The 288,358-nt window shown below is 44.0% G+C and overlaps 3 protein-coding genes across 5 annotated transcripts; 2 read left to right on the top strand and 1 right to left on the bottom strand.

Annotated features, from left to right (window-relative positions):
• The first annotated feature begins 36,539 nt into the window (after positions 1-36,539).
• Positions 36,540-46,536, top strand: KLHL15 (kelch like family member 15). Its single transcript, XM_044287102.1, has 3 exons — positions 36,540-36,759; positions 41,412-42,123; positions 44,645-46,536. Exons 2-3 carry the CDS (start codon positions 41,419-41,421, stop codon positions 45,752-45,754), a joined length of 1,815 nt encoding a protein of 604 aa, XP_044143037.1. The 5' UTR covers positions 36,540-36,759; positions 41,412-41,418; the 3' UTR covers positions 45,755-46,536.
• A 24,834-nt stretch (positions 46,537-71,370) lies between these two features.
• C3HXorf58 (chromosome 3 CXorf58 homolog) lies at positions 71,371-101,337 on the bottom strand. 3 transcript variants are annotated; one of them, XM_044283951.1, is made up of 9 exons: positions 101,158-101,337; positions 100,960-101,084; positions 96,356-96,455; positions 94,113-94,207; positions 88,027-88,138; positions 83,452-83,583; positions 79,245-79,474; positions 74,975-75,122; positions 71,371-73,952 (listed from the first exon to the last, which is right to left on the bottom strand). In XM_044283951.1, the coding sequence occupies exons 2-9, from the start codon at positions 101,049-101,051 to the stop codon at positions 73,779-73,781; spliced, it is 1,083 nt and encodes a 360-aa protein (XP_044139886.1). In that variant the 5' UTR covers positions 101,052-101,084; positions 101,158-101,337; the 3' UTR covers positions 71,371-73,778. The 3 variants fall into 3 exon arrangements, with proteins under 3 accessions (XP_044139886.1, XP_044139887.1, XP_044139889.1); XM_044283952.1 differs by lacking the exon at positions 101,158-101,337 and adding an exon at positions 100,431-100,480 and having other exon boundaries at positions 100,960-101,086; XM_044283954.1 differs by lacking the exon at positions 101,158-101,337 and adding an exon at positions 100,406-100,480 and having other exon boundaries at positions 100,960-101,039.
• An 89-nt stretch (positions 101,338-101,426) lies between these two features.
• Positions 101,427-216,639, top strand: APOO (apolipoprotein O). Its single transcript, XM_044283955.1, has 9 exons — positions 101,427-101,542; positions 128,567-128,674; positions 133,347-133,466; positions 154,170-154,224; positions 162,912-163,007; positions 182,891-182,982; positions 196,532-196,636; positions 198,921-199,003; positions 216,456-216,639. The coding sequence occupies exons 1-8, from the start codon at positions 101,534-101,536 to the stop codon at positions 198,999-199,001; spliced, it is 666 nt and encodes a 221-aa protein (XP_044139890.1). The 5' UTR covers positions 101,427-101,533; the 3' UTR covers positions 199,002-199,003; positions 216,456-216,639.
• The last annotated feature ends 71,719 nt before the right edge of the window (positions 216,640-288,358 follow it).

The raw sequence follows: 288,358 nt of genomic DNA, 5'->3' as shown, positions 1-288,358 counted from the left end.
CCATTAACACAGATGAAGAAATGGGAGGGAGATCTGCGGAAGATACTGCAGGAACAATGGGATGATATTTTAGAGGCAGTGCCATTGTCGTCATTAAGTGAAAAATGGGAAATTATCTCAACTCTTCATTATCCATAGAGTATACAAAACGCCAATATTTTTACAGCGCATTGGCATCAGAAATTACGCAAAGTGTCCAAGATGCTTACTGGAACCGGCTGATCTGCTTCACATGTTGTGGCATTGTCAGAGATTAGAAGAGTATTCGATGGGTATATTAGAGATCATACACCAAGATAGAGACCCCAAAATATGTTTATTGGGTTATGTTTCGAAGGCAGGGACAGACGAGGCTACAAAGGTCGCAATGGGAAGGCTCCTGTATGTAGCTAGGAAACTGATAGCCTTGCAGTGGATACAGGCGAGCCCTCGACACTTGAGGAATTCCACACAAAAGTTAACAACATACTGATGTATGAAAAAGCTGTATTCTTAAAAAGAGGTTGCCCAGATAAGTTTGAGTAGAGTAAATGAATGTCTCTTAACCACGTTGTGATCTAGGAGTATAGGGTAAAGTGATGAACCATTGCCGGAGTGGGAAAGGGTAAAAGAGGGTCTAAGGGAACAGTGGGGGGGGGCTTCATCTGTTTACTTACTTGTAAAATGACATGGAAATTACAAAAGTGGGTTGTAGTATGCAGGTTTAGTTTGCTATGACATTCTATACCTGATGTGAATTTGTAACATTATTCTTGTCAATAAAAAAGATCTGATTTAAAAATTTATATATAAATGATACATAATGTAGCCAACTGTATGAGACCTAATAGTCTGTGGGGTCCTTAGGCTCAGTTAGGTGCCGAATCCATCCTTTCCGTTCTCCTGCACTGAGAACGGAAAGGCTGAACGGTGATGTGAACGAAGCCTTACCTGCTCCTTCTAGATTGCAGAAGTTTTAGTTACAACATGCAGTTACAATGGTGTGGGGTTGAAGTCCATAGCCTGGTGACATAGAAGGAGGGCACTTGGTCCTTACTGGATTGAAACCAGTGTCAATGGTACTAAGAGTTAGTAGCTAAGGATTAAATACATTCTCCCTGATTACAAGAGAGTTTACAGAAATCTATAAAGCTACATCGCGAAGTTTTGGGGCAAAATCAAGTTGCGCAACACAAAAGGGTTTGGCTACTTGTGTCACGCGACATTTCAAATAATGGATTCCAATGGTATTGCAATGTAACATGCCACTTGTTGCTACTGCGGTGCGTCAGTCACAGAAAAATCTGACTTGGATGGATTCTTTGCAACTGTCGCATTGCACTATGTAGCATGTCGCATTGAAATTCATCACATGACATGTTGTATCGCCGGACCCTTACCGGCACAGTACATTTTCTCTTTTAAAAAAAGGGCACCTAGCTACAGCTGATGTGGTACTACCATCCTAAGGCCTCCTGCACATGACTGTATCAATTTTTGCGATCCGCAAATCACGGATCTGCAAAACACGGAGACCAGCTGTGTGTGTTCCACATTTTGCAGTCAGTATGTCCTGTCCTCTGTTAGAAATGCCTATTCTTGTCCACAACATGGACAAGAATAGGACATGTTCTCTGCTTTTTACAGGACAGAAATATGTGCTGTCGGCATCTTTTGCGGCCCCATTTAGATGAATGGGTCCATATCCAATCCATAAAATATGCAGATAGGATGCAGACCAAAACTACAGTCATGTGTATGAGGCCTAAGGGTGAATTCACACTGCAAATTTGTTCCACAATTTTGTGTGACCTTTCAGTTTATCTCTGTGCTGAGTTCTGAAGACCGTGTGTCAGGCGAGCAGGCCACCTTATAGCCTGCAAGTGGACTTTCTAAAGGCTGAGTATTCATCCGGGTGTAAACTGACACCCAGGATACCAGGTGAACTTTATTTTTGTTTTTTCTGTGTGTAAACAAGCACCAAGCCTGAAAAGTGACTGTTGTGACTGTTGTGTTATTGTAACCGCCAGTTCTGTGAGAAGGTCTGTTAGACGTTCTTCTCTACCTCTTGCATGACGTTCTTTGTTTTGGTTTCACTTTGTCATCTCCTTTCCTTCTCCCAGCAATCACCTATTTACACTAATTGTCTCCCTTTATACTCCCTCCCATACTGCCTCACTTTGCGGTTTATACTTCTTCCTGGATGACTTGTTCACTGCTGGAGGCTGCTACTGCTGATTCTGCAGATAAGTCTTTTTTCCTTTATTTGTGTTTCCTTGCTGGCTTGATTCTAGCTGACCCTGACTCTGTCCGTATTAAGTGCAGGGAGCCAGTGGTCGTGTCCCCTCACTATTATAGGGTTTTCAGGTGTCACACAGTATTAGGTACGTGGGCATGCCATCGTCTTCCATAAAGACCTTTGCATGGGCATAGCAGTCAGGGAGAGCTCTAGGGGTTTTATAGGGCTCACCCATATGCTCCTTAGTTTGGGATCAAGCCAGTCGGATGTTTATTTATATATTATATAAGTTCCAGCTTTCTGCAACACCATCTGTGACATTATAAACCGTCATAACCGTATTAAGCATGGATCCGGTTTCAGCCTTGATTGACCGCATGCAAGGTCTTTGGCTGGAGGTAGCAGATCTCCGTAAAACTGTGTCTCAGTTTCAGGTGACTGGTTCTGCTGGCGTTCATGGAGTTTGTTCCGAGCCTAAGATCTCGCTACCGGATACGTTCCCCGGGGGTAGTGAGAATTTTGTTCGCTTTAGAGAGGCTTGCAAACTAAATTTTCGCCTACTTCCCCATTCCTCTGGTGATGAGGAGCAGAGGGTGGGGATCATCATCTCGCTGCTGAGTGATAACGCTCAGTCTTGGGCCATTTTGCTGCCACTCGGGGCACTGCCCCTCCGATCGTTAGATGATTTTTTTTGTAGCCCTGGGGCAAATATATGATGACCCGGATCGTATTGATCTGGCTGAATCTAAACTGCGTCTTTTATGCCAGGGTGAACAGTCCGCAGAGATATATTGTTTAGAATTTCGGAGATGGGCAGCTGATACCGGTTGGAATGATGCTGCACTCCGAAGTCAATTTTGCCATGGTCTTTCGGAAAGATTGAAAGATGCATTTGCTTTTCATGAGAGACCAGCCTCGATAGAATCTGCCATGTCTCTAGCTGTTCGTATTGACAGGCGTCTTAGAGAGAGAGAGGAGACTACTCCTTCCTGTCATATTCAGTCCAAGGACAGTGGGGCTGTGCACAGGGGTCTCAGTCTCTCTCAATTCCCTCTGAGGAGGAGGCCATGCAGCTTGGTTTGCTTGCCTCTGATAGTAGAGGATTCAGCTCTCAGAGGAGGGTTTGTTTCTGTTGTGGGGGTATAAATCATTTGGCTAATGAAAAAAAAACCTCTAAAAACTTTCCATTTGCTACTATTGGCAAGGTTGATGCGGAAATTGAAGATTTGCCATTTACTTGTAGTTCCCATTTTCTCCTACCTGCCAGGGTGGCGCTAGACAGCAAGAACATTTGTTTGTGAGATTTTTGTAGATAGTGGAGCAGCTGTCAATCTCATTGATAATCAATTTGCAATAACGCATGGTTTCCAGGTATGCACTTTGGAAAAGGATTGTCACGGACGGTGTACAGGAAACAAGACAATGCAACATGCATATATGACTCACTGGATCCAAAGCTAAGGAACCAAGGGGAGACCCCTGCACAAGACCTAGCACTTTCCCTGGCTGCTCAGCCTATGCAAAGATCCCAGAGGTGGATGGTTGCATATCCACGTACCTCGACTATATAACCTCTGAACACCCTACAATAGTGAGGGGACACGACCACCGGCTCCCTACACCAGACACAGAGGGAGTCAGGGTCACCTGGGATCCAGCAAACAGAAAATAACAGATAAATGTACAGCACTTAACTTTGCAGCAGACAGGAAAACAGGATCAGCATGCACACACACTCCAGGAAGAAGTATAAGCCGCCCAGAAATGCATTATGGGGCGGAATTTAAAGGGATGCAATCAGTCCAACTACATGACAGCTGAGAGAGGCTAACGAGATGAGGAACTGAATACCACAACAAAGAACACTCAAGGAGGAGGTTCTGAAAGGCTTCTGTCAGAGCTTCTCCGCTGTCTGGTTGTGACAAGGATATACCTGTTTTTGCTATAGATTCCGCTCCCCTTTCTCAAAGATCGTTAAAGGGCATAGTTCACAATATCCGTTTGACTGTGGGTGACGCTCATGTTGAGGATTTGTCATGTTTCGTCTTAAGCGGATTACCTACTCCTATAGTGTTGGGGCTACCCTGGCTCACTAAACATAACCCCACCATTGATTGGCAAGCAAGGCAAATAAATGGTTGGAGTGAGTTTTGCAGAGAGAATTGCCTCACGGCGTCTCTTTCAGAGGTTTCTACTAAGACTGTGCCATCTTTTCTCTCTGAATTTGCGGATGTGTTTTCCGAGAGTGGTGTCCAGGAGGTGCCCCCTCACCGGGAGTACGACTGCCCTATTTATCTCATCCCAGGCGCCAAACTGCCAAAATCACGTTTATACAATCTCTCCCAACCTGAAAGAGTCGCTATGCGTACTTATATCTCTGAGAGCCTGAGAAAGGGACACATCCGACCCTCAAAGTCACCTGTTGCCACTGTTTTGTTTTTTTGTTAAGAAAAAAGATGGTTCTTTAACCACCTCAGCCCCCTTAGCTTAAACACACTTAAAGGGGTTATCCCATCATAATGATCACTGTTAAATCTGTTAATGATTTGACAGTGATCATTTTTGTAAATATACTTTATTAACAAATCCCCACCGATTAGGATAAAATTCATACCCACTTACCTGATTGTTGTGACTCGGTCTCCCCTGGTTACGACCACTTCTCTTCTCCAAAAGCCGGAAGGTTGCGCTTGCCCAGAAGACGACTCCTTTTCTCCCGGCCAGTCCGCTCGCTGTTCTGAACGCGCACGCTGCCACGCATGCGCGACAGTGACTTCTTCCCGGCCAGAATAGTACAGAGCTGCGAACGCGCACGCCGGCTCTGTAGGAATAAGTCACCATTGCGCATGCGTGGCGGCGTGCGCATTCAGTCCAGCGCACGGCACGGCCGGGAGAAGACTTCAATCAAGATGAAGCCCGCCCCCAGCCAGAATCCAGGAAGTGAACGCGCGGTGGCAGCAGGTAAGTATAAAAACGCTAAGTGGGATAACCCCTTTAATGACCAGACCACTTTTTACAATTCTGAACTACACTACTTTCACCGTTCATTGCTCGGTCATGCAACTTACCACCCAAATTAATTTTACCTCCTTTTCTTCTCACTAATAGAGCTTTCATTTGGTGGTATTTTATTGCTGCTGACATTTTTACTTTTTTTGTAATTAATCGAAATTTACTGAAATTTTTCACTTTTCAGTTGTAAATTATTTTTTTTAAAACGACATCTATATATAATTTTTTCTTTAAATGTATAGTTCTACATGTCTTTGATAATAAAAAAAAATATGTTTGGGTAAAAAAAATGGTTTGGGTAAAAGTTATAGCATTTACAAACTATGGTACAAAAATGTGAATTTCCCTTTTTGAAGCAGCTCTGACTTTCTGAGCACCTGTCATGTTTCCTGAGGTTCTACAATGCCCAGACAGTACAAACACCCCACAAATGACCCCATTTCGGAAAGTAGATACCCTAAGGTATTCGCTGATGGGCATAGTGAGTTCATAGAACTTTTTATTTTTTGTCACAAGTTAGCGTAAAATGATGATTTTAATTTTTTTTCTTACAAAGTCTCATATTCCACTAACTTGTGACAAAAAATAAAATTTTACATGAACTCGCCATGCCCCTCACGAAATACCTTGGGGTGTCTTCTTTCCAAAATGGGGTCACTTGTGGGGTAGTTATACTGCCCTGGCATTTCATGGGCCCTAATGCGTGAAAAGTAGTTTGAAATCAAAATGTGTAAAAAATGCCCTGTGAAATCCTAAAGGTGCTCTTTGGAATGTCGGCCCCTTTGCCCACCTAGGCTGCAAAAAAGTGTCACACATGTGGTATCGCCATACTCAGGAGAAGTTGGGCAATGTGTTTTGGGGTGTCATTTCACATATACCCATGCTGGGTGAGAGAAATATCTCGGCAAAAGACAACTTTTCCAATTGTTTTATACAAAATTGGTATTTGACCGAGATATTTATCTCACCCAGCATGGGTATATGTAAAATGACACCCTAAAACACATTGCCCAACTTCTCCTGAGTACGGTGATACCACATGTGTGACACTTTTTTGCAGCCTAGATGGGCAAAGGGGCCCACATTCCAAAGAGCACCTTTAGGATTTCACAGGGCATTTTTTACACATTTTGATTTCAAACTACTTCTCACACATTAGGGCCCCTAATATGCCAGGGCAGTATAACTAACCCACAAGTGACCCCATTTTGGAAAGAAGACACCCCAAGGTATTTCGTGATGGGCATAGTGAGTTCGTGGAAGTTTTTATTTTTTGTCACAAGTTAGTGGAATATGAGACTTTGTAAGAAAAAAAAAATCATCATTTTCTGCGTACTTGTGACAAAAAATAAAAAATTCTAGGAACTCGCCATGCCCCTCCCGAAATACCTTGGGGTGTCTTCTTTCCAAAATGGGGTCACTTGTGGGGTAGTTATACTGCCCTGGCATTTCATGGGCCCTAATGCGTGAAAAGTAGTTTGAAATCAAAATGTGTAAAAAATGCCCTGTGAAATCCTAAAGGTGCTCTTTGGAATGTCGGCCCCTTTGCCCACCTAGGCTGCAAAAAAGTGTCACACATGTGGTATCGCCATACTCAGGAGAAGTTGGGCAATGTGTTTTGGGGTGTCATTTCACATATACCCATGCTGGGTGAGAGAAATATCTCGGCAAAAGACAACTTTTCCAATTGTTTTATACAAAATTGGTATTTGACCGAGATATTTATCTCACCCAGCATGGGTATATGTAAAATGACACACCAAAACACATTGCCCAACTTCTCCTGAGTACGGCGATACCACATGTGTGACACTTTTTTGCAGCCTAAATATTTAGACATTTGGATCCCAGACTTCTTCTCACGCTTTAGGGCCCCTAAAATGCCAGGGCAGTATAAATACCCCACATGTGACCCCATTTTAGAAAGAAGACACCCCAAGGTATTCAATGAGGGGCATGGCGAGTTCATAGAATTATTATTTTTTTGGCACAAGTTAGCGGAAATTGATTTATTTATTTTTTTCTCACAAAGTCTCCATTTCCGCTAACTTGTGACAAAAAGTTCAATCTTTTATGGACTCAATATGCCCCTCAGCGAATACCTTGGGATGTCTTCTTTCCGAAATGGGGTCATATGTGGGGTATTTATACTGCCCTGGCATTTTAGGGGCTCTAAAGCATGAGAAGAAGTCTAGAATATAAATGTCAAAAAAAAAGTACGCATTTGGATTCCGTGAGGGGTATGGTGAGTTCATGTGAGATTTTATTTTTTGTCACAAGTTAGTGGAATATGAGACTTTGTAAGAAAAAAACAAAAAAACGAAATCTATTTCCGCTAACTTGTGCCAAAAAAATGTCTGAATGGAGCCTTACAGGGGGGTGATCAATGACAGGGGGGTGATCAGGGAGTCTTCATGGGGTGATCACCACCCTGTCATTGATCACCCCCCCCTGTAAGGTTCCATTCAGACGTCGGTATGTGTTTTGCGGATCCGATCCATGGATCCGTAAAACACATACAGGCGTCTGAATGGAGCCTTACAGGGGGGTGATCAATGACAGGGGGGTGATCAGGGATTCTATATGGGGTGATCACCCCCCTGTCATTGATCACCCCCCTGTAAGGCTCCATTCAGACGTCCATATGTGTTTTGCGGATCCGTGGATCCATGGATCCGCAAAACACGGACACCGCAGATCCGCAAAACACATACGGACATCTGAATGGAGCCTTCCAGAGGGGTAATCAATGACAGGGGGTGATCAATGACAGGGGGGTGATCAGGGAGTCTATATGGGGTGATCAGGGGGTTAATAAGGGGTTAATAAGTGACAGGGGGGGTGTAGTGTAGTGTAGTGGTGTTTGGTGCTACTTTACAGAGTTGCCTGTGTCCTCTGGTGGTTGATCCAAGTAAAAGGGACCACCAGAGGACCAGGTAGCAGGTATATTAGACGCTGTTATCAAAACAGCGTCTAATATACCTTTTAGGGGTTAAAAAAATCGCATCTACAGCCTGATCCTGTGAACGCGCGCTCCTGTGTGCGCGCGTTCACAGGAAATCTCGCGTCTCGTGAGATGAGGCGCCGGCGCGTCCAGGAGGAATTACAGGCCTGCCGCAAAGACGCATCCCTGCGTGCGGCGGTCCTGTAGTAGTTAAGACCAAAAATATGCTTCTTTAAGACCTTGTCTGGATTTCAGGGAGCTGAACCGTATCACGGTTCGTGACCCATATCCGCTTCCTCTGATCCCGGACTTGTTTAACCAGATTGTTGGGACTAAGGTTTTTTCTAAGTTGGATTTAAGAGGGGCATACAACCTAGTCAGGGTCAGGGAAGGGGATGAATGGAAGAAGGCCTTCAATACCCCTGAGGGTCATTTTGAGAATTTGGTTATGCTCTTTGGTTTGATGAATGCTCCGGCCGTCTTCCAACATTTTGTGAACAGCATTTTATCATTTAATGGGGAAATTTGTACCGGTGTATCTGGATAACATTTTGATTTTTTTTCTCCTGATTTCAAGACTCATCGGGACCACCTATGTCAGGTCTTGCTGATTCTGCGGGATAATAAATTGTACGTTAAACTGGAAAAATGTGTGTTTGCGGCTCCGGAGATTCAATTTCTTGGTTTTCTTCTCACCGCTTCTGGTTTTCGCATGGACCCTGAGAAGGTCCGTGCTGTGCTTGATTGGGAGCTTCCTGAGAATCAGAAGGGGCTGGTGCGGTTTTTGGGTTTTGCCAATTATTACAGAAAGTTCATTTTGAATTATTCCTCTGTTGTTAAGCCACTCACTGATATGACTAAAAGGGGGTAGATTTTTCTTCGTGGTCGGTAGATGCGCTTAAAGCCTTTTCTAGTATCAAAGAGAGTTTTGCTTCCGCTCCCATTTTGGTATAACCTGATGTCTCTCTACCTTTTTTTGTTGAGGTGGACGCTTCTGAGCTGGGTGTGGGTGCGGTCTTATCTCAGGGTCCCTCTCCTGCCAAATGGCGACCGTGTGCCTTTTTCTCAAGGAAACTCTCCTCTGCAGAGAGAAATTACGATGTGGGAGATAGGGAGTTGTTGGCCATCAAATTAGCTTTTGAGGAATGGCGCCATTGGTTAGAGGGAGCCAGACACCCTATTAACGTGTTTACAGACCATAAGAATCTGGCTTACTTGGAATCGGCCAAGCATCTGAACCCGAGACAGGCCAGATGGTCTTTGTTCTTTTCTAGGTTTAATTTTGTTGTTACGTTCCGCCCTGGGGTTAAAAATGTGAAGGCAGATACCCTGTCACGTTGTTTTCCGGGAGGGGGAACTTTGAAGACCCGGGTCCCATTTTGGCTGATGGGGTGGTCGTCTCTGCTCTTTATCCTGATTTGGAGGCAGAGGTTCAGGCAGCCCAGGCAGAGGCACCTGATCTTTGTCCCCCTGGGAGGTTGTTTGTGCCTCTCGCCTTATGACACAAGGTTTTTAAGGAGCACCACGATACTGTCCTTGCTGGGCACCCGGGGAGCAAAGCCACAGTGGATCTCATAGCTCGGAGATTCTGGTGGCCGGCTCTTTGTAAGATGGTTGAGGGTTTTGTGGCAGCCTGCGAGACCTGTGCTCGTGCCAAGGTCCCTCATTCACGGCCATCGGGTTCTCTCCTCCCGTTACCCATTCCTTCCCGTCCTTGGACGCATCTGTCCATGGACTTCATTACGGACCTGCCTCGTTCCTCGGGGAAGACTGTGATTCTGGTAGTAGTGGACCGTTTCCCTTTCCTGGGTTACCCAATGCTAAGATGCTGGCGCAAGCGCTTGTTGATCACATTGTTAAATTGCATGGCATTTCTTCAGACATCGTTTCTGGGGCATGCAATTTGTTTCCAGATTCTGGAAGGCCTTCTGTTCTCGCTTGGGGGTTCGGTAGTCGTTCTCTTCTGCTTTTCACCCGCAGTCGAATGGTCAGACCGAACGCGTCAATCAGAATCTGGAGACATATCTGCGCTGTTTTGTGGCGGAGAATCAGGAGGATTGGTGTTCTTTTTTGTCCCTTGCTGAGTTTGCTTTAAATAACAGTCGCCAGGAGTCCTCTGATAAGTCACCATTTTTTGGGTGCATATGGGTTTCATCTGCAGTTTGGGACATTCTCTGGAGAGGAGTCTTCTGGTTTACCTGATGAGGAGAGATTTTCCTCGTCTTTGTCATTTATTTGGCAAAATATTCAGGGTAATCTGAAGAGGATGAGTGAGAGATAAAAGTGTGTGGCGGATAAGAGACGTGTGCCTGGTCCGGACCTGAATGTGGGTGATCTGGTGTGGTTGTCTACAAAGAATATCAAACTGAAGGTTCCCTCCTGGAAGTTAGGTCCTAGGTTTATTGGGCCTTACAAGATCTTGTCCGACATCAATCCCGTTGCCTTCCATCTTGATCTTCCTCAGACTTGGAAGATCCATAATGTTTTTCACAGGTCACTATTAAAACCTTATGTCCAACCAACTGTACCCTCCTCTTTGCCTCCTCCTCCGATTTTTGTTTATGGTAATCCTGAATTTCAGGTCTCTAGGATTGTGGATTCTCGCATTATCCGCGGTTCTCTTATGTACCTCGTTCGCTGGGAGGGTTATGGTCCTAAGGAGAGGATGTAGGTCCCAGTGAGAGACATTAAGGCCACTCGTCTTATCAGGGCTTTCCATAGGTCTCATCCTGAGAAGGTGGGCTCTGAGTGTCCGGAGTCGACCCGTAGACGGAGGGGTACTGTCACTGCCAGTTCTGTGAAAAGGTCTGACAGACGTTCTTCTCTACCTCTTGTATGACGTTCTTTGTTTTGGTTTCGTTTGTCATCTCCTTTCCTTCTGCCAGGTGTCACCTATTTGCACTGATTGTCTTCCTTTATATTCCCTCCAATACTGCCTCACTTTGCGGTTTATACTAGTTCCTGGATGAAGTGTTCACTGCTGGAGGCTGCTACTGCTGATTCCTCAGATAAGTCTTTTTTCCTTTATTTGTGTTTCCTTGCTGGCTTGATTCTAGGTGACCCTGACTCCGTCCGTATTAAGTGCAGGGAGCCGGTGGTCGTCTCCCCTCACTATTATAGGGTTTTCAGGTGTCACACAGTATTAGGTATGTGGGCATGTAATCGTCTACCATAAAGACCTTTGCATGGGCATAGCAGTCAGGGAGAGCTCTGGTTTTTTTTAGGGCTCACCTATATGCTCCTTAGTTTGAGACCTACCAGTCGGATGTTTATTTATATATTATATAAGTTCCAGCTTTCTGAAACATCATACGTGACAGTTATGTTATAAGTGTGAATAAACACTGAAGAGTGATTTACAACCTGGTCCTCTGCCTCTATACTGTATCCGCTAACCTGCCTACCAGAGCGAATCCCCACAATTGGTGGAGGATGCGGGCGAAAACAGTGAGGCTGGCCTGAAGGCCGAAAAGTTTTAGTTTTTTCCAGGCACGGTTGTATGTGTTACATCAAACCAGCGAGATTACAAAATGGAAGCTGTTGTAAAATCCCTCGTGGAGGCTAACTTGCAGCAGCGGGAGGCTAAAAGAAAGGGTATAAAAGAAGAAAATCTAATGACATGGCCTCCTTGTTCACCTGATCTGAACCCCATTGAGAACCTGTGGTCCATCATCAAATGTGAGATTTACAAGGAGGGAAAACAGTACACCTCTCTGAACAGTGTCTGGGAGGCTGTGGTTGCTGCTGCACGCAATGTTGATGGTGAACAGATCAAAACACTGACAGAATCCATGGATGGCAGGCTTTTGAGTGTCCTTGCAAAGAAAGGTGGCTATATTGATCACTGATTTGTTTTTGTTTTGTTTTTGAATGTCAGAAATGTATATTTGTGAATGTTGAGATGTTATATTGGTTTCACTGGTAAAAATAAATAATTGAAATGGGTATATATTTGTTTTTTGTTAAGTTGCCTAATAATTATGCACAGTAATAGTCACCTGCACACACAGATATCCCCCTAAAATAGCTAAAACTAAAAACAAACTAAAAACTACTTCCAAAAATATTCAGCTTTGATATTAATGAGTTTTTTGGGTTCATTGAGAACATGGTTGTTGTTCAATAATAAAATTAATCCTCAAAAATACAACTTGCCTAATAATTCTGCACTCCCTGTATATCTCACTCATCCTCTTCAGATTACCCTGAATCTTTTGCCAAATAAATGACAAAGACGAGGAAAATCTCTCCTCATCAGGTAAACCAGAAGACCCCTCTCCAGAGAATGTCCCAAACTGCGGATGAAACCCATTTGCACCCAAAAATGGTGACTTATCAGAGGACTCCTGGCAACGGTTATTTAAAAGCAAACTCGGCAAGGGACAAAAAAGAATACCAATCCTCCTGATTCTCCGCCACAAAACAGCGCAGATATGTCTCCAGATTCTGATTGACGTGTTCGGTCTGACCATTCGACTGCGGGTGAAAAGCAGAAGAGAACGACAACCGAACCCCCAAGCGAGAACAGAAGGCCTTCCAGAATCTGGAAACAAATTGTGTGCCCCTATCAGAAACGATGTCTGAAGGAATGCCATGCAATTTAACAATGTGATCAACAAGTGCTTGCACCAGCGTCTTAGCATTGGGTAACCCAGGAAAGGGAATGAAATGCGCCATTTTGCTAAAACGGTCCACTACCACCAGAATCACAGTCTTCCCTGAGGAACGAGGCAGGTCCATAATGAAGTCCATGGACAGATGCGTCCAAGGACGAGAAGGAATGGGTAACAGGAGGAGAGAACCCGATGGCCGTGAATGAGGGACCTTGGCACAAGCACAGGTCTCACAGGCTGCCACAAAACCCTCAACCGTCTTACGAAGAGCCGGCCACCAGAATTTCCGAGCAATGAGATCCACTTTGGCTCTACTCCCCGGGTGCCCAGCAAGGACAGTATCGTGGTGCTCCTTAAAAACCTTGTCATAAAGTGAGAGGCACAAACAACCTCCCAGGAGGACAAAGATCAGGAGCCTCTGCCTGGGCTGCCTGAACCTCTGCCTCCAAATCAGGATAAAGAGCACAGACGACCACCCCATCATCCAAAATGGGACCCGGGTCTTCAAAGTTCCCCCCTCCCGGAAAACAATATGACAGGGCATCCGCCTTCATGGCGGAACGTAACAACAAAATTAAACCTAGAAAAGAACAAAGACCATCTGGCCTGTCTCTGGTTCAGATGCTTGGCCGATTCCAAGTAGGCTAGATTCTTATGGTCAGTAAACATGGTAATAGGGTGTCTGGCTCCTTCTAACCAATGGTGCCATCCCTCAAAAGCTAATATGATAGCCAACAACTCCCTATCTCCCACATCGTAATTTCTCTCTGCAGAGGAGAGTTTCCTTGAGAAAAAGGAACACTGTCGACATTTGGCAGGAGAGGGACCCTGAGATAAGACTGCACCCACACCCACCTCAGAAGCGTCCACCTCAACAATAAAAGGTAGAGAGACATCAGGTTATACCAAAATGGGAGCGGAAGCAAAACACTGTTTAATACTAGAAAAGGCTTTAAGCGCATCTACCAGCCAGGATGAAAAATCCACCCCCTTTTTAGTCATATCAGTGAGTGGCTTAACAACAGAGGAATAATTTAAAATTAACTTTCTGTAATAATTGGCAAAACCCAAAAACCACATCAGCGCCTTCTGATTCTCAGGAAGCTCCCAATCAAGCACAGCGCGGACCTTCTCCGGGTCCATCCAAAAACCAGAAGCGGAGAGAAGAAAACCAAGAAATTGCATCTCCGGAACTGGAAACACACATTTTTCCAGTTTAGCAAACAATTTATTCTCCTGCAGAATCAGCAAGACCTGACATAGGTGGTCCCGGTGAGTCTTGAAATCAGGAGAAAAAAACAAAATGTCATCTAGATACACCAGTACAAATTTCCCCATTAAAGGATAAAAAATTCTGTTCACAAAATGTTGGAAGACGGCCGGAGCATTCATCAAACCAAAAGGCATAACCAAATTCTCGAAATTACCCTCAGGGGTATTGAAGGCCGTCTTCCATTCGTCCCCTTCCCTGACCTTGTATGCCCCTCTTAAATCCAACTTAGAAAAAACTTTAGCCCCAACAATCTGGTTAAACTGGTCCGGGATCAGAGGAAGCGGATATGGGTCACGAATCGTGATACGGTTCAGCTCACTGAAATCCAGACAAGGTCTTAAGCATATTTTTTCTTAAGAAAAAAGAAAAAACAGCAGCAACAGGTGACTTCGAGGGTCGGATGTGTCCCATTCTCAGGCTCTAAGAGATATAAGTATGCATAGCGACTCTTTCAGGTTGGGAGAGATTGTATAAACGTGATTTTGGCAGCTTGGCGCCTGGGATGAGATTATTAGGGCAGTCGTACTCCCGGTGAGGGGGCAACTCCTGGACACCACTCTCGGAAAACACATCCGCAAATTCAGAGAGAAAAGATGGCACAGTCTTGGTAGAAACCTCTGAAAGAGACGCCGTGAGGCAATTCTCTCTGCAAAACTCACTCCAACCATTTATTTGCCTTGCTTGCCAATCAATGGTGGGGTTATGTTTAGTGAGCCAGAGTAGCCCCAACACTAGAGGAGTAGGTAATCCACTCAAGGCGAAATATGACATATCCTCAACATGAGTGTCACCCACAGTCAAATGGATATTGTGAACTATGCCCTTTAACGATCTTTGAGAAAGGGGAGCAGAATCGATAGCAAAAACAGGTATATCCTTTTCCAAAGTGCACACCTGGAAACCATGCGTTGTTGCAAATTGAGTATCAATGAGATTGACAGCTGCTCCACTATCTACAAAAATCTCACAAGCAGTGTTCTTGCTGTCTAGCGCCACCCTGGCAGGTAGGAGAAAACGGGAACTACAAGCAAACGGCAAACCTTCAATTTCCTCAGTAAACTCCATGAACCTCCTAGAGGGGCAAACATTAGCCAAATGATTTATACCCCCACAACAGAAACAAGCCCTCCTCTTAGAGCTGAATCCTCTTCTATCAGAGGCAAGCAAACCCAGCTGCATGGCCTTCTCCGCAGAGGGGATTGAGACAGACTGAGACCCCTGCACACTGAATGAGACAGCCCCACTGTCCTTCGGCTGAATATGACAGGAAAGAGTAGTCTCCTCTCTTTCTCTAAGACGCTTGTTAATACGAACAGCTAGAGACATGGCAGACTCTAAGGACGCTGGTCTCTCATGAAAAGCAAATGCATCTTTCAATTTTTCTGAAAGACCATGGCAAAATTGACTTTGGAGTGCTGCATCATTCCAACCAGTATCAGCTGCCCATCTCCGAAATTCAGAACAATATATCTCTGCAGACTGTTTACCCTGGCATAAAAGACGCAGTTTAGATTCAGCCAGAGCAATACGATCCGGGTCATCATATATCTGCCCCAGGGCTACAAAAAATTAATCCACCGATCGGAGGGGCCGTGCTCCCACCGGCAGCGAAAAGGCCCAAGACTGAGCGTTATCACTGAGCAGCGAGATGATGATCCCCACCCTCTGCTCCTTATCACCAAGCCTCTCTAAAGCGAACAAAATTCTCACTACCCCCGAAGAACGCATCCGGAAGCGAGATCTTAGGTTCGGAACAAACTCCATGAATACCAGCAGAACCGGTCACCTGAAACTGGGACACAGTTTTACGGAGATCTGCTACCTCCAGCGAAAGACCTTGCATGCGGTCAATCAAGGCTGAAACCGGATCCATGCTTAAGACGGTTTTGGTGGTTTATAATGTCATGAGTGAAGTTGCAGATAGCTGGATAAATAAACAACTGACTGGCTTGATCCCAAACTAAGGAGCATATAGGTGAGCCCTTTAAAACCCTAAGAGCTCTCCCTGACTGCTATGCAAATGCATGCCCACGTACCTAAGACTGTGTGACACCTAAAAACACTATAATAGTGAGGGGACACGACCACCAGCTCCCTGCACTTAATACTGATGGAGTCAGGGTCACCTAGAATCAAGCCAGCTGTCACGAGGGTGTCAAGAGCCACGTCTGACTCCGTTATACCCGGGGTCAGGAAGTCGCAGCGGGTGGCTGCGCGCTCTATGTCTAAAGATCACGTTGTTTCTTAGTGATTGTTTTCTGTGTTTGCCTTGCAATCCTTTTTGTCTCACTCAGGGATCCGTAGCTTCTCCTCCTCAGCTGTTTCTTGTCTGCCACTCCCAACCTCCTTATATTCTCCTCTCACACTTCTCTAGTTGCCAGTTATAGAGCTTCCTGCCTGGACATCTATACTGACCCACTGGAGCTGTGAATCCTGGTTGTTGTTCCAGAGTGCTACCCTCCGGATCCCTGTTGGGCTTTTTGTTGTCTCCTGTTGTCGCCCACCTGGGATTATATGTTTAGTCTTTATTGTCTGTCCTCCCCTTGGTGTTTTCCTTTAGAGCTAGTGGTGCGGACTAGTGTTCCCACTGCCCTGTTCACTATCTAGGGCTCATCTTAGGGAAAGCCAGGGTTTTAGGCACGTGATCGGCGTACGCCAGGTGCCAGCCGCAAGGTGAGTCAGGGGTCACCACCTTCCCTCTCACTTGGGCAGGGCCTTCCTCTTTCCCTCCCTCTGTGTCACGTATGTGATAGTCACGCCGATCGTGATACCAGTAAGGAAACACAATAAAGGAAAAGACTTATCTGAGCAAACAGCAGCAGCAGCCTCCAGCAGTGAACACTTCACCCAGGAACTAGTATAAAACACAAAGTGAGGCAGTATGGGAGGGAATATAAAGGAAGACGATTATTCTAAATAAGTGAGTCCTGGCAGAAGAAAAGGAGATGACAAAGTGAAACAAAAACAAAGAACGTCATACAAGAGGTAGAGAAGAACGTCTGTCAGAGCTTCTCACAGAACTGGCGGTGACAGGAGCATCCCAAAACGTCCACGATGCCTGGAATGAGGTCTGTGGGGCGATCCCTAATATGAAACCCTCGGACGACGTCGAGACCTATCTGGCGGTGTTCGAAAAGGTGGCCGTGAGGGAGAAGCTACCTCGAAATCGATGGGCTGAGGTCGTCGCTCCATTCCTGGCATGTGGACCCCAGCAGGTGTTTTTCGACTTACCGGATGATCAAGCGGCCGATTACATGACAGTAAAGTGTGAGATTCTGGAAAGACAAGGGGTCAATGTGATTGTCCGGGCCCATAGGGTGCATCAGTGAGAGTTTAACTTGCAAGACCTCAATATTATGATCTGTTACACTATTTGCAAAAACGTGCTGAGTTCCACTGCTATGCTGGACCGTCTGTTGGCTGATGTATTCTGGAGGGCTTTGCCATACCCTCTCCAGCACTGGATCAGCTAGGTGTCTCCTGGTAATGCCCTTGAGATGGTCGACCTGGTGAAGCGCTATGAGGCTACCAGGAATCTAAAAGGGGGTTCTTTTGGGAGCGGGGCAGTCAAACCTCTGAAATCTCCACCCCAGACCCGACCGGGATATACCCCCTGCAGACCCAGCTCCGATGGTCTGCTGGTGGTGTCAGCAGCCTGGCCACATAAGGGCCGACTGTCCCCATCGGGGTTACCGCCACTCATTGTATGCCAGGAAGCAATGTGCAACGGGTACCCCCAAGACTATTGACAATAGCCACCTATGCCAGGTGGAAGTGGGAGACACTCTGGTGGTGGCTCTGCTGGACTCAGGGAGTCTGGTGTCCCTGGTAAGAGCTGCCCTGGTGCTGCCCGCCGAGTATACTGGCCGAAAAGTCGGGGTCGTGTGCATGGAGACTTAATGGACTATCCCACCGCCCCGGTGTCTCTGTCCACGGTACCGGCAGCTGGACTCACAAGGTGGCCATCGCCACTAATTTACATTATAAACTTATAATTGGGAGAGACTACCCGGGTTTCCCGGCACTGTGGTTCATACGAAAGTTACCGATACCAGTGAGACAGGTGTAAACCCAGTAGAGTGGCCTTGCTCAGGGGGGAAACCGGAACCCTGGGAACCTGAGACCAAAGGGCCAGTGGTAGGGGTGGCCACAACTGCGGTGGAAGAGGGGGAGGCAACCCCGCTGAGTGTAATGGTGGGAGACATGGAGGATTTGCGCCAGGTCCTGAGTTGGCAGACCTCAACGTCTCGGGGGAAAATTTCGGTACAGCACAGCATCAGGACCCAACACTATCTCGGGCCTGGGAAAATGTTGTAATAGTTGATGGTGAACCTCAACAACCGAGGGCCGATGTTTACCCGTTTTGTGGTTCATCAGGAGATGCTGTATCGGGTAAACCAACTCCGGGGTGAGCATATTGAACAGCTCGTGGTGCCCAAGGCTTGTTCAGAGAGGTGGAAGAATATTGTAAGTCTTGCCCAACCTGACAGATAACTAGCCCCCAGCCACATTTCCGTAGTCTCCTGGTACTTCTCCCGATTATCGAGGTTCCATTTGAGCGAATTGCTATGGATCTCATAGGCTCAGTACAGAAGTCCGCTAGAGGGCACCAACACATCTTGGTCGTCCTAGACTATGCCACTCGGTACCCGGAGGCGGTGCACACATCGGCCAAACTCATAGTTAAGGAGTTAATGGAGATGTTTTCCCGAGTGGGACTCCCTAAAGAGGTTCTGACTTACCAGAGGACCCCTTTTATGTCAAAGGTCATGTGGGAACTCTGTAAGTTACTGCACATAAAACAGCTATGGATGTCTGTTTATCATCCGCAAATGGACGGCCTGGTAGAGAAGTATAATAAAACATTAAAAAAAATGTTAAAAAGAGTGGTGTCTAAGAATGGGAGGGATTGGGAGCTTCTTCTGCCCTATCTCATGTTTGCAATGCGATAGGTGCCCCAGGCCTTAACTGGGTTATCGCCCTTCGAACTGCTATATGGCCGGAAATCCTCGCGGTCTGTTGGACATAGCCAAAGAGGTGTGGAAACAGCAACCCACACCGTATAAAAGTGTAATTGAATATGTCACTCAGATGCAAGAGCAGATGGAGACAGTGTTGCCGCTTGTTAGGGAACATATGGAGGCAGCCCAGCGAGCCCAGAGTAGGGTCTATAATCGTCAGGCTCGGGTCCGGATCTTTAACCCGGGAGATTGGGTTTTGGTTCTAGTACCGACGGTGGACAGTAAGTTCCTGGCTAAGTGGCAGGGACCCTACTAAGTACTCGAAAAAGTTGGTGAGGTAAACTACAAGGTACACCAGCCTGGGCGGCGAAAGCCAGAGCAGGTGTACCATGAGAATTTACTTAAACCTTGGAAAGATAGGGAGACCAGTACCGATGACAGTCCGCGGTCGAGTTTTCTAGGGGAAGTGTTTCCAGCCCCACGGTCCGATACAAGGGAAGCAGTTGCCACAGTGAAGATTGCTGACAGCCTTTACTCTAAACAGACTGAGGATGCCAGGGAGTTCGTCAGTAGGCACATGGATGTGTTCTCGGACCTCCCTGGACGCACTTCTACCATCCAACATGACATTGTCACTGAGCCTCAGGCCAGAGTCCGGTTGAAACCATACCGGGTACCCGAGTCTCGGCGACAAGCCATCTCAGAAGAAGTGCAGCTAATGCTACAACTAGACGTTATTGAGTCGAAAACTGAATGGGCCAGTCCGATAGTCTTAATACCCAAGCCGGACGGGACGTTAAGGTTCTGTAACGATTTCCGCAAAGTAAATGAGATTTCTAAATTTGATGCATATCCCATGTCTCGGGTGGATGAGCTCATTGAGAGGTTAGGCCAAGCCAGGTATTTTTCTGTTTTCGACCTCACGAAAGGCAGGTACCCTTGATGAAGGCTGCCAAAGAGAAAACTGCCTTCATCACACCGGAGGGGCTGTACCAATATAAGGTGTTACCCTTTGGTCTGCATGGTGCCCCCGCCACTTTTCAACGGCTCAGTGGACATTGTGCTGCGTCAACATCGTCGGTACGCTTCAGCTTACCTGGACGATATTGTCATTCACAGTACTGCCTGGGAAAGTCACCTACCAAAAGTACAGGCTGTAGTGGATTCCCTTCGAAAGGCTGGAATAACAGCTAACCCCAAAAAATGTGCAATAGGGTTAAAGGAGACGAAATACCTGGGGTATGTCATTGGGCGTGGAGTCATCAAACCCCAAGTGAACAAAATAGAAGCAATACGGAATTGGCCCCGACCTGTCACTTCTAGGCAAGTAAAGTCGTCCCTGGCAATGGTGGGATATTATATGAGGTTTGTCCCCCACTTTGCTACAGTGGCCGCACCAGGGCTCTTGAAGGGACGCAAGTCAGTGATGGTCCACTGGGATGATCTGGCGGAAGAGGCTTTCTCTGCTTTGAAGTCGGCCCTGTGTGGGTCCCCGGTTTTGGTGACACCCGACTTCAAAAGGGAGTTTATAGCACAGACCGAAGCCTCTGAAGTAGGCCTCTGTGCTGTACTGTCTCAGGAAGTCAACTGGGTGGAGCATACCGTGGTCTTCCTAAGCCTTAAGCTTACACCAGCCGAGACCAGGTACAGTATAGTGGAGAGAGAGAGTGCCTGGCTATCAAGTGGGCACTCAAGTCTCTCCGCTATTATTTGTTGGGGAGAAAGTTCTGTCTGGTGACCTCTCAAATAGATGAGCCAGGCCAAGGACAGAAATGCCCAGGTTACTCCTATGGTTTCTCTCTTTACAGAACTTTAAGTTTTTGGTGAAACACAGGGCAAGCCGGTTACAGGGAAACACGGATGCCCTGTCCCGGGTACACTGTTTAACGTGTGTTCATCCCCTCAGGGTTAAACAAAGGGGGGAGGTATGTAGGAAGGTATGAGGGGTCGTTATTGATGGTGGTTCCTGGCCTCTGTGAAGTAAGAGCCAGGTATTTTCATGTGCTGAATTGACACTTGGCTATTTAGTATGGCTGTAAATAGCTGATCCGGGACGGCTTATACTGGGAGTAGTCAAAGTGCTGGGGGGGTGACTACTCCCCACGTTCCAGGCCGGGTCTTGGTAGGCTTATAAAAAACAGCCAGCACTGTCAGGTGGTGTGGGTTACCTCCCTCTGACAGTGGAGCTCTGGAGATCTCTGTGCTGAGGTCTGAAGACTGTGTGTCAGTTGGGCAGGCTGCCTTAATGGGAACCTGTCACCTCCCAAAACAACCCTAAGCCGCCAGCAATGTGTTTCTGATGATGCCTTTCTTCCTGAAGGCAGATGCAGTAAAAGTACTAAAAAAAAGTTGTTTTATCCCCTGTCTGGCGCGCTTCTCCACACATGCTTGAAGTCACGGAGGCAGCGGTCTCCTTGCTACAAGTTACGGTAACCATGCCCCCTTCCCTGCCCCTTCGCTGTGACTGACAGCGCTTATGCAGAGAGTTTGGCAAAGCCAGCCGAACTGCCGGCTGTCAGTCACAGTGAAGGGGCAGGGAAGGGGGCATGGTTACCCTGACCTGAAGCAAGGAGGCCGCTGCCTCCTTGACTTCAAGCATGTGTGCAGAAGCGCGCCGGGCAGGGGATAAACCACGTTTTCAGTACTTTTGCTGCATCTGCCTTCAGGAAGAAAGGCATCATCAAAAACACACAGCTGGGAGCTTGGGATGGTTTTGGGAGGTGACAGGTTCCCTTTAAAATCTGCAAGTGTACTTTCTCAAGCTGAGCATTCAGCCGGGTGTGAACTGACACCCAGGATACCAGGTGAACTTTATTTTGTTTTTCTGTGTGTGAACAAGCACCAAGCCTGAAAAGTCGTGTTATGTTATAATTGTGAATAAACACTGAAGAGTTATTTACAACCTGGTCCTTTGCCTCTATACTGCGTCCGCTAACCTGCCTACCAGAGCAAATCCCCACACTATGTATAAAGTCTATACAAGCTTTCTCCATTGTAACATCATACGAGGGTATCACTAGGTTATGCCCCCTATTGTCTGATAGGTGCAGGTCCCACCTCTGAGACCCACACCTATCTTGTAAATGCAGCCGAAAATGAAGCCGGCAAAGTGGTGACCGGTATTGCAGAGTTCCGGCCACGACCAGGCGTTCCAATTGGCCTGCCAAAAATATCCTAGAGATGCACTTGTCTATTTTCGGAATCCCCATAGACATGAATGGGAGCGCACTCCGCTTGCTCGGCCACCACTTCCATTCACTTATATGACGCCGACGGAAATAACCCAGCACCCTGCTTTTTTGATTGGTCCCTTAGAAATGAATGGAGGGCAGCCGCGTCCGCGGTGCACCCTCTTTTATTTTGCAGGCTGCATTTACGAGATAGGTGCAGGTTCCACCTCTGGGACCTACACCTATAAGACATTGGAGGCATATCCTAGCGATATGCCCCCATTGTCTGACATAGGAATACCCCTTTAAAGAGCTGAGCTTGTCTGTGCAGGTTGAGACATGTCTGGACAAACAACAATCACAGTAGCAGTTCAGTCTGATATAAAAGGCACTGGAAGTGACAGGATGGCAAGTGCAGTACAGTGTGGGTCTACAAAGAAAGTGAGAGATTTGTAGCTTTATTTGTAGCATACAGGAGCTTGTGATGTGTCAGAAAAACATAAGAGGTCAGCAATAGTTTTCTCTGTTGTTCTATAGTCCACAGGTTTCAGTCTTTGTGGACGTTTGAGCCTTTTGAGCTGTTATCGGTGATACTCACATTACATAAATGTCATGGCAGACCTAAACATGGGAGAGTGAGAAGACAGGCATTGAAGATGCTGGGGCAAATTTACTATTGAAAATATGCTCCAAAAATCTTGTATTGGTAAAAACTCATTCACTGCTGGTACTGTACAACGCTGCAGATTCACTGCATAAAAATCCACAACAGGAAATGCGCAGCTAATCAGCCAATTGTGAACTCAGTTGGTTTACTGATTAAATCACATTGATTGTCCGTCTGAATAAATAAAATCACTGTATGAGACGGTTAAAAGAAAACAAAAAATCTTTATTACAATTGTCTTTATATAAAATAAAAGAGGCTGAACCCTTTATAATTCTTCAAAAACAGACAGTGGGAGCTGGGTCCTAAATTGATAGCAGGGTATGTGACCTACTCTGTTGCCACTACCTGAAAGGACACAGAGGTCCGATAAAGGTGTGCTAAATAGTCAGTTGCACATTAACCATGGACCGAGACCAATACAGGTGTTATATAATAAAAGGTCTGGGAATATCGGACCCTAATACCAACTTAGGCCTCTTGCACACGAATATTTTTTTTTTTCTGTTTCCGTTCCTTTTTTGCGGATTCTGTTTGCGGTCCATATGCGTAACCATTCATTTCAATGGTTCCGCAAAAAAAAAACCTGAATGTACTGCGTATGCATTCCGTTTCCGTTCCGCTGAAAGATAGAACTTGTCCTACTATTGCCTGCAAATAACGATCCGTGGCTCTATTCAAGTCAATGGTTCTGAAAAAAAAAAATTGGAATGCATACTGAATGCATCTGTTTGTCTTCCGTATCCGTTTCATTTTTGCAGAACCATCTATTGAAAATTTTATGCCCAGCCCAATTTTTTTTATGTACTTACTGTTCAAACATTATTGTATGCTTCCATTTCCGATCTGAAAAAAAAGGATCACAAACGGAAGCCAAACGGAAAAACGTAACGGCAAAACGAAACGGAAGCAGAACGGAAACACTAAAACGGTTCCATTTAAAACGGACCGCAAAACCATACGGTCGTGTGCGAGAGGCCTTAGGTGTAGTATAAAAAAAGCCTAGCAGTATAGCCAATAATTGCAACTGCAAATTAAACTGCTAGTTTGAGTGTATCCATTTATGCACCATCATCTGATACAATTGAAAGCACCAGGGACTAGTCTAGCAACAATCTGTTAGCAAGCCCTGATGTAGCAAGGTGCAATAGATACAATGTCGGATAAGAAAATATCCTATCTAGCCCATTAGTTTAATTCCACATGGTCGTACACTGCTGTATGGGCACACGGCAGGGCGCGGAAGGGAAGGAGCAACATATGGATTTTGGAGAGCAGATGTTGCTGGGATAATTTCAAGTTACCATGTCGCATTTAAAGGGAGTCTGTTACCAGCATTTCACTTTTTTAACCCTTCCCACAGCTCCCTAGCATGCGTACAGTTAATCAAAACGTTACCTCTGGCATCTTTCCTGCTGTTATAAATCCATCAAAAACTATCTTTATAAGATATGCAAATTAGGGCTTGCAAGTGCCCAGGGGCGGCGTTACTCTCTTAGGTGCCCTGCTCTCCCAGCCTTTTCATTGCGTCCCCCGCCCTTCCTACCCTCCGCCCGCCCATCCTTTCCCTCTGACCGCCTTTCTCATAGATTGTTATTTCACTGATATCCCGCGCCTGCGCACTCATTCCCTTGGCCGGCGAATGCGCACTGCGAAGACCATTCCTTGTACGGTATCACAGTAACTATTGCGCATGTGCCGGCTAACGACGCGAAAACTCAACAAAGGAGGCGGTCCATGCGCATTAATTACTGTGATGCCGTACAAGGAATGGGCATCGCAGTGCGCATGCGCCGGCCAAAGGAATGAGTGCGCAAGCACGAGATATCGGCGGAATAACAAGCTATGAGAAAGGCGGTCAGAGAGAAAGGACAAGCGGGCAGAGGGTAGGAAGGGGCGGGGGGATGCAATGAAAATGCTGGGCAAGCTGCTTGGCCAGGACAACAGAACTAGGGAGCAGGTCACCTCCTACAGCGTTCCCTAACTCTGACCCTGACTCCTAACTGTATGAGCCGACCCAGATGGTAGGAGGGCTCATACTCGGGAACCTCGGGTCCCTACTAGCCCTCAGCAGATCCCTGAGCTAGGAGCTGGGTAAGACAACCTGTTCCTCCTAGACATAGAGGAACAGGAGTCTAAACTGGCCAAACTGCAAGGAAGGGGAAACATAAACAGTCTATGGATATGGCAGGTTGTTGTGCATTTTCATACGTATACAATATTATCTAATGACATTATGATAAAAATGTATGCTCATCTCATTGCCTTTAAGAATAAAATCAGCCTGAACCAAAGTTCTATTATGTGGCTGAGGAGGCCAAGATGAGTTCATGGCAAGTTCAATTTATAAAAAATAATTGTGAACATAAACGGACATTGTGTTTTAAAAGTTATTGCTAAAGATATGGGACCATCTGTAAGGAGTAAGTCAACTCCCTAAGACATATCTGTCTGGAGGGAACAAGGTTACTTGATAAGGTCTCATGTCCCTGAGGCACACCTGCTATATGAAGTTCAATTTATATATTCATAATTATATTATATATATCTCTGCATGGTATATTTAGTTTACAACATATGTTATTCAATAATTCATATAATGTATTATCTATGTGTAACAATGTATCGATTTATATATATGTCATACCATGTATTTACCATTTAGAAGGTATTGTAGAAGGTATAGAAACAAGTAAGTTTATGTTAATTGGATTTCTGGGAAGAGTAAATGCCATTTCAAAACAATAGTTATTCATGGATGTAGATAAGTGAAATGTACAAGTTCCGATGCCAAGCATCAAAGCCGCTATATGAAATTTTCATCAAGTCAACCTATATTTCAAAAAGATAGGAGAAGACAGTCAACTCCAACAAGTCCAGGATATAGGTAATTAAAAGTGTCAGGGAAAGACCTTCCTCAATGATTTATATAGAAAGGTCAACAAGGTCCTGAAAACGTATTATTAGATATTTAATTTTAATGCTTAAAGTTGTGATGTTCATTTACAATACCGCAGTGCCATCTGGAGGCAGATGGACAATATTATATTATTTCATTATTTGTTCTTTACCATAATAGGAGTTGATATGACATCATGGTGTTATTAGCATGCAAGTACACCCACCTTACCTGATTGGGAATCCCTAATCTAAAGGGGATGATTCTTAGATAAGGGGGGGAATAATTACTTGTGTGCGGGGTAGCAAAGGAGAACTAGAGAGAGAGGAAAAAAGATCCATATATCCATTGTTCCATTCATTCAATCAAAAAGAAAAACTTTATCAGAAGAAACTTGGATTATTCTTTTTGGACTACTAGGAAAGTTCTTCAGAACTGGTCCCATCTGAACGCTGTCTACCTTTGACCCGGTAACGTATATTTTGTTTACTACTCATGATATTAATAAGATATTTCTCTCGGTATATAGCCAAGAGTTCCCATACTGTGGGAATATATAGTCTTAGGTGCCTCCATAATGCTGATTATTCTCTTAGCAAAGATGCATATTGTTAATGGAGGATCTGACATTGTTTGAAAAGAGGACTAAACCCTTGGAAAGTTATTTTCCTTAGTCTGATTGCCGAGCTGAATATTTTATCATATTAATATCATATATTTTTGATTGGTCATAGGAAAACAGAGTCAAGGGATAAGTTATTTTCCTGTAAATCCGTATTTTATTGTTATAGCCTGTTTGATAACAGAAGATCCTAAGTTTCTCTTGGTATATGAGTCAGTTTGTTAAAAGTATGACACTGGTTGTCATAAATCATTTAATCATACTGTGCTGATCAGATAGGGGTGTGTCAACACCACCGTGTGGTACATTTTGGGTGTTACTTTGTAACTTCATCATTTGTTTTGCAGTTGTATTGTTTTTATATTCTTGGTTTTTATAATAAACGATTATATATTTTCGCATATACAATTGTTCCTTTGTTTCACTGCTTGCACAAATCAAATTAAGATACTTGATAAAAAGAACTTGGAGGCGTTTTTATGTCCGCCTGAAGGATAATATTATTTTTATATTTTTTTAATCCTCTCTTTTATATGAAGATTCTTTCATATAGAAAATACATGACAAGGTGAGTGAAACCACTTCCACACCTACCTGCCACAGACACACTGACTGGATCCCGTGCTCACATGCTGAATGTCCATACCAAACATAAAAGGACACAGCACACACACATAAACACACAGGAACCCAGATCCATAGCTGCAATAAGATAAGACATCACAAGAACATAAAATAAACATCACGCATAACTTTTATGACCACAAGGGTGGCCCTCCCTGGCAGATGGTATAAGAGACCAGGAGGATGACTCCAGCTTACAACAAGGCTGGAGTACCCCTCAGTAGAGATGTCGCGAACATAAAATTTTCTGTTCGCGAACAGAGAGCGCAAATTTTAGCAAATGTTCGCGAACGGGCGAACCGCCATTGACTTCAATAGGCAGGCGAATTTTAAAACACACAGGGACTCTTTCTAGCCACAGTAGTGATGGAAAAGTTGTTTCAAGGGGACTAACACCTGGACTGTGGCATGCCAGAGGGGGATCCATGGCAAAACTCCCATGGAAAATTACATAGTTGACGCAGAGTTGGGTTTTAATCCATAAAGGGCATAAATCACCTAACAATCCAATTTTTTTTTTGAACAACGTGGTTTAAAACATCCAGTGTGTGTATACGATCAGGTATGATGTTGTATCGATCAGGTAGTGTAAGGGTTACGCCCACTTCACAGACATTGACAGACCAAACTCCCCTTTTAATGCACGGCAAACAACCGCAAACAGTCCATTTGCCCAACCGCAAACTCCCCATTTGCACAAGGTTGGATACCAAGCTAGCCATGTCCCGTTGATGTCATTGGAGGTTTCTTCCTCCACCCAGCCACGTACAATACCAAGGGTCCCCGAAAGGTGAATTGAATAGATTTTTCGAACGGGAAGATGGTTAAAAAAACACTGGCTCCCTTCCCTTTGTTTGAATCCACGGTCACTGCTTCTGCGCCATGCAATTTACTGTCACACCCGATATGAGTAGTATTTTCTGTAGTTCTCTTCTCATCAGTTTAATCCCTGTTACGTCCCATATCAGGGATTGCCTTTTGTGAAAAAAAATTTAGGCCGGGTACCTTCGACTGCCTTCACAGTGACAGACCAAACTCTGATACACCTTTTACCTCTTCCCCAGTTAGATTCCCGTTGTGCTGTGACATCCCCCTTATAAGCTGTGTAAAGCATATTTTTTAGTTTGGTTTTGAACTGCTGCATCCTTTCTGACTTTCGGTAATTTGGTAACATTTCCGACACTTTCTGCTTATACCGGGGGTCTAGTAGCGTGGCCACCCAGTATAGGTCGTTCTCCTTCATCCTTTTTATACGAGGGTCCCTCAACAGACATGACAGCATGAAAGACCCCATTTGCACAAGGTTGGATGCCGAGCTACTCATTTCCTGTTCCTCCTCCTCACTGATGTCATTGGCGGTCTGTTCCTCCCCCCAGCCACGTACAACACCACAGGTTCCAGATAGGTGACAACAACGAGCACCCTGGGATGCCTGCTGTGATTGGTCTTCGTCCTCCTCAAATCCACATTCCTCCTCTGACTCCTCTTCCTCCTCTTGCAGCGTAGCCGCAGGTCCGCCAAGCGATGATAAGGCTGTTTCTGGTGGTGATGGTGACCACAACTCTGCCTCTTCACACTCATCTACAGCCTGATCCAGCACTCTTCGAAGGGCACGCTCCAGGAAGAAAACAAATGGGATGAGGTCGCTGATGGTGCCTTGGGTGCGACTGACTAGGTTTGTCACCTACTCAAAAGGACGCATGAGCCTACAGGCATTGCGCATGAGCGTCCAGTAACGTGGCAAAAAAATTCCCAGCTCCGCAGAGGCTGTGCTAGCACCCCTGGTCATACAAATACTCGTTGACGGCTTTTTCTTGTTGGAGCAGGCGGTCGAACTATTAGGAGTATTGAATTCTAATGTGTCGGGCTATCGCAAATCAAGCGCCTTACTGGCATGTTGTTTCGGCGCTGAATGTCTGAAAAGTGCGCCATGGCCGTGTAGGAACGCCTGAAATGGCCACACACCTTCCTGGCCTGCTTGAGGACGTCCTGTAAGCCTGGGTACTTAGACACAAAGCGTTGTACGATGAGATTCAACACATGTGCCATGCACGGCACATGTGACAACTTGCCCAAATTCAATGCCGCCAACAAATTGCTTCCATTGTCACACACCACTTTCCCGATCTCCAGTTGGTGCGGGGTCAGCCACTGATCCACCTGTGCGTTCAGGGTGGACAGGAGTGTTGGTCCAGTGTGGCTCTCTGCTTTCAGGCAAGTCAACCCCAAGACAGCGTGACACTGTCGTATCCGGGATGTGGAATAGCCCCTGGGGAGCTGGGGGGATTCAGTTGATGTACAGACAGACGCCACTGCAGAAGAGGACTCAGCCGAGGAGGTTATCGAAGAGGATGGAGTAGAGGAGGTGGCAGTAGGCCTGCCTGCAAGTCGTGGCGGTGTCACCAACTCTGCTGCAGAGCCACGCATTCCATGCTTGGCAGCCGTCAGCAGGTTGACCCAATGCGCAGTGTACATGATATACCTGCCCTGACCGTGCTTTTGCAGACCAGGTATCAGTGGTCAGATAGACCCTTGCCCCAACACTGTATGCCAGAGATGCCATGACTTCCTGTTCAATCACTGAGAAGAGGCTTGGGATTGCCTTTTTTGAAAAAAAAATTCATCCAGGTACCTTCCACTGTGGTATCCCAATAGCGACAAATTTTTTAAACTACCAGCTGGTATCGTAAAAGTTGGTGGGCTAAGAGTTACGTCAAGCCAGCTGTCAGACGCCGGCCAAGGGGGTGACTCTGTGACATTGGCTTCTTACGCTCAAACATTTCCTTTACAGACACCTGACTGTGGGCAGATGAGATGGAACTGCTGAAGGTGAGAGGCGGAGTGGCGGGTGGTTGAGAGGGGGCAAGGAGGACAGCAGTGGTTGACTGTGGCTGAAGATGCTGGACCAGGAGGAGGATGGTGGCTTTGAGTTTGTGTGCTGCTTGTACTCATGTGTTGATCCCATTGGAGTTTGTGATGTGAGATCATGTGCCTTCGCAAAGCAGTTGTACCGAGGTGGGTGTTGGACTTCCCACGACTCAGTTTCTTTTGGCACAGGTTGCAAATGGCATCACTGTTATCAGAGGCAGACACACACAAAAAATGCCACACTGCAGAGCTTTGCAATGACAGGCATTCTGGTGGTGGCAACAGCATGCGTTGATTGGCATGCTGTCTGGCTGACCCCAGGTGCAGCTACATGCTGTCTGACTGTGCCACTAGTTCCTTGCGACGACCTCCCCCTGCTTCCAACTCGTCTCCTTCTTCTCTCTGTCTCCCCTTCAGAAATTTATTTTATCTGCAAGGTATTTGTGAGTGACACCCTGTAACGGTATGAGTGGTGGCCTAGCCAGTGGCCACAGTACAGTCTGTGGGCCAGACACACACTGGCTTGCAACTGGGATTATATCACAGAAAAATAATAAATTTAATTTTTTTATCTGCAAGGTATTTGTGAGTGACACCCTGTCACGGTATCAGTGGTGGCCTAGCAGCAAGTGGCCACAGTACAGTCTGTGGGCCAGAAACACAAGCTTGCAATTGGGCTGTATACACAGTGTGGTCCTCAGAGTGCCTGATGAAGGGCGATTATTAAGCCTGAAACGTTGCAACTGACATACCACCTTTTCCGGCTGAAATAACATGAAATAAAATCATTATCTTTTCACTACCTAAGGAGTGCTGTCCTAAATATTTGTGAGATTTATAGTTCTGGAGGTGGAGCTTTAGAACACAACCTGGACGTGCACCCACCCTTGCCATTTTATGAATAGAGTGCTGTGGCCCATTTTCCTGTAAATACTTGCAATTGGGATTATATCACAGAAAAATAATAAATTTAATTTTTTTTATCTGCAAGGTATTGTGACACCCTGTATGAATGGTGTGCACACAATACTGTCTCTGGGCCACACAGTCACTCGCTGGCTTGCAAATGCGATTATATCACAGAAAAATAATATAAATTGACCTTTTTTTATCTGCAAGGTATTGTCTGTGACACCCTGTATGAATGGTGTGCACTGTGCACACAGTACTGTCTGTGACTGAAACTGCAGCCTCTCACACACGGGCAGCCAGGCAACTGCAATATATATATATATATATATATATATATATATATATATATGAAACAAAAAAAGCAGACTGATGTACCAGCCCTAAAAAGGGCTTTTTGGGGTGCTGTCAGGAGGCTGTCCTTACAGCAGATGAGTCTGTGGACACAGAAGTTCAGAACAATGCCCTAGCTAACGCTTTCCCTATTGAATCAGCAGCAGCAGCACTCTCCCTCCTCTCACTAAGAAAGCAGCTTCAGAATGAATCTAAAATGGATGCTGTCCAGGAGGTGGGAGGGTCTGCTGCTGATTGGCTGGAATGTGTCTGCTGACTGAGGTACAGGGTCAAAGTTTGCTCAATGATGATGTATAGGGGCGGACCGAACATCGCATATGTTCGCCCGCCGCGGCGAACGTGAACAAGCTATGTTTGCCGGGAACTGTTCGCCGGCGAATAGTTTGGGACATCACTACCCCTCAGCTTCAGATCTCAACTGAGGCCAAATAGCCCAAGTAGCCACACTCACACACACAGTGGAAAGGGAATTAACCCTTCCAACGCCAGACAGGGTAGTGAACCACTTAAAGGGGAAGTGCACACACACACACATAAACCCTGTGTACACCAAACAGATAAAAGGCACACCTAACAAGACAGGTTGCCAGGTGCAACCGCATGCACCTGACAGCAAGCTGCCTAGCAACAGCTCAGGCTGCTATACTGCCAATACAACATGTTGCCGGCGGCAACCACACGTGAGGCAACATACTTCAGCCCTCACCTGTGATTGACCACAAGACAAGACCGCAGGCAACTGCCTGTGCTTTCAGGAGTCACGGCCATGACCATGGTCGTGACAGTAGCCCAATTTTGGAAACTACGAGATAAAATGACAGTTTTATTAGTACTATTTTGGGGTACATATGATTTTTGCTCCTGCAATATGAATCTTTTTGTGGGGCAAGGTAACAAAAAAATGTCTGTTCTGGCACCATTTTTTGCGGGAAGAGTTTACGGTTTTATTGGTACCATTTTTGGGTACATATGATTTTTTGATCATTCAATATTACATTTTTGGGACAAGGTAACCAAAAAATGGCTGTTTTTGCAGTTTTTATATTATTTTTCTATGGTATTCACATTAGGGGGTAGGTCTTATTTTTATAGAGCCGCTCGTTATGGATGCGGCAATATCTAAAAAATGTATTTTTATTACATTTTTCCATTTTTTATTTTTATAAAAAATCCGTTTATGAAGGGAAAGGGTCACTTTTTTAGGTAAACTTTTATTTTTATAAAACACTTTTGTTTTTAATTTTTATCCCAGTAAAAGGACTTCAACATTTCAGAGTCTGATCCCGGTATTGTACTACTGAAACAGTCTGGGGGCTGGATCTCACAGCCTTCCACACATGGCAGACCCCAAGCCCTTTGCGTGGCCTGGAGTTGCCATTAGCCCCCTGTCACTGCAGCGCAGGGGGCTGATGGAGAGACAGAGGGAGACCCCGCCATCTGTGAATCTCTTATATGCCATGGTCAGAGTTGATCATGGTATATAAGGGGTCAAGTTGCCGACATCAGCATTTACAGTGATGCAGGAGGATTAAGCAGGGTCCTGGCTGTCAGTCACAGCCGGGCCCCGATCATCATAATGTACTAGTATGTCAATTTGTGGAAAGTCACTTCTTGCTGTGACATACTAGTACATCACATGTTGACAAGGGGTTAAGCCTGTCTATGTTTACGCTGTCTTACTTTTAGGCCTAGTTCACACGAACGTATGGCTTTTATAGTTTTTTGCGGTCCGTTTTTCACGGATCCGTTGTTCCGTTTTTGAGTTCCATTGTGTTTCCGTTTCCGTTCCGTTGTTCCGTTCCATTTTTCCGTATGCCATGTACAGTTTACAGTAATTACATAGGAAAAATTGGGCTGGCCATAACATTTTCAATAGATGGTTCAGAAAAAACGGAACGGAAACGGAAGACATACGGATGCATTTCCGTATGTGTTCCGTTTTTTTTGCGGATCCATTGACTTGAATGGAGCCACGACCCGTGATTTATGGCCAAATATAGGACAAGCTCTATCTTTCAACGGAACGGAAAAACGGAAACAGAAGGCATACGGAACACATTCAGTTTTTTTTGCGGAACCATTGAAATGAATGGTTCCGTATACGGACCGTATACGGAACACAAAAAAACGGCCCGTACACCCGCAAAAAAAACGTTCGTGTGAACTAGGCCTTAGACAGTAAGGCCTCATGCACACGAGAAAGTAGTTTTTTTGTGGTCCGCAAATTGGGGATCCGTTGTCCGTTTTTGTTTCCATTGTGTTTCCGTGTGTCTTTCGGTTTTTTGGGCGGATCGCCAAACGCCCAAAAAAAAAAGGAAGGTAAAAAAAAGTGTAATTTTAATATCCCCACCCAGGATCAAGAGTAAGAATATTGGTAAAAACTCATTCACTGCTGGTACTGTACAACGCTGCAGATTCACTGCACGAAAATCCACAACAGGAAATCCGCAGCTAATCAGCCAAAAAACTTTCGTGTGCATGAGGCCTTACTGTCTAAAAGTAAGAAAGCGTAAACAGGATACTGGTATATATGCTGGTCACCAGGCAACTGATTCTACAAAAACGGACGTGGATGACGGTTGTGCATCCGTATTTTTGGTGGTCCCATTGACATAAATGGGTCCGATAACCATTTTTCGCGGACAAGAATAGGTTATATTTTTTTGACGGACTGGAACCACGGATGCGGAAGAGTATCCTCATTTTCAATGGCTCCATGGAAATGGATGGGTCCGCATCAGATACGCTCAAATCGGCGGAACGGATGCAGAAACAAACAACGGTTGTGTGCATGAGGCCTAAGGGCATGTTCACATGGCAGACTTTGACACTGTCAAAGTCTGCCTGGTACTCTGACAAACAGCCGATGTTTCTCATATGTTTCTGACTGGAGCTAAACTGCCAGCGGACACCCGCTGCGGCTTCAAGTGGCGTACGTCCCGACCCCACACCAAGAAGAGACATGTCCCTTCTTTGCGCAGTCACAGCTAGGGTTGCCACCTTTTCTTCAAGCCAAACCCGAACACGGGTGGAACGCATCGGGACCGGAAGTTGCGTTCCAAAGGCCGGAAGTGGGTCCAGCTGTGGAGCGCAAGCTGTAACTGAGGAACGGGCCAAGCAGACAGGATATCAGCTGATCGCCCGCAGTGACAGCTGATCATCCGCAGTGACAGCTGATCGTCCCCGCTGCTGACACCTCATCGGCCACCGCCGCTGACTGACACCCGACGCCGCCAGCTGTCAGGTGTGCAAGTCTGCAGTTTGAATCCTGTGCCCTGGTCTGAGAAAGGCTTGTACCCGGGCACAGGATTACAAACCCGGACTGTCCAGGTCATTCCCGTACGGGTGACAACCCTAGTCACAGCCGGACAGTCTGGGTTTGTAATCCTGTGTCCGGGTACAAGCCTTTCTCAGACTCGGGCACAGGATTCATTTCAAGCTGCAGTGAAGACTGTCTGACTTGCTCGGACCAGCTCGAACCTGAAGAGGACGAGGCCGCCGGTCAGAATGGATTGGAAGCCGGAGAGCTGAGGGGCTGCGGGTGGGCAGGAGCAGGAGCATGAAGACGCTGCTGAAGGAGAGAACTAAACCCGCGCCCCACAGATCAGGCCGGATAACAATGAGACGAGCCGCGGGCCTGCGCTCCTCCTGTCCCCGACTCTTCTGCTGCTCTACTTACACAACAAAAGAGCGAGGATATATCATGGTAAAAAATCTCATTTTATTCAATTATATGACATGATCAATACAAACAAGAGCTGGAGGGACAGGACATGGAGACTGAGCCACAATAGGGCTCTGCAATGTGGAGAATCACATTTGGGGATAATATGACCATAAACAGCAGGTAACACAACTATTTAAGCAGAGGCCATGACCACTGGAGTAGTTGCGGGTGCAATTGCTGTTCCCTAGTGAATAACAACTACCTTGCTCTCAGTCATGGCATCTAACAGATGAACACTGGGATATAGGAGGACGGTGAGATACTAATCAAATTGATGGCATAATACAAATAAATCAAGTCACTCGTCCCACCCTATTCCAGGTACCTCCTGACGAAGCCTACGTGGCGAAACACGTGGCGAGGTTGAGGCGTTTGGGGATCTGTGTCACCAGTTTACAGCAGCAACATGGGTAGGTAACATGGTACCTGGAATAGGGTGGGACGAGTGACTTGATTTATTTGTATTATGCCATCAATTTGATTAGTATCTCACCGTCCTCCTATATCCCAGTGTTCATCTGTTAGATGCCATGACTGAGAGCAAGGTAGTTGTTATTCACTAGGGAACAGCAATTGCACCCGCAACTACTCCAGTGGTCATGGCCTCTGCTTAAATAGTTGTGTTACCTGCTGTTTATGGTCATATTATCCCCAAATGTGATTCTCCACATTGCAGAGCCCTATTGTGGCTCAGTCTCCATGTCCTGTCCCTCCAGCTCTTGTTTGTATTGATCATGTCAGATAATTGAATAAAATGAGATTTTTTACCATGATATATCCTCGCTCTTTTGTTGTGTAAGTTGTAGTAGGTTGGGGAGTTGGGTATTGTAGGCTATAACTCCTTTCCTATCACAACACCTCCCCTCTCCCCCGGTCTCCGTTACCGGGCCCAGGAAAGCTGCCGGACTCTCACAAACTCTACAGTCAGTGTGTCAGCCCTGAGGGACGGTTCCCGGGGAATGATGGCCACATTACTCTAACTGGGGGTCACTAATGGGGGCATCATTCTTACTGGGGGGGCACCAATAGGGGGCATTAATTATTCTGGGGCGCACTAATAGGGCCATTACTCTTACTGGGGCACACTAATGAGGGCATTACTATTACTGAGGGGGCGCTAATGGGGCATTACTATTACTGGGGGCGGTAATGGGGACTTAAATATTCCTGGGGAGCCACAGTATGACAGCGACTTCACACCCTGTGTTAAGCCACGCCCCCACGCCCTTTGGGGTGTGGCTTAACTTGTCCAGTATTTTTTGTTGGGAAAGGTGGCAACCCTAGTCACAGTGCTGCATGCCATTGAAAGCAAGTTCCACCAGCAAACTCTGCTGCCTGCACATGCCCTATTAGTAAATCGGCCAACCCCTACATAGGACTAGTGGAGGGTGTAGAAACAGATCTAAGTGGAAACAACAACAAAAATCTCTGCACAACATGAAGATCCCGCAGCAGCTCTGCTACACCACAGGTTGCCGAAACACGCTCCGCCCTCCAACGTTTTCCCATCGGATGGGGCGGGGCGTCTGCCGCCATATTTACTAAGGGAAAAACCTTCCTGTATGGGGGGAAAGCGAAACCTGACGGAAAGGGCGGATGGGACGAAAAGCAGACAGCCAATCAGAGAAGCACAGGCTGAACATCCACCAATGGGAATGTACAGAGGGCTGACACGACTTCCGGGGTTGCTTTTTGGCCTGGACGCTGCAGGTAGTAAGGAGCTGTTGTCTGGGTGGAGAGCGGAGCTGGCGGGGCGGACTCGTGCGGCGGGGATGCGGTGAGCATGTGTCTATGAGCGGGCCCGGAGCAGCGGCTGAGACCCGGAGAATTTAAAGGCCGGATGTTACATACACGGCTGGGCTGTGCAGGACGCATCCCTTCAGTGTACGGGCTGGTAGGTGAGTATTGTGTGCTCCTCCCATGTGATCCCAGCAAACCTGAGACACTCTGTGCTGCTGTGATATTGTATATCCCACTGTAATAGTGTGCAGGGGCTGCCAGCACACCCAGTGTGCAGTGCTTTCTGACAACCTCACCCTGCTGGTTCTGTAGTTTAGCCCACTGTCAGACAGGGCTCTGTAGGGTAGGAGGTCTCTGATTGCAGGGTAGAGGGGCACTGCCTTCTATACAGCCTGCCCTCTAACAGGGAATGAAGCTTTCCCCGCCCCAGAAGTGCCACCACTGCCGTATAGTGCAGCTGAATAACGTTCTGTGTGCGACCATTTAAAAGGCTTGTCCACTCCTTGACTATGCTCAGGATAGGACATCAATAATCAATCAGCAGGGTCCTGGCACCCTGCGTCCTCACCGATCAGCCAGTTTTGTAGTAGATTCGTCCATTGTGCAGTGGATGTAGCTGGTTACTGTGGCATGGCTCCCACTGAAGTTAATGGGACCAGCGCTGCACCCACTAGCTCTGTCCACTGCAGAGTTATGTAGTTCCAACGCTGGAGCTACTCCAAGACAGCGAGGTGTCAGACCCCCACCAATCAGATATTGAAGGCATCTCCTGTGGATAGGCGAGGCATAGTAAACCAGTGGACAGCCCCTTTAAGACCACTTTCAGATAAGCAAGTGTCACGCTCCGGACTCGCAGCGCAGCACTTGTCCTGAACTTCCAGCACTGCCAGGGTTGCATAGCATTATATGGATTTAGAATGCCATGTAGCCCTTAGAGATCTGGAATGTATTGGATAACACTGACACAATGCTGTCAGTGTTATCCGATACATTTCAGACCTCTAAGGGTTACATGGCATCATAACTCAATACAATGCTATGCGACCCCGGCAGTGCTGGGAGGTCAGGACGGGTGCTGCTCTGCGAATCCGGAGTGTGACACTCGTTCACTCTAGCAAGGGTCCATTCACACAGACACCGGCAATGTGCGTTCCGCGTTTTGCGGACCGCATTTCGCCATCACTCTCATAGAAAATGCCTTTTCTTGTCCGCAATTACCGGCAAAGAATAGGACATGTTTTTGTTTTTTTTGTGCGGCTCTGCAAATGCGGACGGCCTATTCCTGCCCCATTGAAAATAAATGGGTCCGCACCTGTTCTGAAAAATTGCGGAACGGATGCGGGCCCATTTTCCGGACAAGTGAATGGAACCTTGGTGTTAGTTAAAGGCTATGTACAATACAATTTTTATTTATTTTTTTCTGATTGCATTTTACTCATTTTTGGTAAATCATTTTTTCTATTGGCCTTAATTAAAAATATTGAGCTGTTCTGTCACAAAACTGTCTGTGAAGGTTCTCATTTATCCAGGTCATGGTATATATCTGTAAAGAATAAATCAAGGCAACTGGACGTACTGTAGTTCTTTTGAAAACGTTTCACTCGTTCTTCCAACGAGCTTTCTCAATTCTGAGCGACTGTACAAAAATTCTGGGAATAAATATGTAACTGAATCCACATCTGGTAATTATACCCAGCATTGGGTCAAAGGTGTTGATTCCATTGTCCTAATTGGAGTCAGTAGGTGATAAAGACGTCAAGACAGCATTGTATGTGGCGGACAATAAATGTCTAACCCCCCCCCCCCCCCCCCACCTCTATTCAAGCTTGGCTTCTCCATTTTTACGTAGATGGCCTCCTTCACGCCTCGTTTGTACCAATCGGCCTCCTTATCCAAAACACATACTTGACTGTCAAGTACGTGTTTTAGATAAGGAGGCCGATTGGTACAAACGAGGCGTGAAGGAGGCCATGTACGTAAAAATGGAGAAGCCAAGCTTGAATAGAGGTGGGGGGGGGTTAGACATCTATTGTCTGCCACATACAATGCTGTCTTGACACCTTTTTCTGGGAAGTCTTTATCACCTACTGACTCCAATTAGGATAATGGAATCAACACCTTTGACCCAATGCTGGGTATAATTACCAGATGTGGATTCAGTTACATATTTATTCCCAGAATTCTTGTACAGTCACTCAGAATTGAGAAAGCTCGTTGGAAGAATGAGTGAAAAGTTTTCAAGAAATCTACAGTACGTCCAGTTGCCTTGATTTATTCTTTACAGATATATGTCACAAAACAGTTTTTCTAGCTGTGTGACTGGTACTTTCACTTTGTGCCGGTCATCTAATAAGCCTTATTTCTAAGCTACTGAGAGGTCATAAACTCTTAAGCCACATTCTTATCAGTAAGGTGAGATCTGAGCTATAATGAGTGTTTATAATGTCAGAGAGCAGAGCCCCCATTTGTTCCTGGTCTGATGGAAAATCCAAAGGCTGCTACTAGAGCATGTCAGCTCTGTACAGAAAAAAAGGCTTCATATTTTTAATAAAGGACCAATTAAAAAATATATTTTAGCTCAGAATTAGTACAATGCAGTAATAAAAAAATGCCCCCAAAGGTGTACATGGCCTCTAAGAACTACTTTGGTTGCTGCGCATACTGTATGCTAATTACCTGCATGCCGTCATGGAGGTGGAGCCACGTGACTGAAGAGTCACCATGGATGATCACTAAACGGTGCACCTCATTTCAGTGTCCTGGATGCTGCCATAGGAGGCGTATCAAGGCCTCAGTGGTATGACCACTAATAGATGGGGCTGTGTTGTTGTTTCCTGTGGCCAGGAGCGCGATGCTTGGAACATCCGTGATGGAGCTGCAGTACTTTAAGGGGTTGTCTGAGATTTTGGTATTGATGGTCTATCCTCAGGTTGGGTCGTCAATATCAGATCGGTTGGGCTCCGACTCCCGTGAGCGCCGCAGCCTCTTCTAGGCTAGTGACGTCAAGTTAATCGGGCTGAGCAGCTATCCAGTGGATGGTGCCTGGCTTGATCAGCCTCCGGGACCTCCTCACATAGCTGCTCAGCAGGTGTCCTGGGCGTTGGACTTGCGCCGCTCCTGAAGATAGGTCATCAATATCAGGATCTCCGAAAACCCCTTCTATCAGCAGGTTTGTTCTACCCTGAGACCCTGATTTGATCAATGTTGATCAACTTTTCATAACTTGGTTTAGTTTTGAGCCAAATTGGTAGTCGGCACAATCCCACATGCGTGCTGGGCAGTCCTTTGACTTGCAGCTCCGCTTGCTGCTGATGGACAGCCTTCTCACTATGCACAGTATAGAGGGAATGTTTATAATCAGTGGTGGGAGCCACTGCTCATCAATCTGAAGGACTGCTCTGCATGCACACAGCAGTACGCAGACCATATCGTCTGCTTCTGCCTTGACTGATAAAGAGCAATTTTATTAAAACTGCTGCAAGCAAGTTACACATCAGGGTTTCCATCACTCATTTATGCTGCCCTCAAGTTTTCAGCATTGGCCTTCAGAGAACTGGTGGGAGTCCCAGCAGTTAGACCCCTGCCGATTAGAAAGTGATGCCATACAAAATATACCATAACTTCCTATAGGGATAAATCTTCTAGGGTTCACATAGCAATAGCCCGATCACTGCTGTATTATGTGTTTGCCCCATTACCAAAGGAGGGGATTTCAGTAATAAACAAAGGCTTGGTATGTAGAGCTGTAAGTAGTCATTAAAGGTGTATTTCAGTTACTACAAGTTATCCACAATCCCGTGAATGGGCCCCCCATCCTAATGGTACAGCAGGTCGATCATGTGCCCCGCTGGGCCATTCATTCTCTACAGGATTGCTCTCGGCTGTCTCCAGCAGCACCCTAAAGAATGAATGGAGCAGCAAGGTGCATGCCTAACCCACTACGGATGGGGGAACTGCACCCCTGTTCTAAGAAAAGGTGGGGTCCTAGATGGAGGATAACTTGTAGTAATCAGAGGACCCCTTTAAGGCTACTTTCACACTAGCGTTTTTCTTTTCCGGCGCTGAGTTCCGTCCTAGGGGCTCAAATCCGGAAAAGAACTGATTAGTTTTATCCTAATGCATTCTGAATGGAGAGTCCGTCCCTCAGGATGCATCAGGATGTCTTCTGTTCAGTCTTTTTGACTGATCAGGCTTTTCAGAAAAACGTAGCATGCAGTATTTTTACCTCCGGCCAAAAAGCCTGAACACTTTGACTGAACGCCTGATCAGGCTTTTTTCCCATTGACTTGCATTAACGCCGGATCCGGCCCCGTGTGTTCAGTCAAAACGGATCCGGCTTTTGCATGTTAAACCCGAAAAATGTGAAAAAAAAGTCCATAAATGGCGGATCCGTTTTTTCCAATGCATTTTTCCATTGTGATCGAAAGCCTGATCAGGATTCAAATGTAATCCGTTTTCACACGTTTTTCCGGATCCGGCGGGCAGTTCCAGTGTCGGAATTGAACGCCGGATTAAAACAACGCTAGTGTGAAAGTAGCCTAACGCTGAGGTCCTAAGTTTAAATGCCATTGAGCCTGCTTTAGGTCCGTAAAACTGCTGCTGACTGCATGGAGCAGAGTTGACACAGTACACAATGACATATTTGTCACTGTGCACCAAGTGCCATCCTGCTTCTCACTATGTTTGGAGTTATGAAAAGATTGATCATTTCTAATAAAGTTGAATTGCTAACACGTATTCCCTGATTTTCTATTACTAGGATAGGAAATGCTTTTGGATTGTTAATGTAATAATGTAATGTATTTCTTAGGTGATTCATGGCCGGGGACGTGGAAGGGTACTCTTCTTCAATCCACGATAGCAGTGTCACTGCAGGATTCAGGGCACTGTACGAGGAAGGCCTGTTGGTGGATGTCACCCTTGTGATAGAGGATCACCAGTTTCAAGCGCACAAAGCACTGCTGGCAACTCAGAGTGACTACTTCCGTATCATGTTCACTGCCGACATGAGGGAGCGTGATCAGGACAAAATCTACCTTAAGGGATTGACCGCTACAGGCTTCAGCCGCGTGCTCCAGTTTATGTACTATGGTAACATTGACCTTAGCATGGCTACCGTCCATGAAATCCTGCAGGCGGCTATGTATGTGCAGTTGACTGAAGTTGTAAAGTTTTGCTGTTCTTTCCTCATGGCTAAAATTTGTCTGGAGAACTGTGCCGAGATTATGAGGCTTCTGGATGACTTCAGCGTTGACGTTGAAGGTGTCAGAGAGAAGCTTGACGTGTTTCTGTTGGAGAACTTTGTTCCTCTTATGGCTAGACCTGACTTTCTCTCCTACCTTAGCTTTGAAAAACTCAAGAGCTACCTGGACAATGATCGTCTGAGTCGGTTCCCCGAGATTGAGCTGTATGAAGCTGTTCAGGCTTGGTTGCGACATGATAGGAGGCGCTGGAGACACACAGATACCATCATTCAGAACATCAGGTTTTGTTTGATGACTCCATCCCATGTCTATGAGAAGGTTAGTGAGTTTGAAAGCACTAGACAAGAATCTTCACTTAGCTAGGGCTGCACAACATCAATAGGTAAGATATACGCTTGTGGGATAACAAACTAGAGAAATGTACTAATTAGGAGACTATCAAGGACGAGCTGGCCTCCGATTATTTCTTTCTGTATATCATTTGATTATTTTTATTTTTTTTGTCATTTTTGTTAATTTTTTATTTTTTTTTTTACAGCAAATAAAATATCATGTGTATGTATAGAAATATATTAGCATTGTCCTTCTTAAATCAGTTATCGGTTATTATCCTTTTTCTTTTTGTCTTGTATTTAGTAGCAGGTTTTTATTTTTGGTTTCAGTGGTTGGCCCTAGACCTGTCTGAAATTGCAGTTCCAGTTATGTGCATTGCTGAACCTGACCCTTTCATACCGTTGAAATAAAGCCCATGTATAAGTACACAGAACATAGGCACACCGATTTATATCCTGTATGTATAAGGTTAACTAAAGTACAGTACACGGCCAAAAGTATGTGGACACCTGGTCCTCACCTGTACAAGCTTGTGTACAGCTTGGAGTGAGCCCCTCTTGTATGAGCAGTTACACTTAGGAAGGCTTTCAACTAGATTTTGGATTATGACAACTGGAATTCGTATCCAGTGAGAAACATTTTTTACAAATAATTCTTTGCTTGCAGTTGGCACTCCAATCCATCCCAAAGATGTTTGATGGATTTGAAGCTGTCCACAACTCTGCCAACCAATTTCTTCTGTGGACCTTATTTTATACACCAGAAATGTACTTGCGTGCTTTCAAAATCCAAAGAGCCAACAGATTTTACTGAAGAGATCTCCTGGCGTTGATACATCCATGAGGCTGGTGGTAACATTTGAGACGTCTTCTGACAATGTTTCCACTGATCCTGGTCTCTATGGCAGTATACTTTACATCAATCTTGCCAATGCTCAGCATTGTGCGTGGTCATCTCAGGCTTTTATTTAGCTGCTTGGTCATGGAAACCCCATCCATGATTCTCCTGTGAACACTTGTGTTGACCTGTCCAGGTCAGTTTGGAAGCTGCTATGGTGTGCTGCAAGTGCAAACAAGGACAAGTTATTATTCACCTCAGCATTTTATGAGCCATTTCTTTACACTTCACAATACCAGTGCTTACTTTTGACCTGCCAGCTCTAACACGGCAGACATTTGATAAACTGACATTTTGAGATGTCGTGTTCCATCACGGTGCTATGTTTAAAGTAACTTTCCTCTCCAATACTTTAGTCATGGATGGTTTTATACGAGACCCTTTGCAGATTTCGCCAGTGGGTGTGGCTGGTGTGGCCAAAACCATAGATTGAATGGGTGTTTACCTGCTTTTGGCCATGTCTGTATGAGGATTTCTCTAGGGACACTACATAAATGTTGATAGAACTTTTATAGCAGTTCTCTAGACAGAAGTAGAGAGCCAATCTAATATACCAGGTTCTAGTACGTGTGGTTTAGTTGTAAACTTATCATATGATTTGGAGAGCCCAGAGGTTGTCCATGGCCCTGCTTTTCTCGAGGGCGTAACACCCAGCCTTCTCATGATCCACATTTTCATTTATAGAACTATGCTGGATCATATAATATCCATCAGATGGAGTAATTCTGTATTCTTGTAACAGGCAGATCATGACAACGCTGTGTCGGTCACTGAAAGAAGCAAGCTGAGCAAACCTGTATTCAAGTTCTCCCTTTAGGCTCCAGACCAACACTACGAAGTGAGAATTTGGCCTAACGCTAGATGCGCCCAAAGGACTCTTCCTAGATCTCTCCTTGAGACGAGGAGAAAGTGTCACGTTCTAGCAAATCAGCAATGCTGCATTGAGGACGGATCACCATTGTGTCTAGAATTGCTCAATTGTGTATTTTGTATTTTGTATTCTGAATGTCTTCATATATTTGTATAGTTCTAAGCATCCCTCTTATCTTATGAATGCGGGCACTGAAATGCACAATAATGCATAGTCACCTGGCCAAAAGTAAGGGTAATTTTAAAGGGGTTCTTCTGGCTACAGACATTGATGATTTATCCTCAGGAAAGGTCATTAATATTAGATCGGTGAAGGTCTGACAGCCGACACCCTCATGCTGCCAGAAACTGTGCAATGTATGGAGCTGAAGGCAGACTGCTCCATACACTCTGTAGTGGCCGTACTGCATCTCGGCTCCTGTTCAAGTGAATGGGACGTAAGCTTCAGTATGCTGGCACCGGAAACTACACATTACATGGAGCCTTCTGCTTCCTCTCCATAACAGTTTCGGGTGGTGCCGTTGCAGCCTGAAACAGCTGATTGGTGGGAGTTCTAGATCACCACCCCATCTAATATTGATGGCCTATAATTGAGTGTAGGTTGTCGGTATCTGTAGCCTCGAGAATCTCTTCAATATTCTGACATGAGTGCAGTGCAGAAAAACTCCACTTGTAGATCCTGCATAGCATTTTCTCACATAGATCATCTGTTTTTTTTGTTTTTGTTTTTCCTTTTCAGGTGAAAACCTCTGAGTTTTACAGATATTCACGCCAGTTGAGGCACGAGGTTGAGCAGGCACTAAACTACTTTCACAATGTCAGTGAGCAACCCTTAATGGACATGAAATCCAACCACATTCGCTCAGCTAAACCTCATACAGCGGTGTTCCGAGGGATGATTGGACATAGCATGGTAAATAGCAAAATCCTCCTCTTGCACAAGCCACGCGTCTGGTGGGAGCTTGAAGGACCTCTGGTGCCTCTACGACCTGATTGCTTGGCTATCGTCAACAACTTTGTCTTCTTACTTGGAGGAGAAGAACTGGGCCCAGATGGCGAGTTCCACGCGTCATCAAAAGTATTCAGATATGACCCACGTCAAAACAGTTGGGTGCGAATGTCTGATATGTCTGTACCTCGGTCTGAGTTTGCCGTGGGTGTGATTGGGCGATATATTTATGCAGTGGCCGGAAGGACGAGAGATGAAACCTTTTATTCGACAGAGCGCTATGATATCATAGAAAACAAATGGGAATTTGTAGACCCTTATCCGGTCAATAAGTATGGCCACGAGGGCACAGTCCTCAACAATAAGCTGTTTATCACTGGTGGGATTACATCCTCTTCAACTTCCAAGCAGGTTTGTGTCTTTGACCCAAGCAAAGAAGGAACGGTAGAACAGAGAACTCGGAGGACACAAGTGCACATGAACTGCTGGGAAAATAAGTGCAAAATGAACTACGCCAGATGTTTTCACAAGATGATATCTTACAATGGCAAACTTTATGTCTTTGGTGGCGTATGTGTCATTTTACGAGCGTCTTTTGAATCTCAGGGCTGCCCCTCCACAGAGGTTTATGACCCTGATGTGGATCAGTGGACTATTCTGGCATCGATGCCCATTGGCAGGAGTGGCCATGGAGTAGCTGTGCTGGATAAACAGATCATGGTGCTTGGCGGACTCTGTTATAATGGTCATTACAGCGACTCCATCCTTACTTTTGACCCTGAGGAGAACAAATGGAAGGAGGATGAGTATCCCAGAATGCCTTGCAAGCTGGACGGCTTACAAGTATGCAGCCTCCACTTTCCAGAATATGTTTTAGAGCACGTAAAACGTTGCACTTAACAGTAATCTAAAACTCCTGTTCCCATTTTTTTTTTTTTTTTTTTTTATGTCTTAAGCAAATCGGATCTTTACCCTTTCTATGCTTTATGTAAAGATTAAATATTAAATGCTTTCATGAAACAGGGAGCAATCCGTTTTGAGAAGTCCGAAACTACTAATGGGTCTGGCCTGAATCTTACTTAATATCAAATTGGTGTGAGTATGTTTTATACATTAATTATTTTTGTTTATGATCTTACTTGAACTAGTCAAGGTTTTTTTTTTTTTGTTTTTTTTTTTATTGACATGGGCTAAAAACTTTCCTGTACAAATATCCCCCTTTAAATATCTGCATGACTCAGGCCTTTTGCTACCTCTAATATTCTTTATAGCTAAAATGTGACCTCTTCATCAGGTCCATAAACGGGATGACCCGAAAACCACGGCAGCTGTAAGAAATGGTGCACAAAGCACAACTATTTATTGAGGTTTGCAGAAGCCTCAAATTAAAGGGAAAACTTTTAGCTAATAAATGTGTATTATTGCACAAGTGACTTTCTTTAAACCTCCAGTTTCTCTCTACCGTTGGAACGTGCACACCCTATGTAATATGGATCATACCATTTAGTATTGATAAGGCTTTTAAAATGTTAACAGATCCACTAAAACTATATAAAATACAGGTTGAGTTATGTAAGTAAAATATATATACTACTGGTACCGTCTAACATTTACACGTGTATACTAACGGGACAAGCCATTAAGTGTGAGTTAGGAAGCCCTTCGTTTTTTTTGTTTGGTTTTTTTTTGTTTTTTTTTTAAAGCCAGGTTCTCTCTTGCATCCTCCAGTTTCCAAATTGCTGCTTTTTTTAAATTTATTTATTTTTTTCCCCTCTTAGGCCTCATGCACAAACTACAGATCCGCAAAAAAAGCAAGCCTATTCTTGTCCGCAAATCAGACAAGAATAGGACATGCTATATTTTTTTGCGGGGCCACTGAACGGAGCAACGGATGTGGACAGCACACGGAGTGCTGTCCGCATCTTTTGCGGCCCCTATGAAGTGAATGGGTCTGCACCCGAGCTGCAAAAACTGCGGCTCGGATGCAGACCAGAACTACGGTCGTGTGCATGAGGCCTTAAATAGGAAAATGGAGGAAACCAGTAAAATACTCTTTGCCACAAAAATAATGGTGCAGAAAAATAAAACTACTCATGGGGTCATTCCTGAACACGTTTTATACTTGTGCTTTAAATGTCCATATTCTCGATAGACCTCTTGAGGGTCAGTTGAACTGATTTAAGGGTCTATGATGCTGCAAGATCATTGAGCAGTTGAACTCAAGTACATTACGCGTGTCTGAGGTTTTAAAGGGTTACTCCCATCTCAGACATTCATGGCATAAATCCAGTAGAAGTGAATGGAGGGAGCTGTACGGTCAGGGAACATGGTCAGGGGTCTCCTGTTCTGGAGAGAGAAGTGACTGGGTTCAGCCTTTGCCGGGCATATCCTGTGAATATGATATATATGTCTGAGATGGAATTACCCCTTTTTTTTTTTTTTTTTAAATACCTAAATCAGTTGTTTGTGTTTTTAAAAGTAGGAGCTTTAATCTTCCAAGTTGGGGATCCCAGATTCAGATGATGTGATTTATGGGGTAAAGAACATTTATGTAAAGTTATTTAAAGATCCTAATACTTGGTACAGTTTATATTCCTCCAGCTGCTTCATATATATATACACTGTACTTTAAAGGGGGTTTTCCAGGTTAACACTCTAGCTGTGGTAAAACTACAACTCCTGAGATGTACCCTTGCTTGGCTATTTTCAGAACTCCATAGAAATGGATGGAGCATGCTGGGAGTCGTAGTTTTCACCACAGCTAGAGTGCCGGAGGTTAGCCATCACGGGACTATCCTCAGAATAATTAATATCAGATCGATATGGGTCTGGCATCCGGTGAACTCGCCATTCGGCTGTTTGCTGGAGCCTCTGGCATCAGAGCCACCACTGATAATGGGGCTGGAAGCATTCGGCTCCGCTCACACTGTAGGCAGCGCTGGATTACTGCCGCTCTGGTATCTAAGCCGCAGAAACCTAGCACCGCCACCGACAGCCGAGCTGCTGCAAGTAATGGGTGTTAGACCCCCACCAATCTGATATTAATGATTTATCCTGAGGATAGGTCATTAATATCGTTAACCCCGGCAACCCCATTAAGACTATGTCCACTTTATGCATCATTTTATGTTTTGTACACAAATATGATCTAAATAAAAGTTGAGTAATTTTATTACCTCATTCCTTTTGTATGTGCTGTGCTGATTGTGAGGTGCAGCCTGTAATATAGCCAAGAGCTCTATTCACAACTCTGCCGGTTGAGGTTTGGAAACGGTCAGCATGTTTTTTGGGAAGCAATACACTAAGAATTAGAACTGAGGTCCTATAATATTTAGTTTTTTCAGCTGCAGACTGTTGAGCACTACCAGGGAATAAGAGTACCTTTCCTGGATTGCAGATGTGAAGCCGGACAGAAATACTAGGAGATTTAGGCTCGGAGGCCTACAAAATTGTACATTTAAATTCCGCTCTAGACGTCCTGTAACTTGTGACCAATAGAAGATAGTTAATGGGGTTAGCCTGGAAACGATAATGATGACTTTATCGTCAGGATAGGTCATGATAATCACGTCAGCAAAGTCCCGGCATCCCCGCCGATCAGCAGTTTCAGTGAGCGGCTGTGCTCATCAAAGCTCTGGTGGGCGATGCAGGCTCCAAGGACAGCGCTGTACATCGTATAGTGGCAGTGCTTGGTATTGCAGCTCAGCATCATTGACTTTAAAGAGGACCTTTTAAAGTATCTACCCGGGACCCCTGCCCACCAGCTGTTAGAAGAGGTCACTGTACATTGGTCATATGGCCTAGTTAAAGAGGACCTTGCACCAGAAAAAAAAAGTATCTAAACTGACTATACAGACGTGTAGAGCAGCGCCCAGGGATCCCCCTGCACTTACTGTTATCCCCGGGCGCTGCTCCGTTCTCCGGTATGTTCATAGTTAAGCTCCACCCAGGGGAACCTGCCGCGGTCTCCTTCTCCTATGCTGTAGCGCTGGCCAATCGCAGCGCTCCAGCATAGGAGGAGACCGCGGCAGGTTCCCCTGGGTGGAGCTTAACTATGAACATAACGGAGTGGCGCCCGGGGATAACAGTAAGTGCAGGGGGATCCCTGGGCGCCGCTCTACACGTCTGTATAGTCAGTTTAGATACTTTTTTTTTTCTGGTGTAAGGTCCTCTTTAACTAGGCCATATGACCAATGTACAGTGACCTCTTCTAACAGCTGGTGGGCAGGGGTCCCGGGTGTTGCACCCCCACAGATCTGATACTGATAACCTATCCTGAGGAGAAGTTAGAAATATCTGTGATTCTGTTAAGTTTTTGCATTTATTTTTTTTCCCATGGAGATATCAGTTTAATTTTTTTTTATCAGGTGTATGTAGGATAACACACAGCACCTCCTGGCAACCATCAGTGAATTTCTGACAGATCTTCAATGTCATTCAGTTTTGTTTCACCGATCTATTGACTTGAATGGGCGAAACCTGAACGGAAAAAAAAAAGTAACGCACATGCCCCGCTTTTGGTGGCATTTTGCACACTGACCAATTTAATTTCTATGGGCTCCTTATTGTGTGAAAAACAGAAAAAATAGAATGTGCTGCATTTCTCTTTTTACATTTTTATTATTAAAATATATAATTTTTATTTTTTTATTTTTTTGTGATCCTGCTTGAGAAATGCTCCTGTGCCTGAATAAACCCATTAGGGGGGGAAATTGATCATAGTCCAGCATTTTACACTGGTCTGTGGTATCCCCCTGTGGAGCTAGCATAGATTTCAGTTTTCCTTTCACACCAGAAAACTGGCGTGAAAGAAGATAAATATGCCGAACCCACTGCTCCCACCCCGATCCCAACCTTGCCACACGGCTTACTCAGGAAGGTGTCGAGGGCAGCGTTTTGAAAGGTCACAAACATGAGGTCTGCAAATTTTTTATGCCAGAAAACTGGTGTGGTAGGGGATAATAAATCCCCCCCCCCCCCCCCATTCAATTTAAAGTGGTTGTCCCACTAAGACGGCTTATCCCCTATCCACAGGCTATAGTATCTGATCGTCAGGGCTCTTTCCACTGAGGCCCTCGCTGATCATGAGAATAGGGACCATGCTTCCTATTTGAACATAGCGGCAGACGTGCATATCCACCACTCCATTCAACTCTATGGGACTGCCACAGGGTAGCTAAATACAAGCACTCTATTTCTAGCAGCCGCATTGAGCTGAATGGAGTGGCAGCTCACACATGTGACCGCCACTCCAAGCAGGGGAGCATGGGCCCTGTTCTCATCATTATCAGGGACCCCAGCGATTGGACCCTTGCCACTTATCCCGTGTCCTGTGGATAGGTAATAAATTGACTTGATGGGACCATCCCTTTTTAATGTTTCCGTTTTCACTTCAGGTTCTATCCATTTAAACGTGGATAGCACCCGTACATGTGCACTTAGGCTATGTTCACACGTATCTGATTAGCTTTGGATTTTCTGCAGCAGAAAAATTGCTGCGTTTCTGCTTTTAGTCTGCTGCAGAAAAAAAATGCACCAAATGGTGGGATTTTTGGCGCTGATTATGTTGCTGAAATACTGCTTATTACCGTATTTTCGGTTTGCATCTGATCCACTTTTTATTTTTTTTTATTAATGTGATACATAGCCCCTGTATATTTACCCCCTGATGAACCCATACTGCTGGGGGAAACGTGTTGTGTGTGTGTTTTTTTTTTTTTAATAGTCTTTCCCCCCCCCCCCCCCCTAGGGGCACGGTAGGGTGATACTTAGGGTAAGGTTTCTCCCTTCCCCAGTAAACCTCTTCAAGATTTCCCTGCGCGTCGTCTCGTTTGTATAGACATCACAGAGTAATTACAACCAGTGAATGGGACGAGTAGTTGTAACGAGACGCGCAGTGTGCCACTTCCTCCCTAAACAGCTGTGCCAGATCTCGTATGTATGTTCTGGAGACCAAATTTATGTTTTAAGAAATGTCTATTTAGCAGACTTTATTTATTTATTTTTCACTGTCCTCCAATACTTTGCTAACAACACTTCTTAGAGCATCCCACTGCTTTTACTGTGGTGGACAGCTGCGGTCCTCCGGGTCATCCTTTCACTGTAGTGGACAGCTGCGGTCCTCCGGGTCATCCTTTCACTGTAGTGGACAGCTGCGGTCCTCCGGGTCATGCTTTCACTGTAGTGGACAGCTGCGGTCCTCCGGGTCATGCTTTCACTGTAGTGGACAGCTGCGGTCCTCCGGGTCATGCTTTCACTGTAGTGGACAGCTGCGGTCCTCCGGGTCATGCTTTCACTGTAGTGGACAGCTGCGGTCCTCTGGGTCATCAAGCTGGGCACTAGGTTTATAATCCTAACATGCTCTTTATAACATTCCAGACACCTGCACAACACCTACCGTATTTATCGGCGTATAACACGCACCTTCATTTTAAGAGGGAAATTTCAGGAAAAAAAGGGTAGCTCAGAACTTTTTTATTATTAATATTATTACCACTTATAAGGTAAATAATGTAAAAGGATGACACTTATGGGGCTCTGTGGATGACACTTATGTCATCCACAGATCCCCATAAGTGTCATCTACAGATCCCCCATCAGATGGATCAGTGTGGAGAGAGGAGGCGGGGACACTCATGGCGGGGCCCGGTGCAGTGACTCTACTCTAATACACCGGGCCCCGCAACTGTTAAACATTCAATCTGATCTCTTGAAGACGCGCTGTACGGTACTTACTGTAGTACCGGAGGTATAACATTAAGACGGCGCAGACCGGCATCTCCCTCGGTCATGCGCCGCCTGCCCCAGCTCCCTCCTGATGCGCCGCCTGCCCCAGCTCCCTCCTGATGCGCCGCCCCCAGCTCCCTCCTGATGCGCCGCCTGCCCCAGCTCCCTCCTGATGCGCCGCCTGCCCCAGCTCCCTCCTCATGCGCCGCCTGCCCCAGCTCCCTCCTCCTGCGCCGCCTGCCCCAGCTCCCTCCTCATGCGCCGCCTGCCCCAGCTCCCTCCTCATGCGCCGCCTGCCTGCTTATCTCACTTTATGAATGAACAGGCAGGCGGCGCATGACAGAGTGAGCTGGGGCAGGCGCCGCATGACAGAGGGAGCTGGGACAGGCGGCGCATGAGGAGGGAGCTGCGGCAGGCGCTGCGCCGTCTTAATGTTATACCTCCGGTATGTAAAAACATGGCTTCTTAACATTATATCGGCGTATAACACGCATACATCATTTTCCCCCTATTTTCAGGGGGAAAAAGTGCGTGTTATACGCCGATAAATACGGTATATATTCTCCTGAGATTATTATAAAGCGCATAAATAACAGTTAATACAAAGTATGTTAGAATCATAATTTACTTGGAATTATTTATTTTTATTCTAATAATAATTATATCAGGAGAATATATAGGTGTTGAGTATTCTGGTATGTCTTGCAGATAGAGGTATATCTGTTATATAGGTATTGATCTGTAAATTGCAGCCTGAAGTCAGAGGCTTCAACTTTATTTATTTTTTTATATAAATTTTCTGTGATAATGGCCAAAATCATATTTAAAGGGGACTCACCACTCCTGACATGACTGTTTTTCTAAATTTTATAAACCATGCAATTGTGATTCTGCAAAATGTTATGTTCCTCGGTTATTACTACTAGAAGTTTACTAAAGGGGTTATCCTGGAAAAGATATGATGCTCAGGATAGGTCATCATGATCACATCACCGGGGGTCCAAGTCCCACTTCTGCCGATCAGCTGTATCAGGGAGCCGCTGCTCTCACCAGATCTCTGCTGAGCAATGCAGGCTCCCAGCAGCTTTCCAAGGCAGCGCTGTACATGGTATAGTGGCAATGCTTGGTTTTGGGGCTGAGCTGCAACTAGGTCATGTGACCGATGTATGGTGATGTCACTGGCCTACGAAGAGACTGCGGCGCTCCAGGCCTCTTCTAACAGCGATCAGCACACCTCTTGCCTGAGCTGCTACTTTGCTATGTTAACAGCTGCCACGTGAACCATAGGAAACTGGAGTTTGGAGGTGACTCGTGGACTTTCATTAAATAGTGTTGTGTGAATGCTCTGTGACCTGTGTAGAGGTCATTCTGTCCCTGCTCTTAATTTCACATGAGATACGCTAAGGCACGGATCAGCAACCTTCAGTACTACTACTCCAGCTGTTGTGAAACTACAACTCCCAGCATGCACACTTACTCAGCTGCTCTTATAACTCCCATATTAGTGAAAGCAGGATTCTGGGAGTTGTAGTTTCACAACAGCTGGAGCGCCGGGCCAAGAAGACAGCCTTTTAGTGTCACTGTAGGCCCGAAGAAGAATAGTGACTCAAAACAGCCTTCGCCATGGCCTTGTCACATGCTGCATCCTCTTTATGCCTCGTGTTTGATGTGATGAATAAAGAGCAGGTTTTTTTTGGTTTTTTTTTACTGGTGGTGAGTACCCATTTGACGTTTTATGTGGATTTTATAAAATATTTCCTTTTAAGTACACTATGGGGAATGGGCAATTAACCCAAAACAATTAAGTATAAATGTGGTATTCATCATATGCCTTTATGATTACTTTTTTTTTGTTTTTGTTTTTTTTAAACACTGGTTAGTAAGCAAAATGTATGCATAAAATTTTAATTTTTCATTTTAAGTGTACACTTTCAGTATTCTGTCGCAAACTTTCTCCTTTCAAGTTCCTTTTCTCAGTAAGGACTCGAACGCCAACGTTTCAGAATACAGATGCCGTTTTTTTGCAGATCCATTAGGGGAGATTTATCAAGGCCTGTGCCTTCTGTGCCAGTCTTGATATACCCTGGGATACAGCTAATATATGATGGCACCAATGCCTAGTCACAAATTAGGCACATCCTTTAGCAGTCCATGCTCCTAAACAGCATCTACTATAGCTCAAAGCTTCTTTTGCAGCAGAAAAATGGTGTAAATTAAGATTAATTTTGTTTCTGCTGTTGGTTATGCCCCTTTTTCTGCAGTCGCCACCCCCATTTGGAAAAGTGAGAGGCGTAAAAAGAGTCACCTGCGACTTTTTAAAGCCACTTTTCTGGTGCAAGGGAGATGATAAATATCCCCTATATACTTCAGTGGGTTTGTGGTCCCCATTTTGAGGATATGCAGTTGCAAGAAAAAGTATGTGATATGGATTTCTGCACAAATTGGTCTGATCTTCATCTAAGTCACAACAATAGACAATCACAGTTTGCTTAAACTAATAACACACAAAGAATTAAATGTTACCATGTTTTTATTGAACACACAATGTAAACATTCACAATGCAGGTGGAAAAAGTATGTGAACCCTTGGATTTAATAATTGGTTGAACCTCCTTTGGCAGCAATAACTTCAACCAAACGTTTCCTGTAGTTGCAGATCAGACGTGCACAACGGTCAGGAGTAATTCTTGACCATTCCTCTTTACAGAACGGTTTCAGTTCAGCAATATTCTTGGGATGTCTGGTGTGAATCGCTTTCTTGAGGTCATGCCACAGCATCTCAATTGGGTTGAGGTCAGGACCCTGACTGGGAAACTCCAGAAGGCATATTTTCTTCTGTTTAAGTCATTCTGTTGTTGATTTACTTCTATGCTTCGGGTCGTTGTTCTGTTGCAACAACCATCTTCTGTTGAGCTTCAGCTGCTGGACAGAAGGCCTTAAGTTCTGCAAAATGTCTTGATAAACTTGGGAATTCATTTTTCCTTCGATGATAGCAATCCGTCCAGGCCCTGACACAGCAAAGCAGCCCCAAACCATGATGCCCCCACCACCATACTTCACAGTTGGGATGAGGTTTTGATGTTGGTGTGCTGTGCCTCTTTTTCTCCACACATAGTGTTGTGTGTTTCTTCCAAACAACTCAACTTTGGTTTCATCTGTCCACAGAATATCTTGCCAGTACTGCTGTGGAACATCCAGGTGCTCTTGTGCAAACTGTAAATGTGCAGCAATGTTTTTTTTTTTTTTTTGGACAGTATCCTCCCATGAAATCCATTCTTGTTTAGTGTTTTACATATCGTAGATTCGCTAACGGGGATGTTAGCATATGCCAGAGACTTTTGTAAGTCTTTAGCTGACACTCTAGGATTCTTCTTCACCTCATTGAGCAGTCTACGCTGTACTCTTGCAGTCATCTTTACAGGATAGCCACTCCTAGGGAGAGTAGCAGCAGTGCTGAACTTTCTCCATTTATAGACAATTTGTCTTACCGTGGACTGATGAACAGCAAGGCTTTTGGAGATACTTTTATAACCATTTCCAGCTTTATGCAAGTCAACAATTCTTAATTATAGGTCTTCTGAGAGCTCTTTTGTGCGAGGCATCCTTCACATCAGGCAATGCTTCTTGTTAAAAGCAAACCTAGGACTGGTGTGTGTTTATTATAGGGCAGCTGTAACAAACACCTCCAGTCTCCTCTCATTGCTTGGACTCCAGTTGGCTGACACCTCACACCAATTAGCTCTTGGAGATGTCATTAGTCTAGGGGTTCACATACTTTTTCCACCTTCACTGTGAATGTTTACAGGGTGTGTTCAATAAAAACATGGTAACATTTAACTATTTGTGTGTTTATTAGTTTAAGCAGACTATGATTGTCCATTGTTGTGACTTAGATGACGATCAGATCATATTTTATGACCAATTTGTGCAGAAATCCATATCATTCCAAAGGGTTTACATACTTTTTCTTGCAACTTTTTTTGCAAAATGGTTATATAGATGCCGATCCATGTGTCTGTCCCACAAAGTGATAAAACATGTCCTATACTTGGCTGCGATTACCCGATTTGAAATGCTTTTTTATTGGGTAATCGCATCATTCGTGCGGTCACAAAAGATTTATCATAGTCGGTGAAGTCGCGTGGTTCAAAACTTGGATGCCCAATACTATACTGGACATCCGTCTCCGTACATTATTAGAAGGTATGGGCTCCAATGAGCCGAAGTAAGTTATTCGTGAAGTCGCACGTGAAAAAAAATAATAAAAAAAATCAGCTACCACAGTTATTAAAGTGGAAAACCACTTTAAAATTTGAAAACGGACTTTGCTTCTGTTCTGAGGTATTAGTCTGATGCATACTAGTTCTGTACGGAGACAGATCTCCGTACAGTAGTATTCCGAAGTTTTGAACGAAGCGACTTTGGATGAAGCGTTCCTTCCCGACAATCACCTGCTTGTCAGTGACTCGGAACGCTGTATTTACATGTAGCGATCTCCTCCCCAGTATGAGGAGGAGTGATCGCTAATGCCATCGCTCTTCCCTATACAGACTCGTTTACACAGCAGATTTTTGTGGCACAAGTTGTACTTTCTATGGCATACGATGTAGTGCAAAGATGGAAAAAAAATCCAAATGGGGCGAACTGAAAAAATGAGATTCCGCCATTGTTTTATGGGTTTTGTTTTTACGCTGTTTCCTATGTGGTAAAATGACATGCTAACTTCATTTTGTGGGTTAATACGATCCCAGTGAAGGCGAATTTATATTCGTTTTTCTTGTGGTTTTCCTTCTTTTAAAATGTTTTTTTTTTCCTTTGTATTGCCATATTCTGATCCCCATAACCTTTTTATATTTACATCTATGGAGCTGTGTGAGGGCTCAATTTTGGCAAGATTTATTTTTCATTGGCACTACACTTTTCAACATTGAAATGTCAACACAAAGAAGGAAATTAACATGGTAGACGTGTTAATGGTAGGCGAATGATTAAAAAAAAATGAAAACAAAATCTTGAAAATATCTCCATTTATTAAATACTTAATGAGCACCACACATAAATACTCGCACTTGCCTTAGCATGCCCCAAGTGAAGTTATTAGTGGTTGTCTTTTGAATGTTCTGCCACCCTGAATCCATTTGGGCATGCAAATCATCAGGATCCGCTGCTGGCAGCTCCCTTTGCAATTGCTGACCAGTGATGTCCCAGATGTGCTTGAAGCGAGAGAAGGTCCTAGATGCTGCAGGACATGGTAGTATGTTTAGGCCACCCAAACTGCTCACAGTAGCATAAACATGTGGCCTGGTCTTGTGCTAATGAAAAACAGCTCCTGGGACACTTTGGAGAAATGGCTGTACCACTGGTTCCATGAACAAATCAATGTAATGCAGAGCTGTTTGTGTACCTGAAATAAAGACTAGATGGGACTAGCTAATATATATTATGTCACCCCACAACATAATTCCAGCAGTAGAACTGGTGTGATGTTCCCTTGTGAAGGCCTTCATGGCGGTGCCAATGTGGTCTCTGGACCAATCTCCTGCTATCACTGCATTCAAGGTAAAAGGGGGACTAATTACTGAAGGGGATAGACTTCCAGCCTCAATTGCTATCTTGCTGTGCACCATGATAGCCTTTGAGAGTGGTGGTGTGAACTAGGGCTGAAACGATTACTTGATTGTATCGAGTAATTCGACACAAAAATCCTCAATGCAAATTTTTTGCATCAAGGATTTGTTTGTGTCATATGACACAGAGCGGGAGTGAAGCGCTTGTTATTACTCACTGCTCTGTGGTCACCCGCCGGCCCGTTCCACTCTGCTCTGGATCCTGACACATCATCAGGTCATAGTGCACGGAAGGGCGCACTATGACCTGACGTTGTGTGACATCAGGACGACAGTGCAGTGCACTGAGAAGATGATGGAGGAGCTGTGGAGCTGAGCCCCTACAAGAAAGGTATTCTATTTCACTGGTGCTGGGAAAATGGCACTAAAGGGGGACAGCCTGGTGGCACTGAAGAGGGACAGATGGCCATGGAGGCACTGGGGGAGGGGGACATGGCAATGGAGGCACTGGGGAAGGAGGACATGGCAATGGAGGGGCAGATGGCACTGGGGGACATGGCATGGAGAGGCTGATCTGATGGCACTGGGGTGGGGGAAAGCTGATGGCACTGGGGGGAACTGATGCACTTGGGCTGATCGCACAGTGGGGAATGAAAGGTGTTTGGTACCGATGGCAGGAAAACAGTCTATTAACTCATTTTTTTTCTTATTAGAGTACTCAATAATTGTGAAAATAAACAATAGAATACTCTATTTCTGAAATAATAATTTACTGCAGCCCTAATGTGAAGTCAATGGAACACCTGTAGCTGGACTTGGTTCGTAGCCCAAGATTGTGCAAATCTCATTCTCGTGTTTGCCGCCCTAGGCTTGGGATGTGATGTCCAATTTCACTTGCAGTACAGAATGGATCACTGCACTCCATTTTTCTAATCAGACTATTTGTCTGGGCAGAGGTTCGCCTCTGTGCACCTCTTGCTGTCATTTCAGTTCGTCATCTCAACCACTGGGACACGTAATGTTAAACCACTGGCAGAGTGATAAACCATGGTCTCTCAGTTCAAGGATTCTTGTCTCTCTGTTTGCAACAGCCACGCAAGGCCTAAGAATCTAGTATAAGTGTGTCTGTGAAGGTTCTCATTTATCCAGGTCATGGTATATCTGTAAAAGAGGAAACAAGGACAGTGCAAAACAAAGAGAAATGGGTGCAGAATCTTTCAGACCGGGTTCTCACCCAGCCTGAGATGGATGTCCTTGCTAAAGGGTTGAATTTCGCAATCACACTAAGAACCATACCAATAGTTGATATTATTTCAGCCACTGAAGCCCCAATCCACAGCAACAAAGTACCACAGGGTGAGGCTGAACAACTTTGCCTTAAAGTGTCTGCAGCTCTGACAAGTGCCAAACCACCTCCTTCAAACTTGACTAGAGAAGAAAGGAAGGCTGTTACATCCCTGAAGAAAGACACAAACATGACCATCCTGCCTGCTGATAAAGGAAGATGCACGGTTGTACTTAATACATCTGACTACGATGCCAAGGTGACCACACTCCTGGATGATAACAACACATATGAGGCCCTAAGACGAGACCCAACCAGTGGCTACAAGAAGAAGGTTATAGAACTACTACAACAACTAGAAAAGGACAAAATCATTGATTGGGCCATGTATTGTCGCCTCTACCCTCGGGAAGCCCCTCCATGTATTTATGGACTTCCTAAAATACATAAGGATGGGACCCCTTTCAGGCCAATTTTCAGTAGCATCAACTCTGTGACCTACAATGTGGCAAAATACTTAGCCAGAATCCTAGCGCCCTTGGTTGGAAAAACTCAACATCACATACAGAACTCTCAGGATTTCACCACCAAAATCCTGAACTTGGTATTGGGCACAGAAGAAACCATGTTCTCCTATGATGTTACATCCCTCTTCACCTGAATACCCACTACAGAGGCAATTTAAATAGTTGCTACTAGACAACACCTTAGGCTGAGTTACAGGCTTTCACCGACTACATCAACTCAGTGGATCATAACATCAATTTCACGCGGGAAGATATGCAGAACAACAAACTGGTGTTTCTGGACTGTCTTATAACCGTGGAAAAGGGAAGGAAGCTGGGAATAGAAGTCTATTGAAAACCAACACACACAGACCAGTACCTGCTGTTTGATTCCCACCATCGTCTAGACCAGCGTTCCCCAACTCCAGTCCTCAGGGCCCACTTGCCGGTCAGGATTTGGGAGTATCCCACAGAATGAATACCTGTGGTAAATCCTGATGGATGGACACTAATTATATCAGCTGCCCAATACTAAGGAAATCCTGAAAACATGACCGGCAGGTGGGCCCTGAGGACTGGAGTAGAGGACCACTGGTCTAGACTACAAACTGGGAGTCATCCAGACTCTACACCACCGGGCAGAGATACTCCCCACCAGCACAGAGGCCAAGGTGAAGGAATTCAAACACCTCAGAGGGGCACTCAATGTGGGTATCCAGATTGGGCCTTTTGTCAAAACAGAAGGGAGGAGAAAGAGCACTACCAGTGAGGGTGAGAAGCATGACAGATGCAAGAATATGGTTATCCCATATGTAGCTGGGATGTCTGAGAAACTCAAAATGATTTTTAATAAACATCACATCCCTGTCTTCTTTAAACCCAGCAAAACACTGAGGCAACAACTGGTTCACCCTAAAGAACGCCTAAACACAAGATGGACAACATTGTTTAAGCAGTCCAGTGTAATGAGGAATGCTCAGAACTGTATATCGGCAAAACAACAACTACATCAGAGTATGGCTCGGCATAGAAGAGCCAAAACCTCTGGTCAAGATTCAGCCGTCTATTTACATCTAAAAGAAACGGGTCACACCTTTGAAGACAGTCAAGTATGTGTTTTGGATAAGGAGGCCGATTGGTACAAACAAGGTGTGAAGGAGGCCATCTACGTAAAAATGGAGAAGCCAAGCTTGAATAGAGGCGGGGGGGGGGGGGGGGTTAGACATCTATTGTCTGCCACAAACAATGCTGTCTTGACACCTTTTTCTGGGAGGTCATTATCACCTACTGACTCCAATTAGGATAATGGTTCAACACCAACACTGTTGACCCCGTGCTGGGTATAGTGACCTCTGACCCCATGCTGGGTATATTTACCAGATGTTGATTCAGTCACATTTATTCCCAGAGAATTATTGTACAGTCACTCAGAATTGAGTAAGCTAGTTGGAAGAACGAGTGAACCGTTTTCAAGAAATCTACAGCAAGTCCAGTTGCCTTGATTTAGTCTTTACAGATGGTATAAGTATGTAGAGCAGTTTTTAAATGTGATGCAAGGAATGCACACCATTTTTTTTAAATTTTTTTAACACAAAATGCACCAAAAATTGGGGCATATTTGCTATTAATGTGCCCAATCTATCGTCATGTGAACCATTATGTTGCTTTGAATCTGTCTAGGACATGGGCAGCTCACAGAAGGATCAGATTACTCATGTCAATATAAGTCTATGGCAAGGAGAGAGCAGGGATTTTGAGACTGGCATAGAGAGACTGCTGCAGCTAAATAGAAAATTTATATCTGAGTCCATGCTTTTATCACATCAGTACACTCCAGTACTCTTCTGGAATGTCATCCATGATTCTGGGAATGCTTCTGAGTAAGAAAAGGTTAGGAGGCATATTCCCCTCTACTTTTTGTGTGCAGTGGATGGGAGCTAGTCTACATTTATCAGATCTGAGAGAACTGCATACTAGATGTTCAGCATGCACAGGGGAAAACTGCAGATACATGCCTTATAGTGGCCAGGAATATTGATTATTGCAAAGTTTGTTGAAAGGTTAGGCATGCTATAAATAAATCCCAGACCTCAACAGGCTTTTAAGTGTGTTTTTGACTTTGGAGGATGTAAATTATGTGTGTGTGTGTGTGTGTGTGTGTGTATGTGTGTGTGTGTATATATATATATATATATATATATATATATATATATATAATATATTATACACACACAGTTCTATGAGTACATAGCCCAGACTTTTTAGGTCTCATGAACACGAATGTATGTATTTTGCGGTCCTCAAAAAAAATGGATCCGCAGAAAATACGAATTACATCCCTGTGCTTTCCGTATTTTGCGGAACAGAACAGCTGTCCTCCTATTATTGTCCGCATTACGGACAAGGATACTACAGTAATATTTTTTTTTTGCGGAATGGACAAACTGAATGCACACGGAGTAACTTCTGTGTTTTTCATTTTTGTTTGTTTTTGCGGACCCATAGAAATGAATGGTTCCGTATACAGTCCGCAAAAAAAAACACATAACGGACACGGAAAGAATATATGTTCGTGTGCATGAGGCCTTATTTGTTCCTATAGATATTATTTTTCTCTATTTTCATGTTCACTTTCCGGTTCTTCACATCTCTGGTTGCTTCACATTTTCAAAATCTTACATTGAATCCATTTCCAATTACCTGATATTATTTATCTGAAGAGTTTAATTTAAAAAAAATAATAATACAAGAGGTGCAGAAAAATAAAAATTCCCCAATCTCTTTGTACTCATTGATTTTACTGTGTGTATTAATGAGTATTCCGTGGGGACACCATAGAAGCTGGTCACCGCTGGTAGTTGGGGCTAATCCTATATCGCCCTTCCCTCAAAAATTACACAGCTTAGTGCGGCTCATAGATCTGCATATTAATATACAAAAGCATTTACAAAAGGCCTAATATTTTTGTTGCAAGAATATACTTATTGCCATTGATCAGAGGTAAATTTAACATGAGATTTGCCATATATATTTTTTTTTTCCTGCTAATCACGCCAAATTGTCCGAAGTGGCAAGAATGGCATACAAATCACAAAAATTCAATCGTTGCATGAGCAAGAATTCTGGCATAAAGGGAGTGATAAATTCCCACCATTGTGAAGGAAATTAGTGTATTATAGTGACCACCTACAATCTAGGTCGGGGGGCACAGCCACCTGATAGACAGAAACACAGCTGATTGGAACGCTGTACATCGCTGGATTAAAGGTCCTGCTACACTAGCAGGAGAAGACAGAAGTGGTTTATTATGCAGTCCGGATGCAATGCGTTTTCACTGATGGTTGCTAGGAGATGTTGTTTGTAAATTTTCCGTGTTTTTTTTTTTTTTTTTTTCCTTGTGCGTGGAAAACGCATCAAAACTGATTGCACTCGTGCGGAAAAAACAAACTCTGAACACAATTGCAGACAAAACTGACTGAACTTGCTTGCGAAAAGATTGCTAGTTTCACTAAACGCATCCTGACACAATCCGTATCATTCGTGTGAAAGAGGCCTAGGGCACATGGGGGGGAGATTTATCATTCTCTGTGTCTCTAAAAAGTGGCGTTAAAAAGTAACAGGTGCAACTTTTTAACTGAGACTTTTAAAAAGTTGTCGCATCTCCACTTTTTGCCGTCTTCGCCACTTTTCTAAAAGGGGAAGGGGGAATAGCCAACCACCGCAACAAATTTATCTTAATGTACGCCAGTTTTCTGGAGTAAATGAAGCCAGAAATCTACGGCAACTCTGAGCTGTCGTAGATTTCTAGTTAGGTGCATGGACTGCAGGAGGATGCGCCTAATTTATGATGAGGCCTGCACCTTGTCATAAATTAGGCACATCCTCCATCAGCGTAGGGATTATCAAGATAGACTCCGAAAGTACCAGTCATGATACATCTCCCCCATAGCGCTCAATAAGTGCTAGGCAGTGAATAGAGGAAGCCGCTATACACCACTCACTCCAGTTTTAAAGTGAGTGGAGGTGGTTAGCTATGTTAATGAATTTCACTTCAGAATTTATTTATTTTTACTCATTTCTAAACAAAAATGTTTTATGTTTAAAAGTCGTTCTCAGGGAATTGAGAAAATGAAAATACGTAAATATTAATTTATTATATATTCCCAAATGCCTTTCATTAGTTGTAATGGCTCATTTTGTCTAGGAAGCAATCATTAGGAGAAATTAAATGGCTGCCATCCTATTAGTACACACAAAACCTGTCCTAATCACACAGCAGGGCAAGTTACTTCACAACACTGACCTAAAGAGCTGCCTCATCCTCCTCTCTATTCTGTCAGTATACAGCTGATAAGATCTTCAGCATAACCACTGTAAGAATGAAGTACAGAGGGGAGGGTGTGGATAATGAGCAGCAGCTATTATATGCAGTCTCCATTACCACAGCCCGTCCTCTCTGTACTTCATGTCTCCTCCTGAACTCCATTCCTACAGATTCTGCTGAAGATTCTATCATCTGTATTCAGGATCATAACTCCTGACAGGTAGAGCAGAGAGGAGGATGGGACAGCTCTTTAGCCCAGTGTTGTGAAGTAGCTTGTCCTACTGTGTGATTAGGACAGATTTTGTGTGTACTAACAGGACGGTGGCCATTTTGTTTCCCATGATGATTGCTCCCTAGACAACATGAGCCATTATAAATAATGAAAGGTATATGGGAATATATTTATTATAAAGTAATATTTAAGTATTTTCAGTTTCTTAATTCCTGGAGAACCCCTTTTAAAGATGCTCCAAATTTAACAAACAACAGACTCAAGTATTACTCATGAGCAATCCCCCCTCTTTCAGGTTGAAATGTATAATTGTATGAGTTGGCTACAATGTATATGGCTGTGTACACGTGTGTCTTCCTTGTTTTCGTCAAATACCATTGACCATAGTGTAAATCTGCATATAGACGGTAGCGGCACATCCTAGTCAGTCAATGTAGGACGGTGCAGATTCCCTAAGTGTCCAGTCTATCCACAAGTTCAGAAATGGGGACAGTACTCTATAAGTTCAGATGCAGTCAGTGTTTGGTGAGTTTTTGGTCAGTGATTTCCATCAGTGATTGTAAGCCAAAACCAGGATTGGAGCCTCAATAGAGATAAGGGAAACATTTGTACCTGTTCATGTTCCGCACCTGGTTTTTGCTCACAATCACTGCTGGAAATCACTGACCAAACACTGGGGGTTATTTACAAACATTTTTATACCAGTTTTTAGGCTTAAAAAAAGACACAAGACCCCTTTTTTCAACGCTGGTGCGATAATATTTTGTAACGCCTGCATTTTGTTTCTGTCCTTGCCACTTGGGAGTGGTGGGGTCCGGGACTTCGGCTCCGGCAAATTTACTATCATTTATGTCTGAAAACCAGGCGTAAAAGAGAAGTAAAAACTACTTGAGTCAGTAGTAGTTTTACTCCAGACACGCGCCTAGTCATAAATTATGCGAATCATCTGGCAACGCAGGAGGGAGAAACAAAGAACAGTAAAAAGCTGGTCTTTGTAAATGACCCCCACTGACTGTGTGAAAGTGGCCTAATTTATTTAGGGATCCAGAGTCACCAGTAATAAAGCAGTAAAGTGATGTTTCGGGCTTTTATCATGCTTAGGAATGAGGAGATGTAGAGGGACCTGTGGTCAACGTGATGGGAATTTGTATGAAATGAGTTTTGGTTAGACAATATATAAAGGTGGTTACCTTCTTGTCGAAACTCACCTAGGCGCTTTCTTCTTGTAAAACTTTTTCAACTTGAATAATTATGCATTTAGCATCTCCTAGCTTCACATCAGCCATTTCAGAATGAGTTAGTGTGCATCTCAAGCTTTGGTCGGAAAGACTTCCTAACCTTGCTACCCATATGTGCCCATTAGAGATGAGCAAATTTCATATTTTGAAATTCGTTCACGCTTCGTTTGGTGGTAAAAGCAGAATTGTGTTATGGATTCCGTGACCATATGGGCTGCAAAACGGATTTGTCCCATTTCCGTTATGCAGGGGAGTCCTCTCCTGCATAACTGAAACAGGACGGATCCGTTATGCAGGCCATAGACTTCTATTGTGACAGAATGAATAATGGAATGCCTCTAAAGGCATTCCGTTATGCATTCCGTCATAGAATTGCGTTATGATCCGTGGTAATGGAATCCATAATACAATTCTGCTTTTACCACCAAACGAAGTGTGAACGAATTTCATAACATCATCTCTCCTCTCTAGTGCCCATGTTTTTTACCAGACACCTCTGTGAGAAATAGAGTGGTCTACTGGGCTATTCCATGAAATACGAATATGCAAACCTCAGCAGTAAAATCGTGGCCTGTGCATGTGGTGAGTGCTCTCTCAGTACATGTTTTGAAGATAGGTAGGGAACCCACTTCTAGTTAATGTTGGTGGCATGTCCTATCGATATGCTGCCAATGTGGGAAATGGGTCTAATTCTTTAATGAGAACCTATAAATCTTCATTGTTATTTAGTAGTAACATTCTTCTTCATTATGCTCATAGTAATGTTGGACCTCTTAGTAAATATACATTAGGTGGCATTGTTTTAATCATATCAATGTTTGTCAGTCTCTGCAGTGATAGCATTTGGCTAGGTTCTTCTCTGGTGCACTCCCAAGTAAGTGCAGACAGATATAATGCAAAATAGCTATAATTTGCTGAAACAAGGGCTGATAGCCATGTTTTTTATGTCTGAGACCCACTCGTCTATGCAAAACTAAAAAGACATGTCCATTGTATTTTAAAATATTGTACCAAAAATTACTGCACTTGAACTAAAGACTAAACATTTCAGGCGTTAGTCCATAGTTTTTGGGTAGTTCTGGAAAAATAAGTGGTGTTGCATGAAAAGTCATAAGCAGGTTAAAGGAGTTACCCCATGATTAACATAAAAAACAAAAATCTGATATCATATAGTAAATGACAGTATCTGTCTTGACAACTTAGAACCAGTCCCGTACCTCACATAGATCCAGATATCTCACCATTCATTGCTCTGATTTATTTCAAGCTGGCAGCTTAGGCCAGTGTTTCCCAACCAGTGTGCCTCCAGCTGTTGCAAAACTACAACTCCCAGCATGCCCGGACAGTCTTTGGTTGTGTGGGCATGCTGGGAGTTGTAGTTTAGGCTACTTTCACACTTGCGGTAGCCTTTTCCAGCAGGCTGTTCCGGCGGGGGAACAGCCTGCCGTATCCATGCTACCGCTAGTCCACCGTGCCGCTGGAAGTCCTCACTATAATGGGGCAGGCGGGAGGTCCGGCTGCAGCACGGCAAACATGCCGAGAGGCGGCTGGACAAATACTACACAATGCATCTCTGCTTGTTTGCCGTGCTGCGGCCGGACTTTCGGCCCGCCCCCAATGTAGTGAATGGAGCTGGAGTGGACTAGCGGTAGCACGGATCTGGCAGGCTGTTCCCCTGCTGGAACAGCCTGCTGGAAAAGGCTCACCCAAGTGTGAAAGTAGCCTATTCTCAGGGGGAAAGTCTTATCTACTGCAGTTGGTGGCCGTTGAAGGATGGAACTGAGCATGTGCTTCCATCTCAGTGAGCTGGACACAAAGTAGAAAAAGGACAAACAGCAGGTGGCGCTATACAGATAGATTTCAGTAAATGACTCAGTGGCTATAATACATGTGTAATTACATGCAATTACAAAAGTATTCAGATCTAGGTGCTGGTTTGGAAAACTGTAGAATTTTCTTCATCGGACAGCCCCTTTAAGCATTAAGGCATTTGCTTATTGTACCATTAATTAACTTAAAATACACTAGAAGTGCACCTTTGACTATATTGCACAGTTTGCATTGGGATAAAATCTACATTAAAAGGTGAAAATAATGTACTTTAACTCTCGTCTTGGGGTTATAGAATATGTTATATTTTGTTTTCATTCACAATTGCAAACCTCGGAGTTCACATCCTCCAGCAGCCCATAGGTCAGCTACCTTCGGCACTCCAGCTGTTGCGCAACAACTCCCAGCATGCAGACTTGCTTAGCTATTCTCAGAAATCCCATAGAAGAGAATGCTGGGGATTGTAATTTCATAAGAGCTGAAGTGCCGAAGCTTGCTGACCCCTGAAATAGCCCTTGCTGTCTCAGTGATTTGTATTCTGCCAAGTGTAGCATCTAAGCAGACGGTACCGGATTCCATGTCCACCAGCTGATTTGTGCAACTAATAAATATTGAAGGGTCAATGAGTTTTCATATGTCATGGAGATGTTTCAAAGATTTTGATCGGTGAGGGTGTATATGCTGAGACCCCCCATGATCACTGGAACGAGGACACAGAAGAGCTCTCCTCACTGCAGGAGACGGACTCAGTAGAAAGTCCATGGGCCTGTCTTGATTCCCTCTGCTACAGTGAGGAGAGCACAGTATGCGAGTGCTTCTCTCTGGTCATTATAGCGATTGGGGGGGGTCTCGGCACTCAGACCCTCACATCAAAACCTTGAAAATGTCTCTATGACGTATCAAAAGTTTTATGAAAAAACTCTGTGACCCTTTAAGCAAGATCCTTAAAGGGTATGGCCACACGAAGCAGACAACTTTTTAACAGTTTCTTTAATAACAGAATATTTTAATGTTTAGTTTTTGCAAGTTGACTGAACCTATTTTATATGATTTCACTTATTATTTCAGTCTTCCAGGAATAAGTCTCAGTTTGGTATATTTTGGCATTCGAAGATTTCTACCACAGTTCTTACCATTAATGGTGTTTCTATCACTTTAAGATCAGTTGCTGTTTTTTTTATTTTTATGGTGCAGGCTTATGTATGTTTCGCATAGCAAGTATCGATGTTTTTAGAATCGGGTACACAGAATTTTTGTTAGATTTATACCGTTTTTTCTGGGCCTCAGGTATATGTTCCTTTTTTTGTATGTATTATGTACCACATATCGTGCACTAGTTGGAAATGCAGTGATGCATTTCTGTAAGAAAACCTTTTACTACTAAAACCTTATGTTTACTTTCTTTTTTTAATCCTAACTACTTGTGTATAGTTCCATCCTAATATTACACGATACACCTTGTTTACCCCATGATTTTCATTTGCAATACACTGTACTGCACTGTAATACACTGTAATTTTTTTTATTTTTATATCCGTGCTCATTCTGGGCTTTGAAGTCGAGGAGGCGGTCCTATCTGAGATTGACAGCCTTCCCTCTATGACTGTGTATATAGTGATAGCTGTCAGTCACTGATAGGACCGCCTCCTGGACTTCAAAGCCCAGAAAGAGCAGGAATTTTAATGAATAAAAGTTAAACTGAATCTTTTCCCATAAAACGATATATATCGATCTGCTTAGCTCCTCCTGCTCTATAACATGCTAGCTGCAGATTATTTTGCATTTTCAGGGTGACAAGTTCCCTTTTAAAGGGGTTGTCCCACTATAAAAACGCATCACCTTGGGATAGGTGATAAAGGTCTGATCGGTGGGGGTACAAGAGGAATTGGTTAACTGTACTCCGCTACATTGAGATGAGCTTAATGGCTGCGCTCATGTGGAACCATCACTCCATTTACTCAGGAGGGACCCCATTCTTATATATAGTAGGGATCCTAGTGGGTGTACCCCCTCCAATCATATTCTTTTTCACCTATTGTGTGGATAGGTGATAACGACCCCTAGAATAGGGAAAACCTCTATAAATTGGATGTTTACCAATCAGTTTTTGTGAAACTTTTTTTTTTTTTTTTTCAAATAAAGATTTGAAATGGATTAAAGGAAGTAAGAAGTATCTAGATAAAAACTGATACATTTAACGGATGGAAACGTATTGTCTTACGTTTCCATCTTCTATTAACTGCAATGTAAAAAAAAAATTATAATTTTTTTGCAGGACAGAAAAGCGTGGTATTCTATATTATTCTATCTTGCAAAAAAATATAAAAAAACACAGAAATGTGAACTGTTTCAAACAGAGTCTAAAGTATGCACTTTTGAACTAGGTTTGTCCAATTATAGTCTATGGGTACTTCTAGGGATGAGCGTAAAAATTTGTTTCAATACTGTACAGAGCGAGCGCTCCGTACAGTATTAGAATGTATTGGCTCAGATGAGCTGAAGTTATTACTTTGCGAAGTCTTGTGAGAGTTTGCATAATAACTTCAGAAATTGATTTACACTGTAAAAAAAAAACATTTCCCGAACTCGGGTTCGGTTCCAAGGTGCAACTTGGAACTGAAGTTTTATGCAAATCGACTTCGGATGTTTCATCTGAAGTCGATTCGCTCATCCCTAGGTACTTCAAGCCAGACGTTTCTATAAGTTTTTTCTGTTTATATATGTAGCCGCTTGACATACAGCAAAACCGAGATGTGAACAGCGCCAAAGCTGCTACAAGATGACTTGTGATACAGACAACTGAACCCATTGAGAACACAGCTTCTGTTTTCTCTATGGCGCTATGCTTGTCGGCAGTGTGGACCATAAATAAGTAAGGTTACCAGGGTGCAAGATCAATTCTAAACTTTCTCATTCACACAGTTGTATCTATGCTCCATATTTCGTGGGACAGATGGAATTGGATCGAAATAGATGGACGCCATGTTTTTTTTTCTGAAGCAGAAACTGCAGTAGGAGGATCAGCTGCAATAACAGTTGGTTCTCTCCCCGTGAATGTGAAGGGTTAATACATAGGATGTATGGGTGTTTTTAGAGTGGGCCACTCAAAGTTTTGTTAGATCACTTGTTCAGAGCTAAGATTTATTTAACATCTATGCATGCATACATTTACGATGAATTTGTTTGAAAACTCATTGGAGCATTTGTGTGTATCGAGATTTGTTCTGAAATAGTTTTTGGGGGAGATTTATCAAAAGTGGTGGCGTTGCCAATAGCAATCAATCAGATTGATCCGTTCATCCTTTACACCAGTTTTTCTAAACCTTCACTTTTGTGTTCTTGTGCTCACCACACACAAATTGTGTTGGACAGTGATCTTTCGGGCTTCAGAATATCTGAAGCCCGAATATTGGAGATAAATCCCAGATCCTCACTGATGATCACTTAAGATATGTCTAAATTACATGTCAGAAAACAGTAAAATTAAAGCGCCCTTTAAAATACACAATATTGGGGTCGTTTATTAAGCTGAAAGACGCCTATATTAGGCGTATTTCTGTCGCAGATTGCGGTGCAGCGGCAAGTTGAGCCGCTATCTGCGACTTGTCCCCACTCACGTCGGGTCTAAAAAAGTGGGCATGGGAGGGGGAAGGGGGCGGAAGCTGTCTTACATTTAGAAGCGTCAGTGGATTCGCCGACGTTATGAACAGGCCGGCACCTCTATATAACTCTGGTGGATCCACCGCCAGCTTAGGGGTTTATTTACTTACGCCTCTATACACTTAGCGCACATGACACACCAGCATTAAAGGGGTGGTTTACTTTGTACTCAAATTTCAGAAGATCTATACACGCGGTGGCCTAAGAAGCGCTAAAACACTTCAGGGCTGTGCATGCACTGAAAGCAGACACAAGCAATATAATCTCCCTTATCTGTGCCTGTCCAGTAGAAGACGCAGCCACCATTTTGGGAAGCTGTGGACGCCGCGGTTTGTTTACATGCATAACCCGTTGGCTTCATCGTTACATGTTTTGCAATATATCCTGCGGCTACAATCCCACTTAGATGAAATTCACTCAAAGCAGAAAGTCACAAGTTCCAACAATTCACACTTAAACATGCAATAGATACCCCGAAGTAATTGGACCATCTTAAAGGGCATCTGTCAGCAGGTTTGTACCTATGACACTGGCTGACCTGTTACATGTGTGCTTGGCAGCTGAAGGCGTCTGTGTTGGTCCCATGTTCATATTTGCCCGTACTGCTGAGAAAAATTATGTTATATTATATTCAAATTAGCCTCTAGGAGCAACTGATGTGTTGCTGTTTTACCTAGCAGCTTCTCTTTCTCTGCAACTGCTGCTCCATCTCCACTTTGACAGGGTTAGGGCAGTGTAAACGTCATCATGTCCGGCCCTGTCGGGCTACTTTCACATCTGCGTTTTCAATTCCGCTATCGAGATCCGGCAATTGTATTATTGTAAAGAAGGCATTTTTCCAGATCCGTGACTGATCCGCAAAAAACACTAGTGTGAAAGTAGCCTCAAAGTGTAGAGGTAGAGAGCAGAGCCTCCTAGAGTCTCATTTGCATATATTAAAACATCATTTTTCTCAGCAATACGGGCACATAGGAACATAGGACCAGCACAGACGCCTTCAGCTGCCAAGCGCACATGTAACAGGTCAGCCAGTTTCATAGGTACAAATCTGCTGACCGATGCCCTTTAAGGAAGCCAGCTAAGTGTATCTACTATATGTTCCATTTTCTTCAAGTGTGAATTACTGGAATTTGTGACTTTTAGTGCATTTCATCTGAGTGGAGTTGTAGCCACAGGATTTGTTGTATAAGTTTGTTTGGGGTGGTTGCCCGCCCCCCCCTTTTGGATCCTGTGTGGCTCCCCTGATTTAAATTTTGTGGGTTATGTGACTGTTCTATTTTTACTCGATTTTAGCGGTAAAGCTTTAAATAAATCGATCTACAGCAGCAGACTCTTGATTTATCCCATGGACGTTCTTGTTCATGATCAAATATTATTAAATCTCTGTAACATTTATGATTTGTAAAGATTCTGTGTTGACGGACACAGTTGCTCAAATCCATAAATGAATGCAAACACTGCATGACAGATATTAAACTATATTATCTACTGTACATTTATAACCTATGTATTATCCATATTCTGAACTAACTAAAAGAAAATGTATCTATGCGCGTAATGTATGGTGTTTTCATTTCATCAGAATATAACCTATCATTGTCTTGGCCTAGATCTATCTATCTAATCTCAAAGATCTCACTGGGCAGTTTATAATTTTAAGATTTACCAATTTCTCGGTCTTCTGAATTAATATTCGCTATTAGTTCACTTCTACAAAAGTGCTTGAACTGGCGCAGAGGCTGCTGTAATCACAGTACTTTATTACTTCATACAATACATATAGCCAGGAAGAGCTATGCCACTTCTTGGTCCTCTGTACTACTAAATGGGAACTAAAAAATATGTAACAAGTATCCCTTAGTGATACTTTTCAACCCAATGTTAATTATTGTACCAAGAGTGAGGCAGATAAATAAAAAAAATAAACAAAAAAATTTACCATTTTTTAACTGTTCAGTGACTAAGCCATGTTCTGAGATGTTTTCTGGAAATGTACCACTGAAAAACTCTCCTCCAGGGCTAATTAGTAGAGCTTGACATAATAAAGATTCTAACTTTTTTTATAAATGTTTTACTCTTTGAAACTTGTTTTGGATGGGTATCTTAATATTGTTTTATTATAAACTATGTACAGTTGTGTATAAAGAGATGTAAATAAAATTTTTAGTCTTCAAGCACATTGCAAGTTGTTAGTTCTTTCTTATAGCTGATCATCTATGTCTTCTGTACCATGATGTTTGGAAGCAGTAAAGAGCCTGAGCCATGGTAAGTACAAAGGATTTATTATTGTGTAAACTGGGAGAGGGGGTAGTCAAACTGACCTATTTCCATTTATTTGTAAGTTATATGGATAGGTGCCTAGAGAGCTAAGATTAAGATCATAAGACTACATATCAATAGTTGTGCAGCACAGGAGCCGACTTACCCAGTCCTCAGAATGTGTGCCTGAATAAATAAATAAAAAGAAAGAAAAAAGAAAACCTAAACTGTTCACGTTACTTAGGCAAACGCTCTGTGTGCTGGACGGTTGTTGATGGGGTAATATGAGAAGAGAAAGATGTATGAGGCAAATAATAGTGGTCTTAAAGTGTGACTGTCATATTTTTTTTTTTTTTTAATGCTAGTTTAGTAGAGCTAGGCATGTATACCTGAGTTAGTCTGTCAATGATTGCTAAAAGATCTGTAATTGCCTTATAACAGCTTTCATTAATGTCCACTGGTCCCTTAAAAGACCATTGCTAGGGATTTTCTGTCTTCCCTTCAATGTGAACAGAAGACAGAGGGGCGGTCCTCCAAACTGCATGCCTGCATTAGGCTTCAGAGTGAGGAGGCGTGTCTCTCAGTAATCCAATCTGATTGGCTGGCAGGAAGATGCTGGCTAAAGCAAGTGTGTATATGAAATGAGGGAGGGAGTTTTGGCCTCTGAGAAATGGTAGAGGGGCCATTTTGAGAAGACCCTCATATTATTGGGTTCAAAACAGCCGTAACTAAGGGAAAAGCTCAAATATGACCGTTACACTTTAAAGGAGTTGTGTGACTGACTTTTTTTTCAAAAGCTCAATAAAGCCCTTAAATATGTTAAAGTAATAAATTATCATATACTTACTCCTTAATTCACAGCCGTTTCAAGCTCTGCCGCTCAAGTCCTCACCTCTGGTCTGTTTAAATGGCTGCAGAGGAGACATAGCCTTAAACGGCTTGTGACAGCTGCAACCAATCAGTAGCTATAGTGGCAGCACATCATACACCACCAGGCTATGATAAATATCCCCCAATAAATGTTCTTTTTATATGATTTCAAATGCCCACACACTTTACACACTTAACTGGGACAACCTATGTTGTGTGGGACACCTGTGCTGCATTAACCACAACATATGTAACCCCATATTTTATCTTCCTATATCTCTGTACAGATCACCTATTTTGCCAAAAGAAAGATAACAGAAGAGCCTATCAAAAGGCACAATCTAATCATCAATTGTACACAATAGAATATATTCAATATCATTTACACAGTTCACACCTGATTGTAGAAATGAAATTATAAGAGCTTTTACAGGTGTACAGGGGATGGCAATACAGATTCTTCCAAAGACAGGCTTTGACTCCAAGCATAAAGTTTTTCTGCTTCTTCATCCCAGTCATCATCAGAAAACATAACCTGGTTTGATTGCTGTTGTTGCCCTAAGGATAGCTGTTGGCTGACAACTCTTGTATCATCCTGATCCTAGAAAAAGAGAGAAGCCATCTAAGGGTACTTTCACACTTGGGTTAAAGTTTTCCGGTATTTAGTTCTGTCCTCGGGGCTCAATACCGGAAAAAAACGATTTATCTAATGCATTCTGAATGGAGAGCAATCCGTTCAGGATGCAAAAAAAAATAAATGAGGGAAAAATAAATACCGTATCAGTTTTTCCGGATGACAACCGGAAAGACTGATCCGGTATTGCAATGCATTTGTGAGACGGATCCATCTCACAAATGCATGCGTTTGCGTCCGGATTGCCGGATCCGCTAGGCAGTTCCGGCGACGGAACTGCCTGCCAGAATCCTCTGCCGCAAGTGTGAAAGTACCCTTACACAAATGATCATGATGTCCCGGTGTTAAAAGTGGTGGCTCGGTGGTTAGCATGGGGTTCTGGGTGGAAATATGACCATGGGTAACATCTGTTTGAAGTTTGTATGTTCTCCTTGTGTTAGTGTGGATTTCCTCTGGGTCCTTCGGTTTTCTAAAGACATACTGATAGGAAATTTAGATTTTGAGCCCCACTGGGGACAGTAAGTGATTAAAATATCATTGATGGTTTAGGAGTCAAATGTCCAACAAGCATATATAGGTATGATTATTTGGTGTCCACAAATTGTTGGCTATAAGGAATAACAATCCATGATGGTTGCGGTGGATGTATATTTCCAACCATCATCTTGGTTTCTACGGATGCAGTGATCACGGCTCTACACTGTTAACACAGCCCACTGATGGACAGCTGGGGGCCTTCTATGGAGCAGATGTGGTAAAGTATGAGGGTCTTTACAATGTGCCACAACAGTTTACGGGGTTTTAGCAAATATTTCGGCTAACTTGCTACTTAAAAAAAATACACAAAAATTCTAAATTTTGTTTTTAGAATTTTCCTGTATTTTACATGTTGATATTAATAAAATAAAACATCTTATGACTACCAGAAATACCTTTTTTGTTCTCATAAATCATTTTTTAGGGAAAAGTTGCTTTATTTGTCATTCTACCTGTTCTTTTCCTGGACCATAAATTCTCTTCATTTTTGCTACTTTTAGGCGAGCCTTATATGATCGTCGGGATGAATTTCTTGGTGCCAAAGAATAGAGAGATGAGAAGTGGGTCGAAATGGCTGATGATGGGGGTGGCACGGGTGATCTATATGAAACAGGAAAATTTAGGTTAACAGATGACATGAAGAAATAAATACATCCTCAGTGAATTTTGTCATTAATATTCCTCTCATTGCAGCTACTAATGGGATGATTTTACGGTATTTCCGAGTCTAAAGGCAATCTGTCACCTCGGGCCTTCCTATTAAATATAAAGCACCGTTAGATAGTTAGATAGACTGCTCACCAGAATAAAAGATTTCCATCACCCTCCCAATCCGAAACTCAGTTTCTCCAATATCCCCTCCCTCCCTGCTTTGATTGACAGTGGCCATGTAATCTTGTCGGGCCCTGTCAATCAAAGCGGAGACGGAGGGGCTTGGTTCTAAAAGAAGCAAAGCTTTGGTGTGACAAGAGCAATCAGGATGCCCTTGTTGCACCAAACAGCTTATCTACATATTAAAACAGGATATTGCAGGAATGGAACCTTGGTTCTGGAAGGGGATGAAAACGTTTTATTCTGGTGAGCAATGCTGCAGCCAATGACTATCCTCAGTGTTATACTGCTGCTGAGGACAGTGATTGGCTGCAGCAGTCACTTAGTATCCCCAATGCAGTTTGTAAACAAGTGGTGGAGGGACTGAACCAGCAACACAAAGAATACCTCTGGAGAAGAGGTGAATACAAGGTGATTTTTTTACTTTAGACTATTGCAGGCCTTGTCCATAATTTTTCATTATCTGGGACAACCCCTTTAAGTAAATATTAAAGGGTATTCCAGTTTAGCAACTTTCAACATCAATTGACAGGAAACAACACGTTCTCACTTACTAAGGCCTCATGCACATGACCGTATCAGTTATTGCGGTTCGCAAATTGTAGTTTTGCAAAACACAGATACCGGCCGTGTGCATTCTGCATTTTTCGGATCCACACGTCCGCCCCTTTGTTATAAATGCCTATTTCTGTCCGAAAAAGGGACAAGAATAGGACATGTTCTACATTTTTGTGGGGCCGCGGAAAGGACATAGAGGCAGACAGCACACTGTGTCCTGTCCAATATCTTTTGCGGCCCCATTTAAATGAATGGCTCTGCATCGATCCACACAAAATGTAGATCGGATGCGGACCGAAACTACGGTCATGTGCATGAGGCCTAATAGTTTTATCTGTAATGCCCCATTTTCCTGCACTCCATCATAGTCAATGACATCATGTCTAAATCTGAGGCGTGTCAAGACTTGTAAGGTCCTGTCCTGTAGACACATCACCAGTGACCTATGCCTCTCAGGGCAGTGTTTTGCTTATTCTCCTGAACACTGCCCTGTAGACGTGATGTCAGCAATCATGCTGTGTCTTAGGGGGTTTTTTTTAGAGTTTCATACAGGCAAACTGTTGCCCCCCCACTCATTTTTATTTACGCTGTTTACTAATCATAAATAATATGTTAATAATCTGTTATTTGCACATGAACACCACTATTTTTTGACTACTGCAACAAGTAAACGTAAAAAAAAACAAAAAAACAGTAATCCTATAAGGCGTAAAAATGTCAAGCTTTACAGCAGATCTTTTCAGTAGAGGAGTGGGTAAGGTAGCAGTTTACTGTACAGAAGGGCTGGGGTTTAAATCTCACTTAGACCAGTAAAATAATCTTTATCATAAAAGTTATGGCAAAAAATAGAATTTTTACCTTTCAGATTTCATGTACGGTAAAAGTTACAATTTTCTACAAAGTTATTGTTACAAAAAAAATAACGAAGCAAAAACCATTAAAGAGGTTATCCGAGAAAAAATATTGATGACCTAACCACAGGATAGATCTTCAATATCACATCAGCAGGGGTCTGAGTCCTGGCACCCCTGCTGATCAGCTGTTTCGGGAAGCCACTGCGCTCACTAGAGCTCCAGCCTCCCAGGCACTTACCAAGTACAGCGCTGTACATCATATAGCAGCCATGCCTGGTATTGACTTGAATGGGGCTGAGCAGCAACTATGCCATGTGACCAATGTACGGTGGCATCACATGGCCTAGGAACAGGCTATGGAGCGCCCAGACTCTTCTAACAGCTAATCGGCAGGGGAGTCCTGGTTATCGGACCCCTACTTATCTGATATTGATTACCTATCCTGAGGACAGGTCATTAATATAAATTCCCAGATAACCCCTTTAAAGTGTCTGTAACATACTTTGTATGAAATATCACAAAACAGTATTTGGTATCCCAGTAATCATAATAAAACACACACAATATAGTGAACACTGTATAGTGATTGGTAAATTACGCAAGGTTTCCTCTTCATTCCAGTAATATACTATTTATTTAGTGTTATGCCTGTGAAGAAAGTAGCTTTTAAGGCACTGAAAATTCAGCTCTTCCAACAGAGAAGGTCTGTAGTGTAATGGTAACTCTTCTGCCTGACATATAGGAGGTCTGGGGTTCAAATCTTGATTAGACCTGTAAGAGGGCCTCTCTCCCAACCTATATCCAATACAACTTCATTAGTATTCACTGAAGTGTATACTAATGAGGTTGCTAGGCCCTGCTTGGATCTGTGATGTTCCAGCTGGGAGGGGAAGGAGAGACCTGATGCTAAAGACACTTTCAGTGAGTCTGTCATAGTGCGGTTCACAGTGACGTTTTCCGTGTAGGCTGGCTGCATGCGCCCTTGTGTACTGGCTGCATGCCGAAATCCTGTGCAGGCTGGTTACTAGGAGCTGCGTGCTGGCTGCGGGGTCTGTTGTGAACCACCTGTGTATGTTTGCTCTCCACGTCTCTGTGGTGTCGCGGGAGGTTGTTTCCCCGTGATGCTTCTGATTGTCTGTGGTGCCGGGTTGGTTGTGCTCTGTCCGTGTATGCCGGTTGCCACGGGCACCGCCTGGTTCTGTACTTGTGTATCCTGTTGTCCTGAGCTCCAGTTCTGATGGGATTAACTCCCCCTGTCTGTTGTGCCTGGGTGTGGCTTTCCAGGTGCCTTATTACCCAGCTATTTAGACCTCTGAGCTGTGGTTCTGGGGTTCAGTCTTTGTCAGTCTGTCCTGAGTCCTGTCTGTGGCTGCTAGGTGTTGCACATCTCTTTTGTTCCTAAGGGTTTTCATCTACCCTTCTGCGTGGTGTCGCCTGGTTTTGAATCATATGTCATGTTCTGATCTGTACCTGTCCTGTCTGATGTATCATGTTATGGTCTGTTATCCTGTCTGTTCCGTGTATCGCCTAGCAGTGCGTAACTGCTTCCAATGTATCCTGTTCCATGTCTGTCCTGTAGTGCCTTTGGCTTCTGTCCCCGTTCTGTTTGTCTGCCTGTTGTTCCATCCTGCCTTCGGAAGAGGGTTCCTGTGTTCCCCGGAGGGGGAATGCCCGTATGACTGATTGCCCATTCTCTGTTCTTTGCAGCGTTGCCTGCGGCTGCTTAGCTTCTATTGCTTGCGGCGCAGGTAACTGCTTCTGTCTCTGCTCTAGCCTGTTCTGTGCCTTGTATCTTTGACCTGAGGTTCTCCATGTATTCCGTTGCTCCTGGTTACGTCTATGTGCAGCTCTGCCTGGGGCCGCTTCTGTCTCTGATGTGCCTGTATGTGTATACTACCTGCTGGTACCTAATTCTGGTACCTCCTGGTCAGTCTGGACCAGCTGTCACTGACTTAGTTTACGCTCTGGAGTAGCCCCTGGAAACTACCTTCGGCCCATGCCTTTCCTCACCATCTGAGGCTCTAGTGAATACCAGGTGTTGCTTAGTCATGCCCTTCCAGAGTATTGCCAGTCAGTGGCACAGTGGGTCCTCCCCCGTTGTTCCATGTAGTGCGCCTGTGCGTACGCCTGTATCCTTGGTCTGTTTCACCTGTATACTGGTTGCCTGACGTCCCGGAGGTCTGCCTTGGACCCCCGACATGTAATAGAGTCTTGCGCTGGGATGTAAACTCAGGATTCCGGTCACAGATCGCAATTATGCTGGAGGAGTCAAAATACACTCAAAACTTCATCATCTAATTTATATACTGCAGTAAGGTGCAATTCTGGTGTTTTTTTTTATTTTTTTGTGTAACCAGAAAACCCATTTAAGAAATTAAGACAAAAAAACACAAAGTAAAGTATTACAGCCAGAAAAAATGTGAAGTCAAACACAATAAATATCGTCTCTACCAAAGTAATAATGTCTGTATCATATAACCTGACTTGTGTGACAGCAATAAGCTGTTGGCGCTGTACATCTTCAGTGTAAGGTAACTGAAGGAGAAGCTTCATTTCCTCTTTGAGTCTACTGGACAGGATTCCGGATTCTGCATAGTCCACTATGTCATACATGATGGTTGTCCTTGGCATATTTTTCAATGATAATCTTCTCCAGCAGTTCTCCCTCCCTCCTTGATGAGCTGGAGTCTCATCAAGGTGACTTGTATACTGAAAAATAAATAGGGTATTGTAAATTTGTGAAGCTGACAGATATATTGTATGTCCACAGTGGAATATTACTGCAGATTTCATCCTATGCTTTGTGAAGCATGAGAACCAGAATGGAAATCCACAGTATAAATGGACATGGCTGTGGATTTAAAAGCTACACAACAGGCTGATTTCTCCTATATAGCTTTTACGCAGTATGTGGATGAGATCTCTTTAAGGGTTTGGCTACATGTCGACATTACTTATGATGTATTTTAATGGTATTGCAATGTGACATGCTGCAACTGCAACGCGACAATCGCAAAAAATCCAAGTCAGATTTTTTACGAAAGTCGAGTCGCGGCATGTCACATTGCGACATCATTGAAATACATTGTATGAAATGTTGTGTGACATTTATGTCGCACAACAAATGTCACCATGTACCCATAACCTTTTTATTTAGCCGTACCCTAAAGTGTTGTCCTCAGAATAGGTCCTCACTATCTGATCAGTGGGGGGTCAGACTCCCGGACCCCCGCTGACGTCATGTTCATCAGTCACATGGCCTAGGCACAGCAGTAATTAAAGAAGGTTTCCATGGAGCGACTAAAAGCAGAGATCTTAGAATTCATTAGGAATTCATTAGGGAAGGTACAGTATATTAAAAACTTGTTTGCGAGGACACATTTGAAAAATAAAAAAAAAACATTTAAAATCCACACCTCATTGTCTGTAAAAAGAACTGCAAAACCTGCGATGTGTGAGCAAAGCTGTAAAGAACGCTTAGGCCCCTTTCACACGGGCAAGTTTTTCGCGCGGGTGTAATGCGTGAGTTGAACGCATTGCACCCGCACTGAATCCGGACCCATTCATTTCTATGGGGCTGTGCACATGAGCGGTGATTTTCACGCATCACTTGTGCGTTGCGTGAAAAATCGCAGCATGCTCCTCTTTGTACGTTTACCACGCAACTGCAGGCCCCATAGAAGTGAATAGGGCTGCAGTGAAAATCAGCAAGCAAGTGCGGATGTGGTGCGATTTTCAAGCAAGGTTGCTAGGAGACAATCGGGATGGGGACCTGATCATTATTATTTTACCTTATAACATGGTTATAAGGGAAAATAATAGCATTCTGAATACAGGGCTGGAGGGGTTAAAAAAAATCTAAAATAATTTAACTCACCTTAATCCACTTGTTCGCGCAGCCGGCATATCTTCTGTCTTGTTCTTTGAGGAATAGGACCTTTGATGACGTCACTGCGCTCATCACATGGTCCATCACATGATCCATCACAGATGAAGACAGAAGAGATGCCGGCTGCGCGAACAAGTGGATTTTTTTTTTTTTAACCCCTCCAGCCCTATTGTACTATGCATTCTGTATTCAGAATGCTATTATTTTCCCTTATAACCATGTTATAAGGGAAAATAATACAATCTACACAACCTTGAATCCAAACCTGAACTTCTGTGAAGAAATTCGGGTCTGGGTACCACATTCAGTTTTTTATCACGCGCGTGCAAAACGCATTGCACCGGCGCGATAAGAACTGAACAACGGAACGCAATCGCAGTCAAAACTGACTGTAATTGTGTACCTACTCGCGCGGGTTTGCCGCAATGCACCGGGACGCATCTGGACACGCTCGTCTGCAATGGGCCTTAGACGTTTGAAACTGAACCTTTAAGTCCTCTAGTTGCAGAGGGTACCTTTTGAGCTGAACCGTGAGTATTTTTGTATGGGTCACTATATATTATATCCTATACACATATTAAGATATGTATGTACTGATGGGTTTCAGCTACACGGCGATGTGTCATACGGGATTTTATGTAATGTTTTTCAATGGTGTTGCAATGTGACAGGCGACATGCTGCAACGTGATAGATGCAAAAAATCCAGACATGTTGGACGTTGTGCCGCAAGTCGCACTGGACTTTTCCTCCTTTGACTTTAACCATTTGGCTCAATTTTATTATTGCATACAATGTAGTGGGAAGCTGGAAAAAAATTCCAAATGGGGTAGAATTTGTAAAAAAATAACTACCTACCACCTACGTGGTAAAATTTACTTGTTACCATCATTCTCCTGGGTCAGTACAATTACAGCGATACCACATTTGTATAATTTTGCATGTGTTTTAATTACAGATGAGCTAAGTTTTGAAATTCGATTCATTACAAATTGCTATAAATCGGGTATACGGATTAGCTAGGATGATTTTTGATCCACTGCACACTGGCGATGTATTACACCTGCATGCCTGTAATCCGGACGCTCAGTAACTCTGCAGCAGAATGGATAAGCTAGGATGATTTCAGCGATGATGACTCTTGGTGCACTGCACACTTATGTACATGGCAGTCTGCAGATCAGCAATCTTCTGCGCTCTCCCTACAGTCTCCCTGCTCTATGCTTGTACTCTCTGTTATCAGTTTTCAGCATCACTGTCCCTAGTGAATGAGAATCTCATCACATGACAGGAAAATGTAGCGACCGCGCAGGTCAACATTTTTAGGGCACTGCCTAGCTGTGGCTACCTGCAGATTGGCTTACACGGCGATATGGGTGTTTTAACACGTGCAGCTGCCATTTTAGGAAAACCAATCAGTTCCCATGAAGCGCAAGGAAATTCGGATTTGTTTAGAAGCAAAGTTTTCCTAAATGTTGGACCGTGATTATCCATATTACCGCCTTTGCTGGCTAGACTCATTTTTCCATCACATTATACACTTCTCGTTCCATGGTTACGACCACCATGCAATCCAGAATCTGTGGCCATGCTTGCACACTATAGAAAAAAGCACTGGTAGTCGGGACCATAGGAGCGCACATAGCCCGGCACTTTTTCCTACAGTGTGCAAGCACAGCCACCGATGCTGGATTGAAGGGTGGTCGTAATAATGGAAACGAGAAGTGTACAATGTAATTGAAAAATTAGTCTAGCCAGCAAAGGAGCCAAAATGGAGAATAACAATACATTAGTGAGTGCCTTGTATTAAAGGGAGTCTGTCACCACAATTTGCCCGTATAGACTGCTTACATGGCTACCATTTGACTGATCTATAGTTATGCTACAGAACTTTGTCTTTTTGTTTGGATGTTCACCAGGAACAAAAACTGAGTTGTATTCATATGTAAAGGAGGGGACCTAATCATCTGATTGCCATTTCTATTCAGTAAAGGGATTTAATGCATTATTAAACAGATAATTCTGGATATTCCTATGTAGTGCTGCCAACTGTGATAGCCACCAGAGCCTACAGCCTTCCACAGACAACAAACAGTTCCCCCGATTTATTCAGTGCTCAGATGCCGTGCTCACATTTGACCACGGCATCTGAGGGGTTATCGCCAATCGCAGACATTAGCCCCAGGTGTCTTCTGTGTGAAACAGCAGGCACTTGGCAGCTATGGCGCCCGCTCCACAGTGGGCTCCTTCTTTAATGACCTGACATCGGTGGATGTCAGGAAGGGGTTAATGGACGTTGCATGTGACAAGTGACTTGGCTGTGTTTTTTTAAAGCCAAATCGCAGTTCTTAAAGGGGTTGGCAAAGTTATGTAAAAATAAATAAAAAAAATACAGCACTTGTAAATCTAATGGTCAGCAATATATATACATAAGCTAGGCAAGTTTAAGGCAAATAATTTCTATTTCCTCATTTCCCTGGTTCTCTTCTGGCCCTTTGTTTATCTGCAGTAACAACAATCTGTGAGGTTTTTCTCATGAATTTATGTGTGCCCAGCACAGTGACAACTCCTGCACAGACACAGACATGATCAGAGCAGGGAGAGAAGCTGACCTCACAGGTCATGTGACCCTCAGTGAAATCTGAGAAAGAAGCCACTGCAGATGAAGGAAGTGAAATGTAAACCCCTTACATGTGATTAGTTAGAAACATACAAAGCACAAAAAAAATAACTCCTTTAAATAGTCGACACATGTCGCCATACTCTTACTCTCAAGTTCACAGTTTTATGTCTCTTACTTGCATGTAATCTTTAAAGGTTGCCACATCCACAACATCTGTTATTCTGTATTTCTCATATTCAAGCTGATCACAAATCATTTGCTCATAATACACACGGTGTCCCATCAATTTGCAAGCATCGGTGGCAGCCTACAAAATACAAAGCATAATTGATTTTAAAAAAATCATGACATCATCATTTGTGTTTTAGAATGGCCAATTTCTGACCTTAACCCCTTTGCTGCCAGCGGCATGGCCGGCGGGTCTCCACTGTTTCAAATAGCAGAGACCCGCAACTAATGACCGCGACCGCCAATAATGCTGATCGTGGTCATTAAAGCCTTTAGATGCCGTGATTAAGCTTCTTACCGGCATCCTCTGTGGTCAATGAGGATGCTGGTAATTGATTTAAATTCACTGGGTCTTTCTGAAGAGGCCCATTGCATTGAAGCTGCAATACTTATTTTGGCCAAAAGGTGGCAGGCCAACATAAGAAATGAGCAATTCTGCACCAATATGGATATAAATAAACATAATGGCACAGAATAAAATAAAATAAATAGTTTTATAGCCTCAAACACGAGCTACAAAATCATAAAAAAAGTAAAAAATTTTTTTTTGAAATATATAAAAAGATAAATATAAAGTTTAAATGGAACCTGTCATCAACTTTTCGCTGACCTCGCTGAGGGCAGCATAAAATAGTGACAGGAATGATAATTTCAGCAGGTGTGTCACTCATGAGCTAAAAGTAAATGGTTGCCGAGAACCAGCATCTTAATCATTGCAGTACAGGCCTGGAAAAGAGTCACATCTCCTTTACCCCCACTCCCCTGTTTCTGTACAATTCGTGCAGAATACCCCGTCTTCAAAATCTCTTTTCTTTTCGCATACTACCTGAGAAGAGTCCTGGTTATTCCTAATCTCCTGCTCATCTGCTGATGATTGGAAGTTCTCTCCTAGAGAGAAAGAGAGAAAACTACGGTAGAAGACTGTCAGCCATCAGCAGGTGGGCAGGAGAGCAGGAATTCATGACTAACCAGGACTCTTCTCAGGTGGCCGGGACTCTTTTCCAGGCCCAGTCTGCAATGATTGTGATGTTCGTTCTCGGCAACCACTTACTTTTAACTTATAAATGACAGGAAAAAATGCGTATAGCAGCACAACGAAAAATGGAAGTCTTATCTTGTGGTGGTGCCAGCCGTGTTGGGAGCCAGTCAGAAGTTCCCCCTTGGATGCGTCGTATAGAAGAAACCGCAGCACTCTCCTGTCTTCAATTCAGTGGAATTTATTTCACCAGCAAAAAAAATGTGACGTTTCGACCGTAAAGGTCTTTCTCAAGCAACCTTGCTTTGAGAAAGACCTTTACGGTCGAAACGTCGCATTTTTTTTGCTTATAAATGACAGACCGCTGAAATCAACTCACCTGTCTCTAGTTAATTCTGCCGTTAGTATGGGCAGCATAAAGTTGATGACAGGTTCCCTTTAAATCACCCCCCTTTCCATAGAATAAAAAAAATAATAATACATAAATAAATAACCAAAAATATAAACATTATGGGCATCACCGCGTCCGAAAACGCCTGTACTATTAAAGTATAAAAATATTTTTCCAATACGGTGAATGGCGTAATGGAAAAAGGGTCAAAATGGCCGATTCGCCATTTTTCTTTCATTTCTCTTACTGAAAAAAAATGTAATAACATGTGAACGTGTGTGCTTTATAACTCACTGCCTGCCGCCGTTCTCTTAAAATAAAGACTTTTAAAATATGGTAATGAGCTTCTAGGTGCTATTAGGGCGTTGCTTCAGCACCTAGAGGCTCGGTCTACGCACTCTTTGACACGCCCAGGTTCAGTTAATTGACTTTCGAGTTCTCCTCAGTGTCCTGTAAATCTCGCGCCTGCGCTGTTCTGTTTAGTATTCGGCGCAGGCGCAGTGAGTAAAGGACGCGCTTCTGCTGCTGTCTTCCTCACTGTGCCTGCGACAGGCATACACATCCACTGATGAAAATCTCCAAAAAATGAGGCAGCACTTTCTATCTATCTATCCCATCTATCTGTCTGTCTACTACACATCTACACTGAACAAAAATATAAATGCAACACTTTCGGTTTTGCTCCCATTTTCCATGAGCTGAACTAAAAAGATCTGAAACATTTTCTACATACACAAAAGACCAATTTCTCTCAAATATTGTTCAGAAATCTGTCTAAATCTGTGTTAGTGAGCACTTCTCCTTTGCCGAGATAATCCACCCCACCTCACAGGTGTGGCATATCAAGGTGCTGATTAGACAGCATGAATATTGCACAGGCGTGCCTTAGACTGCCCACAATAAAAGGCCACTCTGAAATGTGCAGTTTGATCACACAGCACAATGCCACAGATGTTGCAACGTTTGCGGGAGCGTGCAATTGTCATGCTGACTGCAGGAATGTCTATCAGAGCTGTTGCCCGTGCAATGAATGTTCATTTATCTACCATAAGCCATCTCCAAAGGTGTTTCAGAGAATTTGGCAGTACATCCAACCGGCCTCACAACCACAGACCACGTGTAACCACACCAGCCTAGGAACTCCACATCCAGCACGGTCACTTCCATGAACGTCTGAGACCAGCCATCCGGACAGCTACAGAAACAAAAGGTTTGCATAACCAAAGAATTTCAGCACAAACTGTCAGAACCCATCTCAGGGAAGCTGAACTGCATGCTCGTCATCCTCATCGGGGTCTGGACCTGACTGCAGTTCGCCATCATAACCGACTTGAGTGGGCAAATGCTCACATTCGATGGCGTCTGGCATGTTGGAGAGGCGTTCTGTTCAGGGATGAGTCCTGGTTTTTACTGTTCAGGGCAGATGGCAGACAGCACGTGTGGGTGAGCAGTTTGCTGACGTCAACGTTGTGGATCAAGTGGCCCATGGTGGCGGTGGGGTTATGGTATGGGCAGGCATATGTTATGGACAATGAACACAGGTGCATTTTATTGATGTCATTTTGAATGCACAGAGATACCTTGACGAGATCGTGAGGCCCATTGTTGTGCCATTCATCCACGACCTTCACCTCATGTTGCAGCATTATAATGCACGGCCCCATATTGCAAGGATCTGTACACAATTCCTGGAAGCTGAAAACATCCCAGTTCTTGCATGGCCAGCATACTCACCAGACATGTCACCCATTGAGCATGTTTGGGATACTCTGGATCAGTGTATACGACAGTGTGTTCCAGTTCCTGCCAATATTCTGCAACTTCGCACATCTATTGAAGAGGAGTGGACCAACATTCCACAGGCCACAATCAACAACCTGATCAACTCTATGCGACGGAGATGTTGCACTGCGTGAGGCAAATGTTGGCCCCCCAGTAAGGCAAAACTGTGCACATTTCAGAGTGGTCTTTTATTGTGGGCAGTCTAAGGGTACTTTCACACTTGCGGCAGGATGGATCCGACAGGCTGTTCACCATGTCGGATTTGTCCTTCCGCTATTTCACCGTGCTGCCGGACCGCCACTCCGTCCCCATTGACTATAATGGGGACGGAGCTCCGGCGCAGCACGGCGAAAGCCGCCGGACTAAAAAGTCGGACATGCAGGACTTTTTAGTCCGGTGGCTTTCGCCGTGCACCACTGTGCTGCGCCAGAGCTCCGCCCCCGTCCCCATTATAGTCAATGGGGAAGGAGCGGCGGCAAGGCGAAATAGCGGCAGGGCGGATCCGACATGGTGAACAGCCTGTCGGATCCGTCCTGCCGCAAGTGTGAAAATAGCCTAAGGCACACCTGTGCAATATTCATGCTTATGCCACACCTGTGAGGTGGGATGGATTATCTCGGAGAAGTGCTCTCTAACACAGATTTAGACAGATTTGTGAACAATATTTGAGAGTAATGGGTCTTTTGTGTATGTAGAAAATGTTTCAGTTTGAGTTCAGCTCATGCAAAATGGGAGCAAAACCGAAAGTGTTGCGTTTATATTTTTGTTCAGTGTATGTAATATATCTGTTTACATTATCTGTCTATCACAATTCTTTTTACATATGTGGTACAGCTTTCCGACAGGCTGTTTCGGCATAGAATGTTGGGAATCGTCCAGTTTCTGTCCGGCCGATTCTCTGCATATTTGCTAGGTTGCCACTGGATCTCCACCGGACACCATTATAGTGCCGCAAATGTGAAAGTAGCCTAATCTGTCTGACTACAGTATCTATCTATCTATCCAGTCTGTGTGTCTACAGCATCTATCTGTCTACAGTATCTATCTATCTATCTATCTATCTAACCCATGTGTCTACAGTATCTATCTATCCATATCTATCTATCCATCCAGTCTGTGTGTCTACAGCATCTATCTGTCTACAGTATCTATCTATCTATCTATCTATCTATCTAACCCATGTGTACTACAGTATCTATCTATCTATCCATCCAGTCTGTGTGTCTACAGTACCTATCCATCTCTCTCTCTGTCCGTCTTCAGTACCACCGTTCCTATGAATGGTCGTTCCTGACAAATGTGCCGCCAATCACCCAATTAACAAGCATCTATCTACCTAATCTGTGTGTCATATCTATCCACATACTCTTTACCTCACTTGAAGGGATAATTATTCTCTTTCCAGTGATATACCGGTTTCCATGGCCCCCAGAATTGTGGAAAATCTTAAAAACAATGAATGGTGGAAATTCATAGCCTGCAAATCTGCAAAAGAGAAAAATGCTAAGTTTCACTGTACAGAGTTTATTCCTGGGACAGTGGATCAGTTTATATCTCATGATGATGATGGAAACCTAATATTTTGCTATTCAGAAGTAAATATTTGCATGCACTAATTAACCCCTTAAAGGTCGGGTCAGTTTTAGTTTTTTTTATTTAGTTTTTTCCTTTCTTCCTTCCAAAAGCCACACCTTTTTACATTTTTCTTTCACATAGCAATATAAAGGCTTATTTTTTGGGGACAAGTTGTATTTTTATTGGCACCATTAAATTTTCCATATCTTGTATTGGGCAACAGGAAAAACATTCTTTCTGGAGTGAAACTGAAAACAAAAAATTTTTGGGGGGGATTTTAGATTACAGTGTCCACTGTATGCCAAAAATGACAAGACACTCTTATTCTGTGGGTTGGTACGATTACGGCAATATCAAACTTGTATAGTTTTAGTTACAGTTATAGTTAAACGTCATGCTTAACTTCTTTCAAAAAAACTAAACTTTTTTAAACAAAATTTTATTTGTATCTCCATTTTCTAATACCCATAACGCCTTTTGCACACAACCGTATGTATTTTTCAGTATTTTGAGGTCCGCAAAAAACGGATCCGCAAAAAATACGGATGACGTCCGTTAGGGGTGGGCGATATAGGCGATATGCAATATAAATTTGTGCCACGATATGGATTTTGAGCATATCGCCGGATCGCGATATGATCGCGCTCTCTGCGCGCACCATCTTCTCCTGAGCCGGCACAGTGGAGAAGGAGGGAGTCCCTCCCCCCCCACTGTGCGCGGCTGCCGCTGACCACCAATGAGAACAGAGGAGGAGGGACTGACAGTAAATCATTGAGTTTTCACGATCTCAGTGAGCGCGTGAAAACTCAAATCCGATGGTATATTAGAATATACAGGGCCACGCCGCTGACAGTAGAACATTTAAAAACTAATAAGTAACTTTATTAATTGGTGATCTCTTTAAACCTTACTAGGTCTTAGCTCCGGTAACAGCAGGCAGTGCGGGGGGCGGCGCTCACTCACTGACGTCACGCGCCTGCTCCTCCCACTAGGCGGCGCAGGCACGTGACATCAGTGAGTGAGCGCCGCCCCCCGCACTGCCTGCTGTTACCTGAGCTAAGACCTAGTAAGGTATAAAGAGATCACCAATTAATAAAGTTAAAGTTACTGATTAGTTTTTAAATGTATTCCTGTGAGCGTCGGGGGGGGGGGGGGATCTGTGGATGGCACCGTTTAGGGGAGGGGGATCTGTGGATGGCACCGTTTAGGGGAGGGGGGGATCTGTGGATGGCATTGTTTAGGGGAGGGGAGGGATCTGTGAATGGCACCGTTTAGGGGAGGGGGAGGGATCTGTGGATGGCACCGTTTAGGGGAGGGGGGGATCTGTGGATGGCACCGTTTAGGGGAGGGGGGATCTGTGGATGGCACCGTTTAGGAGAGGGGGATCTGTGGATGGCACCGTTTAGGGGAGGGGCGGGATCTGTGGATGGCACCGTTTAGAGGAGGGGGGGATCTGTGGATGGCACCATTTAGGGGAGGGGGGATCTGTGGATGGCACCGTTTAGGGGAGGGGGATCTGTGGATGGCACCATTTAGGGGAGGGGGATCTGTGGATGGCACCGTTTAGGGGAGGGGGATCTGTGGATGGCACCGTTTAGGGGAGGAGGGGGATCTGTGGATGGCACCGTTTAGGGGAGGGGGATCTGTGGATGGCACCGTTTAGGGGAGGGGGATCTGTGGATGGCACCGTTTAGGGAAGGGGGGGATCTGTGGATGGCACCGTTTAGGGAAGGGGGGATCTGTGGATGGCACCGTTTAGGGGAGGGGGGGATCTGTGGATGGCACCGTTTAGGGGAGGGGGGGGATCTGTGGATGGCACCATTTAGGGAGGGGGATCTGTGGATGGCACCGTTTAGGGGAGGGGGATCTGTGGATGGCACTGTTTAGGGGAGGGGGATCTGTGGATGGCACCGTTTAGGGGAGGGGGGGGGATCTGTGGATGGCACCGTTTAGGGGAGGGGGGGGATCTGTGGATGGCACCGTTTAGGGGAGGGGGGGGATCTGTGGATGGCACCGTTTAGGGGAGGGGGGGGATCTGTGGATGGCACCGTTTAGGGGAGGGGGGGATCTGTGGATGGCACCGTTTAGGGGAGGGGGATCTGTGGATGGCACCGTTTAGGGGAGGGGAATCTGGATGGCACCGTTTAGGGGAGGGGGATCTGTGGATGGCACCATTTAGGGGAGGGGGATCTGTGGATGGCACCGTTTAGGGGAGGGGGATCTGTGGATGGCACCGTTTAGGGGAGGGGACTCAGCTCCCTGCTGTTGTGTGCACAAAGCACTTCAGCAGGGAGAGTGTAAAGTCCTATTTACCCTAATAGAGCTCTATTAGGGTGACTATGACAAGGGTTCTACATTCTAGCCCTTAAGGAGGCTAATAGTTATTAAATAAAAAGTGAAAAAAAAAAAAAAAAGTTTAAACACGCCCCCCAATATAGAAAACAATATATCGCATATCGCACATGCCTAAAATTATATCGCAATATAGATTTTAGGCCATATCGCCCACCCCTAACATCCGTGTGCATTCTGTTTTTTGCGGAACGGAACAGCTGGCCCCTGATAGAACAGTACTATCCTTGTCTGTTATGCGGACAATAATAGGACATGTTCTATCTTTGAACGGAATGAAAATATGTAAACGGAAGGCATACGGAGTACCTTAGTTTTTTTTTTGCTGATGCATTGAAATCAATGGTTCCATATATGGAACGCAAAAAACGAACAGTAAATGGAAAAAAAAGGGGTGTGTCAGTGCTTGTTTTTTGAAGGACAAGTTGTATTTTTATTGGTACCATTTTGAGTACGTATAACTCTTTTTTTCCATTTTTTGAAAATTGTGAGCTTCAATTTTTTCCATTACGGCGTTCACCACACAGGAAAAATATTTTGATATTTTAATATTTTTGGGTGCAGCAATGCTTGCCGTGTTTATTTATTTATTTTTATTTGTAAAATCAGGAAAGAGGGGTTTTCATATTTTGGCATTTTTTCATTGTTTTTTTTAAAGGGTAACTGTTATATATATATATTTTTTTTTTATGTAATTGGGTTTAACTAAGTTTATCTTAGTTCCCTAGTTATTACTTTTGTATTGGTATTGAATTACCTAGTAATTGCAGCATGTTCTTTCCTCCCCCAGGCATAAAACAGCGTTGCTAGGTGTCCTCCGTCTTCTATCTTCTACATACAGAAGACGGGGGACATAGTAGTGGGCAGTCCTGAACGCTGCGTGTGCGCTCCCGTCGGAACGGGATAGTGCCGATAATCGCGATATAAATTTGCAATTACAATACTCGCGATAAAAATTTGAGATTAGAATATTCGCGATCAACTACTCAGGAGGAAGAGGGCGTGTTTAAGTCTGGAGAAAGTCGATTGGTAGGGGTGAGGCTGCGCGTTCCCTAGATGAGCCAAATGAATTCTGGGTAGTTAGGGAGGGAGGTCTTAGCCTCAGGTTAAGGGCATCGGCGGCCATCTTGAGAAGATAAGAAAGAAGTATTGTAAGGAGCGGTTGCTATGGATAGAATCCTATTAAACAAGTGGTATGTGAACACAATAATTAGTGATTATGGATTATCACCACAGCAGCAACAACATATATGAAAATTGAATTTTGAGTGAAAATCTGACAGTTATCCTCTAAACCTTTTTTTCTTTTTACACTGTAATCTTTTTTTAAATCATATATTTTTTTATTATAATTTTCAAAAATTGTTCACAAAATTGCCAATTTGCAAGTTGTACACATACAGTCAATTCCAAGGTATAAACATTATATCCCCAAACCAACCCCCCACCCACCCCACTCGAGATAAACTGGCAGACAGTGTATATCGTGTAGACAATTATAGCAAAGATACAGGAGTACCGATCGTACATATATGGTGTAAGTACTGGAATAAGAAGGGGCATTGAGGCATTTCTAGCGTATCAACTGCATAACCCCCAGGACATCCCCCAGACATAAACTCCTACACTCTCACTGTATAACACTTCCCACACCTCTAGTAAGAGCAAGCCAGGGACTACATACTCCAGATCTATCGACCCACAAGCCCCAAATAGCCTCAAATTTCGAAATGCAATTTCGCTTAAGATATATCCCCGTTTCCAAACCTATTATACTATTCAATACTATGCAATAAAGTCCGTTATGCGAGGAGGAAGCGGCTGAATCCATTTTGCTGCCAGTGTTTTACGTGCCTGATATAACATTCTATTGATTCCGGTAATAATAGGGGTTTGAAAATTCTCAGAATCAAAAATGCCAAGTAGGCACAATTTAGGGTTAGGAGAGAAGTTTGTACCAAATACTGTACTGAGTAGGTCTATAATATCTCCCCAATATCTATTCAAGGCACTGCAGTTCCATAGCATGTGGATTAAGTCAACCCCCTCCTCCCCGCACTTCGGACAAGAGGAGTCCCCCCCCTATAACCAATCTTACATAGAAATAATGGGGTCTTATATACCCTATGAATCATTAGTAACTGCGACAAACTTGCTGCTTCACTGAGGGAAAGGGATGGGGTCATAGCTAGTGTCTCCTCCCATTGGGTATCCTCTATAGCTCCCAGATCTTTTTCCCACTGTAATTTTACAGGAATTCTTGATGTAACAACTTATAGACAGTTGAGATGGCACCCTTCACTGGTCCCGTCCCAACGACCTTACTGAGCAGCTGGTTAGAAGTAAATTACAGGGAAGATGTTCTGGATTGTGTATCTAGAGCAGGGATGGCCAACCTGAGGCTCTCCAGATGTTGCAAAACTACAACTCCTATCATGCCCGGACAGTCTACAGCTATCAGCCTACAGCAGGGAATGGTGGGAGTTGTAGTTTTACAACAGCTGGAGAGCCGCAGGTTGGCCATGCCTGATCTAGAGCATGTCTAAGCTGCAAGTATCTGAAGAAATGAGTCAAGGGTATTTTACACTGTAATCTTAAAGGGAACCCGTCACCGGTATTTTGGGTAAAGAGCTGAGGACATGGGTTGCTGGGCGGCCACTAGCACATCCGCAATACCCAGTCCCCATAGCTCTGTGTGCTTTTATTGTGGAAAAAAGACGATTTGATACATATGGAAATTACCCTGAGATGAGTCCTGTCCCTGACTCATCTCATGTACAGGACTCATCTCAGGTTAATTTGCATATGTATCAAATAGTTTTTTTTCCACAATAAAAGCACACAGAGCTATGGGGACTGGATATTGCAGATGTGCTAGCGGCCATCTAGCAACCCATGTCCTCAGCTCTATACCCCAAATCCCGGTGACAGGTTCCCTTTAAGTTCCCTTAGGGGACTTGAACATGCGATTTTCTCATTGCTTGTCCCATAGACTGCGATAGAATACTACTGCAGTCCATGGGATTCTGACAGGCTGCCTGCTGGGCACGGATTTTCAGGCAATTATCCATGACAGGTCTGGGAAGCTTCACAAGGCCCCAGGCTGTTTCGGCAACTGTTCAGAGTCCTGCGATTTGGCTATGGCAGATGCGATCAGAGGACAGAGGGAACCTCCCCTATTGACAACAGCAGCTGAGTGGTGAAATTACTTGGATCGCCGGAATCATCGATCTCAATCACTGCCAGTGGGTGCCTGTGTATTATACAGCCAGCACCCACCATGTATGGAATGAGCTCATTGTGTGCGCTCTTTCCGTACAACCCCACAGGATACGCCATAGATGAATGTCCCACCTCTAGCACCAGGATGGGGCGCTCACAAACTACAGCACAGCGAAAACTAAAGGAAAGGGATCCACTAACCCGCTAGATCCTGGAGGACGTCAATCATATCCTCAGCTTCCCAGCAGAAGAGATTACCAAGTGTTAGGCCTTTGGTGTTTCTCATACAGTTGCCTATAACAAATCTTACCGGAATCTTATTTTACACTGCATCCCAGGATCTTTTAGTAATTCAGCTTCCAGGGGACTGACTTTCTTGAGGATTTCATATGTTGCAAAGGTTTCCTGTAAGACAGTTCATTCAAAAGGTTGTTGCAGATTTAAGTCAATGGTGGAGACCTTGCTAGAGTGAATGGGACTTCGCTACAATACCAAACAGAGCCACTACCCAATGGACAGCGCTGCGCTGAAGTGCTGCGGCCTCCTCAAGCAGCTGATTGGCTGGGATGCCAGGTGTTGGATCCCGCCGATATAATATAATTGACAATGAATGGGGACAAAACTGAAGTGTTGTGTTGCAGTTTTAAGACCATGTGCCGGATCTGAAACACAACACATATGTGAAAGTAGCCTGTTTTTCACATACCATTAGGGTCCATTCACAAGTCCGTAATAATGGGTCAGCATCCATTCCCCAAATTGCGGAACGGGTGCGGACCCATTTATTCTCTATGGGGACGGAATGGATGCGGAGAGCACAAAATATGCTCTCCGCATCTCCGGTGCGCGCCGCCGATCTTCCGGTCTGCGGCGCCAGAAAAAAAAGGGGTTGTCCAGCTTTTACTCAGTGCTGGCCTATCTTCAGGATAAGCCATCACTAGCTGATGGTCGGGGGGGTCCAACATCCCTCACCCCCGCTGCTCCGCTGTTTAGGTCTAGCTCCAGCATCAGATATGCACAGCTCCATCAACTTTGTAGTGGTCAGAGCTCGTCACTGCAGGACTGTAGTCACAAGCTCCCTCCACCACAGAGTTGGCTGTATACTTTCATGACCAAAGCTTCAACTAAAACAGCTGATCAGTAACCCTGGGTTCACACCTGAGCGTTTCCCAAACGCGCGTCAAACGCGCGTTTTTGACGCGCGTTTCTGACGCGCGTTTTTGTAATAGTGAACGCGCGTTTGACGCGCGTTTGTGTCATTGACTGCAGTGTCCTATGGCCACAAACGCGCGTCAAAACGCCCCAAAGAAGCTCAAGTACTTGTTTGAGCGTCGGGCGTTTTACAGCGCGTTCGTACGCGCTGTAAAACGCCCAGGTGTGAACCATTCCCATAGGGAAGCATTGGATTTCATGTCTTGAGCGTTTTACAGCGCGTTTGAACGCGCTGTAAAACGCTCAGGTGTGAACCCAGGGTAAGGGTGTGGGATGTCCGACCGCTGCCGATCAGCAAGTGATGGCCTATCCTGAGAACAGGCCATTACTTAGCCCTTTACATATGGTAGGATATCATAGGAATGTATTGCACTTAGGCCTCATGCACACGACAGTATTTTTTTGCGGTTTCGCAAAAAAGGGTTCCGTTGTTCCGTGATCCGTGTCCGTTTTTGTTTCCGTGTGTCTTCCTTTATTTTTGGAGGCTCTCCAAACATGAAGGAAAGTAAAAAAATCTATGTTTAGTTTGCCATGCAAATGATAGGAAAAAAACGGACGCGGACGACAATCTTGTGTGCATCAGTGTTTTTTCACGGACCCATTGACTTGAATGGGCCCGCAAACCGTTGTCCGTGAAAAAAAATAGGACAGGTCGTATTTTTTTCACGGACTTGAAACACGGATCACGGACGCGGATGACAAACGGTGCATTAGCCGAGTTTTCCACGGACCCATTGAAAGTCAATGGGTCCGCAGAAAATCTCGGAAAACGGAACAACGGTCGTGTGCATGAGGCCTTTATATAATGGCTTTATTACATCGTCATTATTGCTATTATTCTACATCGTGATGAGCGAAGTTTTCAAAAATTTGATTCGGCTGCCCCGCCCAACTTCGACAAGAAATTCGATTAGTTTTGAATTGCTTCCTAACGAATCACATTCCGGTGTATGGAGTGGGCGCAATGATGTTGAACGATGATTGCGCTGCCCCCCCCCCCGTCATTTAACCCCTCAATGCTGATCGTCACATTCAGCCTATCACTGATGACGTCACCACACCCGCCCCATGGCGATGATGTCACACATCAGCGCGCAAGAGAATAGGCAAGTTTTCTTCAATCAAGATGGCCACGATCAAATGCATGAGGTGATTATGTTTTTTCTTTTTTTACTGCCATTTCAGGAAAAATTGATTTGTTACCACAAAGCGCCAAGAAATTCAGATCCGTGGCAAATCGCATTTTTCTGAAATTCAGATTGGATTCCACCTCGTTAACTTCGATTCGCTCAACGATAATTCTACAGTAATAACAATATTAAAACGTAGGTGTATACTTACCGCCGCCCTGGCTGCATGTTTGAGGAGTCTAAAAATCTGTTTGTTGCGGTGGCACCTCCATGCTCTTTGAATTCGAATAGCAGCAACGCCAATATCAATCCTGAAGAATACAAATAAAGCACAATGCACAGCGTCAGACTGGGGTTCGCTGGGCCCCCCAGAAGAAAAGAGTTTGAGGGCTAGTCCAGGGGCCGATATACCACAGGTGCAGCCGGGTTGTTGCACAGGGGCCCAGAGCAGGAGGGGGCCCCTTCTTACCGGCGGCAGGGGGAGATGAGCGCTTCTAGTGTGGAAGCGTTCTTCTCTATACATCTGTATCCCTGTCCTTAGGATGGCGATACAGATGGATGCTGCGGCGGGGCAGGGGAGAGGTGTCTTCCTTCCCCAGTCTTCTCATAGGTTGCAGGCCTAGTGTCTATAGCCTATCAGAGGCCGGAAGAGGCGGCGCAATGACATCATCGCGCTGTCTGAGCCGTACAGCGTGGGACACAAGCCGGAAAAGGCCTGCATCGCATCACTGAAAGCAGTAAGGAGGTAAGTAATAAGTATATGTGTTTATTTATCTTTTTATTCACACTTTGCTAGGGGCCCTATCTGGCACTCATGGGGGCATCTACTGGGGCACTATCTTATGTACTGGCACACATGAGGGGCACTATGGAGGAGGAGGAGCACTATGGGGGCCCTATTTTAAATACTGACATACATGGGGGGCACCATGGAGGGGGGAGTACTATTGGGGCCCTATTTTATATACTGGCACACATGGGGGCACTATGGGGGGCACTATTTTATATACTGGCACACATGAGGGGCACTATAGAGGGGAAGGAACACTATGGGGGGCCCTATCTTATATACTGGCACACATGGGGGGCACTATAGAGGGGAGGAACACTATGGGGGCCCTATCTTATATACTGGCACACATGGGGGGCACTATATAGGGGAAAGAACACTATGGGGGCACATATCTAATATACTGACAGATATGGGGGGCAATATGGAGGGGGAGGAGCACTTTGGGGACCCTATCTCATATACTGGCACACATGGGGGCCACTAAGGAGAATGGGGGAAAGGAACACTATTGGGGTCATTATATAGGGGCATTATAGTGGCACACATTATGGGGGCATTTTATACTGGCACATTGTCAGTCACCATAGGGACAAGGGGGTGCACTTTTGGTGCATGATATAGGAGTATTTTATACTGGTGCAAATTTTAGGGCATTATGGGGACTTTGGCTCAACTGGGGGCACTAAGAGAGTTTTTTGGGCACACAGTAGGGGGCATTGGAACACATTAGGAGGGCACTATGGGAACATTGGCTCTACAGGGGGCACTAAGAGGAGGTATTTTTTATACTGCCACACAACAGGGCACTTTTATGTACTGGCGCACATTTTAAAGGGGCATTTTTTTACTGTTGCACAAAGAGTTATAAAGAGAATTATTACTACCGGGGGCATTATGGTGGGCTTTATTACAGTTGAGGGACTATGAGGAACTTGAATACTAGTATGAGCACTATAGGAGCATTATTACTTCTGGGACACAGTGGGGTAATTATTACTGTAGGGGCACTATTACTACTACGTGTTGTCTGGTAGATAATTATTTCTATTGGTGGGATTTTAGGGAGCACTGTTACTGTGGGGGCACCCTGGCACGGTATCAGCTTAGCACAATTATTTTTGTGGAACATTATGTTCACACTATTAGTGTCAGGGACACTGTCTCCTGGGCGCGGTTATTTTTTAGGACACTGTGTGCCGATAATTATTGAAGGGGAACTATCTGTGTGTAACTTGTATATGGAACACAGCAGGCACAATATTAGAAGGGTGTTGATTAGTTGGGAGGATGATGGAAAACTAGGGAACTAAGATGTCTGTCTGTCAAACCCTGCAGAGAGAAGAGATGACTGAAAAAAATAATCATGGCGGTGTGGTCTGAAAGGAGAAGATGAGGACAGAGAACATCTTAGGGCTGCAACGATTAATCGATGTAATCGATTATATTCGATAACTGGATTCGTTGTCGACGAATCCAGTTATCGAATAATCACCGATTCGTTGCTATTCGGGCGGGCGGGCGGTCGCTGCATCTTTATTTTACCTTTTTACAATGACGCTCCCGCTCCTGTAACAGCCAGGCAGAGCGGACGGCGGCGTAACGTCACTCACTCACGTGACACGCCTGCTCCGCCTCCTTCATTCCTTAAGTGGGCGGAGCAGGCGCGTCACGTGATTGAGTGACGTTACGCCGCCGTCCGCTCTGCCTGGCTGTTACAGGAGCGGGAGCGTCATTGTAAAAAGGTAAAATAAAGATGCAAGCATCGGGGCCGGGGCTGTTAGGGGGAGGGGGGATCTGTCTATGGCACTGCTATGGGAAGGGGGGTCTGTGTATAGCACTGCTATGGGGAGGGGGGAGGCTCTGTCTATGGCACTGCTATGGGGAGGGGGGTCTGTGTATGGCACTGCTATGGGAAGGGGGGCCTGTGCACTGTTATGAGGAAAGGGATCTGTGCACTGTTATGCCCATAACAGTGCACATATCCCCCTCTCCATAACTACGCCGTCCACAGATCCCCCTCTCCATAACTACGCCGTCCACAGATCCCCCTCTCCATAACTACGCCGTCCACAGATCCGCCATAATAGTGTCGTCCACAGATCCCCCATAATAGTGTCGTCCACAGATCCCCCATAATAGTGTCGTCCACAGATCCCCCATAATAGTGTCGTCCACAGATCCCCCATAATAGTGTCGTCCACAGATCCCCCATAATAGTGTCGTCCACAGATCCCCCATAATAGTGTCGTCCACAGATCCCCCATAATAGTGTCGTCCACAGATCCCCCATAATAGTGTCGTCCACAGATCCCCCATAAGTGTCGTCCACAGATCCCCCATAATAGTGTCGTCCACAGATCCCCCATAATAGTGTCGTCCACAATTTGTTTTAATATGACCTTTGAACATAATTTTTCAAGTAAGATCATATAAACCTCTCTGTTTTGTAATTTTGTCGTTTTTCCCGATTAATCGATTAATCGTAGAAATTAATCGGCAACTAATCGATTATTCAAATAATCGTTAGCTGCAGCCCTAGAACATCTACATCAAAGAAGACGTCCCTGGATGTACGAGGTATGTGGACCTGTATTAGGCGACATTCACATCTGAGTTAATGATTCTGGCAGGCTGTTCCAGCAGAGAACAGCCTGCCGAAATGCTCCAGCACTGCTGAATGCAGACAGAATGTCCGCCGGCCCCATTAAATATAAAGGGGTCTGGCAGAGATCAGCCACAATCCGGCAAAAATGCAGAGAATCAGCGGGACACAAACCGCTGCATGCCTGAGTTTGTGTCCGGCCAATTCCATGCATTCTTTGCCGGATCAGGTGGCCGGAGCGTAGTGCTGCAGGTGTGAAAGTAGCCTTAGGCCTCATGCACACGACCGTTGTTTGCTTCCGCGTCCGTTCCGCCGATTTTAGCATTTCAGGTGTGGACCCATTCATTTCTATGGAGCCAGTGGAAATGCAGATAGTGCACCGTTTGCCATCTGCGTCCGTGATCCGTGGTTCCAGTCCGTCAAAAAAAATAACCTGTCCCATTATTTCAGCGGAAAACGGTTTGCGAACCCATTCAAGTCAATGGGGCTGCAAAAAAACGCGGAGGCACACAAGATTGTCATCCGTGTCTGTTTTATTCCTATCATTTGCATGGCAAACCTGTCTTAGACTTTTTTTTACCTTCCTTTATGTCTGGTGGTCCTCCAAAAATAAAGGAAGACACACGGAATCAAAAACGGATCATGGAACAACGGAACCCCATTTTGTGGAACGGAACACAACACAACAACGGTCGTGTGCATGAGGCCTTAACCTGTATGTTTTGTATTGCTATAAGTAATGTTAGGACGTTATAGGTTATGTTGAGAACTTGGCTTGGAGGGGAGGGGGCCCAGGCACATTCTTTTCACAGGGACCCTCTGCTGTCTGTGTCCGCCCCTGGGCTAGTCCTCCATCTATGTAGAACCTGTGCATAGTCGCCAACAATTCACTTCAATGGGGCTGATCTGCGCTTCAGTCTCATGACCGATGAACACTCGGCCTATGGAAAGGTGAGAAAAGGCCGTGGTGTTACTGTGAGCGTCCCTGTTTTTCCAAACAGATGATTGGCGGGGGGTCCTGGGTGCTGGACTCCCACAGATCAGATACTGATGACCTATACTGAGGATAGGGCGTCAGTATTAGGCTAGGGCGACGACAATTGTCGCAGTAATGTCGCGCAACAATTTTTATAATGATAGTCTATGGTGTCGCACTGCGACATGCTGCGACTACGACACGACAGTCGCAAAAAAAAACATCCAAAATGGATTTTACTGCGACTGTCGTATCGCAGTTGCAGCATGTCGCAGTGCGACTACATAGACTCATTATAAAAATGTTGCGCGACACATGTTGCTGTGTAGTTGTGCCCTATGTGTCGTGCGCCACATGTCGTCGTGTAGCCCTAGCCTAAAGGGCGAGTCATTTTTGACATTTATTTTACACAACCCCCTGATTTCTGAAGCTCTGGACACTTACTTGTGTGTCACTTCTGCTTGATCTTTCCTTGGTGGCAGTGACTCTACGGAAGTGCTGTCAGGCAGACTGATAGAGATGGATGTGATGGACATGGCAGGATGTCCAGGAAACCCTCTGTGTATGATCTGTGATGGAAGAAGAGAAGAGCTGCGGTCACAGAAGTCCTATGTGTCATGTGATGGAGCACTGTTCACATACCTACTCCCTACTCCCCAGAATCGCGGCGTCTACCGTCACCATAACAACCATGAGATTCTACGTCACATCCTAGTTCTCCCTACATAAAGATGGCGCATCCTGCGTCAAGCTTTTGGCTTCCGCTTCCTAAATGTATCCCAGACTATGGCGTTGATAGCATGTTCCCCTCATAACGGACGGCTGTTTAAATAAACTCGTATTAGGTTGCGAGAAATGTTTTCTTCTGGTCAAATTAGACGAGAAACCTTGACGTTTTACAAGGTTTGTCCCACCCGAGACGCCGTCGCAGCGCACATACGCGTTGCTAGGGGTCTAGCGGTTGCTAAGGGCTTCGCGGCCTGGTTTCCTTCTGCAGCCTGACCTCCCCTCCGCTGTCATGTTCAAGGTGAGAAATGAAAGGAAGCTACAGAGCTGCCCTAGGTTTATGAGGAGATCTCCACGTGTACTCGGCATGGCTGTCAGTGAATAGACTGCAGAGCCGGTGACCCGAATGGGGCACCGTGACCCTTGTGTCCCTGTTACATGTGCGTCCTGTGGCTGCGGGTCCCCTTCTCATGTCATTAGTGCTAGATCTGGGTCCAGACTGCTTGTTCTGGTCTGACAGTACTGAGACCATTATGTAGTAATAACTGCAGGGTAAGAAATGGAGCAGACACAACCCCTGACATCTGGTATAGTAGGAAATGTTACTCCATCAGGTGGACTCCTTTATAATTCCATAGTCCCTTAGTTTATAACGGCAGAACAATCCTGGCGCCGCTTATTCCTATATTATCATATGATTCGCTGCTACTGAATTGAAGAAAATCCGTGGCGTACCAGTAGTGTATTGCCCCCACCGCCTCGGTTCGTTTATTGTAAGATGTATTGTGCCCCTGTTTAACCCGTTAAGGACCAGGCTCATTTTCACCTTAAAGGGGTTGATTCACCCCGGCAGCCCCCCTGACAGGAGCATCGGAGCAATTCATGCTCTGATGCTCTCCTTTGCCCTGCGCTAAATCGCGTAGGGCAAAGCCATTCTTTTTAGATTTAGCGCAGGGCAAGGGAGCGCATCGGAGCATGAGTCACTTTTTGGGAATTTCTACTCTAGGGGTGCATCAGGGGGGCTTCAAATGGGACATGATGTCAAAAAACCAGTCCAGCAAAATCTGCCTTCCAAAAACCATATGGCGTTCCCTTCCTTCGGTGCCCTGCCGTTTGGCCATACAGCAGTTTACGACCACATATGGGGTGATTCTGCAAACTACAGAATCGGGGCAATAAATATTGAGTTTTGTTTGACTGTTAACCCTTGCTTTGTTACTGGAAAAATGGATCAAAATGGAAAATTAGCAAAAAATTAGCTCATTTTTTGCGGGATGAGATGTCGGTTTGATTGGCATTATCTTGGGGTGCATATGACATTTTGGTCACTTGCTATTACACTTTTTGTGATGTAAGGTGACAAAACTGGCTGTTGACACCGTATTTATATATATATTTTTGCTGTGTTCACCTTTTTATAGAGCAGGTTTTTACGGACACGGCGATACCTAATATGGATAATATGTATACTTTTTTTTATTTAGGTTTTACACAATATCATTTTTGAAAGAAAAAATAAATCATGTTTTAATATCTCCATAGTCTGAGAGCCATATTCTTTTTATTTTTTGGGGTGATTGTCCTATATAGGGGCTCATTTTTTGCGGCATGAGATGGCGGTTTGATTGGTACTATTTTGGGAGGCATATAACTTTTTGATTGCTTGCTATTATACTTTTTGTGTTGTGAGGTGACAAAAATGGCTTTTTTGAGACTGTTTTTATTAATTTTTTTTTACGGTATTTACCTGAGGGGTTAGGTTATGTGATATTTTTAAAGAGAAGATTCTTACGGACGTGGCGATACCTAATATGTATAGTTTTTTTATTTATTTTACTTTAACACAATAACAGCATTTTAGAAAACAAAAAAATCACATTTTAGTGTCTCCATAGTCTTAGAGCCATATTTTTTTTTACTTTTTGGGTGATTGTCTCATGTAGGGGCTCTTTTTTTGCGGGATGAGGTGCCGATTTGATTGGTACCATTTTGGCGTACATCCAACTTTTTTTTTTATAACTTTTGTTACCTTTTTTGGGAAGTAAGGTGGGCAAAATTTCAATTTCATCATATAATTTTTTTATGGCATTCACCGTGCGGGGAAATTAACATGACCATTTCATAGATCAGGTCATTACGGACGCGCTGATATCAAACATGTGTAGTGCATTTTATTTTTTTAATTTTTAATCTGTGATAAATGTGTTTTATATTTTTTTGACCCAGACCCACTTGGTTCTTGACGATCCAGTGGATCTGATGTCTGTATAATACAATATATATATAGTGTACTATACTGTATTTTCACTTTACACTTAGTCTGATCAGACTTCTGCATTAGGCAGAAGTCTGATCAGACTAAGCCTTACCATGGCAAGCCGGAAGCCTGTGAAGGCGTCCGGTTGCCATGGTAACCATCACCCGCTGCCACAACAGAGCAGCGGGTGATGGGGATGGAGGGGGGCCCCCTTCCTCTGTGATCCCGTCAAGAATCGGGGGCTGAAACAGCACAGCAGCCCCTGATGGGAGAGGGAGCTCCCTCCCTGTTAACCCCTTCCATATAGTGGTCCCTACGAACCACGGCATGGAAGGGGTTAAACGGCTGCCATCACAGCACAGATGTCAGCCGTTTCAAGCAGAGTGTCAGCAATGTGGGGTTGTGCCCCTAATACACGGTGGATTTTAGCGAAGGCCACTGTGTGAACTAGCCCTAATACTGCTATGTGCCACTATTAACACTTAGGCCTCATCCACACGGCCGTGGATGTATTGCGGCCTGCAAACAGTGGGTCCGCAATATGCAGACACCAGCCGTGTGCGGATTCACGGATGCGGACCCATTCACTTGAATATGATGATGCATAGAAAAATGTTTTTACAGTTTTTTATTTTTATTTTTTATAATAACTAGCAGAAGGACCCGGCTTTGCACGGTTATATTTCATCAATTTCATTTAATGTTTGTGTGTGTCGTTAAAAGATATCGACAGTATCCCCCATAACAGTGACCTCTACAGTTCCCTGCTGCCTTAACAGTGACCTCCACAGCAGTTGCCCCTTTAATAGTGGCCCTGCCCCCTTTAAAGTGACCTCCACAGCGGCTTGCCCCCTTAACAGTGACCTCCACAGTGCCCGCCCCTTTAACAGTGACCTCCACAGTGCCCTGCTCCTTTAATGCTAGTGCTACACGACGACATGTGTCGCGCAACATTTTGTTTCAACAATTTTTATAATGATAGGCTATGGTGCTGCACTGCGACATGTGACATGCTGCGACGCGACAGTCGCAGAAAAATCCATCTTGGTGCGACACATGTAGCAGTGTAGTTGTGCCCTATGTGTCGTGCGACTTAGGGCCCTTTCACACCTGCGTTATAGTCTTCCGGCATACAGTTCCGTCGTCGGGGCTCTATGCCGGAAGAATACTGATCAGGATTTTCCTAATGCATTCTGAATGGACAGTCCGTCCTTCAGGATGCATCAGGATGTCTTCAGTTCCGGAACGGAACGTTTTTTGGCCGCAGCAAATAGCGCAGCATGCTGCGCTTTTTGCTCCGGCCAAAAATCCGGAACACTTGCCGCAAGGCCGGATCCGGAATGAATGCCCATTGAAAGGCATTGATCCGGATCCGGCCTTAAGCTAAACGTCGTTTCGGCGCATTGCCGGATGCGACGTTTAGCTTTTTCTCAATGGTTACCATGGCTGCCGGGACGCTAAAGTCCTGGCAGCCATGGTAAACTGTAGTGGGAAGCGGGGAGCAGCATACTTACCATCCGTGCGGCTCCCGGGGCGCTCCAGAGTGACGTCAGGGCGCCCCAGGCGCATGGATGACGTGATCGCATGGATCACATGATCCATGCGCATGGGGCGCTCTGACGTCATTCTGGAGCGCCCCGGGAGCCGCACGGATGGTAAGTATGCCGCTCCCCCGCTCCCCACTACTACTATGGCACCCAGGACTTTAATAGCGTCCTGGGTGCCATAGTAACACTGAAAGCATTTTGAAGACGGATCCGTCTTCAAATGCTTTCAGTACACTTGCGTTTTTCCGGATCCGGCGTGTAATTCCGGCAAGTGGAGTACACGCCGGATCCGGACAACGCAAGTGTGAAAGAGGCCTTATTGTCGTCGTGTAGCCCTAGCCTAAAGCTGACCTACAGCAGTGAAGGAAAATGGCTGGGTTGTTATGGAAACCTGGAGTAAAACTGTGTATGTGGAGACTAAGGATCTGCGAGCTTCTATTGGCTGATAAGGGGCATGTGACCGTGTGTATAAGAGCTGGGATATGAAGTGTAAGACTTGCAGGCTTGTATTGGCTAAGGCAGGTCATTTTTGGGGAATATCCCAGGAACGGTGAGTCCTAGAGATCTGAGACCCACACAAGATTTTTTCCAGGTAGCAAGAGATGTGTATACCAAGTTTCGTTGAAATCGATGGTTGCGTTTTTGAGTGATCACAGATCTTACATACATACACACACATTCCGTATATACGTCCTTTTTTATATATATAGATAATGTTTTTATATAGCGCCACCATATTCCGCGTCACTGTACAATTTAGAGGGTTCATGCACACATCAAGAGACATCACAAAACTACAGGGTAATAAATAGAACACTAGGAGTGATGGCCCTGCACGCAAGAGCTTACAATCTATGAGGGAATGGGGGGGACACAAAAGGTAAAGTTGGTTGTTTTACAAAGTGGTCCGGCGACCTATGTACTAAATAGAGTTGTGCAGGCCAAGCTGCGTGAGCTAGAGCATGGGGTGTGGGGATACGGCCTCTTTCACACGAGTGTTACCGATTCTCTCAGGATCTGTTCAGGAAAAAACGGATAGTTTTGCACATAAGTTCATTCAATTTTGTCTGCGATTGTGTTCAGTGATTTAGTTTTTTCCACGCGCGTGAAAAAAAAAAACTGAAGAATAACGATCTACATCTCCTAGCAACCATCGGTGAAAAAGGCATTGCATCCAGACGCAATCTGTTATTCTCTGAAGCCGCATTCACTTCTGTGGAACCAGAGCTGTGTGAAAAACACAGACTATAGAACGTGCTGCGATTTTTCCTGAACAGAGAAATGACGTGTGAAAATCGTCACTCATGAAATGAATGGGTCAGTATTCAGTCCGGATGCTATGTGTTTGCTTCACGCATCGCACCCTGACGGAAAACTCGCTTGCGTGAAAGAGGGAAGAGTAGGATTAGGGAACATAATAAGCCTGCCTGAAAAGATGTGTTTTTAAGTCACATTTGAAGCTAAGGAATTGGGGCTCATTCACACAACCGTATATATTTCATTGGGGCTGCAAAAGATATGGTCATTGGCAGAACAAAGAGCGCAAGTAGGGTGGTAAACGGAAATATGTTAGAACACCAGAAAAACTGTGATATCGTAGTAATCGTACTGACCCAGAGAATGAAGGTAATGGGTATCTTTGACTGCATAGGGAATGCCGTAAAACTGCAGCAGAATTGTGTTTTTTTCCAATTCCACCCCATTTGGATTTTTTTCCAGCTTCCCACTACATCGTATCTAATATTAACTGGTGCCCTTAGAAAAGCACAAGTTAGGCTACATGCACACGACCGTATGTGTTTTGCGATCCGCAAACTGCGGATCCGCAAAAGAAACGGATAATGTTCTGTATGGCATCCGTTTTTATTGCGGATCCATTGTAATAATGCCTATCTTTGTCCGCAAACTAGAAAAAAAAAAATAGGACATGCACAATTTTTTTTTTGCGGGACAACGGAACGGACATACTGATGCGGACAGCACACGGTGTGCTGTCCAAGTTTTTTGCGGACCCATTGAAATGAATGGGTCTGCATCCTATCCGCAAAAAAAAACTACGTAACGGACACTGAAGCAAACAACGTTCGTGTGCATGTAGCCTTATCCTGCAAAAAACAAGTCCTGATATGTGAACTGAAAAATAAAAAAGTTATGACTGGTGAGTCGGGGAGTAAAAAACTGAAAATCTCATCGGGAAGGGATTAAAGAGTAACTAAACGTTTATTAAACTTTATTAAAAAAATATTCAAAATGGCCTTAAATTCATTTTTCTAATACACTTTTTTCCTATCGCCCATGACAGCACCACCAGAGAGAGGAGGATCCGCCCCCCGAGACAGGAAACCTGCAGAATAAAAAGGGCGGACACTCTCCTCCCCTTCAGTGTGGTTTCCTGTCTCAGTGGGAAGCCTGCAGCATGGATGCTTCGGATCCCTCTCCCTGGTGGCGCTCCATTACTGACCTGCGGTCCCTGTAAGATTGGCGGCATCGTTATGCGCGGGGGTCCGTTCAGAGGCACAGCTGAGCTCCGAAGGGAGTAGTCAGTGTGCTGGAGCTGGAAGCCGGCGCCTCTGTGGAGGTGCCGTGAAGACTGACGCGGGCTGCCTGGGGGAGGAAGAGGGGGGGCTTCGGCAGTGAGTGCCGGATAGCGCTCCTGCCGTCACGTGACCGGCGCTGGCGTCGGGCGGTGACGTCATCAGTAGCGCCCTATGAGAGGAGCGCGATTTTCCAGGGGCCGGCGTCCTTTTGCGACTTGGCCTGCATCATGGAGGAAGACAAGCCATCTGAAGAGCTTGCGGTCCCTCCTGCTCCGGTACCTCTGAAGGGGTGAGTGGGGTCTCTTATGACCTAGATTCCCTTTGTACTAATTGGCGTTACTGTTTGTTTTCAGGTTAAGCCTAAAAAAGTGGTGACCAAAAAGAAAAACAGAGAATGTGCTCTGTGCAAAGTGGGTTTGCCCTCTGAGTGGGATAAAAAGTTATGCCAAGCATGTATAGACAGAACGGTTGCGGAGGAATCCCCTTCCTTTTATAAATGTCTGCAGGCGTTAGTTCGGTCAGAGGTTAACTCCTCGTTAACTGCCAAGAAGGATCAGAGGCCGGTCCGTAAAGAGACCCGGCGTAATCCCAGTGTTTCAGAGGGAGAGGAAGAGTTGCCTTCTTCAATGATTGAATTTTCAGACATCTCAGAACAGTCCTCTCCAGATGAGGAAGAAGGTCAGGGGCGGAGACCATGTTTTCCTGTAGAAGATACGGAAAAACTGTTAAAAGCGGTTCGTTCTACGATGGGCATAGAAGAGACCCGAGAGCCCCGTTCCTTTCAGGACATTATGTTTGAGGGTCTAGAGGCCAGACAACATGGTACTTTTCCGGTACACAAAAATGTAGCCGCATTGATTAGAGGCGAGTGGAAGAAACCAAATAAGAGGGTATTTATCTCCAAAAACCTCAAACGCAAATACCCCTTCAAAGAAGAGGACTCTGCCTCCTGGGATAGGGCTCCTCGCATTGACGTAGCCATCTCCAAGGTCTCTAGGAAGACGGCCTTGCCCTTTGAGGATATGGGTATATTAAAAGACCCTCTGGATAAAAAAGCAGACGCCTTTCTTAAAGGGGCTTGGGAGGCATCTACCTCATCATTTAGGCCCAGTATAGCCTCCACCTGTACGGCCCGTTCTTTAATAGTTTGGCTTTCCGAATTAGAAGTTCAGCTAAAAAACAGAACTCCCCGTGAGGAGATACTGGCCTCCCTCCCTACTATTAAAAAAGCAGCCGATTTTTTAGCGGACGCTTCTGCTGACTCTGTCAGACTAGCCGCTAAGTCAGCAGCCTTATCCAACTCCGCTCGGAGAGCTCTATGGATAAAGAATTGGAGTGGCGATACAGCCTCCAAGACAAAACTTTGCGGAGTTCCATGTGAGGAGGAGTATCTTTTTGGTCCTAGTTTGGACGACCTCCTGGATAAGGCGGCTGATAGGAAGAGAAAGTTTCCCGGTTTTCAGAGCTCCTTCCCCAGTAAAAACAGGTTTAGCCGTTCCTTTCGTCCCTTTAAAGGTAACCAGGAACAGGATAGAAGACCTAGGGAAGACCGGTTTAGGGGTCAGAGAAGGAGCAGAAACTTTTTCTTTAGTCAGTCCTCCTCAGACAAAAAGAAGCCTGATCAGCAATGACGCCAGCATTCCGGTAGGGGGCAGACTGAAGGCTTTCACTTTGGAGTGGAGGAGAATTTCCTCGAGCCCTTGGGTTCTCGATACCATTTCCAGAGGCCTAAACCTAGAATTCCTTCAGTCTCCTCCTGCCAGATTCCTACCCACCATAGTTCCAGGTTCCGTGCAGGGCAGATCCATCATGGAAAAGGAGGTGGTGAAACTAGTAGGAAAGTCCGTTTTAATCCCGGTATCAGAAGAGGAAAGGGGGAAAGGATTCTATTCCCCGCTTTTTCTGGTCAAGAAACCAGACGGTTCCTGGAGAACCATCATAAATCTAAAGAGACTAAATCTTTTTCTTCAGCCGAAGAAATTCAGGATGGAGACGATAAAATCAGCAATCAATCTCTTATACCCTCAGTGTTTTATGGCGGTTCTCGACTTAAAGGACGCGTATTACCACGTTCCCATTGCTGTAGAACATCAAAAGTTCCTAAGAGTAGCAGTGTTTCTGGATGGTCATCTGGAACATTTTCAGTACCAGGCGCTCCCCTTCGGGCTTTCCATGGCTCCGAGAGTCTTTACAAAATTGGTAGCAGAGATGGCGGCCCACATAAGGGAAAGAGACATCCTTTTCATCCCTTACTTAGACGACTTTTTAATCGTTGCCCAGTCAGAAGAAGCTTGCAATCTTGCAGTTCTAGAGGTCCGTTCCATCCTAGGCAAACTGGGCTGGGTGATAAACGAGGAAAAGTCAAGACCCCATCCGCTAAGAAAGCAGGTGTTCCTGGGCCTAATTTTGGACTCTTCTCTCCAGAGATGTTTTTTACCCGTGGAAAAAATACAGACAGTTCAGAACAAGGTTGCGAGTCTATCCCGCAGGCCAGTGACTACCATAAGGAAAGCCATGTCAGTCCTGGGCTCCCTCACGTCTTGTATCCCTGCAGTGAGGTGGGCACAGCTTCATTCCAGGACCTTACAATGGGAGATTCTGGCCAGTTGGGGGAAGAACAGGTCACTGGATGCCAGTCTAGAAGTCTCCTCCCAGACTATCCAGGAACTAGCCTGGTGGCTAGTAGAAAGAAATCTAACACAGGGGTCCCCCTGGAAGATCGAGAATTTGGTCTGTCTAACTACGGATGCAAGCCCTTGGGGGTGGGGAGCTCACATTCAAGGTTCTTACTATCAGGGCCATTGGAATTCCCTTCAGAAAATGCATTCCTCAAATCTAAAGGAACTGATGGCAGTGGGCTTAGCTATGAGGAGTTCACTTCCAGAGATAAAAGGAAGGAATTTGAGAGTTTTGTCAGACAACAGGACAGTAGTGTCCTATTTAAACAGGCAGGGAGGAACAAGATGCAAAACCCTCATGAAAGAAGCCTTCTCTATTCTGCAGTTAGCAGAGAGAACATGTCCCTCGATCTCAGCCGTTCACATAAGGGGAGTGGAGAACAAACAAGCCGATTTCCTGAGCCGTCATACCCTGTCTCAGGGGGAGTGGTCTTTGGACCCGGTAGTCTTCCAGAAGATTGTACATCTTTGGGGTCTTCCGGAAATCGACTTGTTTGCTACCCATTCGAACAAAAAAGTTCCCAAGTTCTTTTCTCTAGACCGGTCGGGGTCCCCTTGTGGGATGGATGCTCTGTCCCAGAAGTGGAATTTTCAGCTAGCTTACGCCTTCCCCCCCTTTCCCCTCATTCCCCGGGTTCTGGGGAAGATTCGGGAAGAAAAGGCCAGAGTTATCCTGATAGCCCCCTTTTGGCCCAGGAGAGCCTGGTTCACGGGACTCAGAACCATGTCAGTGTCCGATCCTTGGGTCCTCCCTTCAGTCAAGGGGCTTCTAAGCCAGGGGCCGGTGTTACATCCGACCGTAGAGAACCTACACTTAACGGCCTGGAATTTGAGAGGTGGTTGCTGAACAAGGAAGGGTTTTCCGACGCCCTAGTCTCTACCCTGTTAAAAAGTAAAAAAGAGGTCACGGTTGGAATTTATAGCAGGATTTGGCATAAGTTTCTTGGCTTCGCTCAGATCCAGTTAGGGAACCTCCCGGCGGTAGCCCCGGTACAGACTATCCTGGAGTTCCTCCAGAAGGGGTTAGAGCTGGGCCTAGCAGCCAGCACTCTAAGAGTTCAGGTCTCTGCCCTGTCTGCCTTGTTCAATCTAAACCTAGCTGGGAATCCGTGGGTTTCCAGGTTTTTTAGGGCCGTGGATAGAGCCTCCCTTGTGTCAGTACCTAAGCCTCCTCCGTGGAGTTTAGAGGTAGTACTAAAAGCCTTGGCAGTACCCCCCTTTGAGCCTATTGAGTCCTCCTCTATCAAATTTCTGACCTTAAAATTGGCCCTGTTAATAGCCTTAACTTCCGCCCGCAGGATTAGTGAAATTCAGGCCATCTCCATAAATCCTCCGTATACTCTGATTCTAGATGACAAAGTTATGATTCGCCCTGACCCGGCTTTTCTCCCGAAAGTTGTCTCTAGATTTCACCGCTCTCAGGAGATCGTTCTTCCTACCCTTTTCCAGAATCCTTCTACTAGGGAGGAAGAGTCTCTCCATTGTCTTGATGTCAGAAGTGCTCTCTTAGCATATCTAGCGGCCACATCTACCTGGCGGAAGTCTTCTTCACTGTTTCTGCAATATCAGGGAGTGAATAAGGGTTCGGCAGCCTCTAAAAATTCCATCGCCCGATGGATTGTTGCTGCTATTTCCTTATCCTATCTTTCCTCTGGTCTGTCCCCTCCTGTTGGCTTAAGGGCTCACTCAACCAGAGCAGTGGCGGCATCTTGGGCAGAGAGGTCTGCGGTTCCAATTGAGAGAATTTGCAAGGCTGCCACTTGGTCTTCACCCTCTACCTTCTTTAAACACTATAGGTTGGACTTGAACCTTTCGGGGGATACTTCCTTTGGTGAGGGGGTCCTTCTTTCTACATCCCACCCTTAGAGCTCCTCTGGTAAGTCTCTGGTGGTGCTGTCATGGGCGATAGGAAAAAATGGTATTACTTACCGGTAATTTTATTTTACGGAGCCCATGACAGCACCACGGCTTTCCCTCCCTATGTGTCCTTTTTTTGCACGGGTGATATATATATATAAAAAAAAAAGGGTGATAAGAAAAAAAAAATAAAAATAATAATGTTCATTACATGTCTAATATATATTGGCGGCCTTCCTCCGGTACTTGAAAAACTCACTGAAGGGGAGGAGAGTGTCCGCCCTTTTTATTCTGCAGGTTTCCTGTCTCGGGGGGCGGATCCTCCTCTCTCTGGTGGTGCTGTCATGGTCTCCGTAAAATAAAATTACCGGTAAGTAATTCCATTTATTCATTGATTTTGTTGTTTTACTATGCACATAGGCATCCAAACTCATGGGTGCCGATTGTGCGTCAGATTCAGTACATTTGTACATCGCTTTTAGTGGGAAAAGCAGGAGCCCACTCGGCTCAGCTAATCCTGGCATAGCACATATATACAGGGTACCACTGTGCCATCATTTAGCCAAGCTGAGGGGGCAGGAGTAGTGATGTGTGCTCCCCCATTGCTCCCGTACCTAGGACTTTGGGTGCCAATTTGCTGAGTAAAACAGCAAAATGAATTAATAAAATTATTTTTAAAACATTTTTAATAAAGGTTAATACAATTTTAGTTACTCTTTAGGGTTTCTGATGTCTGTAGTTTTTATCGTTAGCCTTTTTTCTCCTTCTATTCACATCTACAGTCACCAGGGGGCAGTAGAGTCGCTTTGTTTATTCGCCTTTGTTTTTATTGTAACCTAATACGCTTAGCGTGGAGGTATTCTACACAGGAGAAGAATTTTGTTTGCTATTGTCTGTTTTGAAAAGGTCGTACCTTATACTGTACTATGCTCTTGGGAAACAGGATGGAGGTTTTTGTCTTGTGTCTGCTACGTACAGTATGTGTAGTATTTGGTGGTTTGTATTTTTTTTTTCTTTTTAATCCCTTGCTATTCAATACATCGCCATGAATTAAAAAAAAACCTATGGCAGAAATCTGAGGCTGAAATTCGGATTTCTGCTATGGATATGCCAGTGGATCTACCCTCGGATTAACCACTTGTAATTTAATGGAACTAATCTCTATCTTTTCTGGGCGTAATCCGCAGCAACAATGAATATGCAGATTACGTGAGGATTTAGGCATGGAAGTATGTGAACATAGCTTTCTGCATAGATCAGTAGCTGTCATGTATGAAGGCTGGCGGTAGTTTTTGATGGTTAATTTACATGATGTTATTATCAAACAGGCTGTCGAGGGAGGGGGGGGGGATCTGTGGTCGTGATGGATCGGTTTATTTATAAAAAGCAGAATCCATGTTGGAGGATGAGAATACTTACCTTAGATTGCATCGCGACCCCACCCCCCAATATCAGCAGGAACTACTGCCACTTTTGTCTCTTGGCCTGGAAAAAGGCTTTTTAAGACAAAAACAGAGATTCTATATTTGTTCAACATTCAATTATTCCAATATTCCATTTGCTTCCCAAAATTCATAAAGGAGGCTTTCCTCCAGCCATGAGACCTATAGTGTCAGGCATTGGGTGGACAGTATTTTACAACGCTTAGTTCAATGTATTCCAGGTTTTTTAAAAGACACTCGTGCCGTACTCCAGGCTATTTCATGAGTTTACGTGGCAACCGGGTTATTCCTGGATTACGGCAGATGTCATGTCACTTTATACGGTTATCCCTCATAATCTGGCTCTTGTTTCTTTAAAATGGTTCCTAAACATACATGCAGATTTTTCACTGGAATTTCAGGATTATGTCTGTCAGGTAGTATGGTTTTTGCTGGGCCACAATTTTTTTATGTTCGACCAGTCTTTTTTTCTACAGCGAACAGGAGTGTCCATGAGGGCCAAATTCTCGTCCTCCATGGCGAATATATACATGGCATGGTGGGAACATCATTATCTATTCTCGGAAGGCAATCCATGCGGGGCTTCCCTGAGGTGGTACGGTCGCTACATTGACGACCTGCTATTTATATGGTCGGGCGATGTGGCGGCCGACCCGCTCTTCGGGAGCTTCCTAAACAATAACAATTGCCATCTTAATTTTTGGGTTGAGGGAAATATCTACACCATTCCATTTTTGGACTTAATACTCATTGGTGACGCTAGTACCAATGTTGTGTCCACCTCTACTTTTCGCAAGGATATAGCTGGCAATACAACCCCGCTAGCTACGTCATGTCATTCTCCTCATGTCATCCACAATGTTCCAAAAGGTGAATTCATCAGAGCAATATGTAATTGCTCTGATGACCAAACTTATTGTAACACCCCAGAGTTGTGTTACTACACGCCTCTACCCCGCTACTATCTTCTAAGAGCTTTCACACTGTCATCTGATGTGATTTTGCTTATGTTCTCCACAAATGTGCATTTAAAACCATGTTAAATACCATTGTTCAAGTCATTTTCCTGGTATACCAGCAGGTGGCAGCATCATTAGTAGAGATAGTTTTAATGTTATGGCAGTTCAGAGTGGAACAATCCTGTTCTATTCTGCCCCCACCCCCTGCTGAAGAGAAGTGGAGGATTCCATCATCCTGCAGCAAGGGAGGGGGGAAAAAAACAGTTAGAACCAGAGTTGTTAACTCCTGTATATGGAAGACAGCAGGGATCTTGTCTTGGCTGAGACTTGATCTTATACTCAGTCTGAGCACCTTCAGCCTCAGCTGGATGAAGAGAAGCAGAAAACTACAATCTCCAGAGTTCCAGGAAGAAAGCATCCCCTGAGAATTTATCTGTGAGTCAAGTCCAGAGACCTAGAAGTCATTCCTGCTCAGCTAGTCGGTCCCCATACAGCAGAAGTTATAGAAAAGTACAGAAGCTTAATTCCTGCCACAAGTACAGAGCTACCAAGCAAGCTCCCCAGATTTAGAGCATTAATTCCTGCCAATCATTACTAAAACCTGATAGGAACAGAGACCAAAGCTGTACACTGCTTGGATCAAAGCTATCTTCCCTAAATAAACGGTTGAACTTCATCTAAAGGTCTGGACATCATTTCTGCTGCAAAATTCCTCTATTACTCCTACTATCACTACACTCAAATTTATTGCAAGTGAGCCAGGAGTCCAGCCGTACCCAGGTAGGAAACACTGTTGACACAATTATCATAATCCTACAGAGACATTATAGGCCAGTGATGGCGAACCTATGGCACGGGTGCCAGAGGCGGCACTCAGAGCCCTCTCTGTGGGCACCCGCACCCTGGAAAAAGTCTATGGTGTACCAACAAGCCTTAGACTTTTCTTTCATCAGCAAAGGGCACGCTATGAACGGCACAGGCAGTTATTATAGCTAAATGATAAAGTACATGGAAGATACACTATATTGGTATTCAGGTTAAATTGCCGTGTTGGCACTTTGTGATAAATAAGTGGGTTTAGGTTGCAGTTTGGGCACTCAATCTCTAAAAGGTTCGCCATCACTGTTAGAGGCCATTACACCCCTATGGCATTCCTAATCTGGGCCGCACGTTATAACACCTTGGAAGGGCCCTGGGGTAGTACCCTGCGCACGCTGCAATTGGCGTCACGACAAATACAGAACATTAACAACCCTGGCCATTGCATTATCAAAAAGAAGCGGAGGTTGTTTCTGCCAGATTATCCTTGCGACAATATCCTTCATGGACCCTTGATCAGGCTAAGAAATTTGTATCGTCAAGGTCTAGAACCGATTTTGTTTTTATCGAACCATTACAACCCAAAAAAGGAGTTTCCTCTGGTTTTTGTCACCAGTTATAGTCCGGAATATCCCCAAATATGTAGGATTATTAAAAAAACATCTTGCGGTTCTAAACTTTGATGAGCAATGGACAAACATAGCCCAAGCGGGCATCAAATGTGTTGCAGGTCGTGTGCCAACCCTGGCACAGAGAATCAGTCCAAGTTTATATGGAGAAAAAACTCGCAGTTCTTCTACTTGGCTGAAGTACAAAGGCACATACAAGTGCGGACATCGCATTTGTATGGTCTGCAATTACATATTGATTGGTCCTTCCGTTTTTTCGTTTGCCATGCAGCAACCATATGAGCTAAAACAATATGTTAACTGTAATACAAGTTATGTTGTTCATTGCATAACATGTTCAATTTGTCACCTTCAATACGTTGGTTGTACTACTAACAGCTTGAAAACCAGAATCCGTAAACACCTGCCTTTTATCAAAACAAGGAATGTCTCAGCAGTGAGTCTTCACTATGCGCTTGTTCACCAGGGTAACGTAAAAGGCTTACAAGTTCAAGGCCTGGAAAGAGTGAACCCTCCCAATAGAAGTGGTGACCATAAACGCAAGTTACTAAATAGAGAATCATATTGGATCTTTTGTATGGGCTTTCGTGCCCCCTCAGGTTTAAATCGTAAGCAGGATCTTATTTTGCATTATTGATTTATTCCTGTCTCTCGTGTTGATTATCATGTCTGTAATATTGGTGTATTTTTACTTTTTTTAGCTCGATTTATATAAATGTATGCACTACTGAATGGGGGGGGGGGGGGTAAATGTATGTTACTTTTATTTTACTCACCCGGTAATTAGTGGCTATGCCTACTTAAACCGGAGTGTGGGTTTTCACTTTTGTCATGAGGAAGGATCGTGATTAGTTGATCCGAAACGCGTAGATGTGAATGCATGGTCAGTTTTTACCGCACAAGAAGAATAAAGGCTGTCACAATTTGGAACCTGGACCTCTGCACCTTTTTCTTTGTTGATCCTAGTTTTTGATGAAGCCTTGTGATCATAATGAAAAATAAGTAGGAATCAGCAAAAATTGTCTGGACTCGTTTTGACCCCTTTTAGAGTGCATTCGGACATGGCCAGATGGCTGTGGACTAGCGGTGTGATGTAATGGGATGGCCATGCACATATGGAGCCTCCGCTTCCCTCTTCATCCCTCTGTTCTCAGCTATACTACAGTGAGTGAGAAACTGGGGCCCCCATTCAATTCCTCACAGTTTTCCAGACCTCTGCCTGCTGCCAGTGAATGGAAACATGCATTGTCTATACATTTTGATGCTATACCCCTCTTCTGAGGGACTATCATGATATGGTTAGAGCTTGTTCACGTAAAAAGGGGGGAAACCCTTTTAGCTACATTAGATTACGGCTCTGTTCACATCACACTTTGTCTTTATGTTGGAGGTGAACATTGGAAGTATAACCCTACATATACCTCTGAAATATGCCTCTGTAAAGCCATACACGTCAGCAATTGGCCACAATGTAAAGGAAACCTATTTTACGTGCTTTGCATTCTTTGCGGTGGCTCTTTGTAAAGGAAAGTGCAAACTGGTAAGCCGCCATATGACACCCAGACGGAGACCTATGTTGGGTCAATGGAGATCTATGGTTATGTGCGGTTAGGTGTGTGGGCTTTTCGGGCAAATACAGCGAACAGAAGTCTCATAATGGTATCTATGACCTATATATAACTGTATACTGTAGTTGTAGGGGGTGATTTACCCTGGCCTTCTCAACAGCTTTCTGGGATCAAAAAATGTGAAAACCTATGCGGACATTTTTTAATATTAAGATTCTGGTCTTAATAATTGCTCCCTGTAGAGTTTACTATATTAATGGAATGAGTCCTGCTGTGTGGTAATGTCCAGTAGGACTGAGCTGGAGATGACTTCTTTTGCATTGGTTGTATTGTTACTTACGCTGAGGCCAGCCTTGATGCATATAGGAAATCCTCCTAATCTTAACGGCTGATTAGATCTCTTCCAGGAAGCTCGTAGATGAAAATAATGTTTTATGTGAATTTCCTGCTAAGTGACGGTTCTTTGGTTATTTGATGTGAGCTGCCTGTTTCTCTGTAGGCTTTACATAGAGAGTAATGACAGTATGTCCAGGTTGAATCGTCTGTTATTTATAGAGGACCACGTCTGCAGCAGAGCTGTAGATGAAATATATTTACCGACATTGCTCCTTCCTTGTCCTAAGTGTGGCTCATAGTCTAATATCCTGATATCAGGCATATATACTACATGGAGAAATCCATTAGAAGTCATCCCACCTTATCAAATGTGTGATGTAGAAAGAAGCAAGAGCACTTTGAGGACCTATAAGAGAACTTCCTCCTATCATGACAAATAGTCAGTAACTACCTGGTGACATCTTGTCCACATCCATGGGCTCAAAGTGCTACAACTATGTGGACATCAGACCATATTTTGGGGATTGCATACTGCTACCGCCTGCTGACTGAATGAGTTCTCCCCTATGTATATCTACAACCTTTGTTGTATTTGGGGGTTGGGTCCCCACAAGGTCTCTATGGCATCACGGCACTAGACAGAATTAAAGGACAGGACATTTTGACATCAGAGTCTCTACGGTATTAGGATTTCTGCCACTGAAAGGTCTTTTCATTTTCTTTTGGTAGGTGCCCTTTTTAAGCATATTGAGTCCATGTATGTGATAGACCCTTTGCCAGGCTGAATGTTTAATGAAGGTTTTGTCTATTTAAGAAAACACATTTTTATATACCTTATTAGGTAATTCTGTGTTAAATGAGTTTTCTAAATACAGAAAAGTACCTAAATCTGCCTGAATTTTGACCAAATGATGCTACCAGAAACGGTTCTTTTTTATTTTCATTATCTTTCATTAATTATCAGATAGATCTCAAATAGTGTGAGCAAACATGTTTCTTCCCCCCTCATCTTGAATGTTGGCGTCCCACAAGGCTGTGTCCTGAGTCCATTGCTCTACTCATTATATACGTATTGGTTCCTCTGCAATTATTGAGTTTGCTGATGACACTGTTGTGGTAGGTCTGATCTCCAACGAGACTGCCTACCTGGAGGAGATCAATCACTTGGTAACCTGGTGCCGAGATCTCAGAGTGAATGTCATCAAAACAAAGGAAGTGGTGCTGGATTTCAGCAAGAAGCAGAATAACGGCCCTTCAATCCAGGTCCCAACCCGGTGCCATAGCCAATCCTTATGACATAGCGAAGACATTTTGCACATATTATTATGACGTATATAACCTGCAGGAGGATAGAACAACACCTCAACCCACGTTAGACATAATGTTTACAGTCGGTTCATCTACCCTCACCTAAGTCCAAACAACTCGCTGAATAATAAAAATAACTCATCAGGAAGTTTCTGAAGCAATAACCTCTTTGAAAACTGGTAACGCCCCAGGCCCTGATGGCTTCTCAGATGAATGTTTCAAGTATTTCTGCGACACCTGGACTCCACACCTTTAGTAATGTTTTTATTTTAGCTATGTCTGAAGGCAGATTCCCTATAGAAATGCCAAAAGCTAATATTATTACTCTACCTAAGCCAGGGGCCTTCAAACTTTTTCACCAACTATGCAAAAATATTAGTAAATAGACTTTTGCCCATGTTACCATCCCTCATAAAATGGAACCAGGTGGGTTTCACTCAGGGCCGTCAGGCACCAGACAGAACTAGGCGTCTTATCAACCTGATATGTCATGCCAATATGCATAGAACGCCTTCTCTGCTACTTTAAAGGATAACTGTCATATTTTCATTAGAAAAAATCTATTTTAGCATATGTAACTGCTGCAGCAGCATTATGCATAAAGCAATCTTTAGTTTCTTCACATACCACTGTTTTCCTTGAGTTTTCCCCTTAGTTACGGCTGTTTTGAATCCTACATTATGAGGATCTTCTCAAGATGGCTCCTCTGCCAGTTCTCTGAGGCCAAAACTGCTTTCCCTCAGGTCACATACAAACTTGCTGTAGCCAGCAGCTTCCTGCCAGCCAATCAGATTGGATTAATGAGAGAAGTGCCTCCTCACTCTGAAGCCTAATGCAGACATGCAGTGTGAAGGACCGCACCTCTGTCTTCCTAGCCGGGGACAGATGAGCCATAGCATCGTTCTTTTAAGGGAGCAGTGGAAACGGACAGAGGACATTAATGAAAGCTGTTATTATAAGGTAATTACAGATCTTTTGGCAATCATTGACAGACTAACTCAGGTATACATGCCTAGCTCTAATAAACTAGCAAATAAAAAAAAAATATGACAGTTATCCTTTAATTAGTTGCAGATAAGGCTTTCAGTAGGGTACAGTGGGGGTATGCCGTTGCTGGTTTAGGCTGCTTGGGCTTTGTGGAACCAATACACTCAGCCATTCAAGCCTTATGTTCATGCCTTTCAGAAAAAGTACTAGTAAATGGCTTCATATCAGATCCCTTCCAAATCTCAAATTGCACTTGCTAAGGGTTTCCCTTGTCCCCACTAATCTTCTCTATCATTATGAAACCACTAGCAGAAAGGATTAGATCAGCTAACTTCATGATAGACTCCATCTCCCACAAAATCAATCTATTTGCAGACTATGTCATACTTTTACTAACTTATGTCCAGTCATCTCTCTAGAAGCGAGGGGTATATTAGAACAGTTTAGTGCAATTTCATATTACAAGATCAATGTCATTAAATCTCGGATGTTAGGCATAAATCTGACCCATTCAGGTAAACAGCCTCTTTCAACAGCATTTTCATTTCCATGGGCGGACCATTGAATTCCACATCTGGGCATTCATCTCACTCCCATAGTCGAACAACTAATCCCAGCTAATTTCCCACCTCTCCTTTCCTCTCTCCAAAAAGAATTAGATTGCCTTGCCAGGTATGAGTTGGGCTGGATGGGTAGAATTGTTCTACATAAGATGCTCATCCACCTCGTATATTGTATGTATTACAGACCTTACTGATTCCCATCAGGTATTGGACACGAGCTAAAACAGACAAGTTGTGGCCCCAGATGGAAGTGAGTCTGTCTCCTATTAAAAAAGCAACTTTAACAGCATAACAATTATCCATGTCGTCATTAGATAGCTCCACACAGGCGGATTGGCCATAGACCTTACAGGGAAAGTTCCTGGTGGGCCGATGCCCAGGGGGCCGCCTGAGTCCTTTTTGGGGATGTATTTTGTGATGGACTGTGATATTTGGCAATGTTGGGGTGGTATAATGTGCCACGATTATGGTATTACTGGCCCTGCCTTCCATCAATTTGGACCCAGGTACAAAACGGGGCCACTTTTAGTATTTCTTCCAGGGCCACTTTAAGTTCCTAGTCCGCCCCTGGCTCCACACCTAGCGTAAAAGTCTGTATCCTACCTATTGAGACTTGGGACAACCATACATTAGATCTGCATTTAGATTTTTGGAAGGACCAGGGAATGTGTGACATAAGTCATAAAATCATGTCCTTTTCGCTGCTTCAGAGAAAATTTCATCTTCCAGCCGAAGAACAATACAAATACAACCAAACTGCATCCTTCCTTTTAAAATCACCAAAGCCTGAACAACTTACCTCACTGTATAATCAAATAACTCATCAGGAAGTTTCCTATTAAAATTACACTCTTTCACTTCCCGACCCTTTGAGGGCAAATATTCCACCTTCTCTCCCACAATACAATAGAGGGATTTACGGTAAATGATTTATTCCTCACTCACAGATGTCTCAATGGGAAAGGGATTTCTCTAAAAAACATGTACACAAACGGTGTAGATGATGGCGATGAGTTGGGCACAGAGCTACCTCTTGTGCATCACACCGGGAACAATTTCATAAATTGCTCCTTTGCTGGTACTATACACCTTTACGCCTCTCCCGTATTTATTCTCCTACTTCACCTCAATGTTGGGGAGGATGTAGAGGCGAAGGTTGTAGACTTCACATCTTCTGCCTGAAACGTACTTCTTTTGGGATTCTGTCTCCCAATTGCTAAGTGATTTCTACTCCGTCATTAAAGTGATCTCCACCCAGAATTAGCGTTAGTAGATATGGATAGGTCCCAGCTCACTTGCAGAACAGTTGTTTGCCGTGTCCTGCATGCAGTTAGAATACTAATAGCAAGAAATTGGAAGGGAGCGGTGCCTCCCAAATAGCGAAGATTCATTCCATAGTGTCTGATAATTACGTTTTTGAAGTATAGCGACATACTAGAGAGGAAAGTCAAAGGCATTTCACTGTCAATGGTCCAAATGAGGTTCTCTACACCCTTTATTGGGTCCTATGACATTCACATTGTTATAGCTATACATCCTTTCCAGGGTAACGAATACTCCTGTAATAAAACCAGTGTCAAGTACACTCTCCTTAAGATTCTTTATTGCCCTTTATTTTATTTTCATTATGTTGGATTTTTTCTTGTTGTAAGTTCTTAGTGTTGCACTGAACATAACGCTCATCAGGAGACATGAAATGCAAATGCCAAGGACTTTGTGATCATTTAATTCATCTTTATTGTGAATACCTGTATCCCAATTGCCAACTTACATATGTTGCTTTCACATGTCAAACACTTGTCTCTTGTATTGAAAATACCTTACTAAAGATGTATTTAATAAAAAAAAATGACAGAATAGGAAACAAAGAAACTAAGGGGGTCATTTATGATGAGAAGTACGCCTGTTTTTTTGGTGTACCTTTGTCGCAGATTTGGTCGCAAATGGGATTTGCAGCCATATCTGCGACATTTCCCTGCTCACGCTACTTTTTCGAGGTGGCGGGGAGGGGGGCCGGATCGGCCAGCCTTTGGCTTTTTGCTTGACGAAACTGAGCCAAAGGGATCCGTCCTGGCACATAATGTAAGTCAATGGGGACGGATCCGTTTTCTCTGACTCAATCGGGCACAATAAAAAACTGAACCGTCCCCCATTGACTTTCAGTGGTGTTCAAGATGGATCCGTCATTGCTATAGAAGACATAATACAACCGGATTCGTTCATGACGGATGCATGCGGTTGTATTATTGTAACGGAAGCGTTTTTGCAGATCCATGACGGATCTGCAAAAAACGCTAGTGTGAAAGTATCCGTAGGCGCATCAAGCGCCAGCACAGGGGTATTAAGACCAGCATCTAAAACTCCGGTCTTAATAAATGACCCCATAAGATAATACAATAGAAATAAGAAGCTTACTGAGACTTGTGGCTGTGCCCCTGTTATGTCCCTGCCATACAGTCTTCTAGCTTGTGCTGAAAATCCGAACCTTTCGCGCTGGTCGGTTGCCATCAGTTTTGTTATGCCACAAACCATGCATAAAGAAAAACTTGTTTCATTCACCGCAGTCTTTTGCACGGTTGCCAAGAACTCCCACACGCAGGGCCGAGCCCCGAGACATACTTGGTGAATTCATTCCATGTGCAGCCAAGCCCTTGAATAATTTTATTTGATGTAGCAAAATGGATGAAATCTGACTTTGTTCATCATTTTACAGGATGGAAACAGACGTGTAATATAAACATTATATCAATAAAATGCCGGAAGGAAAGCAACAGCAGTCTTACTTCAGGGAAATGAATGAGATTGTCTGTGCCTTGTACCATGAAGACAGGAAAATAATGTTCCCATGATAGCACAATACAAAACTGATATTTTTTCTTAAAGGGGTTGTCCACTCCATTACTATTGGTAGCCTATGCTCAAAACATGCCGCACCACCGCCAATCAGCTTTTTCAGAGTAGCCCCAGCACCAGAACTACACAGCTCCACCTGTTGTGTAGTGGAGGGAGCTGGTAACTGCAGCGCTGGTCCCATTGAAGTGAATAGGCCATCAATAGTAAAGAAGTGGACAGCCCGTAAATTGTGTTGGGAAGCCGGCTTCTTCAGTTGGCCAAATGCCACATTTCAGGCGAACGGACAAATGGGGCACTCCAGTCTCCACAGAGTTGAGCATGTGTGGGACTCAAGCAGAAAAGGGTCAGACTTACCTTACTAATATGCCTGTAAAAACGTCATCCTAATCCTGATGGCTACGAGAATATAGATATTACTGTTGTGGCGGCCACATAGAACCACAGCCTCTGTGCGCGGGACAGATCCAGTTTAAATCCTGTTCACACATCGGGAGAGAATTATCAAAACTGGTGCAAAGGAAAACTGGCTTAGTTGCCCCTATAGCAGTGATGGCTAACCTTGGCACTCCAACTGTGGTAAAACTACAACTCCCAAGATGCCCCCCTTGCTTGGCTGCTCTCAGAACTCTGTAGAAATAAATGGAGCATGCTGGGAGTCGTAGTTTCACCACAGCTGGAGTGCCAAGGTTAGCCATCACTGCCCCTATAGCAACCAATCAGATTCCACCTTTCATTTTCCAAAAGAGCTCTGAAAAATGAATGCTGAAATCTGATTGGTTGCCATGGGCAACTATCCAGTTTTCCTTTGCACCAGTTTTGATAAATCTCCCCCATTGTCTTTAGGCAGATTTGGGTTGCTCTCCTATTGTATTTCATTTTGGACTGACACCTACAGGTCTTCTCCTGAGCGTTGCTTCTAGAAGATAATCTACTGTTCCATGGAGGCAGCAATAGCAGTGCATTACAGGCCCATGAGGCCTAAGGATCAGTGCTGTATGGGTGGGGTCACACACAGCTTTTTGTAAAAGTTTTTGAGCCAAAGCCAGTAGTAGGTTGGAAGGGAATAAGAAATCTAAAGGAAGGACTTAACCTAATTTCACACAAGTGTGTTCAGATTGGAAAAACTCTCCATGGGATGGCCACATTTCCCCCTTCTTTTATATTTTTCATTCCCTTCCAAACCATTTTTGGATTTTTGTTAAAATAAACCTGCCACAGAAAGCTGTGTGTGACACCTGACAACCTTCTCTGCTGCATGATAGCCATAGTCTTTAGATGTAAAAACTATGGGGGTCATTTACTAAGCTGAAATACACCTATATTAGGTGTATTTCAGGCGCAGATTGCTTGCGCCACAATCTGCGCCTTCTCCCCGCTCATGGCAGGTCTAAAAAAGTGGGCGGACTGGTAGGCCCGTCTCATTTACCATTTTCTACGCCTGTTTCTGGCATGTAGGACAAAGATGGAAGCCGTCTTACATTTAGAACTGGCGGTGGATCCGCCGAAGTTATGAAGAGGCCTGCGCCTCTACATACCCCCTGGCGGATCCACTACCAATACAGGGCCCCTATGTTCACATCTGTGTCAAAGCCTCTGTTGCAGATTCCACCATTATAGCGTTGCACGTAGTTCTATAACACCCCCGTCATAGGGGGCATGGTCTTATAATTCTTCTTCTAGATCAGGGGTCAGCAACCTCCGGCACTCCAGTTGTCAAACTACATCTTGCATCATGCACACTTGTTTGTCTGTACTTTCAACTCCCACAGAAGCAAAAGGAGCATGCTGGGAGTTGTAGTTTCACAACAACTGGAGTGCCGAAGGTTGCTTCTAATCAGGGCCTTCTACCCTGGTGATGGAGAGTCACCTCTGTGTGGAAGAGGGACTTGACACGTGCCACAAAATGGTACCAGAATAGACCCCACTAGCGTCATCTGACAGGATTTGGGGGCACTTCAGTTATCCAGCTTATGATGTAGTTGGTGGGTTTAGTTTCTACATTTTGTCAAATCGTGTGTATTTAGTAGGCATAAAAATAGGCTTTACCACGACAGTACGTTATGATATGTTTCATAATTTGGTTCCTGTTTAGTCTGGGATTGGCATGTTTAAAATTTCCTGGCACTTCGCCATTTCCCGTGTGTAATCTTGTTTGGCACTTCTTCAGAAGAAGAGGTAATTAGAGATACAAGTGTTGGTATATATTCTCTTCGCTGAAGGAACGGCTGTATCCTGAAAATGTTAGAGGTCAGTAAGGCTCCTTCAAGTAAAGCTGTTGTAGATAAATACGTTTGTTTGGTCTTCTACAGTGATCACTATAGTGAGAGAAGGGGCTCAAAGTTATGTCTGGGCGCAAGCAAAATATCTTTTCTGTCTAATAGCTCATGACCCATTTATTTTATGAAAACATTATACAAAAAGTAGCCAGTTACCATTATACACAGGATTGTGCCGCAGAACTCTAGCAATCACAATGAATTGGCTCATTTAAGGCTACTTTCACACTGGCGTTTTGGCTTTCCGTTTGTGAGATCCGTTCAGGGCTCTCACAAGTTGTCCAAAACGGATCAGTTTGCATTCGAATGCATTCTGAATAGAAAAGGATCCGCTCAGAACGCATCAGTTCCGTCTCTATTCCGCTTTGCAGACGGACACCAAAATGCTGCTTGCAGCGTTCTGGTGTCCGTCTGATGAAACTGAGCCAAACGGATCCGCCCTGGCACACAATGTAAGTCAATGGGGACGGATCCGTTTTCACTGGCACAATAGAAAACGGATCCGTCCTCCATTGACTTTCAATGGTGTTCAAGACGGATCCGTCTTGGCTATGGTAAAGATAATACAAACGGATCCGTTCTGAACGGATGCATGCGGTGGTGTTATCTGAACGGATCCATTCATGACGGATCCACACAAAACGCGAGTGTGAAAGTAGCCTAAGGGTGGGTTCACACTAGCGTTAGGGATTCCGTTATGGCTTTCCATTATAACAGAGTTATAACGGAATCCATAAGACGGAAGGACGGATCCGTCTTGCTGCCCATAGACTTGCATTATGACGGAATGCATAACGGACGTCTTTAAGAGGCATTCCGTTTTGCTCTGTCCTAATAGAAGTCTATGAGAAAACATAACGGATCCGTCTGTCGACAGGACTTTGTTTTCCGGCTTGCATAACGGGACCCAGATGGATCCGTTATGTTTTCCCATAGACTTCTATTAGGACGGAGCAAAACAGAATGGCTTTTAAAGGCTTCTGTTTTGCATTCCATCCCATGGATTCCGTTATGTTCCTTTAATAAACCTGTATTTATCTTTTTTTTTTTTTTTTCAATTTAACCCTTTTATAACGGAAAGCCATAACGGAATCCCTCATGCTAGTGTGAACCCACCCTAACATGCCCATACTGTATTTCAGTAGAAAAATAGAGGGTTAAGCAGCACTCCAGGTCCCGATATAGGGACAGTTGCCAATAGAAAGGTAGATAGGTCGGTGCTGGCGGATGGGGATCCTGGCTGGGGGTCCCATAGGTATGCAGATAAAGAAGACAATCCACAGTTCTGGTGAACAAGCTGGTTACTTTATTGGTAACAGCAGCACAAGGATGGCAACGTTTCAACCATCTCTGGTCTTTAGCAAGCTATGAGATCATATAGTGACATGGTGACTCAGTGGGTATGTCTCCCATCAATTAATGAAACATGTGAAATAACGAAGTGCATTTCAGCTACATATCCATACATTCATTATTTCTCTCGTATAAGCCGGAGGTCAGCACCTTATATGCTTATCTGCTACCCATTAGACACGACTACTAGACACCAGTACAGACTGGCGTATTCTTGCCTAATCTCTTTTGCAGAAGAAGATATGACAAGTGACCTTCTCTGTTAAGATACAATGAACTTGAATAGCCGTTTTCTGGTACAGCAGGGACCCTGGCCTGAATTACTGTCGCACTGTATACCATATATCATGTGAAAAAGTAAGGACATGCCATATATCATATATACTGTGTATATATATATATATATATATATTTTTTTTTTTTACATATATGGACATATTTAATCATCTGGATGATACATTAGAAACATTTGATAGAATGCACACATTGCAGATCCAGTGTTTTTTCAATCAGCCATTTATAAGGGGGAGAGGACAATGTCAACGTAATCCCCGAACAGGAGGTTTTACTGGAGCAAAAAATCCAATATGTTTGTATGTTTCTCTGTATTGCTGACTCATTGACCTACTGTACATACTTAGGGCTCATGCACACAACCGTATGTATTTAGCGGTCTGCAAAAAAAAACAACAGATGACTGCCGTGTGACATCCCTGTAGCATCCATTTTTTTGCCGTCCATTGTAACAATGACTGTTCTTGTCCTCAAAACGGACAAGAATAGGACATGTTCTATTTTTTTTTTTTCTGCAGAACCGACATATGGACACAGAATGCACACAGTGTTATTTTAAAAAAAAATATGTAAAAAAAAAATATTCAAGCCCCATTGAAATGAATGGTTCCACATACGGACCTATAAAAAAAAATATGGCCGTGTGAATGGGGCCTTAGGGCTCATGCACACGAACTTATTTTGTTTCCATGTCCATTACGTTTTTTTTGCAGCCCTCATTTCAATGGGTCAGCGAAAAACACAGAAATAACTCCATGTGCATTCAATTTCCTTATGTCCGCATGTCAATTCTGCAAAAAAATAAAATAAAAATAGAACATGTCCTATTATTATCTGCATAACGGACAAGGATAGGACTGTTCTATTATGGCCAAGCTGTTCCTTTCTGCAAAATGCGGAATGCACATGGACCTCATCCGTATTTACATATGGCCGTGTGCATGAGCCCTTAGTGATATTCTTAGCAGTTTTTCGTAATAACTATGCTGCTTTGACCTCCGATTGATTTCCATATTGCTGCTTTGAATCCTAAATGTACTGATCACGCTCTTTATTTTACAGGCAGTGAAGTTTCTGGCTGTTCCCTCTAGCCTGAGTTTCGCCACTCTCCATGTACATGCATCCAGTGAAACAAAAGCCCCTCAGAAGACACTCCTAAAAGTGGAAGAGGTAAATGATAATTGTACAGACACAAAAACAATTATGGAGGATAATTTGAAACACTGGATTCTGTTGAAAAGAAGCTCAATACAATTAGGCTAGGTTCACACGGACTTGACGGATTTGCTCAGGATGCGTTAAGGGTGCGTTCAGTTAAAAACTTGCGATTTTGGAGCCAAAACAAGTCAGTTTTCACTGCGATTGCGTTTAGTGTTTGCGTTTTTTCTGCATGGATGGCATCCGGATGAAATGCGTTATTAACGCATCCCCATTCATTTCTATGGGGCCTGTCCTGCGTGAAAAAACGCAGAATATAGAACATGCTGTGATTTTCACGCAACGTTTATGTACACAGCCCCATTGAAATGAATCGTGCCGGATTCAGTGCGGATGCAATGCGTTCACCTCATCTTGCCCATGTGAACTCAGCCTTACACTAGCCAATGCAGCAGTGTAGGGAGAGTGACTACACATAGACATCTTTGGGGGGAAAATTTAACTTCCTGATCTGCTATAGCCCTTTTACATGGGCCAAAAGAGCAGGGAGTGATTGGGAATGGGGACATTCATTCCTGATCATTGCTTGCTCTATACCTATCACCATAAAATACAGTGCAATATGCAGGCAGCATGTTAAAGAGCAAGAGGAGATGAGCAGATTGATGATATATAGTTTTGTGGGAAAAGATTCAACAAAACCTTTGATTGTATACATTTAAATCTCTACTTTTTCTAAACTTGAGACCACCCCCTTGTAAAACTATCAATGACTGACAGCAATCTCTGTATACATACTCACACAGGGAATGCTATCAATCACTGATAAGACACTGTACAGCTGAGCTCAGAAAGAGGAGAGATTTAACCCCTTTTTTTCATTTTTGCCTTTTCATTTTTCTTACCCATCTTCCTCCGTTCACATAACAGTATGATGGCTTATTTTTTGCAAGGCAAGTTGTACTTTTTAATGCCACCATTAATTATGACATTTAATGTAGTGGAAAGCGGTAAAAAATTTCAAATGGGGTGGAATTGGAAAAAACACAATTCCTCCACCGTATTACAGGTTTTGTTCCCATGGCGTTTCATTTGCGGCAAAACTGACTCATGCCTTTCATTCTCTGGGTCAGTACAATTACAACGATACCCCATATGTATAGGTTTTTTATGTCTATATAGTGTAAAATAAATGTAAACTTTGAAAAAAAAAAATTGTGGGACAATCTTTCGTTTTTATTGATACCATTTTGGAGTGTGTGTGACTTTTTGATCACATTTTATAAAAAAAAATTGGGTAAGAGATGCAATGAAAAAATGGCACATTGGCCATTTTGACCCTTTTTTCGCCGTATTGGAAAAATATTTTTATATTTTAATAGTACGGGGTTTTTAGTTGTGGTGATACCCATGATGTTTATATTTTTTGTAATTAGGTATTTATTTTTTATTATACGGAAAGGGGGGTGATTTATACTTTTATATTTAAAAAAAAAAAATTGTATTTTTTTTTAAAGAGGACCTTTCACTAGTATGCAAACTAAAAACTAACTCTATCTGTGGGCAGAGCGGCTCCCAGGGGTCCCCCTGCACTTACTAGTATGCCTGGGCGGCGCTCCGTTTGCCCGGTATAGGCTCCGGTGTCTTAGCTCCGTCTGTTGTACTGGACTGATTTTTTGTAGGAGGCGTGTCCCTTGCTGCAGTGCTGGCCAATCGCAGCGCACAGATCATAGCCTGGCTATGAGCTGTGCGCTGCGATTGGCCAGTGCTGCAGCAAGGGACACGCCTCCTACAAAAAAATCAGTCCAGTACAACAGACGGAGCTGAGACACCAGAGCCTATACCGGGCGAACGGAGCGGTGCCCAGGCATACTAGTAAGTGCAGGGGGACCCCTGGGCGCCGCTCTGCCCACAGATAGAGTTAGTTTTTAGTTTGTATACTAGTGAAAGGTCCTCTTTAAGTTTAAATTTTTGTAATGATTTTGATGCTCATATATGAACAATTATGTATTTTTAAAATGAGTTTATTACTGTCTATTGCTTGTTTCTTATATTGGCCAAAATAAGAATTGCAGTTTGAATACTCTGGGTCTCTTAAGTGAAACCCAGCGTATTAAAATCAATTAGCGGAATCCTCACTGGCCACAGTGGTTTTTGAGACTTTAGATGCAGTTATCTCACTTGATAACTTTTTTTAATTTTCTGTTCCTATAGCCATATGAGGGCTTATTTTTTGCGGGATAAGTTGTGTTTTTTAATGGGACCATTTTATTTACCATGTTTTGTTTCGGGAAATGGGAAAAAAAAATTACTTGTGGGGTTAAATTGAAAAAAAACAACCCTCAATTGACTGCATACTAAATATGACAGGACATTCTTATTCTGCGGCTCAATACGAGGATCCCAAACTTGTATGGTTATTTTTTTGTTTTTCTACTTAAAAAAAAATAGATACCTTGAGGAAAAAAAAATCTAAATTTTCTTTGCATTACCATTTTCTGACAGACATTTCGTCCAAAGAGCTGTATGAGGGCTTGTTTTTTCCAGAACGAACTGTAGTTTTTATTGGTACCATTGTTGGGAGGCATCCAACTTTTTGATCACTGTTATTCAATTTTTTGCGGGTGACAAGGTGACCAAAAAAAATGGCAAATCCATTACAGTGTACCAGGGGCGTTGCTAGGGTCTGAAGACATCCGGGGCATGAGCCCACTTGAAGCCCCACCCCCACCACATGAAGCCACGCCCCCATCTGCATCGGGGGCCTTCACAGTAGTTATAAACCCCTTTCAGCAGTCACCCCTTCAATGAATGGGGGACTGCTGAAAGGGGTTAATAACTACAGTGAAGGGCCTAGCCGTCTGGGCAACCCCACAGATCATCTTAACCTATGGTCAGCCTAATTAAAAATTAAGAAAAACCCCCAACTATAAACTAACCACAGAATTTGGAACCCATCAATCCCCCTTGTACTTGTTACGCTTCTTGCAGGCTGCGTGGGTATGAGTTCAGAACTTCGGACCGAAGTGACTGAAGTTCTGAACTCATGCCTGTGCAACCTGCAAGTAGCTGAACAAGTACAAGGGGGGTTGGGGGATGATCTGTGGGATTGCCCAGACGGCTAGGAATAGCGTGCGCAGCCTTTTGTATTAGGATGTGCACCCTAAAGCACAAACACACACACGCTGCATACAGACCCGCACTATCAATATAATAAAGGGAGAAGAAATCATTTTTAAACATACCCGTATTTTTCGCCCTATAAGACGCTCCGGCCCATAAGACGCACCTAGATTTTAGAGGGGGACAATAAGAAAAAAATATTTTTCATTACACCCGAGGTCAGACCTCAGCTGAAAGCCCCAATAAGACCCTAAATGTTAATAAGACCCCAATAAGACCTCAGATCAGACCCGAATGTGAATGATCCCCAGTGCCTCATATTAGCCCCCAGTGCCCCTATTCAGCCCCCCAGTGCCCCTATTCAGCCCCCCTGTGTCCCTCTTCAGCCCTCAGTGCCTCATCAGCCCCCAGTGTCCCTCTTCAGCCCCCAGTGCCTCATATCAGCCCCCAGTGCCCCTCTTCAGCCTCTCATCAGCCCCCAATGCCCCTCTTCAGCCCCCCCCTTGCCTCATATCAGCCCCCCAGCAGCCTCTTTTAAGCCCCAGTGCCCCTCTTCAGCCCCCAGTGCCTCCATCAGCCCCCAAATTTTTAAAAAACTTACCGTTCATGCTCCGGATGCTGTCGCTCTTCACCACTCGGTAATCCTCTTGCTGTGTGGGCGCGCACAGTGTGAGGTCACAGCGCGGCCTCACACTGTGCGCAGCCTTCACAGTGGAGCGCCGAGGACCAGGGAGGAAAAGGTGAGTATGGCCCTGACAGAACTTCAACGCCTATGCCCACCACCAGCATAAATATTCGGGGCACTGGACAAAACATTCGGGGCTCCAGCCCCTGCAGTGTACACTGTGCAGGAAAAATGTTTTAAAATTTTAATAGTTGAGGCCTTTTCGGACACGGCGATACCTGTTATGTCTATTTTATGTTGTTTATATATTTTTATATGTAAAATCGGGAAAGGGGGGTGATTTAAACTTATAATACTTTTGTGTTTTTTAAAATGTTTTAAACTTTTTTCCCAGTAACTATTAGCCCCTTTCGTTGGGCTATGAACCTTGGATTGTCAGAATATTTATACAGCTCTGATAAACAGTTTCATTTATTTATGTAAACAAGTTAGGATCTATAATGAAGGAAATTCCAACTTCTTTTCTTTTCCACAAATAAAAAGCTAACAATAGCTCGCTAAGTTGATGACAAAAGGAAAACAGTTATATACTAAATATATATATATTTATTAATAATATTTCAGCGCAATAAAAATAAAATATATGACGATATAAAATTGGTGGCAATTAAAGAATAATCAATGATATGCAATCAAGAAGACAAAACAACCTATAGGGAATACCAGTAGATATAATCAATAATCAAACTGGTATCTTGGTAATAACTGACACAAAATAAAACTTGAGATTGAAACTTGATTTTGTTACTGTCGAACCTCCCACGGTGCTGTGCTTATCTGAAGTGCTGATACTCGCATACACTCAACTATTTTATGTATATTAGTTTATGTATTTTATGTAGATGTTTCATCTATTTTACTCTTCAATATTTGCAGCTTTCCCTATATTCCAGTCCATCCACAGAAACCAGATATGTTGAAGACAAGAAAACAGAATTGGAGGAGGGTATTTCATGGTTGAGAGCATCTACTGCACCATATACTAAGTGGTCTCAGGTACTGTAAAAATTTCTACCCTCTTCACTGAGTCAGATTCAAAGGTTAGGTGCGTAGGAAAATGAATATAAGTGTAAAACTGTTACTGTCCCATCCTGGAGATTCTTGGCAAATCAATGCTATACATGTCCGATAGTTGTGGCTCCCACCTCGGTAACCCACTCTTATCTCAAAAACTGGACTGCCATGAATAGAGAACACACAGCACAGGTGTTGCGTCCTCTAAATTTACTGCTATGGGACTTCCAAAAACAGCTAAACCAGCATCTAGGTTATTTTTGGAAGTCCCATAGCGGTGAACAGAGAGGTGGCTGCACATGTATGGGTTTCTCTGCGTTCACTTCAGGGACAGAGATGGTTTCTGCTCCCATCAGGCATTTATGGCAAATCCTACTGTTGCAATTGTCCCAGGTGGGAATGCCCTGTTAAGGAATTAATATGGAGATATACAGTACAGACCAAAAGTTTGGACACACCTTCTCATTCAAAGAGTTTTCTTTATTTTCATGTCTATGACAATTGTAGATTCACACTGAAGGCATCAAAACTATGAATTAACACGTGGAATTATATACATAACAAAAAAGTGTGAAACTACTGAAAATATGTAATATTCTAGGTTCTTCAAAGTAGCCACCTTTTGCTTTGATTACTGCTTTGCACACTCTTGGCATTCTGTTGATGAGCTTCACTTTAAAAAGTCGCAATCTCACTCCAGGAGGAGGGTGGAGTAGAAAAACTGGAGTAGCTTCTCTAGACAGAAGTGTTAGGTTTAAGGCCGAGCTAAATTTATCAAACAACCTGTGACATTTGATAAATGTGGCACAAAGTACTCCAACACAGACTCAAGCAAAACTCACTTCAAATATTCCTGTCATGATAAATTTACCCCTAAGGCCTCTTTCACACTTACGTTGTCCGGATCCGGCGTGTACTCCACTTGCCGGAATTACACGCCAGATCCGGAAAAACGCAAGTGTACTGAAAGCATTTGAAGACGGATCCGTCTTCAAAATGCTTTCAGTGTTACTATGGCAGCCAGGACGCTATTAAAGTCCTGGTTGCCATAGTAGGAGCGGGGAGCGGGGGAGCGGTATACTTACAGTCCGCGTGGCTCCTGGGGCGCTCCAGAGTGACGTCAGAGCGCCCCATGCGCATGGATGATGTGCCATGCGATCACGTGATCCATGCGCTTGGGGCGCCCTGTCGTCACTCTGGAGCGCCCGGGGAGCCGCACGGACGGTAAGTATGCTGCTCCCCCGCTCCCCACTACACTTTACCATGGCTGCCGGGACTTTAGCGGGTAACCACTCTAAAAAAGCTAAACGTCGGATCCGGCAATGCGCCGAAACGACGTTTAGCTTAAGGCCGGATCCGGATCAATGCCTTTCAATGGGCATTCATTCCGGATCCGGCCTTGCGGCAAGTCTTTAGTTTTTTTGGCCGGAGCAAAAAGCGCAGCATGCTGCGGTATTTTCTCCGGCCAAAAAACATTCCGTTCCGGAACTGAAGACATCCTGATGCATCCTGAACGGATTTCACTCCATTCAGAATGCATTAGGATAATCCTGATCAGGATTCTTCCGGCATAGAGCCCCGACGACGGAACTCTATGCCGGAAGAAAAGAACGCAGGTGTGAAAGAGCCCTTAGTCCTTGTAATGCCTGACCCCATGTGCCATAAATGTCTGAGATGTGGTACCCACACCTATCTCCAGAACTGGGGTTACACAAACCCCCGTTACGGCTAGTGTTGAGGCGTTATCAATGGAGTGGTGACTGCGCATGCGCATCTCTCTCCATTCTCTTTTGTGGGAGTTCCAAGAACAGGCGAGTGCACATCATTTGTTGAGTCTAATCTGGATTCACAAGGCTGGCCCATTAATATCCACATAATACAAATCCACTGCTATAATTCACTTTTACAGGTAGCGCACCATTAGGTATATTTTCACCAGTGTAAGTTTTCAGATTAAACACACGTTTGTTCAAAAGGGTTGTCTGGTTTCTGGAGGAAACCGGATAACACATGCGATCTGCCCCTCTGCTTGCAGTTATGCTTTCTCTTTTTTTATTTTTATTTTTCTCCCTGCAATAAAGAGTAGATCGTTACTTACCTTCCAGGCTCCTTACCCGGCTGCAGAGGTGACGAATGCTGCAGCCAAAGACCGAAGAGACCAGTAATTGGCTGCAGTGGTTGCATGTTGTCATGGTGATGTCAGAGCTGCAGCCGGGTAAACAGAGCCCAGCCGTTAGAACCAAAGGGATGACGCGGGATCTGTCAGGTAAGTTACAATTTATTCTTAAAGGGGTTCTGCACTTTGTTTAAACTGATGATCTATCCTCTGGATAGATCATCAGCATCTGATCGCTGGGGGTCCGACACCCGGGAAGCCCGCCGATAAGCTGTTTAAGAAGGCAGCGGTGCTCCAGCAGCACCGCGGCCATCTCAATGTTTACCGCTGGCCGAGTGACGTCACGACTTGTATCAACTGGCCTGGGCGGGGCTAAGCTCCATTCAAGGGTCACTGGGCCAGCGGTAAACAGTGAGAAGGCCGCGGCGCTGCTGGAGCGCCGCTGCCTTCTCAAACAGCTGATCGGCGGGGGTCCCGGGTGTTGGACCCCTACCTAAGAGATGCAGATGATCTATCTAGAGGATAGATCATCAGTTTAAACAAAGTGCAGAACCCCTTTAATTGTACGTGGATCGCATGTGTTGTCTGGTTTCTTCCTGAAATTGGACAACCCCTTTAAGCTGAGAATTTGGAAAATACTCAGTAAAGTCACACTGTGACACAATTGAAACCACTGAACCAGTGCCCAGTACCACTCTTATGGTTTCCATACAATCTAGGTGTGTCACGCTGTTATCATCATCGTCATGCTCCTCATGTAGTACGCTAATATGATAGCATAAGGGCTCTTTCACACCTGCGTTCTTTTCTTCCGGCATAGAGTTCCGTCGTCGGGGCTCTATGCCGGAAGAATCCTGATCAGTTTTATCCTAATGCATTCTGAATGGAGTGAAATCCGTTCAGGATGTCTTCAGTTTCGGAACGGAACGTTTTTTGGCCGGAGAAAATACTGCAGCATGCTGCGCTTTTTGCTCCGGCCAAAAATCCTGAAGACTTGCCGCAAGGCCGGATCCGGAATTAATGCCCATTGAAAGGCATTGATCCGGATCCGGCCTTAAGCTAAACGTTGTTTCGGCGCATTGCCGGATCCGACGTTTAGCTTTTTCTGAATGGTCACCATGGCTGCCGGGATGCTAAAGTCCTGGCAGTCATGGTAAAGTGTAGCGGGGAGCGGGGGAGCAGCATACTTACCGTCCGTGCGGCTCCTGGGGCGCTCCAGAGTGACGTCAGGGCGCCCCAAGCGCATGGATCACGTGATCGCATGGTACGTCATCCATGCGCATGGGGCGCTCTGACGTCACTCTGGAGCGCCCCGGGAGCCGCGCGGACTGTAAGTACACTACGTGCAGAATTATTAGGCAAATGAGTATTTTGACCACATCATCCTCTTTATGCATGTTGTCTTACTCCAAGCTGTATAGGCTCGAAAGCCTACTACCAATTAAGCATATTAGGTGATGTGCATCTCTGTAATGAGAAGGGGTGTGGTCTAATGACATCAACACCCTATATCAGGTGTGCATAATTATTAGGCAACTTCCTTTCCTTTGGCAAAATGGGTCAAAAGAAGGACTTGACAGGCTCAGAAAAGTCAAAAATAGTGAGATATCTTGCAGAGGGATGCAGCACTCTTAAAATTGCAAAGCTTCTGAAGCGTGGTCATCGAACAATCAAGCGTTTCATTCAAAATAGTCAACAGGGTCGCAAGAAGCGTGTGGAAAAACCAAGGCGCAAAATAACTGCCCATGAACTGAGAAAAGTCAAGCGTGCAGCTGCCAAGATGCCACTTGCCACCAGTTTGGCCATATTTCAGAGCTGCAACATCACTGGAGTGCCCAAAAGCACAAGGTGTGCAATACTCAGAGACATGGCCAAGGTAAGAAAGGCTGAAAGACGACCACCACTGAACAAGACACACAAGCTGAAACGTCAAGACTGGGCCAAGAAATATCTCAAGACTGATTTTTCTAAGGTTTTATGGACTGATGAAATGAGAGTGAGTCTTGATGGGCCAGATGGCTGGATTGGTAAAGGGCAGAGAGCTCCAGTCCAACTCAGACGCCAGCAAGGTGGAGGTGGAGTACTGGTTTGGGCTGGTATCATCAAAGATGAGCTTGTGGGGCCTTTTCGGGTTGAGGATGGAGTCAAGCTCAACTCCCAGTCCTACTGCCAGTTTCTGGAAGACACCTTCTTCAAGCAGTGGTACAGGAAGAAGTCTGCAAGGTAAGAAAAACATGATTTTCATGCAGGACAATGCTCCATCACACGCGTCTAAGTACTCCAAAACGTGGCTGGCAAGAAAGGGTATAAAAGAAGAAAATCTAATGACATGGCCTCCTTGTTCACCTGATCGGAACCCCATTGAGAACCTGTGGTCCATCATCAAATGTGAGATTTACAAGGAGGGAAAACAGTACACCTCTCTGAACAGTGTCTGGGAGGCTGTGGTTGCTGCTGCACGCAATGTTGATGGTGAACAGATCAAAACACTGACAGAATCCATGGATGGCAGGCTTTTGAGTGTCCTTGCAAAGAAAGGTGGCTATATTGGTCACTGATTTGTTTCTGTTTTGTTTTTGAATGTCAGAAATGTATATTTGTGAATGTTGAGATGTTATATTGGTTTCACTGGTAAAAATAAATAATTGAAATGGGTATATATTTGTTTTTTGTTAAGTTGCCTAATAATTATGTACAGTAATAGTCACCTGCACACACAGATATCCCCCTAAAATAGCTAAAACTAAAAACAAACTAAAAACTACTTCCAAAAATATTCAGCTTTGATATTAATGAGTTTTTTGGGTTCATTGAGAACATGGTTGTTGTTCAATAATAAAATTAATCCTCAAAAATACAACTTGCCTAATAATTCTGCACTCCCTGTATACTGCTCCCCCGCTCCCCACTACTACTATGGCAACCAGGACTTTAATAGCGTCCTGGCTGCCATAGTAACACTGAACGCATTTTGAAGACGGATCCGTCTTCAAATGCTTTCAGTACACTTGCGTTTTTCCGGATCCGGCATGTAATTCCGGCAAGTGGAGTATACGCCGGATCCGGACAACGCAAGTGTGAAAGAGGCCTTATTTATATCACCATCCTGCATTTTTTTCTTTACTTTTCAGAGTTTTTGTTCCCAGCTTTGCTGCATTTTCTGTATATGGCCCCTTTAAATCTGTATTAGGTAGGTGTGTGAAAACTCCCTCCACAGCGACAAGGCTCATGTTGTCTTGGCACATTTAGCTATTTCCATCGGCTTATTTACGCTCACCTTCATTCCTGACTGCTTGCTGTTAATTTGGCCTTTGGTGAAAGGTTTTTCTGGATGATTTTCTCTCTTAACCCCGGGTTAAGGGTCTGCAAGCTCTGGCACTCAGACAACTCACTGTTGTCAAACTGCAACTACCAGCACATGCACTTTCTCGGCTGTTCTCGCCCATAGAAATAATGTAGCCTGCTGGGAGTTGTAGTTTCACAACAGCTGGAGTGCCGGAGTGCAATCTGAAATGTTCTGTGATCACGAAGGATTTAGGGGCCAGGTGCCCTTGTATGATTTTAACAAGATCTGCAAAACTGCATTCAGCAGGCTTCATGGGGGTTGTCAGACTGCGCAGAAGAGCGTAAGTGCCCCCTGCACCCATGACACTTAGTAACACTGGCACCATCTTCTCAGGAGCTGTGCTATAAGCTGTGAAATATACAGCAGCCAGTTATCTATAACACAATTGAATGACACCGTTTTACAAATACAGGCGGCCATCTTGGAATGGTGCTTTGATGACTGAAACAAATCAGGCAGAGAGAGAGATGACAAATGGTCACCGTCTTTTCACATGAAGAAAAAGAACTTTTTTTTTTAGCAGCTTCTCGTCTGTAGTGTTATCAGTCAGATATGCTGTATCATTGCACTATCAGATATAAATCCATACGCGAGCTGACCGGTCTTCCTTATCCAGTAATTACAGGAAGAATTAACCGCCAAAACAAGGCAAAAGAAAGCGGAGTGAAACAGGTATACTAAATCAACCCATAGTGCCGATACAGGGTGTAAAGGCATTTACATGGGGCAATTAGCAGAAAGGAGCGTTCCTATGTACACACCTACCTGATAATTGACTTGTGTAAAGGTTCTCCCGAGCACCCGTAGAATAAACAAAGGCTCGTTCATTGGGTGATAGCATTGCTGATGTTGACGCCTAAATCATAATTTCTGAGCAGAAGATTATGCTGTGTAAATGGGAATCTGCTCCCCACAAACAATGATTCTCTATGGGGACAAGCATTCGCAGTAGTGATCGCTCATCCCCATACAGAGGAAATGATTGCTGCATATAAATGAAGCTCTCACCGCCTGTGACGAGCTAGCAGTTATCAAGAATAAACAGTTAGTTCCTGATAATTGCCTGCTATGTTTACCTGTGTAAAGGGGCCTTAAAGGGTTGTTCATCTTTCGGGTAGACCCCCCCCCCCAGCATGGCAGAACCTGCAAAAGGAATCGTACTTATCTGATCCCCAGTGCTAGGTTCTGGCTTTTTGGCTCCTCCGGCGCCACTACAGGTCTCAGGTCTCCCTGCGTCAACAGCCGGTTTGATGTTGGTCACATGGCCGCTGCAGCAATGATATGTCTCCCATGTGTCATATCATTAGGACAGATGACCTGGGGAGACCTGAGAGCTTCAGCAGCACTGGGGAAGCAAAGGAGCCAGAGCCCAATGGCGGTGATCAAGGAAGGTCTGGCCCCCATGCTGGGGGGTCTGCCCAAGTGGCCAGCAGGGGTGAACAACCCCTTTAAGAATGACATTTATCTGATAGCTATCTTACACATAATGGCACCAGTAATACAATTGTCTTTTATTTTTTACTTATTTATATAGCATCAACATATTCCGCAGTGCATTACAGACATCATTATCACTCTCTGTGTTCCCTATCAGTATGTCTTTGCATGGGTTTCCTCCCACTAACCAAACATGGGGAGAACATACAAACTCCATGTAAATGTTGCATTTCATTGGATTCAAACCTAGGACCCCAGCGCTGCAAGGCACCAGTGCTAACCACTGAGCCACCTGTGTATATTTGTTTTGATGTACACATTTCTGATTTAGCATGATCAGCCGGAATTCATACTGGATGAAGCAGTTAGCCCAGTAATATTGCTTTCCGAACTGTTCGTTCTGACGTGAATTTACTTAAAGGGGTTCTCCGGGAATTAAGAAAATGAAAATACTTAAATATTACTTTATTATAAATATATTCTCAAATACCTTTCATTATTTATAATGGCTCGTTTTCTCTGGGGAGCAATTATCAGGGTAAACAAAATGGCCGCTGTCCCATTAGTTCACACAAAACCTGTCCTGATCAAATATGAGGACAAGTTACTTTACAACACTGAGGTAAAGACCTTCTTCATCCTCCTCTCTGCTCTACTTGTCAGGGATTATGATCTTGAACTTTAGCTGAATCTCTGGGGAATTTAGTTCATGAGGAGACATGAAGTACAGAGAGGACAGACAGTACGGGCTGTGGTAATGGAGACTGTAAACAAGTGCTGCTGCTCATTAGTCACACCTCACCCTCCTCTTATGTCTCCTCATCATCTCGATTCCCACAGAGATTCACCTGTATTCAGGATCATGATTCCTGACAAGTAGAGCAGAGAGAAGGATGAGGCAGCGCTATGGCTCATTGTGGTGAAGTAACTTGCCCTCCTGCATGATTAGGACAGGTTTTGTGTGTACTGATAGGACAGCAGCCATTTTATTTTTTCTAATGATTGCTCCATAGGCAAAACAAGCCATTCTAAATAATGAAGGGCATTTGTGAATATATTTATTATAAAATAATATTTAAAGGGGTTCTGCAGTTTGTTTAAACTGATGATCTATCCTCTGGTTTCACTGAACGCATCCGGAGCCAATCCGTATCGTTCGTGTGAAAGAGGCCTTACAGTATACAGTTTAGATATCGGAGGTCATTTACAAAAGCTTTGTGTCTGTTTTTTGTTTTAAAAAAAAAGTCACAAAATTTGTCCCAAATAGCAACTTTTTATGTTTTACATCACTTTTACCATTTATTTAAAAAGTCTATGCAGCGGATCAGAATGGACACGGCAACCACAGCCAACACATTTTATATAATTTACGCCAGAAAACTGGCGTGAATAACAACTAAAACCTACACCAGCATAGGTCACAGATAAGTTCTACGACTAGGTTCAGGGCAGGATAATACTTCCCAGATTCAGGGAATAATACAGAGCCACCTTTTGTGCAATTTAGAGCGGACATTTCAAAGAGGTTTCACCGTGTATGGAAAAAAAAACTGTGAAAATAAACTTGTGTTGATGCTCAGATATGTTCCCCTGATTGTTAGGCATTTTTGTTTCAATTGTGAGATTAGCTCAGAATCTATTTCACCTGTATAATGGGTTCTTTCTAGGGTACAGCATGTTGTGATGTAGAACCTAAACTAATATTTGCATGGCCAGCTCTGAATATGTCAAGGGTTTAATGAACAACTTGAACATAACAAGAACAGTTGTGTTTTTAAAGTGATTTAACCCCTTTTACTCCCAGTCCAGTTTTCACATTCCTGCCCAGGCCATTTTTTGCAAATCTGACATGTGTCACTTTATGTGGTGATAACACTTTTATTCATCCAAGCCATTCTAAGATTGTTTTCTCGTGACACATTGATCTTCATGATAGTCATAAATTTGAGTCAATATATTTCACCTTTATTTATGAAAAAAATCCCAAATTTACAAAAAAATTGAAAAATTTGCAATTTTCAAAATTTTTATTTTTCTGCTTTTAAAACAGAAACTGATACCTCATAAAATATTTAAAGTGATGCTTTAATGTATAACGTGTGGTTATATCATTTTGTGTTTAAATCCATCGGAACACATAACAATATAACTGGCCGAATAGTCCCAGTGTTTCGTCGGATGATGACCTTTATCAAGGGATCTGTGGTCTAGTAGTGAAGGAAAGTGTACTCCGCATCCAGATTCCTTTGCAGGAAAAGTTTACGTTTTTATTTGTACCATTTTTGGGTACATTTTTACACTTTATGGGGGAAGGTGACCAAAGAAAATAGGTTGCTTTGGCATAGTTTTTATTTATTTTTACAGCGTTCACCTGAGGGGTTAGGTCATGTGACATTTTTATAGAGCAGATCATTATGGACGTGGCAATACCTAATATGTATACTTTTTCTTATTTATTTAAGTTTTACACAATAATAGCATTTTTAAAACAAAAAAAAATTATGTTTTAGTGTCTCTATAGTCTGAGAGCCATAGCTTTTTTATTTTTTGACCGATTGTCTTAGGTAGGGTTTCATTTTTTGCGGGATGAGGTGTCGGGTTGATTGGTACTATTTTGGGGGGCATACGCCTTTTTAATCGCTTGGTGTCGTACTTTATGTGACGTTAGGTGACAAAAAATTGCTTTTTTGTCTTTTTTTTTTTTTTTTTTACGGTGTTCATCTGAGGGGTTAGGTCATGTGATATTGTTATAGAGCTGGTTGTTACGAACACAGAGATACCTAATACGTATGCTTTTATTTATTTGTTTCACTTTAACACAATAATAGCATTTTTGAAACAAAACAATGATGTTTTAATGTCTCCGTGTTCTGAGAGCTAGAGTTTTTTTTTTAATTTTTTTAGGGATTTTCTTATGTAGGGGTTCATTTTTTGCAGGATGAGGTGACGGTTTTATTGGTACCATTTTGTGGGACATACGCCTTTTTGATCAGTTGGTGTTGCACTTGTTGTGATGTAAAGTAACCAAAAAGTCTTTTTTTGACAGTTTTTCTTTTTTTCTTTTTCATGGTGTTTATTGGACGGAGTGGATCATGTGATATTTATAGAGCCATTGGTTACGGACGCGGTGATACCTAATATGTGTGGTTTTTCTATTTTTTATTATAAAATTGGGGGAAAGGGATCTAGAACGGATCCGGCCGGAAAAGAATCCGCAAAAAAATAGAGCTGCGGACAAGAATGGGAATCCTCTATATTGTGCCGGCTATGTGCGGTGTCAGTGTTTGGCAGTCCACAAAACACTACGGACGTGTGAATGAACCCGAACGCTGAGTAGTACACTAACAGGTTGCCTAGGAGACCCAGCCTGGGACTGGATCTCTTCGGCCCCCGTAGAAGGTAGGTCCCGATGCCATGCATTGGGCAGCCTGTGCACCGCATCGGGCTACCTTGTAACCCATCGGATCCCCGCCACAGCAGCGCGAGGACCCGATCGGCTCCCTCACCCGCCACATGCACCTTCTATGCCGCGCTCAGCTCTGACCGCGGCATAGAAGGGGTTAATTACAGCGATGCCGGTGGATACAGCAGGGGCCTGGCTATCAGGGACTGCCGGGCCCCTGCTCCGGTGCCTACCCGATCACCATCACGTAATAGTACGTCAAAATGCGGCAAGTCACCTGCCGCCATGACGTACTATTACGTCATATGTCAGGAAGGGGTTAAAGACACAGGAATATCTTCATTATTGCAAACAAATTCAGGAAGAATTTAGGCCCCTCACATCATATTATTATGTATCTTACAAACTATTACTTTCCCCATGATATTGATCCTTGCTGAGTCTTCAGGGGAAACGCTATTGCAAATGAATGTTTAGAAAAATACCTTAAAGGGGTTGTCTGGGTTCAGAGTTGAACCAGGACATCCTAGTTCCAGCTAATTCAATTGACATATATATAATGGGGTAGAGAGAGTATATCCAAGTTCCAGCAGACAAAACCCCCTAAAATTACACTTTTAATGATATGCGTTTAAAAAGGATCCAAAATGGACCTCCAATATCAAAACAAAGAAAATTTATAAAAATTACAAACCCGGTGTATTACTAATAGACTGCATCCAGATGCTAAATAATTTTCCTGGGGAGGGAGATAATTTATCCCTGAGGGGGATAAAGGGATAAATTATCTCCCTCCCCAGGAAAATTATTTAGCATCTGGATGCAGTATATTAGTAATACACCGTGTTTGTAATTTTTGTAAATTTCCTTTGTTTTGATATTGGAGGTCCATTTTGGATCCTTTTTAAACGCATATAATTAAAAGTGTAATTTTAGGGGTTTTTGTCTGCTGGAACTTGAACCCGGACATCCCCTTCTTCCCCCACTCGCCCCTGTGACATGAGCATTGGAGCATTTCAAGGGGTTTTTCTGGAGATCTGGTGACGTACCGGGCTCTCCATGGGTAAGCTAGGCAGAGGCTTTAGCCTAGCAGTGAGCCTGGTGACATTACTGGCACTAATGAGCGGTCATTAGCGGTGCCCTAGCCTGCAAAACGGCTACGGCAGCACTAAAGCCCTCCCATCAGACATCAACAGGAACACACTGCTAGGCAGAAGTGTTTAATTTCCTCTTGTCCCCAAAAAGTATTTAAAAAAATGTGTGCGTAAGGGTAGAAAACTTTCAGGAATGTAATATTAAAGAGGATGAATCATATAAACAAGTCCTGTGTATATGCATATGGGTGTTATGGGGAGGTCCCCTGTTTCAGACCCTACTCTATAAGCCAGAGGACAGGTCTGCTGTCAGTTACACATGGCTTGTCCAAGTATTACATGGAAGGCCATTAATTTGAATGGCCACCATTTAATGGTGCAGTGGCAGCTTCCCCGACAATAACAGCTTATTATCTTAAGTTAGAGAAACTGAATCTGGCAGGCACTTTTTCAGACAGGAGAAACTTGTATTATTAACTTTTTGGATCGTTGGCCACCGAATTAAAGGGGTCTTCTGGGATTTTGATACTGATTACCTATCCTCTGGATAGGTAATCAGTATCTGATTGGTGGGAGTCCAACACCGGGGGCCCCCACAGATATAATATCAGCTGTTTGAGAAGGCACCAGCGCTCCTGTGACAGCACTGTGCTTGGTATCACGCTCAGCCTCATTAATTTCAATGGGGCTGAGTGTGAAACCAAGCACAGCTGCTATACAATGGATGGCCGTGTGGTTGGTAAGCTGCGAGAAGGCCACAACACTCACAGGAGCGCCAGTGCCTTCTCAAACAGCTGATCGACAGGGGTCCCAGGTGTCAGACACTCACTAATCAGATACTGATGACCTATACAGTGGAGAGGTCATCAGTATCAAAATCCCAGAAAACAACTTTAAAGGAATGTCACCATATTATATCTGTGGTTTAAAAATGGTACACTAAAGATGTCCAGCCGAGAAGAAAGGATTCAAAACAACGAAAGACTGTAAGTCCCAATATAGACAATGGCCCTGATTTATCATACCTCTGATAAATGTAGCATGAAGTACTCCAAGCAAAACTGACTCAATGTTTCCCCTCATGATAAATTCCCCCCAATGTCTTTAGCTTGCATAGAGAGAATAAACTACGGTATTCACTTTTCTCATCCGTCTCATTGGGGGACACAGGCATTGAACATGGGTATAGCTGTTGCCGCTAGGAGGCGGACACTGCGTTGCAGGTCTGCTGATTTTACAAATTTTGTCTCTCTTTTTTTCTAGCGGGAAGCTTCAGGCAGTCCGGGTAAAAAAACCCTGCTCGTTCCTGCTCTCCAGAAGAAAAGGAGGACCAGAGGTTCCCGTAAAAACCTCCGTCTCCTGCCAGCAATCGCATCACCACTGCCGGACCAACGAAAGTCCCCTCTGTTCCGGTGTAGCGTCCCTCACCAAGGGGCCGCTCACCGAATGTGGTGATCCAGCTGGAGCCAGGGGGGCAAAAGACTTCGAGGCAGTCCTCTGACCGGTCCGACTCTGGGGATCATGGGGTGCGTGCCCATCACGGCCATCCAACAAAACAGGCCAGAACCCCCCCCCCCCCAAAGGGTGTCTGTGTCTCCCGTTTCCTCGGCCTCTCCTCCTCCTACTAGAGAGTCTCACTCCGACGTTTCCTCAGCTGTAGAGGCATGTTCTTAGGAGAGAATGTTGTCTCATCGGAGGGTCAGTCGCCCAAACTATCCACCATGGTGGAAAATTTAATTACGGGAGTTATTGAGACATTGCAGGTTGAGGATCTAGCTCCGTCATCTGCCAGCGCGGGTGTGGTGGAAGTCCCGTCATTCGCACAAGTGTTTCCCCAGCCACCAGGAGTTTGATTCCTCTCTCTCTCCAAGGAGTGGAATTTACCTGATAAACATTTCATGTTGTCAAATTGCTTGAACATCTTTTTCCGGAGAATTTGACTAAGAAATTGTCGGCTCCACCTATATTGGACCCGCCAGTTTCCCGCTTGGCTAAACATACTACCTTGCCAATCGTGGATGGGGCTTCTTTTTCTGATATCAAAGATAAGAAGCTTGAAGCGTTTTCAAAATCTGCCTTGTTAGTCTCTACATGGGTGAGCAAGTCCCCTCAGAGGAACTTGCAGATGTGGCCCTGCAGCTCTCGCATGCCAGTGCATATATTTGTGAAGCATCTTTGGACGCGGCCAGGTTTATTGCTAGCTCGTTAGCCCTGTTGGTGGCTATTCGCCGTACCCTATGGCTCTCATGCTGGGTGGCAGATAATGCTTCAAAGCAGACCCTGACGGCCCTCCCATTTACCGGCAGCAGACTTTTTGGTAAGCGCCTGGATCAGATCATTTCGGACCCTACAGGTGGTAAGAGCACCCATTTACTACAGAACAGGGGGCGGTCTAATGAGGCAAAAAAGCGGAAGCCTTTTTTTTTCCCGTCCCTTTTAACGTTTTTCCGGTCCCAAGGGAGCGTCTGATAAGTCGGCCGTAGGCCAGAAGCACAAGCCTTCCTTCAAGCCGTGGCCTTCCTGGCATTCCCGTCAAAAGGGCTCCAAGTCCTTTAACCCTAAGGGTGGCTTCAAGTGTTTGGCTGGTTCACGTCTCAGATGCGTGGGTGAGGGAGGTAATTGCAGAGGGCTACAAGCTGGATTTCAAATCCTCCCACCCGTCCCATTTTTTTTTTCGGTCGTCTCCTCTGGCCTCTCCCGCAGCCACAGATTATTTTTTTCTGGCAATTCACACGCTGCTGCAGCAAGGTGTGATTGTTCCGGTTCCTGCGCAAGACCTTTTTTAGTGGTTTTACGCCAATTTATTTGTGTTTCCGTAAAAAGAGGGACCTCAAGGCTCTCAAGTGTTTTCTTTGTGTCCGCAGATTCCAGATGGAGTCACTGAGGTTGGTCATTGCGTCCATGGAACCGGGAGAGTACCTGTCCTCGATAGACATCGAGGACGGTAATCTTCACGTGACAGCTGTCTCCTGTTCGTTTTTCTTTGGCTTTCCATAAAATAATATGGTTGCATAAGTGTGCAGACCTTAAACTAATACTTTGTTGAAGCACCTTTTGATGTTATTACAGCACTCAGTGTTTTTGGGTATGAGTCTATCAGCATGGCACATTTTGACTTGGCAAGATTTGCCCACTTTTTTTTTGCAAAAACACTCTAAATCTGTTAGATTGCGAGGGCATCTCCTGTGCACAGCCCTCTTCAGATCACCCCACAGATTTTCAATCGGATTCAGGTCTGGGCTCTGGCTGGGCCATTCCAAAACTTGAATCTTCTTCTGGTGAAGCCATTCCTTTGTTGATTTGGATGTATTCTTTGGGTCGTTGTCATGCTGAAAGATGAAGTTCCTCTTCATGTTCAGCTTTCTAGCAGAAGCCTGAAGGTTTTGTGCCAATATTGACTGGCATTTGGAACTGTTCATAATTCCCTCTAGCTTAACTAAGGCCCCAGTTCCAGCTGAAGAAAAACAGCCCCAAAGCATGATGCTACCACCACGATGCTTCACTGTGGGTATGGTGTTCTTTTGGTGATGTACCACACAGCCAGTACTTGCCAGATATTCCTGCAGCTCTTTTAATGTTGCTGTAGGCCTTTTGGTAGCCTCCCAGACCAGTTTTCTTCTTGTCTTTTTATCAGTTTTGGAGGGATGTCCAGTTCTTAGTAATGCCACTGTTGTGCCATATTTTCTCCACTTGATGATGACTGTCTTCACTGTGTTCCATGGTATATCTAATGCCTTGAAAATTCTTTTGTACCCTTCTCCTGACTGATACCTTTTAATAATGAGATCCCTCTGATGCTTTGGAAGCTCTCTGTGGACCATGGCTTTTGCTGTGGGATGCGACTAAGACAATTTCAGGAAAGACCAACTAGAGCAGCTGAACTTTATTTTGGGTTAATCAGAGGCACTTTAAATGATGGCAGTTGTATGCTGACTCCTATTTAGGCCTCATGTACACGGCCGTGTTCCGCGGCCGAGAGCGGACCGTGGAAACCCGGCCGGGATTCCTCCTGACAGCATGAGCGCACGGCGTCATTGGTTGCTATGATGCCGTGCGCTCCCTGCTGCTGCCACAGTGCAGTAATACACTGGTATAGATCATACCAGTGCATTACTGTATTGCGGCGGCAGCAGGGAGCGCACGGCGTCATAGCAACCAATGACGCCATGCGCTCATGCTCTCAGGAGGAATCCCGGCCGGGTTTCCACGGTCCGCTCTCGACCGCGGAACACGGCTGTGTGCATTCGGCCTTAACATGATTTTGAATGTGATTGCTTAATTCTGAACACAGCTACATCCCCAGTTATAAGAGGGTGTGTAGACTTTTTATATCCACTGTGTATGTATATATATATATTGTAAGGGATTATCTCTTTTTAGGGGGTCACACTCACAGATATCTTCGCAGACACGGTTATAAGGTCCAGACTCTTGCTTTATTTCAGACACTTTAGCAAAGCACAGGTTACGAAGTCGCAGCTTCAACTCATCACGTGTGACATCCACACAAAATAACAAATCCTTGCCCGGCTAGGCTCTAACTAAACACATAAGCGTATCCCTGACTCGCCTAGAGAGCCCTGTTCACACATGGAACACAAATGCGGCTTTCCTCAGCCATATAGTCCATCAACCTCCAGGCTGTGACACTTCAATACCTTTTGGGGGATTGTGGCCCAGTAGTCCTCCCGACTCTGGCCTCGTGATCCTTGTTTCACACGCGTTACTGCGTCCCCCACAGTTCAGGCTATCGCCTAGCCTCGTGGTCCCTCAGCCCACCTGGCTGAGACCACTCACACAGAGCCTCACCAGGACTCTGCTTCACAAAAACACTCCAGAGTGAGACACACCCACTTCCAGAAACCAGATTAAATGGAATCCCTGGATGTGAGCATGCCCTAAGTCCCGGACTGGAGGATGGGGAACAGGCACCCACCCAACACATTGCCTGTTCCCAGTAAAAGCCCACTCTGAAATAACTGAACCAGCTACACTATCTATATATGGTGTCCCCCAACTACTTTAGTGGACACCTGGACTAGGTGGTGACACGCTCCTGGTGCAAACAACACCTCAATGTTCACATTGCCACAAAATATATATAAAAATATAAAGCTGCATGTATGTCTGCTAAAGGAAACCATTGCGTTTACAATCACAGAATTTCGCACAGCCGCCTCCTGTGACTCGAACGTCCTAGACTATGTTTTGAGGGGAAATTTTCACCCCGCGCTTTATAATTATTTGCCAAAAAATACGCTTAGTAACCTAACTGCCAAACTACAGGAAGCATTGTCTGTTGGCTGTTGTGGCAGTTAGCCTGGATATTTATCAGGTTGCATATAGCAGCCAATCACAGCTCAGCTTCTATTTTGCTACAGGTCATTAATATGAGCTCTGATTGGTTGCTATAGGCAGCGAAGGACATTCTTATTATAAGACAGCTTATGTGTGAGTTAATATGATTTCGATTGTGACGCTTAGCTAACGTTGTTGTAGAGGCTGATGTAACTCATATGACCTTAAGTGTAGACTAATTCTGTGGGGTTTTATATACTGTCAATTAAAGACAATCATGCCCTGTAAGAAAAGGAATTACATTGGATGATTGTCGTCAGATGCTAAGAGGAAAGCCGTATAAAGCGGCGGGTTATTATGGAAATCACAGTTAATAAGACAGGGTACTGTGAAGGTCACAAAAAAAGGGTGGGCCGCTGTGGCGGTCACTGTTAAAGGGGCGGGTGCTGTGGAGATTACTGTTAAGGGGTGGTGACTGTGGAGTTCACTGTTAAAGGGGCAGCTGCTGTGGAGGTCACTGTTAAGGTGGCAGGTTATTGTGGAAATCACTGTTAAGGAGACAGGGTACTGTGGTGGTCACTGTTAGAGCAGCAGGATACTGTGAGATCATTGTCAAGGGAGCGGGGTACTGTGGAGGTCACTGTTAAGGGACCGGGGTACTGTGTCAGTCACTGTTAAAGGAGTGGGTGCTGTGGAGGTCTCTGATAAAGGGCAGGCCCCTCTGGAGGTCACTGTCAAGGGGGTGGAGTGCTGTGGAACTCACTGTTAAAGTGGCGGTTTGCTGTGAAGGTCAAAGTTAAGGGGCTGGGCTGCTGTGGAGGTCCCATTTTAAGGAGGCAGGGAACTTTGGGTGGGGTCAGTGTTAAGGGGTGGGGGACTGTGGAGTTCACTGTTAAGGGGGCGGGGTGCTGTAGAGGTCACAGTTATGGGAGATACTGTCTATCTTTTAATGACACACAGAAACATTAAATGAAATAGATTAAATATACCCGTGCGAATCCGGGTCCTACTGCTAGTATATACATATATATATGTGTGTGTGTGTATATATATATATATATATATATATATATACACAGTACAGACCAAAAGTTTGGACACACCTTCTCATTCAAAGAGTTTTCTTTATTTTCATGACTATGAAAATTGTAGATTTACACTGAAGGCATCAAAACTATGAATTAACACATGTGGAATTATATACATAACAAAAAAGTGTGAAACAACTGAAAATATGTCATATTCTAGGTTCTTTAAAGTAGCCACCTTTTGCTTTGATTACTGCTTTGCACACTCTTGGCATTCTCTTGATGAGCTTCAAGAGGTAGTCACCTGAAATGGTCTTCCAACAGTCTTGAAGGAGTTCCCAGAGACGCTTAGCACTTGTTGGCCCTTTTGCCTTCACTCTGCGGTCCAGCTCACCCTAAACCATCTTGATTGGGTTCAGGTCCGGTGACTGTGGAGGCCAGGTCATCTGGCGCAGCACCCCATCACTCTCCTTCATGGTCAAATAGCCCTTACACAGCCTGGAGGTGTGTTTGGGGTCATTGTCCTGTTGAAAAATAAATGATAGTCCAACTAAACGCAAACCAGATCGAATAGCATGCCGCTGCAAGATGCTGTGGTAGCCATGCTGGTTCAGTATGCCTTCAATTTTGAATAAATCCCCAACAGTGTCACCAGCAAAGCACCCCCACACCTTCACACCTCCTCCTCCATGCTTCACGGTGGGAACCAGGCATGTAGAGTCCTGCTGCTAGAACTCTGTGTGGCATTGACCTGGTCTCTAATCTGAGCTGCTGTTAACCTGCGATATCTGAGGCTGGTGACTCGGATGAACTTATCCTCCGCAGCAGAGGTGACTCTTGGGCTTCTTTTCCTGGGGCGGTCCACATGTGAACTGCACTTGGGGACACTTTCAAAGTTTTCCCAATTTTTCGGACTGACTGACCTTCATTTCTTAAAGTAATGATGGCCACTAGTTTTTCTTTACTTAGCTGCTTTTTTCTTGCCATAATACAAATTCTAACCGTCTATTCAATAGGACTATCAGCTGTGTATCCACCTGACTTCTCCACAACGCAACTGATGGTCCCAACCCCATTTATAAGGCAAGAAATCCCACTTATTAAACCTGACAGGGCACACCTGTGAAGTGAAAACCATTTCAGGTGACTACCTCTTGAAGCTCATCAAGAGAATGCCAAGAATGTGCAAAGCAGTAATCAAAGCAAAAGGTGGCTACTTTAAAGAACCTAGAATATGACATATTTTCAGTTGTTTCACACTTTTTTGTTATGTATATAATTCCACATGTGTTAATTCATAGTTTTGATGCCTTCAGTGTGAATCTACAATTTTCATAGTTATGAAAATAAAGAAAACTCTTTGAATGAGAAGGTAAGTCCAAACTTTTGGTCTGTACTGTATATGTGTGTGTGTGTGTGTATATATATATATATATATATATATATATATATACATATAAATGTGTGTAGAGACAGTGAGGGCAGCAGCAGTCAGTGTGGAACATGTCTCCATAGTTATGTAAACAGAAGACCGGTGCTAAAGCACAAAATGGTCCACTTTAGAGCTATTTTTCTAATAGAAATGTACGATTTCAGTAATTGAAGTATATTACAAAAGTGGTCAGTTATCAGAATGGTCAGTTGTCAAGATTGCCTATTCATTGAACAGTTGTAAGACTTAAACAGAGAGGAAACTTGTTAAAGGTTATGGACACCTTTTAGGACATTTTTATTTTTATGGTTGCATTTTGCTCATTTATCCCCTGTATGCCAGAGAGTGTCCTTTTGGCATACTGGTTGTATTTGCCAGCATATGCTTTTCAACACAGAGGCATCCTGAAAGAGTGGTTTACTGCACAGTATATATTTTTTTAGCAGTGGAACGTTTAGGCAATGTATGTGACTATATTGTATATAGTGGTATACATAAGGAGTTTAAGTTTGGGAGATTTTCATCGTGTATGTGCTGATGGTGAACCAAAAAAATGAATCATAGCCTTATTGGCAAAGTGGAATTACACATTACAGGGAGGCATAAGAGGGGGCTCTTTCTACTAGAACACAAATTTATTTACCAGTGTCTTGATCTACTTAGCAGTTGCTTGAGATGTGTCAGAATTATTAAGAGGCGCATCTCGCTAGCTCCATGCTGGCGTAGGCTTCAGGTGTCCTTTGTGCCAGAAATCGGGCCATACCCCACCACTCTTTGGAGCCACTATTCTCATGCAAGGAGGCTTGATAATATTTACCTTGCTCCAAGAATGTCTTTACCTATTACAGATACATTAAATTTATGAAGTTAGGCTCTGTTCACATGTGCTTTATAGTTCTACTGTCTGTCTTGTTGATGGGGAAAAATAGCACTACATTTGTGAGAGTACCAACTAACTTTTTCATATTTGGGCCATCTACATTATCCATTTTTGAGAAATATGAAAAATATGAAAAATATATGACATGGTATATAATTGTAGAAGTCTCTACATATGGTAAATAGGTTAGCCCTTTTAACCATATGCTTTGGAGGCAATATTTGGGACCTTCGTCACAGATTCCATCAAAAACAGAGAGAAAACTGCATGCACATGAAAGAGGCCTTAGAGAATGACATTGGTTATCAAAAGCTTGTACTCTAGTTTCAGACACAGAAAGGAATTTACTTGTTGAAGTTATTGATAAGTGTTAAGTATATTCAGAGTGTATAATTTTGTTCAGACAAATGTGAAATTATGAAGAAATACATTCAAAACAAATACTGGTATTTGAATTTGGGTTTCTTAATTTTTTGCTATATTGATATTGGTGTCGCAGTCATGGTAAATGTCTAACCGTACCAAATCCTAACTAGTAGAAATTGCTGATCTTTTCTTCACATTCCCTTTCACACATCATATTTCCAATGATTTGGCACCAAATGATTAGTCACATATTTTACTAATAATTTTCTTCTTTATTTTGTGCAGGATGTGTATGCAAAGGCCAAGCCTAAAGTTGAGACTGCTGTAGAACACTCAAAAGGTAAAAACATTGCAAGCGTTAAAGCCCCACTATGGAAATTTATCAGTAAGATTATAGAATGCATGCATTGAAGTCAGTAAAAATGGTGCATATTTTGACAAATTTATTAAAACTGAGCTTGGGGGGGGCGTGGCTAGAAGCCGTCTTGGGCGGACGCGTCTGAACATCGCCCAGGCTCCCAATCTGAATCCTGCTTAATCCTGGACGCTGACAACGTCAGAAAGCCCACAGTACGCTCCTGCAAAGCGAGGGGATCTTGCCGAACCTTACTATGAGCCCCAGCAAAGCGCAAGCAGCGGCGGAGCGCTTAAAAGAATTTGCCCGACAACAGGCCCAAAATGGCGCCGTACCCGCCTCCACACCTTGCGCTCAACATACCCGTGGGCAAGTGGCTCAGCAGACGAACAGTGAGGAAACAGAAGCGCCTGAACTTACACTGAAAGAGGTGCATGCACAACTCATGTCTGAGGAAAGAATCTCTGATTTAGAAGACATAACTCGACCCTTACCAGCAAAGATTCCAAATCTGGAGGGATCAGTCGCTTTTATGGAAACAAAAGTGTGACGACTTAGAGAATCGTGCCAGGAGAAATAATGTTGGTATACTGGGCATGCCTGAGAAAGCAGAGGGTTTGGATCCATCCACTTTCTTGGAGAATTGGTTTAAAGCTACTTTTCCAGACGCAGCATTTTCCATGGCGTACGCAGTTGAGAGAGCCCATAGGGTTCCGGCACAACCTTCACCACCTGGTGCTCCTCCTAGACCTCTACTGGCTCGCATGTTGAATTGGAGAGATAGAGACCTTATCCTCAGCCAAGCAAGAATCAAGCACTGTATCATGTTTGAAAACGCAAATATTTCACTTTTTCCTGATTTCTCGGCCGAACTCCAGAAGAAAAGGGTGACCTTTGTATCAGTGAAACTGCATCTTCGTTACCTGAACCTACCATATGCGATGGCGTATCCGTCTCGCCTACGTGTGACAGAGGATGGGAAATTGCACTTCTTTACAGATCCGAAAGAAGCAGATGACTGGTTATCCACGAAAATGCGCAGGGCACCACCGATCTGAAGTCACTGGACTTAATTGCCCTTTCTTCTTATCTTTCTTTTGATTTGAAGAAGAGGTCTTCTTCATCAGAAGTTACTTACCGTTAGTTTCTTCACGGTTTCGGGTTATCCGCTGATATAAACTCTTCTCAAGTCATTATTCACTACCGGTGCAGAGTGAGTCATAATGCTTTAGTCAGCAGCTACCAATAATTTGTCAGCTTAATGTATAATACTCAAGGAGCCGGTCAGACACCTGCATAGATTTTGAACAACCTGAACTATGCAGCTCCCTGCTCACATAGCCACTCGGAGATTTTTCTCCAATCACTGTTGTTTTATCCAGTATAATGCCATATGTTTTGGGATATCTTTGTTCTGTTCTATGTTCCATTGTTTTGTTAAGGCAATATGTAATTATAGATTGCACGTGAACACTGGGGTACACTCTCTGGAAAATCTGAGAGCAGATTACTTTCACATAGCCCTGATGATGCATGTACATCCAAGAAATTATGATCTGAGAACATTACGGCCACCCTGAGTGTTATGTCCTGGAATGTGAGGGGGATGGGTAACCCGGGGAAAATAATTGCAATATTCTCAGCTATCCGTAAATATAATCTGCAGGTCCTTGGCCTACAAGTAACCCATCTGACAACAGATAACCGGTAGAATAAAAAAGCCTTGGGTACAGTGGATGGGGAATGCCTTTAGTAACTTACATTCGAGGGGGGTTTCACTGTTGGTGCACCGTTCCATTAGATGTGAGCCCCATAATGTAGAGATGGATCCAGAGGGAAAATATATATAAACTGTGTCCCATATGTGCTCTTGAACATATATTGTCCCCCTCCAGCTAATGTATCAGTTATTCAGACCGCAGCAGGTTTTGCAGTTCAGTATCCGCATGCCAGACTGCTATGTATGGGGGATCTTAATAGTGTAGTGAATAACCAATTAGATAGATTTCTAGCTGGGTCCACACCTGTTTCACATAATACTACCACTGCTTTATCCGCCTGGATAGAGGAAATGGGATGGATGGACCTTTGGAGGGGAAAACATCCAGATCTTGTAGAGTATTCATGTTTTACCCCCTCAAAGGGAGCACTATCAAGAATAGATTATATGATAGGCACCCCCAACATTTATATGGACCTAGCAGATATCTTTTATGGCCCTCAAGGTACCAGACCATCTTAGGGTATTCCTAGAGCTTCACGATAAAGAAACCCTCTACTATTGTGGGACACCCTAAAAACCTACCTCAATCTCATACATCAAAAAAGATACACAGCAGAAAGAGAAGGCACTGTGCATTAGTGTCAAGGAATCAGAATCCCGGTTCACATCTGATCCCTCTGAGGCAAACAGGAGTGATTGGTTACAGAAGGGGAGACTATATATGATTCATCTTAAGGAAAAAAGCAGCCGTAAATTGTTTTTCTTTAAACAGCAAGCTTTTGAGATGGGAGATAAAGCGGGTAAGATCTCGGCCCATATTGTTAACAAAAACATGGCTGCCGCACCGATTCTCCGTATACGGACATCTGATGGTATCATACAAGAAAGTTTAGAAGGCATAATGACAGGTGTTCGTGAATTTTACCAAGCCCTATACCAATCTAAAGCATGTCACTCAGAGAATGAACTAGATAATTAACTTGAGGAAGTGACACATCCTCACCTCACTAGTTGTGAGAGAGACGCACTTGATAAAGACATAACGTTAGAAGAAATTCACGAAGCTATTACGGGATTAACAAAAGCGAAGTCACCCGGGTCAGATGGGATCCCCCTGGAAGTTTATTCTAAATATATAGATTTCTTAGGACCACAACTATACGAGATGTACAAAGCGGCTCAACAAATAGGGGAGCTCCCAATTTCTCTATATGATGCTTCCATAGTAGTGCTATTGAAACCTGACAAGGATCCACTGGCTTGTGCATCATATAGGCCCATATCCTTATTAAATCTAGACTACAAAGTGCTCCCAAAAATATTGGCCAACAGATTAAATAAAATATTACCCAAAATTATTCATGAGGATCAGACTGGATTTATTCCGGGCCAGCTCGACATCCAATAATATTCGCAGAGCACAGATTATAGCACAAATAGGTGTACAAAACAGTAGACAATAGGCCTATGGCATCATTAGACACAGGCTAAAGCTTTTGACTCCTTAGAGTGGCCAGTACTTGTTGGGGATTCTGGAAAACCTTCGGCTTTGGAACAGTGTTCCTTAAATGGATCCAAATAATATATAAGAAACCCAGGGCACATATGCTGATAAATGGCAATGCCTCATCCTCTTTTCCACTGGAACGAGGCAGGGATGTCCTCTCTCTCCCCTATTGTTTGCTATAGCAATAGAACATATAGCCCTTAGAATACGTCAGGATCTTGTATTTCAGGGGGTGGCGGTAGGGGAGAGGGAGGATAGAGTTGGTTTATATGCGGACGACCTTATTTTATTCATGAGCGCAGTGGAAACCACGTTGCCAAGGGCTATTGAACTTATAGAGAAGTTTGGACAATTTTCTGGATTACACATAAATTGGTCTAAACCAGCACTTATGCCTCTTTGGCAAACTACCTGGCCTGCGGTTTATCATAATCTTTGGGTAGTGGAGCACTTCAAATACTTAGGCATTTTTATCACTAAAGACCCAAAGGACTCATACTCTCACTTTATCAATAAATTTAAGGTATGGAAGTCCCTTCCCTTGTCAATAATGGGAAGAATAAACCTCATAAAAATTATCCTACTGCCTAAAGGGTTATACCTATTAGAACATGCATGCACCCCAATATCCCACAGTTTCTTTGATCGTATTCACTCCCTGATGGTTAATTTTGTCTGGGGGGAATTCTAGACATAAACTTGCCCTCACAACACTGCAAAGATCAAAACAACAAGGAGAAACGGCATTACCAAACTTCCACTTCTATTTCCTGGCGGGTCAATTGAGATACTTATCAACATGGGTTACAGGAGAGTCGCACCAGAATGCAGAATATTATTTACAATATCATCTGGGTATTTCCTCATTGTGGCCAGTTCTTGAGAATATAGGTTTAATTTCTGGACGTGCGGTACAAATACATAGGCTGGCTCATCAGGTGTGGAGGGATGCAAAACTCCATCAGTACAAAGATTGGGCAGACATTATACCATTATGGGATAATCCATTGTTCCCACATTTACAAAACATTGAAGGGATAAGTATCTGGAAAGAGCATGGAATAACCACACTTCGAGATGTTTATCAGGACAGAGTTTTCCGATCCTTTTCTCAACTTCAGGAACAGTTTGGATTGATACGTTCCCAATTTTTTAGATATCTACAAATAAGACATGCCTTCAGGGAACAAATCAAGAACAGTGTAAGAGCTTTATCCTCATACCCTCTAATAGGAGTTATTAAGTCTCAGGGTCCCAAAGGAATAATTTCCGCACTCTACACGCACCTTTTGGGGTATCATATGTCGTCACAACCAATGTTGGCTGAGGTTAGATGGAGAAAAGACCTTCCTCATCTTACCACAGAAGATTGGTCAGAGGCACTAGAGGCCACTACTAAAGTCTCTCCCTCTGTAACAATAGACTCATAAAATTATTTATACTGCATAGGAGTTATTTAACTCCCACCAGATTGCATAAGATGGGTAGGATGAATCACTCCAGGTGTCTTAGATGTGCACAAGCAAATGCCGACTTTTGGCATATGATGTGGGAGTGTAGTTACATCAGAGCGTATTGGCAGGCAGTGCTTAATATACTTTCAGCCATGGGCTTGGGACCTATACCACTATGTCATAAGGTGTGCCTGTTGGGCATATTAGATGAAGATGGGTGGACACACTATAATAAAATATTCTTAGGAGAAACCCTGTTCCTAGCCCGAAAGGTTATAGCTCTTAAATGGATGGCAGACCACCTGCCTACCATTGGGCTTTGGACAAAGTTAGTAACTTAAGTGATCCCTATAGAGAATGTGATGTTTATACATAGAAAATGCCCTCAGAAATTTCTGAAAGTGTGGGGAACTTGGTGTATCTCGTTACCTGATATTTAGTCTCAAAATAAAAAGTCACCCATTACACGTACCTTTATAACATCCACCAGCTTTATTGTACTGTACTTGCAATGTACAAAATGAATAATGCTGCTCTTACACATAAACATATGTATAATTAAATGTGAAATTATTTCATTGTTCATGTCGCTCTTGTATAGCATATTAACAATCTTGTACTATTGTATATGTACTGATGCCTAACTTGTTACTTTTCAATAAAACGAGTTAAAAAAAAAAAAGGCGCTTGGTTCTAGTAAAGCTATAAAGATTTTACTTCCTTATGTCGTCTCATTCACCATATATAGTGGTGTGACAAAGTTAGGGTACCTGTGGTCAAAATTACTGTTACTGTGAACAGTTAAGGAAGTTGAAGATGAAATGGTCTCCGAAAGACACACAGTTTAAAGATGAAACTCACTTTTCAACATGTTAAGCAATATCAGTGTATTATTTTTGTTTTGGAAAATTTTAGAGTGAAAAAAAGGAAAGTACCTTGCAAAAGTATGGGAACCCAAAGAGATTTCAGTGCTCAGATAACTTTGACCGAGGTCACAGGCCTTAAATAGCCTGTTAGGGTTAAGGCTCGTTCATAATTAGATAATTAGTCCTCTCCTGCATAACGGAAATTGGACGGATCCGTTTTGCAGCCCATAAACTTCTATTATGACGGAATGAGTAACGTAATGCCTCTAAAGGCATTCCGTTATGCATTCCGTCATAGAATTGTGTTATGGTCCGTGGTAACGGAATCCATAACGCAATTCACCTTTTACCAGTAAACGAAGCGTGAACGAATTTCATAACCTGAAATTCGCTCATCTCTATTCATAATCATCATTAGGAATGGCCAGGTGATACAAAATTCAAAGCTTTATAAATACCCTGACTCTTCTAACCTTGTCCCAAAAAACAGGACCCATGGGTTCTTCTAAGCAGCTGCCTAACACTCTGAAAATGAAAATTGTCGAAGCCCACAAGAAGATAGCATAGCGTTTTCAGTTTGCCATTTCCTCACTTTGAAATGTAATTAGGAAATGGCAGTTACCAGGAACAGTGGAGGTCTTTTGACTATAAAAGACCTTCAGGAAGATTTATCGGACACTGGAGTTATGGTACATTGTTCTATTGTTTAGCGACACCTGCACAAATATGGCCTTCATGGAAAAGTCATCAGACGAAAACCCCTCCGACGTCTTCTTCACAAAATTCTGCATCAGATTTTTGCAAAACATCATCTAAACAAGCCTGATGAATTTTGGAAACAAGTACTGTGGACCGATGAGGTTAAAATAGAACTCTTTGGCCACAATGAGCAAAGGTATGTTTGGATAAAAAAAAGGCACAGAATTTTTGAAAAAAACACCTTTCCAACCATTAAGCATGGACGTGGATCATATATGCTTTGGGGTTGTGTTGCAGCCAATGGCACAGGGAACATTTCACTGGTAGAGAAAATAATGGATTAAATGAAATTCCAGCAAACTCTGGAAGCAAACATAACACCAACTGTAAAAAAGCTGAAGTTGAAAAGAGGATGGCTTCTACAAATGGATAATGATCCTAAACACACCTCTAAATCCACAATAGACTACCTCAAAAGGCGCAAGCAGAAGTCCACCCAAGTGCTCTGCATTATGTCACGTTGCATTAGAATCGAATCATCTCAGAAAGACAGTTGAAAATATGTACTGTATACACTCATCTGTTGGGAGATCGCATGGTACTCCAACCTTTGGAGGTAGAGGCGAAGTGGAGAGCTTCTATTCCTACACTTGATGCTGAGGATTGGGAAGAGGCTCTGTTAGTGCCCGCTAAAGTTTCTCCTTCAGTGAATAACAGACTAATTCAGCTGTTTATACTGCATAGAAGCTATGTATCCCCTCTCAGATTGCACAGAATGGGGAGATCTCCCAGCAGCAGGTGCCATAGGTGTCAGGAGGAGAGGGCTGATTTCTGGCATTTGATTTGGGGATGTAGTTTTCTTCAGGCCTTTTGGAAAGGGGTTGTGGACGTCCTTTCGACAATGGTCCCTGCCCAGTTAGCTATTTGCCCTAAAATATGCATTCTAGGAGTTCTAGATGAGGAGCAGTGGACGCATCATCAGAGGGTGTTTTTAGGGGAGGCCCTGTTCATGGCTAGGAAGGCGATAGCACTGAGATGGATGGCTGACAGGCCTCCTACTGTCAGTCAGTGGAAAGTACTAGTAAATCAAGCTGTCTATGGAGAAAGTAGTCTATGCCCATAGAAAGTGCCCGCAGAAGTTTCATAAGGTGTGGGGGGAGTGGTTCTCCTCGTCTCAGACCTTGCAACCCATGCACATGCACTCTGTGTAGGCAAAGCACCGCTCGATATACCCCTCTGACTGGTATTATGTAGTAATGTAATAAGTATCTGCACAGTATGTTATGGAACACGATGTTATGCTTATTCGGATGTGATTGCTTCTTTTATGTGATGCCGCCTATGTCCATATGCTGCTCTTGTGTAATGCAACATGTAGCCTGGAACTCCCCTGCGTGGGCTATGACGGCTTCCTGATGTCTTGATTTATGCCTTTTATTAAACTTCAATAAAACGAGTTAAAAAAAAAAAAGAAAATATGTGCTGTATAGTTTGCATTTAATCAGAGCTATTCACACTTCACTTGAGAATGATCAATTTATATAAGTAGGTTTTAATACTCAATAACACAAACTACTTAAAGAGGTGGTCCAGTTTAAGGGGAAAAAACATTTTTGAACATCTTGTTAGGGAATTCTGAGTTAATAGACAATTCAGAATCCTCATCTGGCAACAGTAGACCCTTGCCCTGGAGGATGAGCCCTGCATCCCAGATTAGCCTTTGTATGTACAATATGTAATTACGGTACTTAATTTCCTCTGTAGTGGTGCTTGACTCTTTTCTTTCCAGGTTCCCCTACAGGTTAAGCTGATCATGTTGGGGTCTCAGGATGGGGTTACTTTATGACATCCAAAGTGGACAATCCCTTTAATGCTGATGCAATACATTCATGATAAAGCAATGATAAAGCCTACTTCTACTCTGAGCAGAATCCCTGCCCCCATTTCCTTGTATCAAGTCTTACCTCTTTGGTTCTCATTATTGTCTTACATATATAGTTATCAGGTTCCCATGTCATACCTGTCTTTGTTAGGGCTCATGCACACAACCGTTGTTGGCAAACAGCGGGTCTGCAATATACGGACACTGGCCGTTTGTGCACCGCATCACGGATGCAGACCCATTCACTTGAATGGGTCTGCAATTTGGCAATGCGAAATGGTAGTACCTCCGTGGGTTTTCTGTCAGTGCATGCACTACTTTTTTGCGGTGCTGACCGTTGGATGCGAATCGCAGACCTTATTCAAATGAATGGGTCCTGCATCCGCACACAGCAGCCCTACGGTCAGTGCCCGTGCATTGCGGACCACAGCACGGGCCAGGCCCACACACATTCGTGTGCATGAGCCCTTATACTGTATTTCTTCTGTGAAAAGATTTACGAATTACCAGGAAGATATTAACTTGCTTTACTTGATTCTAGTGACATATGAAATGCTAAGAGATGCACCACCAGGATTCTACCCCAGGCTTGGCTTGATTGGGTTTGCTGGAATCGTAGGATTATTCCTTGCAAAAGGTTGGTGGATCCAGATTCAAAATATCTTGGGCATTCTACTCTTTTATTGTTTCCTTCCCTTTGCTGCCAGGTCCTCATGGGCAACAGAGGACACATGATGATGACATTTATAATGATCTTTATTTATGTAGTGCCACCATATTCAGCAGTGCTTTACACTTTAGAGGGTACAGACAAAACCAGACGTTACATAGCAAAACTAATAATTAAAAAAAGGCATGAGGACCCTAAATCTTTACAGAAATTCTCATGCTTATTTCTAGGCATGAGATTTCAATTGCTTCGGAGCTTTGTGTCTGCGCAGCCTGTTTAGTCCTTGCCACCCTCATCATTAATCCTGGCGCGGGTGGCTCTGGATCACCTTAAGAGCCTGGCACTAACTGTATCCAGGCCCCTGCTGTAATAACAAGGATCGGAAATAACGCCAATTTCGGGTAGTTAACTCCCTAGATGTCGCGGTCAATAGTGTATAGGCAATTAGTCGGAGATGGCTGACTCTTCCACCACTGGCCCCTTTGAAGCACAATCGTGGGGTGCCAATGCATTGCCATGACAGCCAGCCACAGACACAGCTTAAGGCTTCAGTGATTTGGTCAGTGATTTACATCACTGATTGTGAGCCAAAACCAGGGGCTGGTCAAAAACACAGAACAGTTACAAATCTTTGCACTATACCTTATGTCTGTGTATGTTCCACTTGGTTGTGGCTCACAATAACTGATGGAAATCACTGACCAAACACTGAAGTGTGACCTAGGCCTAATAGACTGCCCATCACTGTTAGAGTGAAAGGCTAAATGCATTGGTATACCTGTGCATTATAAAAAGCCATGTCTCCTAGTGAGGATATAAAAAGAATAACTAAAGTTAATCAATAGTTAAAGTAATAAAATGTATTAAAAAAAAAACTCATTTTTCCCCAAAAAGTTTTAATATTTTCTAAAAGTGGTAAAACTTGCGCACACATATATGATATCACCGTGCTTGCACTAACAAGTACTGTATAATAAAGATGTTAGCGTCTTTTAAACCACCCCGTGAACAACTTAAAAACATAAAAATACGGAATTTACTGCACTCAAAATAAGTAAATAAATATGAATCAATAAGTCCCGTGTACCCCAAAAATGGTATAAAAACGACATGTCGCCTTGCAGAAAACAAGTCCACATAGGGCTACAACAGCGCAAAGAGTTGTGGCTCTTGGAATGTGGCGACATAACGAGATGTGCTGTTATTATGCAAAAGTAGTAAAAACCAAATACAACCTTACATGTTTGGTATTGCCATCATCGTACTGACCCACAGAATACCAGTAACATGCTAGTTATGCCACACAGCGAATTTTGTAAATTTTAAAGAGCAGAGAACCACGGCAGAACTGCTTTTTTTCCCCATTACCTTCCCACAAAGCTAATAAAAGTTCATAAGTTTATGTATCTCTATAATATTCAACACAGAATCGGTAATGCAAGTTACGTTTCACAGTTACATCATATTCGCAGTGGGTGGAAACGTTGTAAATGAAATAAAACTTCAAAGTTTATTAGGTATACGTTAAAATAAAGGGGGAGGGTATGCGAGCCCTACCTCGATGTGTACAAACAAACAAAAAATTGACGGTAAACTAGTCGATACTCTGAACTATAAATGCGGACCACCGAGTATCCCCTCAGAGTTCCTTACGTAACAACAGTGGGATTGTTGGCTGTCTCAAGGGATATAACCCAGAGTGTACACAGCTGACTAACGCGTTGCACTCTGCGGTATATAATAACTGGTATCTATTGATGAAGCTGCTGTGAGGCAGTGTGTCTTCAACATGTTACCAGCCACTATCAGTTCAGAGATAGCATGTAACCAGACACCTAACAGCTACTGATCCTATGGTCTGGGAGTGTGAGTGATTTTCAAGACTTTGTCACTGACCTGAATAAGAATGACCTGGGACTATATTTCACGTCGGAAATCCATCAAAACCACATCACCTTTTTAGATCTTAACATCTTTAAGAATCCTGAAGGGAATATAGGCACACGTCTGTTCCGGAAGGACACAGCCACTAATAGCCTCCTACGTTGGGACAGCTGCCATCCTGTAGCTCTTAAAAAAGGTATTCCCAAAGGGCAGTACTTAAGATTATGCAGAAACTGCTCTAGGATGGCAGACTACCAGGTGGCGGCTAGGGACCTTCAGAGTAGGTTTACGGATAGGGGATATCCACGACAGGTCTTGATGAACGCATACCAGCATTCACTTGCTGTAAACCGCGATACACTGCTGGCACCATGTACCAGAGGTAGCGATGATAACCAAGTCCGGATTATTGCCACATTTGATGAGGCTCAGAGAGATGTACGCGAGGTCCTCACCCGCTTCTGGGGCATCCTTAAATCGGACCCAGATGTGGGACACCTTGTAGGTGATACCCCAAGTATTGTAAACCTAAAAGTGTTGCTAAAAAACAACCATAGAATGCCCAATTAAAAATATAAATGCTTTATTATGTCATCAATTGATCAAAAATTCATAAGACATTTTCACAGAATTAATTTGGAGAACAGTCAGCAAAACAACCTGGATGCCGTAGTCCCCCCTGCCGATGTCTCAATAACCCGCCAAACAGTTGGAATACATGTAAGATGTATGTACGATATGCAGTGAGGTGATTTACAAGTAGATAATATCTGGTACATAACAGCTACAGGTAACTGTGATATTCACTTCACTGCATAACCTTGAGGAGAGTCAATATATAGTAATGGGGCCCTAAATAATATATATTATAGAGCAAATAATAGCACAATATCTATCTGAAATATTCAGGTGGATACGCCCCTATACACCAGGCCATCAATTACAGGCTACAGAGAAAAAGGCTCTCACACAGGTACCCGCTGGAAAAACAGACATACCCCAAGTATTACCTTTCGCCGTGGGCTGCAGTTTAAGAGATCGTTTGGTGCACCTTTTTTTTACGACCCCAACAACCAGGGACGTGGCTTGATCGCCAACCGAAGGGCACGTTCCCCTGTAGTGGGTGTGTGGCATGCTGTTCGATTGAGAGGGGGAACAGTTTTATCAGTACTGTGACACAAAAAAGATTTGCAATTTGGTCATTCATAAATTGCAGAACCAGATGGGTCATCTATCTGGCAAGGTGTATGGTGTGGCCTCCAGTATGTAGTTCCGACGGAGGATAGGGGAACACCTCAACGATATCCGCAATGATACGGATACCCCTATCGCACGTCACATCTCCATAAGCCACTCTGGTAACGTGGAGGCGATCAGATTTCAAGGTATTGAGGTCATTAGAAGAACTCCTAGAGGTGGGGACTTTGATACCAAACTGTTACAGAAGGAGGCAGAATGGACGTTCAGGCTACGAACCACACGTCCAGGAGGTCTGAATGAACACATCTCATATACTTGTTTTATTTAAAGGTGATATCTGGTTCTGCTGGACCTCACTTTGTACCCTATGAGTATAAGTCCCCACTAACTATCCCCCTTATGGGCTTTCCTTGTTCTGTACATCATCAGGAGGTATGCAGTGTATGGTGTGCCTACTGTGTACCTGTGGTAGCATTGTACCCCTGTGATCAGTGATATAAGTCTAGTGGCACACCTTTTGGTCTTAACAGATCTGCTGGTTATTTCCTTATTACTGTATCTATACATCCGTAATTTAGCTTCACAGTACCTTTGGTGCTGATGCCCGTCAGTATGTATTTTACCGCCGATTGGTCCCTGTTGACATATGGGAGTGTCTTTACACTCTATAGAGGATCGTGTCACCGAGATGGGCGGGGGCGAGGGCGGAGGCGTTCAGTCTGTGTGACACGCCTACCGCTCTCCTATTCGCCGCGAACCGCTGGATCCGCCCTGTTGGGGGAGGGGTTTCCCCTATTTGACAAGCTGTAAGCAGCGGCCGTTTTACGGCCACCCTAGCGCCCATACCGTAGCCTCACCACATGAGGCATACAGCGTTCTATATGTTTGTTTGTCCTGAACTCTGGTTACCCAGCTCCTGATGAGCCTATTTGGCGAAACATAGAGCAGTGAATAGGGCACAGGTTCAGCGCTACCCCTTCATGGGGACATAGGGTAGATAGCCGCTATGTTATTGTAGCCAGGCAATCCTACAGCACAATAATAGAGGCAGTGAGGGGACTATATAATATTGGTGGGGAGGCTAACATTATGTCACCCTCTGAATTTAAGTAGATCCCAGCCTTGTAGTTGTTAGGTGTCTGGTTACATGCTATCTCTAATATGTTGAAGACACACTGCGTCACAGCAGCTTCATCAATAGATACCAGATATTATATACCGCAGGGTGCAGCGCGTTAGTCAGCTGCGTACACTCTGGGTTATATCCCTTGAGACAGCCAACAATCCCACTGTTGTTACGTAAGGGAACTCTGAGGGGATACTTGGTGGTCCGCATTTATTGATTTTTTTGTTTGTTTGTACACATTGAGGTAGGGCTCGCATACCCTCCCCCTTTATTTTAACGTATACCTAATAAACTTTGAAGTTTTATTTCATTTACAACGTTTCCACCCACTGTGAAAATAATTCATAAGTTTATATATCCCAAAATGGTGTCACTAATAACACAATTTGTACTCCTCCTTAAGAGTGGTACTCTTTTACTCTTCTAGAAAAAATGTTGTGCGATATCTGGGAGAACAATGATTCACTCACGTCCCTGCTGTATGTGCTCCTAAATGGCTCCTCTTCTAAATGAACTGTCCTGCTCAAGCGCATGAGAGGATACGTCCAGGGGCAGCAAAGACAAAAGTGATGTAGGTGAATCACATCACCGCCAACATCTTGTGTCCTATAGATGCCATGGGGGGTGACAAGTACTGATAAATATGCAGGCTCAGGGCCTTCTACAGAGCAACAAGAAATAGACTACGACGTATCTGCCATAATTCTACAAACTGGCTATCCTCTTGAAGTATGGAGTGTAACAGAATGAAGTGGTCAGGAACCATATAGAAGGATCCCCTCTTATGGGCCCACAGGGTCCATCATATTGATTATCCACAGATGTATTTTGTCTTAATACCAGGTAACTGCTTATTCACACTTCAGGGATTCACCTCCGTGTGCTATCTGTGTTCTCCATTGGCAGCACACAGATATATTGATTTATTTATGTGTATTTAGACGTGTTTTTTTTTTTGCAGATTTTTGGTCTGCATGAAAAACACGGTTGCGTGCACTACTTTGGTTCATTCTGTGGACAGAACGTGCCCATTCTATTAAATGGGGCTGTAAAAACCAAAGAAAGCACATAGATGCCATTCATGTGCGGTCCATTTTTTTCAGTAATCTATTGCATAGAAAACTGATTAAAAAAATTGTAAAAATAAGCCCTAAATGTGTTGCGAACAGCTGTCACTCTTCCTTTTGCAGGATTTTCTGGTTTGGCTAACATAAGCTAATTTGCATACTTTTTTCCCCATGTTGTATTGCTGGTAAATAAGTCTCTTGGTCTCTTTAATGAGAACCAATAACCTACACAACCCTGTGTGGATAGTAAACTAGAAGCACCAAAATTGACATTTTTAAGACTCGTTGTAGTGTTTGATTTATCATAAATTAATGACATTTATTCTGGAAACTAACATGCCGCTTCATATGACCAAACTGACACCGCTACACAAATTTCATTTTATTCATACTTTACCTTAATTTGTAGTTGAATGCATTCTGGATGTCTTATCTTAAGCACCATGTGTTGTGTAGTTTCCTAATGACAGTTCCACTGTAGAAACCATGCCATTGCCCACTTTATTGGTCATAAACATAGAACTGAACTGATAGAGTAAGGGCTCTTTCACGGCAGCCAAGTACCAGGCCAGTTATGGGGAACAAACATTACTAGAAACTCTCATTCACCATATTTGGCCCATGCAAAGGTGCTGCTAATCACCCCACAAACGAGCGAAATTCTCATTTGTTGTGTGATCACTTCTTTAATGCGGCACCCAAAGTCATCAGTTTTTGAAAGCGCATCATGCTATGTAAACGAGATGTACAGCCGACGATATGTAGAAGGAATAGGGCATAAACATTCATAGTAATAATCATTCATCCCCCATTATTTTGCATACAGCCAGATAAAAGGCACTTAAAAGAGTAACTAAACCTTTATATAAACGTTTAATATGCTGTCCCTAATAAAACTATTTCTAATATACTTTATTAATCAATTTTCTATTTATACTACACTTTTTCCTACCTAAAGCGCACCATGCCCTGTGCGCTTAAAACTCGGTTCTCTGTACACTGCTGACAGCTCAGGGGAGTACGGAGTACATATTTTATGAATGGGCAGCAGCAGCACTGAGTACGGGCAGAAGTGCATATTGCCATAAGTTAGTAATCGTCCAGGGAGCACAGGGCAGGAGCAGCAATATGCGCTTCTGCCGATACTCGCAGCACTGCTGCGGCCCCATTCATAAAATGTGTACTCCGTACACCGCTGACCTGTCAGCTGTGTACACAGAACAGAGTTCTGAATGGTGAGCTTTAGGTAGGAAAAAGTGTAGTAAAAATATAAAATTGATTAATAAAGTATATTTGAGATTTATTAGGACAACATATTAAAAGTTGATCATAAGAACCGCCAAGGAAAACCATTGTCAATGGAAGACTATGTGAGATAGGGATTTGCTGTTACAGTTCTGATGTTCCTTTCATAGTACATTATTAGTGCATTTAGTGGAGCTTCATTTGAAGAAAATACTAAAGGTGACAGTTCATATTGTACAAGCTCTCCAAAGATCAAATCCACATGTACATCTTCTCTGGTGGAAGAGAAAGTCAAAAATCCCAGCATTTCAGGTTAAAGGTGAAGTAAAAACAGCCTTTGAGTAAGTTACTGTAATCCTGACTGTATTGTGTACTTACTAAGAATTGTAATCCTGTTTCACTGAGAACTTTTACTGAATACATTTGTCAAAATTAAGGGTGGTACCAAGGTAAAGTCCTGCTTCAAGATGTTCAGCACCTTAAATTTAAAAACTATGGACACTTTTGACAAGAAAAATATTTTATATATGTTAGTGGTTACCTTGAGTTAAATACATTTTACTAAGCTTCAGGAAGCAATCTTTATTCATTTTCAGACTACCTGATATATTTAGTTTTCAACCTTCTCCTTGGAATGTTCTCATGTGGACAAGTCTCTGCTAGTAATACATAGTAGATATGATTTGTGGCTCCAGGATGCTGCTGTCATTACTAGCTCTCAAGTATCAGCACACAATCGATACTGTACTGATTTCTTCTTGTTCAGCCACTGAGGGATCTCTTCTTCTGCTTCAGACTTTTTCCCTCCACTACAGACTTGGGTGGGTGCTCTACTTAGAAACATAGAATGTGTCGCCAGATAAGAACCATTTGGCCCATCTAGTCTGCCCAATATACTGAATACTATGAAAAGCCCTTAGCCCTATCTTATATGAAGGATGGCCTTATGCCTATCCCATGCATGCTTAAACTCCTTCACTGTATTTGCAGCTACCACTTCTGCAGGAAGGCTATTCCATGCATCCACTACTCTCTCAGTAAAGTAATACTTCCTGATATTACTTTTAAACCTTTGCCCCTCTAATTTAAAACTATGTCCTCTTGTAGCAGTTTTTCTTCTTTTAAATATTCTCTCCTCTTTTACCTTGTTGATTCCCTTTATGTATTTAAAAGTTTCTATCATATCCCCTCTGTCTCGTCTTTCTTCCAAACGATACATGTTAAGGTCCTTTAATCTTTCCTGGTAAGTTTTATCCTGCAATCCATGTACCAGTTTAGTAGCTCTTCTCTGAACTGTCTCCAAAGTATCAATATCCTTCTGGAGATATGGTCTCCAGTACTGAGCACAATACTCCAAGTGAGGTCTCACTAGTGCTCTGTAGAGCGCCATGAGCACCTCCCTCTTTCTACTGTTAATGCCTCTCCCTATACACCCAAGCATTCTGCTAGCATTTCCTGCTGCTCTATGACATTGTCTGCCTACCTTTTTTTAAAAATTATATTTATTTATCATTTTCTTCTTCTCATTAAAACAAGACAAAGATAGGGGATAGACATTACAAATATACACCATCATGAATTACAAAGGTACGCCAAAACAATTTTTTTCCCCATCCAATTTACTTTTGCTTCGCAATAAATACAGAGGCACAGAAAAAGAAAAACCTTTTACTCCCCCCCTCTCCCATTCCCATCCCCACCCCCACCCTCCCCGCCACCCTCACCTCCACCCTCTTGGTTGTCTTGGGAGTATCTTCGAGGCATTTCCTTTCCATGACCTCTTTTCAGGAATTTATATTCTCTCCTTTTTACTCCTTGTTACCCACCAGTTTCACCTGACTAGCTTTCTCATATCTATGCACCCTTTCACATAAGTTTTTCCACTCTACCACACTCCCCATCCTCTAGCCAGTACAACACGTGCCAGCATTAGCCCTTTTTCCCATTTCCTTTCACTTTCTTTATCCGCCCCAATTCTTCTAATATCTCCCAACACTGCTATACTGATCTCCAGAGGTGCAGGTTTCCCTGTCTCTCTCCTAAGGTCCTGGAAAACTTGGGTCCAGTACCCCTGTACAATCGGGCAGAACCAAATCAAATGCACAAAGTCGGCCCTCTCCTCTCCACACTTCCAACATTTTGCCTCCCCTGTTTTGTACATCTTACTTAATACCCTGGGAGTAATATAGGTCCGATGGAGGATAAAAAACTGCGTCAATCGGAAGCTACTGGAGATGGTACTCCTTTTTACATTTTTATAAATACTTCTCCATTCCAGAGTTGAGGGTTCCACCTCTTGTGCCCATTTCTTTTCACTATTAAATCTAATCACCCCCCTAACCCCTTCTTTATTTTTTTATAAATCTGTGAGATTGATACTTTGCTCCCAATTCCTTGATAACAAAATTCTGCAAAATCTGAGTGTTTCGTAATAAAATATTCTCTATTCTCAGTTTTGTCAAATGCATGTTTTAATCTAGCATATCTAAACCATGTGAGGCAATCTTTATCTATACTTAGACCCATTTCCTCTAGTGTCTTCAGCTGTCCTTCCACCACCATCTGGGGCACAAACCTAATAGAACGAGTGAGGGGCAGTAACGTTTTAAAACTTAAAGTTTAATTAGGACTGTTTTAAGAATAAGCCCCTACCAGACAAACATGACAAACGACAATTAACAGTGTGGGACCCACATTAATGAGTCACCATTGTACGAATCCGCTGGTAATATTACAGAACTGCGGAGCAGAACAAAAAAGCAGCACCATATGCAGTCTTTTGGTGGGGTACCGCAGACTAATAAAGATGCCAGAGGCAAATAAAAGGGTGGATCTTACCGGTGGTGCCAGTTGGGACCTTGTAGTCCAAAACCCTGGAGGATGAGGGGCTTCTCGGGTCCGAAAAACACGTCCTCTTTTCAATTTCACCTGGTGCCAGGGGCTGCAGGGAGAAACTATCCCTGTTTTTGCCCTACTTGGCCTGTAAATCCCTAGGTGCCTCCTAACACGGGGTCCTTACCCCGCAAGGGGTGGCCTCGTCCGGAACCTAACCCTAATAAGTGAACCCTAATTGACCCTATAGGGACAGCATGGATTGGCCCCAAGGGTGATGATGGCTAGTAGGGTGGAAAATGATCTAAGTTCTGATAGATTTATTCTGCGTCCCTACGCATTTCATCTAATGGAGAATAAATCAAAACTACAAAAAGTACCTCCACTTCATAAAGATAGAATGAAGACCCCCCCGACTCATCAGGGGACAGGGGTCATGGGTGGAGGATTCGGTCTATACCCTTATCCTATTGTGATAGATAATGGGAAAGGGTAAGCCAAAAAGGATTGCGCAGACCTGACTAGACCAGTATGGTCCCAAATCAGTCCGGATACCTGTGGTGTAATAACAAAACAAAATCCATTCAGATATTGAACCCACCAGAAGCAGATATATTTGTAGCATAAAGATAAGGAGGTGTACTTACTATTGAAGTCATGGAAACCGTGTGGCTGGTGCCATGAGAAGCGGGAGTGTGGTTTGACGCCCGCATGTAATGTCAGCGTCTGTCTGCGCTAATAAATGCGCCAGTAAGTTTACATGGAAGGGGGTATGTGGTGCGCCTGCGCGAGGAGTGCGGCCGCCGTCATGTGACTAAGGCATATGTCAGCTGACGTCGCGATCCGCCTCCTAACCAGCGCATGCGCGCATATGCGATGTGCAGCTCAGATGCCGCGGCTGCTGTGACGTAATGGTAGGCGTCACCATCAGGGAGGTCCTACCAGCCCGGGCGCGGCGTCGGCTGTATACTGGAAAGAGGTGGGAGGAGTGACCATATAATACGAGCGACTCCTACTACTACACCTATAAATATTGGTAGTGATAAAGCAAATCACTTACAACATGGGACCTAAGAAAGGGGGAACATTAAATAACAGGCGTACCCACTAGGACCCAGACAGGGTCCAGTGGCCACCCGAAGCCTAAAGACAGTTGGGACAAAATGACCGGCACCTTGGAGGGTGTCGTCATCAAAAGGATATAATCAACCAAGATATAATGATCATATTTAAAACGAATGAGCGTACACACGCTCTATATAGAGTGAATAATCCAAGAGACATAATGATATTAGTGGCACTATTGAGTGCTTGATGCGTGGTCAGTGCACTTGAGGGACCGTCAGACATATGTTATTCTGATGATGCAGTGAGGGAACCCCTGCTATTTAGCAGATAATAGCGTACACATACTTATATGTGTAGGAGACTGGGGATGGTCACAAGAAGCACCCAAATTGTAGCTGGTCATTCAATCCATTGGGGTTGGTGGTATTCAACTTGAATATCCACCAACACTCCCTTTGGAGAATCTTCTTGTCCCAGTTTCCTCCATGTTGTGGCTTTCTAATTGCTTCCAACCCTACAAACGTGACACCTGACGACCTTCCATCGTGCACAGATTGGATGTGTCTAGCTACTGGGGTGTCCCTATTGTTGCGTATGTCACCCAGGTGCTCACCTATACGTACCCGCAGTTCCCTACGGGTTTTGCCGACATATCTAATGCCGCATTCGCAGGTGAGTAGGTAAACAACTCCTGCGGTGCGGCAGTTGATAAAATCTCGTATATGGTGAGCGGGATCCGTAGGACCGACCGCAACCGTTTTTCCCTGGGTGACATACTTACAGAAACTGCACCGCCCACATTTGAAACAGCCGTTCAAAGGTTTGGCCAGCCACGTCTTCTTTTTAGGGGGGTTATAGTGGCTGTGCACAAATTGATCCCTCAAGTTGGTACCTCTCCTGAAGGTTACTGATGGATAGGGACTCACAACATCTTTCAGGTCCGGATCCATCAGGAGGGTGTCCCAATTGCGTGCTAAGATCTCTTTAACCTGTCTAGCCGCAGAATCAAATGTGCCAATGATCCGTAACTTTTTTTGTTGTTGTGGATCCATTTTCGGGCCCCCAGTGGGATGTAGAAGTGTGGTCCGTGGCTCCTGTCGTGCCCTTTGATAGGCCTTTCTTAGTGTGTTGTCCGGGTACCCCAGTGCGCGGAAGCGCTCTCTTAGCTCATGTGCCTGTTTAGTAAATTCGCGTGGTTCCGAGCAATTGCGTCTCAATCTGAGGTATTGGCCCACTGGAATACCACGTTTTAATGGGACGGGATGGCAGCTGTCCCACCGAAGGAGTGAATTAGTGGATGTCTCCTTACGAAAGATGGTGGTCTGTAGGCTCCCTTGAGTATCTCTTGAGATGCAAATGTCTAAGAAGGGTAAATGATTGTGTACAATCTCTGATGTAAATCTAAGATTTATGGTGTTAATATTGAGTTCATTGACCAGTCTCTTGAACTCGTCCTCTGGCCCGCTCCACAAGATGAATATATCATCTATGTAGCGGGCCCAGAGGACGATGTACTCGGTATACCAGTTGGGTATGTCACCAAATACCACGGTCTCCTCCCACCAGCCCAGGAGCAAATTTGCGTAGGACGGTGCGCAGGAACTGCCCATCGCAGTGCCCCTGATAATAGCGTACACATATAAGTATGTGTACGCTATTATCTGCTAAATAGCAGGGGTTCCCTCACTGCATCATCAGAATAACATATGTCTAACGGTCCCTCAAGTGCACTGACCACGCATCAAGCACTCAATAGTGCCACTAATATCATTATGTCTCTTGTATTATTCACTCTATATAGAGCGTGTGTACGCTCATTCGTTTTAAATATGATCATTAATCTTGGTTGATTATATCCTTTTGATGACGACACCCTCCAAGGTGCCGGTCATTTTGTCCCAACTGTCTTTAGGCTTCGGGTGGCCACTGGACCCTGTCTGGGTCCTAGTGGGTACGCCTGTTATTTAATGTTCCCCCTTTCTTAGGTCCCATGTTGTAAGTGATTTGCTTTATCACTACCAATATTTATAGGTGTAGTAGTAGGAGTCGCTCGTATTATATGGTCACTCCTCCCACCTCTTTCCAGTATACAGCCGACGCCGCGCCCGGGCTGGTAGGACCTCCCTGATGGTGACGCCTACCATTACGTCACAGCAGCCGCGGCATCTGAGCTGCACATCGCATATGCGCGCATGCGCTGGTTAGGAGGCGGATCGCGACGTCAGCTGACATATGCCTTAGTCACATGACGGCGGCCGCACTTCTCGCGCAGGCGCACCACATACCCCCTTCCATTTAAACTTACTGGCGCATTTATTAGCGCAGACAGACGCTGACATTACATGCGGGCGTCAAACCACACTCCCGCTTCTCATGGCACCAGCCACACGGTTTCCATGACTTCAATAGTAAGTACACCTGCTTATCTTTATGCTACAAATATATCTGCTTCTGGTGGGTTCAATATCTGAATGGATTTTGTTTTGTTATTACACCACAGGTATCCGGACTGATTTGGGACCATACTGGTCTAGTCAGGTCTGTGCAATCCTTTTTGGCTTACCCTTTCCCATTATCTATCACAATAGGATAAGGGTATAGACCGAATCCTCCACCCATGACCCCTGTCCCCTGATGAGTCGGGGGGTCTTCATTCTATCTTTATGAAGTGGAGGTACTTTTTGTAGTTTTGATTTATTCTCCATTAGATGAAACGCGTAGGGACGCAGAATAAATCTATCAGAACTTAGATCATTTTCCACCCTACTAGCCATCATCACCCTTGGGGCCAATCCATGCTGTCCCTATAGGGTCAATTAGGGTTCACTTATTAGGGTTAGGTTCCGGACGAGGCCACCCCTTGCGGGGTAAGGACCCCGTGTTAGGAGGCACCTAGGGATTTACAGGCCAAGTAGGGCAAAAACAGGGATAGTTTCTCCCTGCAGCCCCTGGCACCAGGTGAAATTGAAAGAGGACGTGTTTTTCGGACCCGAGAAGCCCCTCATCCTCCAGGGTTTTGGACTACAAGGTCCCAACTGGCACCACCGGTAAGATCCACCCTTTTATTTGCCTCTGGCATCTTTATTAGTCTGCGGTACCCCACCAAAAGACTGCATATGGTGCTGCTTTTTTGTTCGGCTCCGCAGTTCTGTAATATTACCAGCGGATTCGTACAATGGTGACTCATTAATGTGAGTCCCACACTGTTAATTGTCGTTTGTCATGTTTGTCTGGTAGGGGCTTATTCTTAAAACAGTCCTAATTAAACTTTAAGTTTTAAAACGTTACTGCCCCTCACTCGTTCTATACATTCCTTGTTACAGAGCAGTACACCTTGGGAGAGTGCTCTCACACTATCTCCCACTAGGGACCACCCTTTTGTTTTTCAGCACAAACCTAATACCCTTTTTATCCCAAAATACAAACTCTTCAAACTTCCAAAATTCTTTTAAATTTAGATTTCCCCAAATGGGGGAAAATTTTAGTGAGTGATTTATTCCTAATAATTTTTTAACATTAACCCAAACTAAGTGTATCATATTACTAATTGGGCACTGCCTACCCTTTATTTTTATCACTCCAGTTTCTAGAGTGCTAATGATGTTATATTGGAGACCTCCTAATTCCCCTTCCAAAAAGCGACGCAGTCTGTCATCCTCCATCATTAACCACTGAAGCTGGGATGCATAGTAATAACCCCGAAAACGGACAGGCCGCCATCTTCCTCATCTAGCCATAGGTATTTTTGTTTCAACCTGACCCTTTTTCTCCCCCAAATAAGGTCATTTATCACTCCTTCTAGTGCATTGAAAAAGTGGTCCCCTATCCAAACTGGGCAGGAGGAAATAACATACAAAATCTGTGGTAGCAGAACCATCTTTATTATCGCGATTCGATCCACTTGTCGGATTAACAATTTTTGCCAGGTACTTGTTTTTTCCCTAACCCTTTTTAAAAGAGGCTCAATATTGAGTTCTAAATACTCCTGTATCCTCGAACTAACTTTAATACCCAGGTATTCAAACGACTCCGTGGGTTTCAAAATTTTAACATTCATTTCCTCCAGCCCAATTTCCTGGCCAATTGGGAGCAATACCGACTTTGTCCAGTTCACCCTAAAGCCGGAAATAAGGCCAAACTGATTTACTATTTCCATCAGGTACAGTACCATTGGTACCCCCCCTTCCACAAAAAACAAAATATCATCAGCGTAAAGGCATATGTTATCCAGTGCACCATTTCCCCCAAACCCCCTTATTTTATCATCTGCTCGGACCTTACAAGCCAACGGCTCAACAAATATGGCAAACAATAATGGGGAGAGTGGGCACCCCTGACGGGTTCCCCTCTGCAAAGGTATCGATTCTGATATTACTCCATTGATTTTTACCCTAACTTTCGAATTATTATATAGAAGCTGTACCAATCTAATGAATTTTTCTCCCAGATTAAACTCATACATAACCTTCCAGAGGTATGCCCATTCCACCCTGTCAAACGCTTTCTCAGCGTCCAGGGACAGGATGGAATGAGCACCCTCCCCGCCCATCTGCATGTTCAGTAATGTCCGTCGAATATTCGACTGAGCCTGGCATTTGGGTACAAACCCTGATTGATCCGGGTGTATTAACGTCTCAATAACTTTTCTTAGGCGGTTTGCAAGTAATTTAGCACATATTTTAAAGTCAGTGTTGAGGAGAGAGATGGGGCGATATGAATCCACCTTTTTCTCGTCCTTACCCTTTTTACCTATCAGACTTATTACAGCTTCCGAGAGGGAGGACGGGAGTTCGCCCCTGTCCATTGACTCATTTAAGACCTGCACTAACACTGGAAGGATGTCATCTCCATATCTTCTATATATCTCAAAAGGAAGGCCATCCAACCCAGGACTGGAGTTCCCCTGAATAGTTTTCAATGTCTCCCGTAATTCCTCCACTTCAATGGGGCCGTTCAACCAGTCCCTCTCCTCCTCCGAGAGTCTGGGGATCGGTACTCCCTCCAGGAAGAGTCTGAATTCTTCAGGCTCCCCCCCTCCCTCCGAGGAGTAGAGGTCCCCATAATATTCAATAAATTCGAGCTCTATCTCTCCCTGGCTGGATGCCATCCCCCCATCTCTCCTCTCAACACTATCAATCCTATTACCCCCCCTTTGGTTCTGTATAAGTGTGGACAACAATCTCCCCGACTTCCCAGATTCCCTAAAATATCGTTCCCCCTCAAAAAACACTTTTTGTTGTGCCTTGTCCATCAGATAGTTCCTCAGTGCACTTTTAGCCTGATCCAATTGGCCTATCAGTTCAGGGATTTTCTTAGTCATGAGTTCTACTTCTATTTCTTTTATCCTATCTGTCAGCTCTCTCTCCTGTTTTGCAAATCCCCTTTTCAAACCCTTAATTTTGCTTACCAAAATGCCACGTAGAAATGCTTTAAAAGCATCCCAAACATACCCTGAACCTGCTGATCCCAGATTATATTTCCAGAACTCCTCTATATCCACCCTAATATCATCTTCCTCCTTAATTAAGTTCAGCCAGTGTGGATTCAGGCGAAACTCACGGCTTGTTCGTCTTAAGTTTGTTTTAAACAACAGGCAGACGGGGGAATGGTCTGAAATGCTATTTGCTTCATACCTCATGCTGGATATCTTGTTTACTAGTTCTGAACTTACTAATGCCAAATCTATTCTGGACATTATGTTATTTCCCCGACTAAAATAGGAAAACCCTGGCTTATCATCATAGAGGTATCTCCATACATCTATTAGTGAAAGTTCCTGCGATATTTTCCCCAGCAGTGATTGTCGCCCAGTCGCATGTTTATCCTTTGGGATCACAGAGTATCTATCTAACTCGTCGTTCATAACATTATTAAGATCCCCCATTATTACTATGGGGCATTTGCCCCTTGAATCTGCATACTCCACCAGTCTATGAATAACCGTTAAGGAGAAAGGGGGGGGTATATACACAAAAGCCAAGATACATACTATACCATTCCACTGACAGTGAAGGAATACATATCTACCCCTCTCATCTATTTTCTGGACAAATGGAAGGTAATCTACTTTGTGATGAATGTATACACTGACTCCGGATGAGTATGTAGAAAAACATGAGTGGTATTGATACCGGGCCCATTTCTTCTTTAAGAGATTTATCTTATCTTTTGTACTATGTGTCTCCATTAATCCTACTATAGCCGGGAGATGTCTAGTAACATTATCAAAAACCATTACCCTCTTGACCCTATCCAAGGCCCCGTACATTCCATGTCATAATACTACTCATTCAGATCTGTCACTTGCTTTTCCTTCGCCTTAGACCCTGCTAGACCTCCCAAGACAACCATTCCCCCCCTCACCCCTCCCCTTCCCCTTTTTCTATATAGTACTCTATATAGTAATTCTCTCTAGAAGGTTTTTTTTCTCCCCGTCTATCCCTTCCACTCTTTTTTTTTTTACTCCTTCTAGATCCTTTTTCATAGTTCCAGAGGATATCTGCAGCTCTTTCACTTTTTCCCTGACTTTATTCATATCCTCCTTTATAAAGGAGAGGTCCACCTGTAATGAGGCGATCTTTAGGGTCAACTCCTCCAGGCTATGGTTAGTTTTTTGCACCGCGCCCAGGATTTCCTCAAGCTTGTTATCTACCAAGTTAATTCTTTCCTCCATCCCCTCTCCACTACCCACACTCCTTTCCACCCCCCTATGTTCCTCAGAGACCGCCACTTCTCCAATATCCTTTTGACTTTCCTTATTACCCCGCAAAGAGCTCTTAATTTTTGGGGGCGATCTAAGATATTTCTCCATGCTAGTTGTTGTACCTCCCGGCGAGGAGGTACCAACAGATCTTCGGTTTACACCCTTTGGAGGCATGACTACAACCCCCCCAACAGAAACCGAGGGCAATCTCACAAAACACAAAAAAAATAAAAGGAAAAAATCAATACATAACACTTAATATAATATACATAAAACAATATAAGTTGCTGAGGTGGAAAGAGAATACGTAATGTAGTCCGTAGTTCATCCGGTTACGTATATATCCGACAAGCGGTGCCCTCCTCCACAAGTAAAGATACAATCAGCAGTCCATCTAGAGACTTAGTACTTAAATATAAACTTAAATGTAGTTGCTAAGGTGGAAGAAAAATGCATAATATAGTCCAAAGTTCTTCTGGTTACGTATAAATATAAGGTACATTCAAAAGTTCATCACATTGTGTTTGCATTCAACGGACAAGGAAGAAAGTCACTAGACCATCTTTTCCAGTCCCCGAACCAATAAACTGTAGATGCGCTTGCACTCCTAAAGTAAGGGTAGAGTAGTCCCAGTACATGGGGATGGGATATAATGCACATGTACGTAAATCCAAGGGGCCTTACAGATGTATGCTGGGGGTACCCCAATTTTTATTTATTTATTGTTTTATTTATTTATTTATTCCCCCCAGTCTTGTAGGCTATTTCAGCAAGGGGCCCTGCAGGTTTTAATCCCCTCTACTTCCCCCCGCTTTAAGGTCCATGTCAGGTGTTTGCAGATATTTGAAGGTTTTTAAACGGAGCACTAAAGTCAGCAATATAGGTCCCAGGTATTCCTGCGGTGCCGCTTATCTTTTAACCCCCTCCACCTTTTGCCACCAGCTGCCTTCGCCACTCCACCGTCTCCTCATGTGATATATGTTGCTGCTGGGGCCCTTTTCCACTACGGCTGCGTCTTCCAAAAAGACATTACATGGCCTTATAGTTTATCAGCGCTCTCTGCGCTAGGGGGCCCGGATTGTACATGCATTCAAAAGCCACCTGAAGACAAGAAGGTACCTGTGGTTTCTCCGCTTCTCTTCCTCCGCCACCCACCGAGTGCGCATTCCCGTCTACAGCCTCCAACCACTAAGGAGGGGGGGGGGGGGGAGCAGCACCGCACCACTCATAAGGATGTGCATTGCCAGCTCACCACGGCCGCCTTATTTCATCCGAACCTGTATCCATATGCCGGCAAGGAGCGCAGGGATCACAACCATCTCGAACCCTTACTTCGGCTCCAGGGCGTCCGGTTAAGGCCAAGTGTTATCCGGCGCTGTCTTTCAGACGCCGCGGCTCATGGTTCACAGGGGAAGGGGAGGGGGGCAGGAGCGCGGCACGTCGGCGTCTTCACGTCATGCCGCTACTCCCAAGAATATATTAAAAGCCTATTAAAATTGGCCGCCTACCTTTAAGTCTTCTGAAATAATGACCCCTAAATCCCTTTCCTCAGATACTGAGGTTAGGACTGTATCACTGATTTTATATTCTGCTCTTGGGTTTTTACGCCCCATGTGCATTATCTTGCACTTATCAACATTAAATTTTAGTTGCCAGATTTTTGACCATTCCTCTAGTTTTCCTAAATCCTTTTCCATTTGGTGTATCCCTCCAGAAACATAAACCCTGTTACAAATCTTTGTGTCATCAGCAAAAAGACACACCTTACCATTGAGGCCTTCTGCAATTTCGTTAATAAAGATATTAAACAATATGAGTCCCAGAACAGATCCCTGAGGTACCCACTGGTAACAAGACCATGGTCTACTCTGAATAGACTCTATTGACTACAACCTTCTGTTGTCTGTACTTTCTCACTACACTTTTACACAGCCTGTGTGGTTCACCCCTTCCTCCTGCTAGCTAAATCATGTGTGCTTTCCTCTCTATCTGCAACCTGTGTGATCTGCCCTCCATGAATGCCTTTTCCTTCTCTCCCTCCCTCCTTGTTACTATCTCTAACAAAGAGAGAATAGAGAGTGTGGGTGAAGCCAGGAGCAGCACGCTGACATTTAGATCTAGTAGGGCAGCTAGCTAGATGTAGGTCTTACAAACGCTCTACAGCAGTAAAATGATGGGACATGTTTAATGAGCACTGTTGAGAAAGCTCCTTAATTTGGAAGCTAGGAAACAATTAAATAATATACTTCAGTGCAAAGGTGTTATTACTTTTTAAGCTGAAAAATCCTCCAATCCTATTGCATCATATTAGTTCATCTTTCTTCTGTGGTCCAAATAGGGTCAACAGCAGAACTTGTTAAGAGCTCATTTGCTTCCCTTTCTTCCCAGAATTCCAGAGGGGCATGTATGGCCTATAAGTCTCTTCACGACAATTAAGATTCTCTCTCCCCAAGTAGAGATGGTACCCCTCAAATCCTGACTTAGGCCTCTCACCCAGTTAAGCCTAGTACTCTCTGCTCTGCACTGATCACGGGCAATCCCCTCGAAGCAGCTGTCTGCAGATGAGGTGCTGGCTTATTTAATATCCAAGTCGTCTCAAGGCCTATTTATAGGGTTGAACATTGACTTATAGGATAGGTGCCTTACATCTGGTGGCATTAGAGGCGGAGCTTGTTAAGAGTTCATTTGCATCCCTTTCTTTACCTTTTTTTATTGTCACCATCAGGTTCAAGGATAAAGAAAATAATATATCCACTTGGATTTATCGGAATTGGTGCCTCCCTCTATTATCCCCAGCAAGCGGCTACAATTGCCAAGGTAAGACTTATTTCTTGTGGGTTATATCTTTGAAACTTCCTACAGTAGGTGTGTTTTAAGAAACTGCAGTTTAGATTTTCTCCACTAGGAGCACAAATGTTATTTGCTTAGTCTTCTTGGTCATATTCTGACCTTTTATAGTCAGAAGTTTAGCAGCAGCTGTACAGGGCAATGCATTGCAGCATATTAGGGAAGTCTTATATATGACACACTAGATCATTTCTGCATTCAATACAGTTCACTAGCCTTTGGTAAAATGCAGTTGTTAACATGAAACTGGGATACACATAACTCGTTCATAATGGAACTTCTAATGTAACATGGCCACTTTCAGCTACTGTAATAAAGTGATAACGTTTGTATTCCTGTGTATACAGTGAGGAACAGAAGTATTTGAACACCCTGCGATTTTGCAAGTTCTCCCACTTAGAAATCATGGAGGGGTCTGAAATTCACATTGTTGGTGCATTTCTACTCTGAGAGACAGAACAAAAAATAAAAGAAATTCTGGAAATCACATTGTATGATTTTCAAAGAATGTATTTGTCTTGCACTGCTGAACATAAGTATTTGAACACCTGAGAAACAGCAAGAATTTTGGCTCTCAAAGACCTGTTACTGTGCCTTTTAAAAAGTCTACCTCTACTCCACTCATTAATCTAACTTAGTAGCACCTGTCTGAGCTCTTTAAAGACCCCTGTCCACCCTAGTGTCAGTCAGACGCCAACTACTACTGTCAAAAGACACCAGAGACAGAATTGTGGACCTCCACAAGGCTGTAAAAGGCTACGGGGCAATCGCCAAGCAGCTTGGTGAAAATAGATCAACTGTTGGAACAATTGTTAGAAAATGGAAGAGGCTAAAGACGACTGTCAGTGTCCCTTCGGACTGGGGCTCCATGCAAGATCTCACCTCGTGGGGTATTACTGATGATAAGAAAAGTGAGGAATCAGCCCAGAACTACAAGGGAGGAGCTGGTCAATGACTTGAAGAGAGCTGGGACCACAGTTTCAAAGGTCACTGTCGGTAGAACACTACGCCGTCATGGTTTCAAATCATGCATTGCATGGAAGGTTCCTCTGCTCAAGTCATCACATGTCCAGGCCCGTCTAAAGTTGCATCCCAAGAACACCATCCCTACCGTGAAGCATGGGGTGGTAACATCATGCATTGGGGGTGCTTTTCTGCGAAGGGGACAGGAGGTCTGCACTGTACTAAGGAGAGGATGAATAGGGCCATTTATTGCGAGATTTTGAGCAACAACCTCCTTCCCTCAGTCAGAGCATTGAAGATGGGTCGTGGCTGGGTTTTCCAACATGACAACGACCCAAAGCACACAGCCAGGATAACCGAGGAGTGGCTCCGTAAGAAGCATATCAAGATTCTGGAGTGGCCTAGCCAGTCTCCAGACCTAAATCCAATAGAACGTCTTTGGAGGGAGCTGAAACTCTGTGTTGCTCAGCGACAGCCCCGAAACCTGACAGATCTAGAGGAGGAGTGGGCCAAAATCCCTGTTGCAGTGTGTGCAAACCTGGTCAAGAACTACAGGAAACGTTTGACCTCTGTAATTGCAAACAAAGGCTTCTGTACCAAATATTAACACTGATTTTCTCAGGTGTTCAAATATTTATGTTCAGCAGTGCAAGACAAATACATTCTTTAAGAATCATACAATGTGATTCTCTGAATTATTTTTTAAATTCTGTCTCTCAGAATGGGAATGCACCTACAATGTGAATTTCAGATCCCTCCATGATTTCTAAGTGGGAGAACTTGCAAAATCGCAGGGTGTTCAAATACTTCAGTTCCTCACTGTAATTCACTTTGCACATTTATCATCTCAGCTGAAGTGCCCTTGCTGCTCAACTGTGTGATTTTATAGAAAATTTGAAGCTCAAACACTGCATATTTTCAGTGAGATTCCAAAACGGTCGTATGCCAATCAGTGGGGTGGGATGGCAAAGAAGATACAGTCATGACTTTGGAAGAGGTTTTTGTTTAAATTAGTAAAAAAAAAATAGGATTTGTGGCTTTAGCAGTTGTAATTGTTGACCTTAGCTGGAGCTAAGCTTTACACTGGGAAAACCCAGAGCTAAAGACCCTTTTATATGTCCTATGAACTTTCATTCCCGATAATTGCATCGTGTAAACATGTCTGCTGGTCAGACATTCATTTATCAGTTGATTGCATCTTTTATGCAGACATTAGGATCATCTGTTGCTGGCAGCACATTACCCCATGTAAATGAGGGTGTGCTGCCTACAATAATGAACCTGCATATGACCAGATGATCGCGTCAATTGTTCAAGCATTATTACAGTATTAATACAGGGGCGTAACTACCATAGCGGCAGACCATGCGACTGCTTGGGGCCCAGGACAAGAGGGGGCCCAGTCTTAGTTGGGATTATCTCCTCTTCTACTGAAAGTGAAAACTTGGTCAGGACTCTACCCTCTAGAGGAACAACTTTTAGCAAATGAGGCAGTGGAAAAATGGCCCAAGGGTCACTGAAAGGGGTTTAGGTAGAAACCCTTCAGTCAAGTGTCGGCGGCCTGCTTTTATCCTTGCTACGGGGCCCTTAGTTTTCCATCTACGCCACTGGTTCCATGTGAATAAAACTAAAAGAGCAGCAATCAACTTGCAATTTAATTGATCAGCGCTTTTTATGAGCAGGAAATATTCCTACGGGTCTATTCACACGTCTGTAGTGCATTGCGGATCCGCAAATTGCCCCCATAGAACTGCCTATTCTTGTCCGCAATTGTGTGATGTGTGTGGTGCAGTGTATGTGTATTATCAGCAAAATTGCAGACGGCCTCGATGGTAAGGTTAAGGTCTTTTTGCTGATGACACAAAGATTTGTAACCGGGTTGATGTTCCTGGAGGGATACACCAAATGGAAAAGGATTTAGGAAAACTAGAGGAATGGTCAAAATCTGGCAACTAAGATTTAATGTTGATAAGTGCAAGATAATTCACCTGGGACGTAAAAACCCAAGAGCAGAATATAAAATCAGTGATACAGTCCTAACCTCAGTATCTGAGGAAAGGGATTTAGGGGTCATTATTTCAGAAGACCTAAAGGTAGGCAGACAATGTCATAGAGCAGCAGGACATGCTAGCAGAATGCTTGGGTGTATAGGGAGAGGCATTACTAGTAGAAAGAGGGAGGTGCTCATGGCGCTCTATCAGAGCACTAGTGAGACCTCATTTGGAGTATTGTGCTCAGTACTGGAGACCATATCTCCAGAAGGATATTGATACTTTGGAGAGAGTTACAGAGAAGAGCTACTAAACTGGTACATGGATTGCAGGATAAAACTTACCAGGAAAGATTAAAGGACCTTAACATGTATAGCTTGGGAGAAAGACGAGACAGGGGATATGATAGAAACTTTTAAATACATAAAGGGAATCAACAAGGTAAAAGAGGAGAGAATATTTAAAAGAAGAAAAACTGCTACGAGAGGACATAGTTTTAAATTAGAGGGGCAAAGGTTTAAAAGTAATATCAGGAAGTATTACTTTACTGAGAGAGTAGTGGATGCATGGAATAGCCTTCCTGCAGAAGTGGTAGCTGCAAATACAGTGAAGGAGTTTAAGCATGCATGGGATAGGCATAAGGCCATCCTTCATATAAGATAGGGCCAGGGGCTATTCATAGTATTTAGTATATTGGGCAGACTAGATGGGCCAAATGGTTCTTATCTATGTTTCTATGTTTCTTCTTACTGTATGGAGTTTTGCTATTGGTTATTGCAGGCACAGGCAGCATCGGTGCGCTGCCTGTGCCGTTCACAGCACGCCCTGCGCTGATGAAAGACAGGGAAAAGTCTAAAGCGTATTGGTATGCCTTAGAGTTTTTTTAGGGAGTAAAACAGCCTGAACAAGCGTCTATGATGCTTGTACAGGCGTTATTGCGACCTCTGGGTGCCACCGATTACCCGATGAACGGGCAAACACTTTTTCATCGGGTAATCACATATTTTATGCTCTCACAATGCAAAATCATTGTTTGCCAGAAGCCAATCATGCCATCTAACCACGCACTGCTACCCGCAAATAATGATTCTGTATGGGGATTAGCAATGCTTTCTTCCTGACAATCGTCTGCTATATCTAGCAGTGTAACACAGCCATTAGACAGAATTTGGTTGATGGTTGAACAAACAAACATTTGGTGAAGACACAGCTATGGTCCATATTGGCCATTAGAGTGGCTCAAACTGGCCCTACATGTTCAGTGAAACCGGGCGATGGACAAAAATTATTTCAAAGAAAAATATTGAAGAACAGATCTTTTGTCCGACTATCAGACAAAAATATTAAAAACAGCTGACTTCTTTTCAGATGTTGTTGGGCTGTCATCACTCTGCTAAAATGATCGTTCGTTGTTAAATTTCCCCCAACGGATGTTCATTTTGGTTGAAATCGTCCATTTTGATCAACTTTAGACTAATGTGTATGGGCACCTTAAGAAAAAAGTCATTTCTTACTGGAATTTCCAACAACTTCATGGAGAGGAGCTTCATTCATGGTCAGTGAGTACTGCTGATGTGCCCAGAAATAATGGATGTGTTTTGCCTGCACAGGTGTCTTCTCTGGCCTGACTGCTCGACACACAAAGATCCTTCTATGACTGAAGCAGGACCTCACAGCTTATTAATAGTTTAGTTTCTAGGCTTCATCTGATGAATTCAGTTCTTAGTTTTTTGTTTTATACTTGTTTAGAGAATAACATCCATCTTTTCCTGTTCTATCAAACCCTACATGCAATTACAGTATGAATGAGTAAACCTTCCACGTGATGAAGATAGACAGGGAGACTTGGCTTGATTATGACTTTGCTTATTCTAGCTCCAAGTGGGTTTCATACAGCCCATTGATATAGAATGAAGAGAACTCTGTGCACAGCATATCTGCCAACAGACAAAATACTAATTGTCTCATGCGCTGGAAGAAAGCACTATTTGTTCAGTGGTATTTTATTCGTGCCCAGCTTAATATACAGTCAATTTAGTTTTACTTTGAGTCACTGTCAGGACCTAATAGGGAGTTTCATTTCTTATGGAGAAGAATGTCTCGAAATATAAGTTCACTTAAAGGCTATTTAAAACTGTACAAGATTAAATGAAAAACAAGCATTTTAGCATTTTCCTTTCCTCTTGCAATGCCCGGACTTCTGCATTGTGCTGCTTTCACTCAATCCTGTGTGCTGTCTTCCATACGGCCTCATGATGGATGAAGCTTCATAACGTCGAGGACATCACAGTTGGTCCTCATGTATGTACAGAAGCACCAGTAAGCACTGCTAGAAGAGAACTATGAAAGATAATTGCACATTTGTGACCACCAAAAGCTTGCGTGGGGGGGGGGATAAATTAATAAAGAAGACCTATGGAGTATCTGTAAGAGAATAGCTATGATCCAGTGCAAGACGAAACATTGAAATATCGATTCATTTACCCTAATTACTGTACATTAATGGGGAAACCCCTTTGAGTCTAGTAGTAGACAAAGATTGTGGTGTACAATCCAGGCGGATGAATGGTGAAGGCACTTCCCGACCTCACAAAACCTCTTATACTGTGTGAAACGTAAAATACAAAGCATTCAAAGAAATGCAATTACAGAACAGAGGAACTTCTCTTTTTTTCTCAGAGTATTCAAACATTAGACTGCCCACTTGTGTCTGCTCGTTTGACCCCCGATCGCCGGCACATTTACATTGACCACAAATGTTCATCCATACGTTTGTTCCCTTATAATTTGCCTGGTCACCTGGTGGTTTAAAATGGCACTGAGGCTGGGGCTTCACCTAGACTAGTCTAAAGCAATATATGGCTTTGTATTCCCTTTGTGCACTGCAGCTGTCAAGCAAATGTTCTACAAAAAGTCTAAGTGTAGCCTCAGTCTAAGGCTTCTTTCACACATCAGTAAATTGAGGAGGTGTGCTGTCCTCGGGGAACATGTATCCATTGATTTTAGTGTGTTTCTTCATCACATCCTTGTTCTTTCACTGACCATGGGTCAGTAGAAGAACAACGGAGACATGCACTACTTTGGTCTGTGATGCAGGGCCAAACATGGCCACTGAAGTCTAGCATAGCATCCATGTTATGTCAGTGGTTTTCACCTACCATTTCTGATGTGATGACACATTGACGTCACGGACACAGTTGTGGGAAAGAGGTCTAACTCTTCAATCACAGAGCTGAATGCTAAGTATATGCTGATTTCTCTGGTGGATCTTTTCCTTATTGAAGTCATTTGCGCAAAATACCATCAGGGATAGAAACTGCTTTGCGTTAATGAAATAAAGCCCAGCAAGCCCTCGGAGCGGCCTGCTACAGTATATCTGATTCACTGCTATAGTACATCTGGGCAGTACAGTGATGTAGCTGTCTAAATGACACCCAGTTATTTATTTGCCTCTTTATTTTTTACAAGAGAAAGCTGTTTTTAGTTTTAATACGGTAAATGAGGCTCAATAACGTATCTAAATACTTACCATCTGAGGAGGGAGATGTGATATTTATAACATATGGACGTTACTTCCTCGTGTACACTTGGTCAATAATTTTCTATTGTACAGTCGTGTGCCTCATACATGATGTGCGACGCCAAACTCATGTTGGCTGGATCAGATCTGGTATACCATGTCGTGCTGTAGGGGGAATGTTACACATGGGCATCTGCAGAAAAATTCAGACATTTCATTTACTTTAGATTTTATACGCTGAATTATTATACCAGTGAATCTTTGTGTAAAACTTTGGTAGCGTGCTTTAACATTTATATGATAGCTTTATTTTTTCAACAATAGATTTTTATTGAAAAGTATATTGTAAATGGCTCAGTTTACCATCATGCATATCAAGCAAGAATAATTTTACATATACAGAAATAATAAGACATACAGTATAAACAATAATGACATGGTAGACAAAATAATAATAATAATAACACAAAAATAATACAAAAGTAAATACAAAAAGGTACCAGTACTGTTCCCAATATAAAGTGCTAACTGAGTATGCACCATATACTCTAAGGCAGAACCCTGCATACTGCTCCCCCTACGCAATTCAGCTAGGAATCACACCCCATTTACATGTTATCCCATAGATCACAACAGATAATGGGGAAGTGAAACCTGCATAAGTGCTAGATAACCAAAGTAGCCATGAATTATGCGTTCCGATTCTAGTCTTTATAGATGAGGCGAAGGTGAATTCACACTGCATATGGTAATTAACCAACCCAATGACCTCTCCAGTTGATAGGGACTTTAGACTCTTCCATTGGCGAGCAATTACCGTTCTTGCCGCTGAGAGAATTCTAGCTACTATGATCCTGCTTTCGATGGGCAAATCCCCTAGACCTATGCTGAGGATCGCCAACTCTGGGGTCAACATACCCTTAATTCCCGTGACTTCTTCCAATATTTTTGCCATTGAGATCCAAAATTGGGTCAAAGCAGCACAGCTCCACCACATATGGTACGGCGTACCAATCTGTCCACACCCCCTCCAACATAGAGGTGAGTATTCTGGGTTAGAATGAGCTATTCTGTTGGGGGTGAGATACCATCGTAACTGAATTTTTCTACTCTGCTCAGCATGGTTTATGCATTTCGAGGACTTAATGGACCAAAAAAGCGCGTCATTCCACCTTTCTACCGTGAATTCCTTCCCCATTTCAGCCTCCCATCTAGACATGAAGGGTTTCTTACCCTCTCCCTCCGGAGTCTGCATTAACGAGTACCAAAAGGATAGGCTGGAATGGGGATGGACCTCCACACCTAGAAGCTTGGCAAGAGGGTCTCGCACTCTTACCACCGAGTCTATGGCAAGTGATGAGAGAAAGTGACGTATCTGAAGATATTGATAAAATGCAGAGTTTGGTAATTTAAAGTTATTGTGCAGGGACTCAAAGGAGTTTAGGACAGATTTTTCAAATATACACCCTAATGTATCTATTCCGCAATTCAGCCATCCTGTGACTTGAAGCGTGGGGATATGATATTCCACTACTGATAAGGGGAACTGCTTCTTCACAATAGGAAAGGGCGTTTTATTCTTGAACATATGAGCCCAAGCAAATATGGTAGCTTGCATCGTGTCCAGTGGCATGGGGAAAATAAAAGGCTTTAATAAGTATGCCGCCAACAGAGATTTCAAAGATCTCCTTTTAACATAAACCTCTTCTATCACTAGCCATTTATGTGACGAGGAAGGGGACCACCATTCCATAGACTGATCCAGTAGATTAGCCATATAATACTTATGGAGGTCAGGAACCCCCAAGCCCCCCTTGCGAAGAGCTGGGAATAGCGATTGTTTACCAATTCTAGGGTGGGCTCCCCCCCAAATGAACCCCAGCATGTCGTCCTGCAATTTCTTAATGTGAACTCTAGGGATTTTTAATGGTATACATCGGAATACGTATAAGATCTTAGGGAGTATCATCATCTTTACTATATTTATTCTAGCTATCCATGAAAGTAACACTTTGCTATATTTAGCGTAATCCTTTTGTAACTCCGCTCTAAGCAATTTATGATTAAGCGAGATCATGTCCGCTGTTGAGTTGGTTAGCTCCACTCCCAAATATCTTATCGATTCAGATGCCCAATGAAAGGGGTACTTATCACTTAGGACCTGCTGCAAGCTGGCAGGTACATTGATGGGAAGCACATTGGTTTTACTAACATTTAATTTATAGTATGAGATGCAGGAATACTGATCCAGGATTTCCAACGCAGCCGGTAATGAGGTCAGAGGATTAGTCAACGTCAAAATGACATCGTCAGCATACAGTCCTATGCAGTGCGAATATTCCCCCGCTGTGATCCCCGATATCCGCGCGCAATTGCGCATCTTCTCCGCCATGGGCTCCATCACCAGTGCGAATATCAGGGGTGACAGCGGGCACCCTTGCCTAGTCCCGTTGGTAATCGTGAAGGGGGTAGACAGGAAACCCGACGCCAGAACACTCGCGCTAGGTGCTGTGTAAAGCCCTAAGACAGCTTTCAAAAAGTGACCCTCAAACCCAAATTTTCTAAGGGTTTGGTCCAGGAACCCCCAATGCACCCTATCAAACGCTTTTTCAGCGTCTAGAGATACAAAGATCGCAGGGCTCCTGGACCAACCAGCAATCTGAATCAGATCGATCATCTTTCTAGTACCGTCCCTACATTGTCTTCCCTTCACAAAGCCGACCTGATCCTGATTAATTAGGGCTGGTAACACCTCGTTCAGACGAGTGGCAAGTAACTTCGCAAACAATTTAAGGTCAGCGTTCAATAAAGAAATTGGCCTAAAGTTTTCAGGAGCATCCGGGGATTTCCCTGGCTTGGGCAGTGTGACTACAGTGGCCTTAAGCATTTCCGGCGGAATATTTCCCATCTGCAGAAATGAGTTATATAGTTTAGTTAAGTAGGGGAGTAATGTTAACTGAAACGTTTTGTAATATTCCGCCGGGAAGCCATCGGGACCAGGGGCCTTGTTAGACGGGGTGGACTTAATGGCTTTCAGAATCTCTGCCGGGGTGAAGGGCTTGTTAAGTCCATGTATGTCAGCTGCCGACACTTTAGGTAACCTAAGGGAATCCAGGAATGATGTTATCGCCTCCTCAGTTGGTTGCACAGTGTTAACGTCCGCGCGCAAATTATATAACGAAGAGTAATACGATGCGAACGCATCCGTTATCTCCTGAGGGTGCGTGTATACTTTATCCTTGTACTTTAAGCTTGTTATCCTAGCCTCGGCCTTACATTTCAATCTGCGCGCTAACAGCGCTCCCGCTCTATCTCCAGTATGATAAAAATTTGAATTTAACCGTTTCATCCCTAGCTCCTGTTTATAGAGAAGGAGGGTTCTAAGGGCAGACCTACACCCCTGCAGAGATTCCAAAGAACTAGGGCTATTACTTGCTTTATGACATTGCTCCGCAATTTTTAGGCGGGTAAGAGCGTCTTGTATTGCTTGATTTCTACGCCTATTCATTCTCGCCGCCATTTGTAATAACACCCCTCTCATAAATGCCTTATGTGTAAGCCAAAGGGTATCTACATTAGTATCAGGAAGATCATTAAATAATAGGAATTCCTGCATGGTATCTACAAGCCCCTTCACCCTGTCCGGACATTTAAGCAAATAAGAATTCATCCGCCATTGCGGTCTGGGCAGATCCGGAACACCAACATCTATGACAATGCTAACTGGGGCATGATCTGACCATGTCGCACCCCCAATGTCGGACCTGGTAACCCTATGCAGGAGGCCTCTGGAGACTAGAATATAATCAATGCGGGACTGAGACAGGTGCGCAGTAGAGATATACGTATAATCACGTTCGTTACTGTGCTGGTAACGCCATACATCATGAAACGCAGATTCATAAAGTGTGGATTGAAGCTCCTCCCTTCGGCACCCTTTAGCTGATTTAAAATCCAGGGTTGCATTAACCGGTATATTAAAGTCCCCACCCAATATTACCTCACCCTCCGCCATTTTCTCCACCTTATTGAACAACCTCCTGCAGAAGGCCACCTGCCCGACATTAGGGGCATAAACAGACACCAAAGTGTACGGCTTACTGTCAAGCATGCATATTACAATTATATACCTCCCAGCCGAGTCCGTTATACATTTTTTAAGGGAAAAATTAACTGTAGCCCTCACCCCAATAAGAACCCCCGCTGCCTTCTTTTTCCTAGTATGCGAGTGGAGTATAACAGGGAAGTTTTTATGCTTGCATCGAAATGCATCTGTAACCAGCAAATGCGTTTCTTGTAGCATGATAACATCACTCTTATTCTTGCATACATCTGCCCACAGTTGTGAGCGCCTAAACGGGGAATTCAGGCCGCGCACATTGTAGGATAATACCTTCAGCCCCATTTCTGACATCTTTGAACTCTAGGTGACTCACATCTCCCCCCAATCTTGCGGGGTCCCCCCGCATTAAGTGCAACCTCAGCACAAATTACATTCAACATAGACAGCAGTACCGGTACAGAAACAAAATAAGACAAAGACAGATGAGCAAAAAAATTAAAGATAAACGTTAACAGTAAAGTGGTCATTAAGGCCTAATTAGCCCGACCAGATTAATGTAGGTCAAGAGACCCAAATAACAAGTCCAAAAGGGGCAAAAATGAAGACGAGCTTCAGCTCCTTACTGCGGACTAACATTGGTCCGGAGGAATCTTGTCTGGACGCGAGGCGGTCTCCTTCTCAGTACGCCTGACATCGCACTGGATACCCCACTCTCTCAGCAGCTTAATCGCCCCTTGCGGTGTATTAAAGATCTGTAAGCCGCCATTGTAAGTGACTAGTAGCTTTACCGGAAAGCCCCAACGGTACTTTATTTGCTGATCCCGCAAAATTGCAGTTATCTGGGCGAACTCCCTTCTCTTCGCTAGGGTAGCTGCAGAGAGGTCTGCATAGACCGCAATACCTTTGAATTCGTCCGAAGGTGTCGCATTCTGCCTCAGGATTCTCAGGAACGCGTCTTTGACGGTATAGAAGTGGATCCTGGCAATGGTGTCACGCGGCAATGAAGGATCAAGGCCTTTAGGCTTGGGCACCCTATGGATGCGATCAATAATCAGATCTCTCTCTGTAGATTCCGGCAACGCCGCTTTAATAAGTTGCTGCAAAAAGTGCTCCAATTCATTCGCCTCCACAGATTCCGGGATCCCTCGGATTCTGACGTTGTTCCGTCTGTTTCTATCTTCCAAATCTTGAAGCTTTGCCGATAGTTTGGCTATATCTTCCTCCATGGCCTCATGGGCATCAATCAGAGAGTTGTGGGATGTGGCGAATTCAGCCATCTTTGCCTCCATGTGGGAAGTGCGCTCCCCTACACTCTGTATGTCCGCTTTGAGGTCCTGTAGCAGCCCCAGCATGTCCTCCCTCATAGAAGCACGCAGGCTCTCCAACATAGAGCGCATAATATCTGCTGTGAGTATCGGAGGATCTAGGGCTTCCCTTTCAGGCCCGCGCTTATCTGCAGAGTAGCACACAGGTGGTATCGGCGTTCCCGCCCGAGAGGCCGGAGATGGCGTCCCTCTCTGCCCAGTCTCTGCCGCCGCCGCTTTTCCGAAGAACTCCGTCAGTTTAGCAGGAGCAGGGCGCCTCTTAACTTTCCCCATGGCCGGAACAGTAGCTTGTGCTTCTGGAAGATGCGAAATAGCACAGTAGTAGTAGCTGTGAGCCGCTGTGTAAATGTTAGGTCCGGAGCAGACGCGCTATGCGACCGGCGCCATCAGCGTGCAGGCCACGCCCCCTTTATATGATAGCTTTATATGTTACCAGTCTCCTTTATTATTATATGCTATGTCTAACTAAAAGCTGTATGGACATGCAGTATGTAGGCAGCACATATCCAATAAAATCTTTGCCATTTTCACTGACGCAAAAATGGCTGTAAAACTTCCCTATACATGTATGTCCTGCTCACTAAAGTGGACGCACATGCTCAGTTCCATCCACAACTGCCTCCAGCTGCAATAGGAAAGACACACTCCCTGAGAACTTGCATGCCCGCTAACCTGCCAGGATGAAATACATAGCAGAGCAATGAATGGGGAGATCTCTGGATCCGTGAGGCACAGCGCTGGTGCTTAGTTTGTTAGAACGAGACTGTCACATACTATATGATATCGGATTTTCATTAATCATGAGATAACCCCTTTAGGTTTTTTGGATGAAAAAAAAGACCCTGGTGTTCTCTCAGTAGATAGAAGAGCTCTCACAGATGGCACATGTATTCTGTTGAATTTGAAATGCTCGTTCATCGGGCAGTTCAGATTTTTAAGCATGTCTAATTATGATCTGCCGTCCGCAAACCACTGTACAGCATGGCGACGAGCGGTGGCATAGTGATCGCTGCTCCCCATACTGCAGAAGAAATTGCCTGATGTAATAGCAGCGGTCCCCTCCGCTAGCTAGCAAGCAATTGCTGGGAGGGAACGCTTGCTGATCTACTTGTCTAAGGCTACTTTCACACTAGCGTTAATATTTTCCGGTATTGATATCCATCATAGGGTCTCAATACAGGAAAAAAAAAACGCTTCCATTTTGTCCCCATTCATTGTCAATGGTGACAAAATGTAACTGAACAGAACGGAATGCTCCAAAATGCATTCCGTTCCGTTCTCATACTGGAGAGCAAACCGCAGGCAGCATGCAGCGGTTTGCTTTCCGTCCTGGGATGCGGAGCAAGACGGATCCGTCATGACCCACAATGCAAGTCAATGGGGACGGATCGGTTTTCTCTGACACAATAGAAAACGGATCCATCCCCCATTGACCTTCAATATGGAGTTCATGACGTCTTAGGTATGTTAAAGATCTGTTCATAACGGATGCAGATGGTTGTATTATCAGTAACTGTAGCGTTTTTGCTGAGCCCTGCCGGATCCAGGAAAAACGCTAGTGTGAAAGTAGCCTTATATAGTGAAGGTTCACCAGATGTGCTTTATACCGGTGCGCTGTGTATAATGTTTTAATAATGTATGCACTTGTTCTTTCAAGGACACTGGTACTGTCTTGTATGACTGGAGTCTGCAAGGATTTGTTACTTTAGAGTCTTTGTGGAAAGATGGTGGGAAAAAGAAATCGTCCAAAAAACATGAAACGGTAAGATTGTATCTATCTGGAGGCTATACAGCTATGAAAATAAACCAATGTAGACACTGGCATTACTGTATTTACTAGGCCATTATCATCCTCTATAAGGTCTTGCTGCAAAAGTCACCTGAGGGCAAAATGCTAGTATGCTTATGTAAATGGGCAGGTAGTTATTAATGCTCTTGCTATGTACATCCAATATTACTGATCTTTTTTTCTTTAAACACTAAAGGTGGATTTAGACAAGCGATACTCGTTTAAGCGATCGCCGACACGAGCGACTACCTGTCTGCTGTTTTAGCAGACAACTTGCATTTAAATGAAAGGATTATCGTGTCAATTTTTTTTATTTTTTTCGATCGTAATATCATTGATACGCCTGCCTACACAGGGTTTTTTATCATCAAGAATGCACACGATGCTCATTTACATAATGCAATTCAATAACGACAAACGATGATTATACTTGTTCGCATCAATGATTTAACAGACGTTGAACGAGCGTTTTTGGTCAGATCGCTCAATCGTTAGATACATTTACATGCCACAGTTCTCGTCCATCTTCCATCACTTGTGTTTGAATCGTAATGATTATGTGCTCGCCTAAATCCACCTTTTAGTCCTTACTAATGTGAATTTACTCTCAGTTAAGATCCTTTTACACAGACCGATCACAGGGTCAGTTACCGGGGATGAACATGTATAGAAGTGATCATTCCTGATAATCCCGCTGTGTAAAGGTATCTGCAATCACCCGGCAAATGAGCAAAATGCTTGTTTGTCAGGTAATCGTATCATTTGGCAGGCACCTAAAATCATCATTTATAGGCAGCATATGGTCCTCTTTAAACAGGGATCTGCTACCTGGAAACTATTCTCTGGCAGTATAAATGTACCGTCGATTACCCAATGAACGAGCGTTTCTGTTAATAGATCATTTCTGCGGTCACAAAAATAGTTTGCCCGCTGCAGATTGTGCTGTGTAAACGCTATCTGCTGCCGGCAAACAACTAAGTCAGTATGGGGACGAGCGATAGCATTAGTAAATGCAGCAGTCTCCGCCACCAGCGAGCAGCTTCCTTTCCAACAATCTGCTGCTGTATCGTCCTGTGTACAGGAACCTTTAGAATAAACAGTTTTTAGTAGACAGATGCTGAGGCAAGAGTGCAGGAGAGGTCCAGAGTAGAACCTCCAACAACACTAATGATGATCTCACCCCTGCCTTTGAAGGCAATAACACTATGACATAAGCATCATATGTACTAGCACTCCTATAGGCACCAGTGTCATCGTCCCTTCTGTGAAGCCTTATTGGTCACAACCCAAGTCTTTGGAATGGGCAACCTTTCTCCAAGGTGCAGCCACCACAGTTCTCTGCCAGTTGAAGGTCACTGTGCTCAATTTATAGAACTGCCAACCTCTTTCTTTATTGACAGGGCTAGGTTTTAGCATAGCTATCTCACCTGGCCCTGTCAATGAAGATGGAGCGGCTGGCAGAGGAAACTCAAGAGGATCAAGGGTGCACAGAATGACTTAGGCTTACCCTTGGTGCACTTAAAAGTACTTTCTGTCTAGAATGAACCGACGGGTCACTAAATGAAAGGCATCATTACATTCAGCTAATCTAGCCCTACAGGACATTGTGCTTAGAGTTTAGCACTGAATCGACCAGTGACAGACTCCTTCCCTTTCCATTTCCCAATAATAGTGTTTCCTGCCTACTCCAGCAAAATATTCATGAGGTATCTTCCGTGCAAGCAGAAGTCTCTCTTCCCCTCCCTCTCAGCAGTATGATCTCTTACTGCCTTCTCAAACAGCAATGTGGCTCTTCAAAAAAAAAGGAAAATTGTGGTGTCATTGTAGTGAACAGGCTTTCCCTTGTGCCATAAATACATAACAAGATCTACCTCTGAAAAATGCCATAATCTGCATAGACTTTAATGGAGAGGTGGCCCTAATCACTCAAGAGTCAAGCTCTGGCGACCACTTTACATTCTGTGGATATGCCATAAATGCTTTTTTTCTTTTGAAATAGTTTGTAGGATGATTATTGCTGCAGAAAATATTTTGTGTAAAGTTCAGCTAAATGAAATATGAATTGTCTTAGGATGTGAAAAAGCAGAACTGCTATTACTTTGTGATTGGATTTTCATGTTATTTCCGATTCATAAGTATAATGGAAATGTCACATTGAGAGAAGAACACAATGGCCACAGTTGAGGCCTAGTGTAAAATAAAATTTTCAGTATTCAAATTGTCAGAGAAAATAAAAGTAATTTTTCTTCTTTTAAAGCCTGCGCGTTCAGACCAAGCCGTAAGCAGTGATCCATCACCATCTGACAGAACACAGCCAGAGACTGAAAGCTCCAAGTAAAGGTGAGTTTTATATATATATATATATATATATAATATATATAAAGCTGAGTGTATGTATGTCCACTAAAGTAATCTTCACCGTCACATTTACAATCACGAAATTTGGCACACAGGTACATCAGGTGTCCAGGAAGGTTTTAGACCGGGTCTCAGCTCTCTAGCATATACCATTGCATTAGCCAATAGAAGCCTGGTTACATGTCCCTTATCAGCCAATAGAAGCTTGCAGAACCTTAGTGTCACGACCATGTTTATGGCCGTGACTCCTTGGGAGCCGCATACAGTTGCCCGCGGTTTGGGTTGTAGTGTCAACCGCAGCTGGAGGCATAATGTTGTTTGCCTCGGACAATAGGTATGTGTGCGGTTTCCTTGGAGTTGTGTGCGTGTATGTATGCACTTTTGTATGTCTGTGTGCACTCTGTTTTATGTTTGGTGTGCACTGACATCTTTTCTTCACTGTGGTTGCCCGTGGCAACGTTTGGTTGTAAGTGTACATGTGGTGGCAGTGTCCCGGCCTTCGGGCTGACTCCCAGGACATGGTTGCCACCCATGTCGTTGCCTGCGGCAACAGCCACAGTGTGTTCGTGAGTTGGACACTTTCCCTTTAAGTTGTGTTTTCCCCTCTTTGGTATTGGAAGGGTTAACTCCCTTTCTGTGTTTGTGAGCCACGGGGTGTGTCTGACTGTTGGGGTGGCCTCTTGGCCCTATAAAGCCTCAGTTTAAGGCAGTAGTCAGAGAGGGTGCTTCAGCCTTGCTTGCTGGAGACATCCTCCTGGTTATTTACCAACTGCCAGTGGGGGCCATCCTTCTGGTCATAAAATAATAATGTCGTTTGGTGTTTAGAAGATGTGTTGTCTTTATGCTTCTTTATTGCAGCTTATGGATCTGGGTTCTTGTGCGTGGATGTGTGGTTGCTGGGTTCATCTCAGTTTGTGTGGACATCAGCTCGCCAGCACAGGGATCCAGTCAGCAAGGCTGTGGCAGGTAGGTGGAACTAGTACAGTTCACCTGCCATATCCGTAAGACTGTTGGTGTTTCCCTTTTCCCTGCAGCATGGCCAGTGAGACCCCTGTTCCTCCATGTCCAGAAGGAACAGGCCGTCTTACCCTGACTCCTAGTCCAGGGACCGGTCGGAGGGTGAGTTAGGGATCCGAGGTTCCGGAGCATCGGTCCTCCTACCTTAAAGGTCGGCCCATGCAGCTAGGAGTTAGGGTCAGGTTAGGGACGCTTTAGGAGGTGACCTGGTCTGGTCAAGCAGCGACCATCTTCCAACATCGCACGGCTGAGGGTTTTCCCCATCCTCAGCCGTGACAGTATGACCAGAACGACAGGATTAGGGAGCAGGTCACCTCCTAAAGCGTCCCTAACCTGACCCTAATTCCTAGCTGCATGGGCCGACCTTTAAGGTAGAAGGACCCATGCTCCGGAACCTCGGATCCCTAACTCACCCTCCGACCGGTCCCTGGACTAGGAGTCAGGGTAAGACGGCCTGTTCCTTCTGGACATGGAGGAACAGGGGTCTCACTGGCCATGCTGCAGGGAAAAGGGAAACAACAACAGTCTTACAGATATGGCAGGTGAACTGTACTAGTTCCACCTACCTGCCACAGCCTTGCTGACTGGATCCCTGTGCTGGCGAGCTGATGTCCACACAAACTGAGTTGAACCCAGCAACCACACATCCACGCACAAGAACCCAGATCCATAAGCTGCAATAAAGAAGCATAAAGACAACACATCTTCTAAACACCAAACGACATTATTATTTTATGACCAGAAGGATGGCCCCCACTGGCAGTTGGTAAATAACCAGGAGGATGTCTCCAGCAAGCAAGGCTGAAGCACCCTCTCTGACTACTGCCTTAAACTGAGGCTTTATAGGGCCAAGAGGCCACACCCAACAGTCAGACACACCCCGTGACTCACACACACAGAAAGGGAGTTAACCCTTCCAATACCACAGAAGGGAAAACACAACTTAAAGGGAAAGTGTCCAACTCACGAACACACTGTGGCTGTTGCCGCAAGCAACGACATGGGTGGCAACCATGTCCTGGGAGTCAGCCCGAAGGCCGGGACACTGCCACCACATGTACACTTACAACCAAACGTTGCCACGGGCAACCACAGTGAAGAAAAGATGTCCGTGCACACCAAACATAAAACAGAGTGCACACAGACATAAAAAAGTGCATACATACACGCACACAACTCCAAGGAAATCCAAGGAAACCGCACACATACCTATTGTCCGCGGCCACCGCACCTGAGGCAAACAACATTATGCCTCCAGCTGCAGTTGACACTACAACCCAAACCGCGGGCAACTGCATGCGGCTCCCAAGGAGTCACGGCCATAAACATGGTCGTGACACTTAGTCTCCACATACACACAGATTTAAACCAGGTTTTGATAACAACCGAGCCATTTTTCTTCACTGCTGTAGGTCAGCTTTAAAGGGTCAGGGGGCTGTGGATGACACTGTTAAGGGAGCAGAGTGCTGTGGAGGTCACAGGTCAGGGGCAGGTAGGGTGGCCGTTCAGGCCACCCTCAAAAGACGGACTTAAAAACCCCACCCGGTCCCACTAAGCCACGCCCCTTATCATGTTAGGCCACACCCACTCCACAGCCATCGGGGATTGAAAAAATGAAGGTAAAAATCAACTTCTGTCAGCTGCAGGGGTCGGAGGGAGGATGACTTTCTCCCTGCAGCTCACACTCAGACAGCACAGTGCTGCTGTCCGAGTGAGCTGTTCAAAAGGACATCCCTGTGTCCGTCCAGACCCTGCCCTGGATGGAACACAGGGAGTCTGAAAGCCAGACTGTCCACCCTAAAACCAGACCTCTGGCCACCCTAGGGGCAGGCTGCTGTGGAGGTCACAGTTAAGGGGACGGTCCACTATGGAGGTCAGTGTTAACGGGCAGATTGCTGTAGAGGCCACTGTTAAGGGGGCGGGGGTGTTGTGGAAATCGCTAATGAAGGGGCAGCTGCTGTGGAGGTCACTGTTAAGCAGGCAGGATGCTGTGGAGGTGACTGTAAAAGGGGCTGGGGCTGTGGAGGTCTCTGTTAAGGTGTCATGGAAGGTGGAGGTCACAGTTAATGGGACAGTCCGCTATGGAGGTCAGTGTTAAGGGGTGGGGTGCTGTAGAGGTCACTGTTAAGGGGGCAGGATATTGTGGAGGTAACATTTTAAGGGAATGGAGCTCTGTGGAGGTCATTGTTAAGGGGACTGGATATTGTGGAAATCACTGTTAAGGAGACGGGGTACTGTGGAGGTCACTAATAAAGGGGCAGCCGCTGTGGAGGTCACTGTTAAAGGGAGGGCGCTGTGGATGTTACTGTTCAGGGGACAGGCCGCTGTGGAGGTCACTGTTAAAGGGGCGGGTACTGTGAAGGTCACTATTAAGGGAGGAGGGGACTGTGGAGGCCACTATTAAAGGGGCAGCAGGGTACTGTGAGGTCACTGTTAAGGCAGCGGGGTTGTCACGTTGGACAGGATACAAGATACCACAGAAAACCACAAACAAGTGTCTAGGCCAGAAGCTGGGGATAAAGGTCACCTCCTTACAAATCCCTACCAGCTCTCCCTAGACTACTGTGTCCACGTTCAGACCCTGAAGGTGGGAATAAACAACCCCCATGCCTAAGGCTGAAGATACCCTAAAATCCCTAAGATGGTGACAGGGGAAAAGAGACAGCCTGCTTCCTCAGGACCTGGAGGAGGCAGGCGTGTCCCTAACAGCCTAGACAGAACACACAAAAGAAAACCAAAACCAACTTATCTTGTCACAGAGCAGAAATGGCAAATCCTTCCTTCCTTCCACAGAGCAGGATAGAAGCTATAACCCGCACAGGACACTGGGAAGAGGCATGATTTAAACTCCTAAAAATGACCCCACCCAGAGCACCTGAAAGGAGTCGGATACAGCTCAACTCCAAAACAAAAACTACACACGTGCTGCTAACCTGGCAGACCTCCACACATAACCTGAGCAGGGCATGACAGTACCCCCCTTCTACAGGGGACCTCCAGACACCCCGGCCCAACTTTATCCAGGTGGGATCTGTGAAAAGCCCTCACCAGTCGGCTGGCATTAACATCAACAGCTGGAACCCACATCCTCTCCTCAGGGCCGTATCCCCTCCAGTGTACAAGGTACTGAAGGGAACCCCGAAGAACACGTGAGTCGAGAACCCTAGAGATCTCGAACTCTAAATTTCCTTCAATCAGAACAGGGGGAGGAGGCAATGGCGATGGTTCCACCGGTTTCACATATTTCTTAAGTAAAGACCTGTGGAACACATCATGGATCCTCCAGATCTGCGAAAGATCCAGACAAAATGCTACTGGATTAATCACCGCAGATATTTTGTAAGGTCCAATAAACCTTGGACCCAGTTTCCAAGATGGTACTTTCAGTTTAATGTTTTTAGTAGATAACCACACCAGATCACCCACACACAGGTCTGAACCAGTCATACGTCTCTTGTCAGCCATTCGCTTGTACCTCTCACCCATCCTCTCCAAATTCACTTGAATCTTCTGCCAGATAGAGGACAAGGCAGAAGAAAATCTCTCCTCCTCTGGCATCCCAGAGGAACTAGTCTCAGAAAAGGTACCAAACTGAGGATGAAAACCGTATGCGCCAAAAAATGGTGACTTACCCGTGGACTCCTGCCTACGGTTATTCAAAGCAAATACAGATAGTGATAAGAATGAGGACCAGTCCTCCTGGTTCTCGGCCACAAAGCACCTCAAGTAGGTCTCCAGGTTTTGATTAGTACGCTCTGTCTGTCCATTCGACTGCGGATGAAAATCCGAAGAGAACGAAAGTTTGATACCAAGACGAGAGCAGAACGCCCTCCAAAATCTGGAAACAAACTGCGTGCCCCTATCAGAAACCACATCCGAGGGAATGCTATGTAATTTCACAATGTTATCCACAAAAACTTGAGCAAGAGTCTTAGCATTGGGCAGACTAGCTAATGATACAAAGTGAGCCATTTTACTGAAACAGTCAACAACCACCAAAATCACAGTTTTCCCAGAGGAACTCGGCAGATCAGTAATAAAGTCCATAGACAAGTGCGTCCAAGGACGAGATGGAATAGACAAAGGAAGAAATGAACCAGAAGGTCGAGTGTGAGCAACCTTTGCCCGTGCACAGGTCTCACAAGCTGCTATGTAATCCTCAACACTGTTACGTAACCCGGGCCACCAGAACCTCAGAGAAATCAGATCAAAGGTGGACTTGCCACCGGGATGTCCCGCAAGGACAGTATCGTGATGTTCCTTGAATAACTTGTATCGCAATTCAGCAGGAATAAACAACCTACCTGGGGGACAAGAATCCGGAGCCTCCTCCTGGGCACCCAACACCTCCAACTCGGGGTACAGAGCGGAAACAACCACCCCATCAGCCAAAATCGGAGCAGGATCCTCTAAATCACCTCCCCAGGAAAACTACGAGACAATGCATCCGCCTTGACGTTCTTAACCCCCGGGCGTTTGGGGTCCGGTATGAGGGATGAGCTTGTGCCCACTCTGTGTGCTCTTTCTGCTTTGCAGCGGCAGGTTATGCCCAAGGCCTCAGGAATTTCAGATTCGCAGATCTCGATCAAGTCCTTAGCCGGGATGGAGTCAGGGAGTCCAATGACCAGTAAATTACTGCGTCTCGATCTGTTTTTGAGATCATCCAGTTTGTCCCAGAGCCTGTTATTTTCAGCTAGGGATTTCTGTAGTTGCGACTGCAGAGATACAGTCCGAGCCTCAATCTCCTGGACTTTTAGCTCCAGCTCATCTAGCTTGGTGGAGTGGAGAGACACTTCAGCCTGCAATGCTGCAAACGATTGAGCTATGGTGGACGATAAAGCTTCTTGCAGGTCCGGAAGAATATGCGAAGCCACCTCAATCGCAAGGTGTTTATAGTCCAGTTCTGTAGTCTCCACCTCCGGGGCCATACAATGGTCTGTACGATCATCACAGGGGGTTAGACTGCTGAGCGTCAGCCGTCGTCTGCGCCATTATGTCCTCTGCAGGTGCCGCGCTAGGTTTAGCTGGGGTTTTCTTTGATTTATTCCCCATGTGTATGAGGAAGCGGTCCATAAACAGGAATTCCTCCCTTTCTGGGTGATTGTCCTGGCTGCCTGGATCAATTCGACAGCCAGTAGTGCAATGATTCAGTGTCCACTGTGCCCCAAGCGCCGGAGCTCCTAACACATGCTGCTCACTCGATGGCGCCGGAACCGGAAATCTATTATTTATTATTAAAGCGCCATTCATTCCATAGCGCTGTACATATGAGAAGAGATATACATACATAATACAGACAATTGCACTAATCATAAAGAAGACAAGTTACAAACTGGTGCAGAAGGAGAGAGGGCCCTGCTCGTGATGGCTTACAATCTACATGGTATGGGAGAAGGACACAGTAGGTGCAGGTGAAGTTGGTCATGGCGGTATAGAGGCAGCAGGGTCACTGGTTGTAGGCTTGTCTGAAGAGGTGGGTTTTCAGGTTTCTTTTGAAGGATTCCACTGTAGGTGAGAGTCTGATATGCTGGGGTAGCGAGTTCGAAAGTATGGAGGATGCACGTGAGAAATCTTTGAGTCGATTGTGGGGAGAGGCGATAAGAGGAGAGGAGAGATGGAGGTCTTGTGAGGATCGGAGAGTGCGTGTGAGGATGTATCGGGAAAGTAGCTCAGAGATGTAGGGAGGGGACAGGTTATGGACGGCCTTGTATGTATTTGTTAGTACTTTGAAGTGAATTCGCTGGGCAATGAGGAGCCAGTGAAGGGATTGGCAGAGTGGAGAGGCAGAGGAGTAATAGGGTGAGAGGTGGATTAGTCGTGCAGCAGAGTTGAGGATAGATTGGAGGGGTGCAAGAGTGCTAGATGGAAGGCAACAGAGGAGAGTGTTGCAGTAGTCTAGGCAGGAGATGATGAGGGCATGTACAAGCATTTTCACAGATTCAAAGTTAAGGAAAGCACGGATGCTGGAGATGTTTTTGAGTTGGAGGCGGCAGGTGGTGGAAAGGGCTTGGATGTGTGGTCGGAAGGAAAGGGCAGAATCCAAGGTCATTCCAAGGCAGCAGACTTGGTTGACCGGGGAGAGTGTGCAGCCATTGATTGTGATAGATAGGTCTGTTGGGGGGGTGGGGGTGAGCAAGATGGGGGAAATATTATGAATTCTGTTTTATCCATGTTAAGTTTTAGAAAGCGAAAGGTGAAGAAGGATGATATAGCATATATACATTGTGGGATTCTTGATAGTAAGGTGGTGATGTCTGCACCAGAGAGGTAGATTTGTGTGTCATCAGCATAGGAGTGATACTGAAAGCCATGGGACTCTATGAGCTGTCCCAGGCCGTAAGTGTAGATAAAGAAGAGCAGGGGTCCTAGGACAGAGCCTTGTGGGACACCAACAGAGAGGTATGATGTGATCCAGGAGAGGGCCAGGTCAGTGATGCCAAGAGATGAGAGTTTGCAACAGAAGGGAGTGGTCAACAGTGCCGAAGGCAGAGGACAGGTCAAGGAGAAGGAGGACAGAGTATTGTTTCTTGGTTTTGGCTGTTAGTAGGTCATTGGTGACTTTGGTAAGGGCAGTCTTAGTCGTGTGGTGGGGTTGGAAGCCATATTGTAGGCGGTCAAAGAGGGAGCAGGAGGAGAGGTGAGAGGACATTTCAGAATGGACATGTCCAAGTAGCATTGAGGCATACGGAAGAAGTGATATGGGGCGATAACTGGACAAAGAAGATGGGTCAAGTGAAGGCTTTTTGAGGATGGGTGTAATGGTAGCATGTTTAAAAGCAGAGGGGAAGACACCAGAGGTTAGTGATAGGTTGAAGAGATGAGTTAGGGCTGGGATAAACACTGTGGTGAGGTTAGGGATAAGGTGGGATGGGATTGGGTTAAATGCACAGGTGGTCAGATGAGATCTGAAGAGGACTGAGCAGTTGTGTAGAGGGTCTGTGGGGACTGTGTAGTGAAGCTTTCTCTGATGTTAACTATCTTTTGTTTGAAATATTTGGCAAAGTCCTCAGCTGACAAGAGAGGAGAGGGTGGGGGCGCTGCGGGACGGAGAAGGGAGAAGTGTTAAAAAGTTGTTTAGGGCTGTGGGACAGAAAAGATATGAGAGATGAGAAGTAGGCCTGTTTTGCATCAGCGAGTGAGGATTTGAATATGAGGAGGGATTGCTTGTATGCGGTGAAATGATCTTTAGAATGGGATTTCTTCCATCGCCGCTCAGCAGCCCTGGAAGCTTGTCTGAGTTTTTTGGTCAGGTTGGTGTGCCAGGGTTGTCTGTTAATTTTTCAGGTTTTGTTGTGTGTGAGGGGGGCAACAGTGTACAGAGCTGTAGTTATTGTGGTGTTATATAGGGTGGTAGCAGCATCTGGGTCTTGGAGGGAACAGATGGTAGAGAGTGGGAGAAGAGAGTCAGAAAACAAGCGAAAGTCGAGATGTTTAAGGTTCCTGCGGGGGTGTGCTAGTGTGTGGATCGGGGAGCAGCAGAAGAGACCAATGAAGAGAAGGTGAGTAGGTTGTGGTCAGATAGGGGGAGAGGCGAATTAGAAAGGTTAGATAGGAAGCAGATCCAGAGTGTGACCATCTCTGTGGGTGGGAGCTGAAGACCACTGTGATAGGCCGAAGGAGGAAGAGAGTGATAGGAGTTTAGAGGTGGCGGAGTGATGAAGTCACTCATGATGATAGTGGGGATGTCGGCAGAAAGAAAGTGTAGTAGCCGGGTGTTAAAGTGGTCAAGAAAGATGGTGGCTGGGCCTGGGGGGCGGTAAATGACGGCTACTTGAAGGTTGGAGGGAGAGAAGATGCGAACAGAGTTTACTTCAAATGAGGTGAGCGTAATGGAGGGTGCCAGTGGAGTTGGGCTGTAGGAGCAGGTGTCTGATAGGAGAAGACCAACTCCTCCACCATGTTTGCAGCCGGGGCGGGGGCTGTGAGTGAATTGAAATACACTATAAGAGAGTGCAGCAGGGGAGGAGGTGTCAGAGGGTGTCGGCGATGTTTCGGAAAGATTTTGAGAGATGAAAAGTTCATGAATTTAGGACAGTTTGTTACAGACAGAGCGTGCATTCCATAATGCTCCTGCAAGAGGAACCAGAGGAGCAGGGGTCAGAGGAATGGTTATTAGGTTTAAGGGGTTGCAGAAATTTGTAGAAGGAGATTTGTAGTGGGACATGGGGGTGACAGTGGGGATTTGCTGAGGGGGGCCTGAATTTGGAGAGATATCCCCAGTAATAAGGAGAAGCAGAAAAAGTGTTAATAGGTGAGAATAGGAGAGGGCATGAGGTATCTGTGTGTGTTTGGGAAGGAAGTGTTTTATGTAGGATGGAGGGAGAGATGAATAATTCCCTGCTGGTTGAATGAATGTGGGGGTATTTTAGGAGGTTATGGAAAACTGGGAAGAGTAAGATGAAAAATGTAAACATTGTTTGTATTAACTATGTCTGTAATTACCTGTGGTCAGAGAAATAAAGCGGGCCGTCTCTTGGCCCAGCAGCTTAAAAAGCAACAATCCAAATCCAGAATCCCATACTTACTTCACCCGGTTACGAAGGCGAAGTTGATAGACCCGAGAGACATCGCTGATCAATTCAAACTATATTATCAGACCCTGTACAATTTAAAAGACCATACCCCACTACCGCAGGACTACCCGACACTGGTGACAGACTTTTTATCCAAAGCGTCTTTACCCACTCTAACAGAATCGCAACTTCAGTCCCTTAATACCCCTATTTCCTCCCAGGAATTGACCAAAGTAGTCTTATCATTACCGTTGGGTAAATCCCCAGGCCCTGATGGTCTATCGAACGAATATTACCGTCATTTTCTACCCGACCTCCTTCCCCACCTACTAAGCCTTTTTAATCGAGTGATGGAGGGCGACCCCTTCCCTTCTGATATGCTTGAGGCACTAGTGGTCACAATACCCAAGCCTGGCAAACCTCCTGATGTACCCCAAAATTTCAGGCCAATCTCCCTGTTAAATTCTGATATAAAACTTTTTGCCAAGCTCATTGCAAGCAGGCTCTCTCCCTTGATCCCTTCCCTGATCCACTCAGACCAGACCGGCTTTGTGGCAGGAAGACAGGCTTCCGACAATACCAGACGCATTGTAGACCTTGTTAATTTTGCAGAGGTTCATTCCCTCCCCATGCTTGCAGTGACCTTGGACGCCGAGAAAGCTTTGATCGCTTACACTGGGATTACGCTTTTTCCACTCTCCGGTGGATGGGGTTCTCGGGACAGATTATTCGTGCCATTACTAGTCTATACTCACACCCCTCAGCGAGAGTGTGGATTAATGGAATCCTATCGGACCCTTTCATAATAACTAACGGATCGAGACAGGGCTGCCCGTTGTCCCCACTGCTATTTATTCTTGCGTTGGAGCCGCTGGCACAACATATCAGAACCTTACCCACCATATCTGGGATTGTAGTTGGCGATAGATCTCACACCATTACCCTGTACACTGACGACATCATACTCATCTTGACGAATCCCTTACAATCCCTTACAGCCACACTCGATGTAATCTCCCATTATGGATCCCTCTCATATTATAAGATTAACAGTTCGAAATCACAGCCCCTTCCCATCAACATTTCGCCCTCGGATTTAACCATTCTGAAGGCTTTTCACGACCTTGACTGGCAGTGTTCAGAGGTTTCCTATTTAGGAATCAAGATCACCTCGCCCTGTTCTCTATTGTACACACAGAACTATGTCCCCCTTCTTACCACCCTGTCTACTGACTTCGCAAGCTTCTCTATGCAGACGGTTTTTTGGGTGGGTAGGATTGCATCGTTCCAGATGATGACCTTGCCGAAGTTGATTTATATCTTTCGGGCCCTCCCGATCCCGATCCCAGCTGCATTTTTTCAGAAAGCTCAGGCACTGCTAGGCAAGTACATATGGGGAAACTCTAAGCCTAGAGTGGCTCGTGAACTCCTGACCAAAAGGAGGCGTGCTGGTGGAGCAGGTCTCCCTAACATTAAAGATTATTTTATAGCAATCGGCCTTTCCTTTGCTAGGGAATGGTGGGCGTCCAAAAACAAAAAAGCGTGGCAGCAGATTGAAACCCATGCGCTGCAGCATATTCCGGTTAGAGACTACTTAATTCACCTGTTGTGGAGTCCTGCATCCCCCGCACATTCTCTTCTCACAATATCGCATGTTGGCGCCCTGTGGACCACCATCCATAACACATCGAAAGACGCATCATCCCAGCTATTTAAAATCGCTTCCACACGGGCTATCGAGCTGTCCATACCCGACATTAACTTTACGCCATGGCGAGATAGAGGGATTGTCACTATTTCCCAACTGATGGCAGACCACTCCATTCTCCCTTTTGCTACCATTTAAAGTACTTTTGCTTTACCTCACTCTGAATTCTATACATATTTAAGATTACGTCACTTTCTTTCAAAAACCCTTCAATCCCCTCCGCAGGTCAACTCATCTGTAATGCGACTGTTTCCGTTTCCCTTCTCTGTTCAGGAAACACTCCACGAAACCTATATGATATACTCGGGGATAAGGCTACTTTTGTTAAATCCCCTCCCGTCCATAGATGGGAAAGGGAACTAAATAGGACCTTTCCTGAGGACTCTTGGAATGCTGCCATTGGATTTATTACATCAAATTTCAAGTGTGTCACTCACTATGAGGCAGGTCTAAAAACCATCCTCCATTGGTACTTTACCCCCCAGAGACTTCATATAATTTACCCTTCTACATCGCCATATTGTTGGAGGAACTGTGGAGGAGGCGGATCCTTACTTCATATCCTCTGGTCCTGTCCTATCCTCACTGAATACTGGAAGATAGTCTTCCATTTGGTTTCCACGCTAGCGGGGCGAAAAATAGACCCCTCCCCAGAGTTAGCCTTGTTGTTCATTGGTATTAATGAAATATCTCTCCCGACACATTAGACACATTACTGGCCATATACTGCTCAGTGCCAAACTGGTCATTACCAGACACTGGAAAAACCAGGCCCCTCCTTCGATTTCCGAAGTTATACAAGAGATTAATCAGACTTGCAGGTATGAACACTCTTTACCCTCATCAATTATTCCCATTAAATTGAGGCAGGCGACTTGGAGTGGGTGGACTCATAGTACTTTTTACTCCCCTTAAGGGAGGAACCCCGGATAACGGTAGAAGCAACGGAGATACAACTGGAGTACTTCTTAGCCCCCTCCCTCTGTGTCCTCCTTTCCCTCTCTCCATTATCCCCCTTTTATTAGATGTTACTTTACCCTATGCCGCTCTGTGGTTACCCACAGTTCTTGGTTATGTCCAAATTGTTTGCTGGTCACTGAACAGTGATTACATGGTTCACTCTTATTTGTGCTTGTGTTCTCTCTGATTTATATGACTGCAATGCCCAAGATGCGGAGTATGGATTGCACCTGAAGGTGCTTTAGTGCTACACCTGCATTATTGTCGACACATGCGGTTACTGTGTCTAATCTGCTTGATAAACCTCTGCCATACGTTATTGTTCAATGGTGGCTGCGACCACAGCTGTACTGTCTTTGTTCATGTACTCATCTGTTTAGTGTGGCGGTGTCCACGCTCGATTGCTTCTTTGTCTTTATTTGATAAAATAAAAAACTATTGAAACTAATTACCTGTGGTCCCCTTCTGGTCCAATTCTGGTATAATTTAGTATGTGCACTTAAGAGTTGCACTTGAGAGATATGTAAACATTCACAGTTCAGATGGAAAAAGTATGTGAAGTGGATTTAATAACTGCTTGAACCTCCTTTGGCAGCAATAACTTCAACCAAACGTTTCCTGTAGTAGCAGATCAGATGTGCACAACGGTCAGGAGTAATTCTTGACCATTCCTCTTTACAGAACTGTTTCAGTTCAGCAATATTCTTGGGATGTCTGGTGTGAATTGCTTTCTTGAGGTCATACCACAGCATCTCAATCAGGTTGAGGTCAGGACTCTGACTGGGCCACTCCAATGTTTTTTTTGGACAGCAGTGGCTTCCTCTGTGGTATCCTCCCATGAAATCCATTCTTGTTTAGTGTTTTACGTATCGTAGATAGGCTAACAGGAATGTTAGCATATGCTAGAGACTTTTGTAAGTCTTTAGCTGACACTCTATGATCTCCTTCACCTCATTCAGCAGTCTGCGCTGTGCTCTTGCAGTCATCTTTACAGGACGGCCACTCCTAGGGAGAGAAGCAGCTGTGCTGAACTTTCTCTATTTATAGACAATTTGTCTTAGTGTGGACTGATGAACAGCAAGGCTTTTATAACCCTTTCCAGCTTTATGCAAGTCAACAATTCTTAATCGTAGGTCTTCTGAGAGCTCTTTTGTGCGAGGCATCATTCACATGAGGCAATGCTCCTTGTGAAAAGCAAACCCAGAACTGGTATGTGTTTTTTATAGGGCAGGGCAGCTGTAACCAGCACCTCCAATCTCATCTCATTGATTGGACTCCAGTTGGCTGACACCTCACTCCAGTTAGCTCTTGGAGATGTCATTAGTCTAGGGGTTCACATATTTTACAGTGCGTTCGTACGCGCTGTAAAACGCTCAGGTGAGAACCATGCCCATAGGGAATCATTGGTTCTTGCCTGTTGAGTGTTTTACAGCGCGTAGGAACGCGCTGTAAAACGCTCAGGTGTGAACCCAGCCTTAATTCTTTGTGTGTTATCAGTTTAAGCAGACTGTGATTGTCTATTGTTGTGACTTAGATGAAGATCAGATCACATTTTATGGCCAGTTTGTGCAGAAATCCATATCATTCCTAAAGGGTTCACTTACTTTTTCTTGCAACTGTATATATATTAGATATATGTGTGTATTTATTACCCAACAGTTTTTTTTGTGTGTGGGTTATAGCGATTATTATCATTGTTTTTCAGTCCCCAAGCTGTCAAATCATTCTGTCTAGTGCCTTATTGATTTGTCCTGTTTTGTGCTACCAGAAATGTTACAGCTATAAATGGTTGTGCATGGACTGAACATTTGTTTACTGATTATTTAAAGAGGTTCTGTGACCTCTTTTTCTTCTGTGGAAAATCTGGAAGATCCTCTAGACATCACTAAGGGGCTATTTTTGTATGAGACTGGAAAGTTTTCTGCTGCCAGTGCAAACAATCTCTGTAGCAGTCCCTGACAAAGGCTGTATTTCTCATGTGCAGCGTTTTACCAAGCACAGATTTCTTTTTTTAACCACGTTACCGGATAATGTGCTAAAAATCGAATAGAACTTAAAACAGCCTGAAAGTGTAATATGCATTGCAGAGAATGCTTGAAGATGTACAAACTGCATACCTTATCAAATTGATCTCTTAGACCTGGAAAGGCTGGTGTATTTTGAGGGTTCATGCACACGTTCAGGATTCATGTGCGGAGAATCCGCACTGAAATCCGCAGTTGTTCGCAGGCAAATCTGTGCGGTCAATCCACATCAATTGGTGCGGATTTTCCGCATGCGGATTTTACTAAGTGAATGAAGAATATCCGGTCAGGAAAAATAAAATAAATTGACAGGTCAAAAATCTGCGTGGAAAAGAATACAATGTACATGACCTACGGTGCAGATTTTCCGCATGCAAATCCGCACGCAATCCTGATCGTGTGCATTTAGCCTGAAAGTTCATGACAGAATAACTATAATCATTTATGAAGGTTTTCCAACCTGATATAAAAATTAGTATTTTATGAGTTCAACTAGAGGGTAAGAGGCCTCATCAGTTCAAGTGTATTTATGAGATAAACTCAACCTCTGCCCCTGCAGCTTGCACTGAGCAGTGTGAGATTTCAGCAGAGAAGGTACACCGACACAAACTTGTCAGTTAGGCTAGGTGGGTGGTCATTGAGTTGAGCTCATGAATGCTCTGAATTCATGGGCTCTCTCAGTATTTAGTAATAAAATATGAAAAAAGGATCATTCAGCCTTTCCAACATGGATTTTCCAAATAAGTACACCAGCCTCATCAGGTCCTAGAAATCTGTTAAATAATGTTTGCAGTGTGAAATCTGGTGACAGATCCTCTTTAAGGTTTCCAATCTTCCTTATATAATAATGATCTCTCTTATAAAGCTATATATCTAATCGTCTCTGTTTAAATGTTAATTCAGCTGGATGGGCCGAGTTGCTGCGTCCAAAATGTTTCTTTTGCCAAAGATCTTGTACTTATTTCGGAACTTGCCTGTTATTGTGCCCCGCAGATATATTGCCTCACTCCAAACCCTTATATTACAATTCATATGGAAAAAGCAAAGGGCGAGAGTAGCGGCCGATATCCTATACAAGCCTGTTAAACTGGGGGGTCTGGGATGTCCATGCCTTCTTACATATTACCAAGCTACTGTGCTCGACCAGCTCAAAAGCTGGTGGATTAATGACACTGCGAAGAAATGGGTACAAATGGAAACTAGCTTAACTCGTGCACCCTCACTGCAGCACTTACTTTGGCAAGGATTACTCTCCAAAACGCCCCCTCGATCTACATCTATCACTAGTCAAGCTGGAATGTCACTATGGACCAAGTGTCCACTTATCCCAAAAATCCTTCCACTAAGGATTACGGATGCTCCGTTGTCAGCTCTCAGTGCCTGCTTGCCGGATACTGATTTCTCACAATGGGAATCTAAGGGAATCCTTTCAGTGTCCCGAATTTTAACTAATGGGGCCCTTATATCATTCACAGAATTAAGAGAGCGGTATCAAATCCAGTGGTCTGATTTTTACAAGTACCTCCAACTACGCCATCTCCTAGCATCCAAGAACATTGCACACTCCACGCATTCCTCTATGTATACTGCATATTTCCAGAACCCAAGAATACGGAAGGGAGGTATTTCTGAGGCCTATAGGGGGTTGCAGCTCTCAGTTCCTATATCAAAATTCCCGTTCCAGACTAAATGGGAGAAAGACTTAAATAAAACTTTTGCACCAGCACATTGGGCCTTTGTTTTCTCCCTGAGCTCTAAAACCTCAAAATGTGTCGACCACCTAGAGGCCTCAAGGAAACTCCTTTATAGGTGGTATTATACTCCTTATCGCCTATCCATCATATACCCAACCACCTCAAACGTTTGCTGGAGATGTCGATCAGCAGTTGGCAATTTACTGCACATCTGGTGGACCTGCCCTGCTGTCAACTGTTTCTGGTCCAAGATATTGTCACTTATAGGTGCTGTAATAGGAAAGATACTTCCCGCATCCCCGGAAATAGCATTGCTCTCCTTGGGGCTGGAATGTTTAGATTTGAAGGACCTCACTATTGCTTTTCATATACTAACAGTAACAAGAGTGGCGATAGCCAAACGGTGGAAGAGTAGGGATATCCCAACCATACCAGAAATCATTGCTAAAGTTCACTATAATTACGGCATGGAACTACTGATTGCAAAACAACTTTGCCGGTTATCAAGTGTCAGTGTCAGGTGGCGTGACTGGGCGTCTTATATATCTGAACATTACCCATCTTTGCCAAATCTACCAGTATAAAAATGTATACCTCAATTCTATTGCTTGATTTTAACTGTGGTGCAGTGTTTATTATTGTTTGTTTGTTGGTCGTCTTTCACGGCCTTGTTTCCTTTTTTTTAAATGTAAATGAAAGCTTTTCATATGATATCTTCTATCCTGAATACTTGTAATATGTTGAGCAAACAATACTGTAATTTACGGTAATGTAACACTATGGAAGATGTTGTATGCTCTAATTTTCAAATAAAAAATTAGTGAAATATAAATGTTAATTCAGATAGTAAAAGTAAAATATAGTGTAATATAACTTAAAGATAGTGAAGCTGTCATGCACACTGAAAAGTTGATGAGCAGGAAAATGGTCAGCCCTTCTTTGATGCTTTGGGACCATAAGTGACAACAATCTGTTGTACTGAGGCAGGCTCCACAGACCTTTGTTCTTGTGCCCCAGAAAAAGCAGTTTCTGGAAGATATGCTATATATATGTAATAATCACAGGGCCCAGAAACATTTCTGAAGTCCCCATGTAACATCATTGTCCAATCATGCACTCAATATTGTTTGTATTTTTCTCTCTAAAGTGGTCAGTAATTCTGTGCTGATTAATTTCTGTCTGTCCGTAAACACCACTAGAGGGAGCTTAGGCGCGTACTGCATACTGTTATACCTTGAACTGAACATTGTGCAGTAATCTACTATATGCTGGATAGTGGTGGCTACATATATATTTTAACACTATGTTTGTTCAGTGGATTTTTTATTCCTGTATCAGACAAACAAAGCTCCAATCACTAAAAGCTATATTGAGACATTTATCAACACAGAACGTGGTATCTAAAAATGACATGGCCAAAAATATTTATTCCCCTGCAATCTTTTTTGACTCTACATTCAGCTATGTGGTAAAGTCTTATTTTGTGTACTATTCATTTCGCCATTGCTTCTTTTACAGATTTTCCAAATGATTTGCACTTTTGTTGTGGAACAGTTTCTAGTGCAACTCAGGAAATCCACAATTGCACTGAAGCATCTGAGGATCTATGTAAAACAAGAAATGTATCAACATGAAGCAATTACCATCCAAAGTCAAATTGTATAAAGTGTACATCCGCTAATAAACATGTTTGATTTGCAAATAGTTTGGGCTCTTGACTAAAATAAGTACATTTGTCATATCAGCAGTTTTTTTATTATATAAGTTTATAAACCATTCTGAATTTTCTATATTTCTGTAGTGATGAGCGGCAGGGGTCATATTCAAATTCGTGATATTTCGCGAATATTTTGTAGAATACTCGATGAATATTTGTTATATTCTACGATTTTTTAACTAAAAAAATCGACAAGGTAATGATCGCGTAATATGCAAATTTTTATCGCGAATTTTTAAATTGCCTTGCCGAATAAAAACATGATTCCTCCCTGCTTCTTGCTTCTGGGCCAACGGGTCATAGCACTATATCGAATATATTCGTTTTTTCAAATATTCGTAATAAAAAAAAGAATATATAGCGAATATTCAAAAAAAATGAATATAGAGCAATTGAGCTAATATAGTGCTATAATTTTTTTAAAATAGTTGAATTTTTTTTCCAATCGGATCTTCAGATGAGAAAATAATTACAACAATTACACAAAGAAGATTATAGCACTATATTAGCTCAATTGTTCTATATTAGTTTTTTTTTTCGAATATTCACTTTATTGCTATATATTCTTGTTTTAGAATATTACGAATATTCAAAAAAACTAATATATTCGATATAGTGCTATATATTTGTTTTTTAGTATATTCATAATTTTTCCCATTTAAAGTCATGATTCCTCCCTGCTTCTTGCTTTTGGGCCAATTACACAAGCAAGAAGCAGGCAGGAATCATTGTTTTTACTCGGCAATCGGAAAAATTGCGATAAAAATTTTCATTTAAAAAAATTTGCATTACAAAAATTCACAATAAAAAAATCGCGAATATTCGAAATTACGAATATATATCAATATATTCTAAATATTTGCAAATTTTTAAGTACCTATATTCGCGATAAAAATTCGCAATTCGAATATTCGTGATCAACATTTATGCATACATTTGACCTAAAACTACATCAGATTTTAACACAAGTCTTAAAAGATCAAGATAAACGAATGAAACCAGTGAGTGAAAAATATTACAGTTGGCCATTTACCGTATTTATTGAGGAAAATGATCCAATATCAGATGTCTGACTGGCTAAGGGTACTTTCACACTAGCGGTTTTTTTTTCCGGTATTGAGTTCCATCCTAGGGGCTCAATTACGGGAAAAAAATGTACTGTACGGTTTTTAGACGAAGAAAATACTGCAGCATGCAGAACATTGAAATGCATTAATGCCGTATCCGGCCCTAAGTGTTCCGTAAAAACGGATCCGGTTTTGCAGTCTGCGCATGCGCAGACCTTTAAAAGTGTGAAAAAGATACATTTTCCAGTATTGCAATATATTTGTGAGACAGATCTGGCAGGCAATTCTGTCGCCGCTAGTGTGATAGTACCCTAAAGAATGTGAACCTTTATGATTGGCAGATAGTTTGAAGGTGAAATCAAGAGTCATGTGTTTGACTATAGGACGACAATCGGGTGTGAGTGAGTGACCTGTTTTATTTACCCCTTCAGGACCCTGCCATTTTTCACCTTAAGGACCAGGCCATTTTTTGCAAATCTGACGTGTCATTTTAGGTGTCGATTACTTAAAAACCCTTTTACTTATCCAAGCCATTCTGAGATTGTTTTCTCGTCACATATTGTACTTCATGACAGTACTAAATTTGAGTAAAAATATTTCATTTTTATTTAAAAAAAATACCAAATTTACCAAAAATGTTGACAAAAAATTGCAATTTTCAAGTTTTAATTTTTTCTGCTTTTAAAACAGATAGTTATACCTCCTAAAATAGTTATTACTTTATATTTCCCATATGTCTACTTCATGTTTGGATTATTTTGTAAATGAACTTTTTCTTTTTTTGGGACGTTAGAAGGCTTAGTTTAAAGCAAATCTTAAAATTGTTATGAACATTTCCAAAACCCAATTTTAAGGACCAGTTCAGGTCTGAAGTCACTTTGTAGGGCTTACATAATAGAAACCACCCATACCACCATGGTTGTTTGTTTCAGTTTTACATAATAAAGCATTTAAAAAATATATATAATTTTAATGTCTCCATATTCTGAAAGCCATAGTTTATTTTTTGGGCGACTGTCTTATGTAGGGTCTCATTTTTTGTGGGATGAGATGACGGTTTGTTGGCACTATTTTAGGGTGTGTATGAATTTTTGCTCGCTTGGTATTACACTTTTTGTGATGTAAGGTGACAAAAAATGGCGATACCTAATATGTATAGGTACTTTATTTTTTATTTATTTAAGTTTTACACAATAACAGCATTTTTTAACAAAAAAATCATGTTTTAGTGTCTCCATATTCTCAGAGCAATATTTTTTTTTATTTTTTGCCCAATCTTTTTTATGTAGGGGTTCATTTTTTGCGGGATGAGGTGACTGTTTTATTGGTACTATTTCGGGGGGCATACACCTTCTTGATTGCTTCGTGTTGCACTACATCAGGCTGGAAAAGGTTACAAAACATCTCTAAAGCACAACGCTTTCCCCAGTCTCACAGGTCCGCTGCCTTGGGATAACATTTTGATTCTGCCCTTTCCTTCAAGCCACATATCCAAACACTTACCTCCACCTGCCACTTTCAACTCAAGAACTTCTCTTGTATTTGCTCCTTCATCCCTTGGTTAACTTAAATGCGAGTACATGCCTTGTCAACTACCGCCTAGACTACTGCAACATCCTACTTTGTGGCCTCCCATCTAGCACTCTTGCACCTTCCAGCCTATCCTCAACTCTGCTGCCCGGTAAATCCACCTCTTTTCTCATCTGCCACCCCCCTCTGCCAATCCCTTCACTGGCTCCCCATTGGCCAGTAAATTTAGTTTAAAATACTTACAACTTTTTATGAGAGCCTACCACCTACAATGAGCATGCTGCCACTAGGGGTGAGAGAATCGCCACTTCATTTTAATGTATGGAGACCCGTCCCTGTAAAGCATTAAAATGTATGCGCTGTGCGGAGGCAAAATTCGTTAAGAACTTCAGGTTTCAATCCAGGCCCCTCACACACATTCAGTACCGAAGCCGAATTCGAATTGCTGTTTTAAAATGTTTTTAAAGTTGTGTTAACGAAGCCTGAAGTTCTTCACCGAAGACTTGCGAGACTTTGGACTTTTTGCCTCCACACAGCACATACATTTTAATGCTGTACAGAGATAGTTCTCTGTACAGCATTAAAAAGAAGTTGGGGAACTATCTTAGATCCGAAGTACGATTCGCTCACCCCTATATGCCACCAGATGAGCAGCTTTTACCCACACCTTCTGTGTTCTTCCCCTTCCCTTGTACATTGTAAGCTTTCGCAGGCAGTGTCCTCTCCCCCTCTGTAGCAGTCTGTTTCAAAGTTCAGGCACATAGTATTTGTTTTGCTTTATATTATGTATGTATACCCCTCTTAGATGTACAGGGCCATGGAATGAATGGCGCTTTCAAATAAATAATAAGAGTTGAGACCCCACCAATCCACAGTCAGACAGATTGTGTACAAATGGTGGAAATTCAAGACCTTTATTACCTTCCTCAGGAGTGGCCAACCAACTAACATCACGCCAAGGGCAAGGTGTGTATTAGTTTGCGAGGTAAACGCTAAGCAACTAAAGGCTTCATGAATCTACCATCAGGAGGACACCAAACAACAATGGTGCGCATGGCAACAATGTTTTGTGGATGGATGAGACCAAAATATAACTTTTGGGTTTAAATGTGAAGCATTATGTTTCGCAGGGGCGTCGTTAGGTCAAAACATTCGGGGTTGGAGCCCCGGATGTTTTGTTCAGTGCCCCGAATGCAGGGCTGGTGGGGGCCCGCGGCGCCGCCTCCGGGCTAATTTATTCACTTCACTTGCCTCTGTGTAATCTCGCACAGGTGCACTGGCAGAGGCATCGTCGAGCAAAGTGCGCATGCGCCATCTTCCAGCGCACCTCGTTCGACTATGCCTCTGCCAGTGTGCCTGTGCAGATTACACAGAGGCAAGTGAAGTGAATAAATTAGCTAGGAGGCGGCGCGGGGAGGGGATCTGTGGATGACACTTCGGGGGATCTGTGGATGACACTTCGGGGGATCTGTGGCTGACATGTATGGGGATCTGTGGCTGACATGTATGGGGGATCTGTGGCTGACATGTATGGGGGATCTGTGGCTGACATGTATGGGGGATCTGTGGCTGACATGTATGGGGGATCTGTGGCTGACATGTATGGGGGATCTGTGGCTGACATGTATGGGGGATCTGTGGCTGACATGTATGGGGGATCTGTGGCTGACATGTATGGGGGGATCTGTGGCTGACACTTATGGGGGGATCTGTGGCTGACACTTATGGGGATCTGTGGATGGCACTGTTATGGATGATCTGTGAGGTTGCCCAGACGGCTAGGCCCTTCACTGTAGTTATTCACTGAAGGGGGACTGCTGAAAGGAGTTAATAACTACTGTGAAGGTGAGGGCGTGGCTTCATTGGATGGGGGCGTGGCTTCACATGGGCTCATTTTCCCCGGATCTCTTTAGACTCTTTAGCAACGGCCCTGATGTTTGGAGAAACGAAAACACTGCATTCCAGCATAAAACCTCATCCCATATGTGAAACACTTTGGTGGTAGTGTCATGGTTTGGAACAGTTTTGCTGTACCTGGACCAGGATGGCTTGCCATTATTGATGGAACAATGGAATTTTAAATTATATCAATAAATTCTAAAGGAAAAAGTCAGGTCTAGGGATAAGCAAATCGAGCTTTGGATCCAAGATCCAAAGTCGATTCGCTCAAAACCTTGTTTTGATGCTGAACGGAAAATGCAGTGATAACGAAGTCCCGTCCCCCCCCCAGAGATAATACATTTTAAAGGGGTTATCTGAACCCTGAAATGCCACCCCATATGCCCGTGCCCCTCACACACAATGTACTTAGCTCGCTTCCCGGAACCCACGTCACTTTTGAAGCCCACAGAGCCACCGCTGCATCCCCCTGTTGCACGGATGAAACATCCAGGGTCAAGGGGGGGGGCAGCCAATGGCAATCTGTGACGAGCCTGTACATTGTGTGCGAGTGGTCTGGTCAGATGGGTGGGGGGCATTTTAGGGGTCGGATAACCCCTTAAAATTTATGGCCTCTGGGAGGGAAATTCGTTATCACCGAAGTCTCGTAGAACTTTGGTGAATAACTTTAGGATTTGATTTTTCAATTCGAAAACCATTTTAAAACTTGGTTCTGAAGTCAGCTTGGGTACTGAGGTACCATCTGGTTCCGAAGCAGACTTCGGATTCCTGTTTTAAAATGGCTTTCAAGTTTGTAATGCCAACTTATTACAACTCGCTGGAGCCCATACATTTGAATGCTGTAGAGAGATAAATCTCAGTACAGTATTCAAACGAAGTTCTGAACCAAAGCTCGCTTCGCTCATCACTAGTCAGGACACCTGTCCTTCAGCTGAATCTCAGGAGAATGTTGTTCAAGCAACAATAAACCTAAACACACAAGTCATTCTACGAAAGAAGAACAAAGTTAAAGTTTTGGAATTGCCAAGAATCATAAAGGAAGGGCTTAGGGTGGGTTAATACATACGTTTTTAATGACAATTTTGTGCTCTTTTGCATTTTTAGTGGCCAGCTCCAGATGTTAGCAGAAAGTCTATGGAAAATATAAAATGCAGGACACAAGTGTTTTTTTAGCTACTGGTGTTTTTGTAAATTAGGTGGCTTTTTTGGGTCTTTTTTTTTTTTTTTTTTTTGCATGCAGCATGTTAAAGCATTTGACATTTCTATTGATGTTTTGACATCTCTGTCGGGAGTTCAAACACCAGGAAAAAAAAAACATGGCTCACACAGTTGTTTAGAAAAAAAAAGGTTGCTAAAAAAAACAACATAAAACCAAATGCTGCATGGAATTTTAGAAACCCTAATATTTCTCTTTCCTGCTGAATCAATTTCTGGCTTTAGCTCAAAAACTGCATACAAATGCCCAAAAAGCTGCGCATCAATCTGCATCAAAACTGCATGATTGTTTTCAACCTAAAATGTCATCCTCTATGCTGGTACGGTAATATGCTGTAGATCGTCAGTTACGGAAATATCCACCATGTGCAGCATAGTCGCAGTGTGTGAACATACCCTATAGCTTCACAGACTGCTACCTGCCCTAGGAGTTTATATTCACTGTAAGTGAATGGCGCCTATTAACTAATAAGCAACTGTGTGAATCACGTTTTTTATGGTGTTTTTCCCCGAAGATTTCAAAATGCCAGAAAAGACTAAAAAATTAACATGTTTAAAAAAAAAACACTAAATTTATAAAAATACCAGTAAAAAACAAACAAAAAAAAACACTTGTCTGTTCTGTGTTTCATATACAATTTCAACTAACATCTGGATCTGGCATTTTTACTGCAATAAAAGCACCAAAAACCACAAGTGCAAAACCCTCCACTTAAAACACAAAAGTGCACATGTGTACACCCACCTTAAAGTAGACTAGACATATACTTAGGCTGGTTTCACACGAGCGAGTTCAACGCATTGAACTTGCAGCAACTGTCTGCGGAAGCTCCCATACTGACCTCCCTAGCACTGACGGGGTCACATAGCATTATATTGATTCATGATGCTATGTAAACCTTAGAATTCTGTAATGTGTTGTATAACAATGACAGCATGATGTCAGTATTATAAAATACATTCCAGAACTCCAAGGGTTACATAGGGTTATAATCAATATCATGCTATGCGACCCTGTCAGTGCTAGGGAGGTCAGTAGGGGAGCTTCTGTAGACACATGCTGGAAGTTAAATGCGTTGAACTCGCTCGTGTGAAACCAGCCATAGGGTATGGGTTTCTTTCTGCATTTAGGCCTTACATTTTTGTAACCAGAAGGAAACTTGCAGGTTAGTTATTGTACAGTCGTAAAAGTTAATTATTAAAATAATCACAATTTAATTATAACTAGACATACTTTAAAACTAGGTCAAACTTCATTTGGCAAAATGCATGATCTTGTCAGGACACTTGCACATTTGTAAAAATAAGGGCTCATGCCTAGAGCTATGTGCATGGAACCTGAATTGTAGGATATGGAAGCTGTCGTACAAGTTCCATAAGTTGCCATATGGTATGTACATAGACATTCACTCCTAGACATAATGCTTCAAAGGTCTCATGCACAATGACCGTAGCAGGCCCGTGCCTGTATTGCGGTCTGCAAACAGCTTCACTTGAATGGGTCAACGATCCGGAAGATACGGTGTGGAACAGAGACACAGATTGGAAGCCATGGGAAGCACTACAGAGTGATTCCGTGGGCTTTGTCAATGCCTCCACACAGCAAAAAAGTAGTGCATTCACTGCTGTTTTTGCAGTGTGGATCGTAGACCCCATTCAAGTGAATGGGTCCACGTCCGCACACGGCAGCCACACGGTGGGTGCTCATGCATTTCTGACAGCAATTTGTGGTCCACAGCACGGGCACAGCCGGCACACTGTTGTCTAAAGGACAATACTTTTTGATTATATATACAGTATATACTGATAGACTCTAGTGTTGAGCCGAAACGTTGCGTATCCACATGGGTGTCATTAAAGCATTTTATTCATTTTTTTTTTACTGATTTTGGAGTGCTGCCTTTTTGCTACTATATATATACACATATATACACACAGAGAGAGAGAGTCTGATCGATCACACCAGTTTTTGTCTGACAGTTAGCACATATGAAACTAAAGACAGTAGAGGTCCTGTTTACCTCTATGAAAAACCTATTACAGCTCCTTACAAAACAGAGACATTATTTAGTTTAAAAAAAATAACAATTCTTAAGCTACAACACCTATTGGAATTCGAAAAATTTCATTGCATAAAGGGATATTGTTGTGGTATTTTACCTTTACTACTGAAGATCTGGTTTGTCAATAGAATCTGATGTTACTGCAGTGTTCTTTTTCTGAAAAAACACAAAAATACTCCATCCACAGCTACACACAACTTCGTCAAAATACACAATTTCAACCAACGCAAAAAGTTAATCAGGTGTGAACAATGAAAAATCATGTTAGCCGACAGTGGGTCATTGTCTGGAAAGAAGTTGATCATATTTAAAATTTTCGTGTATGGTGCAGTTGGCCATTAACCAAAAATTTATCCATGAAGGAAAGTTCCCAGTGAAAGATCGTTTGTCCTTCACCTGTTGTCTGTAAATAGATATGGCCAATATAAACAACCAGTAGTAAGAGGTTTTATGGCACTCCGTGTTTGCACTTGATGGAACAGGATGGCCTTTGAGGACGCTTTCATGAATCAGTCTTCCAGATACAGCACGATGAATATCCCTTTCATTCTGAGAGCTGATGCAATGATGACTGACAGCTTTGTAAAAGCCTTTAGGGCACTGGATAGACCGAAAGCAACACAGGTGAACTGATAATGGTGAACAATTCTTCCAAAAGAGATTGCTATGTGAAGAACACGCCTGTGGGATCTCAACATCGGAAAATGGAGATTGGCTACCATCAATCTCAAGGACACCTATTAGGGTCTTTGGATCCTTCCAAGAACGGTTTCTTCCTGGAAGAAGAGGGTCCTTCTTTTGTGGAATTAGACTGATGATACTTGTCAGTGAATTTTATTGTGACACATTGTACTTCACGATAGTCATAAACTTGAGTCAATATACAGTACAGACCAAAAGTTTGGACACACCTTCTCATTCAAAGGGTTTCCTTTATTTTCATGACTATGAAAATTGTAGATTCACACTGAAGGCATCAAAACTATTAATTAACACATGTGGAATTATATACATAACAAAAAAGTGTGAAACAACTGAAAATATGTCATATTCTAGGTTCTTCAAAGTAGCCACCTTTTGCTTTGATTACTGCTTTGCACACTCTTGGCATTCTCTTGATGAGCTTCAAGAGGTAGACACCTGAAATGGTCATCCAACAGTCTTTTGCCTTCACTCTGCGGTCCAGCTCACCCCAAACCATCTCGATTGGGTTCAGGTCCAGTGACTGTGGAGGCCAGGTCATCTGGCGCAGCACCCCATCACTCTCCTTCATGGTCAAATAGCCCTTACACAGCCTTGGGGTCATTGTCCTGTTGAAAAATAAATGATGGTCCAACTAAATGCAAACCGGATGGAATAGCATGCCGCTGCAAGATGCTGTGGTAGCCATGCTGGTTCAGTATGCCTTCAATTTTGAATAAATCCCCAACAGTGTCACCAGCAAAGCACCCCCACACCATCACACCTCCTCCTCCATGCTTCACGGTGGAAACCAGGCAAGTAGAATCCATCCGTTCACCTTTTCTGCATCTCACAAAGACACGGTGGTTGGAACCAAAGATCTCAAATTTGGACTCATCCGACCAAAGCACAGATTTCCACTGGTCTAATGTCCATTCCTTGTGTTCTTTAGCCCAAACAAGTCTCTTCTGCTTGTTGCCTGTCCTTAGCAGTGGTTTCCTAGCAGATATTCTACCATGAAGGCCTGATTCACACAGTCTCCTCTTAGCAGTTGTTCTAGAGATGTGTCTGCTGCTAGAACTCTGTGTGGCATTGACCTGGTCTCTAATCTGAGCTGCTGTTAACCTGCGATTTCTGAGGCTGGTGACTCGGATGAACTTATCCTCCGCAGCAGAGGTGACTCTTGGTCTTCCTTTCCTGGGGCGGTCAGCATGTGAGCCAGTTTCTTTGTAGCGCTTGATGGTTTTTGTGACTGCACTTGGGGACACTTTCAAAGTTTTCCCAATTTTTCGGACTGACTGACCTTCATTTCTTAAAGTAATGATGGCCACTCGTTTTTCTTTACTTAGCTGCTTTTTTCTTTCCATAATACAAATTCTAACTGTCTATTCAGTAGGCTGTGTATCCACCTGACTTCTGCACAACGCAACTAATGGTCCCAACCCCATTTATAAGGCAAGAAATCCCACTTATTAAACCTGACAGGGCACACCTGTGAAGTGAAAACCATTTCAGGTGACTACCTCTTGAAGCTCATCAAGAGATTGCCAAGAGTGTGCAAAGCAGTAATCGAAGCAAAAGGTGGCTACTTTGAAGAACCTAGAATATGACATATTTTCAGTTGCTTCACACTTTTTTGTTATGTATATAATTCCACATGTGTTAATTCATAGTTTTGATGCCTTCAGTGTGAATCTACAATTTTCATAGTCATGAAAATAAAGAAAACTCTTTGAATGAGAAGGTGTGTCCAAACTTTTGGTCTGTATTTTTATTTGTGAAAAAATCCCAAATTTTCTTATTTAAAGTTCTATACTTTTATAATAGATAGTGATACCTCATATAATAGTTATTACTTTACATTTCCCATATGTCTACTTCATGTTTGGATCATTTTGAAAATTACATTTTTTTTTTTGGGGACGTTAGAAGGCTTAGAGGTTTGGAATCAAATCTTAAAATTGTAATTTTTTTTTTCCCAAACCCACTTTTTAAGGACCAGTTCAGCTCTGAAGTCACTTTGTGAGGCTTACATAATAGAAACCACCCAAAAATGACCCCATTTTAGAAACTACACCCCTCAAGGTATACAGCCAAGGGTTAACAGCCAAATAAAACTCAATATTTCTTACCCTGATTCTGCAGTTTACAGAAACACCCCACATGTGATCGTAAACTGCTGTACGAGCACACAGCAGGGCGCAGTAGGAAAGGGACGCCATATGGTTTTTAGAAGGCAGATTCAGCTGAACTGGTTTTTAGATGCCATGTCCCATTTGAAGCCCCCGTGATGCATCCCTACAGTAGAAACTCAAAAAAGTGACCACATTTTGGAAACCATGGGATAAGGAGCCAGTTTTATTGGTAGTATTTTGGGGTACATATGATTTTTAATTGCTCTATAATACGTTTTTTGTGAGGCAAGGTAACCAAAAAATTGATGTTTTGGCACCGTTTTTATTTTTAACTTTTAACAACATTCATCTGACAGGTTAGATCATGCGCTATTTTATAGAGCAGGTTGTTACAGACACAATGATATCAAATATGTCTACTTTCTATGATGTTTGTTACAGTTTTACATAATAAAAATTTGGTTTTTGTATCTCCATTTTCTGAACGCCCTATTTTTTTATTTTTCTGCCGATCGTCTTGTGCAGGGGCTTGTTTTTTTGTTGTTTTTATTGGCACCATTTTTAGGTACATATGATTTTTTGATCATTCGTTATTACACTTTATATGGCAAGGTGACCAAAAATTTTTTGTTTTGGTGCAGTTTTTATTTATGTTTACAGCGTTTACCTGAGGGGTTAGGTCATGTGAATTTTTTATAGAGCAGATCATTACTGAAGTGACAATACCTAATACCATTTTTGAAACCAAAATAATGATATTTTAGTGTATCCATAGTCTGAGAGCGATAGCTTTTTTATTTTTGACCAATTGTCTTAGGTAAGGACTTATTTTTTGAGGGATTAGGTGACGGTTTGATTGGTACTATTTTGGGGGGTATATGCCTTTTTTTTTTTTTTTTTTTTTTTTTTTTTTTCTATCTTATTTTATTGTTTTCAAATGCAAGTTTACATCAATAGAAAACAGAACCATAGTACTCCATAAACAAACAATGGTCATCAAGCTTATTTCACAGTCAAGCATATTAAATATTGCAAACATCACCTTGCAAATTTCGTAGGATGTCAATCAAAGAAATCTTAAATCGATAGGCACATAAGTCGGCCCTTATAATATTCAACAACATGTCCTAACACAGTTCAATATGACTTTACTACATTTCAATATCTAGCCCACATAACCTGCATATTGTCGACCGGTTGATCTTCCGTAGTTAGCCCTTTCCTTGAATTATGCTCCGTCATTTTCATGTCTCCCTTTTTGAAAGCCCTACTATGAATACTATCGCCCATAGTGTTCATTGTGCCAGTCCACCCATTTAGCCCAGTTCAAGGTAAATTTATCATGGGACAATGTCTCCCAACTCGTCAGCTCCTCAAGTTGACATATCTCCTGTACTTTATTCACCCACTCACGTAATCTGGGAACGTTCGTTGAAAGCCAATATTTTGGTATGAGCAGTTTTGCTGCGGAGATCAGGTGAGCCGGCAGCGAGTGTTTGGCAAGTGTAAAGTTGTGATCAGATAAATTCAGAAGAGCCACCGTCGGGGTGATAGGTGAACTTAGCTGACAGATCTCCTGTACTGCTTTAGATATCCCATCCCAGTATGTTGATATAATGGGGCAAGTCCACCATATGTGGTACATGGTTCCCTTGTCTATACCACACCTCCAACATTCCGCAGAATTGGTAGGGGAGATAGAATGTAGTAGTGCCGGGGTTTTATACCACCTGGTTATTATCTTGTAGGAATTTTCCTGCAATTTAATACATCTCGACTGACCATGGGATTGGGATAATATTTTACTCGTGACTTCATCATTCAAGGGCTGTCCTAGCTCCTCCTCCCATTGTTTAATAAACCAGGGTTTAGCGTCTGAGTCAAACTCTAGTAGTTTCCTGTAAAGTAAAGATATCGTGCCTTTCTTACCCGCAGTCTGGTTCCATACCCCATCATACCAAGTGGGGATATAATTGCTTTGTGAGGAGGATAAGTATAACTTACAATACCATTTAAATTGATAGTATTGTGGTATAGTCCAAGGGATATGCCGGAATCTAGTTTTTAAGGCAGACACCTCCGGTACTTGGTGGTCAGTGAGTACGTCTCCAATTGATACATCACCCAATGAGGCCCATAAACCCATGTCGTCCCGGAAATCCGCATTTAACAAGTAGGGTATATGTTTGATAGGCGTGAAAGGTGATATGGATGTAGGATTGCCTAGATGTCTGGCTATGATGCGCCAACACTCCATCACTCCCATCAAGGATGCAGGTGTCTTAGAGTGATGGTGTGAAGAACCGCTTGTATCCCATAGCAGTGCTAACGCCTTTGATCCCAATATTTTCCTAGCAATCAGGCATCCCAATTTATTAACCTTGGGGCTGATTATCTCCGAATGCAATCTCATCTGTATAGCCTTATAATAACTACTGATATCAGGTAGGTTAAAACCTCCTTTGGATCTAGGGAGAATCAGCCTGCAGTAGGCGAGTCTAGGTCTAGCCTGATTCCATACAAATGCCGAAAATGTTTTCCTGATCTGCGTCAAGAAGTGGTGGGGTAAATGCACTGGTAATGCCTGCATTAAATACAGCAATTTGGGGAGTACATAAGTCTTGAGAACATTTTTCCTCCCTAACCACGTCAGGAAAGGGATTCTCAACTCTTTCAGTTGAATTCTAATATCCGCTAAAAGTTGGGGATAGTTCTGGGAAAAAAGTTTATCCGGGTCTCTAGTGATTCGCACCCCTAAGTATTTGATGTGTTCGTTTTCCCATTGGAAAGGATAGTTCTTTTTGAGGTGGGCAATTGTCGTCTGAGGGGTGTTAATACCCATAGCTACACATTTGGCCAGATTTATTTTAAAATTTGACGCAAAACCGAATTCATCCAGTTGCCTCAACAAAGCAGGGAATGCTGCTATCGGGTCTGAGAGTAAAAGCAGCATATCATCCGCAAATGCGGCTATAGTGTGGGACTGGGACCCAATACTTAATCCCTGTATATCCTTATCCTGCCTGATGGCCTGTAACAGGGTCTCCAAACATAGGATGAAGAGGGTAGGTGAGAGCGGACAGCCCTGTCGGGTCCCATTTCGTATTTCAAAATGAGGCGTGAGAACACCATTTATGCGAATTCTTGCCGTGGGGCAGGAGTACAGCGACAGCACAGCGGTTATAAACTGAGGGGGAAACCCAAATTTGCATAATGCAGCTTCCATGAAGTGCCAATCGACTCTGTCGAATGCCTTTTCGGCATCTGTACTCAACAGGGTAAGCTTCTGACCGCGATTCAAAGCATACTGCTGTGCCTGTATTACCCGAAATGTGCTGTCCCTGCACTCCCTCCCCCCTACAAACCCAGACTGTTCCGGTGAAACCAGGTCCCCCAACCAAGTTGCTATGCGGTATGCCAAAATTTTTGCCCAAAGCTTGATGTCCGCGTTAAGCAAGGATATTGGGCGATAACTAGATGGGAGATTTAAGTCCTTCCCAGGCTTAGGCAGGACCGTAATGTGTGCTTCTAACGACTGTTTAGGGAGAGCAGTCCCAGTCAGCAAGGAATTGAACAGTGAGACCAGGTGTGGGCCCAATATAGTGAAAAACTTTTTATAATAGGCAACAGTCAGGCCGTCCGGCCCTGGACTCTTGCCTTTAGGGGTCGACTTTAAGGCTTTCTTAATCTCCTCTATGGTCACCGGAGCCACCAGTGCCTCCTTGCCTGCGTCTGGTAGAGCTGGCAAGTTAAGCCTTTGCAAGAATGAAGCTGTCTTATCCTGTCGGTCCTTGTGAACTTCTTTAGAGTCTCCCTGCCTTATGTTATACAAGTCCTGATAGTACTCGTGAAACACCTTAGATATAGCCTTGGTGTCTGTGGAGATAAGACCATCCGCTGACCTCATTTGTTTAATATAGGACTGCTCCTCCCTCTTTTTTATCATCGCCGTCATAACTTTACTTCCCCTATTGCCATGAATATAATGTTTATGTTTAACCCGTAGATATGCCTTGGCCGCTTTAACATTAAGCACCGACTTCAATTCTTGCCTGAGTGATACAAGCTGTTCAAACTCTTTTGTGGCTAGTGATCTTTTATGTGCCCTTTCTATCTGAGATATTTGCGTTAGAAGCTCCAAAATGCGTTTGTTCCTATTTTTCTTAATATGTGTACCTAACGCAATGAATTCTCCCCGTATTACCGCCTTGTGCGCCTCCCAGGAGACAGCCGGTGACGTGGCCGTGCCAACATTTAATTCAAAATAATCTTGCAATTTTTTCGCAATCGACTCCACATGAGCTTGTGTGTCAAGAATAGTGTGATTAAGTCTCCAGGACCACTCTCTCCCAACTAACTCTGGAAGCTGAAAGGCACACAACACCATTGCGTGATCCGACACTGTTATACTATCTATTTTAGCGGATTTCACTAGAGGCAAACTATTCTCTGGGAACATAAGGTAGTCCAATCTCTGGTACGACCTGTGTGGATTAGAATAAAATGTGTAGTCCCTATCAATCCCATGTATAGATCGCCAAACGTCCACTAATTGTAGTGCTTTCAACCGCATTTGTAAAGATTTCAGGGCCTTAAATGAGACCACTGATCTTTGGGTTGAAGAATCCAGTAATGGATTCAAAGTCACATTGAAATCTCCCCCCAGTAAAACCTTGCCGAATGCAAAAGCAGAGATTTTATCTAATGTTTCTAGCATCCACTGTACGGTTCTGACATTGGGAGCATATAAATTGCATAGTGTAAATTTAGTGTGGCCTATTTCACAGTTTAATAATAAATAGCGACCTTCCGGATCAACCAACTGTGAGTGAAAAGTAAAAGGGACGCACTTCCGCTGACCCCTATGGACGCATTCCTATCTGAGCATGCGTGGAACCAATAGTGGAAGTTAGAGTTACCTAAATTAGGGATATGACTAGCTGTGAAGTGGGTCTCCTGTAGCATAATAATATCTACTAGAGCCGACTTAACAGACCTAAAAATCCGACTTCTTTTTACTGGGCCCTTGCATCCGTGGACATTAAATGTTGCTATATTAATGACTAACGGCGCCATTTTTGTGTTGTATAGTAGAGGACATCCAGCTTAAACTGATCAGGACCAAGTATGGAGTGTGTAACATAAAGAACTTCAAACTTATTAGACAATACATAGTGTAAAACACCAACAGTGATACTAATGGGTCAGAGTCCTGGGTAGGGCTCAATACCCGGGGGGTGGTAATATGTATCAGAAGCATATCCTGATCGGCCTAGATCCTTCTGATATACCCTACATCTGCACGCTAATCCTAGTATATGTAATTCCAATTAATCATTTCTTTTGACCATTAACAGTGCTCTTGATATTCTCATAGTTAAACTAAACATTTTTTGCGGAGAACCAGAGCACGTCTTACAGCCCAAAAAGTGCAGTAAATCATATGTTAGAGAAGGGTTAAAAAAAAACGTTAAGCAATGCAGATAATACCTCTCCCTTAAGCACACAAGGGAAGTAAGTCCATCTTTCCTCATACGTGGACTCAAGCCACAGGTATCCGCTATAGGGTCATATGTCCATGCCTCTACTTGCTGCTTTCCTGTTCCTTCCACTCCTTTGCTGCTTTGGCTTCATCCATGGGGTGGTCGCCGGTAAAGGTGGCAGTTCATCTTCTGGAGAAACCGGCAGCCAAGATGGGATCTCCACAGGGGTGATGTCCATCATTTCCCAGAAGGGGACTAAGTCCGCCGGTGCTCTCACGGTGAATCGACGGTTTCCAGCTGTTATTAATATGCCGAATGGAAAAAGCCACCGGTATGGAAATTTTGAAGCACGTAGGAGATCCGTTAATGGCTTCAGCAATCTCCTTTTTTGGAGGGTAGATGCTGCCAGGTCCTGGAAGATCTGTATATTCTCTCCTTGTAGCGTCACCTCCTTTAATTCTCTTGCTTTTTGCAGCAATTCCTCAGTGTCCCTGTAGCTCAATAAGCCGCATATGATGTCTCTAGGATTTTCTGAGGTACCTGGCTTGGGTCTCAATGCACGGTGAACCCTTTCCACTGTAATGTTCTGTGCTCTCTCCTGCCCCAACAATGAGGAGAACAGTGCTTTCATCACATGTGCCAAGTCCTCCTTGTCAGCAGCCTCAGGGAAGCCCCGTATCCTGATGTTGCGGCGGCGGTTTCTATTCTCTTGATCCTCCATTTGTAACAACAGAGTGTTCATGGCTCTTGTATGTGATCCCAGCGTGTCTTTGACCGCCGTATTAAAGGAGAGCATGGCGTCCTGCACCTGTTCTAAAGACTCTACTCTGTCCCCAATATGGCGGACATCCGTCTTTATAGCAGCTAGATCCGCTGCGATGGGTGCCAGAGCCCTTTGTAGCGCTTGCTCTATAAAATCCCTAGTGAGCGCCGCTGCACCCGATTCTGCTCACCTCATTCGCGTCCTCGTGCAGGGTTTCAGGACTCGGGGTCCCACAGGAGTCTCCTTCTGCCTGCCGCTTGGGCGCCATCTTTGGTGTTCGCGCCGGGGCCTGAGGTGCCGATTTCTGAAGGTACCTCTCCATGTCGGATTGGTGTTGCGAGTCTTTTCTTTGTTCAGTGGTGACTCTGGTCTGTTCTTTGGACTGAATCTTCATCTTTATGATTCGGGTATCGCTGTGACAAGGCTTACTTAGGATCTAGTGGCGGGAGCTCCGCTCTCAAGCAGCCGCCATCTAGCTCGGTCAGGCCACGCCCCGGGTATATGCCTTTTTGATCGCTTAGTGTTGCAATTTTTGTGATGTAAGGTGACAAAAACTTCTTTTTTACACAGTTTTTATTTTTAATTTTTTTACGGTGTTCACCTGAAGTGTTAAGTCATGTGATATTTTTATAGAGCTGGTTGTTACGGACGTGGCAATACCTTATATGTATACTTTTTTTTCACTTTAGCACAAAAGAAGCAGTTTTGAAGCAAAAGATAATCATATTTTAGTGTCTCCATTGTCTGAGAGTGATAGCTTTTTTCTTTCTTTGACCGATTCTCTTAGGTAGGGTCTCATTTTTTGCGGGATGAGGTGACGGTCTTATTGGTAATATTTTGGGGGGGCATACACCTTTTTGATCACTTGCTGTTGCAATTTTTGATGTGATGTAATGTGCCAAAAATTCCTTTTTTTTTTTTGCACATTTTTTTAATCTTTATTTTTTTACGATGTTCACCTGAGGGGTTAGGTCATGTGATATTTTTATAGAGCTGGTTGTTACGGATGTGGCGATACTTAATGTGTATATATTTTTTAAATGTATTTCACTTTAGCACAATAATAGCAGTTTTAAAACAAAAAAATTATGTTTTAGTGTCTCCATGTTCTGAGAGCTATAGTTTTTTTATTTTTTGGGCGATTGTCTTAGGTAGGGGCTAATTTTTTGCGGGATGAGGTTTTATTAATATCATTTTGTGGGATATACGTATTTTTGATCGCTTGGTGTTGCACTTTTTGTGATGTAAGGTGACAAAAATGTGTTTTTTTACACCGTTTTTTTTAATGGTATTTATCGGACAGGGTGGATCATGTGATATATTTATAGAGCCGGTCATTATGGACGCGGCGATACCTAATATGTGGGGGGGTGGGGGGGTGTTTCTGTTTTTTATTATAAAATAAGGGGAAAGTTTTTTTTAGTTTTTTTTACTTTATACATTTTATTACTTTATTAATTTTACTAAAAACACTTTTTTTTTACTTTTTTTCTTAACTTTATTTCTGATGTTCACTTTTGGGGGTCTGATCCCCTCTACAATGCATTACAATACATCTGTATTGTAATGCATTGCCTGTTCCTGTACTACAGTGAGTAGTACACAAACAGGTTGCCTAGGAGACCCAGCCTGAGGCTGGATCTCCTCGGCACCCGTAGAAGGCAGGTCCCGATGCCGTGCAAGTCATTGGGCAGCCTTGTCACGCATCGGATCTCACTCACTTGACACAAACCCCTTCTATGTCGCAGTCAGCGCACCCCGCGGCATAGAAGGGGTTAATCCGCCGACATCGACTTTTACAGCGATGCCGGCGGATACAGCAGGGGCCCAGCTACCAGGCTCCTGCAGTGATTGCGTGCGCACCGCTACAGTGCCCGCCCGATCACCATGACGTACTATTACGCCAAATTGTGGGAACGCAGTGGTTTCCATGATTTAGTAGTACGTCATGGGTCGGGAAAGAGTTAAGCAAATTCTGACCCAGAAGAAAATGATGTGGAGCTTTTAGAAAGTAATATAGAAATTCCTTTTTTGGAATATCATCTCTAGTCGATTCTGCTTCCACTGTTCTCTTTACCATCTTAATAAGGGAAGAAGCCTTCTCTTTTAGAAGTAAATAGTAGTCATTAGGGTGGCCCCTGTAATTGGAGCTGGAAACTAATTCTAATTCCCCTTCTGAAAGAATCTGTACATCTAAATTAGCAGTAACCATAGACGGTGGGTGAGGAGACCCCCATCGTGGACGTTTACTGGAACTATGGTGAGAACCTTGAATTCCTTAAATACTTCAGAAAGTGGATTTCGAAAATAGCCAAGAAAGTGTACGGTCCTGGATCCAAACATTGCATCTTCAGAGAAAGAGCATTGGTTGCAATATCGTCATCTGGCAGTGGCTTTGAGCAGTGGAGGCATAGTTTGTGCCTGTCTTTCCTCTTCGTTTTAGCCGATTCCCTGGGGGAAGATATCTGAAAAAATAGGGCACAATAAGCCATGCTGCCTAACAAGAGAAAATAACTTGCTGCCAGATAACAAAAAATGCCTAGTGGCATGAAGTTAAAGAGGACCTGTCACCTCATAGCTTCATGCATTCCCCATGTAATAACAATTCTGGAGCATCTATTCTTATGGCTCTATGTTGTGCCATTCCTTTATTATTCCTGCTAGAAGTTATGAATAAATTGCTATTAGCTTTCAGTGAGAGTACAGAGGGGTGATAACCAGTTGGGGGGGGGGGGGGGTCCCTGCACCAACTACCTCTATTCAATCAGTGATGCCATTGTCAGACTGTGCAGGGACCCCCCCCCCCCCAACTTGTTATCACCCCTCTATACCCTTACTGAAAGCATGTGGGGAATGCATGTAGCTATTAAAACAGACTGTCACGGCCATGGTCGTGACTCCTGAACTGCTTGCTGTTGCCTGCGGTTTTGGTTGCACAGGTGAGGGCCGCTAGTTTGTTGCCTCACTTGTGGTTGCCGCTGGCAACATTTGGTATGTGGCAGTAGAGCAGCTGGAGCTGGTTGCTAGGCTGCTCGCTGTCATAGCAGGCGGTTGTCTCTGGCAACTTGTGTGATTGGTGTGCACTTCCCATGTTTGGTGTGCACGGGGTTGTTTGTGTGTTCACTTCCCCTTTAAGTTGCTGTCTTCCCTTGTCTGGTGTGTGAAGGGTTAATTCCCTTCCTAGGCTGTGAGCACTGGGTGTGTCCGTGTGGGTGTGGCCACTTTGGGCTATAAAGCCTTGTTGGAGATCAGAAGCTGAGGGGTGCATCAGCCATGCTTTGCTGGAGACACCCTCCTGGTATTTCCATCTGCCAGTGGGGGCCACCCTTGTGGTCATAAACTAATTGTAATTCTTAAGTTCAAGTTTATGTGATGTTTACTTGATGTTTTCCTTTGTTTTTCGGTGCAGCTCCCTAATTCTCTCGTCCTGGCCGAGCAGTGGTTTACATCTTCTGTCATCGCACGGCTGAGGGTTTTCCCCATCCTCAGCCGTGACACAGACGTGTCAGGAGCGGTGAAAGGTCCTCTTTAAGCAAACACCTCAGGCTGAGGAATACTTGTGACACCTCTACACCAGCTGAAACTTTGCTGCCGGGCTGAGCGCCATGACATGATGCCAAGGCAGCGCTTATATTCAAAATTCCCTCCAACTGGAAGTGACGCGGCGCCAGCAAGAGCCTGAGCGCATGCGCACTCATGCCTTTCCCGGAGATGGGAAACCAAGATGGCGCTCACCAGCAGAAGTGTTGCACACACGATTTGTCTGGTACTCCAGTGGAGTGTAGCACTGATCCAACACAAACCAGGGAGCGGTGGCAGCAGCTGGATAAAAAGTATAAGCTGAACAATGGCTACTAAGGCCAGATATAACTGGCAAACCGCGGTCCCACTAAGTAAGACTCCTGCCTTACCTAGCCGCATAAGTCTGTAGCGGGGGCGTGCTGAGCAAAGGAAACATGCCAACATTTAACCACACATATCTTCATGTGAGACAGAAGAAAAAAACACGTCTCGTTATTGTTTTTTATAGTGTTCCGTTCCTGGACAGTCTGGTTAATTTGAATATTCGATTGTTCTTTTTTCTTCTGTTCTAGGAGGGAAAAGGAAGTTTAACTCTTTAGTGTGCTGCAGCAGGACGATATGGAAATGACAAGTTTTGCTGACATTAAAACTATATATCAGTCCTCCTGCTCCATAACATTCTGCCTGCAGACTGCACTGCATTTTCATGGTGGCAGCTCCTCTTTAATGAAGCATCCGCTACCAACTTCATAGGACATCTACATGACTGATGTGTCACCGGTGTAGCAGGCTGCATAACCCTCCTGTGGTACAAAGTCCTGGTGGCCCCACAAGTAGGCATCTAATCTTAATTAGTCCCTATGCTCTGAAGATATAGTTTATTATTAATATTTATCCTGCAATATGTTTTTCATGGTAGAAAACAATTATTCCAAGAAGAATTGGTGCCCTGATAACAAAAACTATGGAAAATTATAGCAGCAATTATTAGGGTACTTTCACGTCAAAGTATTGAGTTCCGTCCTAGGGGCTCAATACCGGAAGAAAACTGATCAGTTTAATCCTTATGCATTCTGAATGGAAAGCAATCCGTTCAGAATGCATCAGGGTGTCTTCAATTCAGTCCTTTTACGGTATTTGGACAGAGAAAAAACTGCAGCATGCTGCATTTTTCTCTCCGGCCCAAAATCCTGAACACCGTAATTTTTTCCCATTGGAGTGTATTAGTGCCGCATTGACGGATCTGGTCTGCGCATGCGTAGGCCTTTAAAAATGTAAAAACAAAAAATACCGGATCTGCTTTTCTGGATGACACCCTACAAATGGTTTCTATTTGCATACAGATTGACGGATACGGCAGGCAGTTCCGGTGACGGAACTGCCTGCCAGAATCCAGCAACACAAGTGTGAAAGTACCCTTATGTACCATGGGGTCACCACAATCTGTAATCCGTTTCCCAGTATCTATTGAAATCAATGATATGTAATGTACAGATGTGCTATTATATTAATATTACATATATTTATATAAATGTCTTGCCATGTAAATGTATGTTTCATTTCATAGTAAGTTCTTATGTTCTGGACTTGTGATATGCAAATAAACCTATAACAAAAAAACACAAATGCAATCGCACTCTGCAAACCAGCACTCTGCCCTGCCTCTATGCTGGATGTTGAATAAGGCATTGGTGTACATTTTGGCCAAAGCATAATATGCCACTCACCACGTCAAGGTTGCCTTCATGAGTGGTCCCTAACACTAGTTCCTACCTGTTATGGGCCATGACAGCCGCACAAAGTCCAGGGAGCGCACCTGTAACAAGTCGACTCTGATAATAGCTGTGATGCAAATAGGAGATAAAATACAGATATTTGGATCTTGTGCTTTCTTGCAGGTGGTGTCCAGTTCCTGGCTTTATTTATTACATCAGAATTCAGGATTGTAAGGCTTGCAGAAATCCTTAATGATCAGGCCTACAAGTTCATATGCTGGTCAAAGTTTAAAGAACATTTATTAAATGGAACTTGTTACTATGATAGGAGCATTTATGTATATTACAGAATTCTGAAATCAGGGGTGTAAAGTGCACTCAGTGAACATTCCCTTAAAGGGGTTGTCCAGGAATGTAATAATTATGGTCTGTGCTCAGAATAGGCCATTGACATTAGATCAGTAGTGATCTGACACACCGCACGCCCTGCCCATTGGCTAATTGGGCACTCACTTTTGTTGGCAGCGGTTTAGACATTAATGGCTGTGTGTTGAGTCATTTTCAGAACACACAAAAAATTGACACTGTTGACTGTTATACAAGCTGTGCACTGACCTCTTTACATTGTATCAAAGGGTCATATCTTCAGTGTTGTCCCATGAAAAGAGAATAAAATATTTACCAAAATGTGAGGATTGTACTAGCTTTTGTGAGATACTGTGTGTGTATATATACTGTATGTATGTATAGAGAGAGAAAATAAAAAGGAGAGGCAACACCGACTGAAAGGGAGGGAAGGCTGTGTGCAGGCTCAAAGGGATAAAACTTACCCAATATCAACAAGTATAAAGCTTGAGAAAGGCTCTGGGATAGAGCCGAAACGTCGCTACACCATTGGGTGAATAAACCACTTCATTTTTTTCACTTATTTTTTGGAGTGCTGCTCTATTTATTTATTTATTTATTTATATATATTTATATTTTAATTTTTAACAAATTTACTGTCAACTGTAACATATTTAATTATACATAGTTCTCCACAGTCCCAGATCCAGATATCCCGCGGTCCTGGGACGCTTGTAGCATATCCCAGATTTATACTGTATCTGCGTCCTGAGGATACAGATACAGTTGAATGCAATGGTGAAACAAGGAACTATCTGCTCCCTGCCTGTGCGCTCCCCAGCAGCATGCGCGATGAAGTGACATCATTGCACCTGCTGAACTGGAGATCATCCCCCAGCCTGTGCACTCTCTCCTGCTCAGCTCAGCAGACAGTAGGCTAGGTGAGTATTACGTTTTTTTATTTATTATTTTATTGACACTACAGGGGATTCATTACTGTAAGGGGGCACTAAGAAGCAGCAAAACTGTAATGGGGACACTGAAGGTGGTTTAATTAGTATGAATAAGACACCAATGAAGCATTCTACTGTGAAGGGGCACTAAGGGAGCATAACTACTGTGTGGAGACACAAAAGGGACTGGGTTGGATTCGGCATGAATAGATAGGAATTGGGAAGAGTTAGAGGAGTGGCTTAGTGTAGCAACAATTTGCCGCAGTGCTTTTTTACGCAGCTGTTCTTGTCCCTTCTTGGGCTTTTCAAAAGTTGGGAAGTATGAATTTCGCTATACTAGAAAGCGTCATTCCCACCTTAGCTGACATTTCGTACTGCAGCTTGGGCTGGCAGTTCAGCTTCTGTAATTCATAACTCAATGTGAACTTTGTCACTATTGTGAAACCAAGGTTACACTCACACAGATGAAATATCATTATGTATGTTATTAAATGCAGTACAAATATCAGGATAGTTTTATGCTCACAAGCCTCAGGCTGTAGTTTTGGCCCGCATCTGTTCTGCCTTTTTTGCAGATTGCACACAAACCCATTTATTTGTATGGGTCCACAGAAAATGCAGACAGCGCACAAGTGTCACCGTGTGCTTTCAGCATTCGTGTGGCCGTTCCACAAATTATAGAACATGTCCTATTCTTGTCCGTTTTGCCGACAAGAATAGACATTTTTTTGATGGATGAGAGAAATTAGCAGAAGTCTAGCCTGGAAACTCTTTGTCCTACTGAACCTAAATTAAACCGGCCTATGGCACTTTCAGACATAGGATTTTGGTGGCATTTTTCTGTTCTGGCTTTTTCCAGCTCTAGATGAAGCTGAAGTTCTACAGGAAACCAAGCACTCTCGCTCCTCTCCAATCTATTCTGAACTCTGCTGCCAGGTTAATCCACCTTTCCTCTCGTTCCCCCTTTGCCAGTCTCTTCACTGGCTCCCCATTGCCCAGCGAATTCAGTTTAAAATACTGACAAGTACATATAAGGCTGTCCACAACCTGTCCCCTCCTTACATCTCTGACCTGGTTTCTCGATACATGAAAAGTAGTAAGAGATGTCCAGCACCGAGATAAATAAAAATCTTCAGTCTTTATTTCATAAATTTAAAAGAATGCAGTATCTTCACATAGATGATGGTGATGCTACAAAACGCGTTTTCATCTATACCATCTTAATCATGGCATGGGGTAAATGCAAGTATGATGCTCCTGTATACCTGGGAAGCAAAAAACTGCACCAACCAGGTTAGGATTTTCATTACCACACAGGTGATTCTAATGTCAGCCACTCCTTGCATTTAACCCTTTACTGCTCAATTAGACTTGTAAAAACACAATGAAATACAATACATATAAGGGTGGGTACACACTAGCGTTATGGAGTCTGTTATGGCTTTCCGTTATAATAGGGTTATAACGGAACATAACGGAATGCATAAGACGGAAGGACGGATCCGACGCCTTTAAAAGGCATTACGTTTCCTCTCCGTCCTAATAGAAGTCTATGGGAATCAAAACGGATCCGTCTGGTTCCTATTATGCAAGACGGAAAACAAAGTCGACTTTGTTTTTAGTCTTGTATAACGGGACCCAGATGGATCCGATATGTTTTCCCATAGACTTCTATTAGGACGGAGCAAAACGGAATGCCTCTTAAAGTCGTCCGTTATGCATTCCATCCCATGGATTTCGTTATGTTCCGTTATAACCCTGTTATAACGGAAAGCCATAACGGACTCCATAACGCTAGTGTGTACCCTCTCTAACTAGATAACAGAACAAATCCTCCAACAGCCCAATCCCATGTAATTCTTGTTGTAATAAAGTAAATATACATATAACCTCAGAATAAGAGGGGAAGAAATCCCCACATGGAGGGGTATCACATAAGCTAACATGAGTTTAAAAACTAGCACCTGATTGGAATCACCATACTATCCTTGGATGCTGTTCACACTAGCAATGGTTAAAAGTCAGTAATTACACCATGTCCCATGTATTTTTGCAACAAATGCTCCGCAATTATCCTTAGATCTTGTTCATACTAGCAATGGTTGGATAGTCAGTAATTACACCATGTCTCATACATGCTTGCAGTAAATACTCCACAATTATCCTTGGATATTCTTTACACTGGCAATGGTCAAAGGTCAGCGATTACACATGCCCCATACATTCTTGTAGCAAATACTCCACGATTATACAATACCGACCGCGAGAAGATGTGACCTCCAAAGACTCCCCGACGCGTGTTTCGCCCCGATGGCTTCTTCCAGGCGTCGTGCACTTTGCCTCTGTGTGGATTAATATTTACAAGATGCCTATGGGTGGTTTTGTATATTCTTATTTTATGTTTTATCCACTTTGCCCTTTCTGCAGTGTTAGTACTGCATGGCAGAGGCTTGTGGGGCCCAGTCTTATTGATATACTGGGGCTTGTGTGTGGTATAACATTGATCATTTTCACATGAATGTACTGCTGTGTTGATGTTTGACCGACCATATGCTGCTGCTTATGATCTATTTTTAACTGCATGGATATTACTCCCCGTAAGTATGCAAAAAAAAAATTTCCACCCACATTACGAAAGTGGAGTGAGTGGTGTAAAAATGCAAAAAAAAATTTTGCAAGTGAGTGCAAAAAGTTGCAAAAGCCCTATTTGCGAAGACCTTATAAATCAAGGCCTTTGTCTGCAGTACAAAACTAAGTACCGGAAATGTTATTAAAAAAAGTGACCACTGCAGCCAATCACTGGCCTCAGCGGTCTCGAGAGTGTATAGCGCTGGATCAGAGGAGGATTTACCAGGTGAGTGGTTATTATATAACATTTTCTTCTTTTAATTTCTTAAACTCTTGGATGCACTCATCAAATTTTCAGCTTCATTACTTTTCTAGTATTCAGTGAGTTCACAGCTCTAGGATACCGGCATTTGTACCTGACAACTTTCTAAATAAAGACTTCTTGAAATCTTGAGGAAAGTCTGTTCCAGAGGCGTAATCATTCAGGAATGTTCTGTGTGGGAAGATCCCATAGGAGAATTGAAGTCCAATCTGATATTATCCACAGCTGTAATCACTTTCTATGGATTTCATGTAGAGAAATTACCTAAGCTGTTCTGAGGTAAGCTGAAGGGACCTTCAAATGAATCATTTTCTCTGTCTCTCCATAAACTTTATATTGAAGCCATACACTAGTCTGATGCTAAACTAAGGCTACTTTCACACTGGCGGCAGCAGGGTCCGGCAGGTTTTGGCAGGGGAACAGCCTGCCGGATCCATGCTAATGTTAGCCCACCGTGCTGCCTGAAGTCCGCTCCAGCCAGTGGCGGATCCAGGGGGGGGCAACGGGGCACAGGGCTGGCGGCGGGCGGCGGCGGCGGCTGGGCACAGGGAGATGAGCGCTTCCATTGTGGAAGCGCTCATCTCCAGTCATCTGTATCGCCATTCTCAGGACAGCGATACAGATGCCTGCCTGTGCTGCGGTAGGGGAGGGAGAGACGTGTCCCTTTCCCTTCCTCTGATAGGCTGCCGGCCTAGTGCCTGCAGCCTATCAGAGGCCGGCGCAGGCGGCGCGATGACGTCATCGCGCCGCCTGAGCCATACAGCGTGGGACACAGGCCAGAAGAGGCCTGCATCGCATCACTGACATGGAGGTAAGTATGTGTTTTTTTATTTTATTATATACAATACTTTTACTGGCGGGGGCTGTTATTACTGGCGGGGGGCTGTTACTACTGGCGGGGGGCTGTTATTACTGGCAAAGGGGGGCTTTTATTACTGGGGGCTGTTATTACTGGCAAAGGGGGGCTGTTATTACTGGCACAGAGGGGCTCTTATTACTGGGGGCTATTATTACTGGCACAGAGGGGCTCTTATTACTGGGGGCTGTTATTACTGGCACAAGGGGGCTCTTATTACTGGGGGCTGTTATTACTGGCACAGAGGGGCTCTTATTACTGGGGGCTGTTATTACTGACACAGAGGGGCTCTTATTACTGGGGGCTGTTATTACTGACACAGAGGGGCTCTTATTACTGGGGGCTGTTATTACTGACACAGAGGGGCTCTTATTACTGGGGGCTGTTATTACTAGCACAGAGGGGCTCTTATTACTGGGGGCTGTTATTACTGGCACAGAGGGGCTATTATTACTGGGGGCTGTTATTACTGGCACAGGGGGGCTGTTATTACTGGGGGCTGCTGTTACTGGCATAGGGGGCTATTATTACTGGCAGGGGGGGGGGCTGTTAATACTGGCACATGATTGGGGGCACTATAGGGGCCTCTACTGAGGCCACAAAGAAGGGGTATTTTATATGGGCTCTCTGTACAGTACAATTTTATACTGGGACACATTATGGTGGGTACTATGGGGAAGGGGGAGAGGAGTACTATGGGGTCATCTACGGGGGGCACTAAGAAGGGGTATTTTATACTTGCAAAATATGGGGGACACTGAGGGCATCTACTGGAGCATTTTATACTGGTACATTATGGGGGGCACTAGGAGGAAGGAGGGTGTGGAGCACTATGGGGTCATTTACTATGGGCACTATATAGGGGTATTTTATACTGGCACATTATGGGGGCACTATGGGGACATTAGCTCAACTGGGTGCATTACAAGGGGGTATTTTTTGCACTGTCACATTATAAGGAGAATTATTACTACTGGGGGGGGCATTATGGTGGTCTTTATTACTCCCCCATGGTATGACCCCCTAGTAGCAGCACCGGCCTCTCCCTGCTCTGCTATCCCTCTGCCCCTTCTCCAAATCCTTATTATGAAATCTTTCTCATTAGGATAAAACAGAACATCAGCTCCGCCGAGCCCCCCGGCCAAAGTGTGGAAGTGGCGTCCGAGATCCCCAAGGGCCAAGCCAAGTAACTGTAAGTTTTCATGTGAAATATGTTCAGTTATACACATATAGCCTACACTGTGGAGTCTGTTCTATAAGCATGCTTGAACATATGGTAACCAATGAGGATGTATCAGAGAACATATAAGCAATATGAGGATAAACTCCGCCCTCTTTCTTTAGCTGCGTCCGCAGTGATCACAGCTGAGTGAAAAATTTCTTGTTATATTAATGATATCATTCTATCATATTTGCTCATTATTGTCCTTATTTTCTATATTCACTCCTTGTATCTTATACCCTCCTGAATTAACTTGTAATTTTATTAATCTTTTTTCATCTTTCTTACTTAACAATTGTGTCCTAATTTTCCTTTCCGACTTTCGTTGGTCGTCAGCCTTCACCTCCCGCCCGTTCCAGTCAGTGCGAGCGCTGGACGGACATTGTTAGTCTGCTGTGTAGAAAGATTTTTACCTCACAGGTTTCCTCATATTTTACTCTCTGTGGCCATCTGAGTTACTGTGCTATATATATATATATATATATATATATATATATGTTAATTCTCCCTTTGAATACCTCACCCGAGGAAATTACTTTTAATATATACACATATATTGTATTATTTTACAGGTAGTTAATTATCTACCCTTACAGGCCTCACTATAAACTGTGAATTTCTGTTATTACAGTGCCCTCATATATATCTATTTTGGTAATGTCTGCCCCAAATCAAGACAAGGATACAGACTTTATGTCAGGGGACCAAATCCAAAATTTAATTGACCAGTCTGTGTCACGTTCTGTACAGGAAGCAGTGCGCTCAGCTATTTCAGAGTAGGGAGTGTCAAATTTTTGGGACTTTGTTTTTCAAAAAATGAGGGTTGTCAAAAAGTTGTGTTTTGGTTAGCAATTCACAATAATATTTACAAGAAATGGCAATTACATTGTTTTGCTTGGTAAATAGCTACTTCAATTTTGTGATATTTTGACGTTTTATGTAAAATTTGCAGCAAACTGTCTTCTTTCAAGAAGTGCCTTCTCATTATTTCTGTCTGTACTTCTGATCTAAGGTTAAGAATAATACTTATATTATACTATAAAATATGTAAAAAAATATATATATATATATATATATATATATATTTTTAATAATTTTTACTAATGTCATACTTTATACATTTTTATCATAGTAACATTTTCTTGTCTTTCTTTTTCCAGGCACGAATAGTTTCTTCCACAATCTGAAAATTTGGAACCATGGCTAGTAAAAGGAAGACAAGACTGGCAACTTCCACTCACATGAGTAACTTCATTGGAACTGGTCAAGAAATGCTGCCTTCTGAACTCCCAACTCTGCGTAATGTTCTAAGATATGGCCTTCTGCTAAGAGAGCAGAGTGGGGAGAATGTCAGAAATTACCCAGCAGCCACTCTTGCAAAGGATATTTATCCAAAAGTGCTTGAAAAGTGGGAGCTAGCAAACAGTTGTTTTGTGGTGCCAATTTTAAATTCGAGTCACAGTCCTGAAGCAGATAGAAGAAAACTGGGAAAAGGCCAAAAACATATCACTTGGCAGAGGCAAACTGGAAGTGAAAGAGGCTTTCATAGCAACGTTAGACAAGCTCTTTGACATGCTCAATTGCAAGTGTGAGATTAAGCTATGTTCAGAATTTGAGGGTCCATGTCCGGGTGGTGCTGACTGTAAACATGAATTGCACATCTCCTGCTCTTGTTCTAAGGACATGAAGATCCCTGTCAAAGAACTAGTGTTTATTAATGGTCAAAGAGAGAAGGTTGGATCTGTTGGACAGCATCAAATTGGATTACCAGATCTACCTGAGTACAGAAGACAAATTAAAAAGCAGAAGAGGCAAGAAGATGAAGTAAGAAGAATTTATGAATAGAGGCAGAAAAAGGAAGGAATAGTTAACATTACAGTCATTACAACCAAATGAAGTTATTTTCTCAGAAGAAGATGAAGAGCCAACTGATGTTGAAGATGAAGATTCTGAAGAACCTTTGCAGATACCATGTGATGATTCTAATGTACCTTCTACTTCAAGTACAAGTCAGTATAATAGATTAAAATTGCTCAATGTTAGCAAAGTATGGTGTCGGTCTACGTGCTACAGCTGCCATTACAACAGCTGCATTTTTGGATGCTGGATTAATTACTGAAGGAGACTTGTGTTTGATCACAATAAAGTAAAAAGGGCCCAAGAAAAAGTCATGAAATCACTTGATGAAGAATTTCATGCTCGATGTCAGATAGGCAAGATTGAATATATCTTCTTTGATGGACGCCAAGATTCAACTAAAGTTCTGTTACAAGCAGATAACTCAAGTCATCAGTATTGTGAAAGAAGAGCATTACACTGTTTGCAGTGAGCCAGGTGGAAGGTATCTTTGCCATTATACTCTAGAGAAAGACTTAACGAAAAAGAAACCTGCTGAAGTTATTACTAACCGTCTTGTCGATTTGTTAAAGAAAAAAACAGCATTGATAAAAGTTTGCAGGCTATTGGTGGTGACTCAACGAATGTTAACACTGGTTGTGAAGGAGGAGTCATGCATTGGGTTGAGGTAAAGCTGAATCGTAAACTCATCTGGTTGGTTTGTGCTCTTCATAGTAATGAGCTACCTTTGCGGCACTTGATCAAACAGTTGGATGGGAAAACTTTGTCTAAGGAGTAGTAAAATTGTCAGAATTCTTGATAGTGCAACTGAACTTGAAATCAATTCCTCATTTGTCAGAATATCCTTTCCAGAGCCTTTGGTTCCATTGAGTGACACTGTTGTCAAAGAGCTCTCTACAAATCAGGCTTATGGTTACAGGATAACTCATGTTATAAGGACAGGTGTACTTCCAACTGATCTGGCATTATTAGAAATTGGTCCTGTAAGCCACTCTCGGTGTTTAACAACTGCAAATAGGATTTGTCGCATATGAGTTTCAAAACATGGCCTTAAAGGCAACAACTTGAAGACGTTGCAACTGCTTGTGGAATACAATGTTGGCGTATAATATCCCTGCTGTTTACAATCAAATCGAAATTTTCTTGGGTGGTAGGACCCCATTCTTTATCAATTGAAGCTCCTAAAATCCCAGAAGAAAGGCAGTAGCAGATATTTAAAAAAGAAGCTGGGCACTCACACTTATCTGGAGTAGGTGGTAATTTAATTCAATATAAAATACAAATAAAATGACATAAACTTTAAATTTTAAAATGCATGCATTAACATGGAAGAGTCCATCTAATGTCTCAAAACGCGTTTGGTCTGGATTCTCCATTTGAAAATAAAGAAAATCGCAACCAATAACACTTTTCTAAAGTAAAGAAAACTTTAAAGTCTGTGATAATCTGTGTCTTGAAGCTACAGGCAAGTATTGGCGCCAAATACGAAAACTATCCACATACGATAGATGCTGGCAATGATTATATGGACTAACAAAAAATAATTAGTTAGATATATCACATTACGAAGCAACATTTTCGACTTCCATCTCTGACAAACTACATCGGCACTCACGTGAGTAAACAGGAGCGGGGGACCTGGCGCAGTATACCACGCGGGGCGCCGCGAAACACGCACTGAATCCCGCCCGTGCAAAAGCCTGTTGGTGAGTATATCATACGATTCAGAGGAGTGTTCTAGCAATTTGTTGGTGTGACTCTCAATTTTTCAAACGTCCTTGCCAATTCGGCACTGAGCCCACTATTGTGTGGTTAAAGTATCAAGGTATTCAACTATGGACAATTCCCTGTTGCAAGCATTGTGGAAACATAATAGATAAATTGACTCACCACATGTGGTATATGTTCAGGGTTGCGATTTTACAATAGTCGGACGGACGAACTAGATGAAGTATTTCGATTTTAGACCAGTTCAATTGCCTTTCTGTTTTTGGTGGATCGATAGTTCTTTTAAGTCTGGCCAGACTACTATTATCTTTATATTAAGGACTTTTTTATGTTAATGCATGCATTTTAAAATTTAAAGTTTGTCATTTTATTTGTATTTTATATTGAATTAAATTACCACCTACTCCAGATAAGTGTGAGTGCCCAGCTTCTTATAATGTTTAAAATTTCTTGCTTATACTATAGATTGGGTGAATCTGTTTGCTGTGAGCACCCCTTTTTGGATTCAGACGCGGTAGTGCCACCTCTTTTAACAGTAGCAGATATTGCTTTGCAAAAAATCCAACGTTCATGGTGGTTCGCATTTAGTGAAATGGTGCTTCAGACATTTTTATGCTCAGAAGACCAAGAAGAAAGGAAAGCAGGGGTCCAGAAGATAATTGAAATAAGGAATGAAGATGATGATACACCAAGAGACCTATCTGTTCGGCCTAGGAAAACACCTGCAGTAAATCCAAATGCAACTTCACTTTTGGAACTGATAGACTGGTCAGAAAAACTATATGAACCTCCACTTACTTGTAAATTGAAAATATCAGAAATACGAAAGTTTGTTGAAGAGCCAATGCAAGTTCCAAAGTGGCCATGTCATGGACAGTCCAGAGAGGTGTGAAACAAGTAACAGAGGCTTCTGGCAAAGTGTATACTCATGAGAAACTAGAAGGATTAATTAGAGGCCAGGAAGCAAGCAGAAGAATGATGTCTAGGAATGAATCGAAGCAAGATTTGATGAATATTGTTGGTTAAAGCTTTTTTAAAAATTTTACAATGTGTTTTCAGTGTTTGTTTTACTTCATTAAACAACTTTTGGGAGTTTATATTACTTTATTCCCTTTTTTCAGAAATGTCAATATACATTACAATAGAGCAAAAATTGACCAAGCTAAATGTTTATCAATAACGAAAATCCTTTTAAATTAGGATATTACACATCAAAAGTCACATTTTTGGACCCTCTCATTTACATAAATCCAAAACCAGAATGTTTATTTTTCTCCTCTAAATTGACACGTCCTAGTACAAGAGACAATTTCCAGGTCGGTCACTAGGGCGATTGCCCAGTCGGCACCTCCAAAATCTCCTCAGGCTACACCACAAACTCCATCTGAGGCGTTTTGGTCGGCAGCTGACTCTACAACCAATTTGGCCAAAGGTTTTAAATAAAAAATAAAATAAAAATTTATTTTGCCATAGCCATTGAGCATCTTGCTTTGAGAACTCGGCAAGATCAGGTATTCAAAGGGATTTCTATGGGCGATAGAACGGACAGGGTCGGACTTTACGCGGACGATCTCCTCCTTTTTATGGACGAACCCGAGACGACGCTCCCTAGAGCGATTGATATAATTGGCGACTTTGGACGGTTCTCGGGTTTGCACATAAATTGGACGAAATCGGCACTCATGCCCCTGTGGTTGCACACGTGGCCCCCTCAGTATTGCAATCTGCCAGTTGTGGATTCCTTCAAATATTTAGGGATTATTATCACCAGGGATCCCCAGTTGGCGTACTCCCTGAATATTGCTCCTCTGGAGACCCTGTTCATGGATAAATTTAGGACATGGCGGACCCTACCACTCTCCATTATGGGAAGATTGAATCTGGTTAAGATGACACTTTTGCCCAAAGGGTTGTATCTGCTGGCGCATGCGCGCACCCCGGTACCGCAGGGCTTTTTTGCCCGCATCCACTCGTTAGTGACTAAATTTGTGTGGGGGGAGTCCAGACGGAAGTTGTCCCTTCAGGTTCTTCAGAGGCCCAAGCTAGAAGGTGGCGCTGCTTTACCTGATTTCTTCCTTTACTACCTAGCCGGGCAGCTGAAATTCCTAACTACCTGGGTTCAGTCGTCGGTCTTGCCCAATGCAGAATACTATCTCAGAGAGCACCTGGGCTTATCCTCTCTGTGGCCGGTTTTGGAAGGACCGCGTTTTATATCCATGCGCTCGCTCCCTATCCATAGAATGGCCCATCAGGTGTGGACCGCTGCGAAGATGAGGTCGTTCAAAGACATCCCGGATGACATCCCTTTGTGGGATAACCCCATGTTTGCTCATTTGAAAGATTTGGAGGGAGCTAGATGGGAAGGCACAGGGTGTCAACATACTGAGTGATTTATATACTGGCGGCAGTCTGTGCTCCTCCTCTCAGTTACAAGAAAAGTTTGAATTGCCTCGCTCTTTCCTCTTTAGATATCTACAATTAAGACATGCGCTAACGGCACAGTTTGGGACAGGAGGTCGCAAAATTTCTAATTATCCCCTGATAGGAGTTCTTAGATCGCAGGGCCCGAGAGGTATTATTTCTGCACTCTATACGCACCTGCTTAACAACGCATCCTGATGAACCCTCTTACTGTTGAAGGGAAATGGAAGAACTCCATCCCCTCCCTATCGGCGGATGATTGGAATGAAGCACTGCTGTCTCCGATGCGGGTCTCCCCGTCAGTCACTAATAGGCTGATTCAACAGTTTATCCTGCATAGAAGTTATCTTACACCTGTCCGATTGCAGAAAATGGGTAGACTGTCACATAGTAGGTGCCACAGGTGTCATCAGGACGGGGCAGACTTTTGGCATCTCATGTGGGATTGCTCATACTTAAGGTGCTTCTGGGAAGCTGTGGTAGGGGTACTTTCCACAATAGTCCCAATTGCAGTACCGCTGTGCCCAAAAAGCTGCCTACTCGGTATACTAGATGAGGAGGTTTGGGGTCACCATCACAGGATTCTTCTGAGTGAAACCCTATTCCTTGCCAGGAAAGCCATTGCCCTGAGATGGATGGATGATAGAACACCTACACTGGGTCAATGGAAGGCGCTGGTCAATCAGGCTGTAAGCATGGAGAAAGTTGTCTATACTCACAGGAAGTGCCCACAAAAGTTTGACAAAGTGTGGGGTGAATGGTGCGCATCTCCTTTGACTGTGCATAATGCTTGCATGTATTCAGCTGCTGATGTGTAGTAATATGTCTATGTGAATTGAGGCAATTGTCTCATCCACTTTGCGGTCTCTACACGATATATGGCTTATTACATCTTCTAACTGCATTGGATCTACTGCAATATTGTCCTGCACTGCTGTACTTGCACTGTGTCCCCTGCGTGGGATTTATCCTGGAATTGCTATTTCTCTACTTGTGCTGATGTAACATGCCTTTCTTGTTAAACTTCAATAAAACGAGTTTAAAAAAAATAAAAATATATATAATTAAATCACATAAACCTGCCCTCAAACGGCATTTAATGAATGACGACCATACTCCCAACACACAGACTAAGGGTCCATTCACACGTCCGTTTTTTCTTTCCTGATCTGTTCCGTTTTTTGCGGAACAGATCAGGACCAGATCTGGACCCATTCATTTTCAATGGGTCCTGGAAAAAATCGGACAGCACAATGTGTGCTGTCCGTTTCCGTTGTTCCGTTCCGCATGTCCGTTTAAATATAAAACATGTCCTATTCTTTTCTGCAAAATTCGGATCCTGGTACAATACAAAGTCAATGGATCCGCAAAAAACGGAAGACATTCGGAAACCTTTTTTAGGAACAACGGATCCGCAAAAAATGGACCGAAAATCGGGATATAGGAAAATACTGACGTGTGAATGTAGCCTAAGTCTGCTCATACTGGGAAAGGTCAAGCAATTCATGACGACTAACGGTAGTACTCATACTGATGCTCATGCTATGCATCAAAGACCCTCCGCCCGTGAGGACGATACAAATAGACGGGTTCGGAACGCCGTTAAAAGACTTAAACCATACTCGTATATGGAGTCTTCGGACAGGTCTTCTCTAGATCAGTCCGATATTTCAGACAATGAGGGCTTTTTTGATGTGGAGGAAGAATCAGACTTTGAGGAAGGTGTCTCTCAAGATCTTCCCTCGTCAGAGTCCTTAAATTTAGATGGCATGGGGAATCCTTACTTCAACCCTTCCTTAATTAAGCATCCCTGTTCCGGAGACTGGGTCCCTAATCCACAGGTCCAACAGTTTATTTCCCTATGGATCAAAAAGGGCTAGATCGTGCCTCTAGAAACAAATTAATGTCTGAATGCCCGCAACCTACATTACCGGGAAACGCAGCTGCTACTCCCAACATAGATGGTATCCTTATAAAGTACCTGTTAAAAAAAAGAAAGAAAAAAAAGAAAGAAAAAAAAAAAAGAAGTGGATAGACCGCTTGTTTCGAGCATGTCAAGATAAGCTCCTGGATGTTTTAGGATCTCTTACCAGAATACTTGACTTGACTGAAAAGGCAGCAGTCTCTGGAACTGCTATTGATATACCTACCATGAAAGGTTGGTATCAAAGAGCCATGGTACTATTAGGCAACGCTAATGCCACTCTCTGTGCGGAACGACGCCGTTCAGTGCTGATGCGCTTAGACCCCCAACTGTCCAGATTGGCTACCTCAGAACCGAATCTTACCACGAAAGTCTCTCTCTTCGGTGAACCATTCATAAAAGACAATAAATACCTGGGATTATTTTCCTCTCTAGACCGGACACACACCAATTTAAAGAAAGTATTTCAGAATAAGGTTTTTACCCATGCTGGGAAAGGAATTAGGAGCTGCTTTCCCAGCCGGACATACCAAAATTATAGAAACAGAGGTTCCTACCAACCTGAGAGAACAGCGTTCGCTGCTTTACCTAGCCTATTTCCATCATTCTTCCCCTATCGGGGACGATCCTGGCGTGGCAGAGGACAACGCGGTTTCACACGTCCGAGAGCATCTGGCAGTAAGTCCACACTCTCTTCATTCTTCTCTCATACCACTAGGAGGCAAACTCTGAGATTTTACCCATCATTGGGCTTTCATTTCTGCAGACTGCTGAATCCTCAATACGGTCCAGGGCTTCCAAATAGACTTTGTGTCCTGTCCAATACAATCACACCTCCCTCATCCTATACAATTTTTGACCAAAGATGGACTATTAATAGACCTAGAAATCAAGGAATTGTGTTTCAAACAGTCAATAAGTCAAGTTCCCTCCCATTCTTCCGGGTTTCTGAGCAACCGGTTTCTGGTCAAGAAGAAAGACGGAGGATTTCGCCCAGTAACAAACTTACGTCTACTGAACAGTTTCATACAATACAGACACTTCAAAATGGAAGGGATTCACTTACTTCACAAACATTTTATTAAAAAACTATTGGTTGGTAAAAATAGACCTAAAGGATGCCTACCTGACGGTACCAGTCCATCCTTCTTCTCAGGCATTTCTCCAATTCGTTTGGAAAGATCAGAGATGGCAGTTTACCTGCCTCCCATTTAGCCTTTTTTCAGTCCCTTGGTGCTTCACTAAGTTAATGAAACTGGTAGTAGCCTCCCTACGGTCCCATGGAGTGTGCCTCATTATATACCTGGATGATATACTGATTCTAGTGGAATCCATATCACTGGCACATCTTCACATGAATTGGACCTTATCTCTTCTGACGGACCTTGGATTTCTCATCAATTACGAGAAATCAGTATTAACCCCCTCTCAAGAGGTCACATTTTTGGGTTTTATGATCAATACTCAATCGGCCATATTGAGCCTTGATTGGTTCGATTCTCAACAAACATATAATTTCCCTTCGGACCATTACTTGTATAGTTGGCCTCCATACAAGCCATATTTCCAGCCCCTTTACCCTACAGGGCGCTTCGGCTGCTGAAAATTCAGCACTTTCGGAACGGTCTGGGTTATTCAGATGAGGTTCCTCTCTCGTCAGACGCCAGAGAAGAACTTCTCTGGTGGCTCCAACATGTTCAAGAGTGAAACGGGAAGACGATCTTTAACTCCGTTCCAGACCTTGTCACAGAGTCGGACGCCAGTCTTTCTGGCTGGGGCACCAGATGCGGATCCAATTCCACAAGAGACAAATGGTCTCATTCGGAAGCTTTTTTACACATCAACTGCTTAGAACTTCTAGCCGGGTTCTTTGCTTTGAAGAGCTTCGCAGCCAACAGGTCTCATTGTTGTATACTCCTCCAAATGGACAACATTTCTGCCGTCCAATACATCAACCGCCTGGGCGGCACGAGATCAGAAATGCTGGCCAGTATCGCAAAAGAATTTTGGCACTTTTGTCTGATCAGGAATGTTGTACTCAGGCAGAGTTTCTTCCAGGTTTATCCAATTCCATAGCGGATTGGAATTCATGGTATTTCATAGATGCGAACGATTGGCATTGAAACCGGCCATTTTCAATATCCTCAATACTCTTTGGGGGCCTCTTTACCTAGATATATTTGCTTCTCGCCTCAACCGACAAGTACCCAGGTTCTTCAGTTGGCATCCCTTTCGCTCTGATTCCCAGAGTTCTCCTGCAGGTTTCTATAAAAAAATTGACAATTGTTCTCATTACCCCTTGGTGGCCGACCCAGTCGTGGTTTCCCCAAATTCTGGGGATGCTTATAGATATCCCGAGAATGCTCCCTTATTCTCCAAATCTTCTGTTGAACCCTTTCGGAGAAAACCACCTGCCAATACTGTCCCACCAACTGCCTCTAGTAGCCTGGCTCATTTCCGGCCTTCCGAAAGTGTCCCAAAACTTTCTCAATCAACTAAAGCTCTCCTTTCTGAAGCCTGGGCTCTGGGTACCAGAAAGGCTTACAGATCAGCCTGGAAAATTTGGGCTGATTGGTGCAGTCAACTGGACTTGGATTCCGTACATGCCTCTCTCACCCACATCTTAAATTTTCTTTCTGCCTCTTTGAGGCTGGTAAAGCATACCGCACCATAAACCTTTACTGTTCGGCTATATCTGCATCTCTTATTCCCATTCAATCCTTACCCATAAGGTAATAAGGGTATCCGTATTAAACATCCCCCTTGCTAAAATACCAATCGACTTGGGACATTACCATTGTCCTGGACCTTATATCAACTTGCGGAGATGATGACTCTATCTCTAAAACGTTTATCTCTCAAACTAACTGTATTATATAGAAAGCAGACTTATAAAGGTTGAAGTTGAAGATATACTACACGTACAAAGTTTAAGTTTTAAAGAGTATAGAATTTAACGTGCTTAAATTTAAAACGATACCTTTATTATTCAACTGGGTTATAGAGCAAAAGGAGGTTTGCTCCAAGTGATATCCCGACTATGATACCATAGTCGGGATATCACTTGGAGCAAACCTCCTTTTGCTCTATAACCCAGTTGAATAATAAAGGTTTTAAATTTAAGCACGTTAACTGTATTATATCCATTAAAAGAGTCTCGGATGTAAAAACCCTGGATATCTCTAACAGATCCTATTCCCCTAACGGTGTACATTTTACTATAACTAGACTAAATAGGACCAACGTTCATTCCATCTTCTACCCAGCCTTTTCACACAACGAGCACCTATGTGTGGTCAAAGGTCTACATTCTTATGAGTATAAGACTGCTTGACTTCGACATCCCTCCAAACCTCAACTACTGATCTCTTACGGCAAACCACACTTGCCGGTATCCTCTCCCACTCTAGCCGATGGGTTAAACAAGTCATGTTCCTTGCTAACTTACATTTCGTCTTTTGGGGCCCATTCTCTTAGGGGAGACGTTTCTACCAAACGTATTCAATCAGGAGGTTCCCTAGCTGATTTTCTTAAAGCCACTAACTGGTCCTCTGAGTCTACTTTCCAAACCTTTTATTTTCATTCTATTTCTCATGTTTCTACGACCTTACTAGAATAGTTTCATAGTCATTGTTATTCTAATTGCTTATTTATTATGCCATTTTCGATTTGTAATAGACATTATATATATACAGTACAGACCAAAAGTTTGGACACACCTTCTCATTCAAAGAGTTTTCTTTATTATCATGACTATGAAAATTGTAGATTCACACTGAAGGCATCAAAACTATGAATTAACACATGTGGAATTATATACATAACAAAAAAGTGTGAAACAACTGAAGATATGTCATATTCTAGGTTCTTCAAAGTAGCCACCTTTTGCTTTGATTACTGCTTTGCACACTCTTGGCATTCTCTTGATGAGCTTCAAGAGGTAGTCACCTGAAATGGTCTTCCAACAGTCTTGAAGGAGTTCCCAGAGATGCTTAGCACTTGTTGGCCCTTTTGCCTTCACTCTGCGGTCCAGCTCACCCCAAGCCATCTCGATTGGGTTCAGGTCCGGTGACTGTGGAGGCCAGGTCATCTGGCGCAGCACCCCATCACTCTCCTTCATGGTCAAATAGCCCTTACACAGCCTGGAGGTGTGTTTGGGGTCATTGTCCTGTTGAAAAATAAATGGTGTCCAACTAAACGCAAACCGGATGGAATAGCATGCCGCTGCAAGATGCTGTGGTAGCCATGCTGGTTCAGTATGCCTTCAATTTTGAATATATCCTCAACAGTGTCACCAGCAAAGCACCCCCACACCATCACATCTCCTCCTCCATGCTTCACGGTGGGAGCCAGGCATGTAGAGTCCATCCGTTCACCTTTTCTGCGTCGCACAAAGACACGGTGGTTGGAACCAAAGATCTCAAATTTGGACTCATCAGACCAAAGCACAGATTTCCACTGGTCTAATGTCTATTCCTTGTGTTCTTTAGCCCAAACAAGTCTCTTCTGCTTGTTGCCTGTCCTTAGCAGTGGTTTCCTAGCAGATATTCTACCATGAAGACCTGATTTACACAGTCTCCTCTTAACAGTTGTTCTAGAGATGTGTCTGCTGATAGAACTCTGTGTGGCATTGACCTGGTCTCTAATCTGAGCTGCTGTTAACCTGCGATTTCTGAGGCTTGTGACTCGGATGAACTTATCCTCCGCAGCAGAGGTGACTCTTGGTCTTCCTTTCCAGGGGCGGTCCGCATGTGAGTCAGTTTCTTTGTAGCGCTTGATGGTTTTTGTGACTGCACTTGGGGACACTTTCAAAGTTTTCCCAATTTTTCGGACTGACTGACCTTCATTTCTTAAAGTAATGATGGCCACTCGTTTTTCTTTACTTAGCTGCTTTTTTCTTGCCATAATACAAATTCTAACAGTCTATTCAGTAGGACTATCAGCTGTGTATCCACCTGACTTCTCCACAACGCAACTGATGGTCCCAACCCCATTTATAAGGCAAGAAATCCCACTTATTGAACCTTACAGGGCACACCTGTGAAGTGAAAACAATTTCAGGTGACTACCTCTTGAAGCTCATCAAGAGAATGCCAAGAGTGTGCAAAGCAGTAATCAAAGCAAAAGGTGGCTACTTTGAAGAACCTAGAATATGACATATTTTCAGTTGTTTCACACTTTTTTGTTATGTATATAATTCCACATGTGTTAATTCTTAGTTTTGATGCCTTGATTCTGGTTTTATTGATTAAATATTACTCACACACATATTTATCTTCACCTCTTTGTTTTCAATGTCTATGTTTATCAGATTATTTACTTTGCTTCTTTGTTGAACTTCACTACTTTTCGATGTAATACCCCTTGACTTCAACACACTTATTCCACTTCACCTCCAGAGATAGGATGCCCTTAGAGTATAAGGAGATTTCTTGCTGCTGCAGGAACCCTGTTACCGTCCTTTTAACTGCATTATCATCAGGAAATTGTTTCCCACGCTGACATCTAATCAGGTTCCAAAAGAAAAAGTAATCAGTGGGAGCCAGATCTGGACTTTAGGGTGAATGGTTAAGCAACTTGTGATGTACGTAATTTGTGAGCTAGCGCATTGTCATGAAGCAGCAATACACCTGCTGACAGCTTCCCATGGCGTTTCTCTTTGATTGCCTCACTTAATGTCTTCATTGTTGAAGCATAGGTGTCTCCAGTAGTTGTTGTCTTTTGTGGCATGATTTGTAGTAATGAAACGCTTTCTGTATCCCAAAAAACTGTTGCCATGATCTTTTCAGCTGACTGCTGCACACAAAATTTCTTTGGAGTTGGTGACCCCTTGTGCTTCCATTGCATGGTCTCTTGTTTGGTCTCAGCATCATGCTGGTGGGCCTATGTTTCATCATCCGTAATATTTTGAGAATAGAAGTCTCCTGGATTTTCTCTAAGCATGTCTAAATTCTCTTGGCTAAATTGCAGGCTACAAGTTTTTTGCGGAGGCATCAACATTCGTGGTATCCACTGGAAACTGACCTTTGACATTATCAAAACATCATGAATGATACTGGAAACTGTGCCAACTGTAATGCCTTATTCATGAGCTATAACACTGAATTTCACCCGACGATCTTCCAAATTTACGGCCTCCACTTTACGCCACATTTCCATTGAAGATGTTTTGACAGGTCTCCCTTAACGGAGGTCATCTTCAATTGATTCTCTACCCCATTTAAACTCTTAACCCAAAACTTTACTTGGTAGTAGGAAGGTGCATCATCACCATATACAGCAATCATCCTTTCACAAATTTCTTTAGGCTTCTTTTCTTTCTCTGTAAAGAATTCAATCACAGAATGAAGCCCACCACACATGTTACACACACCACCAACACACCGGATACATGCTGCGCACACCACTCATATGATCACATGACTCGCAGATGCCACTAATTCATCACACACATAGGTGCACTCATATACTGTATTTCTACCACCACAACTATCACGACAAAATCAGACAAAACATAGCACTTCAATCACATGTACACTCATAACTGTTGCCAAGTGGCAGGGCTTAAACCTGAGGAACCCCTTCAATACTAATCCCCACCCTTGTACCCACTAAGCCATGCCACTATTTGCAAAGCCTTGAAGATCACCGGCCGGGCGACATCAAGCACACACAGAGTTGGTGTACAAGAGAGTCCGGGGTTCCACTTCCTCAGTTTCTATTTACCGGTATACACAAATACAAAACCAATCAAAGGTTTATAGTATAGGACACTGAGCTAATCGGATTAGAAGAATCAGTGCATGATAGCCTCATGTCAAGACAAAGCAGGTTATGGTGGAATGTGTGGACCCTTAGCCCTTGGCAACCGAAACACCCACCTCCCACACCTTATATTGGATTATCCATAAGCAGTATGGAAAAGTTTGTTTAACTCTTTCAGGACCCTGCCATATTTCACCTTAAGGACCAGGCAGTTTTTTGGGAAATTTGACATGTGTCACTTTATGTGGCAATAACTTTGGAACACTTTTACTTAGTGTACTTTCACACTTGCAGCAGAGGATTCCGGCGGGCAGGCAATCCGGATGCAAACTGATGGCATTTGTAAAACGGATCCGGATGCGGATCCATCTGACAAATGCATTGCAGACCGGAAAGCCAGATCCGTTTTGCTGAAACACTTAATGCCGGATCCGGCACTAATACACTTAAATGTAAATTAATGCCAGATCCGGCATTCCGGCAAGTGTTCAGTATTTTTTGCCGGAGAGAAAATTACAGCATGCTGCAGTATTTTCTCCGTCCAAAAAATTTAAGAGGGACTGAACTGATGCATACTGAACGGATTGCTCTCCATTCAGAATGCATTAGGATAAAACTGATCAGTTTTTTCCGGTATTGAGCTCCTGTGATGGAACGTAATACCGGAAAACAAAAACGCTAGTGTGAAAATACCCTTATCCAAGCCATTCAGAGATTGTTTTCTCATGACACATTGTACTTCATGATAGTGGTAAATTTCAGTCAATATGTTTCATTTTTAAAATCCCAAATTTACCAAAAACTTGGAAAAATTTGCAACTTTACAAATTTACATTTCTCTGCTTTTAAAACAGATAGTGATATCTCATATAATAGTTATTACTTTACATTTCCTTTATGTCTACTTAATGTTTGGATCATTTTTTGAATGCCATTTTATTTTTGGGGGACGTTAGAAGGCTTAAAAGCAAATCTTGAAATTTCCAAAGGACCAGTTCAGATATGAAGTCACTGTGGGGCTTACAAAATACAAACCACCAATAAATGGCCCCATTTTAGAAACTACACTCATCAAGGTATTCAAAACTGATTTTAAGAAACTTTGTTAACCCTTTATGTGTTCCACAAGAATTAAAGGAAAATGTAGATCATCTTTCAAGTGCACCTACCGAATTATACCAGAATGTAATATTATAGATATGGAATCCATTTTGTCATCACTGTCTACTGACCATTACCCAATTCTGTACTCTCCAGGTATATCTGCATTGAGCCTAACTGTTGCACCCAATTTTTCCCGAGTCTGATATTGTCCACACCCCTCATCTTTTCTTCTCATCCACTGGTATGTCTGCATTGAACTTTTAATGTCTCTTTCCCTGCTAGATTTATTGAGTATTTGTTTACATTGACTATTTCACTCCTGTATTTGGTCCTCCCTTGATTAGGCCAACTGTAGCCCCATCCCCTCTTGTTCACACCTGATTGAACACTGAGTGATATAAATCCAAGTCCTTAGGTCTTTCAGACCTTGTTTTTTTTCAATGCAACATCTTTCAAGTGCAACTCTTTAAGTGCACATACCGAATTATACCATAATGGAACCAAAGGTTATTACAGAAATAGTTAAGGCAAACAGTTTTTCAATCTTTCATCTTACTCTTCCCACTTTTCCAAAACTTCCTGAAATACCCCCACATGCATTCAGCCAGCAAGGAACCATTCATCTCTCCCAACATCTTACCTTCTCATCTGACCGCTTAAACAAACCTGTTTGGCAACGTAACACACTTCCTTCCCAAACACACATAGATATATCATGCCCTCTCTTATTCTCACCTACTAACACTTTCTGTTTCTCCTCATTGCTGGTTATATATCTCCAAATCGGACAATTTGCAAAAGAGTTTGCTTCTCACCGAGCAAGCACTCTTTGGGGTAGATGAGGGGGAGGGTGACAGAGAGGAGGCTGAGGAAAGTGAGGTAGCTAGCTGGGTAACATTAAGAAAGCGGGGTAGAGGGAAGAGTGTCAGGGAGGCTAGCCCTGATCTGACACACCCCAACAAGTTTGCACGTTTGGCAGATGAGGGGAATGTCAGTCCAGGGATGGCACTGCCGCAGCCAGACACTTCCTCTGCCAGTCAGGGGAATGTCAGCTCCGGTAAGCAGGGGCCCAGGAGAGCAGGGCAGGCCAGACAGGTGCTGGTAGTGGGAGACTCAATTATTAGGGGAACAGATAGGGAAATCTGTCACAAAGACCGTGATCGCCGAACAGTGTGCTGTCTTCCTGGCGCTAGAGTTCGACACATCGCGGATCGGGTTGACAGATTACTGGGAGGGGCTGGAGAAGATCCAGCGGTCATGGTCCATATCGGAACCAATGACAAAGTTAGGGGTAGGTGGAGAGTCCTTAAAAATGATTTCAGGGATTTAGGTCAAAAGCTGAGGGCAAGGACCTCAAAGGTAGTATTTTCCGAAATACTACCTGTACCACGGGCCACACAAGAGAGGCAGCGGGAGATTAGGGAAATTAACAAGTGGCTCAGAAACTGGTGTAGGAAGGAGGGGTTTGGGTTCCTGGAGAACTGGGCCGACTTCTGTCGGCTACAAGCTCTATCGTAGGGACGGGCTGCACCTCAATGGGGAAGGGGCAGCTGTGTTGGGGAGGAAGATGGCTAGAAGGTTGGAGGAGTGTTTAAACTAGGGACTGGGGGGGAGGGTAATTATGTTATAGAATGGAAAGATAGTGCAGATAGAGACCGGGGGCAAGGTAGTGAGACTGGGGGAGGAATGGAAGGAGGGACTAGAACAGTTCAGAAGGAAAGGTGTAGAGTAAAAAATATACATAAACCTCTCAGATGTATGTATACTAATGCCAGAAGCCTGACTAATAAAACTGGTGAACTGGAATTAGTGATGTGTGAGGAGGACTATGGCATAGTGGGAATAACTGAGACATGGCTGGATGATAGCTATGACTGGGCAGTTAATGTGCAGGGTTACAGTCTGTTTAGAAAGGATCGTCAAAATCGGAGAGGGGGAGGGGTCTGCCTTTATGTAAAGTCCGGTCTAAAGACCACACTCCGTGAAGATATAAGTGAGGGACATGAACATGTGGAGTCACTGTGGGTAGAGATACATGGCGCTAAAAACAATAATAAAACCACCTAACATACCAGAGTCCACCGAAAATCTACTACTAAACGAGATAGACGAGGCGGCAAATCATAATGAGGTGGTTATTATGGGGGACTTCAACTACCCAGATATAGACTGGGAAACTGAAACTTGTATATCTCATAAAGGAAACAGGTTCTTGGCAATAACCAAAGACAATTACCTCTCCCAACTGGTTCAGGACCCGACTAGAGGGACGGCCATACTGGACTTAGTATTAACCAATAGGCCTGACAGAACAACAGACGTGCAGGTTGGGGGACACCTGGGAAATAGTGACCACAAAGTAATAACCTTCCAATTATCATTCAAAAGAGCGTTTCTACAGGGAGGAACAAAAATACCAAACTTCAAAAAAGCTAAATTTAGCCAACTAAGAGAGGCCATAGGCCTAACTAAATGGGATAAAGTCCTCACAAATAAAAATACAGCCACAAAATGGGATATCTTTAAAAGCATCCTAAAATCTCATTGTGAGAGGTACATACCGTATGGGAACAAAAGGTTAAGGAACAAAAAGAAACCAATGTGGATAAACAGAACTGTAAAGAAAGCAATAAATGACAAAAAGAAAGCATATAAAACACTAAAACAGGAGGGTAGCACGGAAGCACTGAAAAACTATAAGGAAAAAAATAGAACATGTAAAAAACAAATAAAAGCAGCCAAACTAGAGACTGAGAGATTAATTGCCAAAGAGAGTAAAACTAACCCTAAAATGTTCTTCAATTATATAAATGTTAAAAAGTATAAATCTGAAGGTGTCGGCCCGTTAAAGAGTAATGAGGGGGGAGTCGCAGAGAGCGACGAGGAGAAAGCAAAGCTGTTAAATATTTTTTTCTCCAATGTATTCACTGAGGAAAATAAACTGTCAGATGACATGCCGAATGTTGAAATAAATTCCCCATTAAAAGTGTCCTGTCTGACCCAGGAAGAAGTGCAACAGCGACTTAAAAAGATTAAAATAGACAAATCGCCAGGACCGGATGGCATACACCCCCGTATCCTAAGGGAATTAAGTAATGTCATAGCCAGACCCTTATTTCTGATATTTGCAGATTCTATATTGACAGGGAATGTCCCACAGGATTGGCGCATGGCAAATGTGGTGCCAATATTCAAAAAGGGTCCAAAAACAGAGCCTGGAAACTATAGGCCGGTAAGTTTAACATCTGTTGTGGGTAAACTGTTTGAAGGCTTTCTGAGAGATGCTATGTTAGAGCATCTTAACGGAAATAAGCAAATAACGCCATATCAGCATGGCTTTGTGAGGGATCGATCAAACAAATTTAATCAGTTTCTATGAGGAGGTAAGTTCTAGACTTGACAGCGGCGAATCAATGGATGTCGTGTATATGGACTTCTCCAAAGCATTTGACACTGTACCACATAAAAGGTTAGTATATAAAATGAGAATGCTCGGACTGGGAGAAAACGTCTGTAAGTGGGTAAGTAACTGGCTCAATGATAGAAAACAGAGGGTGGTTATAAATGGTAAATACTCAGATTGGGTCACTGTCACTAGTGGGGTACCTCAGGGGTCAGTATTAGGCCCTATTCTCTTCAATATATTATTAATGATCTTGTAGAAGGCTTGCATAGTAAAATATCAATTTTTGCAGATGACACTAAACTGTGTAAAGTAATTAACACTGAAGAGGACAGTATACTACTACAGAGCGATCTGGATAGATTGGAGGCTTGGGCAGATAAGTGGCAGATGAGGTTTAACACTGACAAATGTAAAGTTATGCACATGGGAAGGAATAATGCAAGTCACCCGTACTTATTAAATGGTAAAACACTCGGTAACACTGACATGGAAAAAGATCTAGGAATTTTAATAAACAGCAAACTAAGCTGCAAAAAACAGTGTCAGGCAGCTGCTGCCAAGGCCAATAAGATAATGGGTTGCATCAAAAGGGGCATAGATGCCCGTGATGAGAACATAGTCCTACCACTTTACAAATCATTAGTCAGACCACACATGGAGTACTGTGTACAGTTCTGGGCTCCAGTGAACAAAGCAGACATAGCAGAGCTGGAGAGGGTCCAGAGGAGGGCAACTAAAGTAATAACTGGAATGGGGCAACTACAGTACCCTGAAAGATTATCAAAATTAGGGTTATTCACTTTAGAAAAAAGACGACTGAGAGGAGATCTAATTAATATGTATAAATATATCAGGGGTCAGTACAGAGATCTATCCCGTCATCTATTTATTCCCAGGACGGTGACTGTGACGAGGGGACATCCTCTGCGTCTGGAGGAAAGAAGGTTTGTACACAAACATAGAAGAGGATTCTTTACGGTAAGAGCAGTGAGACTATGGAACTCTCTGCCTGAGGAGGTGGTGATGGTGAGTACAATAAAGGAATTCAAATGGGGCCTGGATGTATTTCTGGAGCGTAATAATATTACAGGCTATAGCTACTAGAGAGATATCGTTGATCCAGGGATTTATTCTGATTGCCTGATTGGAGTCGGGAAGGAATTTTTATTCCCCTAAAGGTAGGAAAATTGGCTTCTACCTCACAGGGTTTTTTTGCCTTCCTCTGGATCAACTTGCAGGATAACAGGCCGAACTGGATGGACAAATGTCTTTTTTCGGCCTTATGTACTATCCAGGCCCCTCTCAGCAAATCCCTACTATTACCTCTTCCTCCTACTACAAATCATCTTTTACACATTTCTGCAACCCCTTAAACCTAATAACCATTCCTCCAACACCTGCTCCTTTGGTTCCTCTTGCAGGACCACTATAGAATGCATGCTCTGTCTGTAACAAACTGTCCTACATTCATGACCGCTCTCAAAAACTTTCCTTTCTGGGTCTCCCTGCTGCACTCTCCTATAGCTGATTTTATTTCACTCACACCCCCCGCCTCGGCAGCAAACATGGTGGAAGAGTTGGTCTTCTCCTATCAGACACCTGCGCCTACAGCCTAACTCCACTGCCACCCTCCATTACGCTCACTTCATCTCTCCCTCCAACCGCCAAGTAGCTGTCATTTACTGCTTCCCAGGCCCAGCCACCATCTTTCTTGACCACTTGAACACCTGGCTCCTACACTTTCTGCCGACATCCCCACTATCATGGGTGACTTCAACATCCCTATTCACACCTGCCACTAAACTCCTATCACTCTCTTCCTCCTTCGGCCTCACAGTGGTCTCCCGCTCCCACCCACAGAGATGGTCACACTATGGATCTTATCTTTACCCGCCACTAACACACCCCCGCAGGAACCTTAAACATCTCGACTTTCGCTTGCTTTCTGACTCTCTTCTGCCACTCTCTACCATTTGTTGCCTCCAAGACCCAGATACTGCCACCACCCTATATAACACCACAATAAGTACAGCTCTGGACATTGTTGCCCCCCTCACACACAATAAACCCCCCAAAAAAATCAAAAAATAAACAGACAACCCTGGCACACCAACAAGACCAAAAAACTCTGACAAGCTTCCAGTGCTGCTGAGTGGTGATGGAATAAATTCCACTCTAAGGATCACTTCACCACATAGAAGCAATCCCTCCTTATTTTCAAATCCAGAAGATATGAGAGATGAAAAGTAGGCCTGTTTTGCATCGCGAGTGAGGATTTGAAAATAAGGAGGGATTGCTTCTATCTCTCATATCTTCTGTCCCACAGCCCTAAACAACTTTTTAACACTTTTAACTCTCTTCTCCGTCCCCCAGCCTCTCCTCTCATCTCAGCTGAGGACTTTGCTACATACTTCAAACAAAAGATAGTCAACATCAGAGAAAGCTTCAGTGCACAGTCCCCACAGACCCTCTACACAACTGCTCAGTCCTTTTCTCCGAAAACCCACTTCTTCACCATTACAGAAGAAAAACTCTCCACATCACATCTCACCACCTGTGCACTTGACCCAATCCCATCCCACCTCATCCCTAATCTCACCACAGTGTTTATCCCAGCCCTAACTCATCTCTTCAACCTATCACTAACCTCTGGTATCTTCCCCTCTGGTTTTAAACATGCTGCCATTACACTCATCCTCAAAAAGCCTTCACTTGACCCATCTTCTTTGTCCAGTTATAGATCCATATCACTTCTTCTGACTATTCTCTCATTTCTCCTCCTGCTCCCTCTGACCGGCTACAATCTGGCTTTCCGACCCCACCACTCAACTGAGACTGCCCTCACCAAAGTCACCAATGACCTACTAACAGCCTGTCACGGCTGTAAGTGAGCAACACACAGTAAATAGCAACTGACCGGACCCAAACTAGGGAGGATAAAGGGTGACCCCTGTCAGACCCTAAAAGCTCTCCCTAAGCTGCTATGCACATGTCCAGATCCATATGGTGGATCGAGACATGCCCGCTTACCTCAGGCTGATGACCACTGAAACCCCTACAATAGTGGAAGGGGCACGGCCACCGGTGCCCTGCTCAGTATATGGACGGAACCTGGGTCGCCTCGGATCCAGTCAGCAAAGAAACAGAAACACACAATGTCTGAACACTTATCTGAAGGAGCTGCGGCTGCAGTGAAAACAGATCCAATTCACACAGGTGAAGATACTCAAGCGAGAGATACAGCTCAAATGAAAAGTATAATCCGCACCTCTACAAAGGAGGGGGGGTGATTTAAAGTCAGCGAAATCAAACACAGGAGAGACAGCTGGGAGGAAGGAAACAGAAAGTAAAGACCTCATCACAGGGGCGGAGAAACAGGGCAGAGGGAACTCCTCCAAGCTTTAGTAGTGACATTATCACAGGGGTGGAGAAACAGAGCTGTGAGAGCGTCTCAAAGCTCTGGTAGTGACACAGCCAAAACAAAACAAAAAATAATGAATGGTGCTTTAATAATAATAAATAATAATAATAATAATAACATGTAATTGTAGAATTTCACTTTGTAGTTTATAGAAACACCCCATTTGCGATCGTAAATTGCTGTACAGGTACACGATAGGGCGCAGAAGGAAAGAAAGCCATATCGTTTTTGGAAGGCAGATTTCACTGGGATAATTTTCAGTTGCCATGTCTCATTTAATGACCCCCGGATGCACTCCTAGAGTAGAAACTCCCAAAAAGTGACCCCATTTTGTAAACTACACTCCTCAAGATATTCAAAACTGATTTTACAAACTTTGTTAACCCTTTAGATGTTCCACAAAAATGAAAGGAAAATGTAGATGAAATTTCAGAATACTTTTTTGGCAGATTTTCCATATGTGGTTGTAAACGGCTGTAAGGGCACGTGGCAGGGCGCAGAGGAAAAGGAACGCCATATGGTTTTTGGAAGGCAGATTTCACTGATATAATAATTTTTTTTCTCATTTAGGTTTTATTGAAATTTTTCGGTACAACCAAAATAGAGACAGGTGCAAATTCAAACAATGTTGACAGCTCAAGTATGATGTCTACAGAACTGTAGTGGGTGTACACACCCGTCATCACAGAAGAATATGAATTAGGCATATCTAAACGGACATGTAAATTATAACAACATAGAGACAGACAAGACATTGGACAAGGGAACAGGGGGAAGGAAAGGAAGGGGGGAGGGTACACTTTCTGCTGAAGCAGTTAAACCTGCGCATCACGAAATGCGGCTGAAGAGCGAAAGGCTTCCCAGGGGCCCCATATCTTCACATATCGTGCGGTATCTGCGGGTGTAACACTAAGTAGGTCTTCCAACCTCTGATACAGAGCAATTTCATCAAACCACTCCTCAGGCGAGGGGGGAGAGGGGGATTTCCAATGCCTGGGAATCACCGCCTTTGCTGCCTGAACCATGTATTTTAGGAGGGATTTCTTATATGCTGGGATATTCAGGACACTGTCGAACAGTAAGAAGGCTTCTGGAGAATTTTGGATGGGGACTTCAGTGACTTCTTTGATTATTCTATGAACGAAGTTCCAGAAGGGTCGTAAGCCACTACAGTTCCACCACACATGGATCATCGTGCCTTCCTTATTAAGACATCTCCAACAACGGTCCGATACCGTTGGCAACCATTTGAGCAGTAGCGCTGGTACTCTGTACCATCTGGATATAATCTTGTAGCTCGTACAATTTTAAGTTGTCATGTCACATTTGAAGTCCCCCTGATTTACCCCTAGAAACTCCAAAAAAGTTACCCCATTTTGGAAACTACGGGATAAGGTGTCAGTTTTGTTGGTACTATTTGGTACTATTTTAGGGTACATATGATTTTTGGTTGCTCTATATTACACTTTTTGTGAGGCAATGCAAACAAAAAAATAACAGTTTTGGCACAGTTTTTATTTTTTACAATGTTCATCTGACAGGTTAGATCATGTGCTATTTTTATAGAACAGATTGTTACGGATGCGACAATACCAAATATGACTCCTTTTTGTTGTTGTTTGTTTCAGTTTTAAATAATAAATCATTTTAGAAAAAATGTCTCCATATTCTGAAAGCCATAGTTTTTATTATTTTTTAGGCGATTGTCTTAGGTAGGGTTTCACTTTTTGCTGGATGAGATGACTGATTGGTGCTATTTTAGGGTGCATATGGCTTTTTGATTGCTTGGTATTACACTGTTTGTGATGTAATATAACAAAAAAAAGCATTTTTTTTTTTTTTACGGTGTTCACCTGAGGATTTAGGTCATGTGATATTTTTATACAGCAGATTGTTACAGATGCGGCAGTGCCTAATATGTATACTTTTCTTTATTTAAGTTTTGCACAACAAAAGCATTTTTGAAACAAAAAAAAATCATGTTTTATTGTCTCCATATTCTGAGAGTCATAGTTTTTTTTTTTGCCCAATTGAATTATGTAGGGGCTCATTTTTTGCAGGGTGATGTGTTAGTTTGATTGGTACTATTTTGGGGGTCATATGTCTTTTTGATTGTTTCATATTGCACTTTTTGTGATGTAAGGTGACAAAAAAAAGTTTGTTTTAACACAGTTTTTATTCTATTTTTTCTACGGCGTTCAAGTGAGGGGGTGGATCATGTGATATTTTTATAGAGCCAGCCGTTACGGACTGGGAAATAACCAATATGTCTGCTTTTCTTCTTTTTCTTTCTTTTTTTTTTTTTACAATTTTATGTGTTTTATTTGGGGAAAGGGGCTTTTTTTTTTTTAACTTGAAACTTTTCTTTTGTTATTATGAAAAACACTTTTGTTTTTACTTTTTTTTTGTCCCACTCTGGGATTTCAACTTCTGGGGTCTGATCCCCTCTGCAATGCATTACAATACATCCTGTATTGTAATGCATTGCCTGTCAGCTTTTATGCTTACAGCCTGCCAGTGAGACCCAACATAAGGGGCTGGATCTCACAGGCTTTCATAGAAGGCAAGCCCTGATCACAGCAGTGCGGGAACCCGATGGAGATGCGGAGGGAACCCGTACCCTCCGCAAACCCTCTGCATGCCGTCGTCAGCTTTGACCGCAAGCATGCAAGGGGTTAATATGCTGGCATCGGTGTCTTCACCAATGCAGGCGTATGCAGCGGGGGCTCAGCTACCAGTGACTGTCGGGTCTGTGCCGCTGATCGGGCATGTATGGCGCTGGTCCTTAAGTCAAGTCCACCAGCGTCAGGGGCTGACTGGCAACTTTTGGCCCAGGGGGCAAGTAACACGCAGAGGCCCACTGAGCCCCCCTCCTGCTTACCCATTTCCCCTGCCTCCTCCTGACCCCCCCCCCCCCTTGACACTTTCGTCAGCTGTATATTGTGGGGCACGGTATATGCTATGTGTGTATAACATAAACATATTTCATATGAAAACTTACAATTACTTGGCTTGGCCCTTGGGGATCTCGGACACCTCCACACTTTGTCCGGGGGCTCGGCGGAGCTGATGTGTTTTATCCTAATGAGAAAAATATCATAATAAGGATTTGGAGAAGGGGCAGAGGGATAGCAGAGCAGGGAGAGGCTGGTGCTGCTACTAGGGGGTCATACCATGGGGGAGTAATAAAGCCCACCATAATGCCCCCTTCCCAGTTGTAATAATTCTCCTTATAATAGACAGTGTCAAAAATACACCCTTGTAATGTCTCCAGTTGAGCTAATGTCCCCATAGTGCCCCCTATAATGTGCCAGTAGCCAATAGACCCCCCTATAATGTGCCAGTAGCCAATATGCCCCCCTATAATCTGCCAGTAGCCAATAGGCCCCCCTATAATCTGCCAGTAGCCATAGCCCCCCATATATTGTGCCAGTAGCCATAGGCCCCCCTAATAATGTGCCAGTAGCCATATGCCCCCCTATAATGTGCCAGTAGCCATAGCCCCCCCTATATAATGTGCCAGTAGCCATACCCCCCCCCATAATGTGCCAGTAGCCATAGCCCCCCTATAATGTGCCAGTAGCCAGATAGGGCCCCCCTATAATGTGCCAGTAGCCATATTGGGCCCCCCTATAATGTGCCAGTAGTCATAGCCCCCCTATAATGTGCCAGTAGCCATACCCCCCCCTATAATGTGCCAGTAGCCATACCCCCCTATAATGTGCCAGTAGCCATACCCCCCCTATAATGTGCCAATAGCCAGATAGGGCCCCCCGATAATGTGCCAGTAGCCATATTGGGCCCCCCTATAATGTGCCAGTAGCCATATTGGGCCCCCCTATAATGTGCCAGTAGCCATACCCCCCTATAATATGCCAGTAGCCATACCCCCCCTATAATGTGCCAGTAGCCAGAGAGGGCCCCCCTATAATGTGCCAGTAGCCCATAGGCCCCCTACTATAATGTTCCAGTAGCCAGATAGGGCCCCCCTATAATGTGCAAGTATCCAGATAGGGCCCCCCCCCCCTATAATGTGCCAGTAGCCAGTAGCCAGATAGGCCCCCCTATCAGTGACAGAAATAAGGAGGAAAAAAAGCCAGTCAGACTTATACTTACCTCCTACCTCCAGCCGAGTCCAGCACCTTCACTGAAATACTCCCGTCCCGCCTCCAGCGCTGCTCCTTACTTTACGGCCGCGCAGCGGCTCAGTCAGGCGGCGCGATGACGTCATCTCGTCGCCTGCGCCGGTCCGGCGGCCTCTCTGATAGGCTGCCGGCCGCACGCCTCCCCAGCTCCCCGTCTCCCTCCGCAGGGCAGGCTGCAGTGTGCAGTCACATATAATTCCGGCCCAGCCGGCCGGGACAATGAGCTGACAGAGAGGCCCGGGGGGCAATTGCCCCCCTGCCCCCCGGCCCAGTCCGCCCCTGACCAGCGTACACGTATGGTGCGGGTCCTCTACAGGTTAAAGATGGAGTCGGTTCCATTAACAACATTGAATAACTAATGGCTGCATTACATATACACTGTGTCACTAATATAATGATTATATTACACTTTTATATTATTTACACATTATACAGCAGCATTATGTGGGGACTGTATGGATCTATTATTTAGGCTTTTTTCAGAACTATTATTTACGTGCCATATGGCAGCACAGCATTAGACATACCGTATTTTGTTTACCCTTACTTGCAAAAATTCTAGAATTTAAGTTATTATAAAAAAGGGACACTTTATAAAAAATATAAAAAATACTTATACTCACCGTGCTGAACCCCCTCTGTTCCAGGACGTCTGCTTCTATTCCCCTGCTGCAGCAATCATGACGATATAGCATGATAATATTATGGTTGCAGCCATGACGCACTCATATATGGGCAGTGATTGGCTGTAGCAGTCATGTGCCAGTCTCAGGGGCAGCGAGTATAGTTTTCTTTTTTTATTCTAATGGCTTCCATGACGTTTTTTTGAAAAAATTAAATAATAATTAACTCGGCAACCCTTTTAATGTGCAGATAACATATAGGTAATATAATGCCGTTCTATTAAGTTTGATATATTCACATTATGTGAATTCTAATCACATCTAATATATAAAGCTGAGTTTATGTGTGCGTGTGTGTATGTCCGCTATAGGAATCCACACCGTCGTATTTACAATCACGAAATTTGGCACACAGGTGTCCTGGAAGGTTTTTTTTTTAATCAGATCTTTTTTTTTATTAAGCGTTTACAATGCAAATACACTGTTGTACAAATCACAAACAGAGAAGACACAGAAACATATTTCTCATATGGCTAACATCAATCAAGTTACCCAACGGTAAGCAGCACTCAAATTTTCACCCATCCCCCCACCCTTCCCTTCCCTCCACCCCAAGTTAGCATCAAAGTTACAAAGGCATACCGCTACACATTCCTATTCAGACGTCGAAACGACAGCCACGGTTCCCATAGTTTCTCAAACTTTGCCGGGCAGCCGCGTTTCTGATACACCACTCTCTCATAACTTAGCATCGTGTCAACTGTACATAAGAATTCGCCTAAGGTGGGCGGCGCTGTCTGTATCCAATGCAAGGCGATTAACTTTCTAGCAACATATAACACTCTTCCAATTGCTAATTTAAGTATCTGACTAGTGGCCAGTTCAGAGACATACCCCAACACACACACTCTAGGGTCAGGCGGTATCCGCACCTTATAAACGTCCTGTATAGTCTGAGTTACCATCTCCCAGTACCTCCCTAACCTCTCACACGTCCACATCATATGCACCAAATCTGCAGAATCCACAGAGCACCTCGGACATTCAGCCGTCGGTCTAAAACCAATGCGGAACAAAAAAACCGGAGTCTTGTAAACCCTGTGGACAATGAACAGCTGCGAGAGTTTACGACCTTCACTCAAGGAAGAGAGAGGTATCGCCTCCAGTATGTCAGACCATTGGTCATCAGTCAGCCCGCCAACATCCTTTTCCCATTTAACCCTAGCCGTCAGCGGATGGGACAGTAAAAACTTGTCGAGCAACAGCTTGTATATACAAGAGATCATACCTCTCCTCGCCCCCCTGGATAAAATCTGGTGTAGCGCAGCATCTCGCCCTGCCACCACAGTCTCGCCCCTAAATGTGGAGTTGTATGCGTGTCTCACCTGTAGGTATTTATAGAAGTGGGCTCTAGGCAAGTCATATACCTCCTGCAATCTGGCGAAGGACATGAAGTTTTTATCCTCCAGAAGGTGGCCCAATCGCAGAATACCCTTCCGTCTCCATGTCCCAAAGTTAGATAAGGAGAGGAACTCAGGCAGCCCGGGATTGTCCCACAGTGGAGTGTACTCCGTATTGCCTACAACCCCTCTTAACTGTTTAACCCTGTTCCACGTGGACTGCATCAAGTGACCCAAATCCCCCATCGGACCACCTTTCCCAACTCCTTTAGTCTCCAATATCAACATAAGGTCACTAGAGGACAAACAATGAGTAAACAGCTGACATGTCACCTCCCTCAATTCTGGTTCTAACCACCCTTTAAAATGTTGGCATTGTGCAGCCAGAAAGTATACCCAAGGGTTTGGCACTGCAAGGCCCCCTTCCGTCTTAGGATACTGCAACGTTTCAAGTTTAATTCTCGGTTGCCCCTTTCGCCATATGAGCTCCCTGAAAGTAGCATTAATTTGATCAAATTTGGACTTTGACAGCCAGACCGGGGAGTTATGTAGCACATAGAGTAGCTAGGGCATCAACACCATTTTAATAAGATTCGCTCTACCCGCCACCGACAGGTACAGTTTACACCATGCCTTGACTTTATTCCTGAGGCTGACAACCAGTGGGTCAAAGTTAAGGCGCTCAAAATCCCGGATTCTAGGGGATACGTGGATACCCAAATATTTAAAGGACGCTACGCATGGAATATTTCTTTCTCGCACTGTCTGCGACTGCACTTGCCCGTCAAGCAGCATAATTGCCGATTTACCCCAATTTATCGTCAGACCCTGACAGGGCACCGAAGCGGTCAATAATCATCATAGCTGCATCCAAGGATGGACCAGTGTCTCCCAGGAAAAGCAAAGTATCGTCCGCATACATCGCCACTTTATTGTTAACTGTACCATATTGGAACCCCTGAACTGTCAAATGACCTACGAATCGCTGCGGCTAGCGGCTCAATCGCAACTGCAAATAGCAGAGGCGACAACGGGCACCCCTGTCTAGTGCCCCGGCCCAAACAGAACTTAGGGGACACCCCACCATTCGCCCTGACACATGCTTTGGGACTAGAGTATAACACTCGGACCCAGGATATGTACTCATCTCCAAACCCCATATGCACCATAACTCTCCACAGGAACCGCCACTCGATGCTGTCGAAGGCCTTGGCCGCGTCTAAAGAAAGGATAGCCCTATCTCCAACATTTTCAGCTGGGAGTTGAATACTGGCGAACACTCTCCGTACATTAATTGACGTAGATTTCTGAGGCATGAAGCCAGTCTGGTCAGAGTGTATGATAGACAAAATCACTTTAGACAGACGCGTGGCCAACACCTTCGCAAGCAACTTAACATCAGTGGAGAGCAAAGAGATCGGTCTATATGAGTCAGGGAGAGAGTGATCCTTGTCCGGCTTAGGGATGACGACTATGAGCGCCTCCTGCATAGACGGGGGCAATACCCCCCCCTCTCTGGAATAATTGAATACCGTCAAAAGTTCCGGGAGCAACACTTCCGCAAAGGTCCTATATACTTCCGCTGGAAGCCCATCTAAACCTGGCGCCTTATCGTTAGCCATAGCCGCTAGTGCCGCCCTCAGTTCCTCCAACTCAATCGGCTCCTCTAACCGCATACAGTCCTCCCTAGACAACTTAGGAAGATTCAATGAAGACAAAAAGGCGTCAATCTCCTCATCTGAACAGGTTACCTTGGAAGTATACAAAGAGGAATAAAAATTATTCAGTATATTTAAGATACTTTCAGTATCTCGTCTCAAGACACCAGTAGAATCTATCAGGCCAGTAATACATTGCGACCCTTGCTGAGCTTTTGCAATAATCGAGAGCATATGGCCTACACTCTCGCCTTCAGTAAAAAACTGTTGCTTGTAAAACATTCGTTTCCTCTCCGCAACTTCCAAGAGGTGACACCTCAGCTCCTCCTGCCCAGCCTTTAAAGCATTGCCTGTTAGATCAGACGGGTTTAGCACAAAGGCCTCCTCCGCTAGTTTCATGCTGTCATGTTTCTGTAAGTCAAGCTGCCTAGATTTAGATTTGATCTGACTGACTGATTTAATAAGGGAGCCCCTGAGGAAGGCCTTCATCGCCTCCCAAACAACAATCGGAGACGCAGACCCCTCATTGATACTAAAATGTTCCCTAAGGGATTGAAGTGTCTCGGACGTGTCCCCCATCAGTGTTAGCCAGAAAGCATTCAAACGCCAATATTTAACCCCCGGCCTGGCTGTCTCCGAAATATCAAGGGCGACACTAAATATGGAATGGTCTGACAAGGTCCTGGCAAGATACTCTGAGTTCCGTACAAACGGAAACATGTGAGCATTCACCAAACCCAGATCTATTCGTGACAGGGAGCCATATGTCGAGGAGCAACACGAATACCTCCTGTCTAAGGGGTGGGTCTCTCTCCAAACGTCCGTCAGACCTAGCTCCCTCAGTAGTCTCACAAACGGAGTTACACCTGTAGTACTACCACTAGCTGTAATCTGGCATCTATCCAGCGAGCTGTCGAGCACATTATTAAAATCTCCCACTATTAACATTGGAAGTTCAGAAAATTCTGCCATAAACTCCATAAGCTTCCTCAAAGGTACCGAGGAAAATGGCGGGGGTATATAGATTGTCGCCAACACCATTCTTAAACCATGCACCACACAGTGAATCCCAATAAATCTACCCTCCTCATCCACACAGACCCTAAGGCATTCAAAGATAATATTCTTATGAACCAGGACACTAACCCCCCTGGAATGCGAGGAGAAGACGGAGTGCACCGAATAACCCAGCCACGGCTTTTGCAGAACATGTACAGACTGTTTGGTCATATGCGTTTCCTGCAGACATACTATTGCTGGCTGATATCTAGATAGGTAACGGAACAAACCATGTCTCTTTGTGGCATCCGCCATTCCCCTCACATTCCAACTAAGTATTCTAGTAACAGGCCCCATAAGAATGCATACATAAAGAAAAGTAGGTTAGTGATCCATTCATCTCCACCTCCCAGCAGCTGCAAGAAAAAGTTGCGTCAATCATCAGATTACAATCTCCTGTACGTTTCAACATCTTCGAAATGCCAACAATAACCCATTTGACAGTATTAGCCCCCACTGACCCCTCCCCCCCACCCACCCAACCCAACCCACATAATAAACATAGGTAGCATAACCAGATACTCCAGTGAACCTGGGGCCAACAATGTGAACTTGGCCCAACAGCGCCTGAAGCAGCACAGCATCCGGCAAGATACCATACACAGGCACAATAAGAAAGTGGGGAGCAACCAAGGGCGTATATGCTCTACCCACAATGCGTCTTCAGCAACCGGCATAAGACGAAAGTGAAACGTCCACAACGGTGAATGGACAGTCCAGGGGACAGCAAACCTCCATCCAGGAACAGTCATGTCCAACAGTCTCAAGTGTCAGTTGATGGAATCCTGAGGCGACGTTCATTTTGGTCCAGCCACTTGACCGCAGCATCCGAATCTTCAAAGAACACCGCGGATCCAAACGCCACCACCCTGAGCCTGGCCGGGAACATCATGGAATATTGGACTTACAAGTCTCTCAGCCTCCGTTTAATCTCCACAAAGCGAGCCCTCTTCTTTTGTACATCCGACGAATAATCTGGGAACAGAGACACCTGAACCCCATTAATTTTCAAGTCAGGGTGAGACCTTGCAGCTCTCAGTATAGTGTCTCTATCGCGGTAGTGCAGGATTTTAGCTAGTATTGGGCGTGGCGGACGCCCTGGAGGTAGGGGCCGGGTAGGGACCCGGTGCGCTCGTTCAACCGCATAAAGTGCAGAGAGTCCATTATCACGGAATTTTTCCGCAAGCCATTTTTCAATAAATTCAGTAGCCTCTGGGCCTTCAGACTTCTCAGGTATTCCCACCAGCCTAATATTGTTGCGGCGAGAGCGGTTTTCAAGGTCGTCGGTTTTCGCATAAAGCGCCGCTATGTCCTTAGACGCAGCCCGGCTCTCTCTCTGTAGGGTAACTGCCCCGTCCTCCAGATCCGAGACCCTCCTCTCTACCTCTGAAGTGCGTTCAGCTACCTTATGCAGGTCATGACGAATAATGGAGATATCAGCTTTTAGGCTTCCAATATTGATATTCATGGATTGGAGGGTGACATTGCAGTTAGCAATAGCAGCCATTATATCCTTCAAGGTAGGCTCAGGGGCATTCAACTCTGGCAGACTTTTCTCATTGCTGCTCAGACTAGTGCTCGCCCCCCCCTCTTGCTGGCCGAGGGGCTGCTGCTCATCAGCACAGGGGCCATCCTGCTCCCCTATGCCCGCATGTACTGGTGCCAGGGCATCATCTTCTCCCCACTCATGACTGGGGGACTGATGGGGCTTGTGAGCGAAGCGCTCCAGCCGCGCTGCAGCTCCCTGACTCACCGCCGCCCTCAGGTCAGGCCAGTCCTCCTCCTCGGCGCCATCTTGGAAACGGCTCTCCCTCTCATGTCGGCTCGGCGTCTTGCCTCTTTTTGCCGGCATGTCGCTGGAGTATTGCACCGGACCGCTGCTTGAGTAAGTCCCCCACTTCTCCCGATGATTACAGCACAAAATGCCACCGCTGAAGGGATAATAGGTAGAATTATCGCCGGAGCTGGTGCGCCGTGCGTCCTACTCCATGCGCCGCTAGGCTCCGCCCCCCCGTCCTGGAAGGTTTTAGACCGGGTCTCAGCTCTCTAGTATGTACCGTTCCTAAGATATAAAGGTTTTAGACTGGGTCTCAGCTCTCTAGTATGTACCGTTCCTAAGATATATAAAAAAAAAAAATGCATTAGCCAATAAAAGCCTGGTCACATGACCCTTATCAGCCAATAGAAGCTCACAGGCCCTTAGTCTCTACATACACACAGTTTTGGACATACTGGAGGACAGACTTCTCCAAGACTAACTGCCTGTCACGGGCAAGGGGTCTTGTCAGGATAAACTTTTCCTGAGGGGGGGAAATAAATTCTATTTTGAACCCGGATGTTATCACCTCTAACAACCAGGGGTCCGTAATTTCTTGAAGCCAGAAATTTCTGAACAAACTTAAACGTGCTTTGACTGGAGGAGGATTGGGGAACAACAAAACTGAAGGGGGTGGGCGAGGATGACCTGCGATGGGCTGAGGAGAGTCAAAGATCAGCCTTGCGGTCCTTGCCACGGCCTCTACCACGTCTGCAGTTCTCTGGGCGTCTCTGGGATCTGGAGGAACTCTGATATCCCCCCTCCCCTGGGTCCTCCCCGGCCTCGAAAAGTTTGTTGTGGGAGGGACCTGCCCTTCTTGTCAGCCAAGTTCTCCATTAAACGGTCAAGTTCTGACCCAAATAATCTCCCAGGCTCATATGGGAGACCACACAAATTAAGTTTCGATGTGTTGTCCGCCACCCACGGCTTGAGCCAAAGAGGGCGTCTACTGGCAGAGGACAGGGCCATAGTCTTGGCGGCCAGCTTAAAATTTTGGGGAGCAGCGTCGCACAAGAAATCGACACCCAACAGGAGGGTCTTAAACTGGTCAAGGACATCACCCCAGACTCTAAATCGGACTGAATCCGAAGGATGCAGGCGCGCACAAAATTTGCTACTTCGCTGGAAGCCACGTAGACCGATGCTGAGGCGGCGGCCGCAGCATAATTACGTCTGAGCGTACATTCTGCCCGTCTGTTCAGCGGGTCTTGGAGGTTACTAGGGTCCTCCTAGAAAGTTTGGATATGGCCAAATGCACTTTGGGCGGTGGTATCCAAAGCTCAGTCTCCTTCCCCTGCAAGGGAAACATCAATTTGAACCGCTTTGTGAGAACCAACCCTTTTCAGGGTGCTTCCACTCCATTCTCATGAGATTTGATAACGCCTCATCCACCCTAAAGGCCCTTGGCCCTCTGGAAGTGGATTCTGGAGCTTCCCAATGCTCAACATCCTGGTCTCTTGACCCGATGGAGCGTAATAGGCGTTGAGTCTTTTCGGCCGGAAAGAGAAAAGCTGAACTTTTGTCTTCGGAAGAGGACGCCTCCTCGACCAACATAACCTTCTCGGATATAGAGACAGGACCAGGGGAGGCCTGTCTTGGTCTCTTGCCAGAGACCGCATTCTTTATCTCCGAAAAAGAGGTATTCATGAACTCCTTCATCCAGGAGAACATATCACAGACCGTAGGCTCGGTGCTGGGAGGTAAAAGCCGACACCCCGGGCAGCGGTGAAACTCATAAGAATCCGGCAGAGGAGTGCCACAGCTAGAGCACGTAAGATGTCTCTGCTTCTACGTGGATTTTCCATGCCCGGAGCCTGGGGAAAGTATCGCACAGGAGCACCTGCAAAACCCAGGAATAAGTCAGCTCTTTGTGGTGGGTGGACAACTCCTCCAAACATGGAGGAGGCCAACAATACACTAGAAGTCTCTGCTCAACGTATACTAAGCGCACCTGTAGTGTGGTTGGAGTAGAACCTACTCCCGCCACAGAGAGCTGAGCAGGCTGGCTTAAATAGCCAGGGAGCGGGGCTGACCTCCTCAGGAAGTGAGGTCATCCACCGCCTGATACTGCTCTATAGGCTCTAACAAAATTTAGATAAGAGGGGCACAACTCTAATCTACAGACTGCCCGCAGGGGTGATGTATTTGAAAATTCTGTTGTTCTCAGGGAGCCGGACTCGGCCGTACAACCCTGGGACTGCGGCCACCGGAAGTCGTCAAAGACGCACTTCCGGTACACGGCAGGAGGCCGGCCGCATACAAGGGAAAAAATACATGGCGAAATCGCAGGTGGCCGGCCAGGTAGATCGAAGCCCCCTGCCAGAATGTGGCATGCACCGGAAAAGAAAACCTTTTCTGGGCCGCCCGCGCTGCGCAACCCGGGAAGCAGAGGACTTCAGACCGACATCCCGCGACAAGAGTGCAAGATGCCTGGAGGCACCAGGGCCAGAATCGAGGGGAACTGAACCCAGGCACCTCCACCAGGTAGAAAAAAATCAACAGCGTTAACTAAAACCGAGACTCCCAAAAGGGATTTTTCAACTGGACAGCTGTCAGCCAAAAGGTTTAAACAAAAGATTGGATCTAATTTTGCAACAATGATATGATATAGCTCCCACCACACATTCTGTGTTTTTATGTATTGATATGTGGTTTTTTTTTGTATAACATTTTTTAAATAGAGAAGTGTTTTTGTACCTGATTGCCGGCATGTTCTCTAGTCACGTGATGCCCTAATCATAGGTGCAGCTGTGTGGCTGGTTTATATGCTGGAATCATAGGCGTCCTCAGTATGTCATGAGTAAGGGCAGACATCACAACAGCCCGAAACCGGTAGACAAGGATTTTGTTTAACTGGATGTTAAAATTTTTAACCACTGAAATAAAGTACCGTTGCACCTTCTGCGTATTGAGCTGGATTACCTTTCTCTCTACTCTGACAAAAAGGCGCAGCACAATGCGGTGACAAAGCGGCACTGCCCTAGTAGGCGGCAGGACATGTTGTGTTAGACAACTGTTCACATGGTGCAGTACTGCGTGTGGCCTTTGTTTTTGTGGTGCTGTACTGGTGGGTTGGTGGGACCCAGGGCCATGGGTGGCATTGTCAGACAGCTGGTTGCTGTCTGACTCCCGGGTCCTGCCGCCTACTAGGGCAGTGCCGCTTTGTCACTGCAGTGTTCTGCGCCATTTTTGTCAGAGTAGGTCCCACTCAAAGAGGCAACCTTGGCGTGGTGAGTGGGCTTATGCCTTTTGATCAAAATGTACACTAATGCCTCTCATACAGCATGCAGTATAGGGGGCTGTACACTTCAATATGGCGCTGAGAAGCGAGTATAATTAGATGTAAGCATAGCATTGTGGATGTGCGATCCAGTTCTGTTTGTCTCCCCTTGATAAATCTATAAATCTAAGTTACGCTAAAAAGCTTCAGTCCCAGGGACTTGGTAATTTAGGACCAGGAGCTACATTGGTAAGGGATACTATGAAAGCAATGTCATCATAAGAGAGTCAGTCTGCTGCCTGATGACAAAAGATGTGGACCTGTATTTTCTGGTTTAGACTGGGTGTTCAGGCCTTGTCCTGACAAGCATAAGTGCTATGTTATGCTGGCAAACACTCAGAGGTTATCCCCTTGTGCAACCTCTCAGGATGGGCTGTGGTTTGATAATACGGAAATAGGTTGCAAATGTCTCAGCAGAAACAATTCTTTTCACCTTACAACTGAGCACAAAGCTTCCAGGACGTAACAGAGCGATAATGTCATAGACTACATATACATAAATTACACGAGGGAGAAGTGTCACTGAAGTGCAGCGTGATATCAAAGACCACTTCTGGAAGAAAACTGCAGAACTGTCCAGTCCCTAAAGGAGTTGCGCACTTTCTCGTTACTGTTGACCAAAGTATTTGTAAGATGACTATTTGGCACTTACTAATATAGCCTAGATTTCATAGGTTATGCCCCTTTATTTTTCAAGTCCTGTATGCTGTCTACACAGAGGTCTTGTCCATAAAATGGCTATTGATGGAGGGTCATGTGACCAGGCAAACATAAGGGTCCATTCACACATCCGCAAAATGGGTCCGCATCCGTTCCGCAATTTTGCTGAACAGGTGCGGACCTATTCATTTTCAATGGGGCCGGAATGTGCTGTCCGCATCCGGATTTGCGGATCCGCACTTCCATTACGCAACAAAAATAGAACATGTCCCATTCTTGTCCCCAATTGCGGACAAGAAAAGGCATTTTCAATGAGAATGCCGGCGATGTGCGGTCCGCAAAAATCGGAATGCACATTGCCGGTGTCCGTGCAAAACACATACGGACGTGTTAATGGACCCTTGTTCTGCCAGATTCCTATACCTTGGCAGAATGCTATACCGGGAGGGACGCGGCCGCACCGGAATCAGCTGGAGGGGTGCTTGCGCAGATCCACTGGATTAGTAAAAATAATTGCACCACCGCGGGAGAAGCACCTACTTCATTTGCATGCGCGAAACCATACACTGCGTGTGCGCACTCACCTCTGCTATGTGGCTGACCCCACCACCCCAATATCCTGCACTCAGCTCTGCTATGTGGTGCGGCTGAACTGCTCCAGATGATGTGACTGCGCATGCGCACTCAGGAGTAGGGAGATCTGATGGAACATTTTGCACTGAAAAATCTACCTACCCCTAAATGCGCACGCACGGTGTACAGTTTCACGCATGCAGATGAAGTAGGTGCTTCTCCTCCGGCGGTGCAATTATATTTTACGAATCCAGTGGATCTGCGCTTGCACGGATCCACACACCCCCTCCTCCAACTGATTCCGGTGTGGCCGCTTCACTTCCGGTATAGCATTCTGCCCTGGTATAGGAATCTGGCAGAACACCCTATGGCTAGGTCTACACAACGACATTTGTCGCGCGACAGATAGGGCACAACTACACGGCAACATTTGAAGCGCAACATTTTGTTGCACCAATGTCACGCAACAATTTTTATAATGGCAGTCTATGGTGTCACACTGCAACTTGCTGCGACTGCAACGCAACAGTCGCAGAAAAATCCATCTCGAATGGATTTTCTGCGACTGTTGCGTTGCAGTTGCAGCATGTTGCAGTGCGACACCATAGACTGCCATTATAAAAATTGTTGCGCGACATTAGTGCGACAAATGTCATTGTGTAGACAAAGCCTTAGGCCCCCTGCACACGAACGTGTGCGCCCCGTGGTCGTGCTGTGGCCCGCAAAATGCACAAACACAGTCCGTGGGACAGCCACAGCGGATCACTGACCCATTCACTTGAATGGGTCCGCGATCCGGCCATTCCACAAAAAGATAGGACATGTTCTATCTTTTTGCGCAACGGAAGTACGGGATGAAACCCCACGTAGTGCTTCTGTAGGGTTCTGTTCCGTGCTTCCGTACCATTCCGCATCTCCGGATTTGCGGACCCATTCAAGTGAATGGGTTCGCATCCGTGATGCGGAATGCCCACGGAACGGCACCTGTGTATTGCGGATCCGCAAATGCGGTCCGCAATACAGCAACGGGAAGCACACGTTCATGTGCAGGGGGCCTTACTCTCAATTCTCTTCATTTAAATACACTGCACCTGAGGTGTGCACTTTCACTGGTGGGATTTTAGGGCAGATGCAGAGCGTCTGAATGGAGGAGGCTGAGTGATGTGCCTGGTCACATGACCCTCGATTAGCAGCCATCTTATGGACAGGACCTCTGTGTGGACAGCACAGAAGATTTCCGTTCAAGGGGACATGGATTATGAAATGTAGCAAACGGTACAGAATATCAACAAAAGCTATATCACAAGGCGCCATATAGTCAAACAAATTGGTCACAAGTAGCCAGAAAGTGGCCAACTCCATTAATATAATGGGACAAGCCATAATGGTGCACACAGCAGGTTTTTGAAGCCCCTCTTGTTCCTTGACGTTTTAATAGGTATCGGATAGATAATCAGTCACTCATCATCAGGGCTGTCTTTAACACGGGGCAAAAGGGGCAGCTGCCCTGGGCCCAGTTGCTCCTGGGGGACCCAAGGCAGCTGCCTCTTGAGCCCTGCTGGCCACTGGTGACGTGGGGGGCGGCGGCAGGGCATAGGGAGATGAGCGCTTCCATTGTGGAAGTGATCATCTCCATAGTCATCTGTATCGTTGTCCTCAGGACAGCGATACAGATGGAAGTGCTGCGGCGGGGCAGGGGAGGGAGAGGTGTCTCACTTCCCCAGTCCTCTGATAGGCTGCAGACACTAGCCCTGCAGCCTATCCGAGGTCGGTGCAGGCGGTGCGATGACGTAATCGCACCGCCTGAGCCGTACAGCGCGGGACACAGGCCGTAAAAGGCCTGCATCGTATCGTTGCCAGCCTGATGGAGGAAAGTATTGTGTTTATTTTTATTATATGGTTATATGGTACTACTACTGGCACATGATTGGGGGGCATCTATGGGGGCACTTGTTATTGGAACATGATTGGTGGGCATCTATGGGGGTGCTTGTTACTGGCAAATGATTGGTGGGCATCTATGGGGGTACTTCTTGCTGGCACATCATTGGGGGGCATCTATGGGGTACTTGTTACTGGCACATGATATCTATGGGGGCACTTGTTACTGGCACATGACTGGGGGGCATCTATGGGGGTACTTGTTATTGGCACATGATTGGGAGCATCTATAGGGGCACCTGTTACTGGCACATGATTGGGGGCATCTATGGGGGCACCTGTTACTGGCACATGATTGGGGGCATCTATGGGGACACCTGTTACTGGCACATGATTAGGGGGCCTCTATGGGGCCACTTGTTACTGGAACATGATTGGGGGGCATCTATGGGGGCACCTGTTACTGGCACATGATTGGGGCATCTATAGGGGCACTTGTTACTGGCACATTATTGGGGGACATCTATGGGGCACATCTTACTGGCACATTATTGGGGGCACATTATTGGCACTTCTTACTGGCACATTATTGGCACTTTTTACTGACACATTATTGGGTGGCACTATGGGGGCACTTCTTACTGGCACATTATTGGGGGCACTATGGGGTCATCTACTGAGGCCACAAATAAGGGGTATTTTATATGGGGGAAGGGGGAGATGGAAGACTAGAGGGGCTTCTACTGAGGCCACAAAGAAAGGGTATTTTATATGGGCGGCTCTATGTAGGGGTATTTTAACCCCTTAGGGACCCATGACGTACCGGTACGGCATGTTTCCCGAGTCCTTAAGGACCCATGACGTACCGGTACGTCATGAGTTTAAATTGAGATTGTGGCGCCCCAGGGGTTAATCCGCACAGGATGCCGGCTGAAATCATTCAGCCGGCATCCTGTCACAACGCCTGGGGGGGTCATATGACCCCCCCCTATCGGCGATCGCCGCAAACCGCAGGTCAATTCAGACCTGCGGTTTGTTGCTATTTCTGCTGTTTCTGATCGCCGCGGTCCCTGACTGCGGCGATCAGAAACTTTAGTGTGGCACAAATCTATAGTGATCACCCCCCCTGCACCCCTGCATGATTTTAGCCTGGTGGGAGGTGTGGGCGGTGCGGGAGGCGGGCGGTGCGGCAGGCGGGATCGCGATCCCCCGCCCGCCTCCCGCCGAATAATCGTTGGCTTCTAGTGGGTATACCAGGGTGCCAGCACATTGCTGGCACCCTGGTATAAACGGCTGACATCTGTGAATGGATGTCAGCCGTTTAACCCTTTCCATACAGCGGTCCGTACGGACCTCTGTATGGAAAGAGTTAACAGTAAGATGCGGCTCCCTCCCTCTCCCATCGGGGGGCTGCTGTGCCTTTGCAGCCCCCCGATGGGAGAGGGAGAGAGCCCCCAGACAGCCCCCCGAAGCCCCAGTCCTTACCCTTCCCCGTCTGCGAAGTTGTGGCAGACGGGGAAGGTTCCCATGGCAACAGGACGCCTGCTCAGGCGTCCTGCTGTCCATGGTGCTGAACAGATCTGTGCTGAAAGCATAGATCTGTTCAGTGTAAGTAAAATACAGTACAGAAACATATATAGGTTCTGTACTGTATTATGCAGACACCAGACCCACTGGATCTTCAAGAACCAAGTGGGTCTGGGTCAAAAAAAAGTAAGAAAAAGTGAAAAAAAAGTGAAAATCAAAAAACACATTTATCACTAATTAAAAATGAAAAAAATAAAATTCCCTACACATGTTTGGTATCGCCGCGTCCGTAACGACCTGATCTATAAAACGGTCATGTTACTTTCCCCGCACGGTGAACGCCATAAAAATAAAAAAATAAAAACTATGAGAAAATTTAAATTTTGCCCACCTTACTTCCCAAAAAAGGTAATAAAAGTGATCAAAAAAGTCGCATGTACGCCAAAATAGTGCCAATCAAACCGGCATCTCATTCCGCAAAAAATGAGACCCTACCCAAGATTATCGCCCAAAAACTGAAAAAACTATGGCTCTTAGACTATGGAAACACTAAAACATCATTTTTTTTGTTTCAAAAATTAAATCATTGTGTAAAACTTACATAAATAAAAAAAAGTATACATATTAGGTATCTCCGCGTCCGTATCGACCGGCTCTATAAAAATATCACATGAGTTAACCCCTCAGGTGACCACCGTAAAAAAATAAAAATAAAAACGGTTTAAAAAATGCAATTTTTTGTCATCTTACGTCACAAAAAGTGCAATAGCAAGCGATCAAAAAGTCATATGCACCCCAAAATAGTGCCAATAAGACAGCCATCTCATCCCGCAAAAAATGAGACCCTACATAAGATAATCGCCCAAAAACTGAAAAAACTATGGCTCTTAGACTATGGAGAAACTAAAACTTTTTTTGTTTTAACAATGAAATCATTGTGTAAAACTTACATAAATAAAAAAAAGTATACATATTAGGTATCGCCGCGTCCGTGAGAACCTGCTCTATAAAATTACCACATGATCTAACCTTTCAGATGAATGTTGTAAATAACAAAAAAAAAAACGGTGCCAAAAAAGCTATTTCTTGTTACCTTGCCGCACAAAAAGTGTAATATAGAGCAACCAAAAATCATATGTACCCTAAACTAGTACCAAGAAAACTGCCACCTTATCCCGTAGTTTCTAAAATGGGGTCACTTTTTTGGAGTTTCTACTCTGGGGGTGCATCAGGGGGGCTTCAAATGGGACATGGTGTAAAAAAACCAGTCCAGCAAAATCTGCCTTCCAAAAACCGTATGGCATTCCTTTCCTTCTGCGCCCTGCCGTGTGCCCGTACAGCAGTTTACGACCACATATGAGGTGTTTCTGTAAACTACAGAATTAGGGCCATAAATAATGAGTTTTGTTTGGCTGTTAACCCTTGCTTTGTTACTTGAAAAAATATATTAAAATGGAAAATCTGCCCAAAAAGTGAAATTTTGAAATTGTATCTCTAATTTCCATTATATCTTGTGCAACACCTAAAGGGTTAACAAAGTTTTTAAAATCAGTTTTGAATACCTTGAGGGGTGTAGTTTCTTAGATGGGGTCACTTTTAGGGAGTTTCTACTCTAGGGGTGCATCAGGGGGCTTCAAATGGGACATGGTGTCAAAAAACCAGTCCAGCAAAATTTGGCTTCCAAAAACCAAACGGCGCACCTTTCACTCTACGCCCTGCTGTGTGGCCGTACAGTAGTTTACGGCCACATATGGGGTGTTTCTGTAAACAGCAGAGTCAGGGCAATAAAGATACAGTCTTGTTTGGCTGTTAACCCTTGCTTTGTTAGTGGAAAAAATGGGTTAAAATGGAAAATTAGGCAAAAAAATGAAATTCTCAAATTTCATCCCCATTTGCCAATAACTCTTGTGCAACACCTAAAGGGTTAACAAAGTTTGTAAAATCAGTTTTGAATACCTTGAGGGGTGTAGTTTATAGAATGGGGTCATTTTTGGGTGGTTTATATTATGTAAGCCTCGCAAAGTGACTTCAGAGCTGTAGTGGTCCCTAAAAATTGGGTTTTTGTAAATTTCTGAAAAATTTCAATATTTGCTTCTAAAGTTCTAAACCTTGTAACA

Source organism: Bufo gargarizans, chromosome 3 (genome assembly GCF_014858855.1).
Source record: "Bufo gargarizans isolate SCDJY-AF-19 chromosome 3, ASM1485885v1, whole genome shotgun sequence".
NCBI classification, from domain to species: domain Eukaryota; kingdom Metazoa; phylum Chordata; class Amphibia; order Anura; family Bufonidae; genus Bufo; species Bufo gargarizans.
The sequence above is the reverse complement of the archived record's forward strand: the minus strand, read 5'-3'. Positions and strand labels throughout refer to the sequence as shown.

Excerpts from the sequence above, each read along its gene's own strand:
- KLHL15 (XM_044287102.1), top strand. The coding sequence starts at position 41,419 with ATGGCCGGGGACGTGGAAGGGTACTCTTCTTCAATCCACGATAGCAGT. Across the intron at positions 42,124-44,644 it reads CATCCCATGTCTATGAGAAG|GTGAAAACCTCTGAGTTTTA; the intron begins GTTAGTGAGTTT and ends TTTCCTTTTCAG.
- C3HXorf58 (XM_044283951.1), bottom strand. The coding sequence starts at position 101,051 with ATGTCCATCACATCCATCTCTATCAGTCTGCCTGACAGCACTTCCGTA. Across the intron at positions 79,475-83,451 it reads CCTTTAAAGATTACATGCAA|TATACAAGTCACCTTGATGA; the intron begins GTAAGAGACATA and ends TTTATTTTTCAG. Across the intron at positions 73,953-74,974 it reads ATGGTCCAGGAAAAGAACAG|GATCAGGATGATACAAGAGT; the intron begins GTAGAATGACAA and ends CTCTTTTTCTAG.
- APOO (XM_044283955.1), top strand. Across the intron at positions 154,225-162,911 it reads TGCTGTAGAACACTCAAAAG|TGACATATGAAATGCTAAGA; the intron begins GTAAAAACATTG and ends ACTTGATTCTAG. Across the intron at positions 182,983-196,531 it reads AAGCGGCTACAATTGCCAAG|GACACTGGTACTGTCTTGTA; the intron begins GTAAGACTTATT and ends TGTTCTTTCAAG.